Below are 288,358 nucleotides of genomic sequence, written 5' to 3'. Positions count from 1 at the left end.
CTATAAAATATATAATTTAAAAGGGCGTGGAATCCTACACTATTGTTATAAAGATGCACAAGATTTTTTAGATGAGAAACAAAGAATTAAATATTGTTATTCTGGCATTCAGTACACCTTAATGTATAATAGATGTATTTTTTGTTTTAGAAAATATGCTTCTCCGCTTTTTTTAGTGCAGCATATAAAACTTTATCATAGAAACTTTAAATGCCAAATTGAGGATAATGGTGTTTTTGAAATATTAGATAATGCAAACCAAACAAGAAAGGATTTGGTAGGAACTGTTTTTCTTATAAAATCATCAGAAAAGAAACATTTTTTGAAGTTTATACATTCTAGAAATACAGAAAATGACCAAAATCTATTCTTCATGTCCTATAAATGTAAAAGATCACGAGGGCATACAATTAAAAAAATAACACCCGTCTATTATAGACCAGAATTGATGGTTGATTATCACACAAAAAAATATGCTAGTACCTTCGTTAATTATTTATCAGAAAAAAGGTTGAATGAACTTGTTGATGTAAGCAATGAACAAATGTATATCATGAAAAAATGGAATATATTTGTGCTCAATCAGCCAATGAAACTCAATCATCAAAATATAAGTCAAAAATTGATTGTATTTTTAAAAGATATTGAATATAAATTGGAAGCATTTGATTTTTTGACCATACTTTATAAGAGATGTGTTCTATCACAAAAAGAAGTTCAAAAAATTTTAATAGAACTTATGCAAAATTAAACATAGATTTTATTATTTTGCTAGAAATTAAATTACAAAAATACTCTTTCTTAAATTGCATCACTTACAATAATCTACATTTTAGTCTATTATAAAAAATAAAATATAAATTTACCATGAAAGATGCAATCATATTGAATTTTTTTTTAATTCAATCATGATTAAAAAATAATTCGCGTCTTTAATTCCGGAATAAAATAATAATTTTAAGTTATTTCTATCTAATATTAAAATTTTCATAGTGTATGGCAATTAACAGGTTTTTTGTGTTCCAAAATAATTAAATAAATGAATAAATAAATTGTGAGCTAAAATAATGAAAAAATAATTCTTTTATAGTTTTTTAACTTTAAAAGTAAATTTAATATAATGGACAAGTAATATGACGATTATTATAAAAAAACGAAATCTTTAAATAACTGCATCCTCTTATCAGATATTTTTGTCTATTGATCTCGAGTTTTGATTACTTTTTAAATTATTCGATAGTATACACATTAATTCCTATTTTATCATCTACAAACTTGTATTTTCGACGGACAGGTATTTTTCACATATAGTGCCTTGAACGTAATTACTTTACACTGTTAAAGAATGTTTAAAACCTATTCTTATGTCTTCAAACAATTCTATTCAAATTGAAATGTTTTTTGAATTTTGTACAAGTATCCTTATTTATATATCAGCTTTTTATTTTCGCCAATATTCGATTGTTGGAACACTCACTGTATTGAACCGGCCTTTTATAAAAAATATTATGTGATCATAATCTGTTTGCGTAGCGTTAGAATATTTAGAACTTCCGCTTCAATCGCAGTTTTAGATGCACAAAAAATTTTACGAATTTTCAATATTACTTAAATTATTTTACATGGAGTCCATTAGACTTGATGCCTTTTAGCCACAAATTTCAAAATATTTACATATATATCATATAGAAATCAAATCGATAAAACGCTGTTTCTGATGGCACACATATGCGTTAATTTTTGCTCTTATTAATAATTTTAAAAACGAGTTGGATGATTTATTTGGATATGTTTTTTATATGATGTTGGATGTTAAAATAAAATTTTATCAACAATCCACTTTTTATTTTCGAAAAACAAGAATTACAAAATAATTTCGATTGGAATAAATTCACAAGTTTCATAACAATTAAAATTATTTTTCGCGATTGAATAAATGTCCAAAACAATACAATTTTTATTAAAAAGCCCAAAAAAAAGTAAATTGTGATTTCTATGCACTAATTTTTTCAATTTAAAAATATGCTTTAATTTTATAACATCTTTTCTTCTAGCATTTATTTGAAATTATTTTTCGAATATTTTTAAATTTATCGAAATTGCCTTTAAGTCATTACGCAAATGATTTCGAGGAATTATAACCTTTAAACAGCTTTTCGGAAAGAAACAATTTAATTTTTTGAAAGAAACTTTATAATTTGCACATCAATATTCTGCACGTATAAATGGGAAAATCATATTTTTGTATTTACTCAACAAAAAAATTATAATATGTTTTGAATGTAACTTTTGATTTCTATATAAAAAATAATTTATGGAATTGACAGTTTTGGCAATCGTAACCTAAGTTTTATGTAAAAAACTATGTTTTAAATACAGATACCACTTAAAACAATTCTTTGAATTTAAAAAACATGCATGGGTCTATTTTTTGCATTTTATAAATTTGGAAGTCAGATCAAATGTTCCATGATTTATTTAAAACCTATATGACACTGTATAGAGTAAATTTAAGAAATTTAAATTAGTCTTTTATTTTAAATAATATCTTAATACAAATACCCTTGGTTATTATTATATTAATATTATGTCGAAAATCTATTTAAAAAAAAATTGAATAATAATTCTCATAGCATAAGATTTCCATAATGTCAATATTATTGGCTAAGGTATATTTATTTTTGCGATTTAATAAAATAGGAAAGTTAGTTATATTTTTATATTAAATAATCTATAATTTTTGTGGTAATTAGTTGAAAACAAAATTAAACAAATAAATTTTATGTTGAGAGTTATTTTGAACATTTAAAACGTGTTTTTTATCATGAATATTATCTTTGTATTTTATATATGTAAAGAGATATTTATTTCTATTTTTTATTTTTTATTTATGGGCAAAATATATAGTTGTAATTTAGTTTTTGTTCTCAGGCTTACCTTTCTTGATTCTTTGTGTACACAGCGTATTTATACTTTCGGCCATCTTCCCCAAACCTAAAGTCTTCTTCAATACCCCACCCTATTTCATGACCCATTAATTCAAGGGTTTTTCTCAATCCCAAGGTTTGTATATATGCCTCAGCCTGATTCGTGACATCTAATTCCTTCAGGTACCTTTTATGATATCGTGTCACCACACCGTCCCATTTTATTACATATGGGATAATTTTTGTCTTGCTATTTAAGATTCATTTCTCTTATATATTTTTTTTAAAATTATTATATTATATGCAAAATTCATATATTTCCGTAAAAAAATGTTTATGCCTTTAAAAACACATTGATAAATATATAAATTTGCATATTAATATGCAGATGAATATATATGAAAATTTTGTTTCTTAAAAACTCTATTTGGTAAGCTTTTTTGGTTTAATTTATTTTCCAGCCGAAATAAATTTTTGGAGGCCTGTGGGTACTGGGTACTTAAAAAATTACGGAAATTGCAAAACATATGTAAATATCAATAATTATAAATTTTGGTTGCATAAATTTTGATATAAAAATATAAAAAGGTTCTAAATAACAAAGTGTTATCAATTTACGAAACTTTTAAACGATAAGGGACACTAATTCTCATCTAAACTATTATAAAAACTAAAAATTTTCCTAATATGGGTAGTTAAAATCTATAAAGACTGAATCTACCCTTAAGAGAATGTCTTCTAGTAAATAAAGCCACATACATTTTGCTATGCAAGCATAATAATTGATTTTAACCTTGATTTATATCTATTTATAAGCATTTTTGTTTTTTATGCATATTTTTAATCCGTTTACATTCTAATGGCTTTTATTCGTATCGTCGTTTATATCTATATAAAATCACATGAAATTCAAAATATTAGATAGAAAAAGACACCGAGCCATTTTTGCCCTGTTACCATAAAATTATAAATTTATTCTATAAGAAAAAACATGGGTTGATAAAAAATATTTTATACAGAGTTATATTGGTTTATAAAGAAATAAATTTATTTTGTTCAAGAAAAATATGTATCGATGTTATGTACTCACCAATGTGCAAAAAGAGCAAATTTGATCTGATTTTTTTTAATAAATAACCTTTTTTTCATATTAGTTTATGTAATCTATAATGATAAAAAGATAAAAATAAACCTTTAATCGAGATTTTATAACAAATTAATTATTTTGTGCTTTAAGTAAATTATTTCTACAGATTAAAATGTTTTTTTGTTTTTTTTCTCATAGTACATTGAAATTTACATATTCTTTAGTAAATATATAATGATATAAATGCTTAAAGTTCGATACACATCATATTCTTTAAAATTTCTTTTTTTTATCACATTTGTAATTTCTTATAAATTTTTCGATATATAATTATAACGACTTGTGCCCTTTTATAAAATTTTATTGTGAAAAAAACTTATAATCATCGTAATCAAGCATTGATCTTGTATATTGCAATAAAAAATGGAATAGTTTTGTATTTTTGTTTTTACATGCCATAAAAGAATATAATATGTTTATTGTTTTTTGTTTTTACATCCCATAAATAAATATAATATGTTTATTGTTTTTTTTTGTAATTTCTGCCGTAAAACTTAACTCATGCATACAAACATGAATCCTGTGATTATTTTAAGCTATAAATTTTTGTGCAATATAGAGCAAAAGTTCGTTTTAAAAAGAGAAAGCATGTGTTGGGAGACTAGTATCATTTATTTCGAAAAAAATTATCTTATATTTAACATTTTGATTTTATGAGTTTTTAAATTTTTTAATCATTTACGTAGAATCAAAAATATTAATATATGCGAACTTTAATTTATGAATTTAATATAAAACGTGCTGAGATTTATTAATGGGTTTTTAAGTAGCCAATTATGGCGCATTTGTTGAATATAATTAAAATCAGATATTTTTGAACCTGATAAATTTTATCACATAATTTAATACTTTTTTTGATTTAGTCACATTTTTTTTGTAATTAGGCCAATCCGATTTTAGAAATTCCAATTTTTTCAAGATATAAGTTTTAGATTGCTTTATAGAATAGACTTGTTGATACTTGTTGTAGCATATTATTTATAAAATTCCCGAATATATCTTTAGATTTAAAGACTTATTATCGCTAGTTTTTACGAAAATCTTATATTTTATGCGTATTTTTGGCTTCAGCTGCTATTCCTAACTTATTGATACTCGGTATGATTTTTTGAAATTTCAAAACGAGTTTAATATGGTTTTTTATTTGCTCGTTTATATCTTTTCTTATGATGTTCGCTTATGACTATTAGAAATCTTTTCTTATCAGATTTACCATTTGTGTGGTTCTTCACATCTTCTGTTACTAGAATTATAGCCGTGGATTAAGGCTGTTTATCAGATGGTAATCAATGTGTGGGAGTATTGAGATTGTATATACTTCATGCCACTAATATATTGTGTTAAGAACAATACTCTACACTTACCGGTATCCTTGCTGAACAGAGCAGGCTTCATTCGATGTTCGGGCATATTTAGGCGTTTTATACGGCAACCCCTGGTTTATTCGCGGCTTTTCTGCCTTATTATAGTTTTTTTTTCTAGTTTCGACAGACTGCCTCCTTGCGGGTATTCCCTTTATGACTATTTTCATATGAATACGGGGTGCTTTGCGGTTGGAACTCGAGCACTTATTAAAGCGTTTCTAAACCAATTGCGCCAACGAAATCTTGGGTTTAATATATTAATTATATTTATAGATTGATTTTTCGATTGAATTATATTTTTTTCAATCTTAACTTAATTGATTTCCACGTGGAATCGTCATATCTAAAATTTTGACTGTATCATCTTATTCCTTAACCTCTTTTAAAGGCCATTAATTTTAGGTTTTCCTTCATCCTATAATTTGTGTATATGCCACGATTTGGTTTGAAATTCGTGTTATTTTAGGTAACCCTTATGATATTGTGCTACCACTTCATCCCATGTTGCGATATTGGGCATAATGTATGTTATTATTTTATTGGGTTAATTTGATTTTGAACTTTTTATATTTGTTCAAGAAAACTTTAGATTGCTCTATAGACAGGTTTGGCTGATACTTATTTCAACCGCATCATCTTTAAAATCTTCCTCATTGCTTTAAATATCAAGACTTATTAGTTAAAGTGACTTCCTCAATCCTATTGTTTGTGCGTATGATTCTGCTCCAGTTAGCATTGCCAACTCTTTAATATACAACTTATGATATTTTGCAACAATGCGATCCCAATTTATGCCGTAGGTAAATATTCGAGCTCTAAATTTGTAAATAAGGGTGGGTTTATTTTCTAATTAATTTTTAATTCTTAGCTTATCATTTTTCAATATTTTATTGGATTATCACACTTTTTATTTCTACTTAATTAACGTGATCAAACTTTTCTTTTTATTGTAGACGAAAATGTCTAGTCGGGTATGATTAAAAATTATATTTTAGTATAATTATAATTTTATATATTGTGGAAAAATGTTCAATTTGATTTTCTGGGCATTATTTTTTTTGTTTATCGAGGAATAAATTTAAAGAATCACTAATCACGTTTTTAGTGTACAGTATTAATATCACAGTTAAAAAAACATAAGGATACAAAAAAATAACAAAAAAATAACAAAAAAATGAATTAAAAAGTATATTCATACTTTTTCAAAACGTATTGAACTGGGAAATTATTATTTTAAACCGTTTTTTGGGATATTTTAATCCTCTGTTCGTATAAATGCTTTTACTTATGTTTAGATGGCTTGAAGATTAATATTTATTTTATTTATGGGTTATTTTGTTTTGATTTATCATGTATATTTCTCAAGCCTATTGTGTGATACAATTCTTGGAGCAAAATTTATGAATACTTTTCACCAACTCTTCATCTACTATGATCCTCATCGATAACCCTTTTTGAAGATCAATAAATATAGAATTTAATAGGCATATCATGCCACTTCGTATTAAAATATTAAATTTATAGATAGTAAATTATCTATCGTCACATACATATGCTTTTATAAGACTTTATAATCATCACCAATAAGTATGCGTATTTCGTTTGTTCGTTAATTCGTTTATTACTATATTATAGTTTATTACAAATATGATATATTCCGTGTTTTGTAATTGATGATTGATTAACAGCTTTGTATTTTTAAAATAACATATAAGCAAAAAATAAATTCAAATTTTACATTTATCTTGATTTAATATCAAAACAAAGTGCAATTCAAAATGCGAAAAATATTCAAATTTATTTTATATGCGTAAAGAAATCTATCTTTCGATTTCTTTCTGCAATTTTTCATAAAGATTTCTCAAATATACCATATCAACTTTATATTCACTAAATTCTTTTGTCTTGCTTCCATTAAAAACACTTGACCAAAATGAGTTGAGCTCATTTATATTTTTACAATAAAGCTCCCAATTATTTATTCCAGTTTTTTTGCAGTTAATTCTTCCGACATAATGAATAATTTCTATTGGACTCAATGAATCAGTAATTGTAATTCGTAGTATTTTATCCGATCTATCTATTTTTGCTGATAATAAATCGTCATTAATAACGTTTGACTTTCGATACACATTTCCATCAAAATATTCCATGTTTTTTTCTTTTACAAATAAGTCTCCGACTTTAGGATTAAAAATAAGTGTTTGTTCGTAACTTCCTGGATAATCTTTATATTTCGTAAATATCTCCATTATTTTCTGTTTAGTCAGCTTAGTCTGATTACTGTAAATTTGTAAACCGTACATATTAAAAAGGGATTAATAAAAATTAAATACTTTTTTTGAACGTACTTTAATCGATAGACTTTGGTGTGTTAACATTATCTTTCATTAACAAATCAGTTTTGGTAGTAAACTCCGTATAATCACTATGAAATCCGGATTCACCATCATACCAAGAACAATCACTATCACCATATGTTTCTGTATCCTCGTCTTCTGTGTCATCCTCTTCCCTATCTTTTTCGTCTTCGGTCACTTTCTGCTGAAGTCGATCCTGATCCTCCTGTAAAACCTTTTTTCTTCTGTTTTTCGATTCATTCCTTTCGTCTCGAAGTGCTAAACTTTGAGACAAAACTCTAGACGATGGCATTGAAGTGTATAGACGATCCTCTCGTCCTTCTCTTATCCTTAGTGCCGATAACCAAGATATAAATATAATTGTAAAATTTACCTTCATAATATTCACTTCTCTATTAATTATTTATAAAATTAGACATTAATTAGCCATTTTTTGAGACAGTAATTATTTCGAATATTCTATTCTATTAGTTTGTTTTGGATAAATAAACTAATAGTTTCATATTCTAAAGGCACGTGGAATTAAATATAATTCTCTAAAAATAATATATATCGTATATAGTGCATTTTTTATGAATTATACGATCATTTCTATCTGCGATCCGTATAAATGGATTAAAATTTTGTTTCCATATTTTATTCAATGAATAAAATGTATAATGTTTTTTTTATCCATAAAACAAAAACTAAAGTTAAAAGTTGAGGATGCTTGTGATAAATATTACTTAAATCCGCGAATTTTTTATAAAATCTATTTTATATAGACCACGACTATAGCATGATATTGGGTTGTGCGTTTTAAAAATCTGAATTCTGGTAAACAATAAACTAGTAAAGTGAATTTTGGCTTTGTGAAAAATATAGGGTAATGTTCATCAGAATTATAAATGTTTCATGTGAGAAATACTTATTCTATTTACATTTGAAATTTCTTCGTTTTATCACTTCAAAATAATACTTTGCGAATCCTAATAAAAATTCAGCCCACATCAATAAAAAAAATCTTATAAATTTAAAATATTATATCATTGCTCGTATAAGTATAATAACTTCAATCAAAATTTCATGTTGGCTTCTGAGGATTACAAAACAATCAAATAAAGTTTCTAATTCTTGTAAGCTTTTGAATGTGAATATATAATAAAAATGTTGTGAAAAAAAGATAAAGAAACGGCTCAAAATCATATGATAATTGACGATCAAATTTTGTTAGGTTTGAAATTTTAATATTTTTTTGCGAATTTATTGAATTTCTACAGTGTATCCCAGTGCGAAATTTTTTTCTCACATATAATGCATTGAAAATTTAAAATATTCAAAACCACTTATTTCTAAAAAAATTAAATCATTAATTTTTAATTTTAGTGAAGAGACCAAAGATGGTCCTTCATTTTTGGTGTACAGGGCATAAATTTTTATTCATATAATAAAATGCCGTTATAAAAAAACATATCGATGTTTACCAACCCAAAGATTAAGTTCACATTTTTTATTATATCGATATTCCTTAAATTATATAGGCCTTAAGAAGCATAATATTATATAAATATGGCTTTCATATAAGAAAAAACCAGAATCACCAGGGTGAATCATTTTTCATAAAAAAAAAATTTTGTTTTTTTAGAAGGTTCAAACCGGTCTCTTAGGGGTATCGAAATGTAATTAACGGTACCTGTTGCACATATAACAAAAATTTACAACGATTTTGACGACGTATTTCCATAAATATCCACGTAGTTTTTCAATTTTTTAATAAAATTTTATTCGACCAAACATTATAGATAAATGGAATTTATCAAATATTCTAAGTCATTATTTAATTAAAAAAACCAATTCTGAAAACAAGAAAGGTTGTTTAATACGCTAATAACCTTTTATAAATATATAACATTATCATGTAAAAAGATTTTAGTATATCGGCATTTATCATTCAAAGATAAAACAACATAAATTTCTTTATTATTCGAATATTATGGATTCTTTCATAAAACGAATAAAATATGAATATAATTTTCTTATATTTAATTTATACAAAAACATCTTATAAAAATTAGACATTATGCTTTTTATGCAATCAACTTGATTAAAAATAAAAAATGTTTATCTGTAAAAAAAACTTAGTTTACGCAACATTTCATTAATTAATTAATCAAGCATCTTTTGTCATTATTTTGATAAAAATCTGCTACATGTTTGTTACACAATTTTTGATTTTCATATTCTAAGAACTATATAAGTTTATAGGGTAAACCTCTAAATTATTTTTGCCTTTTTTAATCAATTTTTTTCACTCAGAGCTTTAATCAAGACAAATCGTAAGAATATTATTAATATCATTTTCCATGAATTTAAAAGAAAACAGAATGTTACTTAAACATGCATTAAAATAATTTATTTTTTAGCATAATCAGTTTCGATTGAAAGTGATTATAATTTCTCATCATTTATTGAATCATAAAAATGAAACAATACATGGACGTAAATTTACTTACGAAATGATAAGATTACAAAATATTGATTAAAACATTATGCACTGTTCTTGAAGTTTGGGAAATCAAAGTTTCAAGTTTAAAAAATGCTATTTTTACATGTGGAACACAAGAATAAAATATTATATACAAAAATACCACGAGTTCCTTTTGTTAGATCATAAAATTTATTTTTTATTTTTCTATAAAAATAATGTAATGTTATATTTCAAAGCTTTGTAATTTTTTTTCCACCCTAGTTTAATATTTATATTTTTTATAGAAACAAAATATTTTTAGCCGATAAGATGCATAAATTTAAGCATTAAAAATTTAACACTTTATTTTTTATGATATTTATCCATCTTGATTGTTACTAATTCAATGCCGATTATCAAGTTACATAATTGTATGATTGACTATATTCATTTAATTTGCAGTAAAAAATTTTCACAATTATTTAGTATATTATCTATTGTATATTACAAAAGTTATATACACATAAATACAAAAATATATGTTTAAAATGTCGTGTAGATAATAGTAACTTCAGAATTTTTTAATTAGGTGTAGATTTTTTTTCTTTATATTGTGATTGTGAATGAAGATTCGTTTATTTTGCTTTTTATTTATACTTTTTGTAAAAAAATACGAAGTTTGAAACACAGTGAAGTTCCACATATTTATGATATCTATAAAATAACCATATTTTTTTAAAAAATTAAAAATATATTTAAATTAACAAATATTTATCAAAAAATGCCAAACTGAATTTAAAATCATAATTATCAAATTTATAATGTACAAAATACAAAAATGAAGGAATTTTATTATGTATTTTGTCATTTATCGTTTATTTTTCTGACTTTGACTTACATAAATACAATCGAATATCTTTTCAGTGCGCAGTTTTTAAAATATAAAAATCAAAGCATGCATTTAAGTTTCTATATATTGTGAGGGACGATAAAAATGTAATTTATCTTTCAACACTTAATTTTGTTGATAAAGCTTCAAATAACATCAATTTTATTCATTTTTTTGGATAAATGTTAGTTTAAATCACATTTAATTCATTTTTTTTTAATATTATGGAATAATAAAACGTGTATTTTTTCTGTTTCTGTATTTTTATTTATTAAATACAAAGAAAATTTTTAAATAATAAATACTTCTAGAAACGCATATTTTATTATATTTGCAAAAGTTAGTGACGTTTTAAAATATAAATAAACAAGAAATAGATACCATGATTGCAAAAAATGTAAGAATTTCATTTTTGTATGCTCTGATATGAAATAATTTTGAAAAGACTTAGATGTTCTACAAATTATTTGTTTATATGCTGCACATAGATGATCTATCTATTAATGACTAATTATCAATAGAATGTAACTAACACACATAAAAATGATATTTTAACGATATTCATTGCCCTCATCTTTTCATAGTATTTATTATTTAATAAGCTTTGAGTCACGATAGCGCCTTATATCTGAAATAGACTCATTTTAACAAAAAAATGATTTAAATTTCAATTTATACAATTGTTATAAATTTATTTATATTGTTGTTTATTGTAAAAAAATATGAATTATAAACGAAAATATAAATTTAATGTTTAAATCTATTCTTTCTACTTTTAATACAATAAAACTTTATTTTATAAAAAGTTTTACTTTGCATAGAAGAAATTGATTTGTATGATTGATTGAAAAACTAGAATTTTACTGTAAATAAACATTAATAGTTATCTATATTAAGAAGGAATGTACTTTTGAGCTCTATGCTGCAACTTGTGCCCTACAATAATTTAAATACATCATTAATGAAAGCATATATCATTTTAAGATTCTACTAAAGTAAATTTAATAAATTGGAGTTATTTTCATAGAAGTATAAATTTTTGCTCGTATAAACGTACAAAATGAAAAAAGTATAAGAATAAGCCATTAACTTTGGTTTTTTTTCAATCTTGTTCTATGGGTTTGTGCATTTAAAAATTTTGTCTTGCAATTTTAATTGTTTTTTATACGTTATTTTATCCAAATAAGGACTTCACTTTTTATATAGAAACATACAAGTATACTTGGAAAATAAATTTTTTTGCGTTAATCAAATAGAATTAATTAAATAAAAATAATGCCATAACAAAAACAGATAATGAATTCACACAAATTTTCTTATAGCATACATTGGATATCATGATTTGCATAATTTATTATTATTGAGAGCGTAACCTATATTTTTTAGATGTTTTTATTTAAATAATGGTATGATTTTGTGCTTGACTTTACTTAGAAAAATTTATGTGTTTTTTTTTGCAATTTTATAATGTTATTATATATAAACTGCTTTAATTAATTATAATGTAAAACAAGATTTTTTTTTTAATTTATATAGCATATATAAAAAATATAATTTTTAAAGTATATAAACCATTTCTATGCTTTTTTATTCGGCAATTATAGTTTTATTATTTTATAAAAGGTTCAATTTTATCAATACCTTTTCAGTGCATTGCAGATTAGCATGCTAAATTTTTACTAAGTTTAATTCTGAAAATATGATATTTTTGTAGATTTACTTATTTTATCACCTAAGATCTTCGCATTTAAAGTTCATTGATGTTATTTGTGCAAATTAGAAAGCACATTGATATTTTATTTTGCATTTATAGCATATTCGATGTATCGTACCACGTATTTCATATATATATCTATGTTTTTTTTTAGGAAGAAAAGTGTTTTTTTTTCAAATTTATCATTATTCTCTGATTTATATTTTCATAAATATTTTATGATAATTTTTGTAAATTACGCAACAAAGTTTTGGATTTCAGACTTTCAGCTGCAACTCTTCCGACGAATAAGCATTATTAAAAATAAATAATATTTATATGAATTGTCGTATTTTTGAATGACTGTGTTTTTCTATTGGATTTACTCCTTTTTACAAATCCTAGTGAAGTTTTGGATATATTATATAAAAATATGTAATATTTCTTTTTTTTACGATAATATTTAGAAGAAGCATAAAAATATGCGAAATTTTTTTATTTTATTTTTTTCAAAATTTCAATTGCCTGGGTTTTTTATGAGTTCAGAACAAGTCAATTCCTTTTAAATATTTTGAAAGTTAAAATATTTAAAAAATGGTAAAACCGTATAAAAAATATTCTTATCTCAATATTTTTTCCATTCTTTATGTCTTTAAATTAATTAAAAAATTTTAATTCAATGATAACACATAATTTTCATAGATGAGTTTGGCTTAGATTTTAATTTTTTAAAATATCTTTGCTGACCAAGGCACAACTGAATAATGTGTGGATGATAGATTCTGTTATTAGAAAATAATATTAATACCGCACAAATATTGCAGAGGAAAAGAAAAAGCACTAAAAATGCGGCAAAATATATATTCAGTGGTAAAATAAATAAAATATAATATTAAAAAAATTTAAGAAAATTGTGTTTTACGTCAAAAAGGGTATCTGGTGTAATTTTAAATGAATTTATAATTACACTAATTTTTAATGAAAGACGTTTATTGCAAGAATATATAAAATTTTATGCGCTAAACTTTAAGCACATACAGCTAGCCAACACCAGAGCTTCTTTTTATGATAATATTGTAATTCAGTTCAATATTTTCAAACATTCATATTTTAATTAGCCTAATGAATTAAAAGCAAAACAAGTTGGCTGCCAAAAAACGGCCCTTGTAGTCGTAAAAATTGATTAGAAAGAAGACAAGACCATACCAGATTTTTTTGGTAGGTTCATCCAGAACTAGATTTTCTAAAAAATGATCAAGGATTTTAATGATGTTGTAATAATCCTTAATGAATCACTCTAAAATGTTAAGTAACACCCGAATATTGCAAACCGTTCGGTCATCCAGGTAGAACCATCTCAAAGATGTTCTAAAAAGAAGCATCATCATATAAAAAAAGCAAACAGCGTATAAAAATGAAAATTTACCTATTAATTTCTTATCTTTTAAATTAGAGTAAATTTTCTGTAAATTCACGGAAATTAAAAAGACAAAAACGATTTTTTACAGAAAATATAAACAAATTACATGAAAAAAATATAAAAAATTATATGAATACTAAATGCAGAAATAAAAAAAAAATATTTACAAAAATTAGATTTAATTTAAATATAACAAAAGACTTTTATTTGCTCTTATAAAGCATATATACATTTGTAATGAGGCAGAAAAGCAAATTATAGGATTTTATAATAGAAGGGGAGAGCAAACGTGTAGAAAATTAAAAACTTACTAAATAAAGCATTCTGATATGCTATATTATTTTGCGGATATTAGGTGACTTCTTGAAAATATTTATATGAAGAGAATATTTTTTAATATATTAAATTTGAAAGTTATTGATATTGCCAGTAATTAGGCCTCATATGAAATTACAATTAAATATGCTTTATTGGAATATTATTCTTATTAGAACTTTTGAAAAAAAAATGAGAAGATGTTGCAAGCTTCTAAAAGAAAAAATATAAAACTATATAAACTACCACAAAAAAATCATGTTAATTACCCCGAAAACAAAATCGAAAAACAGTCAAATTAAGCATAAGTAGTAATAAATATGGGTGTAGTGTACATTGACAATAATAAACATAGACCTTAGAAATATTTAATTTTACAAATAAAGATCATAAATGCATTGAGAAAGATACGACAAAATACGTAAATTGTGTAAAACCATCAAAATAAAATAAATTTATTATGTAAAATCGATTTGATGGTTCTAAATGTTATTTTTTTAGTGTTTTTCTAGAAACACACAGTTGTTAACAGTAGAATACCCCCTGGTAATTTAACCTTAGAAGACGTTTTCCACATCAAAATTAATTATTTTGTTATAAAGATATACAAATATCTAAAAAACCGAAATTTTACCAGATGAAACAAAAAGATATATTTTTTTATGCTTTAGACTAGATAAAAAAAAATCTGCTTTTTACTTAATATTTAAGTTTGATAAATTTCCCGAAAAATATGAATAAAATTAAACAGAAAGACAGCACATGCGTGCTTTCATTTTCTTCTAGAAGGTATTTCATAGAATTATTATAATAAAACAAACTGATCAAAGCGAATTTTAATTTTAAAGACATGTATTTTATTAGACATTCTTGTTTCACGCTCTTTAAGTAGCTTTTTTTTTCAAATTTTATACAAAAACTTGCAAAAAGTAACCGAATCTATTTATAGAATAGTAAACCGTTTTAATCAACTTATAAATATATGAGGTAGACAAATTTTGAAAATACGGGAATTTTTCTTTGATTGGAATGATAAATATTAAAAACAGTTTCATCATTATTAAATATATTTTATTTGGACAAAAGAATCTTAAAAGTAGAAGAAGAGTAATAATGTGTATTCAACTAATTATTGCATCTTTTTGTAAAATTACGGTCTATCTACATGTTTAATAAATGAAAGGATAAAATAAAGAATAATTCAATGGTAGCGGAAGTAAACTAAACCATGAACCTTACTTATCAAAAAATGTATATTATTTGATAAATTATGTTAATAAAAAAGATTTTTTTATTAATGTCATAAAATGCTTTATTCTGATTCTCATAAAAAAGAATGGTTTATTTGGGAAATAAAGTAAGCTTACAACACCGAGAAAAAGTTTTTAAAACAATTAATAACCTGACTTGCAGATTCAAAAACTATTTTTACTTGTTATACACCAAGTACTAGAGACTAATGATTATATTCTCCATAGAAATTATGATAATAAAGCAACTTAAAAATAAGAAAAAATCTGGTTTAAAATTATAATAAACAATATAAAGAGACACAGTGGAATCCGAAAATAAATATTTATGATCAAATATCCTTTATATTTGTATATTAGAAAAATACGATTGACAATTTTGAAATCACAATGCCAATATAAAAAATTAGAGGAATTCTTCAGTATAAAATAGTTAAAAAAATATTAGAATTTATGATTCATGTATACATCTTTGCTTGGTTGTGGATAAAATCAAAACAAACTATATATTCTGAATGTTTAAGTCGCTGAATATCAACAATCATATATTAAGAACCTATTGCCGTCAACTAAAAGGACGCTATTATTTCGAAAATAGAGTAATAGACTATAATCACATTAAAAATTCATAATAATAAGAAATAAATAAAACATTGAATAAAATAATATAAAATAAAATGTGCTTGACTTGTTTTAAATGGAATAAAAGTCTGGTCTGGTTGATAAAGAGTATAAGAAAAAACCAAGCCAGAAACAAATTTATATAGCAAAGGTTTTATATTAAAAAAAAACCTTTTTTGGATATTATATAAAATTTTTTTAATTATTTTTCTATAGTAAATATGACAAAGGTAGAGTAGGTATATGTTCATAAAATAATGTTGAGAAATAGCTATATTTAAAAATATTGAAAGTAGAATAGGATTTAAAATTTTACAAAAGTTATGCGATAAAAAGAGCATATATATACCCAACATATATAAGGTATCTTTGATTTATTGAAAGCATGTAAGACCAATAAGACATTTAAATACCCTTGTAAATTTAAAATCACAATTGTGATTTGTACCAAAAAAGGCGTGAATTATCAATGTAAAAATCTATAATGATTATAACGATGATATATACTATTTACAAGCATGCTTGGCTATTTTTCATATAAACTATAAAAGAGGCATTAAAATTAAATTTTCAAGTGTTTGTCTTGTTTAAAAGTCGATACATAATGATGAAGATATAGAAACCAAATACGAAGAATAGAACATTGATTGATAATACATTATATAAACACCCAAAAAAATTTATTTTATTGTATGGTAATAAATTATTTATAGACACATTTGTCGTTCAATATATATTAATTATAATTTTTTCTAAAGTGTACTTGAATGAAATAATTATGTCTACAACAATTACAGAATCCCATTGTGAATAACAAATAAAATCAAAAAATATCATAAGCTTGTCCATAATAATTAATATAGATTTTATTTCCGACAATCGGATAATTAAGCGCCTAAATATTCGATTTTTTTTCTAAAATATTTGTAAGGTAAATTATATTGTGCTTATATTTATAAGATCATATAAAAGATTGTAAAAAGATATAATAAACTTATTATTATAAATAAAATTAGCATGTGTGTGTTAAAATTTACATACGGCTTACGTTAAAAAATCAGATAATGCAACGTAAAAAGCTAAAGTTTTTATAATTGTTTTAAAAACACTTAATTTTATTCGTTATTTGGAAAACTTTTAATTTAAAATTCCTTCAGAGGCTCTATGCTTTAATAATCTCATGAAAACTGTAAATAACAATTAATTCCTAAAAAAAAACAAAATTTAATATTTCATAAAGCCTCTTTATTTATTATTCTTTCAAGTCACATTATTTAAAAAATAGCAGTTAAAACATAAAATTAAATTATTTCTCTGACTAAAAGTAGCACAAAAAATTTGGTATTTACATAGAAAACAATTAATTTATAGGCTAAATTTATGGTTATAATTTTATTTTTTGCTCTCGGCACAATTTGTTTGATTTTAATGTGCTCACATTGATTCTTAAACAAACTCTAAATTTAATAATTTTTACACTAGAAGACACAGAATTAAAAGGCCCCATAAATGGAAAAGAATACAAAGAAATTGACAGCACACTCACATATTAAAAGTTTAGGACTAACCAATACGGGGATATCTATCGAAGATAAAAACACATTAATCGGGCAAGAAGAAGCCCGTGAAGCAGCATCATATATAGTAGACATGGTCAAGCAAAAAAAGATATCCGGTCGAGGAATATTATTAACAGGCCCAACCTGTTCGGGAAAAACAGCACTTGCGATTGCGATATCCAAAGAATTAGGGAAGAAAATACCATTTACTTTTTTATCTGGACCAGAAGTATTCTCATCAGAAATCAGTAAATCAGAAGTCTTATATTCCCACGTTCGCATGTCAATAAAAGTAAGAATACGTGAAGTAAAAGATATCTTTGAAGGCGAAGTTACCGATTTCAAAATTTTAGAAGAAGAAAATCGATATAGGTCAGGAAAAAAAGAAATAAAAAGCATTGATTTGGTTTTAAAAACCAATAAAGGTTCAAAACAAATCTCCTTAAGTCCATCCCTTTTCAATATCATTGAAAAAGAAAAAATTACTATTGGAGATATAATTTATGTGGAATCAAATTCAGGAATTATAAAAAGATTGGGTAAAAGCGAAGCCTTTATGAACGATACTGATGTCGAAGCTGAACATTATGTTCCATTGCCTAAAAATGAAGTGTGTAGGAAACGTGAAATTGTACAGGAATTGAGTTTATATGATTTGGATGTTTCTAATTCAAAACCTGTTCAACATAATATTTTATCGGCAATAAAAGAAATTACCCATCAGAAAAAATTAGAAATCAGTGATAAGTTGAGAAATGATGTTAATAAAATAGTTTTTGATAGTTTGAAACAAGGTAATTGTGAAATAATCCCTGGCATTTTATTTATTGATGAAGCTTCTATACTTGATACTGAGTGTTACTCCTTTCTTTCTAAAATAATGGAAAGTCAGTTTAGTCCACTAATCATCCTTAGTACCAATAAAATAAATTTAGATAAGAAAGATAATGTCTTGGATATGCCAAAAGATTTTGTGGAACGTCTTTTAATTATTAATATGAAAGAAAATCATAAAGACGATATTAAGAAAATTGTTCTAGCAAGATTGGATGAAGAGAATATCGAATTGGGGGATGAGGCAATCGAATATTTGTGTGGAAAATTCGGGTTGAGACATATTATTAGCTTATTGCCTTTGATGAAGGCATACGGTAATAAAATTGGGCTAGATGAGGCACGAGAGGTTTCTGATCTTTTTTACTCGAAAGAAGATATTTAATTCAATCTTTATTAAAAATATATATCCAAAAACAATTTTTAAACATTTCTAACTTCCGTAAATTGTGTATATCAAAGCGGAATTTATACAATTTTTAAGTATTTATAGATTAAGTTTTATGCCAAAATTATTTATGTGTTTAAAAATTCAAATTTACATTCCATTTTGATTAACTTTTGCTATGTTCTATTTCTATAAGAAAATTTTTTATTTATTCTAGGGCTAAATTATTCGCTATAATTTTAGTTTTTGTTCTGAAGCACAACTTGCTTGATATCTCGTGCGCAGAGCGTATTGATATCTTCTCGTGTCTGAACTTTTTTGAATACCTCTCATTCGCTCAGGACTTATTAATTCAAGAGTTTTTCTCAATGCCAAGGTTTGTATATGTGCCGCAATCTGGTTGGTTACTTCGAGTTCTTTCAGATACTTTTTATGATATTATGACATCACACTGTCCCAAGCTATAACATATGGAATAATTTTTGTCTATCAGAAAAAAACAATTGATTTTTATTTGTGGGTTAGTTTGATTTTTAGCTTTTTATAGTTGTTCAAGCAGAACTTTAGTTTGCTCTAAATAACGAGTTTGGAATATACTTCTTTACACCTCATTATATTTACAAGCTTCCTCTATTCATGTTCTTATTTCAAGATTTATAAGTTAGAAAAAAATACAAAGATAATATTATCTAAAATAATTTTATATGCAATGTTTTATTTACTCTTTAAATATAAACTTAAGTAACTAGTCTAAAATCTTATTTATTTAGATTTATATATAATTGAATTCTTATCTTAGTTGTATTTCTTTGATTTTGTGTTTTCTTTTCAAGCATAACGTGATTGATTTCTATAAATATGTAATATCATAATCTTGATCATATCTACTTTTCTTACATCTTACTAGATGCTTAACCTTTTCAAGACATATTAGTTCAAGGGTTTCATTCAATCCTATAGTTTTAACATATCACATAATTCAATTTGTGCCTTTTATGATATTGTATTTGCATAATATACTATATTAAGAAATATGTTGTAATTTAGTCCTCTATTAAAATAAATTTAGTGGCGAATAGCTTATTTTTACTCGTTTGTATCTTCTTTTAGTGAGTTTTTTGTTGAATTTTGCTTATCAGATGCACCTCGCAAGTGATTCTTTCTTATCACCTGTAACTAGTTTAATATCCGAGATTAGACCTATTTTGCCAGGCGTTAGTCGATATAGAGGAGAGGTGTCGTTCTATCTAGTCATCGAAGTTGGTTAACTATGCTACCACCGCCGCATTACAGTTACCTATATTCTTGCTAAATGTAGCAGGAATCATTCGATATTCGGGCACAATTTCGGCGTATCTAACTTTAACCAACTAATTTATTCTCGGCTTGTCAGTTTTTGAATGGTTAAACTTTCCTAATTAGATAGGCCGCCCCTTTGAGGGTATTTCGTTGTGATTATATACTAATGAATTGAGTGATGCGTTGCGGTTGTAATTAAAAGTACATAATTTGATTTTTAAAAATTATGAATAAGAATATTTTTTTAAATAATATCATTGCTTATAATGCCAAGATTTTAGAATTATATTCTATTAGTCATTAATATATAGTCATGTGTTTAGAATTTCATCATAGAGTTGTCAGTATAAAAGCAAGCATAAGAATTATACGTTTAAAAAATTTATAATTGAAATTATAATATAAAATTCACTTTTTTTAACTATTTTTAACATGTGTCTTCTTAATCAATTTCTTTTTTGTGAATTTATTTTGCTTTTATTATTTATGCTATAATTATATGAAATAATTAGTAAAATTGGTCTTAAATATTTAATTTTCTTTATAATATATTAAGTTTGCTCATACAATCACCCTAAAACAGATGTAATTAAATTTTAATATCTTTTAAGTTAAATTAAGTATCCATCTTTTAATCATTTATAATGTATGTCAAACATCACATTTGAGAGAAGAAGAACAGTTAATGAGGATAGATCAGGGATAGGTGTCAAAGGAGCATCAAGGTGTTGTGAAATATTCCCTATTGGCTGACCACGTCTAAATAGAGTAAATTAGTAAAAAGAAAATTAACCCATAAATAAATAAATAAATAAAATAAATGTGTGTCAACACGTATAAAATCTTAAGTATCATTATTAAAAAATTAAGCTGTATTAATATAGACATAAAAAATATTTAACAGTTGTAAAACTGCTAATTCTACCAATTGCATCGTATTTTCTTAAAAAAACCGCCAAAGTGAACTATAATATGTTTTTTTAAATATTTAACAAATTTAGCGTTCTATAAATAGTTTAAAAGCAGTTTTTTGCATTGATTATTATTATAAGCCCAAAAACAAAACAATGCCTAGCAAATAAAAAAAAGGCAAGCGCAGGATAAAAAATATTTTTGTTACAAAAATAATCAGAAGGCATTTTTTCGTTGGTTAACTTAACATCTATGGAATTGCGGTAGAATAGACTTTATTTCTTATATTACTTACAATACACCATTATACAAATATTTATAATACTTTTTAATATACAATCATAGTATGCCCCTTGTATTTACAGACATTAGTGTATTTTTTTTGCTTGAAGTGCAAGATCAAAATTATTTTTCAAAAAACAATGCCTATACTCTATATTCGATTGTAATTCAAATGCATAAAACAGCAACTTTAAAATCATAAATTGGAAAGACTTTATATACTAACGATAGTTGAAATTTACTTATATTATTACATTATATTTAATGAATATTATTTACACATTTTATAGAAGTAAAAAGAATTTACCTGCAACGAATATTATATTGCAATTTTTTTTTTGCTTTTTCAATAAAAATAAGTTATTTAATGTAAAAAATGGCTTTTTTGTTTTAATAATATGTAATCCGATGATTGAATAAATATCTTCTTATACAATATTAATATTATTTGGTTCTTTAAATAAAAATAAGTTATTTAATCGAAAAAATAGCAATCTTGTGTTAATAAATTGTAATATGAACTTCGATAAAATATGTTCTCATACAATATTGATATTATTCGCTTCTTTCAATAGAGATCAGTTATATAATCTAACAAGCTGAACTTTTTTGTGTTAATAAATTATAATCCGATGATTGAATAAAATATGTTCTTATACAATATTGATATTATTTGCTCTTTCAATAAAAATAAGTTATTTAATGTAAAAAATGGCTTTTTTGTTTTAATAATATGTAATCCGATGATTGAATAAAATATCTTCTTATACAATATTAATATTATTTGGTTCTTTAAATAAAAATAAGTTATTTAATCGAAAAAATAGCAATCTTGTGTTAATAAATTGTAATATGAACTTCGATAAAATATGTTCTCATACAATATTGATATTATTCGCTTCTTTCAATAGAGATCAGTTATATAATCTAACAAGCTGAACTTTTTTGTGTTAATAAATTATAATCCGATGATTGAATAAAATATGTTCTTATACAATACTGATATTATTTGCTCTTTCAATAAAAATAAGTTATTTAATGTAAAAAATGGCTTTTTTGTTTTAATAATATGTAATCCGATGATTTAAAAAAATATGTTGTTTATAAATCAGAAAAAAATATAAATAAAAATAAATAGCATAACAAAATATAAATATCGGTTGCTATCTGACATTAAAACGTTTTAAATTTGATCTCTATTTTTATAATTAAGGTTTAATTGTGAGTCATTAATCTGTAAAATTCTCTTTTGCCTCTAGAAAGATATCTTTAAAAATTTGTAAATAAATAATAAAAAAACAGCATAAACAAATGGACTTAAAAATTCGGTAAAATAATAATAAATAAATATAATATTCGCTTAATATATGTCTTTTGAGTGAATAGGGGCAGTTGATGTAATTAATTAAGTTAAGATCACAATATATATTGAGATGTTTTACAATATTACTAATGAGCTAATTACATCACTGTAAATAAATTGATAAACAGAAGAAACTTAACTAATAAATAAAAAATAGAGAATAAATATAATTTAATCAATAAATGCAAATAATTTTTTAATAATGTTCAAAATGTATATTAGAAATAACCATGATAATATCATATGTCACAGCATGTGATACGTGCTCAGAATTCCGTATGCTTTACATTAAGGAATTAGGGATGCCAACGGAAGCGGAAGTATGTTCACAAACAATAGTATTGTGAAAAACACCTGATAGCATAAGCCTTGAGTATAAAAGATTTTTTTAGAAATACTGTAAACATTATGCGCTTGAAAAGAGCATACAGAAAGGCTATAACAATGAGCAGTAAAATTTAGCGCAAAAACATGAAAAGTTATGAGAAATATTTTGCGTTAAATTGTTTGAAAATTAACCTTTGTTAGTAGGCTAAGTTTCTTCAATGCAACTTTTATTATTATCAAATGTTTATTTTAGTTCAAATATATTAAGAATATAATAATAAATTGAAATAAAATGTAATTTAAGATTAGATATTTGATTTTTACTTATGGGTTTAGTTTTATCAACCAATCCTTACTTTGTATAAGACTCAGTTCGACTATTAGCAATAACTCAAGCCACATAACTGTATTTCCGATCTTTTAATATTACATACACACGTCAACAGCTCTTCTTCTCTCAAATAATATGAGTTCAAGTGTTTATGAGAAATTTAGAATGGTAAATATAGGTTCATATGGAATTCTTTAATTTTGTTTAATTAAAATTATTGTACACCAAATTAATATGGTTATATTTTTATTTATCAGACTTCTTCATCTACATCATCTTTTTCGAAAAAGAAAACCATATGCGCCAAACACAGTAACGTATAAAAACAAATTGAAGCCATCAACGAAAAAATGACACCAAACACAAATAAAAGATAAGCCAATGTAAATATACAGCATCCTTTAAAGACGTAATCCTTCCTCACCGCATAATTTCTAATACTTATAACCGGCTGATCACCTTTTTTAAAAACATAGAAAAATCCAGCCCAAAGAAATATCAATGGAAGTGTACTTGGATTAAGAACAACAAAAACAAAGGTAAGAAAAAGCAAAACAACAAGATAATTTCCTTTGTATTTTTCGAAATTGACTTCCACTCTCTCACGAATTTCTGTCCTCTCCTTGGGAATCGAAATATTCGCTACGTCTAGAAATTCTTGAGGCGGTGCAGACTTCGATATCGTTTCTTTGAGATATCCGTAAATTGTTTGTGTATCGTCGCTCGTATCTGACATTATCTTGCCTTGCATGTTCTCTTAAAGGGGATTCGCTTTTTCTTTTGGTTTTTGTTTTAAAATTGATTGGTCCGATTTTATGATTGAGAAATGTTTTAGAAAGGAGAATAAAGATATCAAATATTAATTAATATATTTTTTTTCAACGAATAATTTTTGATGAAATGATTTATACTTAATGAAGAAAAAAACATTCATCCCTTTGAAAAAATATTTTATTGAACAAATATTGGTTTAAATTTATATAAACCAAATGTGATTATTTTTTTTATTAATTCATTTAAATTATTATTTGGCGTGATATATGTTTTAAGAACCAAAATTTTCATTACTTTCTATTAATGGAAAATTAAAAAATTATATGTTTTAATGATTCGATTTAAAATTATTCCGTATTTTAGTTTATATTTTAATGACACTAAATGTAAAATATATTCTTTCTGCAGCTCTTTTAAATTATATAGATCTTAATTTCCTTTTTAATGAATAAATAAAATGCATAATTATATTTTTTCTGTAAATGTCTTAAATTATTCAATCTGAATATTTTCAGTAATTTAATAAAACACAGAAGTTTATTTTCTTATATATCTTTGTATTATTCAATCTGAATATTTTTTATATAAACACAACATGTAAAATTATATTTTTTCAGTAACACCTTTAAATTATTCAAAATTGAATATAATTATTTTTATAAACACCAATTACGACTCTAAATTTAGCCCATAAATAAAAAATACTTATAAATACCAGCTGTAAAATTATATTTTTTGATGACATGATATACATTTTATAGAAACCATAGGTGACTTTCTTTTTCAACATATAAAATGATTGATGAATTATGAATTTCTTTTCATGACTGGATTTAAGCTATCGTATAAATCAATATACATTTTATGTCATCAAGTGTAATATATGATTTAGCTCACGAATTGATTTGAACTGTTTAAAACATAACGATTTATATTTTTACAGTTTCTAAACATCAATTCCCTTTCTTGATATATGATTTACAAGTGTTAGAAAACATAGAATTTAGAGGATCAAATATTATTAAAAAAGAAAATATCTGCATGGGTTAAAATATTGAGAAAAAAATAAATTGGGCTGAAAATAATTTTGTTTTATTTTAACAATTAAATGTTTATGTTTACAAATATTATGATACGGAAATTTGATATATCAGATATTTATTCCTTTTTTTTAAAGAGCCAATATCTTTTTATTGGTGGTAAAATATATGTGAGAGAAATAATTGATAGTTAATAGTTCAAACTCAACATTACAATTAAAAATAAGTGTATAATATAGTGATCAATCTTTCGATAAATTAAAAAAATATATTATTGTGTTGAATTAACAAAATAGCTTTAATTAACTAAATATATACTTCCAGCATAGAAAAATTTAGACTATAATATTATAAAGAACAATTAATCAAATATGAACAATCATTTTCAACAATTTAAATTAAAGACTAAAAATATATATTTAATCCTTTTTTGATCTTAAGAAAAACATATGCCGTTGTAATTCTAAAGATAAAATTCAAATTTATTTATAGTTAAATTTGATTTTTGGCAATTTATTTTTTTAAAATCACAACTTTAGCTTCCTCCATATATCATATTTGTCCAATACCTCTTTACCCTTATTAATGTTCCAAAATCCATATTCATACGTAATAATTTTAGCTTTAATTGAGACCTATATATCGTGTCTGTTCTCTACATCATTTGTTATTCATAATTTAATAATATATTTCTTATGGTTTAAAAGCATCAAATTTATATTCCATTTTGGGTTTTGCGCAATAATATATTTTAAGACCGAATTTTTCACTCCGCAAGACACTTCACCTCATAAAATGTGAGAGAAGAAGAGCAGTTGACGAAAATTTTTTAGGGGAAGTTGTTAAAATATGCATCAAGGGGTTGTGCAATATTCCCAATAGGCTGGCCACGTCTAAATAGATAAAAATAAACTTAATCCACAAATAAAAATACTTCATATTATATAAATAAATATTTTGGACCTTCTATATTTATATATTAGTAATGGATGATAGCAAAAGGAAATATTTATAAATCTATAAAGAATGTAGGGAAGCTATGAGCCTGCATATAAACGTTTTGCTAATAATTAAAGATTAGAATTAACTATTAATGCATTTATGTTCAAAATCTTATTAATTTTTGGTCGAAAAACAACTACTTTAGGTGTTGTATTTTTCATCCAGATTTTTCAGGCTTTTATAAATTTTATCTGAATTTATATAAAGAATATAAGCAAGCATGGTGATCTATTTCTACATTACTAAATCATTATAAATTAAAATTTTCAAAAAATGAATTAACACTAAGAAAAAAGCTATTAATAACCTTTATATATAATTTTCAAAATCTATTTATATAAAATTAGCTCAATGTGGAAGATTTGATTCGAAAGAACACGTTTTAATTTAAGTATACATGAAAAAAATAAACATGGAAACAAAATTAAAAAAATCAAAAAAATAGCATTTTTTAAAATTTATATCAACTTTAACCTGTTTTCTTTATCACATTTATTTCACTTACTGTATGAAAATTATGTTAAAATATTTAGAATACGATCAAGCTACAAGGCAAAAAATAGAATTTATTGCATATATTAAATATTTTCTAAGGCGACTTTAATCTTGAGATTTATAGACTATTATGTTGTATAGATTGCTTAGTGAGTCAGCACTATAATTAAGAAGCTTATTTGCGCAGAGGTATAATATTTTGTTGAATTCACACTAAATATTAGCAATAAAAATACAAAGCAAACATTATATTTTATATTGACACAAAAAAATAAAGTAATCAATAATTTTTTTTTACGCTGCAAAAAAATTGAAATAAATAATACTTGTAAAAAAGCATATGAATTTAGCTTTAAACTGCTAGAACATTATACTATTGAATACTTAGAAAATATAAGATAAAAATTAATATAATTAAGCTATAGTATTTTAAAATAACCCATGAATAGCCATGATAAGCTAAATTTAATACATAAAAGAAAATTTAAAGTCTTTATTATACAGCTAAATCTAATATTGTATTAAAAACTCACACAAATAATAGTTGTAATATCAAAAAAAAATATAAATATAAACACAAAAAAATACTTCCTCACTTATAAAATATAGATATAATTTAAAAGAATAAAACCATCATAAATTATATAAAAATCTTTAGTTATTTCATATTATCGTTTGGCGTTCTTGCAAAGATTTCAATTTTTTTTTCAGAATTTTAGCAAATTTAATCGAAAAAAATGATCAAAACCACATCATGCACTAAAAAAGACACAAATGTAATTAATATTGTACAAAGCCGCCGTTCAAGCTCAACATAAGTCAAATATACTAGTAACAATAGAAAAAAGATGCCTTAGTTAAACTAGTAGTCTTTTTTTAATGGATGTTTTTCAAAAGGTAGATTTTTGATTGCCTAGTATAATTGAGTAAACACAATCTGTTTTTTAAAAATATATGGTAAACTATAAATGTAATATAAATTTCAAAAAAAGCTGGGTCACGCAAATGCACATCTAAGTTAATATTTGATATCTTAACCTTAGTAATGTTGCAGATATCAAAGTATAAATACATAAATTTATATATAGACTGGCTATAAATTAGTAAAGTACCCCTTTTGATGTTTTACTAAATACAAAACTTTTCGTTTATATTCATGATTGAGCAAGTAAATTGCCGTTCTAAACATCTAATTGAAAAAATTAAAGTTAGAGCTTAAATGAAATAAAAACACAGCCATTATCGTTTTGTTTAACGATATACGGTAACAGAGAAAATATACATACAACTAATCAAGATCGATATGCCTTGGTATTTGCAGTATAAATATGAGAACTGTGGCTATTGTATCTAATATGACCGAAATACGCATGTAAGAGAGAATAAAAATTTAATATCGCTTGTGATGTAGAAACCCTGGTATGGAACCGCAGCATATGCGCTTTGTTTTATTTTGAACAGATAATTCGCATCATGACAAAAAATGCACTATAGACTGTGTCAGTTAGAACGTAAAATTGTTTCAGTAAGAGCAAAAAAAAGCTTAGATTTTTATAATTTTCTCTTTGAAACCTTCAGAATAATAAATGAAATATTATATTGAGTCTTTTTCTACATGTATGACAAATTTTTTTTTATTAAAAGTTAGAGATTTATTGAGGCTGTATTGCTTATGGAATAAAAATAAGAAGAATATAATTCGATTTTGTATACCAAGGAAAATTAAATGAATAGATAATCCTTTTAATCTCGTTTGTAAAAATATATGTACAAAAATATTTAAGCACTTTGCACAACAATATCAATAACTTGCTTTATCTGTTATTCTTAAAAAGCTGACATAAATAAAATATTTATATGATACAATTTTAACTGTAATAATTTTAAAATATGCAAATATTATTTTTATTTTTTGCATAATATTGATGTAATAGAGCATTTTGATTTGACTTTTAACAAAAAAAATCACATAATTTGTTATTTTAATAAAAAGTGTTACTGCTGATTTATTTTTGATATGTGAATTTTAGATTTTCTTTGCATATCAAAATATAAATATAGATCAAATTATACATATGAACAAAAATTAGCAAGAAAAAGCAAAAATATTATGCAACTATTGATGTTTTTTAAAAATTTTGCATATATCGATAGCATGATTTTATTTGAAATAGAATTTCACCTCGATATCAATCATATTCATATTTGAATGTTTATAAGATAATAATTAAAGCAAAGGATATAGTAATATACCGGTTAGTTGTCTTTTAGGAATAATATATTTTACGATAGACAATTTGCTAACATATAAAATGTAAAAAATGCTATAGAAAATAATATATACACATTTATTCGATTTACACAATCAAAATCATGAGATTGGAAACTTTTTCCATTGTCATAAATATAAAAAAAATTATACTTTCCGCATGATAGTATTTAAAAAACATAAAATTTTTAAAGTGATGATTTTGGACGTATTTCTTTCTTTTACTAGATAGTTTACATTTCTTACGATCCATTTATAAACCTCAGTTCCGAATTGTGAGAAATTATACATACATATTCAAAAATGTAAAGAAAGATAAATATTATAGAATTACAATATAAAATACGGATATTTTTATTTTATATTATTATACATTATAAAAAATTTCTATTATAATTATAAAAAAAAAATTTTGCCAATAAAACTAAATTTGACAGGTTGCTAAGTTCATTTGTTGTATTTTAAGCCTTACAAAAAACTGTTCATTATATAAATTGCTGAAAAATCAAGTTATTTTTATATTAATACATATTTAATCAGTTGAAATTCAATAGAAAACCAATTTGAATAAAAATATCTTTTTTGGGATTTTAAGATTATGTTGTGTTTTTGCACGTAATCACCGATTTAATTTTTAAAATATTTCTTGACAACAATACATGGTTTAACGATTTCTTTCAAATATCAATCACCAAAATAATTTTACCAATTAAATTACATTTTTTAGCCATCAGACTTCAAAAGTTAATTGCCGAATTAAAATTCTTGAATCAAACGTAGATGATATATGTTTTCATGTATAACTATCAATTAGAAATTTTTATAAAAAGGAGCAATCAGCATTTTCTAACTTATTTATGAATAAACAGAAATCAAAAACAAAACTAAATGTCTAACAATACAAATAACATGACGGAAACAGAAAAGAAGGTTGAAAGATCAGAAGAACCAAAAATACAGAAAATTATAAAATTTATCATTTTGGCATTGGTGTTTATCGACACAATATTATTGACAGTAAATGGGTATCGGGTTTACAAGAATAATATGTATTATTTAGGTGATAGTGATGTTCAAACATGTATAATTTTATTTGTATTTTATGTTTTTATTTCGATACCATATGTTCTTTTAAGAACACAAGTTACTAAAAAATCCTTCTTTGTTGTTTTAAGTGATATATTTGCTATAATTGATTATTTGCTAATTTTATGGTATACGATAAGTGAATAAAAAAATTTTCGGCAAACTTTATGTGTGACAATCATGATTCGTAAAAAAAATCTAGCGGCAATTCACCATTCTTTGTGAATTAAAACATTGTATTATATATCAAAAGTATAACATGTTTTTTTTAAATACCGATTACAAAACCATTATGACCGATATAAAATAATCCTGCCTAGAAAACTTATTTATATTTATAGCACAGATGATGCAAAAAATTATTCCCAATAAGTCAACAGATTGAAATATATTAATATATATTATTATCATAAGTTATAGTTAAAAAAAATTACTTGTTATAAACTTGTATTTATTCAACCTTCTATTTTGATGATAATGTATATAACAACACATGTGCGATTTAACCAAATCGCAATCCAAAGTTAGTGACAGACTTTAAATTACATGTAATAGAAAATTCAAAAATAGCCTCTTTTTAATAATATTTATTGTTATAATTAAGAGAATTAAATTTATTTTTTTACAGGTTGATGTGATTTATTAATAACGTTTATGTATTCTAAAATAATTCAATACGTAGTTAAAGGAATGAGTCTCTTAATATTTTCATGTGGTCATATTTTTTTTGGAAAGATTGTAAATAACGATTATTATAATTATGCAATGTAATTTCGTATTTAAAGTCCCATATTTAAACCTGCAGCTTGTTATATTGAAAAAAATTATTTATCAAACGTAAAAATTTAAATGATAAATAAAGTATATTCATTTACTATTTTTAAGTTCTGGTTTTAGTGAATTGATTCAAAGCAGCCAACATTACACAGAAGACAAGCATAAAATGAGTATACTTTTTTTCTTTAGAAACACTTTTTTTCACACTAAAATTAAATTTAAAGACGAAGCTTATACTTTTGAATTTTTAAAATTTATTTATCATGTATTTTGCAGATAGATCTAATAATTTTTCTTATAAAGTTCAACCTAACATTCGTAAAAATGTATATTTTATTTTTCTGAAAATATTATGAAGCCTGAAAATTTGATTATTATACATCTCGAAAAACATCATTGGCTACTTAGATATCTGTTTTAACCAAAAATTAACTTTAAATCGACATGATGCTAGTTTATAGATATTTAAATCTATGGCTAAAAAAAATGATTTTCCAACAATCTGATCAATAGAAAAAATAACAGCATAAAAAATGGGATAAAATATTTTGTTAATAAAAATGAATATCGCATATGAAAAGGTATTGAGAAAACATATGGATTTTATAGTATTGAGTTTAGAAGATGCATCAAGGAAAACTGTAGGGGAAATATGCTTGAAAAGAGACATACTGCAAGTTTATGTCTATAAAAACAGAAATTTTTGCCAGAGTAAACTACAAAGTTTAGAAATTTGCCCTTCTATGACATTAAATGTCGAAACTATAAATAATAAAAAAACAAATATACGAAAATCTCTAAAAATATCAAAATAGCGAAATTATTTATATATGCAATATAATTTTATTTAAAACATTCTAGGATATTAAATAAGGGCTTAAAGACAAATATTTTTATTAATGATTATTAAAACAGTTTTAGATCAAAAATAAATATTTCAGCTCGCTAAGTGTTAAACCAATAATATGCGAAGAAGATTCATGTATTATTATTTTATGTAGAACTGATATCCCATAAACCAGTGAAAAAAATTATAAATAGAAAATAGATAAATTCATCAAAAATATATTTTAAAAAAACAACATCATTCTTTCTAAAAGATTTTATTTTTATATAAACACTAAAAATAACACATATCTATATCTTCAGTCCTACTAAGTGGATATATACAAATCATATCGGTATTTTTTAATATTCTTTCATCCACTTGATCCTTTTGTTTTGATGAAGAAAAAACATTATCAGACCCAGAAGATTAAAATGCATGCGTCTTTTCCCCTTTTTATTGAAAACGTTTGCGGTTTTTTTCTTGATCTATATGTTTGACAAAATAATTAATATCCATATAAAATTCAAAAATGCATATATGTGAAAAATAAGTTTAAATTTATTAGCTAATATCTGTGAAATTAATGTTTTAATTATTGATAAAAACACATCAATCCATCTATATTACAACCATAAAATAAAATCCCGAATCAAAACTTTTATTTTTATTCTTAAAATGAACCGCTGATATCAGCATCATCATAAAATTGATTACAAGCAAAAAAACTAAAATTTTTGTAGTCTAAAAAAACGCAACAATGTGTAATTAATATTATAAAGCAGACAAGATATTAAAACCGCAACAAAATTTTTTATGATTCAGTTCAGCATAAAAAAAAGTGTTACTGCACACAATACAATTCAGATGCTTAAAATACTGATACAAAAAAGACATTTTTTTGACAAGCAATAAAAAGCCCATAGAAAATCATGCAATATTTTCGTGGCATAAAATAGTAAAAAATCAAGCCGATCATGGAACTAGCATGGTTTAATTTTTTCAGTTAAAAAATTGTCTAAATATATTTATATATGACATGCAATATATCACTGCATATTTTCTGTAATTTGAGCCAAATAAAACGCTGCTTATAAAAATAATTACGTGATTTTGCGTAAAAATAAAAAGATGTGAGAGAGGATTTCTTTTGTTGCATAATTATTAATTATACTAAAAAAAGAACAATATTACCAAGGAATATTAAAATTGCAAAATATTCTAGAAGACAATTGGAATCGAAATATAATAATACATACAAAATATGGTAAACCATATATCTAAATTCTATAAATACTATGATGGATCAACTATTTTTATTGATAAATTTGTCATTTTAATATTATTAATTCTTAAAATTACCAATATATAACCTCAAATAACCATATACATTATAATATAGAAACAACAATAATAAGATAATTATAAGACATTCTGCCAGATTTACGACATACAAAAAAGTACAAAGACCAGATATCTAAAGTAGTATATGAACTTCATATTACATTATTCTATCTCGTAGTAGCCTATTTTTTCAATTATGTAATAAAAAGTATAAAATTTTATGATATTAAAAATGAGCTAAACATAAAAATAAAATCCTTTGAATTTAGGAAGTGTTTGAGTCATAGGTCGACTTATGGTTTTACAGTGAATTTTGATATAGTTCATATTAATACTTCGCCAAATGTATATATTTTTATGCATAAGTTAAAACTAAATTTTATTTATAAAATATATATTTTAAAATGCTTAATATTATGTTTTAAAGATTTACATATGGGTGAGTGGTTTTTGATGCTCGCTAATGAGATTTGAATAGAGAAGCTACTTCCATACCCTCATTGAGTTGCGCACTTAGATTTAATATTATTGAGGTGAGAATCGAAAATATGTTATTTTTTCTGAAAAGATAATAATGATATTAAAGATAAATACAAAAAAATGGATTGTTGCATAAATTATGTGCCGTGGCCACAATATGGAAAAAATATATTTAGAATATAAAAAACTTCATGATCTTTTAGATTACTATTTTACCACTGTTACTCAAAATTTATTAGAGAAAAATGAAGTGTTTGTAGAGAAACAGGCAAAATTCATATGTGACGCAAGGGTTTCTATTAGATGCGAATTATGTAAAATTACAGAATATGGAAAATCAACATGAAGCAGGAAGTTTACAAATCAATAGCTATTATATATTTGAAATTAATGCATTGTATTTAAGAATAAACTTAACAAAAAATATAAGTATAACATTTTAAGATCGTATAAATCACCTTAGATCGAGCTAGAGAGATGGCAGGATCCCAAGCATATCCGCGTATAGGGGATAATATACCGAAAGATTGATCTGAATGATTTTATAATTTAGACTTTGAGAAAATAAAAATAATTGAATATTGTAAATATATTGAAATTAAAAAATAAATTCAAAATGAAACAAGAAAATTTGCATGATTAAAATTTTTTAAAGCGGTATAAAGCATTTTTTCCTGATCTAAATTTGAATTAACACACTGTAAAGGCAGAAAAACAGATCGAATTCGTAATGATTGAAAAACAATAATTTAAATCAAAAAATATCCAATAAAAACATAATATATGTGCAGAAGAAAAAAAAAGAAAGATTTCCATCGAATTCATATACGCAATTTAAACCAATTACAGCAACTAATATATAACATATAAATATACTAACACGAGTATTTACACTGTAATATAATCCGACAACTAGATATGATTCCATAATTTTTTATTTAAAACAAAATTCAAGTGTAAACCCCATTTAAACGGTTAAAAAAGCTTGTTTTTGTGGTATAAATTATATTTATTACAAAAAAGGGGGCGGTGTGATTGAGTGGTTTATAAGTCGGCGCTTTTATGAGTAGTCGCGGGTTTCACATACACCCACCCCACTAATTCGTCATAAGACTATACTGTAAATAAAAATACCATAAGGAAACGACGAGTGATAAACTAAAAAAGCAAAATATATAGAGTAGCAAAAAAACTATTTTAAAAAGAGGCTGCTGTGTAAGTCGTTGAACTGTGCCTCCAGTATAGAAAAGATCCCACACCGTTCAGCAATGATATAGGTAAGTGCAAAGTGCGGTGTATTTTGTTTACCTTGGTCATGAAAGTAGACAGAATCACATTCTCTCCACACAATGACATCAGCCTATGAGAAAAGACCATATTCTTGGTAGATTGTGGGTGATAAGAAGTGCTGAAGATGTCCCATAGAGAGATGCAGCAGTTAGGCAATGGTTCCTATAAGTATAAAGGCTATATTCAAATAATTAATAGAAATAAACATGAATAGATAAAAGTGAATTTGATCATAATTTTAAAATTACAAAGAGCAAGTTTGAAGATAAGCAATAATATTCTGTGCAGACTTTCTAATATCGTATATTGCGAAAGGAATTAATCGAATTCGAACAGGCAATGCATAAATACATTTGCCTTATTTTTTTAAACTGTGAAAAATAATTGTGCATCCATTAAAAAATTTTTATATTTAGAAAAATTGATGTGCAAGAGTTGCCAAATACTGTTTATCTTTTGAATTTGATTAATATTTAAATTACATTTTTTGGTTTATAAGCCAATATTTATCATATATTTGTTGGTTTTTTTTAAATATTTATCATCTAAATAATCATTCTTTCTATTCGAGAATTTATCGATATACTGTTTAATGTACTACCTATAATAAAAGACATTTAAACAATCAAATAAACCATTATTATCATAATAATAAAACATATATTATTTTATAGATTGGGTTTTTGAATTATTAGATGTAAAGTTACATTTTAAACCTTTTGCTGTGATTCAACAAAAATTTTATAACCTTTATATAGAAAGTACCATGTTCTCTATAATAAAATTATAGTTTTTCTGCACATTCGAAACATGAGCATATTTTAAACATTCTTCCTATGTTTTTGCAGTATAGCTACAATTTTTTTTATGCATTATCCAGGATAAATCGGTAGTATAAAGTTATTTGAAACACCAAACCGGTTATATGATAGCAAAAAATATGTAACTTGATTTTACAAAGGAAATTTTATAGCACATACTTTGATTGAATATAATATAAGTAGTTTCTAAAGCGAATTCCGCAAGAATTTTATTTGATTGATATTAAATTTTCCACATCAAATAATCCTTTTAAAAATCATAAACTTCATACATCTTTTGTTATTATGTATGTTTTCTGAATATAAGGCAGAGTCTTAGGTTAATGGAAATATAATTTTATTAGTGCTTAGTATCATTTGTTATGGGCATTCTAAAACCATGTGCTTATTGAATTAGAAAATTATATTTTGAACACAAATTCAGATCCAAATATATAATTTTAAAAACCCATCAAATTCGATACTATATTTGCAGGAATATCCAGGATGTTTTTATAACTAAATATAATGCCATAAAAATTCTTTTAATTTGGTACCCATGAATCAGCATGTATTTTTGAAAAATTTAAATCAGAATAAATTAATTGGTATATGTAAAAACATCATTCTTCTTTTGATAATCTTGTTTTTTAAAAGGGGTAAACAAAATTTAACTTAACATAATTTATAAAAATCAGAAATAGTAAATGGACAAAAATATTGAAAACTCAAGTTCCCACAAAAAGAAAATTTCGCTTTCAAATAATTCGAAATTACAGAGAGTCACAAACATCAGCATTATTTTCATTTCGTCTATCACTTTATGCTTCATTCTAATCCATTGTTATTTGGTTTTAAGAAGAAAGACGTGGGATTTAACAAATGAATTTGTGCAAAATTCATTATTACTTTTGGGATTCTACAGCTTTATTGCATTACCATACGTTATCTTAAGACAGCAGGTCACAAAGAAATCAAGTGCTATTATTTTTAGCGATTTTATAGGATTTTTAGATTTCATAGCGATTTTAATGCTCGTCATCACAATGATAAAGGACAGTATTTGAAATAACATACTATTTATGTCTTAGAATAGGCTAGGATTGGCTGATCTAGATTTAAGAAAGCTATTTTCAATAAAAAATACAACCTTGTACCATAAAAATATACCATTTATAGTGAACATTATTAAATATATCCTTACGGAAACAGATAAAAAGAAAAAGTACAAGCAGATTTCAAAAAATAGAACTTGAATTCATACAATAAAAGCGAAAATTTAGTTCTTAGCAATTTTTCAAAGGTTTTAAAACAATATTACTATTACAGAATAAATGCTCTATCTATTTATAAAATATATATACAATTCAAATGGATGGGATTTTAACAAATTATCACAAAGAATACCGCAGATGACTTGCAATAGAGCGCAACACGAAAGCCCAAATTGTCTCATTGTTTTGAAACAAACATTGGAGAGCATCTCCTGGACTATATAAGATATAATGTTGCAAGTGACGAAAGCCGAATGATGAGAGCTGATGAGCACTTGAAAAAAATTACAAAGAAATTGAAAAGGCTACCAATGATGCATTTAACGAATAAAAATAAATTAAAGTGTAGAAACAAAAAACCTTCATATATATATATATATAAATTTAATTTATCAAATATTTTATAAAAATTTAAAACTTATAGACCATCAGAATGATGCAGTTTGATTACTAGCGCACAAGTGACGAAGAAATACATATTTAACAGATTGATTACAGGCAAGAATTAGATTTTCTCTACAACAAATTTCTGCTTTCAAGAAGCAATTCGATGCAATTTAGAGATTTATTTGACACATGTTTACCTAGAAGCTATAAATTAGTAATTTTTTTTACTTCAAACAAATAAAAAAGAAGTTAAAATATTACAAAACAATCCCATGCAAAAAATTAGTTTTAAACATTATGTGATCCCGCTCTGAATACAAAAACTTAAAAAGAATATTGAATAAAACAAAAAAATAATAGCTTAAAAAAGATTAAAAAAATGGGCCAAGGAAGTACAAAACAAGCTTATTACAAATCGATCGAATAAAAATTTTCCTGGACAAAACCGCAAAATTTTTTTGTGACTGCATAAGATGTTTTTATAGGATTTAATAAAAGACCACATACTAAATATGCATAACAGCAGTTACATAATAGACGCCTTAAAACGAATCATTAAATAATTTACGTAAAATAATAAAAAAAAACAATAATCTTATCGATACCCTCAATGAACTTTAATGCTATTTTTTTCATGCTAAAGATCATATTAAGAAAAAATCTTTCCTTTACGGAATTTTTTAAATATTTTGTGATGATTTAAACTAAAAGATTATTTGAAACGACCATAATTTATTTAATAAATTTAAATATATCATACATTCGACATTTGTAAAATTCAATTGTAAACTATGATGCATCAAAATTATGTCTATTTTTTTTAGATTACACAAAAACCTTTTTAGAATAAGAATAGGCTATTTTTATGCAAGATACACACTAAAAAAACCATAATTTAATAAAGAAAACATAATATAAAGAAAATAATTTGATGCAAATTTGAAATAATAAAACTATTATGTAGATTGAGCAAGTTTGTATCAACTAAAACATTTATTAACAGTTTAATTCCCTTTCTTTATTTAGAAATAGAAAAATATAAAAAAAATACAGAGAAAAAAATCCAGATAAATTCGTTTTTCTATTATATTAGCCGTTTAAATAATTGGGTTTACTTAATGATTTATTGCCGTATGCTTTTACGAAAAAAATGACATTTCTTAACGAAAATGTTTCTAAAACTTTCAGAAATTCGAATCAGATAAAATAGGTAATTTCAATATTATGTTCACTAATCACGCTTAAAAAAACCCTGGGTCAAATATTATAATTCTATATGATAAACATCAAATATATTTCTTTTATAATATTTGTATATTTTATAAATTTTAGTTAATATAGCCAAAGTGCATTTTCCTAGCATAAATAAAATCCACATTGGATTAAAAAAGCGTTTTAAAATATGAAAAGATTATATGTATACTATTTATCATATAGTCACTCTAATACCAGTTTTTGTATTTGATACTCTACTTTAATAATTTTAGAATATAAAATCATAATATTAGACCTGCTTTTTCCCTTAAAATCCTCTTGTGCAGTTAGATCTATTGAATCCATAAAAACACTAATTTTTTGATTTAAAATTCTTAAAGCATATTCTCAGTCGTTATTTTATCTAAAATTTATTATTCATGTGTATCATGAAAGCAAGTTTAAATTTCATAAAATTGTATGAATTATTATAATTTAAAATCTACATCTATACTTACGAAAAAAAAGAATTTGCATGTAATATTAAAAGAAATCAATCAAGCCTTGCATTAGTTTAAAAATACAAGGTTGCCGAATTGATATAGAATTTATTTTATATCATTGAATAGTATATTGTTTATTATGATATAAACATTTCTTTATATTATTGGGCATTTTTTTAACGTTTTTTATGGACATATACAAATTACTATATATCTATTTAATGTTACACTGTGCACTTATAATTAAAATTTTCATATATTGAATAAAAAATAGAATGATTGAGAAATTATAAATGTTCGTATAGTTGCAATAATTACCTTAAATTTCTATTGTACAATTTTTTACTTGATATATATTTTATAAGAAATTAAGCGCAGCAATGGACTGTTTGTGAATTTTTTTAATGGAAAAAAAGGGAAGGGGCTATAAGATATTTTTATGTTTTTCAGAGAATTTACAGTAGTTTTAGCAAAAATTTTTTCATGATCCTGTATGATAGTATTATTATTAGCATTCATAACTGGTACACAATTTTTTTTTTGCAACCACGTTTACGAATGAGGGCTATCAAAAAATGTGTTTTCTTTTTTTAATTACAAAATTCACAAAATTTTCCTATATTTATTGCACAAAAAAATACATATGGTTTTTATAACCATAGAATAAACTAAATTTAGAGAAGTTTGCGTTTAAAAAATATTTTAAGATGTTAACTTTGCAAGAAAACTCACAAGAAAAGTAATAAATACTTGAAATTAAATAATTAAAAATATTTTTTTTCTAAATTTTTGTTGGATTTTTTTGAGCAAATATACAAATTTAACTAGTCCAAAAGAAACTTTTAGCAGATATTTTGTTAAAATAATAGGAATGTATGCTAAAATTGTAGTTTAATCTTAGGAAATAAAAATCCATAAAAACATTATGAAACTAATAGAAATAAATTTTTTAAAAAGGGATTCATTTACCTATGTTTATAATAGAAAACGATAGATTCTTTCAGCAGATTTTTTTAGAATGTAAATGTATATATAATTTCCAGGCATTTAAATGTAATTTTATGCAAAATTCCATTTTTTAATGGGTAAAAAAAATATAGAAATCGGAAAAACCTATATAGTAGAGGTTGAAATTTTTAGACTGGGTTTTTCATATATAAACAAAAAAAGTAAAAGAAAACACACAAGCAAAATTAATATAATATATATGGGTACCAGCAATAATTGTTTTGATCTTGAAATCAAAACCCTTTTTAATCAGATAAAACTTATAATAAATTTTAAAAAATATGTAATAATTATAAAATTTTATTTCAACTTTATAGATTTTGCTCAGAAAAGTCTTAGTGTTTTTTATGTATATAAGAATTATATGTTATTTAGAAAGCAAAAAAATATAACAGTCCATAGGAAGATGATAAAAAATTTTAGGTGTCTATATATTTACATCCAAAAATGTTTGTTGTGAAAAATCCGAACGAATTAGAAGCAAACTTGAAAACAAACACACTTTGCAAGAAAACTTGAACTCAATACATTTGAGAGAAAAAGAGCAGGTGATTAATATAGATTCGGGAAAGGTGTCAAAAGATTTATCAGGAAGTTGTGATAATTATAAATGAACGAATACACTTAAATGGATAAAATTGAAAAAAAGGAACATAAAATATTGATATTAAATATCAGACTCCACCCAAAAAAAGCGGCATAAAAATTTTCAAACCAAAAAACCAACACAGAGATGGTTATAAAGGAGATCACAGGTACAAAAAAGAAAGAAGATGTAAATGTGATCCTTGTAATTATATCTTTCCAAGTTCAGGTAACACTGTTGTCTTAAAAAGTAAATTATAAACATTTGAAAATCATTAATGAAAAATTTTAATATTTAAGATGCTAAATTAATAAATATTATTTGTTTTTTACATATAATTATTATTATACACATTTTTAAAAGATTATAAATATTATAATGATAGTAATTTACATATTATAATGCAAAAATTGACCTAAAATTGCATAAATAATGCAGTAGATGAAACAAAATTTTTTTTTACAGAATAAAATAACTTATAAAATATCTTAAGGTGTGAACAAAAAAACAAGAATTCCAAAGAAATGAACATATGTATTTATAAATCTATAATCAATCAGTTTGTTTCATAATAAAAATCGCAATTTAAGAGAGTAGCTTATGAAAGATAGAATTTTCAAGCTACTTTTGTATATAAAATTATACTAAATTCATCTAAAAATTTTTTTTTTAAGACTAAATGATTTCTCATTTTAAGTTGATACATATGTTTAGAATACTTTTTGTATCTTTATTTCTGTTTCGAAGACACTTTAGCACATAAATTCTATATTTTAAGACATAAGCAAACAAACATATTCAAATAACAATAAATTTAGTATAATAAACTAGAAATTTATAGCAGCTGATCGTGAAGCAGAAAATTATTTCAAATCAAAATACATATAAAAAAAGATAACAATAAAATCATCTAAGACGTAAAGGGCAGCAAATTTATAACTATTTTTAATGCATCAAAAACTATCAGAAATAGTCAAACGAAAGAAAAACATTTTTCAGCAAGAATACAAAAAAAATAATAATAAACACAAAAATTTTTAAACCAATTACTTTTTACAATATTTAAAAAATCGAATACAGTAATATACCTATTAGACCGCTGATTCACAATCTTTAAGGTATGCATTTCAGGCTATTAATAATGTAAATGGCAGTGTTATAGGATCATAAAGCCATTAATACCAATAACTTATCGTTTTTTTATAATTATTTGTTTATGAGCGTATAAAATTTTATATTTCTTTGCTTTTTAAATTATTTTAATATTAGATAATTGCTATTAAAGCTTCTTTATTTAATTTTCTTTATATAATATTGTAAGAATACAAACCATTTGATAATTTATTGTTTAAATTTGCAAAATAAGGCGAAAAAATATTAATTTTGTAGCATTATGCATAGAATATGCAAAAAATGACATATATTTATTCATACAGTGACAGAAACGTAAATAAAATCTGTTCATGCAACTTTATAGAGAATAAACAAATGATATCTCGTTACAAGCAAAAAAAATTCAATCAACATGCGTTAAAAATTATTTTATTGATAGATGCAAATTTTGATATTTCAATGTACGTAAAATCTACTCTAATGAAGTTATTCACATTTTAATAATCATTGTGCAGTACCAAAATATTCACAACAATCACAAACAGGTGCAAAATGATAACAGAAACGAGTATATCATATAGTTTTCAGTGCGAAACAGAACCCATAGGTCAAGATCTATATACACCATAATATACAAAAGACACATATGGGTTTTTATAATAAATAAGAAATCAGCAACTTAAATAAACATTTAGCTTTACAATATTACCATTTTAATATTATGTGTTTTTATAATGCTTTATAACGGAAATTTAGATATAGAATGCATTATAAAATGATCAAAAAATCTTTATAGGTATAAAAATATAAGGTGAAAAAGTTGGGTTTTCAAGTATCGAAAAATAGAAAAATAGATTAACGAAATAAGACTGTAAATTTGCAAAAAGATTCCTGTTTTAATTTCAAAATAAAATTTTTAGCATATATAATACTATTTATCTTTGTAAAAATTCTATTCTAAAATCCATAATGATTTACATTATCCAAATCCAAATATTTCCTTATAGATATTATTAAATTTTAGAATATTGTAATATTCGAATCCCAGGATTGCAGTAAAATCATCTTCTTGAAATATTTACAAATAAACCGTATTCTTCACCATAAATATGTAAATTATTTGCTTAGTCATCTTATAAACCAAGGCACTTTCCTAGAGATATAGTTTCGTTCATTAAACAAGGGTTAGCATTTACCATCGAAATAGATAGATTAAACTATTCTCTGCTAAAATATCTGAATGCACTTTGCACATCAGTTTTATTTTTACGTTGATTTTTTTTGTGATTTGTATTTTTATAGAGGCTCAAAATCTATTTGTTATATACACAGGTAAACTTATATTTCGTTATAAACTGCTTAGAAGTTCTAAAATGAATGCGTGGTCAACCCTTAAGATTACAGTTAATTGTAAAAGAATATGATATCTTCTATTTAAATACTCTTCTGTTTGAACAGCAAGGCTATTATGCAGCAATTACCAATATATTGCATGCGTAAGGCGTATAAAATATGTTAAATCTTACAGATAGTATGCTATAATATGTTTTTTTTTCATTTAGAAAGTACTAGAAAAGCGATACATATGGTTTTAAAGGGATATTTTCGCAGACATGTGTTATAAACTGCATTTAAAGTATCTTAAAATATACATAATATTTATAAAACAAAAATAAAAACATTGGTTTTATATGTTTTTTTTCTCGATGTTTTCATATCTTTTATAGATAGAAAAATATTCATGTTAATCAGAAGGAATGATTTTGGTAAATAATGACGAAATTAGAATGAAAAATCGATATCAGGTAACATTTCTTTTTCTTGGGTAGAATTTTGTGGTTTTTTCCCATAATATAAATATAGAAAGAAATTAAGTCAGTATATAAACAATATTGAGATGTAATTTTTTTTTAGTCTGAATTTATCTCCTTTTGGTATTTTGCGGCTATAAGATTATGTCCCATTGTAAATTAAAAACACAATGAATTTATAATTAGCAAACTTTTGTGGGAGATGTGGTCTACATTGGTATAAAAAATTTATTTTCTACTAAAATTTTTATGGATCTAAATATGTGAAATGATATTATTTATTTTACAATCATCTTACGAAATTTTTGCCGGATATCCATTAAAAGTCAGACATAAAATGAATTAAGCAGTATTTTATTGCCCGGTATCACACAAAGGAGGGCTTTTCCAGGTTTTAAATATAAATAAGTTGGAGTAATTAATAGCTGAAAAATCATATAACAAATCACTATTCGATATCATTTTTAGAATGTAACTATATATAAAACTCCGAGCTTGCCTTGAAATTTATGGCTCCAATTGCCCATCAATGCTCATCATTATAAAAAAATGATGTTCTATCATTTAAAAATATTTTAGCATTTCTAAGCAGATTTATAAGAAATTGATATTACGATTCATTAAATTATTTATTCTTCTATTTGTTTATTGAAAATATAAACGATAGAAAGAAGCACTATATATTTTCTTAATATTCACAATTTTTAGCTGTGAGCTAAACTGTTAATTTGCAAATGACCAAATTAATTTTTTGTCATTGTAAAAGACACATGCAACAACATAATTAGCCATAGTGTAAGGCTATTTAATTACATTAGAAAATAATATGCTTATAATTATCTAAAAATCCCCGTATAATTATAAAATCCATAAAATTATATTTTTATATGTGATATTTAACAAGCCGAATTTCATATATAATATTTAATTACAATAACGATTTTTATATAAAGCAACTGATAATTAAACAGTACCCACATTATGTTTATAAAATATGAATATTGAATGATTAGGAAATATAATATTAAAACCATATTTTTGTGATATGATTTTGCATTTCACGTAGCTCATATTATTCAACATTTGGTTCAATTGAGAATCATGAATTTATTTCAAAATATATAGTCTTAAATATTTTTTTGAAAAGAGCATTTTTATATATCTTTTCGGATTTATTAGTAATCTTGCCAAATTCAGCATGCATATTTCTGATGCTATAAGCCTTATTATATATTTCTTCATAATAACAAAAATCTACAAGACAAGATTCTGATATTTTGTAAATTATTTATTTTTAAAAGGCAGTGTTGTTTTTTATCAGTAGATTCAATACATATAGTATAATAATACTGAATTAGAATAGGTCCAAGAAATTATTTTTTTAAATGTTTTTATATGCGTTTTTTTTTGTTATAAAATACAATTTTATAATATTAATCTAAATTAAATAAACATAGAATTCGTTAATCAAGAGGTTTTCTAATCTCTAGATATAAAGAGCCGAAACAATTTAGAACTAAAATCTATAGAAGATGATAAAGTCTATAAAATTCCGTATGGCCCAATAAGAAAGGCGTATACAGTAAAAAAATGCGATTTGGTAATATAGAAATACAAGAGGTATTCTAAATTACAGATTTTTCTTGATTTATACACAATTAACTGCAAGACTATAATTTAAAATTACTACAAATAAAATATTTTTAAGCGAATTTAAAGGAGAATTAAGTGCCAATAAGTTTTCAAATAAATTCCCGGTAGATTGTGATTGATTCACAAAATAAAAGATCTATATGAAGTAAAACTGAATGCACAATTTTTGTTTATAAATTATACAAGTGAAGTATATCATTGGAAATAAAATTTTTACCTTGAATTTAACAAAAATCACTTTCAAAAAATAAAAAAAAGAGCTATAAAAACATTGAAAATTTTCTATTAAACATTAAATATATTAAAAAAAAAAATTTAAATGCATAATTTATTTGACCTTTAAATTTTGGAAATGTAACATCACAATATTCGATAAAGGGAAATTTTATAAAATGATATGATAGCATCAATTCATGATAAGAAATATGATATTCGTAGAATAAAAAATTTGCTGGTTGAAAATTATAAGCACAAAATTACAAAAGGTTAAGGAATTTACTAGAAAATTGAACAAAAAATATTTTTTAGCACTGCTCAATTATGGGACAAAAAGTGGTGCAATGAATCATATTAAAGATATCAAATAATCATGTTTTAAAAAGAGTGAAATTCTTCAAGATATACATAAAAGCAAATTGTGAAGCTCTATTAAATAGACCAGTCCCGTGTAATAAAGAAAATTCTTGTTAAAAAAATAGCATTCAAAAATATAATTCAAAAATAAAAACTGAATTTCCACTGAAAGTTTCAAATTCTACTTTGACCACAAATAAAATAACAAAAATACATATCTCAAATTACATCAGCTCTGATGTAGAGCATAAAAATTAGAATTATGTATATTATATTATTTATATATTTATGGGTTAATTTTCTTTTTATCGATTTTATCTATTTAGAAGTGTATAGCGTGTAGGGAATATTGCACAACTCCTTGATGCATCTTTTGACACCTTCCTCTGATCTATCTTCATCAACTGCTCTTCTTCTCTCAAATGAGATGAGTTCAAGTGTATTGCGGAGTGTGAGGGCTTGCATGTATCCAATTACTTCGTCCGGTATTTTTAACTCCATAACATATTTTTTATGATATTTGATGACCACCCCATCCCAAGTCATCGCATATGGTATTATTCTTGTTTTACATTTTTAAATTAAACCAAGTTCATTCGCCAAGATGTCATACTTCGTATATTTTGCATTCTCAACTTCAGTCAAGTTAACAAGGCTAGTTATACCTATTCAATCAGCGTAATCATATTTTCTTTTTTATAGTATAGAAAAATATCAGGTCTATTTTTTTGATTAAAATATCCGTTTTTATTCGGGTATCAACTTTTATTTCTGCATTTTCGTTTTCGCTGATCTCTTGTACTTTCTGAGTTCTGATATTTTTGGTTTTCTTGAAGTTGTATCGTCTTGATAGGAGAAAATGAAGAAATCTTACGATTTCATTATGTCTTCGCGTGTAATCATGCCCTAACATTTTCTTGCATCTTGTTGCAAAGTGATCAATTGTTTTCATAGCTCCTTAAAATGTGGGCATTTTATCCTCTCACCGAAATAAGATTTATACATAACAAATAATTATATAAGGTCTGGGCACTAATAAATTAGACCTTGTGAATGTAAATTTATATTTCAAGTTATGCCTATTAATACTAAAGGATCGAAAGAAGCATTAAAGGTGTCCTTTTAATTTAATTTTTAAAGAACACCAGAAAAAATCATTGATCTAATCTAATTTTACGCAGAAAACAGATACATATGAAGCAGTACAATAGAAAGTCAATTTTATCAATCGAAAATATATATTATTATATTATTTTGTATTTATGGGCCATATTTATAGTCGTAATTTTAGTTTTTGTTCTCAGGGACAGCTTGCTTGATTCTCTGTACGCAAAGTGTATTTATACTTTCGGCTATCTTCTCCTCTTCAAAGACTTCTTAAATGCCCTCTTTCTTTCGAGACCTATAAATTCATAGGTTTCTCTCATCCCCAAGGTTTTTTTATATGCCTCAACCTGGTTCGTGACATCTAGTTTGTTCTGGTACGTATTATTTCATATAATTAATTAAATTTATATATTTATTAAGCAATTGACAAGTTATGGGGGATAAAGAAAAAACTGGAGAGGAGAACTACAAAGATGAACATTCAAAAACCGATCCTGTAACGATAATCTCAACAGACAACTTGCCTGAAACTCACACGACCACACGCATTCATACCACGGCTCTTCTTACTCTCATAGCCATCTGCAAGAATACACCCGCCGAGAAAGAGCAATGGATTCAAGAGGCTTATACCTCGATCCTAAAACGATTCGGAAGAATGCCGAGATCTGGCTGGCAAGAGTTCCTAAAGAGTTACAATGATATTTTCAACAGTGATATGAGCATGACTGAAATTAAAGCTAAATCATCAAACGTTCTAAAAGATAATGATGGGAAAAGAAGACAAGTCCGAAAGTTCAAAGAAATAGAAACGAAAAGAAGAAAACAAAGCGATCAAGAGGAAGACTATAAAACACTTAACCATTGCATTAACCTCGACAGATGCAAAAAAACATTTCTCAGAGTACTGACGGACTTAGAAAATACGGACATCACGAAACTCCCTAGAACAAGAAAAATACCATATACTAAAGTTAAAAGCGATATAATTGAAGGTCTGAATTTAGCGGTTAATGCGCATATCACTAACCACCGCCCTCAAAACATGTGCGATATAGCAAAGATCTTGCAAGCTGTTCAAAAAAGTTACGAAGAGTTAACATCAAAATCTGTCCAGGAAGGATTAAACTACGTACTAATAAAGGAGGAAAAAATAAAAAGATATGATCAAATCAACACAACCCTCAAATCATACGTAAGTAGCTCAGTTAAACTCCCAGAAAGTGAGACAAAGTTTCTAAGAAAAATCATGAGACAACATAATAAAATACTTGACAAAAAAAATGATGTCCTTGAAGTGATTACTAAAAATAACGATAAAATAAGGATAATAAATAAACAGATAGAGCAATATGGAAAAAGAAAAGAATTTCTAAAAACAAACACCCAGTTCGAAGTCAACAGAAGACAATTTTACAGAGCATTGACAGATACGGTAAAATCGGAAATTAAGGCAGATAAGAAAAATATTGTGAATTTCTGGTCAAATATGTGGACAAAAAGCACGGAAATATTAAACTTCGATACTTACCTGCGCAAAAACGCGCTGGAAAACACACCACAAATGGTTTTTATCTCTGAAACAGAATTTTTGGAGATCATCAACTACCTGCCTAACTGGAAAGCTGCTGGATGCGATGGTATATACAACTTCTTCATCAAAAAAATCACAAAATTACACCCAATATTATATGAAACAGTAAAATCAATATGCCTTGAAAACAAAGAGGTAAAAAGTTGGTTCTACTCTGGGATCACATACCTCATACCCAAACAAGAAGTTTTGAATGGATCGGAATTCAGACCTATAACATGTATGTCAAACTTATATAAATTGACAACCAAAGCTGTCACAATGATACTACAGAAAGACGTCGAATCCCGAAACCTACTATCAGAAAACCAACTTGGTACAGTCAGAAGAGTACAGGGAGCTAAAGAACAAGCCATGATAAACGTTGCAATAAACAGTCAACATAATAATGAATTACACGTAACATGGTTCGATATAAAAAAAGCATTTGACTCAATCGACCACGAGTACCTCCTGTCCTGCTTAAAAAATCTTAACATACAAGAATGGATGATTTCCTTTATATCCGTGTTAACAAAAAACTGGAAGTTATCTCTTAGATTAAACAATGAAGAAATTTTGAAGAAAAAAATTGAAAAGGGGATTATACAAGGGGATAGCTTATCTCCACTACTGTTTGTTCTTTGTATGGATCCGCTAAGCCGCCGATTAAATGAAAAGTTTCCCTCAATAGCCATTAACCTTGATAAGAAGGCATTTACAACCAATCACTTCCTTTTCATTGACGATTTAAAGATTTTGTCGCAAGAAGAAAGTAACTTAAAACTAATGTCCAATGAAGCAACAAAATTCTTCGGATGTATAGGAATGGAAATTAACGTTACCAAATCAGCTACTAACAATATCAATTGCAAAGATATTGCCACAGTAATAGAAGGAAAAGATGGATATAAATACCTCGGGATACTGGAAGATTCCAAATCGAGAACTAAACCCGAAACGATGGATAAAATTAGAAAAGAAATGCTTGATAGAGTAAAAAGCATATGCAAAACAAAACTAAATGGTAAAAACATAATAAAGGCGATTAATGAATATGCAATATCACTGATAAACTACTATGTGGGCTTATTAAAGCTAGAACCAGAAGATTTTAAAAGGCTAGATGATGAAATTAGGCGAATATTAATAGAAAATGGAATACACTTACAACCAGCGAATAAAGAAAGATTATATCTTAAGAGAAATGAACTAGGACGTGGATTGGAAAATATTGAGTTTAAATCCGAAAGAATACTTTACCAACTATATAAAACTCTAAACCAAGAAAAAGGACAATCACCCAGAAAAGCCGCGATATTGAAATTTGAAAATGAAAATGCAACCCACTTATCCGTAATAAATGAATTCCTCAGAACAAAATATGGCCTTGTTGACATAGATCTTTCTACGCTCGAATTTAAACAAAAAGAGAGTTTATTGTGTAAAATAAAACAAAAAACACTACATCAAAAACTCTTCGATGTTCATAAAAATACAACGCTAGAAATATTAGGATCCTCAAAGTGGCTACAATATGGAAATATCAGACCATTAGAAGAAGCTAGATTCTGCTTTATCCAGGATAGGAACATATTCTTTGGAGATAGATCAAGGTGCCCGCACTGTAACGACTCAATAAAAACTGTCGACCACTTAGCAAGCAGATGTAAAAAAATGCTTGGTCATGACTATACAAGAAGACACAATGAGATTGTAAGATGTCTTCACTTTATGCTGGCAAGAAAATACAACTTCAAAAAAACAAAAAAAATACGCAGACACTCTGTACAAGAAATAATGGAAAACGAATTCGCAGAGATCAAAGTAGATACAAGAATTAAAACAGACATCAAGTTATCGAACGACAGACCTGATATTTTTGTATATGACAAAAAGAAGAACTGCATCACACTGATCGAAATTGGCGTGACGAGTATTGACAACATAAACATAGTTGAAAACGAAAAATTGAGAAAATATGACCTGCTAGCATCTGAACTATCATTAATATACAAATGCAAGACAAAAATTATTCCATATGTTATAACATGGGACGGTGTGGTTACACGATATCATAGAAAGTACCTGAAGGAACTAGATGTCACAAACCAGGTTGAGGCATATATTCAAACATTGGGATTGAGAAAAACCCTTGAATTAATAGGTCTCGAAAGAAGGAGGGGTATTGAAGAAGACTGTGGAGAGGAAAAGATAGCCGAAAGTATAAATACACTGTGTGTACAGAGTATCAAGCAAGCTGTGCCTGAGAACAAAAACTAAAATTACGACTATAAATATAGCCCATAAATAAAAATTAATAAGCAATTGACATTTAAAATATTATTACAATCATCGAGAAATATAGTTAGAATTGCAAAAATAAACAATTTAAACATCAAAAATATTTCGATGAATTTTCATTGAATTTTGTAAATTACAAATATGTAACTTGTCTATAATGTCACTTATGGTAAGGAATTTATCGCAATTCAATACATTTATAAATTGGTAAAATTACAGTCATATAGTCTTACCTGTATGCAAATTCTTAACACTTATCTGTCATAAATTTTTAATAAATTAAAATATCTGGGCATTATTACATCATTCAAATATTATAAATTTCTGGTTATTGATGTGGTATAATTACGACATTCCATAAAACTATGATGCTGTAGTCTGCAATTATATATAAAAAAATCACAAGATTGCACCTAATATACATGAGACAGTCATATTTCAAGAAAAACAATAAGGTTTAAATTTTGTTCTACTATAAAATTAAATACCTTATTCGCAAAAATTGTGATAAATGGATATAAATATATATCTATAACATGCATTTAAAACTGATTTGAGTTCTAAATATAAAATGCTACAATTATATTACAAAAAGTCTTCAAACCCTAGAATAAACAATCGGAAACCGAACTTAAAAAGAACAAAAAAAAGCGTGAAAATAGCCAATTATAAACGTTTCAATCAAATCTGTACAAAGAATTATCTGTTTTACCAATTTTACAAAAAGCATTTAGTATAATTGATCGTTAGTCTTTTAAACTGCTTAAAAATCAAAAATACAACAATAAATTATTGCATTGAATCTAAATAAAAAAATCAATATATCTCAGTGAAAAAAGAATACTGAAATTTTATGAAATAAATATTATCGAATTAATCCAGGTGACAGTTATCATCAGCACTGTTTGTATTATGATGGGGCTGATAAGAAGTAAGTCAAACGAAAAAGTCCAAACATCTCGTTAAACTGAACATTAAGGAATCTTAACCGAATAGCACTTTACACTAAGATATAAAATTTTTGCCGAAAGACAACATAACTAAAAAACAATTTTCAATTGCAACTCGATTCTTTATTTGCATCGGAATGACTAAAATGTTATATAAATTAATTATTAATCATATAATTTTCAATTTCGAAAATGAAAAGAATGTAGAGTAATACCTAAGGATATTATTAAAATCGGGAAAGTGGAGAAAAGCCCAAAAGAATGATAAAAATGTAAACAAGTATCATAGCGTTATAATATATTATTCAAAACAGTATGAAAGATATAAATTTATATTTATTATTTCACATAAAATACCATGTGGGCTAGTATAATTCAGAACCGGAAGTTCAAAAAAGCTATAAAATGGAATATGGGGCAATTAAATAAATGAAGAAAATCCACAAACCATAATCATATTATATTAGAATACAAAACAAATTAGGAACCGGACTAGAAGATATATAATTTATAATTAAAAACTATTTATTCCGCTACGAAATTAACAGAACCGAGAAAGCAAGCGAAGATATGTAATAATATATGCTAAATTTTAAAGGAATATGTAATTCACCTAGAACTAGTAAATCGATCTTAGAAAAGTTTGCATAAGATAAGCAGATTTTTCAGAGCTCGAATACAACCAAAAAAGAGTTTATATGCGTAAAATGAAATCCCTTTCATACGTTAAAACAACCATACTTCTATAGAATTAAACGCTTTAGACATATATAATATAAATTGCTGCAAAGTGGGACATCAGACAGACAAAATAGCTAGGTTTTGTTTAATTTGGATAGAAATAGCATTTTTTGTTAAAAGATCGAGGTGCCCACAATATAACGACACTTTTAAATCCTCCTACCAACTTGGCGAGCCAATGAAAAAAAGCTTGTTCATGTAAATAAAAGATGACACAATCTGATAGTGAAGTGGCAAAATTTAATTTGAGTGGGAAATAAATTTCTAAAAATATAAAGGAGATCTGAAGATACTCTAAACGATATAAATGTATAAGGAATATACGAAAGAAAAATTTGATGTAAGCGAGAAAAAAACTATAAATTCCATTTAACAGACCAGAATTTTTGTGTATTATTTAAAAAAAACTGCATCACAATGAATAAATTTTATTTCTACGATAAAAATATACAAACCTGTATACATATTATTTCTGAAGTAAAATATGCAGGCATGTGAGCTGTAACTTATATGCAAATAAAAGCTAACAAAAATAATAAATTTTATTTTCTTCGGGGGAGGTGTTGATAAAGTATCAAAAAAGGTAAAAGAATCTATGAACTAGATCAAGGACTTACAAAGCTTTATGATTGCAAAAGATCTCGAAATATATTTAGACTTAATAAGATTTTATAATGAAACAGAGCCTGAAGTGTAAATTCGCTATGCACACATACAATAGAAAATTTTGTTCGTGAAAACAAAAGCAAAAAATAATTATTTTTTGACTTATAAAATAATTCAATGTTATTTTCACATGCTATTTTCCAGTATTTTGTCCCTTTACGGAATATTATATAATAAAATAAAACGCACAACTCGTTTAATATTTTCAAGCCATTTTTATAAACAAATTATAATATAAGAGGTTTGATTTATTTTTTTGAAAAAATTTAACCTTTTTTATTTACAATATGAAAATAAACATGCAAGTCGGCATTTAGTTTAGGTCTATTTAAAGTTGCACATACAAAAAACACGCTTATGCTGAAATAAAACGCATAAGATAACATTTTTTGATGTGATTCCGAGGCATCAAATATAAAAATTCCAATAGGAAAAAGTCTAAAAAGAATTACCCAAAAAATAGTTTACGTAATTTAAGTATTATATTTTAAGCACAAATGCCATAGAGGGTGTTTTTTATAACGTTATAACCAAGGATATTCCTAAATATTAAGTATCAAAAAAATGTACAATTTATAAAGAGTTGCTAATAATTGCGTTATAAAAATGCATTCAAACGCTTTTTTTCTAGTAAAAGCATCGATCTGTAATTATTTATGACCAAAACAATAAATGGCTCATATCTAAGCTTTCGATATGTAGGATCAAATATAATAGCAATACACATGTATAATACTAAATTATAAATCCAATAAATCTGTGCGGTTATAACTTGATTTTGCAGCTAAAAAATGGAGGGATCTTAGTATATTTCTAAATTTTTCAGATTGAGCTATGTTTAAATAAATATTCGCGAAAATGTAATATACTATATTATTGTTAAATCAAGGTTGATCTATATTTATATACAATAAATAAGCATCCAGATAGTTCTTAGAAGAATTTGATGTATTTTATCTTATAATTTTATCACATTAAAAAAATACAAGCCAATTTATATTGGTTTAGATAACAATGTACATGAATTGGTGATGTAATAAATTGACTAAAAATCCTTTTTTTTTTATTTTAGTTTTGAATCTTCTTTGACATTATAAAAGAAGTTTCATATAGGTAATTAAATTTATTTTTATACAAGCTTTTTGTTTATAAAAAATCTAGAAAAAAATCAAAAAAGCTTATAATGTGGTAAACAGCTAACTATAATTATAATTCATCATTTAAAAACACCAAAAACACCATAAATATGTTTTAGTCGTTTTTGCTATAATGTAGTAGCCAAAAGATGATCATATTGAAATGAATTATCTTGTGATTTTTCTATATGCTATTTAGTGTAAAGTTACTTCTTCTTAAATAAAATTATGATATACACAAATTTTTTATATTGGTATTGCATAGGAATAAAAATAAAACTATTGCGTTTTTGACAGAAAACTACAATAAAAATTCGTAAATTATCTTTTATTCTTTCCATTTTGGAGCGATAAAAATATTGGCGTATAAAATATATTTTTTAACGCTTTACTTATTTTAAAGATCTTTAAAAAGTTATAAAATGTATCGTTACGACACTAAATCCATAAATCAGAGTTTTTTAATTCATAAAATGTTTGAGCATATATTTCAGCTTGTTTAGATACTTAAAAAAACTAACCGACAATTAATAAATACTACTCCAAGTTTTTATATTTCATGGCTATTTATAGATCTTTGTTCCAATCTTTGAATTTGTGAGTGTTTATTTGCTGCCAGAGCATACCAACATAGTTTCATATTTTAAACGCAGGTCATTTATAGAAAATTTTGATAAATAAGTATATATTAATAGATTTTTAGTTTTTATGTTGGGATTGCAATTTATATGACATGCGAAAGGTCAATTTAATGCTTTTTTTGTAATATATTTTTATTTCTGTTTGTATGTTTTGTGTAATTCCGAACGATGTGTTTCTATTTCTATAGTTTTTTAGCAGATGAAAATCACGCGGCTAAATGAGTATCTATTTGATAATTTTATATTTTAATGCGTGTGTTCTTAATCAAACATTTTGACAATCTAGTTGCAGGGTGTTACGTGTCTTTAGTGCAACTATATAATGCTCTTAAAAAGTTCCACCACATAAAATGTTTCGATTCAGAATCAAGTCTATTTTTGCTGTTTATTCTGGCTTAAATTTTCGCTTATAAAGCATTTAGAGGAATATAAAATTTCAATCAGCGAGTTTTCTTTGCAGAAAGATTTTGATTTTTTGGTGATTTAGTCAATATGATTTTATAAATTTTTGCGCTATATATATATTTCTGCAATAATCTTCTGTATATAAGTTTAAAAACGAACATTATTTAATCGTGACAGGTTTATCAAGTTTCCTTTATGTGTTTTATGAACCGCAACACGCCATGTGATGACTTTAATGGTTGTGATGTTTTTTTTAAACACGTAAAAGCTTATTTCCCTATAATAATTTATTTTTTAAGTGAAATATTCCTAAGTTTATCCTTTATGGTATACCCCTTAATAATTCAATTGTTTATAATATTTTTAATATAAAATAATAATATAAACAATGAAAAACCTATATTTCGAACTTCAGGACGAATACAAAAGATACCTTATATAAATTCATTGTCTTTTTGCCAATATTTAAAGACTTTTTTGAATTCTTATCTTTTTCATCAAAAAAAAGCAACAGCTCAACATATAAAATTGTTTTTATGTCAAAAGTATATGTAAAACATGCAATCCAATCTTTATAGGATTTTTTTCGTTCAAAAATACGGTGTCATCTGAAAACAAATTTTTAAAATATTGTGATTTTAATCGTTAATAAGCTTGATCAATTGATCATTTTATATATTGCCTAAAAATTTATTCATACTTGCAATTTAAAGCAAAAATATAATAAAATAATTTCCACGCATAAAATATTGCCAACAAAATAAAATTTTCGATACATAAACCAAATAATTATTTACTTTTATGCATGTTTAAAATAAAAATACACATTTGTATCCTTTAAAACATAACTCAAGTTGCTTCTATTTATATAATATATAATTTTATCTTTTAATTAGTATTATATGTATAATAATAAGGATATATCTTCATTCGTGTCGCTGAAATGCAGCAGTAATATATAAAGAAACAGTTTAAACACAAAAATAAATCGATAAAAATCACATCGTTGATTTACTTTTACAAACGAAATTGTTTAGTCTGTTTTATACATTAGGAGCACTTTAAGAATAATTAGAAAAGGCTTAAAATTTGCGAGCCTCGCTTGTAAAATATGGAATAGAAAAGAATTAAAAATAATATACCCTTATAAGCTACACCAAGCTTTGTTAGATCATTTAATAAACAGAAATCATCATATATAAACATACAAAAAAGATAGTTGTGCATATGTAAGACCACAAAAATCCAGGACAGTGCTAATAACGTAAAAAAATTATTTAATTTTATCTTTTATAAACCGCTAATTAAATAATTAACAACAATATGCAAGGCTTAATTTCAATAAAAATTTACGATTTTATAAAATAAATATATCTCTTTAGTGTAAAAATCACCCTAAAATGATCCTAAGAATACGAAGATAATTAAATTCCATCTTTTTATTTGCTAAACTGAGAAGTGTAAATAATATCGTCATAGATGGGGGTCTAAATTCAGAAGAATAAGCGAACGCTATATGATCTTTGAATTATATCAATATTCATATTTACGAGAAAATATATTAATACACAGAAATATTATTTGCTTGGGCATATATTAGAATACCAAAAACTGTTTATTACGCTTCAAAATAACAATTAATGTGCAGCATTCATTCATTTATCAAAATTAATTAATTATATTAAGATCAACAAGGCTTTGTAAATTATAAGAGTGCATTGTTATATTAGAATAAATCATGTAAAAATAATAGAATTTAAAAAATATTATTTTATCCGGATAACTTAAAATTTACCATACTTCGTAGTTATGATGGGGGGGGGTTACGAAATAATAATATAATTCATATAAAAAAAAGTTGGGAATGTCAACTGAAGAGGAAGCATCCGTATAAATAATAGGATTGAGAATGAGCACTTAAACTAAAAATTCTAAAGAGAAGAAGATATAGACAGGAAGAACTTAAAGATGATTAGAAAATCACCTAGACTCATTCTAAAAAGCAATCTTAAATTTTATTTGAACAACTATAAAAAGCATCAGATCATATGAGCCCACAAAAAAAATCAAAATTTGTCCGCATTATAAAAACGACAAAGAAGGAAGAATAAATATAAAAATTAAATGCATCGTAAGATGTAAAAAAATAACTTGTAACTACTATTATAGATCACAATTATGTAATTCCCGAAATACGACATCAAAGATCATTATTATATGTCTCTCCGTCAATTTTATAAATTTTTTAGGGTAATTTCATATAAACCATTATTTATTAAACCAAGTATACATAGTAACAATACATAGAAATACATATATTAAAACAATTTTTTTTTAACCAATAAAATAAAAAAAATTTGTCCAAATTTACAATAGAAAATGTTATGATTCTACATAAATTAAATAAATAACATCTTTATGGATACAATCAAATATTATGAGTCTAGCAGCTATGACTTTGAAGATAAAATCTGACAAAAAAGAGAAGAATTTTAGAATTTTGTATAAAATTCTTCATTAAGTAACAATTTAAAATAAAAGAGACACAGAAACCATTCTCTTCTTTAAAGTTTTCATTTCTTTTATATTTTTTTCTTTTGTTTTCTGCAAAAATGCAATCTGCATCCACAGCATAATTTCACCATTTGTTAGATTCAAAAAAAGTGTTTATATTTTTTTAGTTTTTTTATATTATTGATTCTATAGTTTTCAATTTTTTGAAATATCTGAAAGGTTTTTTGTTTATTCTTGGGTTACGTTTCTTCTTTCTGATATAAATATATACTAGGGTATAGACAGCATATTAAAAATATCTAATAGCTCCATAATGTATACTCAACACTTTAATATGATTCATCGTCGAAAAATCAGCTTTTTCAGTTAAATGATATGAGCTTAAGTGTCTCGTTTGTTATATATGTGTAAAAAATATGTAAATAAATGTTTAAAGAAAATATGTTTGATTTTCTAAGCGTGTTTATTAAATTCTATAATTTTACCAATTTATGTTTAACAGTGCATAACAAATTTATTATCATAATCGAGCCATTAATTTATTTATTTTTGATATCAATTACTTATATTAAAATCTTTGTTCATCGACATCTGTTAATATCCTTACAAAATAGGCTATTAAATCATCATGTTATTATAAATATGAATATATCTATTAAAAATCCTATTTACAATTTTAAGTATTGAATAATTGATATTTTTAAGCAAGGACGATTTTGCTTTCTTCTAAAGAACCAATAAAAGAAAATAAAAACTATAGCCAAATCAATTCCTCAAAAAATACAGAAGCTTCTATCATAATTTATTACATATAGAAACAGCACATATGAAACATTTCTCATTTCCTTCATCTATAACATACAAACATTGGATAATTTTCTTCTGCATATATTTCTTATTTCGTCATTCGTGATATTATCATATTTTTAATCTCTATTATTTTTTGCTTCTTAACATTTTTTTATATGCCAATCCTCTGAATGCTTGATATCTTTTAAAGTGTCTTATCAATATCTCTTTTTAGACTAAAAAAATAATAAGCTTTTAATCACAAATTATCAATTCTTTATCTTTTCAATAACTTTTATCAAAAAATATTCGAGAATAAACTAGATTACAAATGGAATCTATTGCCAAAAAGATGAAATGCTGTATTTTAAATAAATTTATTTAAATATTTTGCTATTTTTTTATTGAATCGATCGCAAATAAATAATTTATTGCTAGTAAAATATTTAAAATTTGACATAGATATAATAAGTAATTTACAAAGATGAATTTATATAAAAATTTTAATTTAGCATTGCTCCCTCGTGAGAATAAGCCTCTATATATTTATCATGATAATCATAATTTGTGATGATTATCAGAGGAGATCATGTGTTTTTATTGATCATAATTCTATCAGTCTGTCAAATGTCATATTCGTATTAATTACAGTATATGAATCTAGTTAAAGGAATATTTATTTTTATTTTTATTTTTATGTTTTTATTTTAATTTATTTTCTGTTATGATTTGATGTGTTATTGAAGTTTAATTTGTTAAAATACAAGTTTTGCGGGTATTCTATATCTTAACCAATCGATTACATAAAATACACGCAAAATGTCGTTTATTTATTTACAAGATCGAGTTGAAAAAATTTTTAATCGCTTCTTTCGAAAAAAATATTGTATCACATTTTTGCTTAATCAAGAAGTTCATATGCTTAAACCTTCACTTAGAGGGTCTAGCTATCTTAAAGAGATTTATTATTTATATGACCTAATGATAAATCATAGAAATTACAAGATCCAATTTAGATCATAAAATAGTTTAGATATCAATCATCCCTTTTAATACTTAAATACCCATATTTATTAGTAGAACATGAAATATCGAATAATTCTGGTAATTTTAGAATGCGTTTTCAGCGCAAGCGAACTTTATTCTAAAGATAAACGTACATTTTTATTTATTGATAAAAATAGGAAGATTAAACAACATGATATTTATGCATTTTTAGATACGAACTATAAAATTTCAGCTTTTAAACACTTGAATGAATTCATTTATAAAGATATTACAAATATTTGTCATATATTAGATTCAAATGAAAGTTCTATAATCAGTAAGCCTTTTATAGATAAGTTGTTTCTTGCACAATTGAAAAGATGTTTATGCGTTATTCTAGGTGAAGGTGAAGAAAATATGCTTATAAGTAGATTTATAAGAAGAACCGTCTTTATAATGATCAATAGAACAGAGGGCTACATTTACTCTATGTATAAATTTCCATGGGAAAATATTATTTTTCAAAAAAATGACATCATACGTAAATTTGTACGTCAATTAGAAAGTAATGAGTGCAAATATATGCATTATTGGACCTCTAACATTTTACGGTGGATTTCATATCTGGGTGATAGTTCGAATGAATTTAAATCGATTATCAGCAGGGCTTTACAGGAGTTTAATTATAAAAAAAATGTAAATTTAATAAAAAATGATGCATCGGCTGTTGTTATAAATGGATTTTATCCTATAAGAAAAGGTTTTTCATTTTTAAATTATGTAGAATATCTATCAGAAGTACAGGAGTTGATAAACCTGGGTACCACAGAATCGATAAATATAATTTTCGAAATAAACACAAATTTATTATTAGATATTTTATTTTGTAATCTGAGTGAACGTGAAGTTAAAAAACATATCCACAATAATTATAGTGAACTAATAAGTGAGAGAATAGAGGACTGTGAACAAAAATGTAAAAGAAAGATAAGAAAGTACAAAACAAAAATAGACGATTTTAAATCTTTTATTAAGAAAAAAAATATAGATATAAACATCATCTTTATTTGCAATAGAAAGGTATATTTAAAAGAATTATTCAATGATGAAGAGGCGAAATATTTAAATATCAAAGGTATTTTCTTAGGCATGCCATGGCTATATAGAAAATTAAAAGAGATCACAGACATTATTCAGACTTATCTACTTTCAATTTTTGTTGATTATGATTGTTTTAAAAAATATTGTATGAAAATTGACCCTGTCTCATCTAAATTAAATCCTTTTGAAAGCAAAATGTCTCTATATGATAATGAATGCGAAACAGACGCAAGAAAATCCGATGGGGATGAAATATATGATTTAATTATTGTATATGGTGATTCTCAAATATTTACTAACGTGGATTTACAACAATCAACCTATTGTGAAATGCAAAAATTGCAGCTGAAGATGGCGTTAGAAACTTTAATGGTAGAAAAAAGAAAACAAGAATTTATTTTTAAATAACGTCTTTCCAATTATAAACTTAAACCTAGATTATCCTTATAAATAAACTTTAAATCATAAAATTTTAAACAAACATCCATGCTTTAGTATATTTTATAAAAGGTGCGTTTACTAATCAATAAATTTTTTCTTTTACGATATACAGTGATATGAAATTTATTGCATTGGAATTTTATATATTAAATGGAGATAAAACAGATTTATTTAGGAACTATAGCATTTTATTTTTAATTTAGAACACGATATGATGCAATATCTAACAGTAAAGTTGTATTTTCTGTTATATATGTTAATTAGTAGAAGTTTTTGATGTGTAAATTTAAAGAAATTACAACACAAGCTTTACAGATCAGCATATAATTATATCTTCTCTATATGGAAATATCTTTTTCTGCTATGTGTTAAATTTTATTTAAACGTTAGATGAAAAAAATATAGTGTCTAATAATATATAAATGAATTATCAGATCCATATGAATTAATTCGTGCAATGAATTTTATTGTATATACCTAGTTCTTATAGTCATTTACAAGATATATATATAAATCTTCAGATACAGCCTGATATAAATTATTTACTCAAATTATAATTGTTTTATCTTTATACTCAATAAGCCTGTATTACTACATTTATAAGCATTCAGAATTTTTGTAAAACCCTATATAACAAAAAATTTGATGTATTAATTTAGTTTACTGCACTACTATTTATTATAAAATCATTTAATTATCAAAACACCAAAGCTTTAGATAAAAAAAGTCTTATAAGTAATAAGGAATACTGTTTATTTATAATTTATGAGTAAGATGTAAAAAAATCTTTAAATACAAAAAAAACGATGATATTAACATCATATTTTACGTAGATCTATCTTTCAAAATGTATTTTTTAGGCGAATAATGATAAAGTAATAAAATTATTACATTAAATCTTATGCGGAAGCGCTATATTTGTATACCAATAAAGCAATTAGATAATTATTGAATTAAATTTTATCTTTTAAACGAAGAAAAAATAGCTAAATATGTTTTTATCAGTAAAGTATATTGTATAATTGTTATCTATCCTTTAATTTAGCCATAAAACCAATTTCTAAGCTTTGTAATTCTGATGATAAATCCGCTAATTTATAGTAAATTTTAAAGTTGCAATAGAATATATTGTATAATCAAGTTAGGAAGGAACTAGATGACACGAAACAGAACGAGGCATATATTCAAACCTTGGAATTTTGAGAAGCACTTTTATTCATAGGTCTTGGATAAAGGTATTAAAGAAAATTTTAGAGGAAAAGACAACTTTTAGTTTAAATACGCTGGGAGCGCAAAAAATCAAGAAAGTTGAGCGGGAGAAGACAAAAAGTAAAAATATAGCCCGCAAAAAAAAATACTTATAAAAGTATAAATTTTCTTATGCATTTATATTAGGCACGATAAATTCTATCGCATATCTTAGAGGAACTTTTATTGTTGTTTTTTGATATAGTTATGTTGCTGAAAAAACTTGAGAGTAGTATTTTTGCATATTCAAAGAGCCGCCTTGAGATGAAATTTTTTTGGCTTAATTCCAAACATATTTCATTCCGATTATAAAATATAATCACCAAAAAACAACTTTTAAACATAAAATATCTTGAAAACACTAAATTTATGATATATGAAATACAAGTGTGGTTTGTTTTTTTGAAAATTGATGTTATAAGTTATAAATCTAGAACACAAATTAAAAAATTTAAATATTATAAATAAATACATGCAACTTTTTATAGCATAAATAATTCTTTTTGCCTGTAAATCATATTATTTTTTTTCAAGGAGCTTTACATTCTAACTAAGGAAAAACAATAAGATTGAAATTTACTTATGATAAAATTTTAATGTGTAAGAACTATTGAAAAAGAATGTAGGATGACGAGGTGGATAAAATTACAGCCAAATCTGTATCAGTACGAAATTGAAGTTTTTCTTATACATGGCTATCTGGGATCAATTTATATTAATCGAAAATATATATAATTTTGGTGATTCTACGAGTTTCTAGTTCTTGTTTTGAAGTTATTGTTATGGATATTTGACGTATAAAATTCCAAAACGTTCAATGGTAATTTAGATACCATCAATTTTGCAAAATATTCTAATAGAGGACGGCATGTAGTTTTTCTTAGCTAAAAAAATTATATAAATAAAAAAAGACAATCAACACTTTATATACAATCAAGCTTGGATTTAAGTAATAAATGGATTTCTCTAGTATGTTTTATCTTTTTAGAATATTATAAACGTAAGACAGCGTTATTTTAATGCTTTTAAGATAAATATTATATCTATGTTTTTTCGTTTCTGTAGCACATGTAAACTATCTTCTTGCAAATATAGCATATATTTTATCCATTTATAATTTGTTAGCAGTAAAAGACATATTCTACATAAGATTATAAAAAAATTTAAAAACAAGAAATTTCTTTTTTATATAAATTTATCCAAAAAAATAAGAATAATTTTATCTTGAGTAATTAAGACAGATCTTTTGACGTTTGTTGTATATAAAGACCTCGATAATGTTCTTATGGAATATAATTGACTTAAAAACACAAGATATTATGTAATTAAACAAGAATTATATACGCGTCATGAAGAAAAAATATTTAATTCAACAGCATAAATTGTTTTAATCATGTATGAAAACTTGAGAAGTATGATTTTCACATAAATTTTCTATAAACGTTGATAAACGTAAATATCAAATAAAAGTCTATTTTAGTACTTCACATCGATTTAAGTGTTTAATGACAGTATTTAATCTATATAATAATGAGCACTTAAAAAAAACAAATTTTAAGTTATTTAAGTATAACCAATACTGGGCAATTACGATGTATTTCTTGAAAAATCATATGCTTTATATTTCATATGAATACTTGTATGTTTAGAATAATAAAGCTTTATGGTTTTTTTACATTTTTGGTTCTCATCTTTTTTTTAATTCGCTTCGTTGAATGTTTAATGTTACCAAGCACAATGATATGAAATTTGTAGAATTGAATATACAACTGGTTATCTAATATTATACAGTAGTATATTGGCAAACATTTGTATGCATTAAAAATTTCGGATGCATTGTAGATTAGATATAAATTATTTTATTGAAAAACTTCTAGAATATTTATAAAGTATAAAATTACAGTGCTTGTCTTACCACATTTTATGTGAATTTTAATGAAGGTATTTTTCATTTCTTATAGTACTGCTTTGTTTAAAAAAAATGTCTATAAAAAATTTTATTATAAAAAAACGTTTATCTTAGAATGTGATATCTTTCTCGATTTTTGTGATTATTATTTTTTTTGAAATACATTTTTCCAAGAAAATATGACATATAAATAATGTAATGTGATACATATTTTGCTATTTTGATGAAAGAAAAATTTATTCAACTAATATTAACGAAAAATAATTACAATCCAAATGGAAAACTTTAGTCGTACATGAGTTTTTTTGATTGGTGTCATAATACTTATATAGTTTTTTGGTGCATCTTGGGTTTACTAAAAATATGAACACGAAGTCCTAATTAAAAAGTGCGTATCTAATATATATACAATATAAAAAAAAGAAAGGATTCAGATATGTAATCTCACATATAAACGCGCGTGTAACGTGTCTTTTTAGTAAAAAATATTACAAAAAGAGGTACTTGAGTTTTTGATTTTTCCACTTGCGCAATTTTAGAATATAAAAATCAACCTAAATCAGAAATAAATTTTAAGAAAATTCATTCTGTCAAAACCATTAAAATTTATAGATTTTTGTGTGCCCGGACTTTTGTAAATCGTTATCGTGTAATTATAAGAAGATAAAATGCGATTGTAATAGCGATAACACCATATAATACGTAATTATAGTGTCTGAGAATCAGATTGACTAGTCATTATTGATTAGAATGATAAATTTATACCAAAAAATTGGAAATAACATATAAATTTTGCACAATTTACAAATTTTTGATAAAATTAAAACCAAATATATGTTTGAAAAAAAGGTATATTCTGAGAGTATATCCACAATTTAAAAATTTATTGGTTATTCTAAGCGCTCATTTTCTTGAAAAAGTACAGTACAGAACCTGTTTTCTAGATATTTTCATGAGAATCATGTAAAGGTTTTATATACTAAATATAAAATCAAATAACTTTTAAGGTTTTACTTTTACCTTTTTATAACAATTATTTTACATATACAATGCATTTGAGCATAAATATGCAGCAAATAAACCTGTTTCTAGAATCTTTCAGTTTTTTTTGTAAATTTCCGAAATTATGTATTTTTATAAAACATTCATTTCAGTTTTCTTAAATAATCATGCATTAGAAAAATTTCTTATGTTTTTAGGGTTTAATAAATTTTTGTGTAAATCAATTTTTTTTTATAAATATTCTTTATTATTTTAAAACCCCCGGAACTTCGATTTTGCTATAATTTTATAAATCAAAATAAAAAGATCGTTAAAACATATTTGTTGCAATAATTTAGCCCTATCTATATTAGCTAAATTATTTCTTGTGGCTATTTTAGATACAATATCTATACTGTATTTCTCGAATCTTTTGCTTCTTGAGAGTATAGCCGAAACAGAGACTGGTTCTAATGAAAAAACAATCCCTATATCTTTTATATTACTTCCTAACCTATCAAAATATTCGCTTAACATGGGAACTATAGGGTTTTTTTCGATTTTATAAAGATTTTTAGTGGAATCATACAGTTGACATTCGTCTTCATATTTTAAAAAAAAATCAGTGAAGTCATTTTTTATGCCCATTTTTAAAAGATCTTGTGGTCCAATATATTTATTCCCAAGCAATGATCTGATATCCTCCGAATTAAGTTCTTCATATACACATCTAAGTGGATTTAGATTTTTTTTTAGACAACCATTAAAATACTTTTCAGCTATTTCATCGGCATCCATATATAGTATTATTCTTTCACCAATTTTATTTTTACTATGAATTTGCTGATCGATGTGATTTACAACACCATCTACTATTTTTGCTGTACGTGCTGCTTCATTAAATTGAAACAAGACATTCAATGGATCATCAAGCCTAAAATTTGCTCTTAAAAAAGGATCAGAAGCATTATTTTTTAAAATTTCAATAAAATTAGGATCTGTCAGCACATAATTAAACAAAAACGATATCATCGGAGAGTATAAACTTTGCAAAAACACAGTTAAATCTAGTTTGGAATTTAAAGTAATTTTAAAAAGATCAGTAGTTTTGTCTAAATCTGAACAATACACTTCACCCAAAAAAGTATTTTTAATCACAAAACATAGTTTTTTATAATTATTCATATTTTTAAGTTTGATTTCATCGTATAAAGCATCAAAATCTTGTATTTCTCGATCCGTTACAAGTAATGACCTTAATGTACATTTCAAAATTTCATCTACCAATGATTCTATTGCATCAGTTTTATATTTCATATCTTCACCAAGTATTTTTTGATCGAAGGTGTGGACAAACAATGTTTCTCTCTTAAAGTAAATGACTGTATAGAGTGCATACAATAATTCATTTTTTATAAGCCTATGTCTATCAAGGTTTACGGTGAAATCTGGAACGTGCAATGTCATAATATCTTCTCGATGATCATAAGTACTGAATTGATTATTTTCTGTGTAAATAAGGCTTCTGGATTCCGTTTTTTCATGCTTGTCATTTGATATGTCGCTTTTATTAATTATTCTGATTGATATTACACAAGCCAATGGATTTATATAAATAAAGAATAAAATATAAATTGTACTTTTTGTTTTCATATTTTACATCTAATCGTAAACATATTTATACATTTGAACTTCTCAAATTGTTCAATTTGACATAATTATTCTTTCTTAATTATAAATGTCAAATATCAAAAAATATTTCCTTTCTTTTTTTGTCTACATAAGGTCATAGTGAAATAAAAAAAATACACATCTCGAATTTTGACATGCTGTAAAAGAATTTTAAAGTCATATTTCGTCAAATAAAAATACAATTGTTAGAATAATACATTATTAAATTTACAGATTAAAACGTTATCATAAGAAAGCTTCGCCAAAATACTTAAACAGTATATCTGACCTTATAAAAATTCAAATTTTTGTTAATTTAATAAGAGTGGATTTGAAATAATTTTAATTGATGATTTATGATTTTATTACTAAGTTTATATATACGTTTTATCTGGTACTTTTGAATAAGTTATTCGGTTTTAGCTCTTTTACAAAAAAAATAATAGCATGGTCTTTAATTTATATAATATAAAACAAGTAAGGTTGCTTATACAGCGATAAAACTATAAATAAACGAAAAGCAAATTCTTAAGAAATTATACAATCAATAAAATTAAAAAGCAATTTACGTATGTTAGAAGTATTAGAGATAACAAATTTTTACATGCCTTTTTCTTTTAATGTCTTTTTTTATTGCAATATAAAAGTAAAAATATATGATTGATTGAATAAAATATTTATTAATAGGCGATTTTATCCATATAATTTGTGTTTTTTTCACGATCCACCTTGCTGTAATTCCCATGTGCGCAGTTTATTTGCTCTTTCGACTATATCTTCCTATCCGATTAATTCTTTGCTATAAAATTCTTTCAAAGGTCAAATAGCTTCGGTTTTTATTCTCAATCCGTATGTTTGTATATATACTCGATCTAGTTCTTTCCTACGCAATCTGTCTGGCATGATTATAACAAAAATATTCTCCATTATATAGCCTATAAAATGTACATGGTTATACGTATTGATTAATATCTGTGCTATTTTGAAAAAATAAATATAAAATGTATTTATAAAAAAATTCCTAGATATTCGATAGTTTACCTGCACTCCAGTAATTTACAAGAAATTAATCTCTCCTTATACGTGCCGAAGTTCTAGCCCACTATAGAATAAATATATATATTTTTAAATCTATTATTATCTTAGTTTGATTTAAAATTTCCTTTAATAGATTTACTTATATGCGTCTCGAATGAAATATTTCTATGTTATGTGATGCCAAATTTTATTATTATAAATTTACCCAATTTAATGTAAATATTTCTAATCACATTAAATTTAATATATCAAATCACGCACAAAAAATATGATGTTTGTCAAAGAAATACTATAACATACCTGTATTAGTTCGAATGGTCTTATTCATGATTATATTTCTTAAAGCCAATGCAATACAACGTAAGATAAAGAAATTATTGTCTGCGTCATTTTTTTGAATTCGTACTTTTTTAGTATACATTGAAAACAAAGTTTTCGGTTTAGCTTATTCCTTCAACGCTCCTTGTTTAAATTAAAAAATTTTATAATGTTTACAATTTTATTGTCTAGAAAAAATGATTTGAACACAATTTTATTATTTTATTTATCATGTATCATTTGATTCTATTTTCTATTTCCAATTGACTACATCAATTTGATGTGTATCGAAACAAAGATGAAAAAACTTAAAATTAATTTTTTTTTACATCAAATAAATATAAATTTTGAGCATATAAAAACCTGTTTTGCATACGTTTGATGGTTCTTGAAAAAAGAATTGTTGATTTTTGCTATTAAAGTGTTGGAAGTTGCAATAATGTCAATATACTGTTTTTTATTATAAAATTTTGAACTCTTCAAATTTTTTGATCGATTTTTCACATCTTTTTTATATTGTGTTTTGCATGTATTTTCTAAAAAACACGAACTCGATTGTATTACGTCAATATAGTTTTATATCTAGTATATACTTATACTTGCCATAAAAAACTTATAATAATTTTTACATTGACATAAACATATAGCAATAATTATAAATATATTTTTTTAAAAGATTAAATGTAGAATTTTGTAAACTTAACAACAAGCAGTAAATTTTACATTATTTATTATGCAAAGAAAATCATTCTTTAGCATCATTCAATATAATTATTTCTAATTTTTACAGTAATTTACATGCGCGCTGTATGAAAATGTATAGAAACTTGTTATCTTAGCAAAGGTTTGTTCTGTCACCATGATTTATTTATGAAAAAAATTTACCTATCTTTATTTTACAATTTTGTGACTATAATGAGCGATATTCTAAATCCAAACCTAGCCATCATTGAAAAAAAATAAAATATTTACGGAAGAAATTATAAAAGATTTTAAATTGAGAAATATAAAAAATATTATGCGAAAAAAAATAGAATTCTTGTATTCTAAATCTAAAACAAATTTTTGCAGTTTTACAACAAAAATAGACCTCGATGATTGAATTCCATGTTTATTACATCTAAGAAATATACTTTCTAAAATAATAAAAAGCAATATGTATGTGAGAGCCATGTATTAAACGCAAATTATGCATCTTTTATATATTTAACTATCACTTCAAATATTTTATTCGTAAAATTTTTTGTAAAGCAAGCTTAAAAATGTATAAATACAATTTTATAAATAGTGCTTTTATTTTTGTAACAAACATCTTATCATCGGATCATGCTAGACTTATATAAAAAAATTCCACGGTAATTATATAAAATAGTACATAAATTCTTTATGGTTGTACTTCAATTGAAAAGGAAAAAAACAAAAATTATATACTTATAAACGCTATAAAGCTTTTGAATAGATACAAGAAACCGTTAATTACTAAAAAATACATGAAAATCAATAATTTTATCGACGAAAAGATATAAAAATAATAAATAACTAGGTTAATGTTATAAATGACAGCAAATGATTATCCGATTATTAATTATTTTTTTACAAAAATTAGATAAAATATATACAATTCCAAAACAAATGAAACCAATACCAATTGAAATTTATATATGAAGAATGAAAGGGAAAGAAAGACGTGAAAAAACTATATAAAAAAATAAAAGACACAACTTTGCTTTTAGCAATAAACTTTTTATAACAGTGCAGCGCAAATTTAAATATATGATATGTTTTAAATGCAAGATTTAAACGCTTACTGCAAATATAATGCCCAATTGTGTGATAATATTATATTTATATAAGAAATTTATAGATTTATTATCTTTAAAATAGGTAAAAGAGCTAGCAAATATAATTAAACCTCACAAAAAGGTAGAGATAGAAAAGGCTAAAGGAAAAGATATTAACACTTTAAAATATGTATTTAATACTATGATGTAATTTACCATATTTTATCTGGCACAGATAGTTTTTATTTTACGGATCAAATTTTCTAAATTACAGAGAAGTTTGTATGTATATTAATAAAATCAAAAAAAATGATGATACGCAAAAGAAAATTCAGATGTTCTAGCAAGTAGATAATAGACTTTATTAAAGTCTAGCAGTAAACCACTGGAAGAATACCAGAGATTTTTATAGCCCTACAACGCCCATAACATTATAATGCAGCGTTTCCAAAAAGCAGTTTGAAAAAAAAGCGAAATGATTAAAATATAAACTAAAGCTGAAGATGTAATAGACGGAATTTCAGTTCCGTTACAAGCAAGAAAGAAAGTGGCAGGGAAACAAAAAAATTTGAAAAGGGCCCTTTCATAAGATAATCTAATAAAACCCTATACATAAAACTAATGACAACAATTATGACGCATAAAAATCTAAGAACATATATGAAAATAAACCAGATCAACAAGCATTAAAAAACTTTAAAGTTTTAGCTACAAAGCAATCAATCAAAATAAAAATCAGACAGTTTTATCAATATTAAAATTAATGAGGCATTTTGATATTGCCTAAAGAAGATTTCAGTTAAGATGGCAATTAATGACTTTGAAGAATAGATATGCCAGCACAGTATATTGAGGGTCTAAACAATAATAGTGTACGAAAATAGAAGGATTGTAATTTTTAATTGTAGAAAAAAAATTAAGCGATGCATTAAAAAAATATTATTGAATCTATATTGCACAAATAAATTTTGAAAAGAAAATCAAACATTTGAAACAATTCATCTTACATAATATGTCTACGATGCTCGAGATGGGAAAATACAAATCAATATTTGTGTCTTAAAAAAATGCAAAATATTGCATGTGATGTAATTTTTTGTCATTATAATGGTCTATAATTTGTGCAAAATACTGATAAATAAAATCAAAAGGAACAAAAATTTAGCTTCAGTATTAGAAATGTATCACTTGAATGCAGAAAAAACATAAAATAGGCTATTAGGTCAAAGAAGATCGAATGTATGTATTTTTAGCACCCCTAAGAATTTATAATTCATTAGAACGAAATAAATCATATAAAATGTAAAAAAAAGTTTGAACTGCACAAAATAACTTAAAGAATATGTTTTTCGTAAAATAATGTTAAAACACACACACATAGGTTTATATAAATTATCTAAGTATATTTTTTTATAACAAAATGAAAAAAAGGGGGTGATGACGCATTATTATAACTCTATCGTCATATATTTATTATTTAATTGATTAGAAAAATTTTCCCAAAGGAATCTACAGTGTATATATTAGTACATGAATATCTAATAGAAATAATAGTAAGGCAATTTCTATAGCTTGTTATCAAAAATAAATTATAAATTCAGGCAGAAGAAAAAGTAATTATTTTTATTGCATTTAATTGATACATATAATTAAAATATAAAATAAATGGTGTTCGGATAAAAAATGCTAATATATTAGTAAAAGAAGAAAGGCAACTTTTCCATAGATATATATAAGAAGCTTCGCAATCAAAATAAATAATCTATCAGAATCATCCTCCAACTTCTTTAAACATAGCAAATTACTACAAAAAATGCCTTTACGGGAGAAATATATTAAAAGTTTACAATTATATAGTTCAAATACAGCAATATAAGTCTGTAGATTTTATTACAAAAAAGTATTAAAAATTCTTGTTTAAAAACATATCACATAAAGAAAGCATAAAGAGAAAATGTTAATATAGATTAAAGTTATTTATAAGATATATAAAATATTAATTGAAAATATATATTTGATTTTTGGCTAAAAATAGACTTTCCGACATTAAAAAAAGGTAAGCAATGTAATAAAAAATTTAAATTTATAATACATATTAATTTAAAAAGTACAATTTCGAGAAAAAATTTATTAAATCGTCATAAATTTTGAAGAAGAAAGCACCTAGATAATTTTAAATATCTAAAAATTTAAATAGAACAATATATAAAAAACTTATAGTTTACAACAAAGATTCAAAAATTCGTTTAGTCGCATTTTTTGATCGTGCAAGCACAGTGGTAATAATCATAAATAGCTAGAAAGATATATTTTATGCATATAAACGGTAACCTCTTTAACATCTTTATAGATGCATAGGCATTCAATAAGATAAATTTTAGAAGATAAAAAAATAGATCAGAAAAAGTTGAACAAATATATTTAATATCTTTAAAATATGTTTTGAAAATAAACTAATTACTATTAATAAAATAAATATCTAAAAATAACAGAAGAAAATTACAGAATATTTCTAGTTGGGATTCAATTGAAAAATAACTAAAAGTAAGTATTGTAAAAAACAGACAAAAACATATGACAATAAACTAGATTTTTTAATTAAATAATGAAAAACAAATATTATTTAATACAACAAAAGTATATTTTATGCAAAAATAGGATCTTTGATAATATTTAAGAATAGATTTGTACGATCCGTTAGAATTAAGAATATTTCATAAACCCACATAAAACAAATAAAGTGACATAACCAGAAAAAGAGTAAGGGGTCTTTACAATGTGCAATTATAGAAATATAGATAAGTAAAAAATGCTGATAATAGCGGAACTATAAGCATATATAACAGAATATGAAATTAAACAAAAGAAGGTCTTAGAAGAAGAATATTGTAAATATAATGAATCAAAAAAAAATGCATATTCGCTGACAAGTGTGATCTTAGCTTAGATTAAACACCCTTTTTGATTCAAGAAGATTCTTATAGATTTAAATGTAGAAAAAATATAGTTATATGGGCACTAAATATTTTCCTGCACTTTTAAATCTATTTTATATATAGATAAAACCTTTAAAAAATAAATAAAATATATGTTTACGCGTTAAAGTTTTATTAGGCAATATTTGTCGTGAGCAATATATTTTATATATTTCGCTCAACAAATTAAAATTATATTACCAAAAGAATGTTGTATCTTTGCTAATCAAAAATTTCAAAATATATAGAATGAATTTAATTTTTTTTTGCATAACTCTTACACAACAGAATGTATTTCATAACTATGTATCATTTGCCTTTTTTATGCAATATAATATTCAAAAATAAATTTTTATATACAATACAGTCGTATGCTTTTAATCAAATAAAAATTGATATTTTATATACTATAGTTATTTTAAGAATATATATTCACTAATATACATATCATTGCGTGGAATCACTACTATTTTCTAAGATATATATTTTTTATGGACTTTAGTGACTTGGATGTGAAGTATATCTAATTTTACATAAAATCTTGCAGTTGCGTATTTTTGCAAAAAAAAATATTGTTTTTGTTAGGAATAAATAATAAAAGATGCTTTAAACCTTTAAATTGCATGTAAAGGCTAGGCTCAATAGTCCCAAAATGAAGTTGCTGTTAGAATGAATTATAATGTAAGTAATAGCAATATTTTATAGATTTGCTTAAAATTGTCTTTTTTAATAGTATATTTCAAAAATGCTTTGAACAATCATAATGAAATTGCATATATATAAATTTTGTAGAATAACTAAGAGTTTAACATAGCTTTAAATATTTTTAGGGAATTAACGATCCAATAAGCAAATTCAGTACTATTTTGCGTAAATTGCGCATATTTTGATGATGTAACAAACACATAAAGCAAATTTTTTTTTAAATGCTTAAAAATATATACCAAAAAATATTGTTTTTATCAGAGCTACTGTATTTTACATTAAAAAAATACAGATTTCAAATGCAAACATATTAATAACACTCAAATTAGACTTGAATTTATATTTATTGTTGCATTAGAACAAAAAAACATTATGGTTGGTTATTTATTTAGAAAATTTAAAAATATAATATTTTATAATCTAGTTTATGGAATTCATCATATAATAACTATTATTTAAACATATATAAATATGATTTTCTAAAAAAATGTCAAGCTGAATTTATAAAAATATAAACCTTAAAAATAAGAGTTATCGGGTTTAATGTCAATCAAAAATCACAGAAAAGATATACTGCAGACAATGCAAGACAAGAGAATGGTTCGACATTAGAGATGTATTACAAAAATAAACACAATATGAAGGATGAACTATAAGTATTTACGAGAACCATATTGTCAACTATTATAATTTGATAAAAATTTGTAAATAAAAAATAAATTTTATCTGTTATAAACATTTAATAAAATCATAAAAATTTTGTACCTTACATTATATTGCTTAAATCAAGTCACTTATATACTTGTAATGGCTTTTTATTCATATAAAATGCGTAGATATTACTAATAAAATGAATTTATAGCACAACGAAAATAATGCTTTTATAATTACAACATTCGAAAAAAAGATCATATTATGTGCAAATAGCTATTCATACGCATTCCCAAGTTAAAAAAATATAATATAAGCTCATGCTGAACATAAGGTATTCGATATTCAGTCAATGGTGTGCATAAAAATTGTAAAGTATTATACTGTAATACTATAAAATCTGAGGTTTACGGATTACGAAAATAACAAATTCTTGTTTAAATTGTTTAAAATAGATTTATCTAAACGCTCTAGTTTCTTTTCAAGGTATAGGTATGTTAAATATATATGAGCATCTTATTTAAATATAAAATAGATGGCTTCTATTTATTATCATCCCAAAAAATTTCATGATCATATGTAATTTTGTATCGAAAAAAAGGAAAGTCTATTATTTCATTTTCAAAACAAGAAGTGTTGCATTTTTGTGTATAATATGGTTTTTCTTCAATGCGTTCACCTTTGGTTATAAAACCTACAAAAGATAGCTGTGATAATTTAAACTATAGTTGTAATAAAAACACCAGTGATTCTTGCAAGATATCAGAATTTAGAAAGCCCAGAATTTTTAATTATAAGTACACATCAGGTTCAAGGTTTTTTCCTGTTCTTCTATAACTAAGGCCCGAAACACAAAAAATGTGCAGTTCTGGTATTTTTGCTGGTTAATCTATTAGAAAAGAAAACTGGGTTAGTATAAACTATAACCTTCATTGCCATACAAAACGTATTAAGCTTACAGCCGTATGCACTATCAGCCAATAGAAAGGCGTTTAATAAAAGATTGAATCATAATTAGCTAAATAACAAATGTATTAAATCTTAGAATTGATTTTTAAATTTGATATACTATAGAAAAGATGCATTTTTGAATTTTTTATATATTGAATAATATGCACAGGATTGTTATACACAAAAAAACAAATCAGAGTGATTTTATTTTATAAAGGCACATATATTTTAGAGTTGAACAACTATGAGCATATATGAACAACATCATGTCATTATTTTTCAATTTTTTATTCTAAGGTAAATAATTAAGGTTTTTAGATGCAAAATAAAAGTAAAAAGTAGGGTTAAAAAGAATTATGTGTGGAAGAAAAGGTACTTGATATTTGATACATTACATAAATATTAATATAAGATGTGCTACACTCTAGATGGAATTTTCTTAACACAGGAATATTTTTTTATATTAAATAAACACATTGTATAATTTATTCATACGATATTTTATTACTAAATCGAATATCTGATAAGTCTTTATTACTTTAAAAGAAAAGGACTTAATAAGTATAAGCTCTAAAAGGTATATAAAAAGATATTATATTTAATATCATATCCCCATTTTTGGATTTATGCGGTTTTTATTTTCCCTATTTGTTTATATTTACAATCACAACACTGTGGGCTGCAATTTTTTCAATCTTTTTCAAAGCATACAATATGCTAAAATTAGTTTAATTTTTTTCCACAAAAACACTTTGAGCTTATTTACGTACTTAAATTTCACTTTTAAACACTTAAAAGTTGTAAATCAGAAAAAGAAATTTTCTTAAAATCTAAAATAAACATTCAAAATGTGTTAAAAAAATTCAAATTTCTATTGCAATAAAAATTTAAATTTTTATAAAATATAAGATTATATATTCTCTCAATAATACACGCAAAGTGAAAAATCTTATGTTTTTTTTTTTTGGAATTTTGCTTTTTATAATAAGAAAGAATATAATAAAAGATATAAAAACATGTATTCTAAAATCTAAAAAAAAAGCATGAAACTTATTTTATTATGTTCATAAACTAAAAAATACTTAGAACTAATGCCTAACATAGCCTTTTTAGATAATATCCTACGACACTTAATATTTATAAGAATAACCTGCTGTTATAGCGAAGAAAAAACATTACACATGATTTTGATATAAATTCCATATATTTATAGTTTAAAAAGCATTTGATTTTTCCTATTGCAAAAAATATTTTGTTGGTATAATTTATATGAACTGACTTTCACATCATTTTTTTTATATTTCAAGTCCTTGCTGTTAAAAAGAATATAAATTTTAAAATCAAATCATAAATGGCCCATTAAATGTTCTTTTCAAAAATAGTGCTTTATTACAACTTTAAATTTGGTTTTTTGTCATACTGTTTCGATAGAACTATCTTGAAATCGTAAATATCCTGTTTATGCACAGATAATAATTGTTTTCTAATCTTTAAATCATGCATAATGATCTTTTTTGTTATTTTATTTGTTTTATTTTTTTTTAAAGTTTTATTTTTTATATTCATATTGACATGATTTAGGTTATATCTTGTAGCTTTAAAAACCATATTTATCGTTTTTTATGCTTATATGAAGTTTTTATTTTTAATAATTATGAGAGCGCTTCCAAAAATTAATATCAAATAATTCTAGATATAGCTTATACTTTAGATATCTATTTTAATTTTTTCATGTCAGAAAAGAATACTGATATTAGGTGGACTTTATTTGTTTTAGAAAATTTTTAAAATAACAAAATTTTACGATCATTCAAAAGTACCATAGAATAAAATCAATGAAAGTAATGTTTTTATGATGATCAATTGATTGCGATAATTTTTTATTTAGTCAGATTTTAATAAGTCCGTCGTAAAATCAAAATTTTGTTTAATAACATTTTTTTTATGCCTTATATGCTGTTGAATATAAATACAGCTCATAATTAGATTATAAACTATTATACACCATTAGACAGATAGATAATATAAATTCGCATTGTTCTATCTTTTTGAAATTTTATGCATTCAAAAGATTTACGAAGTCACTTGCATGTATAATTTGATTTATCTACTCGTTTTGGAACCTAGAAACACCCATGGTTGCCCTATATAAAAGACTCTATTTTTAATTACTCAAATCTTATTTTGTCATAGAACTCCAGAATGCATAGAAATTTATAAAAAATTCGTGCTAATCTGATTTTGTGGATATAATATATCTGCTGGGCATAGAATATTAGTTTGTAAACTCTTTCATACCTTTTATAGACAACTGTATGTATTTTCAATTATATTTCTAGAAAGTATATCCATTTATCAAGAAGGGATGCTCTACAAATTCTACAACGAATAAAATTAAATAATGTTTTTTAATATTAAAAAATTCGCGATCCTTGTTTTTCTTTATCTAATAGATCTAAAATTCTGAAGTTCTTAATGTATAATTATGTTCCACGGATTAAAATAAAGTATAGGATATAAGTATACACTGGATTTTCTGCCCAGCATTGTTCCTGAATGCTTTAATTTTGTCGGCTTGTCATTTAGTTTCTAATTTTCTATTTTGATTATCTTTTTGTAAATTTTTAGAAATATTGCATTCATGAATAAACAAAATGTAAATTATTATAAAAGATTTTGTATTCTTGAGTATTACATAATCCGACAACTAGTGAAAAATTTAATTTTGTTTACGATGACATTTTATTTGCACCCATTGGAGAAATCTATTGTCCAAAATAAGGCTATATTTGTAAAATGTATGTAATAAAGCATACTATAACTAATTATAAATAGTGTATTAGTATAAGATGTGGTATATGTTTTATGTTTGAAAATAAAAATAAAACATGCATTTTTGCTGTATACATTGTTTTATTAATTCAAAATATGATAGCAATCTTAGTATAATATATATAAGTTTTGAATTAACCACAGAAAAAATCTCTGCATAGCTGTAATGAGTAAACGTGAATATATAATACATAATTAAATTTCGCCTGTTTACTTAGCTTTTATCATTAAAACAATAATCGTAAGTAAAATTTTTCCATTAACACCTTTTTTTTATAATTTTACAAAACTAGACAGGATAATGCGTACAATTCTGAATATAGTCTGTCGATTATTTATTATTTCAAGTGGAATTTTTTTTTATATTCTTGTTAAAATTTTAAATTTATTGACAAAAATATCTTTAGACTATGTATTAATGTATTAAAAAAACATTATAAATTCCTGATATTTGTAAGTAATAAGATTTTATGATATAAAAAAATTATATTCAAATATTTGAATATTATCTATTTTTATTATTTATTCACCATGGTAAATATATCTTGTAAAAAAATGGGTTATCGTATATAATTATATACTTTAATCGTTCTATAAGCAGAAATTATCGGTTTTTTACGCCATATTCTTGATATTTTTTTGTTTTTTTTTTGCTGAAATTTGGGCGTATAGATATATGAAAATAGTTTTGTTACGACTAATAAATATCAGCTCAAACAAAAATACGTATTTTTTGCTGTAAACCATACAATAGAATAGTATATAAAGATAAAAAAGTGCAAGAATGTCGCCAATGTCGTCGAATACTAAATATATATCTTAAACAATCCAATAATCATATAATAGTTCTTATATAGGATGAACCACTTGTAATTTGACTAGTTTTATGTGAAAATCAGCTTAGTATTTTGTATAAAGCATTATCTTTATTGGTCATTTTGTATGCACATAAAATCATAACTTTGGAATTATTGTTTCCATCTACTTATGGACGTGTGCTGCTGTTTACAGAACAGCAAGCTATACTCGAAGATACTATAGTAGTGCAAATTTTTGTTCACTGTAAGATAATTATGCATATTCTTGTTTTCAATGTAAAAAAACATGCAAGTTGACCACAGTTTTATAATAAAAGTGCCCAGTTAGAGCTAGATATCGTTGTATTATAATCATTTGCAATTTTCTTCAATTGATTGCATCTCTTTTGAATTGAATAAAGTTATATAAACTTATCTACATATAGCATTTTTAAAGACTTAAGACATAAAAGTCGTGATTTCATGTGAAAAGGCATGTTATTTATTTAGGATACTGTTATATTGTTTTCGTGTTGGTTTATGGGCATATTTGGCATCACATACATTGTGGACTGCATTTATGATTTAGGTTAAATCGGATTTTTTTTTTTTGCACTATTTATGTTTTCTTTGACCTTGATTTATATCAATGAAAATGAAATGCTTTGATGGACTTGATTATTATTAATTTGTTTATACTTTCTTTTTTACTTATTAACGATAATGTTGGACAAATTTCCGTAAATTTTTAGCTTTACTGACCAAATAAACCGATAATAGTCGACAACTGCCATAACACATACATGCCATGTAATGATTATACTTTTTCTTAATTATCAACTTCTTATTTTATATTTTCCATAAATTACAGAATAATTTTGTTATAAAGGGTTTTACGCCAAGTGGTATTTACAGACTTTATAGAAAAAACACATATAAAACGCCCCATTCGTAAATTTCGAGGTTCGTTGACACAAACTATTGTACATAGCTTTTTAAAAAAAATTTATAGTTTTTATTTTAGATTATTAATATATATTTAGAATATATTATACGTTTCATATTGTGCTGTCTTGCAAGGTTTTAAAACTTAGATCAACATAATAAACCTTAGCATTAAAAGTCTGCTAAAAAAATGTTTTTTCTCTTCATGTGATATTTTATGGATGTCTTGATTTTTTTTTTATTTTAAAATATTTTTATCATGTGATAAACTATTTTTAAGCAGTAAAAATTTTTACTAAAAATACACTTTTTTCATGTATATTATTTTATACTAGATTCTAGAATTAACATTTAGTTTTTTCGAATCTTATTTTTACATAATAAAATTTTATTGTTATATCAACAGAAAATACTATTTTCACGCATATATAATAATATAAAAAAAAAATATTCTAAATTGTCATAAACCTTACAATAGAATTTTTATCAGATATTTATATATATAAAGTCATTATTTTATCTTGTAACTAGCATATTATTGCCAAATAAATTAAAAAATATCTTATTGCCTTTTTTTTTCGGTTTATTGTATTTTTGTAACGAAAATCTGTGTAGAAAAAATAATTATTACATGTTTATATTGCTTTTTTGATACATATAAATTACAAAAAAATATTTTAATGCTGACTAATATCTATTTATCAACTTAAAATATCCATTGTTAATCAAGTATAATTTTTTTGATTAGAATATGCAAATAACAATAATCTTCTATCGTAAAAAATAAGATCCTACTATTTGAAATCAATATGTCTTATACTAACGAGCTAAATTTACAAAATACATTTTTGGTTTAAATAAGAAATATATGACATGCTTTGGAATTTTGTTTTTGCTTATTTAATTTATTGCTTTTATTTTTTTAAAATTTTAAAATATTAGATATATATAACGGACTTTTTTGACGCATGATTTTTTTCTGATGTTTTTTTTTAAATTGTTATTTTACTTTTTAAGACCTTATAGTTAAATACTTTCACTGTTTAGTGAGTTTACAGTATATATTGTGATTAGTAAAAGGTTATATAATGCTATAGTATTATATAAAATACAGAAATAAAGTTCATGTTTGCTAAATATTTACGAAATTCACCCCTTTTCTCCCTCTAAATTTAATTGATAATGATTATGAGCCGTATATATATTTTTTATTATATTAAGTCATCATCTTTAGAAAAAAGTCATAAAATCCGTGTTTTTATCGCTAAAGATAAAAATAATAAAAAAACACATTTCAAAAATAATATTGATCATTAGAAATTTGTGAATTTTTCGCTTAATTGTAATTTTTTTTTATTTTTAGCCGTGTTAGGCGTTTCAGATAAATAAAATAATAAATAGAATACGATTCTATAATAAAAAACATGTAGTATTTTTATGTTATAAACTTAAAAGTCATAGAAAAGTTAAAACAAATTTAAAATTAAAGTAAAAGCCTAATAAAAAAACTAACGAAGCAGAATAACTATTTAATCAATGCATTATACGTAAATTTATTTGTAATTTTCCACTTATTTTGTTTGCATCGCGCATAAAATGGTATGAAACCATGTTATCTTTTAGAATCTATATATAGTAGACATCTAAAGTTTTTTTTGCATTTTAATATATACTATAACAATTAGATTCACTTTTATCTTCTACTGTTCGAGGATGACCACAAATTATTATCAATATCTCCAGAAACACATAAACTCATGATGATCAAATGTTAAGCTTCATTAGCGCAGTAGGCCTTGACATAATCAAAGATAAGTCTGCAAAAAACCATGAAATTTGCGCAGATATACAATATTTTTATTGAAGACCCGGTTGGTTATGAATATCTTGGAGTAATTCAATAAGAAAATCGGATGTAAAGCTAGAAACTTATATATAATTTTAGAAAAAACACTAAATCAAAACAGAAAATTATGTAAGTTTTAAATTTCAGAAAATTCAATTAAAGCTATAAGTAAAATGCAGCATCTTATATAAACTACCATATATGCCCATAAAAATAAGAACCTGAAGAATACACTAGACTTGATATTAATATAAGAGATATCATAAACGAATTTCTATTCCCCCACAGCTTAGTAATAAAGAAAGAATATATATGCAGAGAGATGAACTAGGATGTATGGTATAAAATATTGAATTTCAAATTGGGAAGACGATCCACCAGCTAAAAAATTTGCTCGAAAATAGTAAAAACAGTTCACAGAGGAGGGCTGCAATTTCAAAAGTAGAAAAAGATAACAAGACACATCTCTCACTAATTGAAGAATATTATAAAAATAGATATAATGCAATTATCTACAATTCCAAGACACTGGAAAAAAAGCAGCAAGAAAGTCTATTGTGTAAAATAAAAGCAAAACCATAACATCAAAAACTTTTTGAAGCCAAGAAAAATGATATCGTTTGAACTGTTGAAATTTCAACCTATATACTAGAAGGTAACATATATCCAAGTGAAAGAGGTAAAAGCTGTTTTATTCAAGACAGAAATCTGTTGTTTGGTGAGAGAATAGAAAATGTACATCATAAATGAGCCATAAAAACAGTCATTCACCTCGCAACTTGATCAAGAAAATGTTATGGCATGAATACACTCGAAGGCACAATGCAATTGTAAGATGCCTTCAATTGCTTTTATCAAGACGATACAGCTTTAAAAAAACCAAAAAGATCAAGAACTCGATCCGTACAAGAGATCTGCAAAAACGAAAATGTGTAAATAAATGTTGAAACCAAAATTAAAACTGATGCATTAATTTAAAAAAATAGAGAGATATTTTTTTCGCCTATAAAAAATAAAATATTATTTTGTTGATTGGAATGGGTATAACTATACTTGACAACTTAACTTAAGTTCTTAATGAAAAATATTGGAAGTATGTCATCTTGACAAATAAACTTGGTTTAATGCACAACTGTAAAGCAAGAATATAGACATATGTAATTAATGGGGTGGACTGGTTAAAAATTCTAGTAAAAATATGTTAAGGAGTTAATCATTTTTGGCAAGTATAATCATACATGCGATATCGCATACTTCGCATTACAATTAAACACATCTAATTTAAAAGATAAGAGCAGTTGATGAATATAGATCAGGCCATGTTGTCAAAAGATGTATAAAGGGGGTCGTGCATTTTTATAAAGGACTGGCTACGTCCAAAGCAGATAAAATCGATAAAAAGAAAAATACAAATCAATAAATAACTTCTGATTCTTTTTTTTTCTAAATCAGCTTCTACATAAATACAAATGCATTTCTAACATTATAAAGTATAATCTCATAGCACATTTTTTCACATAAAAAGTTGTAAAATAATTGAACAATAGTGAAAGAAGCAATTGAAAACCAATGAAAATTATCAACTAAACAAATTTTAAATTTAATAGTCTGAGTAATTTTTTCATACCAGAAAAATCATTTTAAATCTCGAAAATATATTAAATGCATATCACAACGGATTTATATATCTTAGTAGAATTTTATATGTAGTTTCAAGTTCAGATTGTAATAAAAAATTAAATTTTTTGAAAACAACACTTGACAAAGGCTGCAAAAATTTCAAGATCATGATCGAAATAGCTATATTTATCTATATAGCTTGTATCTAATAGAAAACCTTTATATGCCAAATTTTTATAAACATAATCTTTTGTTGTACTATTAAAATACCAGATATATTATTGTGCTCATCGAATTCACAGTATTAAAAAGAATTAATAGATCAAAACTACACCAAATATTTATATACTTTAAAAGGTTTTTATATTATGGTTTAAATTTTTTTTAGAAGACTAGCTATATCATATTTATGATGTGTCTGCGCTACATACAGCGACTTTGCTTGCAATGAAAATCTAAAATATCAAACCAAAACTAACTTATAATAAAACCTTTTTCTTTAAAAAACATAATCGACTTATAAAGCAAAAGCCATTAGATACTTGTCAGATAGTGCAATGTGTATTAATGTCAATAAAATTATTATCTTACAACGTTTGACATTTAAGTAACAATCAAGCAAGCAAGCAATTGCCTATACGAGGCACATACAAGCTTTTATATATAGAAAATATTGATCATAATACGAAAAAAAAACCGTATAAATTAGTTGGACACTATTAAACAGAAGAACATGATTGAGAAAATAAGGTGAATTTTTTTGTTAGATTTAAAAGTGATTCATGTTTAAAAAGGTTTAACTGACTTTTTAACACAATAAATTTATTTTATCTTAATTTATACGGTGTCTATATAATTTTCTAAATTCCGGGTGATTTTTGATACTAGGCGACGTAGAGGTGCATAATTAAATTTATATTACTTTGTGTTCTATAGCATAAAAAAAATTCAATGCGGAATTCTGGTTCTAAAGAATGTGATTCATAAGTTATTTTGATTTTTCTTAATTTTCAAACCATAGGATATATAAAGTGAAATTATTCTATGGTTTATGTGCTATAGAAAATATTAAAAACATAAAAAACCAGCATACTTTTTTAAATCATATAATTAACTACACAAGTAAACTTTATCACATCTGATAAACCAAAATTAAAATCACATGCATCATTTTATAAAATAACCATTGTATCTAGAAGCAAATGTTAATTTCATGCATATTTTAAAGTATAGAAAACGAAAAACGTATAAAATAAAATATACCTATATTCATGTATAAATTGTAATGTAAAAAAAACCCAACTCTGTAGACTTATTAACATAAAAAGTGTTAAAAATTTAATCATAATTCAAAAAAAACAATATTTATCGGCATATTGCAACATAAATCGATTGAAAATACAAAGATTGTTTCAGATGTTTAAGACGTCATGATAATACATATACACAAGAAATAATCTTATAAACTGTACTTTTACGACAAAAAAGAGATAAAATTATGTTAATGAACTTACAAAATTATTCTAAAGAATTTTCAAACCACAAGAAGATGTATATGCAAAATTTTGTTTTTTTCTAATTATTAAAATAAAGATGCGATAGACTGTTTTAAGTGCTTAAACAGTGCAAAAATATGATGTACTTTATTGGTGATTATATGGTCACATCTATTTCATATATAGATAATCCAAATATTTAAAGCTATCAAAGTGATTTTATCTAGTTCTTTAAACTATTTTGAACTGTTTGAATATATAAAAATAAACCAATTTTGTAGTTTTTCTTGCAAATATTTCTAATATTTAATTTTTTTGAACGATTGCTTACAAAAATCATAAATATTACAAATAAATTTTTAGACATGTAAAATACCTTCTTTTCACAAAAAATAAAAAAAGTTATGCTTGACAAAAAATTAAATAAATTTCGTCAAAAATCAGTTCCGTAGTTCCACAGCATTATTAGTAAAGATTATCACGAAGCATTATAAATATAAAATATGCTTCATATACGTTTATTTTTGTTTTCTTGCACATAAAATAATTAAAATTTACACGGTTTGTTTATATACAATATCAGGGTTATAACTCTGTATCGGCTTAAAAAACAAGGATCTCAAAATTTATATGCCTATTGTACGTTAAAGGTCAGAAGCATCAAGGTTAGTTAAGGACTCTCAAAATTCTTGTAGAAGATATAGTAGATTTACGATCCATTGATCTTATGGATGCTAGAATCGGATAAAAATAAATTCGATTCAGAAGATAAACTGTTTTTATACTATATATGTAATTTATAAAGTATAAGAAGAAATATTGTGCATCAAATTGCAGCACGCGTATAAATTGTTTTTTTTAGCAATTAACATTTTTTTATGCATAAATTAGATATGTTAAGTATGCATATACAAAATTAAATTGCTTTGATTAATTGAAACGATACTTTCTGCAAAAATCACTTATTTTATCATTTTTTACACGATGCTAGAATCATATTATAATTTTATTAATAAACTTTAGTTGTATTGCTCGCTTTCTAATTAAAGAAATAAATGCTATAAAAAGATTGAATCATCGCAAAAAATAGACCAGGAAAATGTTTTAAGATCACGATAATTTTTCTTGAACATGACCATAGAGCAATTTTCTATATTTGAATCACAGAATGTTTATATAAGAATAGTCAGCGCAATAAAATACAAATACTTTGATGCTTTTTATCATAGCAAATTTATTTTGTGACTTAAAGTATTACATGAAAGTGAGTTTTATGGTATCTCTTAATATATATGAAACATAACAATTTCGTCTAAAAATAATAGCAGATTTGTTTTTTTATATATAAAATATTTTTTTACATTCAAAAGTATGTATAAGAAGTACTGGATGTCCTTAAAGATAATTAAACGACTTATTTTATTAATAAAAATTTTCTTAATTTTGGGGGGCTATCACATAAAATGACGCAAAAAATTTATCGAAAAACTAAAGATAATTCTTACTATATTTTGTATCATGAAAAAAAGGAATTTGGAAGTAAACTATTAATTATCAAGATCGCGATTATAAAATTGTACCATTAAATAGAAGTAAATATAAATAAATCAACAATGTATTTTTTGTGAAAATATATAACACTATACACATGTTTTGATATCATATTACTTAAATATATCTATTCGACTTTAATATTGTAATTTAGAGGGTTAAAAAAATACAATCACAATTTAATCAATGAAAGTTTACCCTACCGATTACCATATGATTTATGCTGTAAAATACATTAGAAAAGATTCAAAAAACACATTATAATAATTTAGTATAATTGAAAGCAAAAAATATGATTTTTTTGTTTCGAAACTTAAATTTGACTTAGTCGTGACAAGATATACTTATTTCTTTATTTATTGTATTTTATTTTATTTATATCATTCTTATATACATGAGAAATCTGATATTTGATCAATATTTTTCTGACGCCGTAAATCAAATAGTTTTAGGTTATATAATTATTTTTTATAGATAAAACGAGCTAGAGTAAATATTTTTATATAGCTAAATGATAAGAAAATATAAAAATACACATTGAACATAATTTTTTATTTTTATGAATAAAAAAATTCGTTTTCTGGGTCATGAAATTTAATCGATATGTAATACTGTTTCGCTAAATAATGCCTATGCTTTGTTTTTTTTTGCATATTGCTGCCTTCGGGTATATTTGAGTACATAAATTCGAGCTTTTTCTTTTTTTAAAGTGTATTTTTTTGCATAAAAGATTAGTATAAACACATAAAAATTAAGTATAAGAAAATAGCTCTAGGCGCCAAAACAAATTTTAAATACATTAACTACATTAACCATCTGCCTTTTCAGGTAATTTTGTAGTAAATTTATACACAAAAAACAAAATAATAATTTTATGATATAAAAATCTATGAAATTCTAATACGAGTAGCTATGTAAAGAATTTACATGTGTGCATACACTCTCAGCTAAGAATGTCTAGCAAGTCTTAGAAACCATACTCACATATGCAGTCTTTTTTTTTGCTTCGGGTTTTTCGTGATTTATAAAAATATATAATAATGTTTCGCAAGTTTAAAAGTTGGCATGTTAGAGTAATTTGACTTATAAATCGTCACACCATATTTCTTTCCTTTAAGGCAATCTTTAGAAATAACAAAAAGTTTACATGCATAAAATATTTTTTTTAAATATATTTTTTTTTCGAATGGTTTTTTCACTTTTATTTCTAAATCAGCAATGTCGAATTTAAATCATTTTTAATTTCTTATAAATTTAATAATAACTTTATAAAGTTATCTTTATTATAAAGTATTGGTGTTAAATTCAAGTTGTATGATAAAAATAATAGTTTTTTCAATAATTTATATATTTTAAAATATATGAATAAATATTTTAAAAGATAAAAGAAAGGGTAACTTATTTTCTTAAGATAAAACGATTTACCTTTATTGTTTTTTTCTGCGATTATAATCTGACATTAAATAAAATATAGGAATAAATTCTAAATTTAAGCTTATAGCATATAAACAAATGGATATTAAGAAGTTTTTTATTAAAAACATATTTTTTTAACTATCAGTAAGAATCTTTATGTTTTTTTTGTTATAATCTATAATACTATAAAGTATCTCATAGACTAATGTCATAGATATTTTGTTACAACTTAAGATGTTTAAATATTGTTAACAGCTTTTCAGTAACTATATCTCGTGCACTAACGATAAATGCATTAAAAAAAAATATATAATGACATTTACACTGGTAGAATACTTATGTTATAAATTTATTCTACGTAGTTCTACACCGTAATTTAACTGTATAGTTCGTATTTTTTATATATATATATACAAACACATTACTTCACCATAAAATTTATTGTAACATTTGTTCACTTTTGTGCTTCATCTCATTCTAGTATAATCAATTTGATTCACTCACTCTATGTTCGTTTGTATCGAATCTACATACTATTGTTTCTTCATTTAAACTATATTTTGCACATAAAGATTTTCTAACTCTATTACAGATTATGATTGTTTAAAAATCTCTTTTACAATATTTTTTTTGCTATATCATCTATTAAAAATGCATTTCTGTTGTGTACAAAATCGGCTTTTACTTATTTTATCACGGCATGTTTACGTAAATATTTAAAAAATTTTCATTCTAAGCTTTTGTGTTATAAGTGTATACAGTTTTCTTACTATTGTTCTCATGATCCTGCTATGGCTATCATCTCTACTAGTTATTGCAACGAAATATGCTTTTTTATATAGATATTTCCGTAGTTTATAATTTAAAATATTATTTGTGTTCTGCATTTGTATTATAATGTAAATTTATGCTAGATTTTTATTTCCATAGCTTAAAATTTTAAAAAACACTATGTTTCCATCTAATTTTTTTCGTTTCTATCAATGTGACATGATATTTGAATTAGAAAAGGTATTTGGCAAACTATGCCAAGATAAAATATCACAATTTTATTGGCTTGCATCTCTTATTTTTAGTCTGTCATGCTAAGCGAAATAAATAACACTCACTAAGTTTAATTAGCGTAAATATATTTCCCGCATTTAAAAATGTACTGATAATACCACATTGCCATTTCTATGTATGTATTCTTGACAAAGTCTTCAGTTCCACTTCTTATCTAGGTGATGCACTTTTTTTTGCTCTTCGTTATAGTTGAAAAATTAAAATTCTCCAAAAAAAAATTTTAACATGCGTGAAACATATTATTGCAATATTTTGGCCTCTTTCATGCAATATAAAATCATATTGAAAGATAGTCACTGTAAAATTTAAACTTGCTTTGATAGCTAAAATTATATGTGGTACTTGTGTTTAGCCAACGAATGTCTACATTGTGTCTTGCTTAATCTATAATATGCATGGATGATAATATCTAGGCAGGAATAATTTTGTTGAAATCAAAAATAGGAAAGTAAATTAACAGCATTAATATATAACTATTCTTGGAATCAAATTCTTTAATACGTGACCAGCTTCCTATTTAACTTAGAAATTGAATTCTAATATATTTTAAGTATTCATATTCAAACAGCTGCTAATTAAATAAGAGTCATTCTTTGGCATATATTGTAAATAATTTGTTGCATTTCATCTTTATATATTCACACATATTCTAAACAAAGTCTTTTGTTTCCTTTTTTAAAACCCGGTAAAATATTTTTCGGGAAGTATCTATTCTTGTAACAAACCTTGAATTTATTTAGATGCAATATAGGTTCAGTTGGATTAGATTCTTTATAAAATTCCACACAAATTTTACCTTATATTTCAGATGCTGATGTGGTTTTTTTTAAAATATCGACGTTAAAATAGTAATATTATTCTTCTATGCAAGACGTAAACTACTGCACCTATTATCGGATTTTACTATAGAATTTATATATTTCCAGGCCTATGCCGTAAAAGAAATGTATTTTTCCGCTTGTAAATCTTGTTCTATTGTGTCTAATAGTACTAGCTTTAGCTAATCCAAAATTTAGAAATTTAGCCATGAAATATATCATGTATGAAAAATTGCGATGTATATTACCGAGATCTGTGTTATCAAACACATTATATAAGAAAATCAAAAAAGCCTATCAATATGCAGTTTTCTCTTTAAGAGGTGAATACTGTGTTTTTTGTTCTGTAATAATACGCTTAAATTTTTCATATGCACGTTATAAGGTTAGAAAACTAGCCTGTTTACTTTGCAAGATAAAATTAACAAAACCAATATTATTTTAAAAGTATTTCTATCAGGATTTTTAGATATAAACATAATATATGCTTGATAATACATTCCTACTATATCGCTGTGATTAAAATGTTTATAAAAGCATTTTAAACCTGTCTTAAAATAGCTAGCTGTGTTTAAGATTATAGCTTTTCGCTCGATACTCGTATACAAATTATTTTGTAATCACTAAAGTTCGTAATTTAAATTACAAAATAATATGTGCCTTTTTTCGCTTCATTTTTTAACATATTATTTGATTTAAGTTTAGTCGTTAAATAAAACCAAGCATTTTGCGCTCTCGACATTATCAAACTAATTTAAATTATTGTGACTTATTAAGTTATCTATATAAATGTATGCCAAAAAGTTGTTATTTCTGTTCTATATTGCAGAATATATATAAGATAGGTAGTCTCATTTTTTTATTCTTAATATACAAATAAAAATTTTTTCTAAGTTTTTATTAGCGGCGAAAAATACCAGCTTTCAAATCTAAGCTTTATTAGTGTTTTCCCGAATTTAAAGATAAATACGATTACATTTATCAGAAGTTTTTATTTCAAATTTACACGGTGCTTGCAAAGAATGCAAATCTATATTTTATATACTATGATTTATTTTCGTAAGTGAAGATCGTATATAAAAAAGCATATTTTTTTTTTATCATTTATCAGATATATTTTGATATATAAATTAGTAACTTTTTATTAATTAAAAAATTTAGATTTATGCGAGTCTTTATATAAAAAATAATGCATAGATTTTAGGTTTTTTGTGCTATTGTCTTTGAACGATATATTTATCAGCGTTATTTATAGCATTTGATGGCATTTTACATTTATCACAAGGATTATTTTAATAATTGTATGATATGTATCAGTATGGTTATTAAGTACGCAGAACCTTGATTTAAAAATGTATCTGTTCATACTTTTTTATGTGGGATGGTAGGTTACATACTTTTTCTATTCTACCATTTATATATTCTATATTCTTTCTATTTTTTATACAATAACGCAACTATATTTTATATTTCGAGTATATATTTTTGTACATATATATTTATTTTGTAGAAGAATTGTGATAAAAAAATTTATATTTTTCTTCATTCACGAAATGGTCTATGATATCTATTCAACTATTTTATTTTCAAGTCTATGTAATAAAATTCTTAATTTTTGAATTTCTAACGATTTTATCACGAGAAAAGGAATAAAGAAATCTTTATTTGACACAGAAACATTACTTAATTAATATATTTCCAATAAATCGTTTTTTACCAACCGTGGCTTTTAATACTCTGTAAACAAAATAGGATGAACTTTTATAGATTCTGTCGCGTTTCCTATACAAAAATGCAATATTTTATTATATTTAGTCGTTATGAGTGATTAATTTTCTCAAAAATTTACGCCAAGTGTTTTCTATCAACCTATTATCCTTATTTGAATATTTTTAGTTCTCAGTAAATGTTATTACTTATTTTCTCCTGCGAAGAATTCTGAGAAATTCACGTTTTAAAGATGTAAAGTCTAAACAAATAATCCGATGTATTATCGCGATTTTTATATGGACTACTTAGGAAATATTTTTTTATCAATTGATGTATTATTATTGGTTAATTTATATTTTCTACTTTTTATTATAATGTAAAAGTACTACCATGTTATTCCCCACAGTTTTAATCATAACATTTTCTTATAATAAATGTAAATATCAATAGAATAATCATGAAAAATTGAAGTTTAAAAATAAACTAATAAGTTACTATATAATTATTTTTACATTTCATTACGCAAACAAAAACCAATCATAATAATATATTACAGATCTACTGTACATCTTTTCATGACATCATATTGTTAATCAACTTCGTGAATTTTATAGCATCAAAACTACAAAATTCATGTATTTTCGTGATATTTTGCAATCTTGGCATCTATGATATATAAATATAAAACCTTTACATACGTTTTTGAATATTTTATTTTAAAGTTCATAGAGCCCTGCAAAGAATATCATGAAATTCTACAAAGCGATAACTTTTCTGATTTATACTCTGCGTACAAGTAATATTCTAGAAAACGATACTTTTTCAATCTTATTCGTAGATAAAATAGAAGAGCTTAACCACGACGATGTGTTTAATTATTTGGATGCCAGATACGCTGATTATGTAAGTGAAAACATGTTTTCACACTTGAAAGAGGATATTGACGCTACATTAATACTGTTGAAAATAAACATAAATTCGAATGTTTGTCCCAAATTTATAGACAACTTGTTTTTAAAACAATTAGAAAGATGCTTATTGGAAATATCAGACAATGAAATCAGCATTGTCTATAAACTTAAATTAATGGAAGCAACATTGACAATAATGAATTCAAGTTATGCAAAGAATTCATTTCCTGTTCTAAAATTCCCTTGGAAAGGATTTTATTATATGAATAGCGAAACTTTCCACAAATTTGAAGAAGGTATATTTTATCAGAAAACTGAATTTATGTGTAACTGGACCATTAGCATTTTGAATTGGATTTCTTATATCGGAATAAAGTGTTTTTCATTACGATTCAAGACAAATCAAGCTTTAAGATATGACAAAAGGATTTTAATGTGCGTTCAATCAACGATGGAAGTAAATTTATAGTTTCAAATCGATTTCACAATATTAGAAATTGCATTTCGTATTTTAATTATATCGACGAAACAAAAGTAATCGAGAATTTTATTGAATTGTCTAAATCAAAAAAAAAATAATACTATTTTTTGAAATCGATTGGAATTCATTGGCTGCTCACTTATTTAGAAAATTGAGTAAAAAGGAAGCTAAAAAACCCATTTATGAAAATTTAAATTTATTGATAAGTGATAGAATAAAAGATTATGAAATTCAAAGTAGAGCGAAATTCAACAAATATTTAAAATTAACACAAAATTTAAAAACATTTATTACGACACAAGAAATAGATTTAAATATTTATTTTATATCAAACGCTCATATATCCTTAGAAAGAATCATTTCCAATCAGAATGGAAAATATCTCAGTCTAAAAGCAAATTTCTTAGATATAACTGGGTTTGTATGTGCATTAAGAAAAGTTGCAAGCATAATACAGTCATATATACAATCTATTTTTTTTAATGATTATAGTATTATAGAATATGAATATTTATGGGAATTTCACAAAAATACACAAATTAATATGTTGAAAGAAACAAAAAGGGATTTGTGGGATAATATTGATAGCTCCGATACTGGTACTAACAATATTTTGCATAAGCATTACATTTCATTAATATATAATAAGGATATTATATTTGATACAAAAAACAAAGAGGAATTGGCATGTTCGAAATTTCTAAAATCAAAAATTATAAGGGCCATCAACACTTATATAAACAACAGACCGCGAAACTAACCTGTGGCGTTTTCTCCAACTTATATGCCTAAAATAAAATAAAAATTCATATTTTGCTAAATTTGTTTTTGATATTCCTTCACGCATCATGAATTGTTTTCTGTTAGTCTTTTGTCGACGTTTAAGTTTACTGCCAGAAACTTTTAGCCTCTAATATCATCACGAAATCTTAATATTTTCAATCAAAAATCTAAATTTAAGTCTAAATAATATTGATATTATAGCACTTTAATCACACAGATCACAGCTTTGTTTCGTTAAAAAAATATTATAAAATAGTAATTATAATGATAATATTCTAAATAATATAAGTAAAGGTAACGTTTACGTACAAACTTAATATTATACCACCACCATTTACAATTTTATTATATTCAAACATAGATGTGATTGTGAATTTAACAATATATATAAAATTAACTGGTCAATTTAATATAAATATCAGAAGAAATCAAACACATTATACTTCCGTCTTCTTAATATAATCACTAATTTTTTTTTGCTATATAAATATATTAATTTTTACTAGCAAAAAATAAGAATCACCTATATTAATCTAACAATAAGTTTTAAGTTAATTTATATGCTATAGCACTTTATTACAAATTAACGATAAAAACAAAGATTGATGATAAAATAAAGCGGCCTAATATCTTTAAAAATATAGAAAGGTAATAAAATATGTGATGTAAATCTTCAAAGCTTTAAAATTATAATTTTAGCACATAAAAAAGCTTTCAATTAACAAGATAACAATTTATATAAAAGAAAAGACACTGAAAACAAACAATCTACCGTTTTAAGTCTTGGATGTTGATTAATGAATATAGATTTATTTGATGAATAATTCGCCTTATTGATATGTTTTAAGGGAAATATTAAAAATATTATTTGAACACCAAACTTAGGTTAAGTATGTATATAAAAACGAGCTCTATGATGGTATATAATTGTCTATAAAGCTAGATTTGTTTTTTTTATCCATAGAAGAACTTTTATTTGATCTATCTTATGTGAAAATTATCGATTTCGCAAAGTATTGGACACAATCATATTCACTATACATTTCTAGTATTTTCATTTTTTTAACTTTGGGTGTGAATTCATGTGATAAATAATATAGAAAGCTCAGTATTAACAAAAATGAAACTCATTTTTAGGATATATAATCAGCGAAAGATTTCGTATGCATTCGAAATGATTTTTATGGCAATAAATATTTATAAATAAATAATTTGATCTATTTAGTATGGAACGTAGCATACAAATGACCCTAAATTTTTAACAGATTTAATGTTGGAAATTTGAGCTAGTAAAATAAAAGCATTCCTTTGCTCACAAGAATATAAGATAGACTTGTAGCCTTCTTAATATTTTGTAATTGATTTTCTTTTATAAAATATATTCTTGAAATAGGTTCCATAAAACTGCGTTATTTATAAGATATAAAAAACTATACTACGAATTAAAATACATAAAATGACTTTTCAAATTTATTAACATTATATGTGAAAATATACATGTTGGAGATTATATAACTAGGTTTTTATATTATATATTTTGAACTAAAAATGAATCCCAAATATTTTTTTTTATAAATTACAAATGAATTAGATGATTTCCAGAGATCTATTCTAAGCTTTTTTTCATATAAATTCTATGCGGAACAATATTTAGATTATTCTTACTCTGCTTTGTTTAAAATATGTTACAATAAGATACAAGATATTTTTTTTCGCAAGATTAACGGCTTATACATTCTGTTCTACATATATATCTCTTTTTACAATTCGCAGCCGCTTTCTAAGAAAATTTTTTTATCTATCACAAATTAAAGAATAATTAGTCTGTCTATTTATATACATAAATGTCAAATTATACTGGTATTTACATATAGTTTCTCCATAACTTTAAAATAAATATTATAATTTTTTATATTATCTTTTATATAGTATGTAAAAATACAAAATTGTGCGTCTTTATAGCCAAGAAAAATTGATCTGTATAATAAAATAACATAATATGTGTTTGCATTATAAATTAATAAGATATAAAATTTTACATGAAGTTATATATATTTAATAGTTTTTTATGTTTTACATACTACGACATCCTTTGTTTTCTTCACATTTAGCTAATAACATGCATAAATGCGTGTTTTAGATATAGAAATAAGATTAAAATGACATTTTTTACTTAAAGAAAATAATCAAAGAACTCGACAGCAAATATTACATTTTTTTAATTTAAGAATCTATTTATAAATCGATAATTTGCGATAAAGCTTCAACGCCTTTATTAAAGCTCATAATTATGTAATGATTCGTAGATTTACATGCTCATTAATTTTTGAAATCGCTTTTCAGAAAATGTTTTTATGCATAATCTGCTAGTAAATCAGGAGCCTGTAATATATTCAAAGCATAATAGAAATATTGGGCCAAGTAACAAAGTGAAATTATGCATTTATCTGATAGAGGCTGCTAAACATGCAATTTCGGTTCATAATATATGCATCTTTAACTTGTAGAATTATATAAATTATCTATAAATTTAACGTTAAAAACATATGAATTACATGATTCTTTTGATAGCACATGTAAAAAAATTGTTATTGATGCATTTATTTTGCAAGTATGCTAATGCTGATTTGTAAGTCTTTTATCGAAAATTATACTTTGTATGCATTTAATTTTATGATTTTAGAAGAGAAGTGTAATCAAATTAAAATACATAAGTTACTACGTCATTAAAATAAAAAAAAATATTTTCAAATGTTATAATGCATAATAAATTATCAATTTTTTTTTTCATGGAATATACAATGCGAATCGATACTATATAACACCAAAAAAGGTATTTTTCGTATGAAACAGAGTTTTTTGAATTTAGAAATGCTGTAAATGTATAATGGAAATTTTGTATAGCTCTTTGTAATCATAAGAATACAGAAGACGAAAATAATTTAACAATACAAATACAATCCGATTCTTGCGATCAAATTGAAATGAAAAGTAAAAATCTTAATCTACTATATATTTGCAATGTACGAAATTTCTTTTTTGAAATATTTTGATTTGTTATTTTTAACTTCTATTTGCATATATACAACTTCAGCATTGAATATTTGGTGTTTATAGGTATAAGAATTAATAATTATGTAAAATGCATAAATTGTATTTAGATAGATCTGAAAAACGTTTTGTGTTTCTTGAATGAACTATGATAAAGATTTTCTCTATGAAATTATATTATTATAGAATAAAGATTGTGTGTATTCATTAGAACACACAACAAAAATTTTTTATATTAGACATGGAATCTTTATGTCTTACTCCATATTTATGAGTGTTGATTTTTTGTATGACCCCTGAGAATTGATATAAAATAGATCGAAGATATCGAGCCAAATACATCGCATAATCTTACTTGTGGGTGTGTAGACACTGTATATTTAGTGGTTTATTTGATGATACGACAATATCAAAATATTATTTGTATTTAGCGATGATGATAAATTCATCTAAAAAACAAGAAATTGTCAAATTTTTGTTCCTGCTTTAATATGTGGTATTGAGTCTTTTTTTTAATCAATGTTTCTAAAAGTGATATAATATATCTGTGCAGCAATTTAATTTCCTAAATATTTAATCAGCTTACGTAAATACAAAAAAAAAAGGTTTGAATACCTTAATTTAAAAATATAAAAATAATAATTTAAGTCTCCATTTTATTCCTTCTCGTGATTTTTATTCTATTGTTGCAATATACGTTATTTTAGAAGTGATTTTATGCGAAGTAAACAGAAATAGTATGTTCAAAAATATATTTAACAAGATTATTATGAAAAAACTCTTTAAACATGATTTATGAGTAAAAACAGATTTTTATAAAATTTTGTGTTAAAAAAAAGCAAATTTATTACAAATAACAGGTTTTATGTGATAATTTTTGATTATCTAAATAATAAAATGACACATAAATTAAAACGAAATTGCCTTTAAAAGTATTCGAGTAATGTATTTTATGTGTTTACATATATCAAGATACTTCGTCAAAAAAAAATTCTTATCTAAAGTATCATTATATTGCTTAATAGAAACTTCTGTATGGTAAAATACTCCTTGAAATGAAAAATACGTTTTTTATAAAATTCCTATATTGTGAAAATTTAACAATATTAGGGTTTTCTTTATGAACGAATCCCATTATATCATATGTATGACTATCTTTCTCACATAAAAATCGCTTTTTATCACTGATATGTCTTCTCATAATTTAAATCATGATATATATACAACCACACAGATATAAAAATTTTGATTACGTACTATATAATCACAACTAGATAATATAACACAATTTACAGTTCATAAAAAGGCTCGTTTAAGCAATAAAATTTTCTTCTAAAACTAATAGCTAATAGATTTAGTAATTTTATATTTCTAAATATTTTTTATACAAAAAAAGCAATTATTCTCTGTGTTATTATTGCAATGATAATACGAATATCGGCTAGAAAGCTCGGCGAGTTAAGTGCTTAATTTTTTATATAGAAGCAAATGTATTTTGAAGCTTAAATATGCATTATTATTAGATTTTTTTTAATTTCTAAAATAATTATACAAAATTTATTAAGTGCAAAATATGACTCAAATATGAATATTTTTTAAATGAAATATAGTTTGTAATTTAGGGTATAAAAATGGAATCTTTTTATATTTTCTAATTTTTTATAATATACGTTTCAGCATATTGTAACGAATTTTAATAACTCATTTTCTTTAATTATATTACATATGTTCTAAAGTACATATTTTTTTGTAAGAAATACGTGTTTAATAAATTTCTTAGATTTATTCATGACTCTTAAATAATAAATGTACTGTTTACCTCGCTCATTCGCTTTATTGGTCTATTTTGATATGTTTTTTATTTATAAATTATCGGCTTATAATCATAGCAAATTCAATTTTTATAATTTCCCGATCACTCTATTAAATATATGTCTAAGGCTTCTATAATACAGGTTTAATGTTGCTTTGGTGTATCAAATTATATTATTCCTGTATGCAGCACTACTGTTTTGATTCGATCTAAATCCAATAAAAAAACGTCTTAGATTAATTACTTTTAGAAAATATACATAAGATTTATAATTAAAATATATAAATCATATCCTTCATTTATAGACTTTTGTTATGTTATAGCTATTAATGTTGTAATTTTTTATTTTATTGTTGCAGAATTAAACCATAGAATCACAACATAACAAAGAGCAAAGTTTTTCTACAACACGGAATGAAAATTCAAGTATGAATACTAGAAATACAATCTTATATCTATTTTAAAAAAAAAGTCATAATTTTACAAAAATCATTTTACTATTTTTAGTGGTAAACCTATATATAAAGATATATATTTTTTTATATTATGTATCATTGTAATTGTATAAATAATTTAAATTATAGCTCATCTCACTTATTTTTATATACATTTGATTGCAAGTAAGTAACATATTATTCTTATACTTGCAAGATAAAATTTTCGACCATTTAAGGTCTGTTTGCTATAATAATTTTCAGCATCTAAAACTTCAATATTCTTAAATTAACAACTATTCCATATATATAAGAATTTAAAACTATATTTTTTTATATACTTTTGATAAATTAATGCTTCTTATATAATTCTGTTATAATAAATTGTTGCCATCTGTAAACACATGATAATTAGCTTCCCAAAATATCACAATAAGTATCTTATAAAAATAAAATACTAAAAAAGTTAGAAAAATACGTATATTTCGATATTAACACATCACGTATTTTATTATCATATTTGTTAATCTTAATATATTGCTGTTTGAAAGAAAAGTTAAAATTATAACAGAATTCTCATATATATAGTTTTCTATATTTTGCTAATAGTTTTTGTGCATAAGTAGCATCTCTGTATAATTTCTAAAAAGATTATAGTGCATGATAGTCGTATACTATGGCTTAAAAACTCGTTCTAGTGCACATACAAGCTAGCAATATCGCATTTAACATAGCTCTAAGTCATAAATGTGATAATTTCAAATTGCAAAAACACAATAGAATATGATACAGCCTTTGATTGTGTTTTTCTTTTGAGTAATTTCTAATTCATTTCGATACTTTGTTATAGCTCTTAAAAAAACAGTGAAATTACGTTCTTGTGATTTAGTATCTCGTGGTTTTAAACGGTTCCAGGTTTTGTAATAAAGTCCTACTTTTTGGCTATTTTCAAATAAAATTAAAATATGTATACTTCTAAATTATCACTATTTGTATAACTTACGCAGAAAACAATATCTAAATAATGGTGATATTTACATCAAATACGACAGAGAAGATATAATATGCATAATTAAAATTACTAATATGTAAAGAGAACAACTGCAGGCAGAATATAGCGATATGCTTGATAGCATCGTTTTTGAATATAAAAGATACTTCTTAAATTTTATTAAACACATATAAGGAAATCAAACAATTACTTGCATCATCTAGAAACTGTTTTGCACATATTTGTACTTATATACGTGTTTTGATTGCAAACTTCGCTTGTAATATACAATATACAACCGTGTATGTGTAATAATAGTATTTATAATGTAAATACGAGTTATAGTCTTAGATGATATCGCAACCATACTAATTAAATAGTACATCTATTGAGGTAATATCATTATCATATGTGTGCGGTACATTACATCATACATGACGTACAGGGATAATAAAAAAAACCATGCGCAGCTATAAAAAATATATTATTCTGTAATTTTTGTGTTTTTTTCTATTGTATATGATTTTTACATAAAAAAATTCTATTTATAGAAATTTGCATTATAATTAACAAAAGAAAGCCGATATAAGTAAAGTATTTTATTTAAAATTTCAGATAATATTGTAATATCGCAAAAAAACCATAGATAATATCAATATATCTGTAAAAATCCAATATTTATACTAAAAATGGCGTGTTTATATCTAATTACACGCGATTCAATAAAACAGTACTTTTTAATAATTAGGTTAGTATGTTTTACCATAATCAAGCTTTAAAAGTCATTTTTGATGCAAAATAGCAGCACTATGTTGACATAGACTAATTCATAGTTGCTAAAAACCCTATAAAACAATGATGTTTATATTATAAAAACAAAATATGGCATGAATATAAGAAAAAAACATGCAGTTTATATATATTTTTGATATAATCTATTCCTGAAAAAAGTTATTTAATTTTATGTATTGCATTTACTTATATCATAATCTAATATCTTGCACTCTAATATATTTAGTATAATTAGAGTCTGAAATAGGAATTGTAATATTACAAAGTTTTATATGATCGTTTTGTTGTGTGCATATGATTTTAGCTTATTTTGTTTCTTGTATACCACATAATGTGATATAGTCGATCGGTTTTTTTTAACGTGAATAAATTGTTATACGAATTGATTTTGTAGTTAAATTATTTTTTGATGTTTAATACATAGATTTTGTATGTTATGCGGCTTATTTAAAAATATCTGCAGTAGATGATATCAATGTATCTATATATAAATGTAAATATTCCGGTTTTTTTTTACTTTTACACATAAAAAGTCTCGATTTATGTGCTTGTCTACTCGTTTTTCTAGAAATATTGTTTGCATCTGATCTGCAAAGATTGATTGCAAACAAAAGTAACATCTATAGTTTACAAATACAGAAAAATTTACGCAAAAATTATACTATATTTTTTATCATTACAAGTGAAAAAATATTCTTAGAAAATTACATAAATAGTGTCTTTTAATTATTGAATCTATGCGAAAAACATAAAATTTATATATTTTCAGTTATTGTTTTATTTTACAAATAAAAAAATAATTATTATAAACTAAAAAAACGCTATTTACAATATTGCTTATATATATCATGACATTCGATTGATGCTAATAGGTCACAAAAGAAAACTATCATCTAAAATTTAATAAAAGAAGATCAATTTTTGTAAATAAAAATAAGAAAAATTAAATATATGAACCTCATAGGCTTAACGTGCTGGTACTAAAGTTCTTTGAAATCTACCCAATTTACGCTGCTTGATTATATAAATAAAAAATGCATAATTAATCTGCTTGGTATATTTTGTATTAATTTGTGTATACCATTAGCTGAAAATGTAAATTTCAAATTTATTATATATTAAAGGGCGCTAATCATGGCTTAAAAGCATATTAAATCGGTAAAGTGCACATTTAAAACAAAATATAGATTATTATTAATTACAAATATGGACAATTTTTTATAATAGACAGATCAGAGAAGTGTGGATGGTGTAAATATTGCATCGAAAATTTTAAATAATTATTTATTTGTCAATTCATGTATTTTATCATGAATGGATATATGAAATATAATTTTTATAAAAATCCTATTACAAACACGCGCACAAAAATTTCTATATCATAAATTCTATGTTACAGCTGAAAGTACAAGGTATAATAAAATCGTAGTATTAATTTTTTTTCACGACAAAATAAGTAAAAAAATAATAATAGTATGCGCAACACGTTCTCTTACACAAAATTGTATAATACTCATATTATAACAAAAATAATGTTTCTAAGTGTCAATTTTTTTCAATTTTACAATATATAATCTTAAGTAGTATAGATAAGTTTAGGATATAAAACTGATTTTTTTCTCTGCGAATTCATTACAAATTTATACATCCTAAATAGGGCGAATACTTATATAAACTGGTAATAGACGGATCTAATATGCGATAAATCATTAATAGATATTATTTTAAGATGTTTTAATTACGGGAAATATTGCTTTAGCAGCGCAATACATACTTTATATTATATGCCTATTACCTTAAAAACAAATGTGTATATGCAACCATCATACAAATACAGCAAAAAAATAAAAAACAAATATAAATAAGTTAACATGCATTCAATATCTATCAATCATATTAGACAACGAAAATACCTTTTTATTTAACTCTAGATCAGTGTTTAACCTACTATTAAAAAGCTTTTAAGACCTTCTAATACTTTGAGTTTCCTAAATTATCTTTTTGTTCTTTTCTATATAAGATATAAAAATCCAAATTTTTTGTGGTGTTATTTCATTTGAATTTTCTGCTAAAATCAATATTAATTTACTTATGTTTTGCAAAATTTAGGCTAATATCTCAAAATAGAATCACTTTATAGTAAGTTTTATACTTTTGTGCTTTAATTTATATTACTCTCATATTTTATCTATATTTTTATAAAAATGTCTAAATTAATAGTGTGCTTGTGAGTGAGGAATCGTTTTTAAATTCCTTTCAGTTTTTTATAACGATGTTATGATCATTAGATTGTTTTTTTTATACTTTTTACATATTTTTTCCACTTTAAAGTCAGTTGAAAGAAAGTTTTCATGTATAAGTATCTTTTAATTTTGTTATAAATGAGGTTTCTGAATTTTTAGGCAGAATCGTAAAATGTGTTTATAAATTTCTTTTACATAATTAATAGATTCATTCTTATTTTATAGAGTATATATGTTTTATTTTCTCAACAATAATTTATCATATGAAAAAATTTTATGTTTGACCTATTAATTTTTTCTTATGTTGACTTGAATTAACATCAAAAGGTATATATCATACATATATCAACGAGTCGGCTTTTATTTTATACATAGATACTTGTCGAGCATTTTTTCAAGCTTATTTGTATATAAAATAAGAACTCTTATAAATTGTAGAAAGCAAAACATATGCAACAAAAAATTTTTGGAAAGGATGCGTGTGTATTTTGTTTCAGTTCATATTTGAATTTTAGCTTTAATTTTGAAACAGAATGCGTAGAAAATTTTAGATAATGGTGTGTTTTTAAGTCTGCTGTTATATTAAGAAAGGTATATGGCTTTACACTCAATTTTATATGTATATTAACCTTTTATATACATGATATATGACAATTTTACAAAAAACTATGCTTATTGTTTTATATATGTATCTCTACCTTGGAATTTGTTTTGCTTTTCTATATTCTATATATACAACAGTAATTATTATGAATCGTATACAGCGTAATTATAATTTTTTTTTTACAGCATCGTTGTAACTGCTAAAGTGTATGATTTTCTTTGCTTGAGTAGAAAATACTAGAAGAACGTACGTTTCAAATGCATTAAACAATAAAATAATGTTCCGAAGGTACATTTTTTTATAGTTATGACGCATTGACTGATATTTTCTGAAGAATTGATATTTTCATGGCATTCAAAGTAAAATGATAATCTGCAAAAAAGAATATGTATGTTTTTTTACCCTTGAAGCAATCCTTTAGTATGTTTGTTTCTTATGTGACTAATTGATTTTATTAACCATACATAAGAATATAACACTAGATAACACATTTTTAATTTTTAAATGTGAACAAGCTGCTTATAATTTTGCCTATATTGTGTTTCTAATGTTTAAAAATTATAACTTTTATTATTTCATACATTTTTCTATGCTTTATTATCCTACGTTGACTATGAATTAATAAAAAAAAAACGATTAAATTTTACTAGAACATGTTTTTTATATAAGTGATATATAACGCATTTATAAAAAATTATAGATTTAGCAAAAATGACTAATTATTGAAAAAAAGATACATAGAAATTATATTAAAATAAGGTTTTTGTAATTTTACAATATGTACATTTCACTTCTATTTACTTATAGTCATATAAATAAACGAAAAATCAATAATTTTTTTTAGTAATTTTTACGTCTTAAGATGCCACAAAAAACAACAAAAAATTATGTAGTATATTAAGTTGACGCCGAATAATACTGTTTTAGGCAAATATAGTGAAATTTTTTTGACGTCGGCTTTAAAACTTTTAAAAATAGACTGCATACTGAGATGTATAAACTCGTTTTTTTTTATCTCGAATAATCATTTCGGCTATATATAAAATAATATATTTTTTAGATGATCATAATATAATATGATTTATATATATGCTATTTATCTAGATGTATTAGGGGGATTGTTTTTTTTTGTCAACATAATTCATGTTATTAATCAAAAAAACACGTATATATACTTATTACTAACCTCTACTAATATATCTGTGTGAAAAATTTTACATTGTTGCCAAAATCTGCATCAAAAAATGTACAACATTCTTATTACATAGATTATTTTTTATTTATGGGCTATCTTTATAGTCGTAATTTATGTTTTTGTTCTCACGCACAGCTTGCTTGATTCTCTGTATGCACAGAGTATTTTCACTTTCGGCTATCTTCTCCTCTCCAATGTCTTCTTCGATACATCTCCTTCTTTCGATATCCATTAATTCAAGGGTTTTTCTCCATCCCAAGGTTTGAATATATGCCTCAACCTGGTTCGTGACATCTAGTTTCTTCTGGTACCTTCTATGATATTGTGACACCACATCGTCTTATGTTATAACATATGGGAGAATTTTTATTTTGCATTTGTATATTAATGACAGCTCAGATACTAGCAGGTCATATTTTCTTAATTTTTCGTTTTCAGTTCTGTTTATATTTTCAATACTTGTCACGCCAATTACGATCAGAGTGATGCAGTTCTTTACAACATTAGTAATTAATATCCTTAATTTATCTCAGCCGACATAACTCTAAGATAAAATAAGAATTTAGGAATGCAAAGTATAGATAAAAGCTAAATTTTGAGCAATAAATGGTTTTTTGTATTGAAAAGGAAGCTCTCCTTTCATAGTATTAGTTTATTCACAATACATAGTATTAGTAAAAATATGAAAATAAAATACTTATCTAACAGTATAAGAAGCATACAAAAATATATAAAAAGCTCAATTTTTTTCTTCTTTCAATAACAGGATGATCTACATTAAATATCATCTGAACATCATAAAAAAATATTTAAATTTCAGAGTTAGATTTTGATGCTAATATATAATACTCTAATAATTTGCACTATAAAAACTATTTACATAAGCATATCAGGGTGAAATTAAGTTATATTATTTAAAATAGGATAAAAATTTACAATATTATAAATATTAATGGGTTTTTTCCTTTTTACATATAATTAAATATTAATAGAAAATGAAAACTTGTAGAAATTCACTATCTGATTTATTTTCAGAATTCCTCATAAAATCAAAAAAAAACCATATATTAGATATTTGAAATCTATAAAATGTATTTATTTTAATTTTTTTCCAATAAAAATATATTTAGAACGATATAATGTTACAGCATAAAATTCAAGCTAGAATTAAACCACACATGCAAACTCATACACTTCGCAAGACAATTAGAACATGAATCTAAGCATAGAATAACTGCAGTTAAGATGAGAAGACCTATATATGTCAAAAGATGGATTAAATGTCTGTGGAATATTTCTAATGAGCTGTCTGCATCTCTGTAGATGTTTACTTTGCTTAAAAAAGTTAAACCTTCAATTAAAATATACATTTAAAGAATGTGTGGTTGTAGCATAAAACAATTTTTCTGATATCACTTATTTTTTTATTGCACAAAAATTATAATTTTAGAGCGTTTGCAAGCATTATTCTAATCAAAAATTGATTATTTAAATTTTTATACTAAAATACAGTTTGCATAGACTATAAAACATGATTTATTGTTTTAGAATCAATTTAATATAAAAATCTATTAAATATATAGTCAACGTGTGTGAGACTGTATCCCATGACATTACTGTAAACTAAAGACCCCACTATACATGACTTCTTTCATAAAACCATAAATTTATAGTTTTATTCTTGAATTCATAATTTACCGTGCATTGATTTTCATATAGTCATTCTTTGAAGATTATATGTTTTTCTTCAAAAAAATAAAGCAAAAGATTAAATATCTACGTAGAAATCAGTATTTAACACAATTTGAATTAGTGTATCTATAGTACAAAGGGCAATCAAACCTATATATTTATATAAATAAATTACAATAAAAAGCAACTTATCTGTGGTTAAAATATTTAAGCTTGCAAAATTTTGTATTATTTATCACATATCTAAGCATAAGGCTATAAAATATATAAAATCTAGGACTTATATAGTTGAAAAGCTTTTTGACATATTTAAGAGAATATCACTTAAGTGTTCTATAACTTTTTATCAATTTGTATGCCTCATATTTTTTTTTATACGCAATATGATGTAACTGTGCCTTTTATTATAAACTATATACTTACACCAATTCTGCTCATGCTATCCAACTGATTTCCGATTTTTTAAAAAATAATTGCTTCTTATGTGAAATCATATTAAATTGATTTTTTTATTTATATGTAAATCAAGTTAGGACTATTAGTTTTTAAGAATGTTTTTTAGTGCTCGAGCAATTAATTTTTTGGCGAGTTAGATGCTCATTTTATAAATCTTCCCTTTTTCTCTAGTTTTTCTAGCTATTTTTACCAATTTTTTATGACTTGTAAACTTTTCGTGTACTACATCCTATAAAAAAAAATTTAGCGGTATTTGATTTTTTTTCTGTCGATTTATTAAGTAATTTGCGCGGTGTTACAAAGATTGTATGATTAATTTCTAGTAATATAATCCATAGATGTGCTAAATAAAGCATAAAGAAAGATTACTGAAGATATCAAATTAAAAGCCACAGATTATTTGATCTATATAAGGACCTAAGCAGCAAGTTATATATTAATATTTTTTGCTCGGTTGTTGAAGCATAGACAATCTCATTTATAAGTGGTTATGATTTTGGTATGAATTATCTTCACTTTCACCTAAGGTAATATAAACATTATAATCATATGACATGAGAAAGTATTAAATTTTCTAATTTCATAGGATTATGATTAATCAATCTCGACATGTTTCAAATGAATATACATGCTGCCATTGTACAAACAGTATTTAAAAATAAAATATAATAATTTTTGTACTTATCGAAGATTCACATCAATCCTGTCTGCAACATTTGCGACATTATGCCGCTGAAATACTCAATAGAATAAAATTCCACAAAAACAGAATTTACTTATAGAATTTTAGATACATAGCAAAAAAAGAACCACATTCGCTTTTAAATTGCTGTATGTATTTTTCACTAATATAACACATTTTTTAAATATTACAGCAGTATACATTAAATCTAAAAAAAAATGTTCTTAAATGTTTTTAAAACTCAGATCACAAATTAAAAAATTAATGGCCTTATTGTTAGCAAAAACGTATTTTTTTAACATACGAATAATTTATTTCTATTGCAGAAAATACACATATAAAAAATTTTCAAAAAGAAGGCGCTGCAAAAAAAATCGAAAGATAAGCTGATTGGTACTATATGAAGAATTTATTTTAATCAGATGAAATTTATGAAACGATAGTTGAGGTAAAGGTGCCGAAAAATTAGGAAAGATTTATATGATAAATTTGTAAATCAATATATGTAATATGCTGGAATATGCATATGCTCTCGAAATTGATAACAAAGTATAGATAAATGTTTGCGATTAAAATTAAAGTATAAAGTAAGTTGAACTTTCAATATTACGCATTATAGAGAAAATTTTTGTTTTTATACATATTATATCATTAAAAGATATTCTCTGAACTAATGTAACATTTTACTGCTAGATATCTATTCAAACTGAAAAATATAACACTATAATTTATCAAATTGTCATTAACTTGCATTTGTAAATTTTTTTACAATTTATGTACAAATATAAGAAATAAGGACACTTAAGCTATAAAAATAAAACGACTAACCGAGTTATATAGAAGCAGAATAAAAATATACATAATAATTTAAAAATTTGCTATAAACCAAGCGAAATCGTAGTCTTTATGTATTTATAACTTAAAACATCTTTAGCCATACATTAATTTTATTTTTAGGACCTGCTTAGAAATAAATTATTAAAACTAGTCTAATTGTTGTTTTGCACATTAAATCAATAAATATACTTGTAATAAGCATATATATCATAAGGTTACTGTTTTAGAACAGAGTATTAGAAACGAAATCTTACATTTATCAGGCTAAATAAGAACTAGAGCATAAGCATATTCAAATGGCATAAAAAAAGACCAATGAAATATGTGCTCTTTTGTGCTAGAATTATATTTATATGTTTATAATTACTTATGAAAAAACAAAATTTTTGAATGTATTTTTCTGTTTATTTGAGATCTTCCCATGCAAACAAACAAAAAGAAATTTAATTCTAAAATAAAATTATAAATTTAAAAATATGAATCTAAATGGTCACAAAATTGCAAATCTAATGTGATAACAAAAAAACATATTATTACTTCGAATATTATTTTCTATAGGTTTATATTTCACGGTTCTAGTATATTAAAACACAAAGAAAAAAATATTTTTGTTTCAACATTTTACAACAAGAAATCGTAACAGTATATAATTTTTTTATTATATCTAATACAACATGTAGGCACATATAAAGAACGTTTCTAAGATGATACAAAGATATTAATTCTATGACGTACAGTAAAAAAAAATCTTATTGACATGCAATATTGTCAGATTATAAATAAAAATCGAACGTATAGAATTAGTAAGTAATATGAGCGTAAAATGTTTCAAGCACGCTTATTTACGACGATCATATATATTATACTTTAATAGATAGCAATATACATGAATAAATTATATGAAATACTATAAAGATATCTAAAAACAATATCTAAAGTATAAAACTGTTACGCTTGTATTTATAACAAATTACTTATGATGTTTCTGCATTTATATCAATATGTAAAATTTATATAGAAATATATAGGCTTTATGTATTATGTAACAGAAAAAAAACTCTATTAATCATAATTATTAGCTGATTTCATATATATAATGAGAATGAATATAATTTTCTATTTGTTTTACGCTACCAGATATATAAAAATATCGATACCACTTGAATAAACTAAAATAACATAAACTATCACTATCTTTTTTATCAAGACTCTCCGAAAAGCTACAAGCACCATTAAAAAAAGTTAAAATACTTTATGAAATGCGAATAAGTCTTTTATTTATTTTTTCACTCATCAAGAATGATTTAAATTACTTAAGCCGAATTTTCATTTTTATATCTTTTTCGTTACTAAATATAGCTTAACTAGAGGAATTGAAATTTCCATAAACTACTCAAATTATTTTTTTGAATCGATTTGTTTTTTCTTGTCTATAAAAACATAATTTTAACTGCACACAGTATAGATTCTACGGCAATCTATTTTATATAACGTATGCAAGGTTTTTTTGTGGTTTGTAAAGCATTAAACCAATTTAATAGGTATTTAGTTATTACAAATACCTTTATTTTATATCTGTTGCATTTTTGTTCAAATAAAAAAATTTCATTTTTGATCTTCTCTATATCACCATTTATATGCACCAAAGATGCACAAAAGACATAATTTTGGACAATTTATATTTAATTTACTGCGATTTTATTTTTTATTTATATCAATTTTTAATATCACTTAACTCTGTAAAATAACGCCATAAACGAAATAAATTTCGCTATCTGCATGTTGACATAGCATATTTATCTGTTATTGTGATTTCAAAGAAGAATTAAAACATTATCATCTACATTTTATATTTCTTTAAGAGCTTTTTTATACAAAATTATCTCATTTTTTATTTTTTGCAATTTCGATGGTCATAAATATAATTTTATGAAAAAACCTGCCATTAATAAATATAAAACAAAATTTTTCAGTATTTTATATACAATTTCGAATTTTCTTTTTCACATAGAATGTACATATAATAAAAACTACAATAAAAAGCCTTATACTCGATGATCTATAATGTTGATTAAGTTCATGGTGATAAAAAGACAATTATTAATATCTTTGTGGTCTTATACATTAAGGTTTAAAGCATAAATGTCCTGAAAAGGGTCAAATCCTATGTTACATTTGTTAAATTCAAATATCCGTTTTTTTTAAACAATACAATTCTTATATAATCATATTTGATATAAAAAAATATAAATTGTGCATTGTTTTTCTAGAACAACATGATTTATACGTAGTGATGAACTTGTATATAAGATTGTAAAAACTCGCTTAAATACAGCACATCAACCAAAATAGGTTATTGAATCATAAAATTTACTACAAGAAAAATCATATTTTTTCGCTATAAAAGTTGCATATTCATTAATTTTAAATTCTAGTTGTAATTAAAATTTACATAATTCTATTTTTTCCAGCGTTATTAATATTTTTTTATACTTTTAGATACCAACAAAATATCTTTTGTCGACTTGCTAGTATCAAAAAAAACATTAAAATAGAAAAGAAATTTTTAGTTATCTATTTTTGTATGATGCTAGGTCATAAAAAATTATTTTTACGAATCCGAAAAAAAGTCTACTAGATAAATATTTTGTTGACAAAAACATCATTATAGTTTTTTGGATGTAAGAAATATGAATAATTATTATAAAATATGCATATAAAATTGCATTCTAAATCCAAATGTCAATTGAAATAATTTTTTTTAAGGGCAAGAATCCAAAATTTACGGAATAAACATTCATGAAATAATCGTTATTTTTTCATATAATCGATCCATATATAAATATATTTTTAATAAGTTTAAGAAAATGATTCTAAAAATTCAATAACTGTATATAAAGCTAACAGTTTTAAAAGCAAATTCTATAATTACATTTCTCAACTATAATTATATTAAAATATGAATTTCATTGCTTTCACAATTATAAATATAATCATATATCACTTATTTAATAATTTCTAAAAACAAATATAGACAGAAATCCGGCAATAAAACATATTTTTCTCATTATCACTATAAATAATAATATAAAATATTTGGATTTATTTATATATTCGTCAATAAATTTTCTAACACATGACGAAAAAATTGGTGACTCGTCATATATTTATTACAATTTCAGTCTAATATCGTAAAATAAAAATTATTATACCTTAAAATGAAAAACAAGGTGAAATCTAAAAGAAACTTTGATTTTTTTTCTTTATGTAGATATACACAGATTGCATCATTGTCGAATTCATACACCAAGCTATATTCCTATAATTAAAATTTATATAAAAAATACTTGTGTGAGTTTCTGAAACATATTCTATGGCTTATTTTATACAAATATTATAAAATTTATTTTTTCTTGTATTTTTTACGAATAATTTTATCATTGTTCAAAACAATATATGATCGAATACTACATAGGATATGCATATCAGCTATGTTAAATGCAATATTTAATTGTGATTATATAATAAAAAACTGATTTTACATGAAGAAAATAAAGTAATAAATATTTTTTTTGTGAGTAGGTACATAGAATTTTTTCGTATATACAAAAAAAACTATTTTATGGGCAAAGAAAAAATACAAACTTATTGTTCGATGTGTAAACATATATTTCATAATCTATATAAATCTGGAAAAGGGTTTTTTTAAATAACTATTGTATAATTATAGGCGATATATATGTTTTTAAAATAAATGAGTGATATTTACATTCGAACTGACTATAAATACTACTTTTTATTTTTTTATACAAATTTGCATGTTATGAAGAAATCTTTATCTACATACTTCGAAGTTCTTAAAATAAGAAGTTTTTATTTATTTATCCTTTAGTTTGAGTACATATAAAAGATTTGAAAGATCATAATATTTTTGTTGCTCGACTCTGAAAATAAGCATCTAAAGAAGAACTTTATAATTGAATAACTATTGATATCATTTACACTAAATATCGACAAAGAAAGTGAATGCACGAACTAAATTTAACACGTTTGATCGTAAGTTAAATTGCTAAATTATCTACTTAGTTAGTGAGAGTGTATAAAAAATAAATTTTTCTATCCCAAATTAGTTGTGCTGTTATTTAAAAATGTAAAATTTTGTCTTTGAGGTGTATTTCACAGAAACATTATAGTTTATCTCGAAAATCTTAGTATTTAGTAAAAAATTATAAGCAGTAATTTGAAAAAAATTAGAAACTTGTCTTGCTTGACATTACTAATATTTTACCTTTGAATTGATTATTGTAGAAGCTATAAAGGCTTTGTATTTTATGCTAGTGATGTAAAAATTTATGTGCTTTTTATTTTTACCTACTAGATATTTGATCTGGGTTTTATCAAACACCATGAATTTGTAAAAAAACCTTTTTTGGGATAAAATGTGCAATAAATTAGTGTGCTTTTAATTTTAAGAATTAAATTTTATTATGGACTGTTTAAATTATATTAGATCTTTTTGTGTGTATATTTAGATAATACAGCGGTTTTTAATTTATCAAAACATATTAAAGTTTACAAATTAGCACTTTAATCTAGAATAAAATTTGTAATTGTTTCAATGTTTTTTTTGCATGGATATTTGTAAAATTTAAAAAAAGTAATGAAATTAGAGCATAAAAACATTTTTTATTCAAAAATTGTTCTAAAAACAATACAAATGTATATTCTATCAATCTTGGCCCAATTTTTTTATTTTTTTTATATGTGAATTAGAGTGAGTAGTATAATCCATTAAATAATGTTTTAATCGATGTACCTTATTAGATAAAAAGCACGGAGTAAATGGTCATTATGTATACTTTTACACTGTGAATTCTTTTTTTTATTTGAATTTAAAAATCACAGTGAAAAAATAGAAATATTGTCAACTAAAGATTCATATATGTAAAGAATAGTTAATAAACGGGAAAATGGATTTTATAATGATTAGTTAAAAAACAAAATATTTCGGATGTCTAAGAGTTTAATTCAGCACGGAAAGTTTTAGTAGCAAATTTTAAGTCCAATTTAGACAAAAGATTTGAATTTATACGTTTTGCTTGTACTTTTTATTCTATTTATAAAACACAATTGAAAATTGTTGCGTTTGATTAAAAAATGGCTGATGAAATTTAGAAAAAATCATTGGTTTAAATCAAATCTAACATATTTTATATATTTACTTATATTTAAAATTTTTTTTGGGACAACTTAGAGTTCTTTATTTTTGAAAAAGGCTTATTCAACATATTTTTCTTATAAAAAAATCATATTCATCTTTTTTACAAATTAAACAAATGTGTGCGAAATCATTTTTAAATAAACAAATGATACAGCAATTGATTATAAATAAAGCCTATATACTCGTTATATAAATCTTTTACTAATGACCACTAAAATTATTATATATCAAAATTAATGTTTATTTATCTTTTCTGTGTTTTTTTTTGTTTTAATAACATGCATAAGCATATTTTAATCTTTTAAAACGATTAGATCATTTTAAAGGCCAAAATAATACATGGCAATGAGTTTTAAACTATTTATTTTTAAAAAAATACATAACAGTTCCGCTGTAAATTTATAGCTCAAGCCGTTGACAATGTTTTAAATCATTTATCACTTTGCTAAATATCATCACTTAAGAGATTGTATCCTAGTTACTTATTTGAATAACTAAATGAAAAATCAAGCCCATGAAAAATGCATTATAATGATAGAATGGCATGTAATAATGAATAGTGGCACATAAACGTTTTTTATATATTAAATCTTGTTTTTTAGAACGTATCTATAAGACAGCAGTAAAAAAATTTGAGCTCATTAATGACAAGGTTTTGCTTTTGAATTAGAATATCAAAATTAAAAAATCAACAAAAAAAATTGTATAGCATATTTGATTAAAGATAAATCCAATTGTACTAATATAGATTTTTATCTTTATAATATACAATTTTTCAATCAAATAGTAGTCGTTTTTATCATACTTTTAAAAATTGTGATTGAAATTACTGAAATATACAGTTTCTTGCCATCGTTTTTTGTATTTTTTTATGTCATTTGAACTACAAAAAAACGATAATATAAATCGAAAAAACAGCTGAATATTTCATATCAGACAATTAAAACTACAATTAAAAATGTATGTCTCTCTTATCTGCTAGAAATTCTATTACTGAATATACATTAGTTAAACTTTATTGTATAAAAGGCACAATTTACATTGAAATTAAATTTCAATATCTAAAAAATGACATATAAAAATATTTTATTGTGCATTGAATACTATCTATTTGAATTATTATATTTCAAATCTTGTGTACTAGGTTTATAACGAGTAAGAGGTGTTACAGCGCAATTAAATAAGCCGATACATATTTATAGAGTCTTTATGAACAAATATATATTTGAATTATCATAAACATAGTATAATATAGTCATTATCGTATAAATATCAGAGAAATACTATTTATTTCGTAGTGTGCAAATCCTTTGGTATATTTAATAAAAAGAAGTGCCTTTATAACCTTAAATTTTTTTAAATGCGTGTATAAATAATACGTATATATTAAACGTATTAAAGGATATCAGCAATTTTTTTTGGAAACAGTTATATATTAGAAATGTGGAAATTTGACTTATTTGTCAAGTTTAAACTTATTACCTAAATGTATATTTTTATAATCTTTTCTATATTAAACAAAGTATATCTTTTCAAACAGCCAAAAATTAGATCTAATTACGAAAAAGAAGCTATGGTCTATACTATTATAAGAACACATATTTTGTATAGATTGGTAAAGTCTCTTCTTTTTGTATATTCCATCAACTGAGAATTAGAAATCAAATCTTTTAAATTGCATAACTTTGTATATTTATTATTGTAAACATAACATTTTATTTTTTTTGTTAAATAATATTAACTAATGATGTTATAGTTATGTGCAAATTGACTCCGTATGTTATCAATTGGCGAATTCCAGTGTTTCGCACTTTTAAGAAAATTTAATGGCGTGAATCTTACAACTTTATACGCATTTTTTCCCTCAATTTGTATCTTTCCAAATTTATTATCCCACTTGGTTATTTAATGCTCATTTGCATTCTATCTGTTGTTATAAATTGCGTTTTTTTCAGTCTTCAAAATTTTTCACCTTTTAAATCTATAAAAGTATAAGATCTGCAAAAATTGCATGCAAATATCGACTATTACAAATTATATTTCTTCTTTTATTAATTTTGTAATGATGGTGATATTAATTTTGTTTTTAGGTAAAATATCAAAAATTCTTAAAACCAATGGTCATTCAAAAATACATGCATGTTTATTAGAATCGAATTTTGACGGATTATACCCCGGATTTAGAGTCAAAATAAAAATTTCTTGGATTTTAATAATAAAATGAACCCGATAAATATAAGAAATATCAGCAGTAATTATACTATATAGGAGCATAAAAACAAATAATGTGCTCTTTTTTGTTTCTTGAATAAATATATCTTTTTATTGATATTTATGTATGAATACTTTTATATCTAACATATATTATTTTTTTCTAATAAGAGAACAAAATAAAATTGAAACAAAAGCAAAAGATTCAAGATATAGTTACTTGTATAGAATATAATGTTTTTTTTACTGGTATAAGAATTATGAATGTGTACTTTTTTTTAACGCTGAGAAATCCATCAGAAATCTCAAAGATTTAAATTTTATATTATAAGAATTCAAAAATATATATTTATCAGCATGATTATACATCGCGATTCAATTTAACAATAAAAGTTCGCTGTATTAAATATCCAGATTCACGAGATCATCATTTTCAATGATTTTTTTGATATAATACCGTCATGTTATGTACTTTATTATTCCTCTTATATTGAATATTTTTTTGGGCTCTTTAAATTTTGTATATACTTAACTCATCAAGAACTTTAAATTTAATTTTTTTTTTGAAATAATATTAATAAAAGATCAAAATAAATAGTGCAAATAAAATTCAATTTTATTATGCATTGATTTTTTGGTTTATTTTATGTTTCAATCATGAATTTTTCTGTGCACTAATTATTTCTAACTAATAAATTTTATGCTAAATGTTTATTTTAAAAAAGAAGTCAAGTTAAATGTCATGATATCTTTTACGGTATAGTAGGAATTAAAAACTCTCGGTTTTGTATCAACAAATTTTCTTACAATTATTTTTAAGATTACAACATAGAATATGAAAAGATGGATTTTTTATAGATGTGTTATTTATAATTTCTAACCCTTCTAAAAATATCATGAAATTTTACAGAGCTTTAATCTTTTTGATCTATCATGTTAGAAAATTCGAATTTCAAGAAAACGACGTTATCTCAATATTATTTATAGATAGAATGGAAGAACTTAAGCACGATGATGTTTATAGATTCTTATACGACAAATCTAAAGATACAACAATGGATTCCATATATCGTGGCATGATTTTGGATATCGAGGCTACATACATTCAGTTAAAATTAAACTTACAATCTGATACTGATACTGAATTTATAAACAAATTATTTCTAGAACAATTAAAAAGATATTTGGTCGACATAGTAAACATTGACATCGAAAGTGAACTATTATATTACTTTACAAATAAAACATTAACTATGATGAAAAAGAAAAGAAAGAATGTTCCTATACTTTTTATAGAATATCCATGGGATCTTATACATTTATATTGTAGCAAAACCATTTATGACTTGAAAACAAAAATAAAGGATCAAAGAGTAGTATTTATGAATTGCTGGATCAAAAGCATGTTGAATTGGATTTGCTGTATCGGAATGAAATTACATCAATTCCGGTGCAATATAATTCAAGAAATGCATAATTTAGATAATAATAATAATGCACTTTCGATTAAAAATGGCTGTAAATTTATAATTGCCAATCGCGTCCCTAAAATCACAAATTGTATTTCTTACATAAATTATATCGAAAAAACTTCTGAAATACAGCAATTTATTGAATTATGCGATTCAAAAAAGATAATAATTTTTTTTGAAATCGATTGTAAATTATTAGCTATACATCTATTTCGAAAGCTGGAAGCCTATATGGCTAAAGAACCTAATGATGATAATTTATATAGATTTGTACAAAAAAGAATAAAAGACTATAAAAAGCAAATCGAAAGGAAATTAGCAATATATTCAGAATCAATTAAGAACTTCAATAAATTTATTGAGGAACAGAAAATAGATCTAAAAATATATTTTATCACGAAGCCCCTAGCATTTACAAGTAAATTCACCTCTAACAAGAATAGAAAAAATACTTTTCTGTGTGCAACTTTCTTAAAAATACCATTGTTTTATGCTTCACTAGAAGAAGCTTCAAAGATGATACAATCATATATATAAACGATTTTTTTTGATAACGCGAGTATTATAGAATTCTTATGGAAATCTGACAGCGACTCAAAAGTTAATAGCTTTACTGAAATTAAAACGCCTTCGTGGAACGATATTGATATATCCGATATAGATTCAAGGAATAATGTCGATGCGCATTGCGTTTCTTTATTATACAAAAGTCCGATGACAACTGATGTAAATGATTTACAAGAATCGGATTGTTCTGAATTCCTAAAATCTGAAATGGCAAGCGCAATAGAAATTTATGCAAAAGAAAACGTGCGAAACTAGTCTAAGGAATTTTTTTTGGCGAATTAAGCCTCAAAAATATTTCTAAAATTCTCAATCATAGTTAAGCTAAATTATAATATTCACTCTTGTCGGATAACATTGTTTTCGGTCGATATAAAACCGAAGCTCAACTTTTACCTCTTAAAAGTTCCACCCAAATTTAATTCCAGCAAAAATTATAAAGAAGAAGTTATGTATCAAATAAAATATAATTTTATAATCAGATAATGTAGCAATACCAGCACTGGAACAACGAAGAATAGCTTAAAATGTGTACGATTTTTCTGTTTCATCAAGAAAAATATTAGAGTGTGTAAATTCCTAACGGGCCCTAATTTCGAAAGTATACCTAATATATTACCATCATCACTCGTTATTTCTATCGAAAAGAATCATTAAAGCCACGCGAAACATTTTGACTCAAAGAAATAAGCAACGATAATATATCCATATAGTATTATCTAGTTTTTATACAATTAACCCAGATCTCTTTTTACAATTTTGAGTCTTTTACATCTATATTAACAACTGTAATATTTTTTTACTGGCTCACACATTTTGAAGCATATGAATCAATCTGTACACCTACAAATTATAGTAATTTCAAAGACCCTTGACACAGTAACAAAATTTAGATTCAAAAAAATCAAACATTAGAGTATACATGCAGATTATCTTAAAGTGCAATAAAGGCGAGATAAATTGTGTGATTGAAAAGCCTGTAATATATATAAAACTTGATTTTAGACCTTTATGATGCATAAATAATTAGACTATTATCACAAAAAAAAAGTCGCAAATAAAAGATAAAAATCCTCAAAGACTATTTAAATAATATTGGTTTTCAAAAGCAATTTTTTGGTCTTTTCTGCCTGTTAGAACCTTTTTGCCAATTATTTTATTCATTTTAAATCGATTCAAACACATAATTCTTCTTATATACCGCATTAAATAATATCTGTAGTTTACAATAACGCACTTTTGTCACTAAAAAAATACTTAATTATAATTTTCTTCATAAAAAAACTATTTTCAGAGATTCTAGCTTTTAACTCGGCTTTTGAGGATGACTATCATTTAAAATGTAGTTCAGCTTTGAATTTTTTATGATTTTATTTTTAAAAAACATTTGGTGATAAAAATAATTGTTTTTAAAATTAGCTTATGTTTTATTCGAAATTACATGAAAAACACTATACTATTATATTTTGTTGTAATTAACTTCGCATACGCATTCGACGAACTTTGAACAAGTAGCATAGGTTATATAAATATACGGATATGTTATCTAACTAGAACAGATTATCACAAGAAGTGGGCATATTGGATATTTCATTGATTTGTAATGAAAAATATCAAATAAAAATTTACCTATTTCTTAAGTCATAAAAGATTTTTATACATCAAATCGAAATTTAAAAGATTTTATAAAATATTGACGTGTATTCATACATTTATTTGACAATAACGATAAATATTTTTATATTAGTCTAATATAGCCACATTTATATGCATACATTCTTATATAGATACATTTCACGTATTTTATAACCAGCATATATGTCAAGAGCTATTATTCCAAGGCATTTTCATCGCGTTTGAAATCATTATATTTGTGTTTTTTTGAATATGCAGCATACTTTTTGATATACCATGAACCGGTGTTTTGAAGATCGATTTTATATGAATTTTCATATTTACTATTTATTGCCTCTATTGTTACTAAATACATATTGCAAAATATACAATTTATTCGAAAATAAATTTACAATAATATTTAAACCTTTTTTGTATAAATAAATTTTATTTATATTTTTAAAACATCTTATTATTAATCAATATGTGTATAATTAAAAAACAAAAAAATAGAAGTGCTGATTTATTTTGTAAATGTCAAAATATATAATGCAATGGTCTATAAACAGATAAAATTCCTATCAACATTGGTTCAATCCTGATGTTTTTTTAAATGAACATCAAAATTTAATTATTTTATTTAAACTTTATAAATAGAAAAAAATCAACGCTTTAGAAAATATCTTATGTCAAACACATTCAATTTTTTTTTCAAATTAGAAATGAATTTTCATACTACAAAGAGCCATTCATAAATTTAAAATTTTAAGTAATGTGCTAATATGGTCGTTGATTGAAACATTCATTGAGTATTTCTGTAGCTTTAACTTTAGGTTATGGTTTTTTGATAGAAAAAAATAAAATTTGGATAAATTATATTGTAAAAATAATACAAAAATTCATTTATTTTTAGTTAAGTCGTAAATCAATACAAATACCTGAAATCTGAATATTGTGTTTTTTTTTAGCTTATAAATGTGATAAACAAATTCTGCGAATAAAAAAAAATTTATAAAAATTTTAATTGCATTTTTAATTTTTAAATAATATGATTCGAAGTTTTATAGTTTTTTTTTAAGTAACAAACTATTTTTCGATCGCACTGTTTTGTATATCTCTAAAATTAAACTAAAGAGCTCAATGAAACATAAAATTTATGATCTTCTATCTTCAATTTTATTAATAAAGTGAATGTTTTTTTTTTATATGTTGGGTGTAAATGGATAATAAAATATTGATTTTTCAAAAGTTTTTCATGATTTATTTTCTATAATGGTATGATGCTCAGTGTTTACATACATATCAAATAGTATTTACGTCTAAATAGCTTAATCCGAAGAAAATATTTTTTGTTTTGGCAATTTTCTAAAGCATTTTGATTATATCAATTAATAATCAAAAACTATCTTTTTTTTGTAAATTTGCATAATACTCAAATGATTTAGCGAATTTAGTTTGTAGACACATTTTATATATTTAAAATTCTTATTCACGATTAAATCATATAAATATAATTAAAATGTTTTTGTGGGCAAAATCGATGCCAAATATATATTTTCCCAACTCTTTTATTAGAAAATGTCTTATAAACAATTTATCTCATGTTGTGTCCCTTTTAACATAGATAAACAAGAAATACCGAAATTTTTTTTAAATGATATTATGATATATGAAAGGCGTTTATTTATATCTAAGTGTACCTTTAAAATTATCTTTTGCATTTTCAGTTAATTTATATAGAGTATATTGCAGCAAAAAACTTTTAAAAACTTCAATACTTAAAAAAAAATCGTAGCGAAATTTATTGTATGTTTTATAATTATAAATTTTTAACCGGATGTGAAATAGTCTTTTTATTCACATATCGAATTAATAAATCAAAATCATAATATGGCTGTTACAAAAATGTTAAAATATTTTTATATGTCATAATAGCAAACTAATAATTGCTTTTACCATTTTTTATGTGCACATTTCCTGTATTTTTACTATTACTTTCCACAAATAAAGTGGCTTTACTATAATTACAAACGTAATCGTATTTTGTTATAAAAATAAAATAAAGCTGATATTTTGCTCTAAAAACGATAATTAATAGTGTTGGTCTTTAAAAGATGCATTGGTATAACAGCTCAGCTTCAAATATTAACCAATAAAGTGTGTTACTTAGCTTAAACTGTTACCAGAGATTAATATAATTTATTATGCACAAATATTATGTTTTCATTTTCATTATAAATTTTTTACAAGCTTCTACTCTCGTGATTAGGCTAATTCGATGCTCAGTATATTTTTAAGAGGATAAAGCTGGCGTTGCATATGTACTATTATCGATAAGCGCAATGTTTTATGCGTAGGCGGATCGTTTAAAATTTGCGTAGATATTTTTAAGACTGATTAATGTGTTTAATAATCTTGTGATCAATCCCATCCTTGAACTAACTTTTTCAATTCATATATAAGGCTAAAGAAATTTTATTTTGAATTTATGATATATACCTATTAAAAAATGATTTCGAAATATTTCTTATGCTGTATCAAATCTAAAAATCCAAAAAAATTGTTTCATTAAAAGCACAAAATAAAAGAAAAATTTAATTTTTTACATGCAAATCATATTTTTTTATAAACCTTTCGAATATCTTCTTGTTGGTCTTAAATATTTCTAATGAGATATGAATACCAAAAAAAATGTATGTATTGTATAATATAAGTAAAATTACAGATAAAAACCATTCAGACATATAAACAAATTAATATAAAGGTCATTGGTTGATAGAATTTTTCGGTCTTTTCTAACATCTGAAAAATCGAAAAATACATTTAAAGAAACAAATATGATGACCGTATAGAAAAATCAAGAAAGATATTATTTTTATCTAAGCGCAATTAAATTAAATTTAAAGCTTAAAAACTTTTTTGGCGTTTTTTATGTTTTCATGGGTCATTTAACACTATTATAAAACACAACACACATATTTCTATAAATATTGCAATACTTTTATGTACCATAGGCTTCAAAAATTATTTTATAAAGTTAAATATACAGAAATGTAATTGAAAAGGATAAGTTTCTATTCGGTAAATTTATAATATTATAGCTATCATGATAATTCATCGCATATAAATGAAAAGATAAATTTTTTGACTGATCACAAAATGGTGTTTTATGTGAATATATCTTTCAGAAAAAAATTGTGCCTTCACAATAATGCAATAAAACTTATATAAATTTACTTATAGATATATTTTTTCAATAATTTTTAGATAATAAATAATCTTTTGATTTGTTATTAAGAATTCAAGATTTTATAGAGGCCTAGGTTCTCGGAACTTTAGAATCGAATAATAAAAAAATAAACATTTAACACGAAAATCAATCGTCCAAGGCACATTGCAGTGTTTATTTTAGCCCCCTTTCAATGTGAAATCTATAATTTTTATAGAATTACTGATACTTTATTTAATTTAGACTCTTGGTGCATAGTTTTTTTTTATTTATTTCTTCGACAATACTTTGACTCTAGCTATTGAAACATAGATATAATATAATCAAGAAAATGAATCATATTAAATCGATTAATATTTTTTATATATGTTGTGAAATTTTTAATATTTCTAGGTATAATTGTTTTTTTATGGATCTTAATACGTATATATATGAAACTTTTCGATATGTAAGCATTATTTATCTTAAGCTGTTAGCACAAAATATGAACATTTTTGGCTTGATATTTTTCTTCTAGTTTTTAAATTCATATATTTTTGGCATTAAATAATAGGGTTGTGGTCTACAATTTATGTCTTAATTTGATTTGCAACTTGAAATTATCATAGATATCTCTTGTTCTTGTGTTTTAAATCACTATTGTATAATTCGGCATATTTTAGTCCAACGTGTTACGCCTTATGTTAATATTAAAAATTATATTGCCTGCAAATTATATTTATATGATTTCTCGGTCTTTAAATCTTTATTATAATCGTTCACTATAATCACATTCTATTAATGCAGCGTTGCCCCATATTTTATTATATATAAAAATGAAGAATAGTCACTTCAATGATTTATTTCTATTGTTATCTAGACTAAAAATACGATATAAATTAATTTTATTTAAAAGTTTGTTTTATAGTTCGAATTATATTTTAATATATTTCTAACTTCTATCTAACTATTGATACATATGAAGAAGGTTATAATTTTATAAACGAAAGTATTAAGGAGGAAAAATAACAATATTAGCATTTTAAATGTATATAATATAATAACTATAGCGAAAATTTCAGAAAAAAAATAATTCTCTCTAATCAAGAGCTTTTAAATTGGAGTTAATAACTATTTATTTTAATCGATTATAATTTTAACAAGCATATAATTCTTGTAAATATTTTTTATTATTATGTAAAGGCACTTATTACTTATACTTTTTTTTATAAATTATGTTGAGTTATATGTTAAGGATTAAGTATTTTCAATTATAGATCCTTTAAAGTAATTTCTTTTTATAAGCCTAAAATATTTTTAAATTATTCTCGATCAGCCAAAAAATTTATTTCTGAAAAAATTAATATTAAAATATGATATAAATTCCGATGAAAAATACAAAAATTTCTTTCGTTTTCGGTGCGTTTTTTAGTCATATTTTGCTACATAAAAAGGGTATTTTGATTTATAGATTGTTATAATGTAAAAATAATGATTGCTTTTATAATTTTTTGATAATTTTAAATTGTATCTATATCACATTCGACTAGCAAAGCTTAAAGCTTTTTATGACGTACATGGGAAGGTGTACTCACAGAATACAATATTTTTTATACTAACGAGTATAAAATCTATGGTGTAGTAAGTGCATACGAAAAATAAATAGATTAAAAAGGCCTGCATTTAGTTGCAAAAAAAAAAGCATATAGCAAGTTTTTAAAAATTATATAATGGTTTTTGAGCAATTTTTTTAGATACGATTGTGCATTTTATTTATTTATGTGTCAATTTGTTTAGATCAATACTATCTATTTATACGAGTTCATCCCATTGGGAATATTCCACAACGCCTTAACGCATCGTTTTACATCTTTGCTTGATCTATCTTCATCAACAACACTTCTTCTCTCAAGGTTTTTGAGTTCAAGTGTCGTGCGTTCTGTGAAAGTTTGCATGTATTCTTCTACTTCTTCTGAAATTTTTAACTCTTTATCATATTTTTTATATAATTTTTTGGTTCCTAATAAAAGGCTGAACACATTATAATCGATAAATGATTTTTTGTTATTCTTGAAAAAAAGTTATTATATAAACTAAATGTAAAAACAGGAATACGTATACTAAAAGAACAGGGAATATGTAATATAGCGTCATAATCAACATATATACTAGCAAGAAAAAAAATCGGAAATAAAAAAAAATCTTCGGCGTATAAATCTAGTCATTTTCAAGTTAAACATAAATACAAATTTGCAAAAAACTAACGTGGAATTAAATCTTTTTAATTAATATAATAAAGAAAATTTTTGACTCATCTCGATATATTATTTCATATTTTTATATAAAAAAATAAGCAATGAAAAATCCACTGGCTCTAAAATGATTTTTGAACGACACTAATACTGTATAGCCTAGTTAGTTTTTTATAATTATATATAAACGATAATTCTAACGTGTATTCATAAGATAAAACGCGTGAATAAACATGAACCTTATTTGAGTATTTTTTTTGCTGGCATATATAAGGCCTGGATTTTAATTTGCTTTAGGTCGATTAAAACGTACTTTATGAAAATTTTTATGCTAAATAGCATTCTTAAAAATAAAAAACTGAAAATATTTATTTATTATACAATTATAAATTTTCTTTTTATACAAAGAAAAGATTCAATCAAACTTTTTAAGATACAATTGTGCTGTAAAAAAATATGCGATGCAACCAAGGTTTATTAGACACGCGTAAAAATCATATTTTGTATATATAAAAGGAATAATTAAAGTATTTTGATAACCTATATTGCTAAAAACTAAATTCAAACTGAATAAATGGTGGTTTTATGTATAAGATATATCACGATGGGTAATAACATGTGAATCGAACAATTTTAATATTATATTATGTCAAAAAACTGTATAATTGTTTTTAATCATATTTCTGCATGTTATTTTATAATTTTTTTAAATTTATGTGATGATTCATGCATCAAATAGTATGATATAATTGTAATTAAATCCATCGTATCAATGTTTCATTCATAACATGCGTATAAGATAAAAATAAATTTCAAAATGTTTCGAGTTCGCAATAAAGTTTATTACGCAGATATATTATTTATGAATGAATTTTTTCCTGCTTGTGTTTCTGTAATTTATACAGCTAGGAGAGATAAATTATATGCTTGATGTTTGTATATTGTATATTGAAAAGAATCAAAAATAATAATGAATAATTGAATATCTTTACAGCTTAAAGGTTTTTTTTAGCACATTACTTGTATGTTATTTTTTCGAAAAATTTACAGTCTATGTTCATGGTCATAAATAACGTATAACCCTGAAAAACAATCAAAATATATGTATGTTATGCAAATTTTCCCTTTTCAACTATAAGACATGATTGATTTAGAAGAATTATCGAGTTTTTAATTAATTTAAACATGAAAAAAATTGGTATCTCCATGCTTTTTCTACTATAATTCATAATCTACTGTGATATAAACTGCTAATCGATTACATCAAAAACATAATCGAAAAGTTATATCCTAGATATTTCATAGCGTTGAATATCATTTTAATACAAAAAATGTATTTTATAATGTCGTATTTTTGTAGTTCTATTCGGAGGTAGAAAAGAATACATTCTTCCTGAATCGTAACCAGACAATTTGCAAACATCGGGAAATTTAGTATCTAAATGATCGCAAAAAAACATCAATTTCACTATTTTTATTGTATAAATTATATTTATAATAATTCGAGTATTCAAACCAATTCGAATTGGCATGCTTATGGCATTTTTGAATTTCACTTATCAAAACTGCAAAAGAATACCATTCATGGTTCGATGGATAAGATGAATTTTTTCATCGAATGTGGCTTTCGACGGATTGCAGTGCTATAATGTATGAAAATGCAAAATATTTTAAAATTGTTGAGTTTCTATTTCGCTTGATAAGACTTGGCACAACTAAAAGAAAGAATTCTTGCATTTCTATTATATTTTTTTTGGTGCATTTGTTCTTACTTTTCATATGATGTTAGTATTTAGATTTCCCAGTAATTTTCCGTCAAGTTTATATAATTCCTTTAGTTCTATTAAATCTCCGACCAAATTGTTATTAGTTTTAATATAATCCTCTAACTTATTTACATAAAAATAAAATTTCGCAGTTAGTATGTTTTCCTTGATGTTTTCCATTGCAATTTTGTAAATCTAGACGAGTACTTGGATATTCAAATCATTGTATTTTCATGATTTACACTAAGAATTCAGAAAAGAACTGGACATATAGTTAATTTAATTTTGATTCGTCTTACATCATTCGTATCATCTTTTTTATAGACCTAAAAATAATTACATAATACCATCTTGAAAGTTTTGGAATTTAGTATTATAGAATTGATCACGTCATTTGTAAAAATGAAACTATTTTCGCCCGCGATAAAATTTTTATCTGTGTTGTTTGATATAATTTATCCAATGTTTTCTCTTTATATATGTTATATAATAGATCAACATCGCTTAAGAAATTTTGTAATTTGACAACTGAAATCTTCATCCATATGAATATATTTGAATTTATATCATTTTTATATTTGATTGGTTTACTAGATGCGAAATAGTTATCATCGGTTACCCCATTTTTTGGTTCACCTCTGCAATTTTGTGACGAATATGGTCCTAATTTCTTTCTAGAACCGTTATTAATTATACTAGATGTTGAAGTCTTGGATGTTCTCATTGTAGGTAATCTGACTTTTTTATGGCTTAAACAACTTACTTTAAACTTTATCGCCGATGAATCAATTAATATTCCTTGTAATTGTGTCAATTCATCTTTTTTGCCTTCTCCCAACTCCGTTTCAAACCCGATTACGCAATTATTTTTAGTTTTTATTGATTCTTTATCATTTTAACTGATTTTGATAAAAAGAGTACTTGCGCAATGCTCATTACTGGCGTAAAATGCGATGTTAATGCAGCACAATTGCATTTTAAACCAATAGAAAGTTTCATATAACAACATGATGATACATTTAACTCTGAAGTTATAGGATCAAATTATCTGTTATGTCTGCAGCAGGTTCATGTAATTGTTTTGGATTTGAAAGTTCAAGAAGTGTTTGTGCAACTTCATATCTGGAGTTCACCGTTCCAAAAATATTGTTAAATTGATAAATCACAAAGATCTTTTTATATATATATTTGGTTCTCTTTTAATCGGATCTATTTAAAATACGACGATGAATTTTATTCTTAAATTTTACAGAAATTCGTTTCTTGCGTGGTGAATAAGTTGGCAAATATTTTTCCGTGATTATTAATAAATCTGTATCTGTATATACCAAGTTCCAGTGAAAAGCGACCACTGGTTTTTTTTTCTTAATATAGCTGGATTAAATTATTTATAAACGCAATATGAAGTAATAAAGCAAGGCGTAAATATTATATTGACATAATACCTACGAAATATAGAAGAATCTTGTAATGTTTTTCATTGAATTACCTAAAATTGAATTATATATTTTAAATATAAGTAGTTAAACTTGAGATAGTGAATTATTAGAAAATAAAGAGATATTTATCTTATTTTTTCATTTTCGATTATAAAATTTTATTTATAAATATCAATATAGTTTGGAATTCAAGAGGTGGTATAGTTGTGTGTTTTACAAATCGGACCCCGGTGAGGGGTCGCGGGTTCCACCCACAACACTAATTTTTAAACGCATTTACTCCAAAGAAAAATACCCAAGGGCGCGGCCAGTGAACAAGAAGGATAAACCATAAAGCATTGACAAGCCATGAGAAATAGGAGATTTCTGTGTAAGTTGTTGAACTGTGCCTCCAGTATGGAAATAGATCCCACATCGTTCAGCAAAGATATATGTAAGTGTAGAGTGTGGTTGTAGCTTGTATGCCTTAGCGATTAACAGTAGACAGAATCACATTCCCTCCACATAATGACTGCCGCCTATGTAGAGAAAACCCAAACCACGGTGATTACGGGTGACAAGAAGTGCTGGGGGTGGCCTACAGAGAGACGCAGCAGTTAAGCAATGGTTCCTACATATATAAAGCGGACTTTCTACAAGTAATAGAAGTAAAACATAAAGAAATAAAGTAAATTTGGTTAGACTTTTTTTAGTTTAGAATTCGAATAGCAGCATTACATACACTTTAACTCGGATAATTTTTACACAAACATAAGAAGAATAAATATGGCCGAAAGGAAACGCATAAAATAAAATGAAAAAATGTGTGAGTGAATATTATTATCCGCAAAGGCATGTGGAATTGTAAACTTATAATTCTAGCATAGGAGTAATATATAAAAATTATGCTCATATTTTTCTCGAATGTGGATTTAAAATTCATTTATTTCTTTATTTCTTTATTTGAATATATTTTGTGTGTGTTTTATACATATTTATAAGATTGAAGCGTAATTTTAACAGATGCTCCAGATGATAAATTCCTTAAACATTGAAATCAATTTAGATATTACGTTTGAACATAGTTCAATTTTTTAGGCTCGAATAATGTAAGTTGTTAGATTTATATATAGATCCACTTTTTATTCTATCGAAACATATATTTTTTATGCATTTCTATTTCGTTTTCTAAATCCATCATATAATCTGAGTAGTTTATATTATAAATGATAAAAATTAATTATATAGTGAATGAAAAAGAACTAAATGATAATAACATTAATAAATGAAATTCATAAGATTATTATAGTACGAATATGAATAATGTTTATTTATGCTAAGGGAAATTCAAAAGAAAAGAAAATACTAAGCGAAGATATTTTAAACAACAACAAGATTTAATTAGACGAAAAAATAATTATATGCAAATCAGCTTATCATACATTAACACTGGGTTGGTAATCTGTAGATAAGGGTGTTTCAAAGAAAAAAGCCCGTAACATTTCACAAAGTAAATAAGAAAGACCTAAAAGATCCAAATAATATTGATAAGTACCAGTGCCAATCACTTTAAAATCATGATTGAGATAACCAAGATTCTACTATGAATTTAGTTGACTATTGTAAATCCTACCATTAAAGAAAAAAACATCAAAAAAATAATTGAATTACAGTAATTAAGAAAAATTGCTTGAAACCATCGGCAATAATAACCAATTTTGAGCTTTATCTCAGTGCAAGAATCAAGTACTAAGCTAAAAAGACTTCGTAACATTATGCGACTGCATAACATAGCCTTAGTAAAAAAATGAATGTACTTGAAGTTATATATGGTATGAAGAAATAATAAATTAAAAAACAGATCGACCAATGCTTAGAAAGTTAAAGTTCATACAGGCAAAAATTCAATTCGAATATGGTAGAACACAGATTTATCGTAAATTAAATGAAAAGAAGGAATTACAAATCAAAGCTGATTTATAACAAATTTCGAGATTTTAGGGAAATTTGGGATGAAAATAAGAAAAGCTGGCAGTTTGAAAAGTATATGTATGATTTTATTTGCGAACGAAATGGTGAGGTCTTTTTACGAATTTAAAATAAGTAGAAAAAATTTTTAACTTTTTTTTACATATAAAGCTGCAGTCTTTATTAGGATTTATAACTTTTTCTTATGCAGTTAATGAAATCTACGCATCAAAATCTACGATAAATCACAGAGATATTCTTGAACGGAAAAATCGAGAATACATGCTTTTATGACAAAACAACATATCTTATTTCAAAATATAATGTTATTTATGGTAGTGGATTTAAGCCTATAATCTGCATGAATAATCTTTATAAATTTAAAATTATAATGATAACGGAAATTCTAAAATTAAAATAGAAAAGTGTAAAGAACTATCGGAAAATCAACTAGGTAACTTGAGTTGGTTAGAAAGAGATATAGAGTAAGCACTAATTAACACTGCACTAAATATGAATATTGTAAAAACTGAATCCTTCATAGATTTATGCAAATAAAGCTAATGACTTAATCTATCATAACTATTTAATGTGCGTATTAGTAAACTTTAATCTTTCTGTGTGAACATACTGGTTTATAGGTGGGAAAACTTATAAATTGTGAATTTCTGTACGGTAAAACAACAAAAAAAAATTAAACAAAAGTATGATGTGAGAATGCTAGATGTAAATTTCGATCACCAATTCTATTTTTTCTGTGCCTGAATTAATTCAGTTGAATACTTGGCAAGAATTCTCTAAGCTAAATATATCATCAGATGGATCTTAATATAGATTAAATCGCTATTTATTTATTATAATCTATATCTTTTGACCAAAGGACCAATAAAACTTAACCAAAGATGACTGAAGCAAAGTTCAATTTATTTAATTTTAAAGAAGTAGAAATGAATGAATAAATCGAAGTCTGTAGCAAATGTTCTGGGTGATGGGAATATGGGAATATACTATAAGATAAAAAAGGAATATTTCTCTCGAATTAGTAGATATTATATCAGTTAATACAGAAAAAACATTTATAAATTTCTTTTATGATTATATCGAGAATTTAAAATCTAGTGAAGCCTACCTCAAGTGTCAAAGATTTTTCAAATCCTTTAACAATCTGCAATTATACTAATAAACTATTATATAAACATTTTCAAATCTAAACTAAAAATTTTGCTAAAATAGACGATCGAATTAAAAGTTTGATCAGAAGAATCCATTTACTTATAGCAGCAAATATTGTGAATTACCTTTAATGGTAATAATTCAGGAAGACTTACATTTCTTGAATTTTCATTGGATAAAATGCTCTATAAGCAAAATAAAACGCTTACCACGGATATAGAAATATCGCTAAGAAGAGCATCTATATAAAAAATTCTAGCTGGTAAATTAACACTTATATCATTAAATACTAAAACTTAAATAACAAGTATATCTTAGATGATCTATCAATAGAATCTATTGAACTGAAGCAAAAAGCAAGTTTAATGCATAAAATATAGAATAAACCAGAATAAAAAACCTTTCTACATCAAAAATAATGATTTATATTGCTTAATCTACAATTTGGGTTAAATTATGAAATTTTGTTACAAGAATACGCAAGCTTCTGTATCACGCAATGTATAAATATGTTGTTTGGAGAAAATTTAAAATGTCTAAACTGTTAAGAACCATTTAGAACAGTATATCACCTAAAAGCCGATGTAAAAAATACTTGTCTATAACTATACACGAAGACGCGACAAATTTGGTTTATGCTATACTTGATGTTCTTAAAAATATACAACTTCAAAAAATCGAAGACAATTAGAAAGAGCCCAGCTCAAAAATAAATTGAAAACGAACTAGCAAAATAGAGGTGGATACAAGAATAAAAGCCAATTATAAATAATCACATGAGCAACGAAACTATTATTGCACAATAAGGAGAAAAACTTGATCACGTAAATGTAAATATGAACTCATAGCATTGAATATCTGACGAATCTTAAAAATGATAAGCTAAGAAAGGGAGACCGAACTACAAATGAACTCTTCCATATTTAAAAATGCAGAACTCGAACATTTACATACGTCTTAAGTTCGTAAATAATGGCTACAAAATACCATAAGTTATATATAAGGAGTTAGGAATACCAGCTGAAGCAGAAACATACGTACAAGTAATAGTTTTAAAAAGATAATTGAACTAATAAGTCTTTTAAAAAGAAATTCATCATGAAATAATGTCAAAATTAAGTGGAAGGAAGTATTCTTTAAATTTTTTCTATAGACCAATCTTAAGTTTAGCTCAAACAACCGTACGAAAGAAAAAAAAATAAAATTAATCAACGTATAAAATTTATATTTATGTTTTTCTTGATTTTGAGAAATTCTAATTATTTTAAATCTAAATTTGTATTTCTTAATAGAATACACTTTCTTAATATGCATTAAATAAAATCACCTATGCGTTTTATTTCTTTTTTTAGGCATATTAATTCAAGGGAGCACCTCAATTCCTTCGTTTATAGATAATTTCAGTCTGAATTCGCATTTCTGACTCTTAAATATATGCTTACGGTCAAACTCTATTTTAAATTTATAACAAGGAATTTCAGACAATTCTTATCCAAACTTATTTTAAAAAGTGATATATTTCTATTCGAATTTAAAAATGGTCTCACAGGTATTTTAATTTGCTTCATTCAAAAATTATAAAAAAAAAAGAGTGATTAAAAATAAATTAAAAGCGACTTAATGCGAAGTATTTGAATTGAATATAGAAAATTCTTATGATGCATCCTAGTTATTGAAATTAATCTAAATATATTGAAATATATGGTCACATGATCAAACCGTTCGATTTTAACCAAAAACACATTATTGTGCTCATTATTCGTAGTATACTATAAAATTAGAGCTCTGATTCTGCACAAAAGTGCAATAGTACATTTTTTCAACTTTTTTTATCGTCAAAATTACAGTAAAAATACTTGCAGAAATATAGATTAACCAAGATCAATGCAATATATAAGATTTTAATGCTTTAAGATGTAACGTGAAATATAAATGAATATAGCTTGCATCTACCAAAAAAAAATTATCATGGTTATAATATCATTTTAGAAAATTTTATTCTACTTTCAGAAAAATTATGATTCTGTGTATTTTAATAATATTCAGATATATAGATAATTAGTGACCAACACATTTTTTCAAAGATTAAATATTTGTAGCTAGAAATAAATCGAAATAAAAGTAAAGATCATTCAAAATCTTTCACTATTTTGCAAACTTAAAAATGTTTTTTATCTGTAATTTATATATTCCACTAAATCTAAAATAAAATTAAATAATTTTAAGCTTATATGATTTGTCTTATAGTTTTTTTCATATATATAATTAAATGTGGTTATTTAGGCACGTAAATTCTATGTTCATAAAATTATAATTATTCGATGTATATCGTTTGTTTTTAAAAATTTGTGCGCCTAATTGCATTTGCTTATAATGTGATTTTTATTACTTTATACTTTTAATCACTCAACCATTGTGATAGGTCATAAAAAATATTTTTTTTAATTCAAAATAAAGGAGATATTGATAAGCCAACTGTTTATTTTAGTTTGTGTATACATTTTGTGCTTATTTTCAATGATTCTATGAATTGATGTAAATAAATTTACAATATATAATATAGAGCGTATATTTATCAAGAAAATAATATATTGGATATAAACACATAATGTACAATTATTATAAGATTATTTATTATATCAGTTAGAATTATAGTTGCAAAAGGTTATAGTTGCGAAAACCTGAAAAGAAAATGTAATACTTAGATATACGACTGCAAGGGTATAGGAGACATATTTAGCTATAATAAAACAATTTTTTTGGTTATTTTTATTACCGTTTAGAAGTATTTCAAGTAAATTCTACCAGTGCTATATATTATCATAACTTTGTATTTGTGATATCTGACGTGTATAAAAATTCAGTTTAGAGTACAAAATATAACAATGATCTAAAGAATATTAAATTTTTTCAGTGCAATATTCTATATACATCGTTATGGCACTAGAACCACATATTCTACGTATATTGTATTTATAGCTGTAAATATTAACAGATATAATCTAAGTTTATAGAATATAATCACTGCACAAATCACCATAATATAGATTCCAACATTGATGCAACTAATACCCTGCAAATATGAGTTTTAAGCTTTTTAAATGTAAATAAGTTAAAAAATAATATTTTTGGTATGTCTTAAATCTGTTCCATCCTATTTAAATCATTTTTCCAATTTTTAATATCGATTTACCCCAAACGTATCATTTAAAACTTCTTGAACATATTTTTATATGAAAAATAAAAATCTTATATTCAAATTCAACTATACGGTCAGAATAAAAATATAAAAATTCTTGATTTTTTGTGGCGTTTGTTTATAAATACAGTTAATATGAGGAATTTCTGCTATTATACAAAACAAGTTGGAATAAAGATTATATTCACACATAAAATAGGCAAACAAAGTTTTAAGCATATTTATTAACCCTATTATAACAATTAATTTGAATTAGTTGCATTAAATTTTAAAATAACTATTGAATGTTAAAAAAATCAAATCAGCAAATACATAGGTGCTGGATGCTGGAAACTTAGTTCCTAAAATTTTTTTTTAAGGTATGAAAATCATAGATTGTATATTTACATACTCTAACATAAGATTTATAATCCCCTTTAATTCTATATGTAATTTTCTTAGATATATATCATAAAATAAATTTATTTATGTAGTACTTGTCAGCTAATAACAGTTTAACGCTTTTAAAAATACGAATAGGGTGTTTTTTATGACAAAATACAAGAAGTGGTGGTTTAAATCTGACAATAACACCCATGAATATAATTTTGCATCTTATGATGTGGTTGGTCTATTTATTTCTAAGGATTTTTATGTGTAATAATCTCGCACGTTATACCAATGAAATATCATTTGATATCTATTTGATACTTATAAAGTAGTAAATTCACTGTAAATCAATTGGGTGCTGATTCTTCTAAAATGAAGTATGTTTTCTAATACTTTTATTTTTCGATCCCTGATTATGATTATCTTAATCAAAAATGAATGAAAGTGCGATATAATAAGCAAATGTTATAAATAAATCATCTTCAGCCATAAAATTCACAAAAACATGTGTTTATATTTTGCTATACTTAAATTTATAATCTAAAACTCAAAAATAGAAACGTTAAGATTTATTCAAGCTGCAAAATATGGGTATGGTTTATATTCGACTTAAGATCTTCAATTAAATTAATATTATACTCAAATACTTTACATGAAAGGGCATTATAAATTACCTAACAAATAATTAATTCCCTCGAGCTACAAGGTATGCGGCAAATCATTTAGGTCGATGATCAGATAATAAAATAACCTTCAGCTTCTAACACGAAATTAGATTTTACTTCAAAAATACTCAATCAATTTTTAATTTTAAGTCTAAATGATTCATGCCATTATTTGTATAAAGAGTCTGTTTCAAGAAAAGCTGACACCTTTGGAGTGGTAAAAGTATGTCTACTATAATTTTTTATCCTTTATGAATTGTTATGATTTTTCCAATAAATCAAAGATAAGAATATGTAAATAAAAAACTTTAAGCTTGTGTCATTTATAAATCTAAATTCAACCGAATTCATGAAAATTTTACTGATATATAGGTTCGTATTAGCTGTATTTTCATTCATTTTTTTTGATGAAATTTCTCTTTACCATTAACTTCTAATTTGGCATATAGTCAAGTAATAAAGTTCCAAATAAAGTGATGTCGTTTGTTTAAAAGATTCTTTCTGTAATACATGCAGCAGGAATTAAAATTGTTGTATTTCCGTTAAGTATTTAAGAAAAAAACACACGCTTATTTCAATTACTGTGGGTAATATAGTCTATAAAATATATGCTAAGCTGCAGGTAGAACTTTAAAATATATAGTAAACCTTTATTAAAAACACATGTCAATATATGTAAAATTCCGCAAGAACGGAGCTTTTTGCACGAAGATTTCTAAATGGAGCGTTTTAGAGGAGGCATATTTAGTTGTTAAGATGTAAAAAATTGTAAAATTCTAATAATTATGGTTTATTTCATAAATCTATGTTTAATGTAGTGACATCTGGAATTTCTATACCAAGTTATTCAAGCAGAAAAATTTATTTTGATTTTTAAGATTATCATAGTTATTTTAAAACACGAATTTTTGTAAATATTATATGGTGACACAAAGTGCTTTTTAAAAATTATTTGAGAATTTTCGTAAAAATCTAGAGAACACAGCGGTTAATGTCCTGGTTATAGATTTTATAAATTTATTTTTTGGTATGGCGAATTCCAATCATCTAAGATTTTTCATACGATATATAGCGAAATTGTTTATATTTCGTATATTCTATTGGTAAATTAGGATTTTTTAAATTAATTTTAATTATTATTTCGGAATTAGAAAATAAAATATTGTACTCATTTCAACGAAAGCGAGAAACGCAAGTTAAAAGAAAAAATATATTATGTTTTTTTATTAAAAAAAATATATTTAATCTATAAATTGTTGTATATTTTATCTTTTATCTAATATTTTAGTAGAATTACAATTAAATCCGTGCTTTGAGATCCCAAAATTATTTTACGATATACGACTCATATAATTACATCTTTTTTAATTGATTTTTAGACCTAATATATAAGAACCTTGGTTTTGTAATTTTTAGGTATGACTTTATTATAGACTTTCAAAAATGCCATTCGCCCAAAAACATCGTTTCAATTTTAAGTTCTCCAACTGCATTGAATTTTTATAAAATTTTTTATAACATAATATCTGATATAAACTTATACCGATTCGCAAAATATTTCAAACATATTAGATAATTTATAGCACTTCATTTATATGTTGTTATCTGAAATTATTTTTATAGATTACACATATATTTATTATTCCATAGATTTATAGACGATCTTTTGAATTCAATACGAGATAAACAAGAAATCTAGTTTTCGAAAAGTCCAAATAATTGAACTTGTGACTTATGAATGGTCTCGAGAAAGACACATATATTTTGTAGCTTTATCTTTTATAAAATACAATACTAGCATGCTTTAAAAAACTGGATCTAATCATACACTTATTGTACTCTTCTCATGCTGGTCGTTTTTATTCTATTTTTTAAAGTTTTATCGTGCGATATATTATATAATGTCGTTTCGTTTGATAAAACTTTATAATTAATTTTCTTAAATAGTATATAAGTAACCCTAGCTGTAATAATTGGTTTGTGTTGATGCTCTAACTTGGTTTGAGATGCAAATACTTGGATATAAAAATATTGATGCACGTATAGTCATTCAAAAAGGAGTCTCTAACATTTAAATATTATAAAAACATCCATTTATCGAGTTTCTTTATAGAAACATCATTAAAATTATTATTTATTCTTGATTAAAAGTTATTTTTCAATGATTTTAAAAGTGTTGTAATTTTAAATTTACATACACAGCTTCAAAAACCTTTCCATCTATTGTGATTTTTACTATTTATAGAATTTTATCAAAATAAATTTAAATAACCGTTTTATTGACTATAAGTCAACCGTTGAACACATAAAGGTTTCTTTAATTTCAAAGTATTCTGGGTTTATTATTAAAGCGTTCTTAAAACATAAATTTTATGTGATATCATATGAAATTCGACCTTTATTTCCTCTTAAAATTATTAGAAGTTTGTAAAATATTGCTAACCTGCAACAATTATTTTTTAAAAAATCTAATATGCCTTATTATTATTTCTAAAACTTTATCCAGTTTTTTTAACGGATAGTTATAAATAATATTGCTTAATTCAATGATAGAACTTTAAATTTTGTATAATAAGCGATTCCGATTAATTAAAACTGATTTCTATTACAACAGCTGCTTCAAAAAGAGCAAGTTTACATTAACATTTTGCGGTTATTCTATCATTTACAGGACGACACTTAAATTTATTTTTGGCTTAAAAAATTTATATAAAATCAAGCATTGTGATGCTTAAACAGTTTTTATTATTTAGCCAAATCCTGTAAATTTTCTGCTCATATAATTGAAGATCTTTCTCAGACTAACATAAAACAATAAAATATGTATTTTTTTTTCTTGTTAGCTTTATTCTCCTCGCACCAAAAATTCTTCTAAATTATAAATGTATTACTTCAGCATACAAATTACTATGTTTGATTTTCTTAACACAAATTAAATGTAATTATATGTATTTTTAGTATTATAATCTAAATTATAAATTATGAATTTATAGGCACTCTTCTCATGTGCTATTCCACAGTTCAATTTTTATGGGTATCTATGATTGGAATATTTATTACGAATAGACGGCATTATTTGTGGATTTATCCACTAATCTGCGCCATTTTCTTTTAAAATTACAATATAAACATCTTTTTAGCTTTTTTACATATGTCATTATTTTGAAGTTGACCATATGTCGTAACTGTCTATTTAAATATTTTAAAATAAACCCTAAATTTTTTCATACAATAATAGAAATGAAATTTTTTACATGCAGTTTAAGCATTTTTATTTGAATGTAACTTTTTTAATGTCGAAATAGGTAATTATCTTAGTGATTATATTTACGTTCATCATGTCATTGCTTTTTGATGCAATCTTAAGTTTTTACTGGCATAAAACATTGTTTTCTTTATTTAAATTAGCCAGATCAAGTTTTCAAGTCTTTTTTTGTTTTCGCCCCTTATCTTAAATATAACATTAATCTCATCATTATGGTATTTAATGTTCCCCTTTTATCCGAAAAGTCTCTATAAAGCTTCTGGTACACCATCCGTATTATTTAAAATTATAGTTCTGGCTCTTTTTTTATAATATTTTATGCCTAACATTAATATGTCTATTATATGTTTATCACAATGATATAATATGGATTTTATTTATGCGTATTCTGCGACAAACATGTTAAAGTTGGTATTAAATTTATATTTTATTATTGAAACTGTATTATCACTATTATAATGTTTTTTTCTCATAAAATATGTAATGCCTATACTTCTTATATAATTCAGATAACCGTCATCGACTTACTTCAGGCGCCATTTTTTTACAAACTAAATATTAATTAGATGCTTTAACCATTACTTAGTCTAAAAAGTTGATGCATCGAGTGCCTATTTGATATTCTAAAATTTTTCATTTATTGATAGTCATAGGATATTTCCCCAGATATATAGTTTATTTTGCAATTTTTTCATGTTAATATTATATCAAAGTTCAACATTCTTCCGTATAAATTTATAGCTTTTGAAACCCTGTCGTATACATTTGACGCCAGTAATTTATTAAGAATTATATTTCAAGTATATCTTCTAGCCAAATATAAAATTTGAAATAGATAAATCCAACTGTCAAATCTGGTCTATAGTGCGGTTTTCGAAGATCATATAAATTATATTTTATTTAGTGAGTTTATCTTAAATTTCATGGTAATAATCTAATCAGTTTTAAAATTTGCCAATAATTTTCATGACATCAAGTAATTCGCTGCCATATTTCTGGCGATCATTGGAATCAATGTATGCAGTTTTGGTATACTATATCTTCACATCAAAATATTTTATATTTATAAATCTATAGATCCTTATAGCACACCAATGCAGCAAATAATATTTATTTTATTGTATCATATTTTCTAGTACGAAAGGTAACAAATAACCTTTGCATTAACACAGAAGTATACAAGGTATATAAACAAAATCATATTTTTATATTAGATAGTTGAGATACTGAAAAAAGTATCTTTCTTATGTGCAGAACTTTTATTTATTTTTCTATATGGCAAACCTTCAACCCTCCTCATATCGGTGTAACATATATGTAATGGATTTAACACTTGGATTAAAAAATTTTTTTTCTGTAATAAATCAAATTTTATGTATTTATTTGTATGTAATTTTTAAACACTTCTCCTCCATTAGGGTCTGTAAATACATTACACATCGTCATTCGAGTACAATATGATGCTTATCTTCTAATTTGGCAGATTATTGTTTATAAATCTAATCCTTGAATTGTTTAAATAATTAAAAATTTTGTTTGATCAAATATTTAGTGCAAATTTCTAGTTTGCTTTATTTTTTCATATGAATCTTATCAGCTTACCATAAAATCCAAATTTTCCATGGCAACTTCTGTACATTTTATATTGAAATATTAGACATACGAGTGTTTGTCATAATTTCTGAAACTGCTCATCAAATTTTTGATATTTTTTCTGTTTATCACACAAATGTTTTACCTGACGATATTTTGATTAATATTTGGCCGCTCATTTTTTTAACAATACGGATAATTTGAGGTTTTTATATTTTGCATAAATTGTAGATAAAGATAAAACACTTTATAATATTATATATTTAAATGGTAGAGCTTTTTTTACTTATTTATTAATATCTTTTAAATAAAAAAACGATTTTGGCCTTTTAATTAAAATTCTCTCTAAGCATAACTTGATTGAATCTCCGCGGCATATTATAAAAATACTCTCGAGTATATTGTCTTGTTTAAATCTTCTTATATACCTTAATCCTTTCAAGACGTATAAGTTCACGTGTTTTAGTCAATTCTATAGTTAGAATATAGCCTCAATTTTATTTGTGATTCGAGTTCTTTCAAATGCTTTTTATAATATTGTGTTGCCACTAGATCCCATTTTACGACATAGAATATAATATTTGTCTTACTCTTCCATATTTATGACGATTCTGAGTCTATTAAATCATATTTTCTTGGTTTCACGCATTCTATAATGTTTAAGTTAACCCATTATCAATATAAAATGTTTTTGCAAAATAATGTAATATTACAAATTTAATTACTTGTGACATTCATATTATGGCAAAAATTTTTGAAAACTTTATTCTAGCTAAATTCTGATTTAAAATGTAATTAACAGTCTAATTTATTGCCTTTTTTTAATTAATATCAGTGTGTTAATATATCTTTGTCTTGATTTATTTATTTTTTATTTATAGGCTAAATTATTTGCTGAAATTTTAGTTGTTTTTCTCAGGCACAGCTTGCTTGATTCTCTGTACGCAAAGCGTATTTATACTTTCGGCTATCTTCTCCTCTCCAAAGTCTTCTTCAATACCGATCCAAATTTCGAGACCTATTAATTCAAGGAGTTTTCACACTCCCAAGGTTTGTATATATGCCTCAACCTGTTCGTGACATCTAGTTCCTTTAGGTACCTTTTATGATATCGTGTCACCACACCGTCCCATGTTATAACATATGGGATAATTTTATTTTACCGATATTCTTTCGTATTAATTTAAATTTTCAAATTTCGAAATTTTATGCTATATTTTTAGAATAAACTATATTTTCGATTGAATTTTGGTAGTGTCTTCCTTGGTACGAAGTTTTATATATAAATCTTCGGCATAGCTTACGAATTTTTTTTCCATAAATGAATATGATAAACTTTTTAGGTTTTAGTGTACAGAAGCATTTAAATTTAACATATGAAAGTCATAAATTGTGAATATTACCATTGATTTTTTCGCGAAAGGTTATAAAATTTATGATAATTTGCGATAATTTCAAATAATAGCATAATAATTGATATGAATCATCTTAACAAAAAAAAGGCATTTATTTATTCGAAATGATGATTCTTATATTATAATCTTCTATGGATGCTAAGAAACTTGCTGCACTTTAGATTTAAAATTAAATAAAATCATACGCTGAATATTAAAATGTTAAAAATTTATATTTGAAATGATAAATGAATTTTAAAATCCCAAGCTTATATAACTAGATTTGTGATATATTAAGGGTAGGTTTTATTATTGCAAAATTAAACATAAGGATATATTTATATTCTAGAATATTAAAAAAAAACGGATAAATGTCAATGTTACGCTTAAAAGAAAAAAAAATATTTTATGGATCCCTTAAATTTATTTTTACAATGTGTAACTTATCAAGATTACAGTTATACTCACTAAATTACATGAAGAAAGTATATGATTGTTAAAGATTGAAAGTTGGGTATATATATTTAAACATGGCAATAGCTATTTAGCATGAATTTTAAGTTATAAATAGCTACGATGAACTATTGGCAATAATTTTTGATTGCAACTTCTTCATGGTACATTAGCCAAAAAAAATAATGATCATTAAAAAAACATGATTTAATCAAAGTTTTGGATAAACTGTTCAATATCTACAGATTTAATATCTAATCAATAAAAAATAAATTTTTATAATTTTTTATTAAATATTTTTTTACTCTCTTTACCATATTTTGGCATCTAATGAATCCCGCATATTGAACTTTCGAAAATATGTCTAAATAACAAGGAAAAGAGAGTCTAAAAAAGATAAAAATATCTAATGCGACCATTTTGGTTACTATAACCGTGTCTCGAATATATGAAATTTTTATACTTAAAGCAGAGCGAGATTTTCGTTATAATAAAATTTTGTTGCTATAAATTAGAAAAAAAACTAACAACGAATTGGCTTTAATTTGTTTACTATGCGCTATAAAATGAAATTATTTGGTTTATGGTCATTCGTTTTTTTATTCTATTAATAAGTGATGATAATGCAAAGATTTGAACGTTTTATTGTGTATATTATAGATTTTAAAAATATGAGATGGAAACGGAGTTCTAATTACATTCAACAGAAGAGTTGATGATGGAAAGGCATAAAATACCAGTACAAGATACATTAAAAAACTATATTTATAGTAACCAAGTAATTTTTTTATCGGTAAGTTGAAATAATTGTCTAACCTTGATTATTATACATATTTATATATGTTAATTATTTTTATAAAAATATATTTGCCTATAATATGCGAACTGTTTTGTAAATTTTATTTATTTATGGGTTAATTTTCTCTTTATCGATTTTATCTATTTAGACGTGTTCAGCGTGTTGGGAATATTGCACAACTCCTTGATACATCTTTTGACACCTTCCTCTGATCTATCTTCATCAACTGCTCTTCTTCTCTCCAATGAAATGAGTTCAGGTGTCTTGCGGAGTGTGAGAACTTGCATGTATGCTTCTACTTCGTCCGGAATTTGTAAATCCTTGTTATGCTATGCTATATAAAACCTATTTTTATCCTAAATATTTTAGAGTAGATTTATTATATTTTTGTGTATTTACATCATGCACTCCAATCAAATTTTGGAAATTGGAAATGATTTAAAATTTACTTTATTATTTGCAAAGATGATATAAAAATATGTTCTTTGTTAAAAAAAGAAATCTGTAATCGTTGTATTTAAGAAATCTTTGGCGCATTTATGACGTGTTAATAATGTATATATTTGATTAATTTGGTTTGATTCTTCTCTATCTTCGTTTATGCATTACTTGACAATAATATAACAAATAAAAATTTCGCACTTATGATCATATTTTTGTGATTAAAATCTTTTAATTTGATCATTGGTATATAAAAGGAATAAAGATAACAAAGAACTTCTATTAAAAAATAATTTTGTAAAATTTGAAGATATGAAATATTTCGGTGTTTACATTTTCTTTATTTATCATATACAAACAAGCAAATTTGAAGAAAACGAAAATTTGTCAATCTTATTCACCGATAAAATAGAAGAACTTAAGCAAGATGATGTTTTCAAGTATTTGTACGACAATTGTAAAGACAAGGCTTTCGAGTTCATGAAACTAAATATTCTTTGGGATATAGACGCTATATGTTTGCAGTTATGTTTAAAGATGGATTCAAAGGTGGATGCAAAATTTGTGAAAAACTTATTTCTGAAACAATTACAACGATGTCTAGGCGTCGTAATAGACAGTTATATTGAAAGTAAACTTACTTTAAATTTTTTAAGGATAACACAAGCTTTAATGTCAAATGCCACAATGAATAAGTCGCCCCTTGTTCAAATCTATCCATGGGATCATTTTAACCTTGAATATAGCGAAACAATAGAAAAGTTTAAAACAAAACTTATGAACCAAAATGTCAAACTTATGAATTTTTGGGTCCTGTGCATTTTACATTGGATTTCTTATATCGGAACAAATTTTATTGAATTCCGATCGAATATAGCTCTGGCTTTACAGAATATACAATATAATGATAACCTACTTATGATAAAAAATGGTGCTAAATTTGTAATTATAAATACATTCCAAAAGGCGAAAGATATTTCATATAATGATTATATTGAAAAAATATTTCAATTGCGCGAGTATATTAGATCGAGTGACGCAAAAAATATAATTGTATTTTTTGAAATGGATAAGAATTTATTGGCAGATGACTTATTTCGAGCTCGGAATGCTCATGAGACGGAGAAGCACATATATAATAATTTAAATAGATTGATAAACAATAGAATAGAAGATTACGAAAAGCAATATTGTTTAAAATTAAGGGAACATTTAGAATCAATAAATACTCATAAGAGAAAAATTAAGGAACACCAAATTGATATTAATATTTATATTATTTCCAAGCCACCCATTTTTCCAAGTAGAATTATCTCAAATGAAAATAAGAAATATCATGATCTCAATGGAACTTTCTTGCATATACCATGGTTTTATGGGGAAGTAGAAAGAGTTTCAAACATAATACAGTCATACATAAAATCATTTTTTTTTGATAACGCGTGTTTGACAGAGTTTTATTGGAGAATTGAAAAAAGCACAAAAGCCAATTTGTTTATCGAAATAGAACCTCATTCAAAGAACGGTAAGGATAACCTCGACACTGAATTTTTTAATTGTGTAGATGAGCATCACATTTCATTATTATTCAATAAGTATATGGCATTCGGCACAAATAACTTAAAAAAATCGGCGTGTTCGGAATTTCTAAAGTCGAAAGTGACAAAGGATATTGATATTTACTTAGAAAATAAGCCGTCAAACCAGCCCAAAGAATTGTTTGATAAATCAAGAGCACAAAAAGATCATAAAAATATCCAATTTTCATTATATAAAAGTTATAATGATATCTTTTTGCAGAATAAGAATATTTCCAATCAGTATGAAATCTTATATGAAATCCCATCGCTCAGAATTTCTGACCAAACTTTTGAGAACAATAAGAATCATAAAGAAACAACGATAGAGCTAAAACCGAATCCATTTTCGAGTACTGATGGCGTGGGGATTATAAATCAATCTAATTTAGCCTTTGGATCATTCAGAAGCACCAACAATTGTAATATAAATATGGATGGTCATAGTAGCTCTCATTTAAATCAAAATTCTAATTCAATCAATAGTAAAACTAATTTATTGAACGAATACGAGTCCTCTAAAATCTCACCAATTTGTTTAGAGCAATTTACTGATTCTTTATCTTTTTCATGCGATAACTCGTTAGAAAAATTTAAAAATAACCCGATAATACGTCCACCACCTGGGTTTGGGTATTCAACTGATTCCGTATCTGTTTTATGCAATCATGCGTCTAAAAAATTGGAAAATAACCAAATAAGACCACCACCTGGATTTTCCTATCAAACCGGATTACCAACGCTTCATTCAAATGAATTTAGACCCCCTGGAGTCAACGATTCCATGTTATAACCATTACCAGAATCTAAGGACCAGTAATTTAAGTTTGAATCTTTTTCATACGGTTATCTACCCATTGCTAATTGTAGTAGTGACAGTTTTCATGCTGACCCTCAAAGTTGGGCATGCCGAAAATCAATTGTTGCATATACAAATAAAAGAGATTCTAACGATAACTTGTCTCTGGAAAAAAAAGATGGCTTCGGGAAAATAATTTGATTACCGAAAAAATAATCATACGGATGATTTGAAAATAGTGGCAAAAAGAGACGAGAAACATTAATTGAGATCACAATCAAACTTAAACAAAACTTTACATAAAATCTTTAGGTTATGATGTTAATATGGAATAAAAATAACGGTTTAAATTAGAAAAATATTCTTAATTAATTCATTTAAATAAAAGATAGGGTTATCATTATTCTTTACTAGCTTATAACATTTTACATCATGTGGAGTTGTAAAAATGCTAAATGAATTCATAGTTTTTAACAGCTTGCATGGATTTGAAATTTTTTAAATTTTATTTTCTCAAGAAAATTACGATTTCAAGTTATTTACTATAAATTCATAGATAATTATACATAAATCTTCTTTACGTAATTTCAAGATATATATATTTTTATATACATATTCATTTCGATTATTTTTCAAAAAACGCGATTATAAAAATTGATAAGTAGGATCAGCAACTGTGCAAAAGTAAAAAAAAATTTAATTTTTAGTTTCTTACAATAGAATTGGTGGCATGTACCATTACAGCTATACCACTGATTTAAATTTTAATATCCAGTATGATACATCTTATCAATTACAATCAGAAAAAAATGCAAAATTTACAGGTTTATATAAATATTATAGGTTGAAAAACCATAAAATCAAAAATGGGACAAAATTCTATTGTTTCATTAAAAAATTCTAAAATGTATTGCCATCCTTTTATCAAATTGAATAAAAACCATAGCTTACTATAGGTTTTAAATTTTTTTTTGCAATTTTAGTAAAATATAAAATGCTTTATTGCATAACAGAAAATTCAAAATTTCCGCAAAGAGATGATTTTATTTAAACTTAAGTGGTGAAAGTCCACAAAAAATGCTTCAATGGAATTTCTTTGCATTTTATATGACGATTAAATAAGTTTGCTAAAATTTTCGGTGTGGTGCCCTAATATTTGTATTCATAAAAATTAAATTATATTAAAGGAAAGTAAACCATAAATGAACCAATAATTCTATGTATCTAGAAATTTGGCGAATTATATTCTATTTTCAAAGTCGATTGTGCTCTAATTATATAAAATTTAATATAAGAGCAAATTTCTTCAAATTAATCGTAATATAATATGATTATTCTGTTGGTAGAATTTATAATTTATAATAAATCTTCAGCTTCTGAAATTTGATTATTTTCAGTTCAAAGCCAATAATAATCTTATTTTAAAGAATCATAAAATTTCATATATTTTTACGTGATTCGTTTAAGTATATTAGATACACGATATATATCTACTGTTTATATAACATATATGAAGCATACGGCATATTTTTTTATATTAAAATGTTTGCATGTAGACATTTTTCGCGAAAGTTATCAAGATATGGTTTTATGCTATTTTATGTTTTAATCATTCCTATTCATCTAATCACTAATACATTATTCAGAAAGCATGCTTTGTAAAACATTTATAAATGAAAAATTGTTTTTAATAAAACATTTGAAAATATCATACATAGTTTACAGATACTTTTTTTCTTTTCGACAATGAATTATTTATTTAATTCTATCAATGTGATTAATAAATTTTTACCTGTGGTTAATTTATCTATCGTATTATTTTACGCTTGATTGTCAAATTTTTGGTCTTTAAATAAAGAAAAAAACCATGATATTTTTCAAAAAAAAGATAATCAATGTTCCGTATTCTTTGTTCGCCATCGATGTTTTTTAATTATTATTTTAGTTAGATAAAGGATTATGAATCATGTATTTTCGTCAACAAGTGTATAATTATGTACATATAAATAAAGTTATTGCTAATTTTTGATACTTAAAACGCATAATTTCATGTATGAATATCTAAAAATTAAATTGAAGCATTTGATTATATCATGTATGCCAAAAATTATCAAAAAAAATATAAAATGAATGAACCAAATAAAAATACACATACAGTAAGATTGTATTCGGTTTTTATGTTAAAAATAACTTCCCTACGGATTTTTGTAATTAGATTGGATATTACTAATGTATATTCACACAATCCAGTAAATTATGAGGGGTCTTCATCATAAAAAATTACAGCCTTTAGTGTATATATTGAAGATACCTGTGTTCATGTTTGGTTTATGATGATATGATGCGTGTTTAAAACTATAACATATTCAAATATTTGGTGCATTTTCATCGAAAGAAAATAAATAGACATTTATTCTATGAATAAAAACCCAGAGATATATATAGTACGAAATTACACATCATTAAAATTTAAATGAAACGTATTTGGTTTTACTTTTACAATGTAGTTTTGTGCACAAAAATATTATTTTTCAACATTTTACATGAGATTCCGTATTAAATTGTATTTTAATCTAAAAAATTTATTTTAAAATATTTTTTCAATTAAAAAAAAATCGAGATATCATTAAACACGATTATAATAAAATGCTAAAGCACTTTTCAAGATTAGAAAAGCTAATTTTATTTAATTGATATATTTTGAAAGCAATAAACTGAACAAACAAGATTATCTTGCGCATGAAATCTTTTTGATTTAGAAGTTTGAACAAGAATATTACTAGTGGTAAAAAATTGGGATTTTCAGGGCAAAAAAATATAATAGATAATTATTAAGGAGTGGTTTATATCACCGTAAGTGAAGACTTGTACAAAAAAATTAGGGTTTAAGAAGATAGTTGAATAAAAAAACTTTGCGATGAGAAAAATTATAGAAGAAGGTTGTAATATTTTTGGATAAAATGAAGTGAATATACTAACTAAATGAATTCATTTAAAATTTAAAAAGATCGAAAAAAAAATATAAAGATATGAAAAAAACCTATAAAATGATCTTTTTTATCTAAATATTATTAATATAAGTCTTGTAAACTTTATAAGTCTGAAATTTAATTTATAGTTTTATTGTGTTATATTATAATGCTTGATAAATAGTTTTCTACTTATTATACTATTTCAGAGATTTATAAATTATTTGTTCTAAGATAACCATTTTATTTTTTTCTTTGATATTTTTTTATTGTCTTATATTTATTATAACATAATTCCTATTGGATATATTTGGTTCTTATTTTTTTGATATGTTTTGTTTTTTTTAATTTTAATTTTTTTTAATTTTTATTACTATGATTTATCCTGCCTTATTTTATTTATTCATTTTGAAATTTAATATCTCTTGTAAATCTCACCAGCCCCTAGGGTTATTTTTATTTGCTTTGAACTTTAGAACATCTGTTTTACTATAATTATGGCTGTCTATATTCTTTTCTATTTGGATAAATCTCCATCATCGTGTATATCTTTGAAATTTATAGTGTGCTGATATTTAAGATCATTTTGCAATATATTTTATCATATGAATTCCGGGAGAACACAAATGATATATGTAATTTCCTACTATATTTTTTTAATATTTTTTTATGCGCTTATAATATTTACTAATTACATACTTAGAAAAAATAATTCGTCGGAATTCATGTTTAAAATATTATGTTCCTTGTAATTCGTAAATAAGTTATTAATAGATTCTATGCGAAAAAAAATGTATATACAATACTATATAAATGACAAAACTTAAATGATCGGGGATTTCGCAATGACATTTTCTTATTTTATAAATTTGGATTTAATGTTTAAATGAAACCTTAAATGCTGACCATAAAAAAATAATTAAATTATTTTGATATATTTTAAATTACAGCGATCGGTATGAATTAGAAGTAGCCTACGCGATTAAATCATATGTATGTTAAAAGACGGGATACAATTCAAAAGAGCCACGAGCATTGGCAGAACACGACGTGATTAATAACAATCTTAAACCCCGGTGGTATTCTTTGTACAGCCAAGAATAACCAAAACACATTTATAATCGTGTTTTTTTGCTAACTTTTTTACATTTTTTTTAACATAAACATAAGAGCTAACATTTTTTGCATAAATTTGAAGAACGAAATTCGAAATATTTTTATTGGTGAATTATAATGTTTTGATGTTTTTTATTTATTTCCAAATGTCTATAAAATTAAAGTTTTTTGTAATTATTATTCATTTATTTCACGTTTTTTCTTTATATATGATTTATTATACATCTCAATCAGATATATGTCATATATTGTGATCGATGATCATTTAATATTTCTTTTATCAATATTTTTGACACCTAGCATTTCCCCATACAATCTGAAAGTATAGTTCATGATTTTAGTTTATTGCAATCCTTGTAAATATTAAAGAATCATGCACAAAAAAATTATATTTTACATAAAGCTAGTGTTGTTTTGTTTTACTTGAAAACAAACATATTAAAAATAAAAAAATCGGGGGTTCATGCATTTTCTAATCTTATTTTCTTTAAAACCATTGATTTTCATCTTTTAAATTAGCATGTTTTTTGCCATAAAATTAAAACACATTGATCAGCAAATTTTCTATGTTGTATTTCATATTAAAACTTGAAAAAAAATTATTTTCTCATATTTCTTTATGATATGGTGTCAAAGAAGTGAAAATTTAACTTCTTTAAATACTTATAATGAATTCCGCTTTATTGATCCAAAGAAAAATATAACAATTTTAATTTGCTATAATTGAAAAAAAAAATCCTAATCGTAATGCGCAGAAATAATTATTTATCGGGGACCTGAAGTTCCAAATATGCTTAACCTCTATTTTTTTATGCAAAAGAATTATTATGTTGCCATTTCATAGTTTACATCGCTTTAATTATATAATAAATCATAATATATATTTTGCACCATGAGGCATTGATAATATATAAGATTGTCATGGAAACAACAAAATTCAAAAAAACAGTTAGATTTCAGTTCGGAAATCAAAGATGCAACTTTTCAATTAAATTTATAAATTAAAGATTATTTCTCTTGGATATTATTATAGAGATCTTAGCGTAGGAAAGATGGCTATTGATGTTATACAGTTCAGAAGGTTTTATTAAAAAAATTGAGATATGAAATATGTAAATACTTTTTAATAATGAATTTTTTTGGTGTTGTTACGTCACATAATTTAGGTTATAATTTTTATTTTTATTTAAGTTTAGAGTGATCGGTTTGCCTCAGTCATGATTTATTTTATAAGAATCTTCTGTGATTTTTCGCTATATGCATAGATTTCTTTATTAGTAAAATTTGGTGACTAAAATTTTTTTCTCTTAATCATCTTTTCTGAAATATATAGATAAATCCATTAAAATAATGTTATATATGCTTCGAAAACATAATTGTACTGACTTAAAATGACATATTTTACTATGCTAGTGGCTTTTTACGATAATAAGCCCGTTTTCTGATGTGATTAATATGCATATATTATTGGTTTTGTTTTAGTCTTTTTCGTAATACAATTAAGATTTATCAATTATAGCCTGCAAATCAACCATATAATAAAAATTTTAATGATTAATCAGCTAAAAATAATTTTAATGCATATCATATTTATATTGAAAGGTTAAAAAGATATGTTATTGTATTTATTTTCTGTTTAGATTCAGGGAAATATTTTATATATTTATTTTGGTATCGAATGTCTGAATCATGTATTAAAAGTTGTTCTGACGTATCTTAAATTGAAAAATGTTATGAACTCCGGATTTTACTTTCTATATAATGAAAAATATTTCCTATTTCAAGGTCTATATAAAAAATCATACTAGAATTTACAAAAATATTTTTAAATTTGGGTTAAATGTGATTCACATTAAATTATAGCTTTAGTCTCTGATATCTTATGATATATGGAATATAAGGTTGAATTTAGATTGAAAATGTGAGCAAAAATTAATTCTTTTCTGGGACCTCGACACTCAAGAATATTTTTATTTGCATATTTTATAAGATTATCTGTGTTTTTAGTGATAAAAGCTTCCAACTATTTTAACCTTGAATATCCTAGTGGATGTTTTTAATTTAAAATCAATATGGTTAATAGCTCGTGCCATAATCTTAAATTATTTCTATCTTATATCTTAAACAATTTTTGAATCATTAAAAATAATTAAAGTACACGATTTAGATACTTTTTATAAAATGCACAAAAAATGATTTTCGGGTGTTCCTTGTTATCTGAAATCAGTCAAGTCTAAATATATGCTCAATTCTTTATTTTTTTCACCTTTATTTTATTCATCCGTTATTTTTTAAATTTTTAATTTTTAATTAATTTTTTTTATATTATTTTTTGGAGTGAAGTGAACAGATTTTTGTTCTATTGGCTAAAGCAAGCTTCAATGACATAGTAAGTTTGAATTTCCTTCTTTTGTAATGTTTTTAATCATATTCTACGACTTGCTCTTAAAATATATTCAATTTTTCATAATTTTTGGTTAAACTTTTTTTGGTATATGAAAAAATTATATTTCAATGGTCACATAGTTGTCTTTTATGATATCTCAAAATATTTTTTTTTGAAATATATACCCAATTAGATATAATAGAACCATTAACTCTATATTTGGATCTCATTTATATTCTATTAAAATATTAGCGTTAATGATAAACATATTTTTGTACTTTTTATTAACATATTTTATTTAATAATTTCTTTAGATAACAGTATCTGTTTTGCCACTTCCTCTGTGTATATGTTAAAAGCTTTTATTTACAAAGTTAGGGTTTTAAAAATTATTGAAATAAAAATCGTACTAATATGATCGTATTCATCTAAATTTTATGTTATGTGGGTATAACTGTAGTCTATCACGATCAAAGAATATTTTTTTAGAGCTTCAGGACTATTTTACCTTTGAATTATAAATTTTATAAATTTTGTTGCTTTTTCTTCTTCTTGCTAAAAAATTTAGCTTTTTATAATTGGCAAAAACTATATATAGTGTAATTTTTATTTTTTTGATGTGCGAATATTAGTATATAAATTGCAAGTATGTTTGACTTTATTTTTTTGTTGATCTGTGAATTCATATACTTAATATGAACGGGAATGATAATCAGCCCAAAATGAACGCAGTTAATAAAGAACAATATAATTTAAATGATAAATTGGAAATTTTTTTAAAACGATGCAAGTCTTTACAAAATAAAATAATGGTTTTATTAAAGAAATATCTACATAGCAAAAGTGTAATGTATATTCCATACAATTTATTTTAGTTCTCTTTAAAATATTTTTAAGACTTATAACTCTAAAAAATGTGCATATTTTGTTGTTTAGATACACCAAAAGTCATTCAGAGATTTATTTTTATGTTGATATGTTCATATTGGGTTTTTATGAAAGAATTATTGGGAATGGATGGATTTCTTTATACTATCAAATGATATGTTTTTAAATTTGGTTCTGGCTTTTTACAAGCTATATAAAAATAAGCCATAATTGATTTATTTTTCCCAAGAAACTCAGCAACACATTCTTTTTACAGTAAATATTCACAATAAAATCAAATGATCCTAATTTTTTTATCCTTAAAAGTAAAAATTGCTGTTAAAATGTAAGCATATCCAAATAAAATATTTTTAATACATATTTTTACAGTAATTTTTCTATCTTTAAAAGTAAAAAATGCTGTTAAAATGTAAGCATATCCAAATGTAATGTTTTTAATACATATTTTTACAATAATTTTTTTATCTTTAAAAGTAAAAAATGCTGTTAAAATGTAAGCATATCCAAATGTAATGTTTTTAATACATATTTTTACAATAATTTTTTTATCCTACAAAGTAAAAAAGGCTGTTAAAATGTAAGCATATCCAAATGTAATGTTTTTAATACATATTTTTACAATAATTTTTTTATCCTTAAAAGTAAAAAATGCTGTTAAAATGTAAGCATATCCAAATGTAATATTTTTAATGCATATTTTTACAGTAATTTTTTTTATCTTTAAAAGTAAAAAATGCTGTTAAAATGTAAGCATATCCAAATGTGTTATTTAAAATCCATATTTTTGCAATAATTTATGTTTTTTTGTAGTTCAAACCTTACAAACAATATTTTCTCTTGTCAAAAAGACAGAATTTGTATTTTTTTGATCTAATGAAGCTTTATTTGATTATACATGTGTATAAAGATTATTCTAAAATACGCGGAAAATTTCAAGTACTTCTATTTATATACCATTTTTTCCGATTTAACAGACATGTTTTTAAAGAAATAAATGGTATGCATGTATTATTTAAAAATAAATGTTATAAATAATTAATAAAAATCCAGCAAATTTTTTTTCAATAATTATGATCGAATACGAATATTTTTTAAAACAAAATGCCAACACATTATGCTTTTATGTCGTGAGAGGAAATGGGTTTAATGTTATAACACGGTCGGTATCTCCAAAATAAAAATTTAATCGCTTGATTTCAAAATTCTCTAAAAAAAATTCGAGCGTAAAATTATATGATTTTCTGCTAATTCAAACTAATAAAATGCTTCTAATTCAAAATCAACATTGGATTATGAAATAAAATATACAATAAATATTTTTACTTTTTAATTTTTTTTTGGATAATATTAGACTTTATTACCTTCAAAAAACACATTTTCTTCTACTTTAATTGTATCTTTATGCCATAAATAATAGATTGTCTGAATGTGAAATTACTCTTTTTATCAAAATATAATTATAGAATATCCTATACACAAGAAAAAAAACATTTGAATGTAGAAAAAATTTTAAAAGTATCTGGCATATAAAATTTATATTTAGATATCTGGTCAGTAAAATATACAACAGTGCAGTTTCTATTTTTTAAACACATGAAAACAATATCAATTTAATTTTGTAGCGATTTTTATTTTATTATAAGGATAATTTATATGTGATTAAGATATTAGACACTTATTTTTTGATATCTTGCATTGAAATTAGACTTTAAACCACATTGGTTTTGTGGTAACTGTTAATTTCGCTTTCTTGATTTTTAAATAAAAAAATGGGCTTCTGCTATAATCGCCTATATAAAATTGGTCTTTTCTGTCGCATATCAAATTTTTAGAGATGATATTTATTATAAGTTTTCTAAAAAAATTATGCTGTGCTCATGTTTAAGAAACCGAAAATCCACTAACCTTTCATAAAAAAACCTTTTAATTATGTTTAATGAAATTCAAGTTTGATAAATAAATCGACTAAAGCATAATTTTATAATAAGTTTATAGGTTTCTTTTCGTGTAAAAAAAAGAAAAAAAAATGTTAATCTTCCTCTAACTATTACAATAATATGTCACATATAAAATTCATTGTCATACAGCATGGAAAGTAGTGCACTATGTTGTTTACTGCGAATTTAAATACATTTAAGCATTAGAAACTTTTATTTAATCGATAAAACATAAAAAGAAAATGTTTTTAAAAACGTGAATTTATGTGTTGTATCGCTGTATTAAAATCACAACTTTGAAGATAGATGTTTAAAATATATTTAAAACTTTAAATTTTCTGTTTTTATGTTATTCTCGAACAGTCACGTATCAACGCTTTCAAATTGCATAGAACTATATCTTTATGAAAAAAATCATAATTTAAAGGGATATTCACAATTTTTTTATGTAAGAATGATACATGTGTTTTGAGCACAGAGCTTTATATTTACAAATCAATATTGGTCAGTGAATTTCCGATAAATTTATAAATATACGCTTTCAACTTAAACTAAAAATCTACAAATTAAAAATAATCTTGATTAGTAGAGCCTGGTATAGACAACAAAAACTTAAAAAAAAATTTTTGGTGTTTATGATAGTTTAACTTTATAAGAACACGACCGAAATGAATCAAAAAAATAAGATTATGGGCAATATAATATTTTCTGATTTGGTTTACTGCATGGACAATAATTTTGGTGAATAGTCTGAATTAAATATTTTTTTGGACCGTGAAAATAACATAGTTTGGGTAGATACTTGCTCATATGCTGATAAATTATATAAATAAATTCAAATCAAATAATTTATTTATGTTTAAGCAGTATAATATTACGAAAAGGCTTCATAATATGAGGCAATCCTAATTTAAAATCTAAAAAAAAATTAATACTCTAAGAAATAATATGATTATAGGCTGATCTTTACTATTTGCAACATCTTATTGAATAAAATATTTTTTAAAGGCTCTAGAAATAATATGATTATAGGCTGATCTTTACTATTTGCAACATCTTATTGAATAAAATATTTTTTAAAGGCTCTAGAAATGATATGATTATAGGCTGATCTTTACTATTTGCAAAAAAATATTGAATAAAATATTTTTTAAAGGCTCTAGAAATGATATGTTTCCATTATGTAGTTTACTTTTTAGAAAGCAATCATATTATTGAATATAATATTTTTTAAAGGCTCTAGAAATGATATGTTTCCATTATGTAGTTTACTTTTTAGAAAGCAATCATATTATTGAATATAATATTTTTTAAAGGCTCTAGAAATGATATGTTTCCATTATGTAGTTTACTTTATAGAAAGCAATCATATTAAATATACACAATATTTCGAATGGTTTATTTATGTGAGATTAACAGATCTATATATATTTAAACGATTAAATGCCGAAATTTTTAGAAAAAGATTTGTTTGAAGTGCACAAGTTTTATTTGGTTGTATCATTCTGGGTTATAAACCCTCTTCTCGCAAAACCTAAGATGAATATGTATTTTTGTGTGTATTTAATTGGATTATGATGTATGGTCTAGAACAGGGGTACAAATAATAAAAATAAATTATACTACATTTTTTGAGAATGATGCAAGATATGATTGAGTTCAAGAAATATATTTTGGTGAATTTTACAATCATTTGGTTTTAGTAAACTCGAACGTTTTGAAGTCTAAATTAAATTTATATGTTCTTGTTTTGATGAAAAGAATAATTTACACAGTTTGTTTAAATACTGAGATACAAATAATACAATTTCTCGTGCAGTAATATATCACCAATAATGAATATATTTTTTACTTTATTTTATTTAGATCAATAAATTCATTTCTTGTTTTCTGATGGTATAAAATATATTTTCTTTATTAATGTAATAAATATTTTATTTTCCGATAATATTCAAAAAAAAATTCTTTATTAAATGATCAAATATTTTATTTTCTGGCACTATTCAAGTAATATTTTCTTTATTAAAATATTAAATATCTTATTTTTGCTATATAATTTCTAACCATGCTTTTTAGTTAAATGGTAAATAATTTATTCAAGAAGATAATTTAGAAATTAATTATGCACGTTCAAATAAATAAGGATATAATACATAGAAACAATTGAATGATTTCATCTAATTTTTCTGTGATGACACCAGATTGTTGTTAAATAACCTTTTTAACGAAATTTTGCTATCACTATAAGGAATCTGTATTGTTTCATAAATTATATATAGATGAAAGCTAGACTGTGATAATATTAATTCTGTTTTTTGAATAAAAAATAACCTTTCTATTTCCTTTATAATATTTGAAATGTATCAAATTTTTATTCTTAAAACAATTCAGAATTTGCTTTTCACATTTTGCTATTTTCACCTTTAAAAAAAGGGTTCAACGAATATATTCTTATATTATTTGTTTAACTACACTTATATCTTACAGAATTAAATATTAATAGGTTCGTGTCTGACTACCAAAATTATAACCCATAAATTAATAATTATAGGTTGGTTTTTAATCATAGGATATAAAAAAAATAGAACAAAACGGTAATTTATGCAAAGCTAAGGCGTTAATAGAAGGATGTTTTATTTATCTTAGTTATGTCTATAAAACCTATTAAACTATGTTTATAAAAGCTAAGAAATAAATTTAATTATTATTAGTTATGCTATTAAAAACCATTTTGCTGTATTCACCATTCTAAAAAAAAATTTATAGATCTGATTTTATGCATATAAATTTATATTACTAATTTAGTTACATGTTTATCTAACAGTATTTAATGATAATGGGTTCATGTCTTGGCCGATAAATGTATACCCCATAATTAAAAAAGTTATAGGTGTATTTTTAATCATATTCTATTTTAAAAAATAGAACCAAACGGTGATTTATACAATCTAAGATGGATGTTTTATTATTCTTATTTATGCAATATAAAACCTATTTTGCTGCATTTACTATTCCTTAAAAATTATGTATGTATATAAATTTTGATTATTACAATAATTACATGTTTATCTAACAGTATTTAATGTTAATGGGTTCGTGTCTTTTGAACAAATGTAAAACCCATAATTACAAAATTATAGGTCGACTTTTTAATCATAGGATATTTTAACAAATAAAACCAAACGGCATTTATACAAATCTAAGGATGTTAATGGGGAGGATGTTTTATTTATGCAATATAAAACCTATTTTGCTGCCTTCACTATTCCTTAAAAAGATATATACATATAAATTTTAATTATTACTTTAATTACATGTTTATCTAACAGTATTTAAAATGAAAGGGTTCGTGTCTTCTACTATAAATGTACAACCAATTATTAAATAAATAATTGGTATCTTTTTTTAATCATAGGATTAATTAAAAAAAAATAGAACCAAACGGCATTATACAAAGCTAAGGATGTTTTATTTATCTTCGTTATGTCTATAAAACTTATAAAGCATGTTTATAAAAGCTAAGAAATAAGTTTTATTATTTTTAGTTATGCTATATAAAACCATTTTGCTGTATTCACCATTCTTTAAAAAAATTTTATGCATCTAATTTTATGTATATGAATTTTAATTACTAATTTAGTTACATGTTTATCTAACAGTATTCACAATTAATGGGTTCGTGTCCTTCACTATAAATGCATAACCAATTATTAAATAAATAATCGGTATCTTTTTTTAATCATAGTCTATTTTAAAAAATAGAACCAAACGACATTTATACAAATCTAAGGATGTTAATAGGGAGGATGTTTTATTTATCTTAGTTATGTCTATAAAACCTATTAAGCTATTTTTATAAAAGCTAAGAAATAAGTTTTATTATTCTTATTTATGCTATTTAAAACCTACGTTTATACAAAGATAAGAAGGCTGTTTTATTATTATTAGTTTAGCCATATAAAACCTAATTTTATACAAAACTAAGAAGGCTGTTTTAATATTCTAAGCCAATCTTATAAAACCTACGTTTATACAAAGCTAAGAAGGATGTTTTATTATTCTTATTTATGCAGTATAAAACCTATTTTGCTGCATTTACTATTCCTTAAAAATTATATATGTATATAAATTTTGATTATTACAATAATTACATGTTTATCTAACAGTATCGTATGTTAATGGGTTCGTGTCTACTTTATCAAATGCACAACCAATTAATAAATAGGTAATTGGTATCTTTTTAATCATATTCTATTTTCTAAAATAGAACCAAACGGTGATTTATAAAATCTAAGAAGGAAGTTTCATTATTCTTATTTATGCTATTTAAAACCTATTAAACTAATTTTATACAAAGCTAAGAATGAAGTTTCATTATTCTTAGTTATGCCATATAAAACCTATGTTTATACAAAGCTAAGAAGGCTGTTTTGTTATTCTAAGTTCTGCCTTATAAAACCTATGTTTATACAAAGCTAAGAAGGCTGTTTTATTATTCTTATTTATGCTATTTAAAACCTATGTTTATACAAAACTAAGGAGGATGTTTTATTATTCTTAGTTATGCTATCTAAAATCTACGTTTGTACAAATCTAAGAAGAATGTTTTATCATTCCAAGTTCTGCCTTATAAAACCTATGTTTATACAAAACTAAGGAGGATGTTTTATTATTCTTAGTTATGCTATTTAAAACCTATGTTTATACAAAACTAAGAAGGATGTTTTATTATTATTAGTTATGATATATAATTCTTTTATATATTTATGGGTTAATTTTCTTTTTATCAATTTTACCTATTTAGACGTAGTCAGCCCATTGGGAACATTACACAGCTCCTTGATACATCTTCCCCTAATCAATCTTCGTCAACTGCTCTTCTTCTCTTATATGAGATGAGTTCAAGTGTCTTGCGGAGTGTGAGAGCTTGCATGTATGCTTCTACTTTGTCCGGGATTTTAAACTCCTTGTTATGCTATGCTATATAAAACCTATTTTTATACAAATCTAAGAAGGATGTTTTATTATTCCAAGTTCTGCCTTATAAAACCTACGTTTGTACAAAACACAGGTAGATGTTTTATTATTCTTAGTTATGCCCTATAAAACCTACGTTTATAAATATCTAAGAAGGATGTTTTATTATTCTTATTTATGCCATATAAAACCACGTTTATACAAAACTAAGAAGGAAGTTTCATTATTCCAAGTTCTGCCCTATAAAACCTATGTTTATACAAGGCTAAGTTATATAAAACCAAAAAGAAGGGTTAAATATGAAAGAAGGGATTATTTTTATTTAGTTATCGCGGATAGCAAAATGGATTTCGCACAAAAACTCTGCATATGCTTTAATTCCGTTTAGAGAGTCTTCAGTCATCATTGCCACAATTTCCTGGTCATTTTTGCCTTGTCTTACAAACACGATTTCGCAGATACAATTGTATTCGTTTTCAATATTTCCCACAATTTCAGCGATTATTTTTTCTTCTTCGAGATCGCTGTTGTAGTTTATTTTTCCTTTTTCTTCGCATTCTAGGGTTAAAGTTTCTCTTCCTAAGTATATAAAAATTTTAGTTCCGTTATCAATTATATAAATTTCTTGGGGGTCTATGCTCATGTTAGTGTTTCTTACTAGGATTAGTTTGTTTTCGGTGTAGTATTCTGATACTGATGTTATTCTTGGATAGAATAGTCTTAGTGTTCTTTCTATTGGAAATTGTTTTATTATGTTATTGAAATGGTTTTTTGTTATTTGGAATGTGCAGTTATAACTAATGCTCTTATTACTGATGTTTTTACTTGAATTGTTGGTGCCATCGATGTTTTTACTGTTATTGGGAATGGTGTTATTAGTTATATTGATATTGTTGATGTTGTTGATAATATCATTAAATTCATTCTTTTTATTCATATTCTTGTCATTACTAAGGCTGATATTGGTACTATCGCATCCATTCGTGCTACTGTTTACATACGTATTGCTACTATTGAGGTCTTTTCTGGTATCACAGTTATTCGATAAAATACTGCAGCATCCTCTATCTCCGATCTCTTTTCCGACATACATGTTGTGTTTCATTACGGATGATAGAAATAAGGGTGCTAGTTTCACACTTTCTGGCAACACGAGCTGGTTTTTTCCTGCGCTTGTCATATTTCTTCTGTAGTAAGAAAGACATTTTATTATTGGATCTCTTATGGAAGAAAATGGAGAGGCTGTGTTTTGTTGTATTTTGTTGGTGTGTTGTTTTATTAGAGTGGCTGTGATGGTATCCCATGCTAAGTTGTTGTATATAAGTGATGATTTGTGGGACGCTGGCAGGGTTAGGTTAAATACACGTACTTTTCTGGTAAATCCAGTGTTGGTATTATTTTTTGAATTGTTATTTGATAAATCTGGGATCTCGATATCACTAAAAGTATTACTTACGCCCTTTACACTCGATCTTTCTACGCTACTATTCTCCTTGATATTGTCACATTCACGATGATTATTCTTCTCCTTTATATTGTCACATTCACTATTATTATTTTTCTTTTTATCATCACATTCACTATTATTATTATAGTTTTTATTATCACATTCACTATTACTTTCTGCTTTACTAAAATTCTTAATGTTTTTACTTTCATTGTTGCTATTACTTTCTGCATTATTGGAATTCTTAATGTTTTCACTTTCATTGTTACTATTCCTCTTAGCATTACTATCTTTTAATCTATCTATTTCACAATTATCGTTTTCTGCATTGTTGATTTGTCTACTATCGTTATCGACATTTCCCGTCACGCTATATGCATTATTGGTGTATTCGAGGTATTCAATTTCAACCTGGAAAACAACATTTTCGCCTTCTTTCATGCTATCCTCGACATCAAAAACATAAGTTAAACACGATTCGCTCGTTAAATGAGAAAACCCGACTTCAACCATATTTTCTACAACAGTATTAGCCACGATCTCTCTCTTAATAACCGAATCACTATTTCTCATTCTAACCCTCACATCATAAAAAGACGGTTTTAACAAAACGTTGATATCGCTTATACTTAAAGGTGATCCCGAAGTTCTAAAAGCTATATCATCAAGAAAACCATTTCCAAGTCCATTATTGCTAATACCATACTTTCCCAATGCAAAACAATTATATGTAGTTATATTAAAAAAAGATGATCGCGAGTCATTTAATCTATTTACATACTTTGTTGTATCGAATTTATCTATTATTTGATCGATAAACATACATATCTTCGATGTAACACACAGAGATGATAAAGATGTTAGGGTATCCATTGCTTTTTGTATACACCCTCTTTTTAAATTCAATTCAAAATTTTCTGATTTTAAATAAGAAATTATTGTTAGTGCTTCTTGCTTCGATAAAAAGGATGTCGGCTCAAGAAAAGGAATATCATCAACACAAATATCAATACTAATCTTATTGGCTTGATTGACCTTATACAACTTAATATTTTCAGATGAAAATAAGATAATAGAAGTTCTATTAAACATTTCTTCATACTGTTCATCGTTAAGAAGTGACATAACTGTATCAAGATATATGTTTAAACAAGGGTTAATGTGAATTGCTAGAATAAGAACAGGAATGTTGTAGACCTGATGCGTGAAAAAAGATGATGATACCATGTCTTCGGGTTTGTAAAATGGGTTGGTGATTGTATGACTGGAATCACTGGTGAGTGTGTGTGTGAAAGAAGGTACGATTACTTGTGATGATTTGTAGATACTCACTTCATTACATAGTGCACATTTTATTGTTGTTGGCGTGATTTTACAGCTTGGGCTTGCATAGCTTCGACACATGGAACACCTCCAAATAGATTCCATTTCATTATCATCAATAGATTTATTATTTGTATTGCTACTAGTATTAACAATGGTATCAGTCTTACTGTTATTATTACCTGTGCTATATCTATTGGCATAAGTATTGCTACCAATATTGTTATTACCAATATGATTATTACCTGTACTGTATCTGTTGACATAAGTATTGCTAGAAGTGTTATTATTACTAATATTATTATTGCTAATGTTATTGTTACTAATATTGTTAATACTAATATTGTTATGACCAATATTACTGCTAGTATCACGAGTAATGCTAGAAATTTCTTGCCTAACATCAAAAGGCCTCACAACAACAGACAAAGGAACACCAATACTCCGATAAATAGAAGGACTCCCTGGCACAAAATACATAGAAGGTTTAACAAGAAAAGGTGAAGTGTTATAAACTTCTGAAACAACAACACCATCAATAACCAAAGAACTCGGCGGTAGCGAAATATCAGCCTTAATCTCCGTAGTATAGATAAGCATCGGCAAAGACTTTAACTCACCATTAACTGTTTCGGGAAGACTCGGGGATGCATAGGCTGCCGGAGGTCCTTGAGAAGCGTACGCCTTTTGAAACTGGGTCGACCCTATTTCACGTGTATGACTCATTGAAGGGCACGAAAATAATAATTCAAATGGGTCTTTGATATTGTAAATTAAATGTTGAACCGGGGTAGACCTTTTGAAGAATCCAAAAAGTTGGAAAATAAATTTAACTAATAAAAATAATGTAGGATTTTACTTTCATAGTAATAAATTATAATTTAAAACATGCATGAAAACAAATTACATTATAATAAAAAGTAGGTTTTTACTTTCTTAATCATACTTTTTAGTTTAATTTGGATAATCCCAGCTATTTCAAAAAATATAATGAAAACAAATTACATTATAATAAAAAGTAGTTTAGGGAATTTAAATGAACTTTTTAGATGCTGAATCTCATTAACGCCGTATTTGTAAAATTTTATCTTAATTAAGGCATATCAAGAATATAATAAAACCTTTGAAGTAAAAAAATATATAGAAGTTCAATCATATAAATATTAAAATATTGAACATATAAAGACTTATTCTCCATTGCAATAAGGTTCATCATTTGATAGAATGATAATATATAAAACGAGTAATTGCAACTGATGATCAATCGGAAAATAAAATATATAAAGGCTTATTATTAATAACAAGGAACAATGTCAAATAATGTTCCTATAATATAACTTTCTCCAATTACTCATTATAAAACAAGTCAAATCTCAAAAAAATGTAAAGTTTAAAATATAATAAATGATTAGCTTTTTATTTTTAATTTAATTTCAGTACTGTAATTTATGAAAATCTCTTCAAACATAACGTGATTAATTTACAGTCTGCACATAATATATATGCTCTTGACTATATACCCTTCTCTTTTCAAGACCTCTTAATATAAGTATTCTTTCAATCCTATAGTTTTAAACTATTCAAGCATTTAATTTATAAAATAAATTACAATGAATATTTCCCCCCCCCCTAAAATATAATTAACACCATTGAAATAAATAATATGACATAAATTTTTTTTACGCATGCTTAATATACATTTAACATTAGGTAATTTTTATTTAAGGGCTATATTTATAGTCGTAATTTTAGTTTTTGTTCTCAGGCACAGCTTGCTTGATTCTCTGTTCACACAGCGTATTTATACTTTCGGCTATCTTCTCCTCTCCAAAGTCTTCTTCAATACCCCAACTTCTTTCGAGACCTATTAATTCAAGGGTTTTTCTCAATCCCAATGTTTTAATATATGCCTCAACCTGGTTGGTGACATCTAGTTCCTTCAGGTACCTTCTATGATATCGTGTCACCACGCCGTCCCATGTTATAACATATGGAATAATTTTTGTCTTGCATTTGTATATTAATGAAAGTTCAGATGCTAGCAGGTCATATTTTCTCAATTTTTCGTTTTCAACTATGTTTATGTTGTCAATACTTGTCACGCCAATTTCTATCAGAGTGATGCAGTTTACATTTAACATAAATTACAATTTTAACTAATTTCCACATATATAGGTTTGTGAAAGACCACTGAACTAATAAGTCCTTGAAAAAAGGGTATCAATTAAGATAATGCAGAAAAAGGTGATATAAAAGGTATGATGAAGTTTGCTCCAAGAATCGTATCGCACAATCTGTTTGTGAAAATATTTAAATCAAATCAAAATAAACCCATAAAAAATAGTTTAACTTTTGTATTTATTACTTTTATTTTTCACTGAAATCTGTTCAAATTTTTATTCTGCGAAAGTATTCAATACCTTTTTCTAATTTTAACGCTCTTATAATACCAGATCGGATTTATTTAAACTAAATTACGATTTTTGTTTGATCATTTTACAATTTCTTTTTGTGTTTAACATTGGATTATACATTTTATGATATGACACAACAAATTGTTGTCACAAAAATCATATCTGAATATTTTTTAGATTTATTTTGTGTTTATTTACATCTAATGTTAACGGCAATTTTTTATGCTGAAAACTTGAATCAAAACATTGTTTTTCGTTTTCATTTATAATAATTGGATTGAGTATACCGTGTTAACATAGATACACCACTTATAAAAGGCTTAATCAACACTAATTTTAGTATTTTGATTTCAATAATTATGTTCTTGATTGCCATAGTCAAATCTTTTACATTATAAAAACCTAAATTAAGCCACAAGATGTATTTTTTGTTCATTAGGTTGATGATAGGTGGCTCACGTAAATAAAACGGCTTATTTATGATAAAAAATATTATGATGCGAAATTTAAAAAGGTATGGTAATATTCTAATAAAAATAAATAGATAAACAGGTTTTGTAATTTATTTACACTAAAATCACCGCCAATAAGAAGGAATTAAAAATGTAGTGGAAGAGAAAAGACAACGAATTAAATTTTTTTAGAAAATTCATGTGTTGCAAGCCTTTTTAGTATATATTCATGTATTGATTAATGTGGAAAATATATAATGCTTACCGGTTTTAATTTTGGATTTCTTTATATTAATCAGATATTATAAAAGATAAGTAAGAACCTAATCATTCATTTGCAAAGTATCTAATTACTTTACATAAATTAAGGTCTAAACTCTCTATAAATTTTCAAAAGAAACAACTTAAATTGGTTAAATCTAAAAAAGAAATAATATACAAAGTATCAACTAAAAATTGTAATTATTTTGAATGGTTATTAATAATTCTTACAAATGCATTCATTATAATATCAGTAGATTATAATATCAGTAGATTATAATATCGGTGGACTATAATAACAGTAGATTTAAATATCGGTAGATTTTAATATCAGTAGATAATAATATCAGAAGATTATAATATCAGTAGATAATAATATTTGTAGATAATAATATTTGTAGATAATAATAAGTTAAAGCCTCAAAAAACCATGTGGCTTGGGCATTTGTGATTTTATACATAAATTTTATAACCTACATGTATGTTTAGGCAAATATACGTGGTAATTATGTTTTTCTCGCCATAATTTTTGTAAATACAAGCATTTTCACCCAGAATTAATCTCATAAACACAAAATTTTATAGACTATAACCATAAAAATAAAAAAATTTAAATTTTTTTAACTGTAATTAGATAGATTTTTTATGTTGAGAAGATTTTTTTTATCAAAATCTTTCCATCTATTGGTATTGCAAAAAAAAAAATACATATTCAATTATAATGGCGTCACAAAATGACAAACATTAAATAAATTGATGATTCAGAATTACTAATTTTAGAAGTAATACTATAATATACGGATATGGCGATTTCTAAATTTTAAAGATCAAATTGGTACTAGCATATATTGTTTATTTTATACGAATCACTTAAATACGACGTTCAAAAAAAATCATAATTCGTTCAATATGCGGTTTTCTAAAGCTATTTTTACTGCTCTTCAAGGTACCTTAGTCAATGTACTTTCTACTTCTGTAATTATAGGACCCGAAGAAGAGCCTCTTACTCGAATTGTTGTTACGGGGCCAGGAGTAATTCCTATTAATACCACTCGTATTTCTACGCGTAATGAAGTAGCATATGGAAACAATAATCCTCCAGTCCTTCAATTCGAACCTACTATAAACCTCCCCACTATACCGGGTAGAACTACTACGAGCAGAACAACTTTCATTCCACGAATTCATAGTGCCGGGGGACGAAATCCTGAAGATTCATTATACTTTCGTGAATATCCGTCTTGGTTAGACGATGAAGATGATTATCTGTAAAGAGAACAAAATCTCTATAAAATTTAATCAATAAAATCATGTTTTTAAATTCAACGAAAAATAAAAAAACATTAGATTCTTTTTTTGAAGAAGATCACAATTAAAACTTGACATTAAATTAATGCTAGTACATATAGTTTTTTTTGTTATAATCTCTGAATATAAGGACCTGAATATCGTAAAATCATTCCCTTATTTTAGTTTTTTGCCGATTTCCAAAAAGAAAATTTTATAATTGAAAGTAAATACGGCAACTTATTTATAAGAAAGGATTACCAATAATAATGTGAATTATAAGACTTCTTACAAATTTGTTTGTGACAGGGCCGCCTATTGGGAAGAATGAAAATATAAATTAGTTGATTTTCGAATATTCATAGACAAAAATAGGTTAATATTATTGCTGCTTTGAGCTTAAGATTTAAAAATTTGTATGGTATATGAAAAATCGAAATTCATAGGGTAATCTGCAATAACCTTTTATGTTCTCTTTTTTTTTTAATAAATTGGATTTTGTGCTGTCTATAAATAGATAATACCATAATCCTATAGATATTATACATCTAAATACTTAATTATGATATCGAGAACTTAATCTTGCTGCTTCAAAAATAGCCAGAAAAATTCATGTTAAAAATATGAAAAATGCAAATAATATTCTAATAAAACCTTTATACAAGGAAGGAGAAGAATTTAGAACAGAAGTGTCATGGTGGATAACTTAACAGAAGTAAATAGGTTTATTTTTATGGTTTTTGAATGTTTATTATTGATAAAAATAAACTTATCATTAAGGAAAAAATGGTAATTTAAAATAACGCATTTATGTTCGTTCCATAAATTTTACCATGATTTATATTTTTTATGAATTCTGTTTTTTGATCTTTATAGGTACAATTGGCTGTTAGAAGAAAATAAAATACGTCAAAATATAAATTTTAATGGTGTTTTTTTATTATATAATTACTCGATTTGGAATTAATAACCTTGATTCATTCAAGATTAGTATTCTATTAGATCATCGTTTGTTATAATTGTTTGTTTTTGAAGAAGTAAATAGCTTGTTTATTTATACCCCTAATATGTAGTCCATTTATAAATTAATGGTAAACAATGTTTTTAAAAACAAACCATGTATCTAAATACTGGAAAATAATATTATACAAATTAAATATATTTAGGAAACTTATTTCGCTCTTTAAATACACGAGTAAACTTCAAGTAAAAACAAAAAGAATTTATATATGAAGCGTTTTTGTCTCTAATTAGCTTCATTTTTTTTTATGAAAAGTTAAATATTTTTGACTACACTGTGATTCGTATTTCAGGTTTTCAATTAAAACATTTTTTACTCGCGTATTAGCTTTTTAAAAGGAGTTAAATGATCTTATCATTACAGGATATATATAAACGTTAATTAATTAATTTATATAAGTATAAAAGATAAAGTAGAGTATACTTTTTATCATTTATGTTTTTAAACACTTATAATTTTTTTGAACCTTGAAAACACAAGAATTCTATTTACAACACATTTTTAGGCGTTATTTTATGGCTAAACTTCTATTATCTATAAACTAATGGTTACTTAATATCTGATAAATACATTAAATTACTAAACATTCCTTCATTTAACATAAAAAACACTTGAATCATGATTTTCTATTAGATTAAGCCTATGCATATAATATGTCTATCTATTTTCGTAAGGATAATACATTAATTTTCTTTTTCGATTTTTTATTTATTTTTCAACAAAATTAATTATAAACCCAGATATTATTTCATATGGTAATCTACATTTTATTTTAGTATACTTTTTCTTAAAATATAAATATGAACGGATGGTGTGTGTGCCTAGATTTTTTTATATTTGCCGTGATATTACCATCAATATATTTCAAACACATTGATTTTAGTGCAAAAAAGGTCGCGAATTTTTGTGTTAATAATCTTATTGACAAACTTAAGACTAATACAGCCCATTTGAGATAAAAACAGATATTTAAAGCCTATACTTATAGGAATGTTGATTATTCTATCCATCGAATTCACTCGAGATAGAAATCAAGATGCATCTTATATGTGCTTTCATATTAGAAATTCGGTCAAAATTACTAATTTCTAAGATCTGGATATATGGAAACACTGATTACGAAATTGTTTCATTCGTTAGTTTTTTCTGAAAAAAAAAGCATTTTGTTCAACTATTCAAACATTATATCGATAGTTAAAGAAGTGAAATACATGTCTATCAATTAAAAATCTATAATTATATGATATAAGATGGGCATTTAATAAAAATACTTTGTATTCAAGAAATATTTTTAAATCAGGGATTTTCTTAATTTTTTTTTGAAAAAAAGTTTAAAATAGCCTAGTATATAATTTCTAAAAATGTTTATATCCTTTATAATTATCGTTTTTCGGATAGTAAAATAACAAAAATCATCTTAATATAGTTTTTCGGCATGGAATCTTATCAATTTATAGTTTCAGAAACAAGAATACTATAATACATCGAAACGTGAACACTTTGTCAAAATAAAACAGGTTTTATATTAAGAAAGTAGAAACTGCGTTATAAGAGAATTCTTATCAATAAAAAATAAGATTTAGGATGGAACTTGATCTTAATAAGTTTTTAGGTTGGAAGAATGAAAGATATTTTAGAGAATAGGATTAGACAAAGTATCATATTTTATGCTCGATATGATCATATGATACCTTTCGCGGCCACAAAAATTTTTTATTTCATGAAATTTAACTATAGATAAATTATTATACTGCATGACACTCTAAAAGAAAAATGTGACTAAATGAGTATATTCATTTATAATGCGATTGTTTGAATACAAAATGTCATAAGTTCTATATTAAAGATGTTGGCATACTAGCTGTGTTATGTACATAAAAACAATAGGATTAACTACGCTTCTCATAATAAGTCTAGAAGAATAAAGACATGTTGAGAAGATTTTAAACGATGGGTACAAATAATTAAAAGCCAAATCTGTTTTATAGACCACAATAAATTTCTATCAACGTTTTTAGATGACTGTCAAACATATATAACGATATTAAAGTGTTATATTATGAAAAAAAAGTAATATTTGGCCTTCTATGCTAATAAATTGTAAATTTTACCGGAAAATTTTATTTAAATACCATGAGTATGTATTCAAATTTAAAAATATATATTAATATTCTTTTCAAGTGAAAAATAACTTTGTTTTTGTCTATAATTAATTTGAAATTTATATTTTTTTATGGTTATTAATAATTGTGTAGATTTTTAGAATGATTTTATGTAATTATAATCATATTACATGATTTATTTATGATAAAAGCTAATCAAAGGCTTTAAAAAATACTGCTTAAGAATTAAAATCATATTTCAAAATCGTCGTGCCTACTTTAAGAAGTTTTTAATGGTATTTTAAAAATTTAATAAATGGTTGCGCTGAATAAAAAAATAGAAAAATAAAATTTTGAATGTGTGAGTCTGCGTCCCGATTTTGGATCGCTTAATTTATTCGATTTCAATTTGTTCGTTATATTAACCAATAAAATAAAAAATACATAATAGACGTCTTTTTGTAAAAATATCTTGGTCTAGGTAATTTTTTGATTATAATCAAGCCATAGCTGATTTTTTGTTTTATTTTAAAACCCCCGAGGATATTTTTTAATGCAATAAATTTTATTTGTACAATCTTAAAGCCATTTACGATTCAATTTTGCATTTTCTCTGGTTGAATATTATTTTATATTTGATATTCATCAAGTGTTCTATATTTACAGACGCGACAATGATAATCTAATCAATTATATTAAGCATTTGATTTAAACAATTACAATTAAAAAATGATCCGGCTGTTACAGTTTGACCATGTCAATCTGAAAAAACCCATCGCATCATATGGTTTTGATTACCTGCCTTATATTCGGGATCAATCAACTTTCATCGCTTTTACTTTAAATTTCATGCTTGTAGCAATAATTTTTCTTATACTGTGGATCTATCTATATTTTTTTGTTTAAACTAATCATCTAGGCGGGATTTATTGCTGTTTGGTAGCATACTACTTTTCTTTATGGTTCTAATTCGAGCCTTTAAATCATTTATTTTCTATATTAGCAATATTTGCCCCCTCATCTATAGTTCCCAAAAAAAAACAGAGGAATATATTTCGATCAAGAAATTTATTTAAATTAAATATTTATTCTTAATAAGACTTGACTTAAAATGAAAGAACAAATTAATGGATTTATCAATTACCCGAGATCGCCAGTTTTTATATTTATAAAATATCTAGGTCATTAACCTTAAACGATTAAAAATTTACTATCCCTATATTATTATTTTTTCAATCGTTGTATTATGCTTTTCTTACACTAGAAATCTGTTCAAGATATTTATATTTTCACCTTCGAAAATAATTTATCTCAAATAATAATTATAAGTATAAACATTAAATTATTTTCTTCTCGTTAAGATTGGTTCCTCTGACCAAATCTACAAATATTTTTTTATATACGTACCTTAATTGTCTTAAAGGTTTTATTGCATGTGCAATTAAAACTTGCTTAATATTTACATGTTCATTATGGGGCTTTTTTTAATACCCTTGGTTATTTTGTAGATGAGGTTTTTGTGTTTGTTTTTTTACGCTTTAAAAGACAAGAAAAAATTTATTTATGATAAAATAGCATCAAAAATGTACTTTAAGTTTCTATACAATAAATCTTGTGAATTCTATAAAAATCCATAATTTAAGTCACGTTTAAATTATATCGAAAGAACATTGCGCAAAAAATCTTAAGTTTACCACTGTGTATTATACAAATATAATAAAAATGTGTTTATGTGGTGTATGTTATGAGTTTTATGATCTATTCGTTGATTTTCAGTATTTTAATATGCAGTATAATGCAAAGTTATAATTTTTAAAGCAGTCATTCTTCTGCCTAATTGTTAATAAAGCATATAATAAAGTGCTGTTTTATTCGACAAATTCTTTTTAACAAGATTACATTCCCTCGCTCCAAAGCATCTTCGTACTATAATATGCATTAAAAACCTGGAAATATACGTATCATGAATTTGTGTTCTTCATCTTATTATTAAACGCTGTTAAGGTTATAATTTGGTTTATTTTTGACCGAAATTGAATGTTATTAAAAAAAGGCTTTCTCTATGCAAAAATAAATTAAAATTGGTATAAAATGTGATAATATACATTTTAACGGCAAAAATGTTGGCAAATAAAACATAAATTTACATTTTGCATACAAAAGAGCAAGTATAATTTCCCAAGTTTTTGAACAAATTCGAAGTCTTTTTTTACGGCAAATTTGTCTCCAAAAAGGCATTTAAAACTAAGAAAAATTTAAACTAAATTTTTAAAGCGAAACTTGCGAAATATGATGAAAAAAAGTGGTTTTCAAATTTATTTTTTCTGATGTCATAATATGAAAAGAAATAGCAAATTTCAGATGAACTGGATTCGTAATTTTATGAGAAACTATTTTAAAACGCATGCTTTCAATATATATAGTATTTTTTAGCTTCAAACTTAAATATAAAAATCCCATATCTAATGGAACATAATCGACACCCATAAGGACTAAGATATTACATATTTTTATCCAGATTATAATTTCATGTGCAAAAAAAATATACTTAAAAGGTTATAATATATAAAAAGATGAAATCTTCATTTAAAAAAATTAAAACTTCAAAAATAGTCTTTTAAATTGCATATAGCTGTTTAAAACTATCATAAGAAAGCTTATTCTTTTCAAATCCCTATAAATAAAAAATTATAAATCTTATTTATCAGAAATTGTCTAGAATAAAAAAAAGTTCTCTATTAAGTTATCAAAATAAGCATTTCATGTCGCCTATACGGATTTTGAGTTTAATATATTTCTATATACTTGTTAACATTACTACTGTATTTTATTTTTAAATATCTTTTGGCTGGTAAATACAAACAACCCTACGACAATTATACTATAAAAATCATATTTGATTTGAGGTTTTTTTGAATTTCATAATATAAACTTGCCGCTTTGCAGATACTGGTGAACTACGTCTTTTATTTTTCTAATCTTAATTTGATCTTTTTAAACGAAACTTTTAAATTAAAATTATATTATTTTTTAAATTTTATATAAATCTGAATTTGAAATATCCTCCATTTATAAATTTTTTTGCATCGATTCTGAAGGAAGTCGAAGTCACGAACCAGATCGAGACATATATACAAACCTTGAGATGAGAAAGGCCCTTGAATTAATAAGCCTCAAAAGTAGGTGAAGTATTGAAGAACACAAAAGGAATGAAAATAGCTAAAGGTATAAATATGTAGTGCGCACGGGGAAGCGAGTAAGTTTTGCTCAAGAACAAGAACAAAAACTATAACAATTACTTTAGTCTTGTAAATAAATAATATGCGGATTATAATAAATTCATGGATTTTTAAAAGAACAGCTCACATCAAAAGAATTTTGGTGAATATGTAGCTCTAAACAAAACCTTCTAATTTCAGCTAAATAAGAAGTATATATAATCTGGTAATAATCTTAAAATGAATCAAAAATAGGTTTTAATAAAATTTACGTTGTAAGACATATTATAATCTATCATCCTAAAGAATAATAAACCTCTATTTTGACAAGTTTCTTTATGTAATTTTAAAATGATTTTAGATGTTTTTTTAATAACCCTGGGGAATGGTTTTTTGGGGCTTTTTCTCAAGGTTGTAATCAAATTATTTCTTTTCAAAGATTATTGTTGACTTTTGCTGTAATTCAATACAATGCGTGCCTAGAAACAATATGCAATCTTACGTTTATGTGGTGCTTTGGATTCATGGAGTTTTTAGATACGGGCTTAATAGAGTCTTAATTTCTTTCGTGCAATATTCTTTTAATTAGATATGAAAACATATTTTTTTTCACTATCGAATTCTGCATAAAACAGTTACATTGCGCTGAAATTCTAATTATACTAAGTTAAACGCAAAAAATTGACCAAAAGTTTTTGTATATCCCCAAATGAACATGAATTGATGTACTTTGGAAGATAACAAGGCTGTTCTCAAACCATTTATAAACCAGGAAAGAAAATATTTTTGATATGTGGCCATATAATTTTTTTACGAAACAATAATTAAGGATTTGTTAAATTTTTGTAAAATAAATTATCTTTTGTGCACAAAAATGCAATTTTATCACGTGATGTTAAAAGAAACCTCAATTAGATGAAATGTCTGTATTTTCTGGTATATTAAAAGAACTTACTAAATTTTTACAAAATTTAAACTCGAACGTTTGTTGTAATATGCATGGACAATCTCACTACAATTCAAACCTTTATATAAAAACAAAAAAAATTCTACTTTTTATCTAGATTCCATATAAAGACGTAATTGATGGATTTAGAAATAAATTCAATATTCGGTTTGATTCCTTAAAAATATGCATTGTATAAATATTTTAAATCGTATATGGCATATAATTATTATCTCACATATATTGAAAAATGAATTGGGAAACTGATCTATGATCTAATTTTTGTTTTTTTTGAATATTTTTATGTTTCTAAATGTTATTATAAAAGCTTTAATTTTAAGAGCATAAAAATCACTGTATTTATTTTTAATTTAAAATCAAATAATTTGATGGGACATATTGTGTCTCAAAAATCACAAATTTTACAGCCAAATATTTAGGAAAAAGAACTAGAAGAAATTAATGTGGGTTTATCGCAATCATTATAATTTGGTCTTTGTGAATATGAAATTATTGAAATAACCGAATCTTAAGTATCATTTGGCCTATATAACATCATATAATATAAATTATTAATTTAAGTCATAAATCAAAATATATTAACACATGTGGCCCCTTATGGTATTGGTTAATGTCGTGTTCAATATAATGTAATTTCATATTATTTTATTTCTGTTTTATTATAGAAACACAATAATAGAACTTAAGTCAAAAACTATATATTTAGATAGAAATGATTTTATAAATGATTGGCGAATCTATTTTTAGTGTAATAATTGAGTTAGTAATAAATAGTTTAATGCGAAACCAACCTAATGAAGTACATTTAACAGATAGTGGGGCTCAAGATGCAAATATTGCGTTCAGAGAAAGACATATTATAACTCGATCAATCAACGAACATGATAGCCGACGTATAATCGATTTTTCTGAACAAGCACCCAGAGAGAATAATAGGATAGAAATCGGTCCGCGACGATTAACAAACGAATCAACGCAGAACCAAAATCCATCATTAAATAATAATGTCGCCGATTTTTTAGAAAGATGTGCTGTGGAATTTTTAGCCCCGGATATTGATCTTTATGGATTATATGAAGATGTACGTGAAGTACACAGGATGATAAGGCGTCTAAATTAAATTTTGTTCGTTTATTGTTATTTTTCTCTCTAAATTTCATTATAATGGAAAAAAGTACGATTTTTGTTTAAATTTTTAAATGAATAAAATTATAAATTACACGTTAGAATGTGCCCAACTATTTGGTGATATTTCGTATAGTTCTAAATTAAAAATTTTATAACCAATAGACTATACCGAGTATAGATAATTTATTTTTCTGTTTAAACGATTTCAAACAAAAAAATATATTTAAGCACGAAAAAATATATTGAATAACGGCTTATATATATGCACATAGAATCTAGTATAATTTTTATTTGTCTATAAACCAATTAGTGATCGATATATTAAAATTCTATTGGGTATTAATTTGAGAATTCAGCCCAATATTTTCGAACTGATTTTCTTGGCAATATATATGGATTTTAGAGGGAAATCAACGGATTTCAGCATTTTAGTTTCCTTCTTTAATGAATTTTGTTATTAATATTCGGGTTTTTTTCCTAATAAAAGTTCTTTTCGATTTGTTTTTTAAGTTTCAATAGTAATTAATTATAATTAGAAACTGATATAAGGTTTGCAATGGACTTTTAAACTTTATAATTATTGAAAAACGTCCAAATCGATAATTTATGCTCTTTTTTCTAAATTTACTGATATGCAATGTAAATCGGTGCCTTTATACATTATTGGTTGGTTTTTAAGATCTATATAATGAAAACACATCATTTATTATTTTTCTTTCATTGTACCAATAGTGCACTGTAAAACTCATTTAGAGTTTATTTCCTGATATTTTATTGTTATAATTACAAAATTCTTTATGACTTTGTATTTTATTTATAAATTTAAGCAAATCCAACATTTTGATAAGGATCAATAAATACAGGTGTATACTGAAATCTTTTATAGATCTTTACTTTTTTATTTTCAAGTATATATGAATGATCATAATTTTAAACTCTTTGTCCTTCAAACTTTCATTTTTTAAATTTCGATAGCTCCGAATTTTAAACCAATTAAAGAAGATATCCATTGAATATCAGCTATGAATATTAGAAACATGAAAGTTAAAATGATAAGTTTCAACACCTTTATAAATCTAAATTAATAAAATATCAATCATATGATCAAATTAGTTTATAATTTAGAGAAATACAATTTTTACTAACAATTTAAACTATAGATCATTTTTGCTAATACTATTGTGCAAATATATGCTTAGCTTTGAAAGGCGTAAAAAATTCTTAACTAATGATGATAGATTTTACGTAGCTTATGTGCATATTTTATACCTAAAATTCATAATTTGCGTTTTATGCAACATTGATCTTTAAAAATATATTTATTACTTTTTATTTTGAATTCAACCATCCAAAGCGATGCTACCATAATTTCATATAAAATGTTTATGAAAGCAATTTATTGTTTATACACACTTAAAATTTTTATTTTTAAAACTATACAATATATTTTATGAAATTCTGATTAGTTTTTACCATAAAAAATTTGGATACGAAAAAAAATTATGCAAGCGTTTTTTATATTTTTAAAAAAAAATCTCGTAAATATAATTTGATATAAAGTTATAAAATACCCATTTATTTTTTTTTAAAAACCACATATCTCTTTTTTATGTGCCTATCTTTTCCAAATTTTGTTGAAAGTTTGTGCTATTTAACATCGATGATTTAATTTTTTGTTTGTCAGAAAAATATACTTGGATTTGATTTTTTAAGGATAGTAATTTCTTTACACAAGTATTTTTTTTCGTTTAAAACATGTTCGATGGATAGTTTCTATAATACTTCCAATTATTTTCTGTTATTCGTGAAAATATATGCAATTGTAACCGATGGTTTATTTCTACTAAAAAAAATATTCTTTCTAAAGAATTTCATATATTTTATATATCTGATAATTAAATATGCATACAAACAAAAAAAAATAAAAAAATTGTGATAATAAAAGTATGCATAATCATGTTTTATATTATTTCATCATAAAAGCAATATGCAAGAAACTGTTGTTATAAAAAAAATTCATGTGAATTAAAAATTTATACAATTATTATTGAGATTCATAGGAAGTTTAATATAGATACATTTTATTCTATTTTTTTATTAAGTATTTTTCAAAATCTGATTTTATGTATGTTTTCGCGTGCCAAATTTTATTCATATTTTCTGAAAGTGCAGGACACTCGATTTCATATCATTTGAGAGAAGAGGAGCAGTTGATGAAGATGGATCGGGAATAGTGCAAAAGGTGATTCAAAGAGTTGTGTAATGTTCTTAATAGATGGAATTGATAAAAATAAACTTAACCTATAAATGAATCTATATATTTTTTCTGAATTCCATCGCTTATAATATACTATGTTGACTTTATTAATGAGAAGGGAATATATAAATTTGAACTTATTCCATATATTATATCGCTTATAATTAACTGTGTACACTTTATTGATATTCAATTTTATTTTATTTTATTTAAATTCGATTCTCGAATAAGGGTGCGGTCGCTCGGCTTTTTAAAACTTTTAGAAAGTAGCCGAATCCTACCGCAATACACCCCGGAGTCATATCAATTTTCGCATAAATGAAAAAATATTACATGATGAGTTCTTTCAAAACTAGAAAGTAAAACCATAAAAATACTTATGAAACGTATATCAATTGGGTTGTTGCTGTTTAAGACGCCGAAAACGTTCCCGAACATTTAATGAAGCCTGCTCCGTTCTAAAAGGATATGGTTAAGTGTAGATTAATCGTGGTATCATAATTTTCCGGCGATGAAAAGTAGATAGAATCTCACCCCTCCTTCTTATCGACTATTGCCTGGTAAAACATGTCCAAGTCACGGTGGTCAAACTGAAAATATGAAGGACTATACGCAGAGGTGCATCAGATAAGCAAAATTTTGTAATAGTCATTAGTGAACTTCCTAAAAAGAATATGTATACGATTAAATCAATAAAAAACGTAAGCAAATTCATCTCATATTTTTTAAAGTTCTCGAAATCGCATCGCTTATAATTAATTAATAGAAACTGAACAAATTGATATAAACTAGATAATATCGTTTTTAATATAAAATATAGATAAAATGAAAAATTTATAATGTGGTTAATCGCTATAAATAAGAAGTCTTTCTACATAATTTGAATAAAATTAAACCAATTATTTTCATGAATAACGATATGTATCGTGGAATTTTGTTTTCTTTCTACTTCTGCTACAATAATTCACTTTTAAAAAAATAGTTGACAATACTTAATCACATATATTCGAGACCAATATATTCCGAAAATTTATTTTATGAACATTAAAACATTTTCAAAGACGTTAGCGATGAAAAAAAACAAAGGCAATGAAAACAATTTTTATGTTACGTTTCAATTTATGTTATTTTCTGTGTGTTTTAATGTGTGAGACTGTTCACAATCCTTTGTTACCCAATTTAAATGCGTAAATGGATAGTAAAAGAATTTTATCAATCTTATTGATGAAAATCTGAACGTGAAGGTAATTATAATCTGGGATAATTATTGATAGAACTACCAAAAAAATTAAGTGTATAATTAAGTTAAGTTTAGAAAATTTAGAGGAAAAAAATAATAAAGGGTCTTTTTTTTCTAATATTAAAAATCACAAAAATAATTAGATTTAATTTTGTTGTTCAATAGAGGATGATCATAAAGATTATAATAGTATTAAAGAGGTATTAGCCAAATATATTCTATATTCAATAAAAGGTTTTACTTAATTACATATAAACAGAGAAAAATCCAATAAATCATCAAATAAAAATTACTTTAATATCGAATGAATTTAACAAATATATGTGCGGCTACAAGAATATGATCATTTTAACGTGCTATTTATCACAAAAAATGGCATAATTTTGATCAAAGTTGCATAAACCAAAATTTAGTGATAATATTGCAACTTTATAAAATTGACTCGGAGGCGGAAGTTGTTTCCTCACTATTTAAAGCTTTTTCGAATTTTTCAAGTATGCCACTAAATGGAAAACTAGATTTTTCGACAGGCTTTTTGCTTTCAAACAATTCTTTAAATGCTTTGATACCCTCTTCACTCGCCTTTTTACCAAAAGAAATACTAAATAATGATAAATATCCATAACTTTTTTTATCGATCTCAAACTTCGATAAACATACATGATCACGCGATACTCTTTTCACATTAATTATATTTCCACTAAACTGAATTAGTATAATTGGAGCATCAATAAAGCTTGATAAATTCTTGACTATCTTTATCTTAATCAAGTGCTGAATAAGAATTTCACGTCTTATATACAAGACAATTTTTTCGTCTTGATTAAGATATCCTATTATTGCATTTTCATAAACTATAAAAAGAAACATGTACAGTAAATTGTCATAAACCATATTTGCTATTGAAGATAATGTGTCATCATCAGTTTGGGGTTTGTCCACTATACAGTCATAAAAATGTTTAAGAATATCCTTTAAGTTTGTATCCACAGTCGATGGTTTATTATCATAAAAAAATACATGGGATGGCGCACTTCTTGATGCGTGAAGATAAAATGCATTTATCTCCGTTGAAAATTTAATGTTGGGTGATTCATTCTGGTTTAAGCATTTCAAAATTGTAGCTTTGAATATTTGGGCATCTTGTGCACTATTTGATTCTAATTTTTCAACTATTTCTATCAGAGATGCTTTGTTTTCTATAGTCTCCAAAGCGCTATATGAATCAAATAATTCTACTTTTTCGTCTTTAATTATAATATACCTCTTGTAAACTGCTGGATCCCTATTTGGAGCAAAATAATCTATCTTTCTGGTTATTTTTTGTAAATCATCTGAAAGATAATTCATTAAAATTCCACTCAATGGAAGACAAAGCAATGCTACCATTATAAAATGTGTTACTTGATGCGAATCCATTTTTAGGGGCAAAAAAGGAGTCTACTTAAATTTTGTCTAATGATATTGATCAAAAGGAAAATGAAGAATTCTTAAAAATTATATAATTTCCTTATATCAAAAAAAAATCTTCTTATAAATTGTCCAATAACATTGATCAAAAGGAAATCGAAGAAACTCTTAAAATTTTATAGTTTCATTATATTAAAAAAGAATCTTCTTATAAATTGTCTAATAAAATAGATATTCGGAAAGTTTATAAACTCTTAAAAATTATAAAATAATTTTATTTAAAAAATAATTATTCTTATAAATTGTCTAATAAAATAGATATTCGGAAAGTTAATAAACTCTTAAAAATTATATAATAATTTTATTTAAAAAATAATTATTTTCAAACTTTTTCTAAAATATATCTATTAAGGCTCAATAAAAGAGTAATTTATTTTGTAGGTCAATATTATTTTGAAAAGATGGTAGATATGAATTCATGATTTTTTAAGCTTAATTTAATTTAATTCACAATATTAATTGCATAAAAAAGTAAAATACACGTCAGCATTGTTTAATTTAAAAATCAAACGTTATAGAATTTCAATTTTAAATCAATATGATTTTTCTGTTTATATTCCAATCAATTTATTATTTCTCGTCAAATCCAAAAAGGATCTCATATATTATGTAAAATAAAATTTGCTCGAAGTTCTTTTATATAAATTATCATAGCATTTGTTTTAGGTATAATCCAAATACAATTCTACAACCACAAAAACCTTCTAAGTGCACAAAAATCTTATATTTAATTGCTGAGTGGGCTAATTCCATATTTATTAAATTTATATTGACAATCCGTATATTTTGTAAGTTATTTGTTCGAAAAAAGCATTAAAATCTTTTAGCTGTTTCGCTAAATTTCAATGATTTTGTAGTGCGTAATATAAAATTAAATTAAAAAAAGGCGTTTTATCACATTTCTAAGATCTTTGTGGTTATAAATTATGATATTTTTCACCATCAATAAGACCCTTTTATTTTTTAAACATTATAATATTGTTTATAAATTCTATTACAGAAAAAAATAACAAAAGAACCTCAATGTAAAATTAGATCAAAAAAATTGGATGTTCGAAATTGATTTGTATTAAGCAAAATTGTCTTTATTTTTTCTTAAAGTAAGCCTTAATGCAAAATCGGATCTAAATAACTAAGTATTCGAAAATTAATGGTATAAAGCAACTGTGCCTTCATTTTTCTCTTAATGAAAGATAATTAAGAAAAAAACCAACTATTTTAAAAAAAATTTAGATTAAAAATAACATGGTAAAAGATTTTAAGACAAATTTAACCCGTAATTATGTTTTTATACACAGATTTCATCTGATAAGTTGTTTTACGATTTAACAGGTTTCAATCCTGATATAAAACGTGCGGTACTTTACGAAAAATATTCTTAATATTTCGAAAAATTGTGGCATTAACTCGCGAACTTAAACTATTTCTAATTATATTTAGAAATGTTACGGACAGATAACGTAAATCAATGATTTTCTCGATATTTATTTTTTAGAATATTCATAGTATTTTAATGTGTGTTTAATGCGCCCGAAATCACGTAATTGTTAAGTTTTCTACTTTTTTTTATATTCTAACTGATTAAATTTTGATAACTAACGAACTTTAAATAATTTAAAAATTTTTGTTTGTATCTTTAAATAACTTTTTGTATTTTTATATTCATGTTAAGATTTAAGTCTACTGTAGAAATTGTAAGCGGAATAATGAATTTTCTTGCTAATAAAGCTAAAAAATTTCAATCTTATATTTCTTATTAATTTATGTAAATTATACATTTATTGAGATGGTAGGACGATGCGATTTTCAAAATCAGATTTTCTATCTCTTAAAATCCCATCTGAATTCACTTCTTAATGAGAATAAGAAAATCCTTCATTTTTTTATACATTTAATTCTTTTGTTTTAAATGTACGATTATATAAAATATCCGCGAACAGAATTTAGAAATATTTAATCTGACCAGTTATTTAATTTAATGTAACTATAGTTGAAAATTTTATTATTTATATCGAATATAAATTAACAACCAATAACTTTCAATAATAAAACTAAAAATAAATTAATTGGTTAAAAACTCTACATGGATTTATTGGAAAATTGACAGAGTTTTATAATTATTGGTAGAAATAAAATGCAAAGACGAGTTTATGCATATTTTTTTAGTTAATTTTCAAATGCGCAACTATACCATTTCCCTAAGCTAAAAAAAAATTGCATGTAATGTTATTTTATACAACAGAAAGTGTTTTTGAAATTATGTTTTCCTAAATTTCGGAAATCTCGAAGAATAATTAATTCTTATATCAGACTATAAAGGAGTCATCCATCAATTTATACGATATTAACAAGTATTGTTTCTAGCCATGAAAAAAATTATGATTAAGCATAATTATATATAATTTTTCATATTTATTGATTATAAACTTCGATTTTTTCATTATGTTTGAGGCAAAGTCTTATAGCCTTTTCCTTCATATATAATTATTATAAAAAAATGGCAGAAGTCTGTCACAAATAAAGGCATCAAAATAAATTTAATAAATTTGAATAAAATATATTCACCTGAAAAATATTTATTATAATATTTTTTTGATAAAAAAAATTGTGTTTCATAAACGCTACTTTATCGATGCTAAATAATCTAAATTTATATTATACGATTGAAGAAATCCCTGTATTAAAGTAAAATGGAATATAATGCACTTTAATATAAAGTTGATAACACATATTATGCCTTTTATTTTCATTTAATTGTGGTTTATTATATAATATAATGACACTATATTATTTTTATAAATTGTACTTTCCAAAAAATTTATCTACAAAGTGATGGGAATTTCGCACTTTATATAAAATAAAAAAATTTCTTATCGAATGCTAGCTAAAAAGATATCACTATCTAAAAAATCCAGTAGAATAAATTTTTATGCTAATTATTAAAAATCGCTCTTAAAGGCTTTAGGCGTATATTGTATTTTAAACGAATTTTTTATATATTGGGACGGAAAACTATTATAAAAATGGGCTTAAATACATAAATTTATTTTTTGATTATATTTATAGATTTAATAGCTTTTCTTACTACATTATAACAAAGGAAATTTTACAAACGGATTTTCTTCTATTTTGATGTCTCGCAGGTCATATATTAGTTTGTACGCCATTCTGAAGGGCGAAAAATATTTAAGTCAATACATTGATAAACATTCTCTTCATATTGCATCCATTATGTCAAAAATATTGTCTCACATATGTTCTATATCATTAATACTGGCATTTTTAGGGAAAAAAACAATAAAATATTGTGCTTAAGAGGGTAAATTAACAATTGTAATCTAAATTTAGATCCAGCATTTTTTTTTATAAAAATCGAAAAATATATATTTCAAATAAATTCAAGACATTTGAACTCATCTCGTTCGAGAGAAGAAGGGCTGTCTATGAAGATAGATCAGGGTAAGGTTTCAAAAGATGTATCAAGGGGTTGTGCGATGTTTCCGATGGACTAATTACGTCTCACTAGATGGTATTATAAAAAGAAAATTAACACATCAATAAATAATATTCTGATTTCAAACATATCACAACACATTTTTACCGACTTAAAACCATGTGTATCTTTATGATGAAATTATACATTAATATTTCTAGATAACTACGAGGGATTATACAATTGATTAAATTACTCTTAAAAAATCAACATATTGTAAGTTATTGACATAAAAAAACATCACACTGTAAAATTATTTATGTTTAAAAGCGTAAACATTCAAACATGAATCGTATATTCTCTAATTAATTCTAAGGTTTCTTATCTTCTAATTCTATAATTTATACTTATTTTTTTTACATAGATATATGTAACTTGTATATTTATTTCTGTTCTCAAAATACTTATATCTTATATTTTTATTCTTTAGTATAATAAAATTTATTTTATATGTTAAATCTTAAATTCAACTCCAAATTATAAATCAGAATACATTGAATCAAGACCACTATATGTTAATCTAGCAATCATGATTTGCGTGATATACTAATATACGCTTGTTTTACTATTACTAAGGACTCTAACTTGTAGATACCTTCCTTAGATTTTTTTTCTTTAATTCGAAGTACTGGGGTAAAATATTGATATGTTGATGCAGGTGACTTTTAAGGCTCGAAATATATAATGCTATGACTGCGAAGGAATTTTATAATTCCCAAAATTTAAATTTTTAGAAATTATTGATTTTAAGTTTTATAATAGTCCCATATGTCATAACATGCGATGGTTTTATCACAAAATACCATAAATTGTATATTAAGGAATCGAGATGCCAAAGGAACCAGAAGCATATGTAAAAACAATAGTAGTGAGATAAAAAAAACAATTTAGAGTCTAGAGCGTGAAGATGTATTGAAGAAGAATTTAAAGATGATGTGCTTGAAAAGAGCATACATAAAATCTGATAATAGATCTCACTGAATTTTTGCGCGAGTAAACATGTAAAGTTCAAAGAAAAATTAGCCCTTATACAAATATATGATTTTCGTCTAAAAAATTTCAAGTTACAGGAGAATTATAATTGATTACCTGTGTTTTCTATATTAAATCAAGAAGTCAAATATATTTTATACTAGTGTCGCGAAGGGTTAACAATCAGAGTAAATAGAAAATTATATAGACGAAGAGTACCAAAATATAAATAAATTTTCAAAGGGCCTTGCAAAAAAAAAGTAGAAGTTGTTGTATTTATTACATAATGTATTTGTAAAATAATTAATTTATAGTTTTCTGAAGGCTCTAAAATAGAAATTGAATAATTGGTAAAATAAAAGAACCCATCTATGCACAAATATGTATTATTTTTGTGGATATAACTCCCCTTTTTTTATAATGTTTTGGTTTTTTCAATAAAACCTTTTAAATACATTTACACAAGATTCTACAGACTGTTAAAATATGCTATTAAAGTTGTTTTTTTTGCTAAATCTTATTATAATTTTTTAATAGCTCGTACCTTGTTTAATTATATATGTTCTTATCATGATTTTTTTGGTATCTTTATGATGAATGTAAAAAATAAATTTGTTTACTAAAGTATATTTTCCCCATATCTTTTTTTGTGGACTTTTTTTTCTATAGAATATATTTATTAACATTATATCTCCGTATTATGTCATATAACATAAATATTATATTTTTGCTTCTCTTAGCTTCTTATACCAATAAATAATTAGAGAGAACGCATTTTTTAAATTCAGTTAAGTTTATTATTTATCTTTTTCGACAATAACACATTATTTTACATCTAAACACATATATAACAAGCCTAGAATCTTAGATAAAATCTTTTTTTATAATTCCCCTTTTATCATCACCCATATTATCGAGATCAATAAGCTATAACCATAACGCTTTTTTAGATTATAAAATTTAATCGTTTTCCGAAATTTCAAATACATAATTCGATTTTCTGTTCATTTTAATCGAGATTAGTGTTGAAACTATAGGGGTAAAAAAGATCATTTGTTTATTTTACCCTATCCTCCTCAATAACGATCACTTACCCTTTTATCTCTAATAATTTTAATAGTCACATAACCAGATTGAATGTCTGGAATTTATGGAATTAAAGGAATAATATATATTTGATTTTCCCAATAACAAATAGAGCATTTAAAAATATTTTGAGAACAAACAATTTGTATTTGAAATTGAATAAAAGTAAAGATAATTAAAATGACAAGTTTTTAAAGTTTACTATAAAAATGTAAATTTTGCAATCATGAAATATAAAATAGCTATCTATACGGTATATTTGTGCATAAAAACATTATTCTGATCCAACATTATACAATATTTGGGCCCCAAAATTAAAAATAAATATATTTTGAATTAATAAATTCAATATAAAAAAATACACTGATATACTAAAAAACAATAATTGCAGTAAATATAATCAAAGTGAAAATTTCAAATATAAATTAGAATGAACTGAGAAATTTGCAAAAAATGTAGTATAACTAAGAACTAAAATTTTATATAAAAGAAAAAAACGACAATAGAAAATTTTATATATAAATGAGATGGAAATTTTTAAGTAATATAATGATTAATTTTTAAAATATAAAACGTGGAAATTTTACAAAAAATAGTACCATATAAATTAGGATTTTCTGAAATTCTGATTCTATGACAAACCAGATCTAAAATAATAAAAAAACAAACTAGATAAAAATGATAGCTGAAATATATTTTATTTGGAAATCTTATTAGTTTAAACCTGAAATCTCTGTTTTTAAAATATTATGTTAATTTCTTATATACAAGATTGAGTAAAACATAAATTCGAATTTATTTTATTTATAAATTCTTATAAAAAAAACTAGTTTACATGGTTTGTCACCTTGATAATATACATGATATTGTATAAATTATAGATGAACGATTCAACAGGACATGTCAATTTAATATTGTTGATCATTTTTTATAGACATGACCATAAGATTTTTTTTGTGCAATAATATTTTTAGAATAATTCATTTGAACCATTATATTCCTTCGTATTTGATTTATGTACTTTCTTCATCATGCTGGGGTATTTATAAATGATTCTTGTATATAAGTTCTTATCGATCTTTATTTTGAAATATAAGTAGTGGCTTTTCATCGTCAAATACAAAACTATTCTCTATATTTCTTCTTTTATTTGTATAGTTATTATTGAAAAAAGGGATTTCTTAACTTTTGCATTTACTTATATTAAACAAGCCTTCAAAATATTATATCATTTCATCAAGATTTTTTTTGGAACTGCACTATGATTTTTTTTGAGGTTCGGCACATTTATTTGTTGTATCTGAAATGTAAGTGATTTATATGTGATCTTTATTTCGGATTTTTTAAGAAAATTATATTGTTTTTTGTTAACGCGATCTAAAATATATAATAAAATCAGAATAAATCGAGCGTTTAAAATACTTCAGAGTATTATTAATGTGTAACAAATATTTATTAAATTAAATAACCATGTTGAAACTTGGGAATACTCCATAAAGCTGGTTTTCTTCCCCCGCGAAAATGTCATATCTTAGATGATAAAAAATAACAAAAACTGATTACTAAAATCTGAATATTTAAAAGACAATTAAAAATAATTTAATATGGGATTATTCGTATTTAAATATCTTATATTATAGTAGTAATATTGAGATCTAAAGGCAACATGTTTGAAAAATCTCGCTATCAATATATCTAACATACAAAATATTCTTTACGATCTATATGCAACAGCGATGCATTAAATACATCATTTAACAGGGGAAAAGTATGTTTTCCCCCTGGATAGTTATGAATGATTTTGAAAAGATGTTTTTCTTGAAATAAATGCTGTTTGATACAAAGAAGACGCTGATTTCAGTTAAAAAAACTTTACATGCTATTTTTTTATATATATTCATTGATTGTAAGGGTATATAACAATTATTGAAATATGTGATTGTCGAGGGCCCGAAACGGGAGGATTCAATTTTTTTAACAATATATTATTTCTTTACAAAGTTCGGGATAAGTATTACATTTTTTTGAATTATTACCGATCAGTGCTTGTTTATTTTAATATCCAAAATCACATGATTTTTTAAGCATAATGCGTCTTTTTATGCGTATGCTCTAAGTTTAAAATTACATGTACTTACTTTTTTAAAAGTATAAAAATAAAAACAATTATCTGGTAATTTTTGCTTTTAGATGCTTTTTTTACAAATGTTAATACTAGTCTTTATGAAAAGAAATACCACAGAGTATATAGATTTATACTTTATATTCAGAACTTCGATGAATCAGCTTAACACAAAATAAATCCGAAATCACAAGCAATAAGTAGCCCAAACAAGGACATTAATATAAAATTTGGCGTATACTAAGGATAAAGAATCGATGTATTATATAAGCATTAAGAGATCTAGTGTGATTTTTGAAGAAATTTACGATTTTTTTCGCTGATACTACAATATAAAATATTTTGAAATATAAAAGAACTGATCTGATGATTTATTTGATATATATTTTAGATCGGTTTATGTAATATGAATCTATTGAAATTAAAAAAAAACACATCTGACTTTATCATAAATCATAAAAGTTTAATAACAGCTTAAATGTATTATCTAATCTATATTGTGAGAATCCGATGAGTAAATTTCTGTTTTAATGACAATAAATCAATACTTTAACAAAAGGTGACGAATATTTTTAACAATGTTTATGCGCTAATAATGTATTTGGTGTATTTTAGTGTAAGATAAGATAATTTAATCCTAATAAATTTGTATTTTTACCTTTATTAGGCTTCTTTTATCTATAAAAATGAGCATTCAACATATGAAATCCACCGTGATGCATATTAATATCCAAATACATATACCATAAGTATTTATTTAATTATTAATCAGAAATGTAATACTTAATTGATTATATTGTTATAAAATTATATTTACATGATCTAAAAGAATGAATTGGCATAAAATGTGGCATTTTACATTTTAAACAGGTCCAATGTGAATAAGCAAAATTAATCACGAAAAAATTAACTATCGCGAATAAAACAACAAGTCTGGTCTAAAATTTTATATAACATTTATATATTCTAAGATAGTTTGATATATTCATAAATTTATAGTTATGTGATTCTTTTATATGTGTAAAAAACTGCTAAATATAATAAAGATTAAGTCCTATGCCTTTCAGCCATTATAGTATTACGGAAGGTTTCAATCTGTAATATTTTAAGATATAACATGTTTTTAAAAAAAAACAATAAAAGCAAGAAATAAAGATAATAATTGCCAAGAAAATATTTATAACGAAATAATAATTAAACCTAAATTTATAAAATATCCTACACTTTTAAAAGTGATAAAAAAAACTAGAAAATGTATAGTTTGGTTCTGATATATCCTGTAGATTTTTCAAAATCTATAAATAATCATCTAAATAAGCATCATTCTGAATTTTTTAAAGGTGTTTGAGCATGCCAAAATTACTTAAAAATAATCAAAGAGGTTTTCTAGAATTAACCTCATGTAACTTTACTACATCTACAGATGAAACGAAATACAAATATGACTTTTTAAGTAGAAATTCATTGCTAAGATAATAGAGCATGATCGAAACATCTTTATGCAAGAAAATTTTTATTTTTATTTTTTTGAAAACCAAAAACAATGCTAGCGCAAAACCGTATAATATTGTAGTAATGCATATTGTAATAAAAAAAAATTATTTAATGTTTGAGGAAATATCATATATAAATAAAGGAAGTTATCCACTTACTTTAAATTCAAAAAACCATTTGCATTTATAACTCTAAAGTGTTTTAGATAGTTTATTCATGTTTTTTGTATTTTTATTCATTTATATGAAGTATGAAAATAATAAATAACTCCTTTTTCGGTGATTTACACTATCCCGATTTAAAATATAATTTTGAAATAATCCGCCATACAGTATTTATTATCATAACTGGACTTGATATGTCTATTTTTCTTATATAATATAACTTCAAGAAAATAACAGTTAGCTAGAAAAATCTTTTGTAATCGTTTTTAAATTCTGTAACTATAATTTTAGCTCTAGTTTTTATATTTAAATATAATAAAAGCGAGTTTATTATTTTCAGAAAATATATTCTTACTCTTAAAGGCACTAATGTAATATCTAAAGGAATAAAGCTTGCTGAATAGTATTAATATATAGGAATTTTGTATTATGATGCAGAAATGGTAAGTATTATCTATAAAAAGGCTACAACGTTTGGATTTATAATCCTCTATCTTAATAATTCATATAAATATTATTTAAAGATATTTACTACTTTTTTTAATGATTAAATATTTTCGGATAATTACAGCTCCTAGATACATCCCATTAATACAATCAGATGTTTTTTTAATAAAGAATTATGTTCGTGTTTTGCTGGATCTAAAATCATAAATTAAGCACTTGCGGATTTACTAAAATTTACAAAAATTGTGTAAAATTAAATATTCGGAAGTTTCTCAGAACTATCGGATGTTGAATTTCTGACTAAAAAATGTATTATCAAATTAATAAGATACTGCCTAGGTATAAAGAATACTACAATGAAAAGCAGCAACTTATATATTGAAATTGTGTAAAACAGACATTTAACTACTCATTTAGTATAAAATCGCCAGTTATCACTAGAAAATCCAAGTTTCTAATCGATAGAGTACAAACAAAAATAAAGTTTATTGTATAAATAAAAAGAACACATAATTACACCAAAAACTTAAGAAAATAGCAAGAAAATTGTTTACTATCATAGATAAATGCGCAGTTATCATGAATTGGGAAAATAAGCCATAAAGAAAACAAGAATTTTATTCGTGTCGAATAGAACATTATTTTTCAGAAAAAAGCAAATTTAAACCCTATGAAGAAACAATTAAAGCGGACAATTACGTAAAAGGTATATTTTAGAGACATTTTTGATAATCTTAGGTAGAAAAATAACGAAATGTAAAATTTGTACACTTAATCTTCAATAAAATATAATTTTAAAAGATCTAAAAAATCAAAATATATCTGGTTCACGAAATAAGAGAGCAAAAACTATCAGATATAAGAGTTAACACTATAATAAAAATATTTTTATATTTTATTAAAAAAAGTGAAAAAGCAACGATAAAGTTAGTAATATTGTAAATTAAAGTCATTAGGTATATTTTACGAGTAATTAAAACTTTAATTTATAAATGCTGAACATGTGTAGTTCATACTATAAAACATGGGATAGTGTAGTCTCTAAATACCATGTGACATATGATAAAAGTGATAAATGACAACTTAATCGGAAGCCTTCACAATAAAATATATAGGTAAAATCTTGAATATATAATTATATGAAAATAAGAAATATAGAGGAAGATTATAAAGATGGCGAGGCTAAAGGAAATATTAATAAAACGGAACGTTAGGAAAATTCAAGCTTTGCTTGAACAATTTTAATAGCTAGAAATTTATTTGGTAAATAAATATATTTTTTTTATTTTATTATTTCTGATGCTTCAATTCATATTATATCATTTAAATCTTGTTATAATATAATTGTTATTCTTTTAAGTTATAATCAAGAATTTATATTTTTTTACAAGATATAGCATAAAATTGTAACACTCGTTTCAGGCACCCCGATGTATTTACGATTTTATCCGCCTGGCGTTTCGAACTTAGGAACACAAATATTCATTGATCAAAATTAAATACATTTAGAACCAGTGTGATAATATTTAAAATTGAAATATGAATTTTTTTGGCTCATATTTCATTCCAAAATTATTATAATAGTGGATATTTTATCATAGAGATGAATATGAGTGTTAGGCGCAATTTTTCAGAAGAAACTAATTATAGATATTAATTAGAAAATAAATTACAAGAATATAATTGAATAATTTATTGTTTTAAATAGTATTCTATATCTTTAAGATAATATCCATGAAAATCATAGAGAGGTGATTATTAGCTCCGAAAAAGAAAAAATATAGATAATGGCAGCTAAACCACACGATCTATATCATGGTAATACGAATATAATTGAGATAAAATATAGATCATTCTTTTTTACATTTTGATCGGGACACAACAAGGCAAAAGGTAAATTTGTGTGTAAGTGCACACAACCCTGACCCCATAAATTTTCGATAAAATGATTCATTTCATAGCTGATATGCAGATGAGAAGGTTCAAATAAACTTTATGCAACTATTAGATATTATTTGCTGCAGATGTTTATTCTAAGTTTTTTTTTACTATAAAATTACGATTAGAACTCACAGAATTTTGCAAACGTCTGCATGTAATTTTTTTATATTTTACGGAACACCTAAAATTTGCAATTGAATAATTATAGAAAATTATGGTAAACAAGATATATGTGTTTATATGCGATTTTATTAAGGTATTAAAACATGAAAGGCCAATGCATTCCAAATCATAAGGTCAAGTCAAAAGACTAAAATAAAACGTTGCAGACACCTTTAAAAAAATATTTTTGTTAGCTATAAGTTCGACATTACACATTGAATATTAATTCTTGATAAAATCGTTTATGTATATGATATTTTGATTATCCCATATGTTATAACGTGGGAAGGTGTGGTGATACGATATCATAAAAGGTACCTGAAGGAACTAGATGTCACGAACCAGGTTATGGCATATGTACAAACCTTATGATTGTTAAAAACCCTTGAATGGATAGGTCTATAAAGAAGAAGGGGTATTGAAGAAGACTTTGGAGAGAAGAAGATAGCCGAAAGTGTAAATACGCTGGAGGTACTGAGAATCAAGCAAGCTGTGTCTGTGAACAAAAACATAAATTAAAACTTGAAATTTAGCCATAAATAAAAAAATACAGATATTTTGATCCCTCATCTACGCATAAATTCATTTGATTTATGTCCTGTTGAAGATATCAGAAAAGAAAATATCTGTGCAAAAATTTGACAATCTACAAAGAAAATTCGATTTCAAATACAAAAAAAGAAAATTTATAATATATTCTAAAAACAAAACATATATACAAGTTCCATATTCATGATTTTAACATAAATTAAGTGTTTTTAAAGAATATAAACACATTATTTAGTATATATTTCTTTCAGACTTGAAAATTAGAGACGAGGTAATTTTATAATTGTTTTGATACAAATGTCCATAGAAAACACAAATTACAATATTTTACTATAAACCAGGTATGAAATGGGTTTAATGGGTAAAAATAGTTTAAGTGTGGGTATTAATCGTGTCATCACCAAAGCAACGCTTTTAAATCGTGATAAATGTATAAAGGTTGTATTTTTGCTGTTATAATGACAATACTATATAAAATATGCAAATATCACAAGTTTATGGCAGACTTTGTCACTGATATAATTAAATTGTATATAAAAATGAATAAACAAAATTATAGTTTGAAAAAATTGCAGATCAAAAATCTTTATTTTTATATACGATCCAATATAAATTTATATAATTCAATGAAAGCATTTATTTGATTTTATATTTACTTAATCATAGTTTTTTCTTATATATTTTTGACATTGCTATTGATAGTTTATTATAAACAAAAAAAATTCTTTCGCCTAGAAATGCAGATATCTATTAAAATACTACATCAAAGAACCTGCCTATAATTCGTTCATTAAAACGTAAAATTTTTTTTGGGGGGGTTGCTATTGTTTTTTACGTCATTTCTATTAATTTATTTTTATCTGTTCCAGTTATTTAAGATGATAAGGATATTTTGATTAAAAAAAAATGAAATAGTAATATTTATAATATAAGAAACAAGTTCGATCGAAATTAATTGGCTTTGTCCATATTTAATTTTTGCAGAATTTGAAGCTGATTATATTTTACATAAAGTATTTTTTACTAAATGTTATCAAATTTTTTAAATCATGTTTTTTATCGGTTGTAGAGTACTTTATATCTGTTTTGATTAGATTAATATAAATCAATATTTTTAATTTAATAATTCACATAGGATATTTATTTTTAGTAAACGATTTTACTTGTTTCTTTAAGAAATTTACAATTAATAATTTATTGAAAGAATGTATAATTCATTTAATAGAAAAGATTTTGAAATTATAAATTAAACGCCTTATTTTTTCGTGAAATGGTTGAATAAAATTACAATATCAACATGGATTCACTATAATATCTTCACATTAAATATTTAAATATAATTAAACAACAGAAAACTTGATCTTTGATATTTAATTTGATTTATTTTCAAAAATAATTTATAATTCTACACTTCGTTAAATTCATATAAAAATAATTTATTATATGTTTTAACACAAAATGATCGCTGTAATATCATTTAAATTGTAAAAAAATGTTAAGAGCATGATATCATAAGCATAAACTAAAAAATTTATACCATGGAAACCAAAAAAAACTCAAATAAAAATACATTGCCTTGTTTTAAAATTACGAACGTTATAGATACAGAAACCAACACTTATCATCATAAGCTGCTAGTAATTAGAGTACATATTTGTGCAAAATGTAATATGATTGAAAAAAAACTGCCTATTTGATACTAAATATGAAAGGTATATCGAAGAATTTTCGTTTAAAATCAATTAAAGTAAAGCAATTTGAAAATTTTTACGGAAAAAAATATAATGTTAAAGAAATAATCACATTCTTAGGCTTATGATTTGTATTTTATAAAATCTATTTGTTCTTTATTGTTTATAATGTTTAAATAGTGTGCTCATATTTTTTATTCACAACAATTGTATCAACAAAATTGAAATATTAAGTATATTATTACCAAAACGATTATTTTTATCATTCCCTTAAATATAAGATTTTTCTTTTCATAATACACTTTAATTATATCAAGTATTCAAATTAAGATAATATATCATGTTTTTAATAATCACTTATTCTTCTTATTTTATCATACGATATAAGCATTTTATTTTATTATTTTATTTAATAAGCCTCCAACAACTAAAAATTTTGCAGGACAAGAATGAAAGGAAAAAATTGATATGGAATCTTGATATAAATAAAGTAAAGAGAATAGGAAAAGATAATCAAGACCTTGAAATCACGCCTGTAAAACTTCTATAAAAGTTGAAAGATCCAGTAAAATGTTTCTCTTAATATAGAAAACCTTGAGAAACAGAACTTAATGATTTCTCAAGAACTAGATAGATAAGATTCCACAGTCTAGACTTGAAAATTCTTGAAGATATAAATATAGTGCTTCAAAGCTATATTATAAACATTCTTCCTAAGAACATAGGTGAAGTACCAAAACATATACAAACAGCCCAATCAACATACGAATAAATGACAAGAAAACCGACTAACACAAGCAACAAAAATTACATAAAAATAAAAAATAATAAAATAGATAGATCTACTAATATAAATAACTTTTTGAAAGTGTATACGACAAATAAAAAGCACAATATTGAAGAGAAACTCGGATTACTTAGAAATGTAATGAGGCTACATCATAAAATCCCGTATAAAAACACAGATGTAAAAGAAGTTATGGATATCAACGATGAATAGATTTATATGGAAAGCGCATGGATCGAGGTGTAAAACATGGTGAATTCACGAAAAAGAATAATCAATCAGAACTATCAAGAAGGAAATTTTATAGATCAATATCAGAAACTCAAAAACATGAAATACCAGCATCTGAAGAACACCTTGCGGAGTTTTGGTCGAAAAAATTGATTAATTGTATAAACGAGAATGACTTCGATGATTAATTGTTTTATTATTATCAGTGAATGCAAAGGGTATATGCTTTGTATCACAAAAAGAATTTTATGATGGTGTAAATTTTATTCCCAACTAAAGACTACTGAGTGTGATGGAATCTATAACTTTTTATTAAAAAACTAATTGGTCTCCACCAGATTTTGAATATTATTTGCTTAAGGAACACCGATGAAGACATATGATTCTACATTGGGATTACGTATCTTATACCCAAAAAGGATATTATAAGTGGTGCGAAATTTTGGCATATTACTTGTATTTCAAATGCGTATAAACTCACAACTAAACTCGTCACTACCGTCCTACACAATAAGATAGAATAGTGATATATCTACATTTAATATCAAATGGGAACATTATGAAGGGCAAAAGGTGCCAAAGAGCAATCTCTCATAAATGTAGCTGTTAATAATCACCATCACAATAAGCTATTTCAACTCGGTTCAATGTAAAAAAAGGTCTTTGACACAGTAGATCACTAATATTTATTAATTTGTTTCAAAAAACACAACCTACAGGATTAGATGATTAATTTTATGCTTAAACTCATTGGAAACTGAAACCTCTCGCTAAGATTAAACGGAAAAAAAATTGATTATGAAATTCTCTATGATGATATTTTATCCCGATATTTTTTTTTATGTATGGATCTACTAGGCCTACTACTAAACAACAAATACACATCTGTTAATTTTTCGATAAATAAAAGCTCGATAGAACAAATCACTTTCTCTTTATTGATAAACTAAAAAAAATTTCAATCACCAGAAAAACTTATAAAAAAATTTAAAAGAAGCTACAAAATTCTTTATAAATATAGACATGAAAATCAACAAAGAAAGTCAGCAACTAATCACGTAAATTGTAAAGATATAGCTACAGTTATTTGATGGAAAATACGGATATAAATACCTTGGAATTCTTGAAGACTTATAATCAAGAATAAAATCTGAAACCATGGATTGGATAAAAAACGAAATCATCATTAGAGTGAAGAATTTATGTAGAAAAGAATGGAATGCCCAAAAATTACGAAATCGATAAAAGAATGCGCTATTTCCCTTATTAACTATTGCATAGGAGTAATAAAGCTAATCCGGAAGATTACAGTAAACTTGATAATGATATAAAAAGATTTTTAAAGGCAACAAAATACATCTTCAACCAGAAAATAAAGAAAGCCTTTACTTAAAAAGAAATGAATTGGATAGAGTGTTTGCTAATATAGAACATAAATTAGAAAAGATGTCATTTTAATTAAACTGATATCTCAATTTGAAAGCCAACTAAATAACAGAAAAGCAGCTATCCTTATCCTATAACTTGAAAAAGAAAAGAAGACCATATAAAATCAACATAAAATTATTTAATATTAAATATTAAATATTAAATACTATACCATGATTCATTTGGAAAAAATTACTACTGAAAACTGTGATTTTTTTGTAAGTTGAAATAAAAACAATATCATCAAAAACTCTTTAGCAGTAGCGAAAATTCAATGCTTGCGATCAATGAATCTTAAAAAAATCTTCTAGTTTCGGAAAGATTCAACTGACTGAAGAGGCTAAATTTCGCTATATACAAGATAGAAATTATTATTCGGGATGGATCAAAGTGTCCATACTGCAATGAATCTTATAAGACAGTTGATCACTTGGCAAGTAGATGTAAGAAATGTTGGGTCGTGATTACACAAGAAAACACAATTAAATAATGTAATGCATTCCTTTTTTGATATCAAGAATTATAGGTAAAAAAAAACAAAGAAAACCCGCAGACATTCAGTGCAAGAAATTATGGAAAATGAATTTTCTGAAATAAAATTTGATACGAGACGGAAAACAGATGCATATGTAAAATTATTGCCCTGATATATTTTTTATGTCAAGAAAATAATTCTATAACACTGATAGAATCTGGTGTCACTAGCATCTATAACATGACCTTAGTAAAAAAACTTGAGACTAAGGAATTTTTGATCTTCTTGCAAATGAACTATTTTTGATCATTAAATGTAAAGAGAAAATAATTCCATGTGAAATAACGGGGGATGGGATGGTTACAAAATTTTACAAGAAATATTTGAAAGAACTTGATATATTCAAAGAATCGAGGCAATTATGAAAACCACAGAATTGATTAAGACCCTTTAAATTATAATTATTGTGCGTTGAAAGGGTATCGATGAGATATAGCAGATGAAGTGATAGCTAAAAGAATTGATAAAGTTTGCTCCAAAGATTGTATCACACAATCTGCACGAGAAATATAAATATTTATACTTTATAAGGCTTTTTGAAGATAAAATGTTGAAATAATCTTTTCTTATCTTACCGTATTTATCATAAAACAATTATTTTTGGGAATTTTTACGACTTCAATTCACAAACTTCATGTTATAAACTAAATTAGACTGATTACGCCAAGAAAATTCATTGTTTGATCAATAATAACACTTTCTGCTAAGGAATACATCTACATAAAAAATTTATTCCAAAAAAAGCAAAGATGTTAATATTGAAAATCATAATCACGACATACTTTGTTTAATAAAGTGTAAAATAAAACAATCTTAACCTTTAAAATGTGTTTCTTCAAACCAGAAATAAAGCTAAACATTATAAGTTGAAATTATTGGATATTTTATGATTTAAAATTATCTGGCACTCTGAATTCATAAGGTTCTATTTCACCTGGAATAAAATATATCCTACGAGAAAAATGTATTATACATCCATAGAAACATATAATTTAATGTAGATAATCAATTATAAAGATAATCTACAGGCAATATAGTTATGATTATACAATATGAATATTAGTGTAATTTGAATTTGAATCTGGGGTAAAAAAATGTGTTTTTTAAAAACTCAAAAAATACACAGGCTCTCACAAAATATATTTTTAAGCATATATTGGAGAAAGCTATAGGTAAATAAGATGTAAAATACATTTTTTTGTCAAATACAACGACTAGCATGTAAAGTCATGGTTAGAAGGAGATAAAAAAATTCTCTTAGAAACCATCATTGCTATAATAACCCATTCCTGCATAGAATAAAACGAGAAACTAAATATAGAGGAGTTATTAACAATAAAATAATTTTATTATCACGTTTGGATTTGGTTTAATGTACATAATAACATGATATATAGTAATTACACTTTAATATAGATTATAAGTATTTAGTTTTCGTAATAATTTTTTTTAATATTTAAAATCAAAAAACTTCAGAACCAAACAGTTTAATATGTTGAAAAATGGATTATAAGGGGTTGGGGAGAGTATGGCTGCAAACATGCATGCATTTTCTTGCAAAAAGACACATCTTTGTGCTTAAAGGCACATCCCGAGGTATATTTATGATAAAACACAAATATTTTAAATTTATGTGCCAATTTTTTATTGTAATTTTAGATTTTTTCCTCAAGCATTTTGTGATGTATTTTCAGTGTGTGATTATCATTCATGATAACATCTATAGCATCTTTTCTTACACCTTATTATCTATCTTAAATCTTTTCAAGTTCTGTTATTTCAAATATTTCTTCAATCTGATCTTTGTATATAGGTCTAGAGTAGATTTGAAACTTCTTTTTTTCAAGATAAAACATTAAGCAATTAAGTACTTGCCATATTACACATAAATAATATTTTTTAAGGAATATTATTGATTCTTTTTAGATTCAATATATGTTGAATTAATTTTAATAGAATAAAATCGATGCCACAATATTAGAATTTATTTTCATATCAATATAGACACATAAGCTATGATCGCTTTATTTTTAATAAAATATTATTTATATTTTGAACTGATATCTAGAAAAATAATTTACAAGGAATAAATTTTTTTCAACGTTTTAAATTTATTAAAGTATAATCATTCACTTTGAAAACAAATAATAGGCTGTAAAATATAATTCGAATATGAAAATTACAATATAAGTTTTCTTTTTTACTCTGCATACTTAAAATATATTAATCCTTGAACAACCACTAAAATCAACAGAAACATATATAATAGGTTTTATTTATATAAATATGATTTTTAAGTCTTCAAAAAACATCCACTGTTAAATTATGGACATATACTTATATTCAGGTATATTATTGTGCTTTATTATGTATTGACCACATTTATTGGACCGAAACTATTTTGATGTGATTGGTGTAATTAGATTGGGAACTAAAAAGCTGAAAATATTCACTGTTATTATTATTTTTTGTTGCATACGTAATCTTTTATTATCAGTTTATATTGGGAATGAATGGAATTAAAATATAAATTCGACAATTTCTCACATAAAGAAGTACATATCTTCGATTTTTTGTAAATAAATTAAAATTTATTTAGATATATTTATTTATCTTGATTTATAGCTTTCAGAGAAAAGATGTTCATAATCCTCTTTCGATAAATAAATGAATAAATCTCTGCATTTGTGCAATAAACCGCTCATACCATTTAAAACAAAATTTGCCCTATGATATTTATTCAAAAATAAATTCTTCACCCGATATGTAGTATTTAACTTTTCTGACTTTTTCAGTAAATTAATTATATGAAATAGTTTTTCCTTGTTTTTTTTATATAAATTTGATTTGATACAATAATCAAAATAGGTTATTAATATTGAAAAGCATTCTATATAAAATCTGTGCTTTCGGTTTATATTAAGATCATTGGATCTATTGGATTCAACTTCATCTAAATTTCTAAAAACGTCGGATATAAAACTATAAAATTCATCATCTTGATACGAAATAAAATCATTTAATTTTTCGCAATCATTCTCACTGCACATTATTCTGTTTTTTTTTGCTAAAAATATTTGGTTTTGAAATATGAAAATTAGTCGTATTTCCAATGATTCTGGAAACACGAATCGACTATGCATAGATGAATCTATCAGTTTTAAATTAGTAGATGTTAGAAAGGCGTTATTTACCTTGGAATACTCATTTTTATAAATTTCAAGATATTTGTTATATATGATCTTATTCCATATAGGCCTTGTACCCTTATGAAATAGAAATCTAATTAGATATATAAGCCTAAGGGTATAATTATGGCTCTCTATTATATAACTATAGAAAATATTTTCATTTTCTTCCTTCACTAGAATTTTTAGTAACAATACGAAATACTCAAAAGTAATTCTTTCTGGAAAAGTCTGATGATTTTGCGGGTTTTCTTTTGAATGAAGAAAAGCGTCGATTTCAAGTTTACTTAATGCTAGAAATTCTGGAAATAATCTACAAAGTTTGGAATTCTTTTTTAAATGATCTAAAAGGGTTGAAATTGTCATAAAATCATCTTTTTGGAATACACACTTTGGATATAATTTCTTATCATTTTCGTGATTAAAGACTGTTTTCAAGATTTTAACTATTATATTTATCAGATTTTTTAAATCCAATTTATGCAAATCTATGATAGAACGGCTTTCTTCAATATAAGTTTCTGTTACAGCGAGTGAAAATCGTGTAATTATAGAACTTAATGCTTTTACAACATTTTTATCATATACATGATAAAAGTTAAGGCTGTTTATTCTTTCTGGATCTATTAATGTAATATGGGGGTTCTGGCTATAATTAAAACTTGATATTCCGCAAAGAATCCATTCTCTTATTCGATTTTCTGCCATTTCATCCTTTTCTTTTGAAAAAGTAGATTTCATATTGAAACCAAGGTATTTTTCTCTAACTTTGATGTCTTTATCATTTGATTCGGGGGCTAAAGAGTTTGTAGGGTCATTAGAGTATTTTTTATCGTTAACTCTAGCTGTCGGCTCATAAATTGATCTGTTTGTAGTGAAATCTGGGTCATTATTAGAGCATAGTTTACTTTTTTTTAATAAATATGGACTGTTATACATATGTTCAAGAATTGATCTGTTTAAATTGCAAGTCTCTTTATCTAATGATGATCCACAATTGCTAATTCCTAAAGGGGTGTTTACCAAGACCATATACATTAGTGGCCCAGGAGTATAAAGTTTTGCTTCTACATCTTGATTATCTTTCCGTCTTTCTGTGTCAGTATTTTCGAAGTGATTTGTAGAAGCGTACATATAATCACTTATGTAAAACCTTCTTTTTGTGCTTTGTCTTTTTGGTTCAAAAGAAGATTTTGATTCTTCTACGGATGAACTCACTTTATAGAAAACCAAAAAGATTATTTTTTCAAAGAACATGATTATTTGACGGATCGATTATTATAAAAATATCAATGAATTCGTTTAATTTTCAAAAACCATATTATTGAAGTTATTTTGTAATTAAATAAATAATCTTAAGACTATATCTGTTATATGCCAACTGAATCCATATTTTAATTCAATACTTTAAGAAGCATCAAATATTTATTTTAATTTCTACTTATGTTGGTGATGCTCAAGATATATATTTTCTGTATAGAAACAAAAAATAATCGATATAAATATATGACGAAGTTAAGGAATATTAAGTCACTTTTTGTTAATTTTTCTTATAAGTACGTTGTTTTAGAAAATAAACGCTTTGCAATAAAAAATTGCTATATATAAGATGATTCTTAAATTCTTATCGTACACGATCTCCATATTACTTTATCTTTTTAAATCTTTTTGATCAAATTTTCGAAAATAAATGAGCAATATTGGAAAGGAAAGCAATTATCATAGCAAAATAAATGTATCAAAACATAAATTTTGTAAAAAAATTAAAACATTTAAGTCCTCGTAAATGCATGCTCCATTAGATTAACTTTTTCGAATATTCTTTGTATTACGTATTTCGACTGCTAATCAACTTTAAAAAAATGATATGCACGAGGAAAATTATAAATTCATCAGTTCATTATATTTTTTTTTAAATAAAATCTTCTTACTTGAATGAGTTTGTATTATACTAATTTGTCAAATTTTCATAAAAGATTAAATTTGTATTTCTTTGTGGTATCTGTGTACCAATTATCCAAAAAGATTTTTAAAATATAAAATTACACAATATTTTTAGATTCACATATAATTATAATCGATTATGTGCTTTATTGGTCGATTAGCTGGACCCATACTTCTTGTATTTTATGGATAAAGTTTACAAATCCACATGTAAAATAAAATTAAACTATATGCGCAAAACAATTTTGGTTTTTAAGTGCCCACAGGCCACAGAATCACGAAACGTACCCTGCTATAAAGATAAAAAAAATTTATAAATATAAAATTCTAAAGATATATATTTTTTTAGGTTTCACTCTATTAGGACAATAAAAGTACAGTGTATATCAAAAAAACATGAATTCAAAGCAATCATATGAAGATTCTGATGATAGGCACAAAAATTATTGAAAATGTATAGAATATGGGATTTTCAAACAAATCTAAATATGTGAATTAATGATAAATATGACTACTTTATTCAAAACGAGAAAATATACGAAAAATAATACATATCCATATGCAATAAATTTGCGGATTTTATGTGGATTTCAGGTCTTCGGAATTAGAAAAATGGGCATGATCATATTTATACTAAGTACTCGACTTTATAACCGCGAATCATGAAATGAATTCAATTAAAATGAGAAACTATAAATATTGTGATCCAAAATATGTTTTTTAAATAAAAATTAAATAATATGTCATGTGATTATTTCATGTAAACGCATACAGAAAATACATTAAAGTCGTTGCTTCTAAAATGAAGTTCTTGACGTATCTATATTTTATCCAAATACGCACCATCATAAACCTATTCTTTGTTTATTTAATCAAAAGAATACACCTTTGTTTCATTTCTGTGCTTAGAATATAGTATAATTCTCTTTATAATGAATATTATAAAATGTTTCTATATTTTAATTTCAAATTTAAATACAAAACTTCACAAGATGTCGGTTTATCCGCTCTAACATAAAAAACCGAAATATTTACGTCTTTAATATTATTCATAGATATTCACTGACTTTTTCTGATCTATGTTTATTATTCTCCTATGATCTTTTATTAAAATTTGCTTGTGAAGTATTCAAAATTCGCTTATATTTATTTATAGCCATATGTATGTAATTTTGTGGCATAAATTATCCTCTATTTACAATCATATTATAAAAAATAGGTTTTATTGTAATTAGTGATCGATATTAATATTGCTTCGAACTCAACATGAGTGATATTTTCTAAGAAATTTTTGATTGCTTTGTTTCTTTTTCATTATTATGTGACCTATGTAAAATTTAAAATGTGTCTAAATCAACATTTAGAGCTAAATTATAATTTTTATTAATATAAAGCCTCAATATTTCACTAAAAAATTAATTATCACATAATTATGGTTTTTTTCTATATACAGAATAGAAGCAGTTTTATTTTGTGATAAAATATTTACATTATATGTTTGTATAATTAAATTACAAACGCTTTCCATTTTATTATTCTATATTGAAGATTGGCGTTTATTTAGTTTTATGTAACTATAATCATAAAATATTATCGTTTTCTAGTATCACTATTTTGTTCAAGCATAAAATGACAGCGTAATTTTAAAATCTACCTGTATATTCTTTTTATATCACCAAGTAAATTTTTTATAACAATAATAACCACGAAGTACTATTTATTTTCTCGATTAATCAAACAAATCGTCTTTTTATCGGTTTTATAGTGATTTTTGTTGCCATGTGAATATGACTTGTGCTATATATAACTATATTATTCTCAAATATACTATTTAAATTTCTATATTTTTGAAGTAGACCGCGAATAATATATATATTTACAAGTATTTTTTTTAACATGCTCTAACTTCACAAATTAGTTTTATAGCTTTAAAATTCATATAAATATAATAAGTCCTAGGGCATCGAACTTTTAGTTTATATTTATTTTGAATAATTAAATATCAAAATATATAATTTAAAATAGCAGTGATGCAAATATTTAACGAAAGAAAGAAAAATCGCCAAAAAAGTAAAATTATTGGCTTAAGATGTAAATTTATTCAAAAAATATAGACCTATCGTTTATTTATCATTGAGTATCTATTATCGTAGTTTAGCCCCAAATACTCGATAAAAAGAATAAATCCATAAATACTGACCCTATTTGATTGAAATAAAAAAGTATTTAAAGTAGTGTAATTTTATATTTGTTAACTGTTATGATTCTTAGATATAATTTGTAGATACTGCCAGGAAATCAATAAGTCTCATGGATTCTAGAAAAATCTACAACATTTGCTCCTAAAATTCAATTTAATTTTTTCTAATTTGTAAAATCCTTAAAACTATAAATTTCATAATAAATTTGAGGAAGTAAAACTAGAGTGTAGTAGTATCGTTAGATTTCATTTAAGTCCACATAAATATTTTTTGGCTTGAAACAGTTTACAGACAGTACTATTTAGCAAAAAATATATTCTTTTAAATAAATTTTGAGTCCTTCTTAATATTAACCATTATAGAGGTTTGCATTGTTTACATGAAAGTTTTTATTCCTACCTAAATTATCTATTATTGATAAAGGACTTATTTTAGCAGTGCATTTCATAGATAGGTTTTTCTCGACTCAAATATTTTTTAAAGTGTATAGCATATAATCGATCGCATTTTTTCTATTTACGGTTTTTTTAATTAAAAAATCCAAAAATCAGTGTAAATTGTTTCCGTTAAGGTAAAACGAATTTATTTTCTGGGTTTATAATAATTAATAAATTATTAATGGAAGATTTTATCATGTGTCATTTAGAGGAATTTAAGATAAATTCTATAGCTCCCTAAGAATCAAATATTTTTTTAGATGGATTATATACTTATGTTCATGCAATATGCTAGCTTATACCTGGATAAATTTTCATGGCCTATACTCATAATTTATCACATAGCTAGATAATGAATAATTTTCAGCTTATACGGTGAATTCTATTTATTTATAATTTCTGCTTTCATGCCAGCTATTTAATCATATTATTTTTATTGTTGTTTTACGACAAGCTCTAATGAGTAATAATAGTTTATGCGCAATTAACTCCCCCAAAACATGCTATTTTTAAAGGAAAATTCTACCTTGAGGCATTATTTCTATTTATTATCTTTATATGTTGAAAAAATGATATCTATTATATGAATATATTATATTTGGTAATGTTTTTTAGTGTTAAAAAATAAAATGTTTACCCATATAAAATATAAATTTTGTCATGTTCTATTTCACTTGCACTTATTATATGATAAGAAAACATAATAACATTACCAAACAAAATAAAGGTAAGTATAATGGATTTTCTCATGATATTTAAAAATATAAGGAAATACCTTGTCTATATTTGGAAGCTTATGAACATTAGTACTTTGTTAGCGTGAAAAATAAGCGGATATTCGATGCTTTTATAAGGCATTGAATTTTGGTTTTGGCTATTTTTTATGGAGCAACAACATAGAGATTATAGTAGATCTAGATTTACCAAGTTCATTTAAAAAAAAAATACTTTGTTGCATGTGACAGAAGTTTATGCTTTCATTTTTAACACATAGAAATTGTGGGTTTTTTGGTGCGTTTTATGTCACAAAAAATAAACTATGTTGTTTTTTTATAAATTTATAAGATACTATACTTTTTCTTAGCATATGGTATGAATGATGATGATAAATTACCATAATTATACATTTGTAAAATATTAATATTCATGTCAAAGGTAAGAAACAGGTTTTATTAGCCTTTTAGAAGAAAATATGAATCAAAGTCGAGATTTACAATATTAAAATAAAGTAAAGTGATGCCAAAAGAACATTTTTAAAAAATTTGAACTGTTAGAAGATTTTTAAACATATTTTTCAGCACATAGTTGCGAAATAAATATAAGATTTTCTCTAAATAGATATTCAGTAGACGAATTTAAATGATTATATTACAGAGTCATTCCCTTAAAATATAAATTTACCTAAGTTTCTTGATGCTCTGTAGACCGTGTTTGTGCTCAACTTGTCATATTATTTAGATAATTAAATATACATGATAAAAACTTGATAGGTGTGCTATATCAGGTCTTAAAAATAAATTAGAAGCTAAAGAAGAATTTATGCGAGTAAAGTAGCCAAGCTATCAAATACCCTATAAACTCATATCAAATAAAAACTAAGTAGGCCGTAAGTAATTCCAAAATCAAAAAACATTTTAAATCGGCTTTCATTTTCAAAAAAATGAGCTATAATTTTAAAAAAAATATGATAATCACAAGTTTACCGATTTTATATTTTCATCAATAAATTCAAAATATAATGGAACTAGATCTTACCTGCCTCAATATTAAAATCGCTTTTTAATGTTTTTGAAATACAATTATATCCACAGTATAAATGCTCTGTCTTATTTTTCGTAAGTAGTATCAATTATGATGGTTATATAATTATTTATTAATTATAAAAATAGATTAAATTACAAATGCAAGACAAAAATTATTCCATATGTTATAACATGGGACGGCGTGGGGACACGATTCATAGAAAGGAAGGTACCTGAAGGAACTAGATGTCACCAACCAGGTTGAGGCATATATTCAAACATTGGGATTGTGAAAAACCCTTGAATTAATAGGTCTCGAAAGAAGGGGGGTATCGAAGAAGACTTTGGAGAGGAGAATATAGCTGAAAGTATAAATACACTGTGTGTACAGAGAATCAAGCAAGCTGTGCCTGAGAACAAAAACTAAAATTACGACTATAAATATAGCCCTTAAATAAAAATAGATTGTCACATTTACAAATACCATGATAAAAGCAAACTTTTATATTTTAAAATGTTAACTACTTAAAAAACACATCAATTTTTTTAATTTTGATGCAAATAAAGCTTTATAATTGCAAGAAAAAATTTGTAATAAGATAGATAATTTTTGTGCTGAATAAGATAAAAATATTTGATCTAAAAAAATAATAATCTGTGAATTTACAATTTATTCGGGTATTCGATAAGTAAATAAAGCAAATTTCACATCATAAATTTTTAGAAGCTCTAAATCCGAAAATACATGGTGAGTAATTTTAGATGTTAAAACACACCAAAATTCTATATCTTTATTCCATATCTAAATCGATTCTATTTGCTACTTTCTCATATTTTTTAAGCATTTTAGAGACCAATTTCCAATTTTTGAAGGAATCATCAAGATTTTTTAATCTTTCTTGCAACTCCTGTGATAAGGTATAATCAACAAGAAAAATTTCTGTAATTTTTTGGTTTTTAGATTCAATAAATACACCAGATACAACTGGGGTGGTTCGATAAAAAGATGTAACGACTTCTTTATATAGAATTCCCATTTTATTACATACTTCGGAAGCAAATGGGCTATGTATATAACAAGAATCTTTAGGTATATGGTTTTCATGAAAGTAATAAATATATTTATAATGTTTGGGCTGTGATTTTATAAGGTTATCTAAGCTTTCGTTGTATATATTTTCACATTGCCATGGAGCGTAAAAATGTGAGACTTCTTTTTCTAACTGCGCACCATCTTCAAAAACATTTCCTTCTTTTGTACTTTTGATTTTCTTGGCGGGTTTGATTATTCTGTAAGGAGTCTTTTCATCGGTTTTCGTCTTTTTTCCTATTCGATACAATTGTCTTTTGTTATATAGTGTTTTGATATTTTTTTTATGGTACACAGGCTCGCCTTTAAAATATCCAACAACCGGTCTTTTTGGATGTATTATTTGATTTTTTTTAATAAGCGATTCTAATATATAGAGTGGATGATATTTAAACTTTGTTTGACTATTGGGCAATTGTTTTAATTTCTTATCATCATAAACTGTGAATGCATTTTCGGTGCTTGTGGCATCCATATACCCTTTAAAAACATTTACCTCGTCTTCTAAACATAAATCGCTTTTAATTTTCAAAATTTGATTCAAAATTGATTTTTTAAGATGATGCCCAATTGAAAGCTTTTCTTTTGTTATTACACGATTAAAAAATGTATAGTTCTTTAAATTAGTAGTATATGAAATTGAATGGTCGACGATATCAAGGCGATAATCAACAGAAACTACAAACCCTTTTGATAAGCAATGATCCACCATTTTAGAATGGACGTTCGGTTCTTTTAAAATTAATCCACCATCAATAGCTTCAATAAATTTAATGGTTGATTTAAATTCATTCAAAACTATAATAATCCGACATGGAACATTTATAGAAATAAGAATTTTGAAAAAAATTATCTTTAATTTATCAGCATCTTCTCTTAAATCTTTGAATTTCTGAAGATGCTTTTTAATTAGCATGATCTTATTTCTTACTAGCGGCTCGGAATAAATATTTTGCATCGATATATGCTCTGGCTTTAATTCAAATGCACCGATTTTTTTTAATATTTTTAAAAATACATGGATTGTGTTGATTCGGGATTTTTTTATGGTTTTTATCTGGGATTTTGATAATTCATATTCTTCATCTATGTCTTCTACATCTTCCCAATCGTTACATATCATTTAAGTATTATCTTGGATGGGTGTAAAACTTCCAATAAAATAAATAGACTGTCAAAAATGAAATTATTTTCTCGATCTGAAAAATAATTAATAAATAACCTTCAATACCAGGAAAGACCAAAAATATCCTCTAAAGTATAAAAGAAGACGAGTTGTGCCTAAAAATAAAATTTAATTTTTGTCCGGCTTTTATAAATTCCATACATTATATTCAATTTTTTTTAATACCTTTTAAACGCTTTTAAGTAAATAAACTATGGGCGTACCTGGTTTTTTAATAATGGTAAAATTTACGTTTTAGTATATTATAAAACTAATTTCCCGTTAAATTCTTTGGATATATACCATTATGATAAAACGTAAAAATTCTTCTTTATTTAATTTCTATTGACTGGGCAGAAAGGTTTATAAAATCCGTTAATTAGGAAATATAAAAAAACAATAAAATAATTTTATAAGAAAAAAAGATGATTCAAACAAAAAAATATTGGTAAACTGAGTTGTTTGTATTATAGGGAAAATAAAACAAAAATAATGTAGAATTAAAATAAATTTTTGTTTTGAATCTGTTTACATATTCTAATCCTTGAAAGATTAAACGATAAAATAAATACTAAAACATGCAGCATGGATAAAAAAAATAAGACTACATAGGATATAGCTTAAACTGGGCCTATACTATCTGTGAACAATTTTTTCAAATAGGATTATTATCTGTATGGTAATTAAAATTTACAATTAGTTTATTCAAAGGATTAATATTTTTAAGAGGGAAAATACATATTTTTGAGGCATCTATTGAATTAAAAATATTAACCCTTTGAATAAACTAATTGTAAATTTTAATCACCCTATAGATAATAACCCACTTGGAAAGGTAATAAAATTATTTTTATATCTTCTACTTCGCGATAAAAGTGATTAAATCAGCATAAAGTTGTGCTAAAAAAATATATAGTGCAATAATTTCCCAATTTTAATAAAAGAAATACATTTCTAGGTGTATATTAAAATACATGGAATTTATATAATTTATTTGCGAAGAAAACCTACAATCTGCTATTATTATTTTTTTAAAATCTAATCTATTACAAAAAAATATAATAACAGCATAAGTAAAAACTTTTATGGTTGAATTTTTCAAAGGCTTTTTACGCGCGATTCTCATAAGCTAATATTAAAAAGGTTGGAATTATTATGTCTATATATAGAGAACGCATAAGTTTTATAATCTTTTGCCGTTTTCTTTTATTTTTTTATTGTAAAATTTATTGGGTTTTTTATTTAGTTATTAAATATTAATTTAAACACTTTTTTATTATTTTAACTTTAACAGTAATTTATATTTTTTTAATTCTTATTTTGATTTAATAATATTCCATTCCTAAAAAATGATTCTTTTGGTACTTTATTTCAAATTTTTAGATTGTTTAAATTTAAAGAACAATAAAAGCATGATGTATAAGCATATTGTTGAATTTTTACTCTATTAATGCTGTTTTTCTATACGTTTATTTTTCTTAATTAAGACCCGATGTTATGTAAATTGTGCTTTATAGTAATTTACACATATATTTATATTTATTGCTTATTATTGGGTGATCTATTTTGTAAATTTTAACTAAGTTTTTATCCACTACATCAATATAAAAATAATGTTTAATTCATCCGTAATTTTTGGGCTGTTTCTATGATAAAAACTTCACATTTTCCCATTATTTTCTATGGTTTTTTTTACTATTTTTAATTTATTTTATTGTGTAATATATAGTCTTATTTAATTTAGACAATTCCGAGGATTTAAGGATATTGTGAGCAAATTGAGCAACGTATAAAGGAAGATAAGTTTAAAATTCTGACTGAATGCATTAATAGAGTTAAATTGTAAAAATAATTCCTAAGAACACTAAGGGGCTTTGGGAAAATACAAATCCGAACAGCTCAAAAAAAAGATACCCTATATTAAGATAGAAAAATAAATGATATATGATTTAAATTAGGCCGCTGCATTTATATTGCTGACCTCCGCTACAAAAAAAAATATATATACAATATAGAAATAATACTATAAGCCTTCAAAGAGGTACGAATATCTAACAAAGAAGACACAACTATAAATACACAGTATTTATCCATTAGAATGAATAAAATCATAAATAATTGAATAGGAACACTAGTCATCTAAATAAATAACATAAAAAAATATATGTTTTTATTGATCTCTTAGGATGTCATTAGGCTATACAAAAAAATCATCTACGAGAAAAATGATGTATTCTAGGAAATAAAGTGAAAAAAATGAAATATAAAAATATTCCAAGAATTATTATACTATTTTTGCTGAAAAAAAGTCTTTAAATATCTATACCAAGTTAGATTTCCACAGAAGACGATTTTATATATCTCTGAAGGATATGATAAGATTAATTCAAAAAACAAAACCCCTTATTATACAATTTTAGCCTAGAAAGAAGTCAAAATACGACTATTTACGCAGATTCAACATTATCACATATAAGCATATAATAAATACATAGCTATATAATACTGTAAGTAAAAGCCTGAGTGCTTAGATAACTAATAAAATAGAAAGCTGTTTATTCTGTATGAAGCATATTATATTGTAAAATATTAACAGAATTGCATCCAGTAGTATAAGGAATGTCCGAATAAATATTTCTATATAATAAATAATGCTAGAGCTAGTGCTACTCAAATTTTACAAGCCTATTCCAAAAAATAACAAGTGAATAGATCATTATAAAGGCAAATAACATACATATATGGTCCATTATTGTATATATCTATAGCTGTCAATATAATTATATGAAGTTTGTGCTAGTGAGATTCTATTCGAAAACTAACTTATACGATCAGATAAGCATAAAGCACCGACGAAAAGGTGATGATAAAATTCCCAGTCAATTGTGGATGCGAAAATAAATTTATGCTAAATATTTCGATTAAAAGAAAAGTACTCGAATCAAGGATTAACAATATTTTTAAGCTGTTAAAAAGAAATTGGCATAGAAGAATGGAAGATCAACTCTATCTTTAAACACACAGGGAATCGGAATACATCTTTAAGATATGCAATCAAGGAAATAAAGCGAAAAAAGAAAAATATACAGAGAAACTGTTCATACTTTTATTTTTGTATAATTTATAGAAATCTAAGGCAAATACTTAATAGCAAGTCATCCCTCCTATAGTCCCAGTAAAAGAAAATACATTGAAACATATCCCTTAGTGTAATCGAAGACCTATACATATTAGCAAAATGAAATCTAAAATCGTTACTAATGACATAAGAAGCTTCAAAGTTATTCTATAACATAGAATTGGTGGAAAAAATAGATAATCTGCAAAAATCCACTTAAACTAAAAATAATAGGTTACTTTTGTTGCGGAAAATTATAAGAACGTATGTTTCGCTAGATAAAAGACTAGGCTTGGTAATAAATTCAGAAGAAATCAAAAAAATAAGTATATAAATTATACACAGAGTAATAGCATCAATCAAAACCTGGACCAAGACCTGGGAAATAATAGATAGATCAATAAATTTACACCATAACAACCAAACATGTAGGCGTAGGCTTACAAATCGGAAGCCGGATAATTTACAAAAATATAAATGAAACAGCAACTATTATTAAGCGATGTAAATATTTACCAAGAATCTATGATTTTAATTATTTAAGTTTTGAATCCTTTTCGCACAAGGGCATTAACTACCAAACTGGTAATATATAAGGCTATACGCAAGAATACAGAAAACATCGTTGGGTATACCCACAGTGCAAGAAAGCTTTCGTATTTAAACATACCATTGATTGTCACGCTAAAATAACTTTAATCGATTATAAACGGAAGTGTAAGTAATTAAAGCCATTATTTGTGTGTTAGAATTCTTCCAAGTAGCGTTGACCCGCTAACGGGTCGAATTTTAACCGTTGATAGTTCTTTAAAAATGCTTACATAAGGAATATATTGCAAAAAATAGAATTAATCAACATTCATCTGCAAAAAAAATATTCTTAAATGAATCAAATTAGAGTGTAGAACATAAAACATAAAGTTAAAATTCGAAAGTATATTCTTCCGTGTAAAAAAAATTTGAAAATGGAAGATGGGCAATCGAAAAGAAAGCGACAATTAAAAATGATATAAATGCACAATGCGATATTCTAGCTTTGATAAACATTTATATAAAAGAGAATATAACTTAAAAATATCGACATAATAGGGTATTATTGTGGTAAAATATGATTTACTGTAAAAAATAAAATCAAAAATTCAACACTACATATCGGTTACTATTTAAATAGTTTTTCGTCATAAACGTAAGGAAAAAAAGATATTATGCTACTAAAGGACCAAAACATATTTTTTTGGAGAAATATAATTCCCACATCTTTAAATTCATTTAAAGAGTTTACCCCTTAACAATTAGATTCAAAAATCGCATGTTAAATTGTATACAATTATGATTAAAGAGATACTATGACTTTTTGGTTTCATAACAACCGGATATCTTATTTTAAGAAGACGAATAAATACACAGGTGCACAAAAATTGCAATTGTGTAAAATATTATGCATAGATTGGAACGGGTATGTGAATAAAGACGGACATCAGACTATCAAGCGATGACTCAAAACATTCATATATGTCATATGGAAGAATTGCATTGCCTTTATCGAAATTATAGTAGCTAGCATGTATAATGTAAACGTAGTTGAAATCAAGAAAAATGATTTACTGGTATCAGAAATGTTGCTAAAATACAGGTAATAGACATAGCTAATTCTATAAACTAGAAAAAGTAGATGGTGTTGAAGCACAATTTCACAAAATATATCTTTAAGAATTTATAGTATCAAACCAAAATAATGATATAATCCACAAATAGAATTAGGAAAACCACTGAACTGATAGGCCTAGAAATAGGGGAAGTGAAATGGGTAAAGTTATAGATATAATTTGCGCTTGGAAAACTAATCAGACTATGTTTAAAGAAAAATATTGATGACATAATATCCAAATCAACCCATAATTAAAATTTATGTATAAGAACAGCAGTTATAGGCTTTCAGTTTACGAAACTAATATAAAAAATGTTTGCCCATAATTTAATAATAAAGCCTTTAATAGAGTTAAATATGGTTTATTATAAGAACATTGCGATATTCGTTTCTACTGAAATATCCACATCACTAGAAAGAAACGCGAAGATGAAACCAAGACAGCGCAAATATGTGCATTCTGAAACTTAAATATAGGTTATGAAAATATGAATCACAGAATAATAATGAAATAATCTTCTTAAAAAAAAGGTTTTTGTACAAACATGAATAAATGCATTTATTAGGAAAAGTAATTGTTTAATATGAATACATCTGGTTGTGTTCATATTGGTAATATGGTATATTTATATTTTAAAAATACCATCTTAATTCTAAATCGGGTTGTTTTTTAGTAAAATAGACGTTTATTTATATTTAGTTTACGCATGTATAATCGAAGTTTATATATTTAAAACTATGGTGGCTTGGATGGTATATATCATTTGATCACAAATATATGTCCTTGTATGATTCACTCTGTAAAGAAATGTATTAACTAAAAATTGAATGAGTTATGCGGAAAATAACGAAGGTGATAATAAATTTAATATAAATTTCAAAAAGATTTAACTATCAAAACGATGAACAATTAAATATTTATAATTCCTTTCTTTAATCAAAGGATAACAAAAATTTCTTTAAATTATAAATGTAATAATGACCGGTCAATATTTTAGTATCTTAGCGAATTCGATATTTTATTCATATCTTGTCCACTATATATTTATTTTTTATTTGTCACCTGGATATTTTTTTAATATTCAGAGTTACGAAAATAAGAAAAAATCCTTTTATATCCAAATTTCATAATTTTTATTATATTTTATTGTACGGAATCCGTTATATTTAAACATTGAATCACTGCCAAAATATATTAATTTTGGGTATAAGACATAAACATACTTTTAATCACAAGAAAGTAATACATTATTTATAAGAAATAAGGAATTTCCTTTTTTTAACAACTTATGTGAGAAAAAAATTGAGCTTTTATTATTACCATAATAAACTAAATTCAGAAGAGCAATATTTTTTTGAAATTTTTTTATCATTTATCGAATAAATTAACATTTAAAATATAAAGTTTTAAAATTAAAAGAAAGGCCTCAATGATACTTATAAAACATGGTTACATCAAATAGCCTTGAAAAAATCAAAAACTATCTACATGTTTAATAATTGATTAATTTATTTGAAATTTAAGCAAAAAATAGCCTGCCAATAAAAATGGATTTATCAACTACTATAGGTTAGGTTTTTCTATTTACTATAGACATGAATAAATGCATTGTATTGATTTTGCGGTTAATATGTAAGATTTTCCAAGTCTACATATTAAAAAAATACATAAAACAATATTTTACATAATCATTTATGTTAAAACGCAATATTCTATCGAATTGGAATAAGTTAAATATTTATCTATTTTGTTTTAAAATGTAATGGGCTTATTTTATTGGCTTATTTAGTAATTCAATTTTATTGTAAATGTGGTGAAAATATTTCGAAATATAATATTATCATACCTTTAAATGAACTTGTCAATGATGAAAATGTATCATATGCTAGATTGTTTCAATTAACAAGCTTAGTAAAGAATTTATCTATGAATTTATCTTGATCATTAAATGTATGAGTTGGTATGACGTTTATCAATTATCATGAAGCATAACACAAGTTTCATATATTAGTCACAAATTCCCAATTCAAAAGTTTATAAAACTAGTAAATCATAACATAATAATGAACAATGAAGCACGCCGTTCCTAAATTCTTTATGAGTTCCATTTTGGAAGGCTAATTTTTATTGGGCTATCATTGCATAAAAGTTTTAAATTAGAATCATTTAAACCCCTGAAATGCAATTTACAATATCTAAAATGAGAAAAAATTTTCAAGAATTTTTTAATGAGCATATAGTCGAAATAAAGCGACAATTCTCTGCGTATTCGAATCATGTTTATACAATAAAAACGGAAGAAGGAAAGTATATTTACAAACAATACTTGAATAATCGTATAACGGATAAGAAAATTGAAATACACATCCAAGAACAGATCGGGCACCCAAAAATATTGCATAAAGAAGAAAATTTTAGGATAGAAAAATATCTCGAACACCAGCCAGTCTTTTGGAATGCTGATTGCGAAAAAATAGCAAAAGAATTATCAAGATTTCATTCCTTAAAAGTTGACTGTAACATCACACATCTTGACATGATGAAAAATATTTTGAGTTTCAATCAAGATATTAAGGAAAATCCAATTATATCAAGAATCTTAGTGCATATGAATGATCTATGTCACAATGAAGATGAGTTTTGTCTGTGTCACAATGATTTACAGCTTGGAAACATGATGAAGATAGATGATGATGTGCGATTTATTGATTTCGAATATGCTTGCAAGGGAAATCGATATATTGATATTGCCAACTTGTTTTGTGAAGCAATGTGTGAGTATCAAGCGGATAGTTTGTTGGTGGAGACAAGAGGATTTTCTGTTGATGGGAAAAGAAAGTTTATACGAATGTACAATGATAAAGAAGATCCCGATGAAATCTTGAAGAAGGTTGAACAGTGCGAAGCTTTCTGCCATTTTTATTGGTTTCTTTGGTCGAGGACTCTTCACTTGAACAAAACTGGCCCATCGTCAAACTTTGATTATAAAGGATATTCAGAGTGTAGGCTAAGTTTTCTGGTCAAGAAAGGTATTATCTCGGAGGGGGAATATTTTTCACTAGTTGGAAATAAACACCACGTCCGTGCTTGATTGATAATACTAATAAGTTTAATTGAAATAAAAAAATTTAATAATTCTAAAATGAGCGAATTCAATAGTATTCACATATTTACTAAACTATTTTAGCATAAAAAACAATAATTTAAAATCAAATTTTAGTTTAAAATATCTAAACTGCGAGGTTTATTGTTTTTTCAATATTTGGCCGTTTTCTTTTGTCCTTTAATTTTCTCAAATTAATTTTGGATTTAAATAAATTAAGTCTCTATAAATTGATGTATTTAGTTTTCAATATTCATGGTTTTAAATTTTTATGTATTATAACATGATTTAATGTATTAGTTGAATGCATCGGCACGAATTTTTAGTTGCATGATGCTTTTTTGTAAAATATTGTTTTTTTTTCAATTTAAAGCTACAGTTGATAGTGTTTGTTTCGTAAAAAAAACAAATCTTTAATGATACTTGTTATAAAAAAATTAATATAAATGAAATATTTGCATATATGCGAAAAGGTTGGATATACTAGCATAAGTTATTAAAATAAAAAGCCATCATGCAGCAATGATTTTGATAAAAAATCTTAAAGTTTATAGGACTTTTGATATATCGTACGATATCTTAATTATGCTAAAATATCAATCAATTTTTAACTATTTAAGTTAAAAACTAAAACATCTACTTAATTTAATCCTAAAAAATAGGATATTTATTGTTTATATATAACGAGTGTGTAATAATTTCCAATAGTATTTATATTCACAATGTGTAGAATCCCATCATGCAATATTTTTAGGTGTGCTATATCTAATATGATATGTTTGGCTTCCAGGTGTAAATATATTGTTATTTTGATCCCTTGCCAATATTCGAACAGATTTGCACCTCTGATATAAATACAAATCATATTAAAAAAATACTTTAATGCTTTACCTGTTAATAACCATGTATCGCAATTATTTCTTTTTTAGATTTATGAATGGGGTGTAAAAATATTTTTGCAAATAAACAACAAAAAAAGTGGTTATTAAAAATCAAACTAAATGTTTGATATTTGATTTTTAATTAAAAGGTATTTGGGAAAAATCCTTTTGTGTGCCAAATTTGGCACTTTTTTCGAATATTATATGTTTCCGTTGTTATTGATTTATAATGTGTTTTCAATACATCTAAAAACATAAAAGGTTGAAGAAATATTTGTATAAATAATTATTCCACAAGTTATAAAAAGCACCTAAATTATCAGATCTTAACAAGGGGATAATAACGAAGAAGATTTAATGGGAATTAGCTAAAGGTTTACTTAAAATGCGATCACGGGAAAGCAATCGATTTATGCTGGCAGAAAAAACATAACATCGAATACCCAAATTAAACCATATATAAAATAGTATATTCCAATTAAACTTCTAATTATAAATTTCACAGGAACACGGTTTTTTTTGTTTTTAAGAATTATAATTAATTTATTAAATAAACACTTCGAATTAAAGATCTTAAGTACTTACAAACATTATTTGAAGGGAAATCAATAAAAATTAAATCATTTATAATTATAGCTATCTATCAATGATTTGAAATTTCAAAGGAATTATAAATCGTTTATAAAATGGTAAAAGGTACTTTTCGATTCCTTACGAAATTCTTCAACAAAGTTCTGAATTAGGCAATACAACATATTGGCAAAAGTTAGTAAAATAAAGCATAAATCAATTTTAATATTCAAAATATCATATGCTTTAAACTATTTTATTTATTTATGGGTCAAGTTTCTTTTTTTTCATTAATTTCATCACTGAAGTGACACAGCCCATTAGTAATATTACACAACACCTTAATGCATCTTTTGAAATCTTACCATGATATATCTTCATCAACTGGTCTTCTATTGTCGAATAATATATGTTCAACTGTCTTACGAAGTGTTAAGGCTTGCATGTGTGCTTCCACTTTATCTGGTATTTTTTAACTACTTAACATATGTTTATGGAATTTTGTAACAAACCTATCCCAATTCATTAAAATGGCATTATTTTTGTTTTAAATTTGTATATTAAACCAAGTTAATTCGCCAAGATTCCATACTTCCTATATTTCACATTCTTAACTTCAGTTCATATCCTTTATATATATTTAAATATGATTAAGAATCGAGATAAAAATTGTAAAATATCTATAATAGAATCAAAAAATAGGAGACTATAGATAATTATTCCATAATTTTAAAACAATTGTGTAGCTTTTATAATAAAATTATTGAATTAAAACAGCCCTATAAGGCATGGGATATTAAATATTTTAAAAATTTTACTAATAAAGTTTTAAAATAGCAATTTTATGTAAGCAATTAGATTATAAATTTCATTAAAAGAAGGGGTAAGTTCAATATTAAAAATTATAAAAAAAAGGTTCCAGAAAACTAGCCATGGGAAATAAAATAAAAAATTATGATTATTTAGTAGGTTAAGTTTGGCTTTTTTACAAAAATACTGGAAGTTGCATTGTGTTGACATTAACAATCAAATTATTTGTTTTTTTGTGAATCTGTCCTGCAAACTTTTTCAATCAAAAAAATTAATAAAATTTATTGTTGGTTTAAATTATAAATTTCAAGTCTTAAACATAAAAAGAAATAAAATACCACCTGAAATTAGGATCGGTGCTTTATATTCTTTCCAAGCGGAGAGATAAAGCTGATTCAGAGTTGGAAGTTGATGAAGCTCCAAATCATTTTGATTAAAATATGATTTATAAAACCCTTAAATATGTAAAACAAATTTTGGAACAGAAATAATAAAAATCAAAGATGAACAATTTATCGAAATTCTAATTGACCAAAGATTATTAAATGAACATCCTATATTTGAATTTGCAAATTAAATCTTAAATATAGTAAATATAAAAAGGTATCTGAAGGTTATACATGACGTTTTTTTGTTTTTAATTGCTCTGAGATTTTTAAAAAAAAATATTAGGCATGGCATGTAATTAATTTTGCGTCTTCTGTGCAGATGATCGGGAATTAATCCCAAAATTCTGTTATGTCTAGTTTAGAAATCAATAGAGGAACTTACAAAAAAAATAATCATACGATTGTTAGCCCATGTATACAAATTTTAAAATGATGATAAAAAAAAAGAGAGGAACCGGAAAATTGTTTGAGTTGATGAAAATGCTTTCAAACATTTGTTAAAGCACACAAAGGTTGGATTCTTGAAATGTAACAGATTTTATATGCTCGTTTAATATGATGTCGATAACGAGAGCCTTTACATGAGCTATTCAGAATAAGAAAGAAATGACCAGTCATCTAATAATATCGGACAACGTATAACCCAAAAAACACCATTTTTAAAGTTGAGCACAAAACAATTCGCAAACTTAAGGAAAAGGATTGGGTTGTAATAAAGTATGCCATAAAGGAATATTTGTATATTTTGAGACTTAAATAAATACATATACTGTTGAATAAAACAATAAGATAACATTTAGAAATAAGAATGTGAAAAAAAATTGACATCGAAAAAACCGCATTTTTAAAATATTTTTTTTGAAAGTTTAATCATAAGTAATTAGTATTTACCAAAACATGTGGGTTTTTAAGGCTATTGCGCTCCGGTATTTCTATATTTCGCTCAGATTATAATTTTTTATTCCAATTTTCATCTTGATTATATTTTAGATTAAACAGAGGTGGTGTATAATGCCTTTGTATTTATATCCTATTGATTTATTTTCTTGAATTTTCTTTCATGTGTTAATTTGATTTTTAACTTTTTATAGTTTTCAAGTAAAACTTATGATAACTCAATAGAACATATTTATCTGATACTTCTTTTCATCAGATCATTTTTACAATCTGCTTGATGCATCTTATTCTCTTAAGACCATGATATTAAATAACAATATTATTTTTGATGAATGGATATCATAAATAGGGCACAATTTTTTTGAATCATTATTCTTGGTGTAGTGATAAAGTTTTACTTTATAGGTTCGGCCAGTTTCGAATGTAATTCAACCTTGAATCTTAATTTATATATATTTATATTGATATTACTAAATTACATATAAAAAGAGACTCATAAACATAAAAAAATAAAGAATTGAAATAATGTCTTTATATTTTTTATTTGATATATTTGGGTGTTAAGTTTTCTATTTTAGGATGAAATATACAAATTAGAATTATCGCATAAATAAACTGTAATATGCGAAACGGTGAAAACTTTGAATTTTTAAAATGTATACTCACTTGATATGCATGCTCTATGTCTTAAAATCTAGATTTTGAAGATTAAGAAGTCAGTGCCCTTAGAATCTGTAATTTTAAAAAATTATGATCTTTTTAGTATTTTGTGGATTTTTTTTAGGTTATAAGTGCAAGAAATTATTATTTATTTTTAATAATAAGCTTATTTGTGATCAGTGTAAATCGAGTAGGGAATACAGAACCACATAATACTTTTTAAGAATAAAACTACATAGCCGATTTTTTTTATTTGTAAGTCTTTTTATATTTTTTCCAGGTACATTTTATGTATTTATGACTTTTATTTGATAATTTCAAGTAAAATTATAACAAATAATTAAAAAAGAAAGCCTAAAAAACCGAAGAAAATAAAATATTGTGATGAGACTAAATTTTTTTAGAATAATCTCAATATAAACAACAGTAATAAAACTATAATGACCCTTCAAATTTCTGAAATTCGAAATATTATTGCATAAAATAACCCCAAATATACATAACTTTATTTAAACTAAATTACAGAAATAGTGCCCAGTCAATTCTGTAAATCAAGAAATTTCGCAGGCTTAAAATAAATTATTATAAAGTTGTTTTATTACATATTTATATGATGTTTTTGAAGCCAACTGTAATGTTTTAATAAAATACAAATGAATAGATACAGGATAGAATAATTATTCTTGTTAATTATATATTTTTCGACTTTATAATGTTTTATAATAATTTTCAAAAATGCGTTCGTTATATCTAATCGATTTGACAAAAAGTATTATTTGAAATTATTTCTGAAAAACGGATATAAATAGCCACCATTCTTATATATTTTTTTAATGTATTATTTATCGAATGATATAATGATAAATAGGTTTCTATGTAAATAAAATAGAGAATATTTTAATATATACACAAAAAATAGATTGCATATTTGGCATCTTTATAAAATATAATTTAATTTCAAATAAATACAATTATTCAATCCTGTTTTTTACGAAATATACCAAATAAACACATCAGTAAGAAAACTAACTGAATTTTAAATCATAAATACCTCGATTTTTATATATAAATTCATGCAATTTTTGAAATAAAATAAATTGTGTTAAAATCATTCTACAAAAAGTTTAAATCTGGAGTATTGCATTAGACATATGAAATTTCATTGAATATTGGGTTAGAGTATAGCAATATTAGAAAAATTATTGATAGTTTGAAAGATAAACTCGATAAATTTAAAAATTTTTGATATCGTCGAGAAATCAAGGGTTTAATGACAAAATAAGACTTTTTCTAGAAATTCCATGATTCTGTTATTAAAATTGATAATTTTCATTTGTTTAGCTAGATATTAACTTTCTATAAAATTGACTCAATCAATAATACTAATATTATCGATTCCGTAAAGAAATTAAGGTAAAAGAATGAAATATAATCCGCTCATTGAATTAACAAGATAGCCGTTTTTATATTGAACATTTTGTGTTTAATAAGGTTCTACACAATATTTTAAAAATAAAATAGATACAAATCAAAGATGTGGAGAGCGTTTATTTAATAATAAACCTTCAATTTTTTTTATTTAATTATGTTTATGCATTTTTTTTCAATAAATTTTTTAACACGAAAACTTTTGATGTATGGGTTAATTATGGTGTAATTTACTACTATCTAGTCTTTAATTTTGGGAAACCATCAACCATTCAAAAAGATGAAATTTTAAGACGCTGGCAAAATTTAAAACTGTGATGTATATTTCAGTAAAATTATAGGTAACTCAACTTTTTCGATTCTGTTCTTTGTTTTAATAAAGTAAAAATCAGATTAATTTACATATGAAAACATCGGTGTATGAACTTCATATTTTTTATTTGGTGCATGTATATATAGTAGCTGTATTTTTTCATCAGTTTTTCTTGAATACTTTAATTTTATATACAATTTTATGATACAAAATTAATTTCGGGTTTAACAACCTCCATATTAGCGTGAAATATTAAAAAATTTAAGCCTTTAATTAGTGATAACCACTATCTTTGATATATGCTTTGAAATCTTCGGCATTTTCATTGAATATAAAAATGATTCTTTTGTCTTCAAAATACTCGAGCACCCATCTTTTTTCTTTGGAATAAGCCAAGCACTTTTGAAACATTGAAAGATTTAAAAATCCTTTAAACATAGATGCTTCCTTGGCTTCTATTCTGTTATTTTTACTTTCCCATATTAAAATTTGCTCGCTTACATTATCGGGAAGAAATTTTGATTTATTTTTTAAATAGTGATTGATTTGCTCTGCGGTAATTGAGTGATTAAAGGCATTATTTATTGAATCTTCGTTTAAAATTCCCAAAAAAAGGCCCGGTAAACGGTAGCATATACTACAAAAAAGTGATAAAATGTTTAGCTCGTATTTTGAATCCGTGTAAGCATATATTTTAAATGTAGTTTCTACAATCAAAAATTCGTCTTTTATAGATTTTTGTTCCTCGAAAAGATTCACGAATAATTCGGTAATAATAAAAATGATTTCTACTTCATTTTGTGCAGTTATTTTAGCAAGCCCAATTTTCTCGAGGAAATAGAAAAGTTTAAATAATTCTTCATCGCAACTTACAGTTCTGTATTTGATAAACGGCCTTAAGAGGCTTAGTTCAAATACAGTTAAAACTGATTTTAGCACATCTACTCCTTGATTTATGTTGATATAGGAAATCATTGCTAGTAAAAGAATCCATAGTTGCTCTTTTCTAGTTTTTAAAAGGAAATCGAATCCTTTATTTGTTATATCAAGTTTATTGTTGATAATATCAGTAAAAACAAGTATCTTCTTGATTTCTTGATGCCTAGTATTTTCTAACTTCTCTACAATTAATCCCAGAATCTCACCATAAAAAATTTCACCATTTTCTTCATTCAATTCTGCTTTAGTTTTATTTTTTTCAATTTCAAAATTACTTGATTCATTATTTGTATACTGAACAAAATCACGTTCACATTTTAAATCACAAAGACCTTTTAGCAATGAGCTCTTAAATAATTCATTAATATAAATCCATGAATTATTTTTAACTAAAAGACCAAGTTTTTTCAAGATCTTCAAGGTTTGCACAGCTCCTTTATTATTGTCAATAAAAAAATTCGTGGTCTTTAGAATATCAAGATTCACATTTTTGCTTATGAGATGAAAGATAAATCCTATTGTGCTTCGATCAAGGATCTTTATAAATCCAGCACAAAATATGTGATCATTGTAAAGAAGCTGCTTTTTTTCGTGTGGAAGTTTTGATATAAAATCTATAATGTTGCTTTGAATCTCCAATTCATTTTCCATATTTACCGACTGGGTAATCAAAAATTGCAGCATAATTAAATTAACAGTAGTATTATAATTTGGTTTATTTCTTCGATACAAATCAATTTTAAATTATTGAGTTATTACACAATCTATTAAAATAATCTAACAATATTAAAGCATATGCAATGAATATATATACGATAAATTGATGATTGTTGGCGTTTAATAAAGAGCAAGATACCTAATGTATGTTTTATAAAGAATGAGTGGAAATTATAGAAAATATATCGCTTTCGAAAAATATTATTTTTTAAAACAAATTAACCATTAATAAATCTAAAAACAATGTTTAGACTCTAACCCAGATATTATCTAGGTAAATAATAGGTTAATTTCTTACCTCAAAATTTTCTTGGAAGCGTGTATTTATAAATTTCATGAGAAATAGATAATTAACTCGTGCCTTTTAAATAATATACCTAGGCAACCATTTTACCCAATAATTAATAAATTGGCCATGAAAAGGATAGATAGATCCTTTGATATACCAAACTAATTTTAATGTACATATAAATGTAAATAATTTTTCTAGTTGAAGCCCAACAGAACAAGATAATTTGAAGCAAACAATAGTATTAAGAAAGACTCTTGAATTTATAACGCTTGAAAGTATAAAATAAATATATAAAGGTCGTAGAGATGATGAGGCTAAAAGATGTATTGGCCAAATCTGTTCTATAGAGTAATCTAAAGGCTTACTCGAACAAATATAAAAAGCTAAAAATCAAATTGTTCTGTAATTTTCTAAAAATTTTAAAATATAAAACATATAAGCTATATTTACTAGAAAACACAAATAAACAAGTGTTATAAAACCATTTAGCCCTTACATAAATTATTTGAAAAACATTTTCCTCAAAAATAACGGGCGCAAAGGATAACAGATTTTCGAGAAATTTATTCTAATTAAATATACAATACTGAAGATCAAGTTAAAATAAACCATCGAATTTAAATAATAGGTAAGCGTTTGGGCTAAAATCAAATTTTTATAAACTTATAATTTTTTATAATAATTATTTATTTATAAAGGTTTAAAATTCAAAAAGAAATAAATTTCTTGTAAATAAAGTAGTTTAATTCAGATCTAAATATTTTTATAGAAAATTTAAAATATAAAAAAAGGATAAAACATTCCCCCTGTAATATTATTTTTACTTCAATTATAATATTTTTTAGAAAAGTCATAATGCAAAAAAAAATATTTATATTATTAGAAGTAATAAGAGTTCTAATTTAGATATTTTTACAGGAAAATTTTAGTTAAAAAAAGAATAAACTACCCTCCCTGTAATATTATTTTTAGTTTCAATTTCAATATTTTTTAAAAATATTATCGCATGAATAAGCCTTTTGCAATATTAGTGTACATATCTCACTTTAATCTCTTTTAAAATTTTAAACTCAAAAAAACACAGCGATAGGTATTTTTAAACAATATGAGTGACCAGATTCAAATTTGAGTATATGAAGACCATAGTTGGCACAGTAAAAAAACAAAAGAGAGAATATATTTTATTTACCAAAAAATAATATCCTTTCTTAAATATCACAGGGTGAAATTAAAGTATTTATCTAAAAGGTTTTTGTTTTTTTAGGTCTTAATCTTATTTAACATAAAATAACAAGATATTAAATTTTTCTATTAACGTTGAAATAAATTATTTTTAGTAAGCTATGAAAAATTTATGAGGAATTCGAAAATAAAAGCAAGCCAATTTTTCGCATACTTGATTACACATTAAAATTATAAACCTTTGTATTTTATTATTAAAGTCAATATAATAAATGAACTCAAAAATAAATATTTAATCCTTTTCTATTAAACGTTTTTTTGTGATATAATTCGTGGTTTTTAATTTCAGGGATGTGTTTTTGAATTAAAAGAAAATTTTTTTTTTTGATTTTCCACACGCTAAATAATAGAGTATTCAAATCGTATGAAAAAAATCGACACCTCATATGATTAGAATTATAGACAAATATAGCTTAAATATTTTTGACGATAATCACCAAACATGATGGTTTTAGTCAAGTAATTACGTCAAAATGTCTTACGGAAATAATTAATAGGAAAAAAATTGTGTGTGTGCAGCTTAAATCCAAAAAAATGAAACCGGGTAATATTATAGATACATCATGAAATGAATGAATTCATAATTTAAATTTTCTTTTGTTTATGTAAAAATAAAAAATATTGTTCGCTACATGATCTTTTATCTACATTCCCAGTAAATAAATCATATAACCAATGCCATATCAATAAATTTTGTCCTTAAATAAGACAATATATTTCATTGTTTTTTGTGAATTATATACACAAATTTTACCTTTGATGTCAAATTTATATGGGCTAAATAAATGTTAAAACATATCTAAATACTAATAAATCATGCTTATCTTTCGAATACATTTTTTTCAGTATGCGAGTCTTTTTTTATTTACGCGGAACAAATTTATAATTGGGAAACATGATTTTGCGATAATTATAAAGTATAGAGCTTACTTTTCACACGCTAAAATTAAGAGGGTGGGTTGGTGAGTGTTTGAAGTAAATAAAACTAGTCGTTTTTAAAAAAATAAACGTACTTGATAGATAAATTTATTGTGTTCATAAACATATTTGAGCTCAGTTGGTATTATATTTACAAACAAAACAACTCTACTTTATTTTTTTATATCACCCAACAGGCTCTAGGCACCCTAGAAGTCGGTGGAAAGCAGAAAAAACCACCAGATTATAGAATTTACTATTCGCGCAATTGCGTATTACACATGCATCATGCCTTGCGGCTTCGATTACTGTGAGTTCCCCTTTCAACTACTAGGCGAGAATGAGCCCGCCATTCTGCAATAAAAGTGTTTTGGCGGAGTATTTTTACTGTAAAATATTTTACTATATCGAGTTACTTCTTTGAAATCTTTTGGTGAAAATCTACCGAACGAACCCTCAAGGAGTATAAAGTAATATTTAAAATCTTTCATCACACTATACTCTTATCATAATAGACGGATAGTTGGTTTAAACAATTTCTGTTGTTTATAAAAGCATCTTTTTTCTTTTATGGGCAATAAAATGTTTTTAATGTATGCTAAACTCAACAGTGATCATTAAAGTTAGAATATATATTTTTATTTTCGTTATATACATCCAAAAATATATTTATAATATCTCGAGCTTGACAAATAAAATCCATTACTATTATTTTTTGTGGCGCGCAATTTATGTTTTAAATATGTAATTTGAGGTTTTGTAATATATTTATGGATTTTAATTTTATCTTTTCGCAATTTTAGCAAATAAATAAATTATTTCTGGTTGAATTAATCACCATCGTTTCAAAAAAATAATATTTGATAAGAATTTTATTTTATTATAGCATGTATTTAAACATGTGAAAATACAGATTAAAGTATTCTTAAAGATTAAAATGGCAAACAGATATTTCGTATAAAATTATATGCACGATATGAAGATAATTTGCACTTTATATTTTGATTGAATTAAAAGCACAAGGTCGAGGTTTACCTGTAAGTGCTTAAAGGTGTTTTTTTTTGTCTTTTTAATTCTCAAATTGAAATTTCGCAAATTCTTAATATTAATATAATATTTTTCTGTTTTATTTTTGTATGAATAATAAATTATCAGTCTTTAATAATTTATAGTATTATTTTATATTAAAATCACCAATTTGAGCACATGGGTAAATCGTTCTCGATATCTGAGTTATTTAAGGTAAAAATAATGAAATTTTCATTTATTTAAACCTTCAATATACTCATAAATTCAAATTGTAAAAATAAGGAAGGTGAAAAAAAATCCGTTATTTTTATAATTTAATGTAAATGGGTCTATAAAATATTGATAAAGTTTTTCCATAATACGAAAAAGAGCTGTAATTTTTATAATTTAATGAAAGGGGATTTTAAAATATTGATAAGGTTTTTCCATAATACGAAAAAGAGCTATAATTTTTATAATTTAATGTAAAAGGGCCTTCAAAATAGTGAATAAGTTTTTCCATAATACCAAAAGAAGCTATATTTAGGTAATTGCTCATAAGACCCAGTAAAATATGGAGAACCTAATGCTTACTATATTTTCGTATTATTATATTCAATTAAAAAATATATTTAATATTTATCAGAATGAATTTTATTAATTTAAAAATATATGTAAAATAATATTTTGGTTCAATAAAAATATTAACAGTTTCATTTAGGTTTTTAATAAAATATAAATAGTTACCATTCAATAAATTCGTTTATAAAAAACATTTTTGTGTTCTAGAAGTTAACAGTCTTTCTAATAACATTATTCGTGCGAATACTAATGTTCGAAACGGGTAGTGTTTTTTACTGAACCATTATAGCAAAATAAAATAATTAAATTAATATTGAAAATATTTTTAATTCATTCTAAGAAACAGAAGTATTATTTTTTGAAAAGTTACGTGATTTTAAGCTCGTAAAAGGCTTTCTTTGACAATAAAATATATTGGATTAATGTTATTTTTAAAATAAATTAAATGGCTGTAAATATGATTTGATACAATGGTACATGTCAAATAATATCCACTATCATATGTAGAAATTAGTGTTTAAGTCATATATTGATGCAAACTTCTTTAAGTTAATTTTACAACATTATTATTTATAAAGGTACTTTAATGACATAAAACAGCTTTCTGTTTATTCAAAGCCTATTTAATTATTTACTGCTGATCGATACATGGTGGAAATAGTTATTAAATGTTATTCTTACATAAAAAATATTTTTGATTTAATTATTACGATTTATTCTTATATTGTACTAATTATTCTGTTAGTTTAAATATAATAAGATTGCTTACTTAAAAAATAGTGGAAATAGTTGTTAGATATATTCTCTATGTATTTTTTTTCGAGCTTATTATTTATAAAGGTATTATAATCTCTTTTAATAAATTTCTGTATATTCAAAGCTCATTAAATTATTCACTGCAAATCGATGCATCGCTAAAATTATTGATAGATGTATTTATCTATATAATTTTTTTTGAATTGGTTTTTAGAAAGTTATTCTTACTTTTAATTAAATGATATTTTGTCTATTCAAAGTTAATCTAAACACTTTGCATCGATGCATGTGAAAATATATTTTAGTCTTGTATAAGAAATTGGTTTAATTTAGTTTTTAAGAGTTCTTCATAATAAACACTAAATAAATAATCTATTTTCGTACAGATAATTTCAAATATTATTATTATCGTGATGTCATGTAATGAAATAAAATAAAAGAGAGGATAAATATCTTTGCTTAATTTTGGTAATCGATCAATTAGAGGGCAGAAGGATTAAATTCAACTTAATATAGGATCGATTTTTATATATTCCTACGGTAATAGCATAGATTAATTGCAGGGGAAAGGATGATTTTGATGATATAATGCAAAGGCTTTTTACCTTCTTTTTTTATTGAAAATTAATAAAGCTGTCAAAAATTTATTCTGATAGCATTTATAATCAATCTATTTTTGATTTTAAAATTAATTACGCATAAATTAAAGTTTTCTTTTATAATGGGATTTACTAATAATTATAATCCTAGAATCATTTGGAAATTTACTTGTTTTTGATTGAATTTAACCCAAATGGATCTGTTTCTAAAAAAATTTAAGGAATTTGAAATTTTCCCAGTAGAAGATATTGAAGTTATTGGAACACCGATTTGTTTTTATGAACGCTTTATCAAATTACTCAAAGAATCTAATGAAGCATATTGTACATCTTTATATTTTGGAACTGGTGAAAAATGTGAAAATATATGTAAAATCATTCAAGACCGGAAGTTAAATGGAAAACGCACAATCTTTATATTAGATAAGAATAGGTCGCATAGAACAGTAAAATTCTTTGAGATGGTTGATAAATACAATCTCAGAGACTGTTTTGTTTTCCATGATACATGTGGCATGTTAACGTCAATATTACCGGGAAAATTCAAAGAAATAATGTCAGTTTTACATTCTAAAATTTATACGTTTGACGATAAAATTATTTTAACTGGTGCCAATATAGAAGACACATATTTTGAAAATAGAATAGATCGTTACATCGTAATAAATAATGCAAAATTCGTAGAACATTTAAAGGAATTCATATTTCAGACCTATTTAAAATACGAAACTGTAAATGAATATTTATCTTCAAAAACAATGTCTTCAATAAGCCAAGGCACAAATATCTTTAAATTTTCAGAAAATGAGGAAATCGAAGTATTTTCTAAAATATTTTCAGAAAAATTCGATGAAATTTATATAAGCACTGGATACCCAAATTTTTCTGATATGCACATTTCAATTCTTAAAAATACTAAGGCAAAAATGATGGTGGCAATCCCCGATCCAAATTACTTTAAATACTCTAACATCAAGTTTATTGACAAAATAATATGCGAAGAATATGTTTTAGGCATCAAAAACGCAATACAAAAGCTTATAAATATGGATTTTTATGAATACAAACGGGAAAACTCATCGTTTCATTTCAAGGGTATTTGGTGCTTTCGTAACGGGCATGAAAATATTGAACCTCTATGTATTTCTTTAATCGGATCATCAAATTACAACATGCGTAGCATCATTAGAGACATAGAAACCAATTTCGTAATATTAACCAATCATAAAAAACATATATCAATGTTAAAAAAAGAGGTCGAAGACATTTTTAAGCTATGCACATACAAAACTATTGACGAAATAGATCACATGAGCACAAGTATAGCATCTAGAATGGGTAGATTCGTTGGGAAAAGGTTTTTTTAAATGGATTTTTCAAGATACATCCATTATAGAAAAAGGTTTATACTATGATAAGAATTTTTTTATTAAAGGTAATTTTCTGTCAAGATAAAATTCAATGTATAATTTATATCGGCTATTGTTCTTAGTTATAATTTATAATGGCTATTATTCTTAGTTATAATTTATATCAGCTATTATTCTTAGTTATAATTTATAATGGCTATTATTCTTACATATAATTTATAATGGCTATTATTCTTACATATAATTTTAATCATCTATTGCTTTTACATATAACTTATACTGTACATAATTCTTTCACATAATTTACGAGGCAGCTATTCAGAAATATAGTTCATATTAGGCATGATTGCGATGCAAATTTATGCTGAAATTACTCTGAAATTTAATTTATACTATCTATGATTTTGATATATATATATATTTATAAATACTTTATACTGATATGTAAAGTTTCTTGATATTGTTTCTAAATAAAGGCTATTTAAACTACCTACATTAAATCCGTGATTTTTAACTATTTGCCCGTATTATTATTTTTAAGATTTTAGGAATGTATAGACATATTTAATATAAAAATCATCAAATTTACTATTCATTAGAAAAAAAACAACCAAAATTTCAGTTTATTTAAAATCAAAGTAGAAAATTAATTCGTTTTATGATTCAAAAATACACCGGAAAATCGTAATAATCGATTAAAGCATTATTCTAAAAATATAAGTTGCATCTACTAAAAGGTTTTTTGCAATGAAAGCTGTAAAATATTACCAATTGAGAGTCAATAAAATAGTATTTGAAAAAACACAGCATAAATTCTGCATGTTTTGGACAGATGTAAAAAATTTACCCATATGATAAACAAAAAATACTATTATATTCCATTTTTTTATATTGCCGTTACTATAAAAAAGGCGAAAGTAGACAATAATGAAATATATAGGGTATATTAATGATGAAGACGATGTTATAGAAAAGGGGGACAGTATGAAAATATCTTCAAAATCATTAAAGAAACTTAATGAAACAGAAGTGTGATCTGATATTGTAAAAATTAACAAGTAGTCGTAGTGAGAAAGAGGCATGATTTTAAAATGTTTCCAAAATAAACAAGGTCCCTTAAAACGAAAGGGGTTGATCCGAAAATATTGAATGAATTAAGTATCATCACAATGACATTAATATTTGATCTGCCATAAAATTAAGACAATTTTTCTTATTTACTTCTTATCATATAAAACCTTATATACATATTTAAAATCCAGAAAAATTGTGAACGCCGTAAATATGGTTTCCGAAATAATTTCAATGTATATCTTGCTTGAAATATTGTAGATATATGACAAACCACATATGTCATGTTAAATACAGCAAATAATAATAAAAGACATTTAGGCATATATTAATATTTTTCAGATGAATTTACAGATTATAAGTGGTCTATTTATAAGCATAGATACATAGAAGTAAAAAAATAATCATTTTAACCACTATTTTATAACTTCTTGTAGCCGAAAAGCGAGCTGTGGTTACACCACTTCCAACAATTAAACAAAAACACTCTAATATAATATACATTTTATTGATAAATTAAAACCCACCGAAAAAATTATTTTTATGTTAAAGAGTTATTATGAAATAATATGACATATAAACCAAACGACAAGAAAAATTGGACTTTAAAACGCATTTAACGCATGTAGAAAGCGCGAGACATATTTTTATCGGGTTAAAAAGGGTGTAATTGCTTTATTTCATTAAATTACAGAGACAGTTTGAAATCTATACAGTTATTAAGAAACCGTACTAATATATATATTATCATAAATTTTTTAAAAAATAAAAATACTTAATCAAGTATTTGTTAGTAAAATAATGTACCATTATTTAGATGAAAAAATTGCACATGAAAATTAAATACAAATCATCACACTTAAGGATGCAAAATTTAATTATATTCCGTATCGATTTTCAATACAAATTAAATACATAAAAAAGAGTAATTCAACGCTATAATATTCTTTACATAGTGAATATATATCCGTGCCAAATAAAATATTTATAATTTGGGTGTTAAAAGTAATTTTATTTAACAAATGCTAAAACCAGCTGTCAAATATTGTTTTGGGAAATAAATACAAATTTAAATTACATGTTTCTCTTGGCGATATAACAAAATGCTAAAATTAGGATTAAAGCAGAATTTTGGCTTTTTTTCACCCCAGAATAACCAAAATAAGTCTTGTGAAAGAAAAAGCATAACAAAAAGTAGCTCTTACTTTTTTATGAACTAAGCGAATTTTAAATATATGGACAATTTAACTAGTATGTAACCTTTTTTAGCTATAAAAATTGTAGATTCATGTTCTAAAAGATATTATAAATTTAGATAAAAGACAATGTGTAAATATCTTTATTGTATTTAATGACATCTAAATTTTATTTTTAGCTTTAAATTTTATGAAAAAAACCCAAACTTTACCTATACATTAAATCTATAAAAAAGAATATTCTAACATCTTTTCAATATTTCTTTGCTTGAATTTATAAATTTACAGACAAAAACTTATGCAGTCGTTTATTAGGATGTTTAATCAATAATATCATTAAATTTTTCAATTTAATCCTGGTAATCTGATAGTTAGCAAATAATACACCAGTAAAAAATGAAAAAAGACCACAAAGAAATTAAAAATGAAAGTGGTTATTCAAAAATTCATTTACGTAAAAAAGGATCATCAATATTAAAATTTTACATAATTAGCATTTAAAGATTTTTATGAGCCCATATTTCGTCTCAAACTACTTAAAAAATACCTTTATATATTTTTCTAGTATGCTAAACCTGATATTATCGATATTTTCGTAACAAACCCAGTGGTTTTTTGTTTATAAAAAAACAATATATAATCCATTTTATATTAATTCTTCTGAGATGCTTCAAAAAGTGTATTAAATTAAAAAAAAAATCAAAATAAAAAATAAGTTACAATTAAAAATTATATTTAGATGCTTGAGTTGAAGAATTGTCGATTATATGTCGTGATATTTATATCACATGAGGCAAAACATTTGATTTTTAGAAAGCAGCGAGTGAAGGAATAAAAAGCATCATAATCAAAAACTAAACTATAGGAAATAATATAAAATCTTTGATTTAAGATTTAATTTTTGAATTTTAGAGCTTACATGAACATAATAAATGGTTGTTGGGCATATAACTAAGAAATAACTCCAATATTCGATTATGTGAGGTTATTATTGATGATAATAAAGATATTTATTTAAACATAATTTTCTAATTTAGACTTAGAGATCAAAGAATTTACAAAAAAATAATGCAACAACTTTCTAAAAATTTTTTAGTAAAATGTGTACAATAAATTTTATATATTCATTTGGAAAAAATAATTACGATAAATTTTTTAAATATTTTTAGACAAAATAAAAACGATGACTTTATTAAATTTTCTTTGATTAAAATAAGTACAATAAATTTTATAGATTCATTTGGAAAAAATAATTACGAAAATTTTTTTAAATATTTTTAGACAAAATAAAAACGATGACTTTATTAAATTTTCTTTGAAAAAATTAACAGACTACATAACTTAACCAATTTTTTAGGAACAATAATGCATAGTTATCGTTATAACGATAATAAAAATTAATAGAATAATAAAACTCATACAATATCATAGGGAAAAAATAGAGCCACTGCATACGCTTGAAATTCAAAATATAAGTCCATTTTGTTTTTAACGTATATCTAGAGTTTAACATGAATTAATATAGCCGCAGGTACTTTAAAAAAAAAAATTTTATATTATTGTTTTTAAACAGTTTAGATATGTATTATTTTGTTTTTAGCTAATTAGATCAATGAAAAAAAAATTAATATGAGACTTACCAATAAATGTTAAAGATCACAAAAAATTATAATAAAAAAGAGAAATCTTTTTAAAGCTATAAAACACCAAAAAAAGGTTTTAATAATCTAGTATTTTTTTGTGTGTCTTTTATGGTTTTATCGTCGGTTGATCACTTTAAGAGGTATTTAAAATTCGGAACCTTTAGCATCTAGAAACATAAAAATATATTATTTATTTTTGAACTATTCCAGTTATAAAAACTTTCCATATTTTTCGAGTCATAATTTAGAAGGCTATATAAAAATGATCTAAGCTAAAATCTATTTCTGTACTGTGTAATGAAAAAAAATGCAACATTAAAGCACAACCATGTTTATTTTTAATCATTTCCAAAATTAATTTTTTTTTGAATAATATGTATAAATTGCATTTTAGGCTTCCCTCAATATATTTATCAATATGGATTTATGTTCTGGAATCACAAAAATTTTTTTTACTCAAGTAAATAAAAAAAGCGTATATTTCTTCATTTTAGTTAAATTCATATTAAAATCATAAGAAATTTACATAAAGTAATCAAAAACATCTTTTAAGGTTCCTAAAGGCCAAATTCCAATATACTCTCTGTCAAACACAATATTAGGCTGTTTTCATAAATAGAAGGAGGGTTCATTATTTGCTAAAATCCTCTAAATATCGGATGAAAAAACCACGATTTATTCAATTATAAATTTTTTTTATCTATTTTTGGAAAAACTAGATTTAGCACGCCAATTACGCTCAAGATAAGTAGAGTGCATGGTTTTAGCCGTCAAAAATCACGGATTTTAACCATAATAGCATTAATCATTGCATATTTTGTACTAAGCTTTGAATTATAGTGTGATATTGTTATTATTGAATTTATTGTGAATAAATCTAAAAATTTCTGCAATTATACGACATACTTCTACCGATTTGAAAAAAACTGGTGTGAAATATTGCATTTTAATTGTTTAAACTATTCAAAAAAATCAAGACTATTGGCTCAAAATTTTTTTGCCAGTTAAAGAATCAGTAATACGCTTAAAATATATATTTTTTTCGTGAAATATTTTAGTAATATATGATTTTAAGATACAAATTAAGGATCGAAAAAATATAATTATTGCCTATAATTTTTATAAAAAAAAGTTTGATGAGTTATAGATTTTATATAATCTATTCATGGGTTCCCTCATGTACCGAAGAGTGATCTAATATTCTAATTATATGAACTTAATAATGAAAAGATATTAATTGTTTTTTGATTTATTTATAACCAAATATATCTCTAAAAGGACTGGATTAAAGAAACAAAGTCTAGTATATTTAAATTTAATCTAACAATTCAACATTTGTAAGTAAAAATACATTTCGAAATGAAAGAGATGGTATTTTTCTAAAATATACTGACGATTCATTAAAATATGAAAAAATTAATTTTCAAACAAATTTATTATCTAATTAATGCGCCTTCAAGTTTATTAGCTATATGCTAAGATTTAAATGTTCCATGAACATATATCAAATGTTCTTCGCGAATAATAATCCAAAACAATTTATAGTTGTTTCCAAAAATACGATTATAAGCAAATATGGAATTATCATGATGATAATTTATGTCAAAAATTATTTGAATATCTAAAAAGGAAAGAAAATATATTAAATGCCTTATGCCTTAAAAAATAACACTTAATGTTTTAAAATAGAATTTATTTTAATTATAGCACAAATAAATTGGCTTCACAAACTAAGAAAAAGTTGAAACGATTCCGATACACTTTCAAAATATTTAATTTTAAATATGACGAACCAACATAGAAAGTATCAATTTTTGGATCCCCTCAAGACGTTATTAATTAATATATATTCATCAATAAACAGAATAAATTATATCAATAAATGAATTTTAGCGTCAAAAAACACGGATTGTACTTCAATAGATATAAAGATGCCATAAATCCCATGGAAAAGGATAGAAAATGTGGTTTAATACAAATAAACAACCGGATGGTAGATTTCAAAGCACTTAGAGCTAGGTTTACGACTCCTGAACCAGATCTAAATACAAAACCGAAAAATAAAGATTCAAATAGATTTATCGTCAAAAAAAGGTGCACACCGTTAGATTCTCAAGAAATTTCGAAAGTGAGCCCAGTCATTATAAAAAAACCCGATTTCAAAAATTTAATGAATTTTTGGGAATGTAGGCGGACCGAGGAGAAGTTTGAAACTAAAAAAAAATGCGTCGGATCTTTAAGAATAGGTAATGACTTTAAAAAAAAATTAGACATAATAATTTTGGATTTCAAGAATCGGGTGAATCTCGATAAATTATAAAAGTGACTAAATCATATGTTATGCTCGTTTATAATGATAATAGAGGCCTCTTTTATCGGTGTTAAAGAATCATCGTGTTATAACTAAAAATCGTTGAATATTTTATTAAAAAAATCTAGCACAATGCACGTTTACATTTAATCAATTATATTAAATATTTAGAGCCTTTCAAATTATGTTATGTTTCAGATAACAATGTTTATCAAGAACTAACATAAAATTTAATTTATTTTAAAAAGGGCGATAAAATCCCTACCGATTTATGATCTATAAATAGACAAATGAAGTTTTATTGGTATTAAACTGCCAAAAATAAATATTTAAAGAATAAAAAAAATATTTTAACTATTGAATTAAAAAACTCATCTGTATCCAAATTATATGAATATATCATTACTTGTGTTTTTCATTTGAATTCTCCTAAGTACAATCGAAAAATATGAAATGAAATCACCACATAAAAATATGATGATTTTGAGTTGGTTCTCGTCGATGTAACCAAAATAATGTCATTGAAGCTAATTTAATGAATATGATAAACAATCAAGAAATCAGAATTCGAATTAAACAAAGAAGGTATCTCGTTTCTTCAACCAGTAATATTAAACAAAGTATAGTATTTAAAACGTGCTCACTAGTAAATTTAATGATTCAAAGGAATTTTTAAGGCGGTAATAAATGTAAATAAACATTATAATTACGCTTAACAAAATTTATTTTAGCAATTTTGATTCGTATTTTCGTGAACAATAACGGTTAAACTGAACTCTTTCCCATGTTTAAAGCTTAAAGACTCACCCTAGAGATATTCAATGCCACTAATTCATAGTAACTGATTAAATTAACGAATAAAATATGTTTATATCCCAATAATCTATGCAATTATGTTTAATAAATCCATAGAAAATATGATATAGAACTTTATTTTTGATTTTCAGTGAAGTAACGCCGAAGATTCTTAGCTTGAATTTATCCGAAAAAAACATAAATCATTTTTTGCCCTTTTTATTTTAATTTCAATCAAATTCACAGTTAATTATTATGTTCTGTAGATTCAAAATAAAAAATGAACAATTCTGAAAACAGTGCTTTGTTTTAAAACCTAAAAAATAAAAAGATTAATCTCAAATAGATATCATTTTTATGATTGAAATATAATTTAACTTATATATCTTATATTTTCTCTCCATAATAAATTTTTAAAGTTTGTAAGATAAATATTAAATAATCTTGAGTTATGAACTATATATTTTAAAGGATAAAGGTATTTTAAGAATTACTAGTTATTCTATAAATTTCAGACATTTCTAAATAATTTGTATCAGTCTAAATTTCGCGTTTCAAATACGTTTTGTACATTTAAACATAAAAATTAGATCAAAGATCATAATAAAAATACTAAATCATCTATTTAATTTAAATCAACGGCAATTAAAGGCCCTATAATTTTATACTCTAATTTATAAAAAACAACAAAAAATTTTCGGGATTGCATTTACAGTAAATCTAGGTGTAAGAAATCCGATTTTTTAATCGATATATAATAATTCTTTTCGTGGTATTATAACGTTTTTTTTCGAACAATCAGATATAAATGTGTGTTTTTAATAATATGGTTGGAATTATTGGCATATTTAAGATTTCTGGGTAAAAATTGTTTTATATAACAACAGATCTAAAATATTAGTGCTGAGAAAAGACACAAATTCAGTATAAAAATGACAAATAAATTACGAATGTGGCCTGGATTAGAAGGGTAAAGACATTCTTTAGAATGAATATAATAAATAATATAAAATATTGCGCATAAACACTTTTATCACCTACTTAAATTTCGAATAGATTTACGAAGAACAAGAAAATACGTGGTATTAATTTTGTATACTGGATACATTCCTCCATAAAGCGAATTTATGTGACCATCTAAATACCATATTAAGTCGTCTCACGTGAATTGCTTTTGATATCGCAAATACGGTATTTTTAAGCTTAGAGCTAATATTTAGATCTAGAGATTTTATTAAGTTTTCATCTGAATCAAATTAGACTTAAATAAATTAATTTAAAGTTCTTTTTTAAAATTTCAAACCAAATCTAAAATATAATTAGTCTACTGCTAATTAAAAAAGTGTGATCTAAAAAACACAGAACACTGTCTATATTGGTAAAATATAATTTTTCTGATTATGATAAACATATCAAGACAGTTACATCGATTATTGAGAGAGCAATTAATTTAAATAAATAAAAATTACATAAAAAAATATTAAAACAAATATGTCATCAATTTTAGTTCTTGAAAACGATTTTAAGTAATATTATATAAAATTTATCATATTTACTCTATTTATAGGGCTCACATTTTCTTTTCTATCATATTTATGATAAAAATACAAATGACCTAATGTATCTACTAAAAAAACATAGAAAATATTAAAAAAAAATCAAATTTTTACTATAATCAGGTATTTATATAAGAAATATCAAAAATATATACACATTAAGATTATTATATCATATAAAAAAACATATAAACGTTGAGAAATATTTTCTTAACATACAAAATAAAATCTTGTGGATATTAATATGCAATTTAAATTTTAGATCCAGATACGTATTGCGTTTAAGTTATCTTGTTAGCTATTACTAGAATCAAAAAAAGTATGTTTTTTTGTGCAATTTGAAATATATTATTGCCTTTAAAACGCTTTGAAAATCAATAAGCTTTTTATTACTTTACAGAATGCCAGCCTGGTCTAAAATATAAAAATCCGTTGCTATTCCGTTTATATATGAATTTTTTCTTTTCATATATAATTTTCACAAATGTATTATTTTTTTGTTATTTACTTTAGAACGGATATTATCTAACCTCATCCCCGCATCAAAAGCAAGCGCGGCTAATATCACCATTTAAATTAAAAATAATTTGGATATATATTTCAAACATTTTTGGTGCTGAACATTGCCCGCTAGAAAAAAATTATTCGCATAGAAGACCATGATATAAGACTAGTAGCTTTTATATTTTATTTTCAATGTCTACTTAAATTTGTCGTCAAAAATCTCTAAATATTTTAGCTAAAATCTGACTTCACAAAACAGAATCACATAATCTTATTCATAATTTTATAAAAATAAACAATTATGCATGTTAATTTTTTTTAAAGTAAAATTGATGTATTTGTCATGTCAAATAATCTATAGTAATTTATCCCTATAAAATAAGAAAATTTAAGTTAAATTTATATTTTTAGAGACATAAAATTAGATCATTTTTGATAAAATTTTATGCTAATTTAAACACGACTATTGAAGTTGAAGGGTATTTCTGAAACCCTGTAATGGTTTAATAAAGCTTTTTTGTATGCTATTATTGAAAGCGAAAATATGAAAGGAGAGAAAAACCCATGCAATGGTTGAATAAAAGCCTTTTTGTAGATGGTTGTTGAAAAAGAAGGGTATGAAAGGAGTGGAGAACCCATGCAATGGTTGAATAAAAGCTTTTTTTGTAGATGTTTATATAAAGAGAAGGGTATTATAGGAGTGCAGCACCCGTGCAATGATTCAATAAAAGCTTTATTTGGGCGGTTTTTAAACGCGAAAGACATGACAGGGGTGCAGTACTCACGTAATGGATTAATAAAAGCTTTTTTTTCCTTTTACGCCAATCACATAGGTGTCAAGAGCATTAAAAGCGACTAAAATCTTCAAATATGTCATTTTTTGTTCGCTAGTTTGAATTTTAATCTTTATTCTCGACACTTATATTAAAAATTTAAGTTAACTAGTTTAATATATTTTAAATTAATTTATTGGATAAAAAGCTCAAAAATATAAATCATAAGATATCTTCTGGGTTGATTTTCAATATGTTCGTATTTAAATACTTTAAAATGCATATTTTTATACGCACTTGGAAAAACTTTCATTAGTACCTACTACTATAAATACGATAATTTCATATTTTTAAATATCAAAAAATCAACTTACTTGCTGATTTATTACTAAATATTCATTGAAATATAAATGAACTATCTTTAAAAATCGTAAATTTATGGCTTATTTGACAGTTGAATGAGCCAATTATGCTTTAGTGACCATATACTAAGCGTACTATAAATCCACAGTGATATGTAGCGTAATTATTTTTGAGAAATATCCCAAAAGCTAAAGCACAAATAAAATTTTATTAAGTAATATATAAGTAAATATAAAAACATTTTAACTATTCTTTTTGATTCAAGAATATAAATTGTATAAAAAAATAAGGAACTGTAACTTATTTACGAATTTATATTCAACTGGGGAGTTTATTGTTTTAAAAAATTAATCATGGATATAAAAGCACCTATCGAACCCAATATTGTTGGAAGAAATACTTTGCAGGCTAAAGTTTAATTTTATAATTCTCGAATATATTTTCGTGTATTGAAAATAAATTAAAATATATGTTCTCGTGTTCTATTAGGGTTGATAAAAGTTTATACGCGTATAATTGGTTGAGAATAAACCGGAGTTTATATGAAAAGTGATTTCCTATGATTTAAAGTTATAGGCTTAATGTATAATCATAAAAAAGAAATTCAACTGAGAATATTTGCGTTCATGTAATTTTCAATTCAAAATCCATGCATTAATTAAAACAAAAAAAGCTTGGTCTGTACCATATTTTGTTTCAACACTAGCTTTTGACTGGTCTAATATAATCTAAAATACCTGAAATCACATTATCATCAATTGAAATTTGAATGGCCCAATCCAATTGTGATTTTTTTCATCTTCTGGATTTATCACAATAAACTAAATGTGGTATTTTCCCCTAAGATTTTGTTGTATAAAAAAATAATTTTTCCATAAAGAAAGCATGTAATCGCGAATCTGAATTATGTTCATTTTATCCACCATCAACTCATCTTAGTAGGAATAAATATCAGTAAAGATTTTTTATGATATTATAAATCTCTACAGAATGTTCTTTATATAATATTATAAAAAAGCATATCTTTTAGATTGACTTCCACACATATAAACATCTGTATTCGTATTCTTGTTTAAAAATATCTTTATTCGAATTTATTATCGTTATTTACTATTGCACGCTCAAAATACCAACAATGATTTTAAAAAATGTGCGAAGTTTTATGTGTGTATGACGAAAACTATTTTGCCGAACACAACTAAATCCTTATTATTTCGCTACAAACGCATCATTTTTATGATATGTATCTAGAAATCACCAATATTTCGAAGTATAAAAGATGTATCTAACGATCTTATTATTTAAGATTGATTTTTGTTTGTATATGATTTTATATTTTTAAAATTTCAATGATTATAAATCTTAAAAAAAATTTAATGCCGATTTAAAATATTCTAAATCGTACATATATTCTTTTTTAACTTTTAAGCCCATAAAATTTCTTTTAATACATAACTAAGCGAAGGTGGAACAGCACACAGAAAAAAATTTGGATTTCCCAAATAAATCGGGAAAGATTAGGTGCTTAAAAAATTATAAGAAAAAAATTAAATCATATTGTTCCATAAATACATTCTAATTTCACAAAAAGAGTTTAATTGGTCAAGGGAATATTAATAAAGCAATTTAAATACGGATACCAAATCCTGATGCATATGAAGATACTGTTTATTGGTCAAAATAATTTTAAAAATGGGCTCTTAAATTTATTTTAAGATCTATTGTTTCCACTTAATAATCATAACTATAGGTAAAAAATAAAAGCAATATTTATATATTAATCTTGAATAATAAAAAAAACACATTTTATTCAACATTATTATTTTTTAAATATGAATCAGATGATAAATATGCAATATAATCAAGAGGTGGATCAATTAATAACCATTATTACATTCATTTATGACAAACGGATATGACTTCAGTGCTATTTTTTTTCGAAAAACGGATGTAAAATATTTGAATGACAAAATATTTATAAATATGATTCTTTTTTTACTAAATTCCATCCATAATTCCGTTTAGAAAAAAATTTGAGCAAAAATGACCATATTCACCTTTGAATAAATATTCCCTAGAATATTTTAGTGATGGCTTTTTATTATATTTAATCTTATATGTCAGAATATCCACACTAAAGTATAATTATTCGAGTTTTAAGTAATATTTTCATCATAATTATGAAGTTAAAGTATTAATTTTATACTATACGACAATGAAACATAATAAAAATTATTTTGATAACATAATGCCTTATAATGCCATGTTTCTTTGTGTTTTATGAATAAAATCGTTAATATTGGGAAGTTAATAAAGTTCGGATTCTTAAATCACCAACAAAAGTAAAATGCCTTAAAATGTCATGTTTCAGTATTATTTTGCTGGAAAAAATAATAAAAATATTATTAAACTCGCAAAAATAAGCACAAAAACGTAACAACTTAAAATGATGCATAATAACATAAAGCCTTAAAATGATGTATATAACATAACGCCTTAAAATGATGTATATAACAGAACGTTTAAAATGATGCATAATAACATAACGCCTTAAAATGATGTATATAACAGAATGTTTAAAATGATTTTATCAAGTATTTTCGATTAAAGCATAAATTCTTTGATAAAAAAAGACGACTTGATCTTCCATTTATAATAATGATGGTCAAATGTAGATTATATCGTCTTCATATAAGTATAATTTGAAAAAAATTTTCATCCTTATTCTCCTTTGATCATAAAAAAAATAAACTAAATGATTAATAAACAAAATTTACTTAAGAAAAATAAAGACACAAAATTTAATATTTACTATATATATTGAACTTCTTTAAGTTTTTAGCAAGATAGTCTTCCCTTTTTAAAAAATTTGTTCCTTCAAATATACTTTTGCCTCCAATAAGCGAGCCCAAATTAACACCATTGTTTTTGATAGCTTCGTGTGAAAAACTTGCATCTCTTATGTGTTTTTGAATCTTCAAGAAATTTAAGTATCTTATTTGATTGCTGCTACATTTATCTGTTGAACAAACCTTCATCATTAACTTCTTTTCGAACTCGTCTTTTAAAACTTCATTTTCACAATCAAAGTAGATATTTCCAGCCAATACTATTTTACCTGTCATTGAATTTAACACCGAAAAAACATCATTAACAACTTCTTCCAAAACTTCAGATTCGAAATTCTTTGAAAATGTGTAATTAAATTTTCTTTTTTGAATGATTTCTACGAAAGAATAATATTTTCTGGATTCTTCACATTTAAAAAGATTTACATAAAATATATTTTGAGAATCCACCAAAAAAGAAATTGCTGTGCATGGATATATATTAATAGATGATTCGATCGTGGTCTCATTATATATTTTATCTAGAATATTTTTAGGATTGTAGTAGAAAGGTGTTACAAGAACGATATTCTTTACTTGAGGAAAATATTGGGTAATATTATCAGTAATATATAGTTTAGATTCTGCATTTGTTGTGATCCTGTACATATCATCTTTTATAACCTGTAACACAAATAAATTCTCCATCTATTAAGGGGAATCGAAAATTGACAATTTATATGATCGTAACTCCATGTCCTCCATTATGATTATATTACCGTGAATAATTTTTCCGTAACTATCAAAAATTACTTCAAATATGCTTATAATTTATTTATTAGATTTATTTTTAAATGATTATAGAAATATCATATAACTTCATTTTAAAAATATTGGAGTTTTGACTTGATAAATTAAATATTAAACAAAATTTAATTCATAAAATTTAATAAATCTAGAAAATTAATTTAATATTATGCATAATTCTTTAATTATTTAAAAAATAGAAAGGGAATCGGGTTCATAAATGTGCAATATATAAATTAATATTCCTTTAAAATAAATTTAGAAAATCATTTAATTATAAAACTTCTTTTAAAAATTTATTACTTCATTTAAACTTACTTTTTAATGTTATTACTTCATTTAAACCTACTTTTTTAATATTATTACTTCATTTAAACTTACTTTTTTAATATTATTAATTCATTTAAACCTACTTTTTTAATATTATTAATTCATTTTAAACCTTCTTTAAATTTATTACTTCATTTCAAGGCCTTTTTTAAATTTATTACCTATATAAAAGCTTTTTTAATTCTAATGCTTCATTTAAAGCTTGTTATATAAATATCTTCCTTATTTAATTTTAAACTTCTTTTACAGAAATTTATAATATTTATACAGATTAAAGTAGATCAAATATAAAACTAGCGGAAAAGATTTCATGCTTTTTCATAATGATACAATCAAAATTATAGGGATAAATTCAGATAATTATTTCATATTTAGGGTAAAAAGAAAAGGTTAGGGCATTCTTTTCAAAAAAACAATAAATGTATAAGAAACGTTATGCATATGTAAATTTTACAAAAAATATAATACAATTGATATAAGAGAACGCTGAAAAAATACCATAGAACTTCTTTCCTATAAAGCAAACGTGGTTTTGAGCGATATCTTATATAAAAAAAAGATTATAACAATTAAAATTCAAAAAGGCTTACAATTATACAAATTGCTGTGCTGAACTAATCGGAAAATAAACAAAACCTTAAAAGAGCCGAATAAATGTCTACGAACATAAGATCTGTATGTTATATCTAAAGAAATATAGTATAAAAACAAAGAAATACTAATAAAATCACACTAAAACAGTTTTTTTTGCAAAAAAATTACTATTTTAGAACAAAAGTTATTGGATACAAAATGAAATGATTTTCGTGTTTCTTTAATGTTATCAATCGCTATTAATATACAGAAAACTGTGTTATCTCTATACTAATATTATTTTATCCCAAGCATTATTGTATAAAATCTTACAAAGAAAAATCAATGCGTTTAAAAAAATCAAGTAAAAATATAATAAAATCATCAAGTTTTTTTAAATTAAAAGATAATTTCAAATATTTATCTTTTTCGAAATTGCCTTTAAATAAGTACCAGTGCTGAGTATAGTGTTACGATCAGACCCTGGTATTTTGTGTAAAAAATAGATCGTTTAAAAATCATAAAAATATTTTACATAACACGATGATCACATAAATTTTCAACATAAATAAGAAGTTAGGCTCATTTTTTGATATAAATATGCGTTTATACTTTTCAATGAATGAAAAAAATCTTTATTTTGTTATAGAATCATTGTTTGTATTTTTTTATGAAAATATAACTTAAGAGTTCATATGGATATCATAATAAAACAATAATATATAAATAAGTTAATAATAACCGATACGCATACTATTTTTTTCGCATCACTTTTATTCAGGAACTATCTAAATCGATAATCTTCTCCTAAACTTTATGAAATTCGTTGATTCAAATTGAAAAAACCTTTTCTTTAAACGCCTGCTCTTAAAACATATAATAAATCATAAAACTAACCGTAAAAGGTAGTATAACTAAATGATAAACAAATGAGCAAATTTCTGTGTGCTTTTGTGTGCAAATTATGATTTATTTCACAAATTATCGCATTTTAAAGATTTAATTTTGTTCTATAACGATCTTTTAGGCACAAAAAACCCACCTTTTTAGGGGAATAAAGCCTAGATCTTTCATATTTTAGAATGAAATCCTTTTATCAGCAACTATATTTCCAAATCATCCTTTGACAATATAAATCTCACTACAAGGTCAATATGCTATTTATAATAATTGAAATAACGAATATAAATTGATCTTTTTTTTCATAAATATCCGAAAAATCAATCATCATATTAGAAGATTTTAGATATATTTACTAAAATACAAAAGAAAAATATTATTAGCTGAATAGAAAGAAAGCAGGCCCAGAAATTTAATAGCCCTACAATTCAAAGGATATGATTCATCATTTATATTTTGGGATTCTGCATCCATAGAAAATTTTTTAAATTGGTTTTAATATAATCTTTGAGGAATGAAATATTTTAATCTATTATATTAAATCTAATATTGGCTATTTGTGTCTATGTTATCGAAGTCGCAAGTCACGATGGTGATGTAGCACCTGAGAATAGACTAAGAAGGGCTTTGAAGATAATTATTTTGTCACTTTACCCCACACTATGCAGTCTAGAGTATAAAGGCGATATTAATACATTAAAAAAAGTATTATTTACGTTTTTTTGCGAAAAAAATATCGTTGGGAATAAAAAATATCAATAGCAAAGTACAAACAAAAAAATGCTAGAGAATCCTAGTTTTCTAGTTAAAAACATATAGCAGGATCATCATATACAATATAAAAAGATTCGGGAAAGCACAACCTGCAACAAATTATAAAATTATAAAAAGACCATCCACTGAAAAAAATTACAATGTGGAATATATTAAAGATATTTCGATTTTTTTTTTTAACTTAATGAAAAGAATTTTGCATCTTAAATTTAAAAATTTTTATTGAAATGAATATTTAGAAAAAGTTTGAATGACCGGCTGTGGTGATATCTATAGAAATTAAAAAACCTCATTGAGATAGAAAAAATTTAAAAGCTGGAAGGCGTATAGTACATTAAACTATACTTATATGCCGCAATATTATATTTTTTTGAGAAATGATATAATAAATTCCGACTCATTTTGAATTCAAATGTATTACTTTAGAAAGATTTAAGAATGAACAGGGTGACAGTATCAGTCTAATATAGTTACAGATATATTAATTGAAAATTTTAGATATGTACTTAAATATATTTGAATATTAATAAAGTTGGGTTTGCTTAAATAAATAGCAATTAGCATACGTGAGACATGAAACGCACAAAATTTCACTCAGGTTTAAATAAATATAAAAAGAACTAAGTCCACGGCACAAAAAATTAATTTGAAAGATTGCACAATCTAAAATATATTCTAGAGTTTACACAAAGAAAAAAGAATTTCCACATAAATTTCAGAAGCTTCTTCTCTTTGTAAGACCTATCAGACCATATTCAATGCATGGTTAGTAATATTGGCTTCAAAAAATTATCGAATTCCCAAAATTACAAAATATTTTATGTATGCTGCTTATGATTTAAGTTTCTATACTGACAAATTCAAAATTTATAGCATACTAGAAAGAGATAATCGGAAATAAATAATAGAAAGTATTGTCTAAATCACGAAAAAAAATACATTATAAATTTAATACTTTGGAGTTAAGTTTGAAATATTATTCTTACAATTGTTTTTCTATATATATGTCTTTAGTCTAGAGACCCGCAAATAATGTATCAAATGCGTTTATTGACAACGAATTTTTCAATGTTATTTTGAAATAAGTATACAAACAATTTTTAACTAAATTCGCAAAACTAGGATTTTTGTTTTTTTATATGATAAAAACCTCTTTAAAAATAAAATTAATTTAGAAGGACACTTAAAATCATCCATTGTCTTCTTACCCTTATTTATAAATATATTTAACTATACTTAATTTTTGAATATTGTAAAAAATTTAAATAATTTACGCCCTTCTTCATTTATTCAGTCTCTTCGCTTCTTTTAGATATCGCGGCAATGTTTCCGAGGTGGAATTCAAAGTTGTATTTTATTGGCTCAGATATCAGCCCGAAAACTTAATTATGCATTCTTTACGACTATATATATATAAATAATTGCCATTATTTTATCACATGCAAATGAGAAAGCTCCAAAGAAGCCCTAAATTTAATTTTTCAAGAAAGAAATACAAAAATATATAACACATTTGTTTTTTTTTGCAGTTATAATTTTTTTGGAACAGTCTCTTCGATAAAATTATTATACTCCTTTTTCGTGGTGTCCTCAAAAATTCAAAAAACATTATGCAAAGCTTAAAAAAGACACGTATAAACATTCGCCGATTGATCTTTTCACTTGATAATTTCATAAAATATTATTTAAGGCCTGTTTTTTTCATGACTTATAACTTAAGGGTTAAATATACGGAAGCATAAAAACTGCACAAGATATATTCAGTTTATTAAAAAAGACACCATATGAGAATAAATATAGTCTATAAAGTTATTAAAGGGTTCATTTAATTTATAAAGTTAAATACTTTAGAACTATGATTACAATATTATGTAAAACAATTGTTTTTGATATCTATTTAAAATCTTTCTAGGCGATACATAATTCTTATCTATATAAAAACATTCCTTTTATGTACCACTCTGATTATAAATATATGAAAATCCTCAATATAATCTCTTTTAAGATGCTTTTAAATTACCAAGAGAATGATCTTTGTAAATTTAAAAATTGATTTTCCTGTTCGCAAAAATATAGTTTTCACGCAGCAATACTATCATAATATCTTTTCCTTGATGTTTTACAAGATATTTGAAGCCTAAATTTTATTCTACTTTCTTAAACCCCTGTGTTCCGATTTATTATATATAGCGCTTCTATTAGATAATATAATTGCTGTTTTAAAGAATCATGAATTAACAGGTATTTTGTAATATTCGAAGAAATTAGAAAATAACACCATGACATTCTCCATTATATTATAGACTATATATAAAGCAGAAAAAAGTATAAATATATGTAAATATATGATTTTAGATTAAAAAAATCAGAAAATTCTATATTTTCAGGAAAATAACACAATTTAAATTTGAGGGAATTTGTAAAAAAATGCGTAGAATTTTAAAAAGTAAAGAAAATAAATATTAAAAGAACGGAAGATACTCATGTCAGAAAAAAACGACGAATATATAATGTCCGATAAATAATCAAACATAAAATTTATCTTTAAAAAGTCAATCATAAATATATTCTCAAATAGATATAATTAATAATACTAATAGCAACGAAGACATAATAAATACCAATAATGATTCTAATGTTCAATAAGATATCCATCAATCAATCTTAGATCACGCTTAAATCTTTTTGTGTGCTTCTACAGAGTGAAATATTTGGTGAATTTAAAAGCACATACAGTTCTGGCTGATAATGAAGATTAAATGCTGTAATGCTATCAATTTTTAGGAATTTAACTCATATAATAAAACATAAAAATATATATAATATTAAAAAAAATATATATAGAATTCCGTGATTCGTGGCAATTAAAGTTGATGACCACAGTTTAAGAGCTTTATACATTCTTAGGGCAAATAAAGACCTTAAACAGAGAAATATAAACGAAAGGGGACAATAATTTAAATAATATACTTTTGATGAAGCGGCGGACCATATTTTTATATATATACCTATAGAATAGAATAAAAACAGACCTCGTGTAACTTCTTTCATTTTTGAGAAATTTGGGATTTTGTCTGATTTTAATTATTCATATAAAATTATTTAAATCCATGATGAAAAGTATAAATTTATCAAATGAATTATAAATTTTTGAAAATACAGCAAATATAAGGGAAATTAATTTTGTGGAATTTAAATTATCCAGATACGATAATATAGTTTATTTCAGTCAATATGTTGTTTTTTTATGAATACTGACTGCAATATTTCAACTCTCAAATTTTTTTATGAAAATATTCATCTTATGAAATTCATAACACAAGACAATGGCATTCCATTATATAAGGGTAATATTATTGTATTATATTAATTTTTTTTTCGGTGGTTAGTTTATTGGTCCAATTATAATGGGATATTATACAATGATACTTTATCATAATTGTAAAGTAAAAATGAACAATTACAGGGGATATTTCGATGCATTTAAACGATTGATTCATTATAAAAAAATTTATATTCAGAGTTTTTAAGCATCAGAATTTTCTTTTTTCTCAGAAAAATTTATACATATATATTTTGTGCAACTAAAGATAGTATTAATCAGACGAGAACCATGGTTTCCAATTTATATGTATATCTTAGGGCAGTACACTATATTTTGAATAAATGTCATATTCATTTAAAAATAAATTATTATTTTTGCCTCAAATCAGAATATTTCAATGTATAATATATTAAATGTCGAATATTCAAGTTTAATTGCAATAGGTCATAATTTAATTAACATCACAAACAGTAACTATTTTCTTTAAGCTAGCCAAAAACACCAAATAATAGACATTGATTGAGAGTATATACCCTAATTGTTTCAATATAACCGATGTATACCCAATATCCCATATATATCTTAAAAATATTATAGATATATACCTAAATATAGCACAACTGTGTTTTATATGATGTTATGTATGAAAAAATAGGTTTAATATAGCTCTTAAATTTCACCTTTATTGTTTAAAATAAAAACCTACATCATAGTAGGATGCACTTAATATGTGGGGGTTATAAGTGTCCTGTAAATCGTATTTCTATAATTTTTAGGGAAATTTTCGTGAGTTTAAAACAAATATTACTTTTTTTTACTGATTCACTCAAAACTGGTTGGTGATTTCGATAATTAAGAACATAAAATATCAATTTTTAAGATGGATCTGGTACTATAAATCTTATAGTATATAGACAGATCAGAAATATTTGTATTTACATTGTACATTTTTTTATACAAATTACATACCTATTGTGGCCTGTAATTATCTTTTTAAATTATGATACAATATAAAAGAGGAATTAAGGATTAATTCTGATTGTGTAATTTATCGACATATTAATTGCAGTCATCGTGCCATTTTTTACATTTACTATATTCACAATGGCAGAAATATATAAACCTTCGGCCCTAGCTTTAACATCTATGTATTGTTAGTATTGCTATAAGCGCATAATTTTATCATAATAGATCAGTGCCTAAAAAATTACCCGCTTTGGTGCATATTCATAACACCCGAAATTTACTTAAAAAATATTGTATAAAATTGAAGGTATATTTCATAATCAGTGATCAAAAAGTTCACAGATTAACTAATAAAATATTTATATTCATTAAAAAAATGAATATTCAAACAATTATGTAGTGATCACACACATTTAAAATTAATAGGAAAACCCATTCCACCTTAAAATCATAAATTTGATTTATGTCGACTTGAGTGTAGTTTATGCTGTAAGTGATTTGAAAATCTACAAAAAATCAAGAAAATATCGAAAGATGAAATTATTTATGATTCAAAATTTTATATGGATCAAAGAATTATACTCAAACAAAAATTGATTTATTTCATAAAAAATATTGTTAAAAAAATTACAAGATTGGCATAATCAATTTTAAAAAATTGTTAGAATGCTTTAAATATATCTTTAATCTAATGAGAATATACTGACTTAAGTTTTCACCAACAAAGATAAAATTTGTTAAAATAATAAATATTTTTAATTTGAAAAATAAACACGCACGAAAATATATTCATTAAACAGCTCCACTATTGTATCATAAGAAACATTCCAAGAATCTGAAAATCTGTAATTGCCTAAATAAATATTTTAAAGATGCAAATATGATAGATAAACAGCTTATAATTAAATCCAATTAGTTCATGGTATTTAGGGAAAAAACAAGTTTTAAGAAATTATTCCCCAATATATACGAATAGGGCAACGAATACGAAAATTCAATAAATCCACTGATAAATAATACTTTCTATATACATAAAAATTTAATAGTTTCATGTTTTGATTATTTTACGACTTTGTCGAAAAAATTTCCCGGAACATAGTTTTATATGATAAAAAGTATTTATTTATATATTCATTAAGTTTAATATTTTTTTGTGTAGAGATTTTTTAATCAATTTTAAATGTATTATGTTTAAATTTGGTTGATTTTTGAGTTTTTGTTTGACTTTTTACCGTTCTTTTTTTATATGATTAAATTATTAGGCAAAATGATAAAATAAATTATTCGTATCTAATAATCGAGGCACATTTGTATAAAATATAAACGGCCCCAGAAGTAGTTTTTTTATCTGATTGATGTAGAAGGGAAGAAATGTCGAAGCATAATTAACATGGTATTAAAACATACAGCAACTCTTGATGAAGGATAGCCAGCTAGCTTTCATATCAAATAATAATATGCAGACATTAACCAAACCATTATTACGAAGAAAAAAAGTTCTAAAAAATATTTTATCGGATGATTTAAAGTTGATTTTAGATTTAGAAGCTTTTTATGGCTTTTTTTATTATCAATTTGGTAATAGAGACAAAAAGGATCTATAATCTGTAAAAAGGTAATACGGCTTATCAAAGCCGTAAAGAATTTCAGACTGGTAATTTTATCGAAATTGCTCACCAATAAAAAATTCGGATGAACAATAAAATAAATATTTAAAATTTTTATGTCATTTTTTTATTTTTCTATTTGTTTATAATGATCTCAATATAACCATAAATTTTCTGCGATGTATCGAGTAACCCTTCGTAAATAAACCGTCATTATTATCTTTCGTAATATATAAAAGCATTGTCACACATATATACCAAAAAGCATTGGATGTGCTTTTTATTTTTTTAAACTCGTTATTTCTTCCTTTTTAGCATATATACATGAAAAACTTTGATAATTTAATAGATATACTTTGGAATTTTCATTAGATACTTTTTAAAAATTTAGGAAAAGTTTATATTATAAATGAAAAGTTTAAGTTGGTTAAAATTTGTGTCAATAAGGATATATTTGAGGAGTTTTGTTTAGTAGTTCATATATTTTAAGGCTATCAATATTATTTTAAAAATCGGAAAGTAACTAATGATATTATGATGATCGTCATTTATGCTATCAAAATAAGCAATTCAAATTTATATTATCGCGCAAAAGTCTACTACTTATTTTGGATCAATAATTCGATTTAAAAATTTGTAGTAGCGCGAATCTTATCCACAAATTTTTATTTTAAAACAAGAATAAAATACAAAAAATAATTTATAGCCTTGTGATTATTGGAATGTAAAATATCACGTTGATTATATCCATGTCTCACTATAGACTTGGTATAATTGAGAAACTTTTCTGTCTAAATGTTATTTATAATGTTTATGAGTTCGAGCATTGGTTCTTATGTATTATTTAATGCAATTAATTGTTATAAGTTATTAATTTTTTTAAGATTGAAATCAAAATATAGACATTGGTACCTTTCTAATAGTAGAATACTATAGAAAAACTTGAAATCAGCTTTAATATTCACCAAAATTCACACCTTTCTTTAAGAAAACAAACTCGCATACGGAATCGATGACTTAAATATTTACACATGGGTTTGAATATGGAGTCAATATGCATCAGCGCAATCATATAGCGGATTTTTGTGATAGAGAGCTTCTTTAATTATACGGTAGTCTGATGCGTTTGCTTTGTACCTAATAATCGATCGAACATATTATTTTATCAGCCATTCCAAAAATTAATTTTCACGAAATTCGAGGTAATATCATTAAAATAATTAATCTAAGCCGAATTACAGAAAATTCACACATCAATACATCTTTGACTTTAAATAAGCATATTTTGAATGCCCGAAAACTATATTACAGGCTATATTTCAGATAAAAAACACGTATAAAAATTGTTAGAAAATATTTGAAGTCTTTTGTGTGATTAAAGATCCTTTATGCGGGTGTATTTATGTAAAAATTTTTTTTTTGATTCTTATTTGTTAACCATATTGTCTTATAAATATTTTACTATAATAAGTTATAATCTTACATGTGCTTTTTCTTAAAAAAAACTATAGGTCTTATCGCTATCTTAATTTTTCATTAAAGGTATTTTAAGTGTATTTCGTGTATTATAACTGTTCATTGGTATATTATTGAAGTTATTTACCATTGCCTATAAGCCAAATCCCGAATAGATTGAACTACTCTTGACAATGACCGGTATCGTTTTTTTATGTTCGTAGGCTGAAATTCGGAGCCACACTATACATTTACTAAGATATGGAATCTATTATGTGAACTGTTAAAGCAGCTAGTTTTCGCATATAATTCTTTTAAGGTTATATTTGTGAACTCTAACCGCCCGTTTGAATTATTTTAAAGTTAATAACTACTTCTATTTTGGTAATCTATTTCCCCTTGTTTCGTTTTTCACCTTAAAATTCCTTTAACTTATTTTACGTCGTATTTATGGCGTGTTTTTCCCTTATAGATTATTTATAACATTCGCTTGTTTCGTGCGAATGATCTTTGAAATAAAAAAATATATAATGAAACAAGATTGGGAAAGATCACTTTGTATATATCGCAATATTTTCGAGTCCCTGCATCTAAGATCTTCCCAAAAAAACTATTTTTAAAATTGTATTTTATTTAGATAATTTCATATTGCTTTTATTAAATATCATTATAAAATATTGTCATATTATTTTAAGCCTTATATTGTAGCACCTTGATTCTCTGTAAATAATTAGTTTAAAATATAATTTCATTGTTTAATTTTCTAACGATTTCTATTATTTTTTTACAATTTCTCTTTTTCGTATATACTCCCATTCTTAAACAGGGAATGAATCAGTCTTAACAAAGCCTCCGACTCAATCAAGATATTGAAAGCATATTTATTTTAATGACAGAAATACTGCACATACCTTTAAAACAGCTTCTATATTTATCATATAATCAGGCTATATAAATTTTTAAATATAATATTTCCAGGGATTTCTTTCCATCATTTTAAAGGAATCAATGATAGCATTTATTAAAATGATATATTCATGAATTTAATTTCGGGAAAAATAAATACGGCATTCAATAATTTTTTCTTTTTTATAACCTTCTTTATTATTTCTTTGCATATGTAAAAAATTAATATTTATAGATCCTGGTTTTTACGATTTTTCTAATTATATTATTATTATAATATCCACAATTTATTTTCTCTTTGGGAATTTGAAAGTCTTACATCAAATTTTATGCAGAAAGTTATTATCTTTCACATTAAAGTTTATAAATTTTTGTTTTTAATGTAAAATATTTTCTTTTTATATGAATATCTTCGTTGTTTTAAAATGCATCTCGTCTCACTTATTCCCTATTCTAATTATTAAAAGACCGTATAAGATTTCTATATTTGTGTAATATAGTAATTATGAATTTAATGTGTTGATTTTTAATAAGATTTATATCAAATTATATTTTGTTTCTTTGTTAAATACGGCTTATTCTGTTCATTATTATTTTATTAAAAGAATTTCAATATAAAAGCTTGAGGTAAGAATGATATATGCGTCTAAAATTAATAACAAAAAAAACCAAATACTTTAAAAAACACTATTTTTGATTGAAAATTTACAGACTTATATATAAATATTTAACTATTAATAACCGATGTATATATTTTGGTTTCCTAATTTCTATTATGTCAGAATCAGCTCGTTCTGACGTATAGTTACTGGCGTCAATCTAATTCCCATTTCATTAAATATGATAACGATAGCCTTTATTCACTAGATTCTTTTGTTATATAATTCGGAATTTTCAATAGTTTAAAACAGTTTTCATGTATTATGCCCTCGGTTTTAGTAACTTATCCGCTGCGTTCAGAATGATATCAGCATTGACGCGCATCATGTAAGATTTTTGTCCCTAGTTTATAATCTTCCCTTTTGAGTCAAACCTTCAATTAAAACGATCTTACCATCAGCTCTTTTGTGATTTTAATGAGCTAATATTATGCCTATCACCTATATATGAAAATCATTTGAATTATAAATTTACACTTGCAGTTATTATAAATTTAGCTTATACATTATTGCTTTTAACAGAACATCCATCTTCTAATACAATATTAGCCTTATGCAACCCGTCACAGATTGTCTAAATTGAATATTTGCATATGTATAATATAATTTAAATAATTCTAAACTAGTATATATTATATTTTTGGTTTTAATTGTAAACAATATTAAAAAAAGGCGGAATAGAAAATAATCCACTGAGAGTGAGAAATTCCTTTTTAGATCCCTATTGAAGAATCACAATGTATTGAAAGATAGAAATTTTGTTATTTTATTAAAATTTCGTATTTTTAAAGCTTAAGACCAAGCTTGAAACGTTACTCTCGTAAATGAGAAACAGACAAAGCCCTGTATTCATATTATAAGCAGAATTTAGCTTTTTAATACAAATTAAAAATAGATATTCCCATAATTTTGTAATTAAGCATTTTTTTTGTTTATAAAAACTTTGGGTAATTCATTATTTCCAAATTGATATTGGAACAGCCAATAGAATTACAATTTACTGATATTTTTTCTGGCTGATGAATCTATTTTTATTCCTGCGCAAATTTTTTGATATAATTAAAAATTATTATGAGGATTTTCACGATATTCGAATTATTTAGACCAATATATTCCTAGAAAATATTTATTTCCTCTTAGATGTAAGCGGCATAAATTTAATTCAGACACTTCATGTGGTGTGGAGAACCCACGGCTTTCTTTAATGATTAATAAAGTCGAAACTCGACATCATAAGAATAGTTTAGGGATTTATTACAGCTTCAAAGCCTAATACTCTAATAAAATAGATCAATCACGAAATTGTACAAAGGGGTAAACATTAATTTTTTTGTGCTGGATTTCAACTTGATAATAGTTTATTTTAATTATAATATAATTGTGTCAGTGAAAAGACAGCAGCAATATTTATTATAAAAGTTGCTTCTGTATTTACACAGAATTCTCTTTTACTGGAAATAATCCTACTTTCTGCATCAACCACATAAAAAAACTAACTACAGAGCCATCTCCCATGAACACTACCGTGCTTAGTAAACATATATAATCCATGGTATGCAACAATAAAATAAAAAAATTGTAAAAGGGCCTTATTTCGCTGTATTTAAAACCAAAGTAAATAATTCTGGGGTAACGGTATGTGCATCAGTAAAACTTATAATGTCGGAGCGGGCATATTAGCTTCTATATATTATTAGAAACCGGTGATACATCACATGTTATCACGAATAGTCAAGATGCAAGTCTAATTTATTTCATATGCTGCAAATTTGGGTATTTATTTAAAGATTTTCTCTTTATTATCGTATTCGAGACCTATGGATAGGTAACATTGTCTAAAAAAGCATTTTGTGATCGAAATTAACAATATGTTCATGCATAAGTTATGGCAGGCATAGTAATTGATGGGGATGAATATATGGCTATTCTCAAACAGTTATATAAATAAATTACATACCATTTGTCGAATATATTTTTTCTTAGAAACATTTTCATTTTTAATAGATCTTTAACTGATTTCACGTGCAAATGAGAATCTATAAAAGCCAGCAATCGTTGTATTTTCGATTATATTAGCTGAAATCGGCAAAAATCTAAAAAAGACACATATAATCATAATATATTATCTGTTATAAAATATTTGTAACAAAATTTATCTACAAAAGATTTTAGAAAACAGTTTCTAAAATAAATTAGATATATATAAGTTATGATTGATCATAGAAGAAGGGGTATCGATAAGATGATAGCCGAGGAAGAGATAGTAAAAGGTATTGATGAAGTTTACACAAAATATTTTATCACCCAATCTGTTTGAGAAAATATAAAAAGTTTAATAAAAAATTAACCAATAAATAATATTTTTTTTATATTATATTATAAGAGAAAATTTAAGTTTTTTAAAAAAAAAATACGACTCAATGCCTCTAAAGTACATATGTTTGTATTTCAAAATTTAACTTGCGTTCAAAAAATGATTATCGGCTATATTATGCCCTCCCAAATTTTAGTACCACGAAATATTGTCGATTAAGTAAAAGCGCTAGTCTTTGATTTTGCGCTCAAAAGATTCATTTTTTTTTGTTTTACTAATATCTTCTCATTCTCTTTATATTGATCACATGCCATCATCAATTTATTTATGACACTTCTCTTTTCATATTTCTACCCCACAATTTTTTAAAAAGCTTGAAACAAAATTCGTAGGCCTCAAAGATTGCATTTAACAGCAGAGTTCAGTTAAATTATATGAAATGCACGGAACTATTTCCGTATGTTATTGATAACTCTTAAAAAAAATTCCGAAATGTTTGCAATATACTCTTTAATAAACACACTTTTAACATAATTTTTATACAGTGTCAATTGATCTAGATATAAATTTTAATAAAATATAAATTGATGAAAAAAACTTAGCGCAGGCAAAAACATATATCAGACCCATGTTCCCCAAAAGTTTTTGTGGCTCTATATGCATTTCCGAGATAATATCACAGAGTATATTTTTAACACGTATATTATTCCAGCCTATTTTTATCAATATTATTCCAACAAATATCAACAAACTCGGTGATTTATTTATATTAAAATTAATTTATATTTTTATAAAGTTGTAGGCCATCAATAGCAACCAATTGTTAGGCTTGTTTATTATTACAATGAAAATCCAAAATATTTTTTATTTACAGCGATTTAAAATGATTTTTTGAGAAAAAAACTAAAGTTATGAGCCTTGTTGCAATATTTTTCAAGTTATTTTATGATTATTTCATATATTATATCGATTTTTCATAACATTATTACTATCGAGAATATAATATCAATGAAGAAATACAAGATGGAACCCACGATTTCTACTATCTTTGGCTTTTCACCTGTTTATGCCAGTATTTCGAAGGATCCATGAACAAGACTACTAAACTAAGATAGCAACGCCAGATATGTATATTGTAAAGTATATTGGTTGTAATATCTAAAAATATACGTAAATGATAAATAGTTAAAGAATAAATGTTCGTCCGATAATGCGTTCTTCATGAAACACGTAAGTCATATATCTATTGACATTTGAAAAGTAAGGGTTCACAAAACTTTTCATAAAAAAATCCAAGACAGCAGTATAAATAAAATAAGATATAGAGAAATTATTGATGCATCGAATTAAAATATGTATCTACACAAACAGCGTTCTTCAGCCGAAAGAAAAGGATCACATGTGTTGCTAAATAGAATTCAAAGACATGTTAAAGCTAAAGAGACAATCTAGAGTTTATATGCACATATATCTCGTCGGGATAAGAAATATATCAGACGATTTAACTTTTTAGATAAATAATTTATTATTGAAGGCTAATGAAATACAAGTGCATTAGTAATGTAATCAAGGGTTGAAATAAATAAAAAACATTTAAACTTAGACCAACAAAACTGAAAATTTTAGTTTACACAGACTGAAATTGGCAGCTGGAAAAACAGGGTTTTGTGTCTGAAGCTTATTTAATGTGGCAGCTTCGCAATGACAATCTTTTGAAATAAATAATTTTTTTTTGCAAAATAATTCCCGTGATATCCTTTAAAAACATTTTCAGTCACTTCCTGAACATTGATATGCTACAGAATGGTTTGTTCATTCTAAATATACATAAAATTGCATAAACAGCACAAAAAATAAACATAAAGGACATATTTTTAATAAATTATTTATTACTAATTTACCGAATGTTTTAGAACCGTGTATTTTACTTTGGATTATATAAATAAGATCGAAGGGCATTTGTTTGCGTTTTTTTAGTTATGTTTTGTATTTTTGGCACACCCAGAATGATCTATAAAGTTGCTTGAAGCAAGAGTTTTTGATATAACACAATTTAATAAGATACACAACAAAGTTTTAGTATTTAATGCAGAATAAAAAACCTATAAATTTGAATTTTCAACTTTATGCAATTAGATACATAGTGGGCTCTTGCTAATCGTATATTTAGGGTCCAATTCATAATTCGAAATAAGAAACAGGGCGATTCTTGGTTAACCATATAGTTTCCCTGATGATTTTTAGAGTGATATTTAGCCTTGTGAACAAAGAGTGGCATGTAAACCTTGAAACTATACATATCTATATAATATTTTCAACCATCTTACGGCATGAATGCTACAAAATTTAATAAAAACGACCTTTTATTTTTTTAATATTAGTTTAGGGATCGAAAACTTTCCATACAAAGCATATTTCTGTATAAACAAAATGTCCAGAAAGATTTGATGGAAATTTTATTCTTTTGAAACAACTAGCGTCATTTAGAACACCGTGTTACTACAATGTTCGTTTGTGCAGCTCATTCAGAATCTTATTGTCTATCCTTGGTTCACATAGCTTTTTCTGGTTACACTATGTAATAGAAAATATATAATTTTTCTTTTAAGAAGACATTATCCAATTTCAAATATAAAATCTTAGTTTCATGCATTCACTAATCTTATGAATGCAATCTAACAGCTTTATTATAATGCAGTAAGGCGTGGCTTGTTTTAATGTTAGAATAATTTTCTATCAAATTTAATCCTTTTTCATCATATTCTTTTATTTAAACACTATACTTTTCTCTCTAAATTACGAACGATCGTTTTGAATATAAGAGAGCTTTTATTTATTTTTTATTATTGGATTTTATAATATAGGGTATGTTTTCATACTATAAACAACCGTCAAAATTTATATGATGATTATATTTCGCTACATATGCTCATAATTTTTTTTGCTTGAATTTTAAAATTTTTCATATAAATAATTATAAAAGAAATAATTTTTGATTCTTCCATTGCATTTTTTTATCAATATTCATCACCTGAATATTTGTTTTCTCATAATTATTTCTTTCTAGTTTGTAATAAAAATAATTACATTTTCCATGTTCTTTTATGTATATATCGACTTCTTACACTTTAATCACTAACAGACTTTTAGATCTCTTATCAAACTATTCTCCATAAGACACTTTCATTTAATTCCAAAAATCATATAAGAAACATAAACTATCATTGGAGTAAGAACTATGTTATTGCTCATAGATCACATATGCATTCAAAATTATTGTGCTTTAATATGAATTCGACAGGAATTCTAAAATACTACATTTATTTTTTCAACCAGATTATTTCTCTAAAATATATATGTATAAATAATTATTATTTTAATTATAGTAATTTTATAAATTAGTCTTGCGTGTTATTTAGAAACAATTAGTCTTGGTAGTATATTTATAGTAATTTTGACCAATTATTTCAGAGAAATATACTAACCATAAAAATTACAGCTCTCCAATTTATGATTTTCTATAAAGGATTTACCTTTTCATTCATATGGTAATAGCCAGTGATAAGCACTTAGCATTGGTATGCTTTTTTTTTGTTATCGATGCAGCTAAAATAATTAGGAGCTTATGCGCCTAAGCTTTTCTCATTATCAATACTAATAGAAGAACAAATTTTGTTCATATTAAAATTCATTACGCAAAATGAAGCAAGAAACCAGAGTACAGCAAATATTATATAACTTTGAAAGTAACGTTATAATGGAATGCAAACATATTGGCAGCAAGTCTAAATTATAAAAGAAGAAAAAAATGTATTATATTATGTCATGATCACATTGTAGGTGAACTGAAAATCATTTGAAAAATACCATATTTGCCAATATAACTATACGTTTAAGTGAACAATTTTTTACAATTGAGTTATTTATTAAAAATATGAAATCAAAATAAAAAAAATATATTGTTGGAAATCGTTGTGATACTGTCTATAGCATTAGTATTAATATTGTTGCAAGTTAAATATTATTTTTCTTTATAAACATATAGTAAAGATATCAAAGTTGCTATTGCCGAGTTTAAATGCGTAAAAAAACATAAAGTGAAAAAGGTTTCGGTTTTACAAATGGTAGAATGAACTTTAGAAAGAAAGTATTGCTAATGAACGATTACGATAGAAAAACAACCACTTTGAAATAAAAAAAACAAAAACATACAGAAGCCTATATTATACACAGACCGGTGTAAAAAATACAAAGTTTTTTATTTTATAACATGTTAATTTAATGTTCTGAGTATAAGTATCTGTTACAGGATCAACGAAATTGAGCTTGTGATAAACAATTTTGTGCAGAAGGTAAATGCTTATTTACTATTGTTTCATGCAGCCTTGCCATCTAAGTATTTAATTGTTTCCGATATGAATATCTTTCTTATAATCGATGTAAATTATAATACTTCTATCTACACATACTTAATACAGATGCATCAGCGATGCCAAAACACAATAATACTGATCGGTGTTATTACGCGGTTACGTTTAACTTTGTGCACAAATCGACTTTCATCAAAATAACAAATCTTTATAAATCTACATAATCTAAATTGATCAACAGGAAAAATATAATACCGTCAAACTTAGTTTGTTGACTATTTTTAGTGGAGTATCTCTTATAAATCGATAGCCTAAAATCATGCATTGGCATTGTTTTCTTCTGACAGAGAACAATAATTGTATTGAAATATTACAAAAAAACCAGCGTACTGAACAATATGAATTGATTCTCATGTCTTGGGTATTTATGTGCGGCTAAATTTTTTATTATTATACATCCAACTGAAACCATCCACAGAATTCGTCCACACTTCAACTATAATTGCAGAAAAAGCATCACAAGAAACAATTGTTGTAAAAAGAAGATTTCTATTCTAATAATATGAGCAAATTTTTAAAAATTCATATATAAAATGGATATATCCTACGAAAGTCGTGCTTTTTCTTTTCATTTTATGGGCTAAAAAATTTATAGATAAGCATTGCCAGATCGCAGATATCATATTAGAATTTTATAATTTTACATTTATCTAGTTTCTTGTTTATAATAAGAATTTATAATTATGTTAACCTTAAATTGTGTGCTAACCCTGTAGGAGAAACCATCTTCCCCTTGTATGTAGACGGGTTCGAAGATGAAATATTAAAATTTAAGTTATCGCTGTAGTAGTTATTGAAATCAAATATTTTGTATATAAGGAATTAGCTACGCTTTTTGTTTATACGCAGTATTAAAGATTTTTTATCAGCTATGCTAGGAAATAGCAAAGGCTTTTTACGAGTGCTAATAGTTGCTTTTTGCTGATACAATAGAGTAACTAAGTCATTAAATGATTTTTACCAGATATGTAATCACTTGTCTTTGACTCTAATTTATTTTCCGTAGAACGGCCCCTATAGCATGGCTAGAGGCATCTTTTGTAATTAATATAAGGACTGATTAATGTATTTAATTGTTTTATTTTATATTTTTAAACTCAAAAAATACTTTCATTTGTCACTGCACTAATATAAAATTTATATGTTTTTTTTTGTTTCCTCTTCTATAATAGCCAAACAGTGGTTGGGCTATGGTAACAAACATTTTAATGGCAATGATTAAATTTACAAAGACAAATACAAAAGTTGAGCTGTTTTATGGTAACTGAACGGCTATTATTGTTAATTTAGGATTCTTATAGTTCTTGTCGAAATTTTTCATCGTTATAATTTATCTAGGATTTAAAATTTGTTTTTACAGTTATGCTGATGAAATTGTTTTAAGAAGATTCGCCAAAACCATAGTAGAAGATTATTTCATAAGTCTTTATATGTTTCCTTCTGTGTTAGAGAACCGATAATGTCATAAAGGTGCATCATTGTGAAATCATCGATCGATTTTCCGATTAGGATGATAACCCATCTACGAAGAATGCATAAGAACAGCAGACAAATGGCGTGTACTAAACTTTTGCTGTTCGTTTCGCGAATATTGCATTAGATATATCGTTGTCTTGATTGTGATCTGCCAGATTGAGGTGCTGTATAGATTAAAATAAAATGACTGTTTTTGCAGAACATCCGTAATATTTTCGATACGAAGTAGCAGATAGTTTTCCTCGATTTTGTGATTGTTTTACTCACTATGGGCATAAAAAGTCTATAGGCTTTTTATGTCTTCTTATTCGGTTTAATTAGGGTGTAATAAGGGCTATGAGGAGATATTTTTATTCAAATATTAAAGGCATATTATTTTAATTTTATTTTTTTACAAACTAAACCTACTAGGTTTTTGGTTAAAAATAAATGATATGCCGTGTTTGTCTTTTGTCTTAAGAAGTTACACAATGCATACCCTGACGTTTCTGTTAACAAGAGTTGATTGTTTTATGCTAGAATGTAGATTTTAAAGTTTTATATGTTTATTGTCTTAGCTATATAATTTATTTCATGCTGTTTTGTGAATATAGGAATGGTATATATATTTTAAAAAACTAGGATCTTATTGACTGGTTTGTTCTTGGTAATAAATTCACTCTAAATAAATTTTTTGCATTTTCATTGCTGCTTGTAGCCTTTAGATTTAGAACCCGTTTCTCGATGCGGAATCATATATTGAATCTTCATAAGCATCCCTTTACTTTCGCTCTTATCGATTTAAACATATTTTAGTTGAGTTACCTTACTGTATTCGATAAAAGCTGTCATTGACATATTTTTTATGATGTTTTTATTTATAACAATTGATTTTTGATGAATGAAAGACCGAAATATCCTCAGATGCTTATTTAAGTGGTCATCTGGCTTTTAAAATGCAAAAAAATTATATACCTTATTAATTTTGTTGAGAAATTTGACTTCTTGTATTCCAGCTTAATTTAGCAGCCAAAAGTTGTCAAGGTCTACTATTTGACAGCTTTCTTTTGTAAAGAGTATCCAGTTACTTTTTTCACATCTTAAATTTGCTTCTCCTAATCAATATTTTATGATGTTAATTCTAAAATTACTTTCCATGACCGGGTCAATTAGCAGGTGATTACTAGCTTAAACAATAATTCTAATTTATCAGTTTTTTCTGAATATGAAATGCTTCTTATAGTATGTTTTAAAATCCTGCATTGATTACGATGTCTTTCGGTTAAAAATTTTTAAAAGAACCTATGTTCGAATTTTGCATATTCAAATCGTTTTTATATGCACAATAAGAGGATGGCGGCGAATTATAATATTCTGCCTTTTGTTCTTAGCCCCCAGGTTTGCACCGCGCCTCTGAGTATATGAAATATGATTTTGGTTACTTGAATTTTGTCTAGCCAGTTGTTTCCATGTGCACCCAATGTATTTAGAGGTCTAAATCATATTTTTATATTTTTGAAACACACGTGGTGGGTCTGCCGATATCGCCATGTCGCAACTGTGTTGTTTAATCAACACGAAAAGTTTATTGCCTGACATATGACAAAAGTAAATATTTAGTATAATAAATATGGTATTTTTTTAAATATTAGCATAATAATTGCTTTTTTTTTTAAATATTATAAAAATATAGTACATGTATTTGCATATATAAACAATATAAATTCTTAAAATATTTTGCCTAAAACTCATGGGTAATATTAAACAATAATTCGAATTATTTTAAAAATATCACTATGTTTGCACTGAAAAAAAAATACAGCTAATATTAAAACTAGAATAAAAATCATGTTTCAAAATCATGCAATAATATGTTAGAAACTGAATAGTATTATTATATAACCAAATCTACAGATACAATTATAATGACCATCACTTCATCTGTATGAAAAAAAATAATAGGAAACATATATCAGGTACTCTCATAAAATAAAAGATAAATTTAACAAAATAATGAAAACTTACAATACAAGCAATATGAAATTATATTATAATCAGCCATAATAAAAAAATAAATACTAACGATATGATTAAAATGATCTATTAAAAAATGCAATAATAGGCACAATATTAAGAATGAGAAGAAACACAAATCCAAAAGGTCATAAATATGAATCCTTAGAAGAAATTAACAACAAATTTTCAAATAATCGAAAAAAAAGTCTAAAAAGTATACTTATCTACTTCTATGTATAGGAAAGTCGAATATCATATGAATATATGAAGCAAAAATCGAGACACGATGGTAAAACACATTCATACGGTTGCAATAGATGGTTTCTGTAAACTCTAAGAAACATGGGTGTACACTTTTGGCTAGAAAGGGCATCACAATACTACGGTCAATAACTTTTCTATAACAGTAGAGAATACCAGGCGCCGTAATAAGAAAGATATGGTATGTTTATAGTGTTAATAGACAAAAACTACAATATAGAACTTAGAAATTAGACAACACTAGAAGTCGAAAGGTTTTTATCTGGATAAAAAAATGGAAAAAAGTAACATTTGTTTGATTGAAATATAACAAATAGATTTATTTTATAAAGAGCAGAAAATTTTGTTACTTTATGGCACGAAAAATGGCACTATATAAACCAAATCATAGAAAACGGCAATAAAACCAATAAATTTGCAGTACAAACTACAGTAAAGGATAAAGTTTAGAATTTTTTGTGAAAATATAGATATTTGCATAAATTTTGTTCATTTGACAAATGACAGATATATCGAACTCAAACAACTTATAATCGCAACAATCCACGATAGAAAACTCTTGGATTAAAAAAAAATCTATCAAATAACTATTATAAGAAAAATTGCTGCTAGTATGTAAAGTAGAAGCATGTAACACAAATTTAGATATATAAACATGGCACGAATTTCTAGCTCTTTTATTGGAACTAGAGTCGCTAGAAAAAATCATGGTGTGTGAGAAATTAGTAAAAAAAAGCATATTTTCGCAATATTAAAAGATGTATGAAGCATTAAAAAAAGTCGTATAAGATAAAAAATGAGAAAAAAGAACATTAAATGTTAGATACAGAAATAAAATAGCATGTGTCAATGCCGACCCAATCACTAAGATTAGAAAATTATCAAACAAAATCAGTAGAAATCAGAATATAATTACTTCGAGAAGCTGTGAAAAGGAAGAATGTAGATGGACTACTAAATACGAAATTTTACTATAATTTAAAGGTTTAAAAAATATTATAGATAGAAATGTTACCAGAAAGAGCCTTTTTATATTTGAAATAGAAAGTATACAGGGTCTGATATTATGAAGAGACGTATATATGATAGATATTAAATGGGATATATCAACAAGCGATCCTGCAAATTCAAGTATGTTAAGCTTAATTTGCTATGCTAAGATTAATAATCATCGAAATAGAACATATATGCTATTACTTCCGATATACGAAAAAGATGCAGCTTGATTTCCATATTTATTGAGGAATAACACTGAACCCGTATTTCTTAAAATAATAACCTAGAAGATTGTTGACAGAGTATAGATATTTTTTTCAAGTTTAAAGTCTATTAATCATCATTAAAACATGTTTTATTACATATAAATAATCAGCAAGCCAGATGACTTATATAAACGAGCATAAAAAGAAACTAAAACCCTACATTTGCTGCCCATATATTAAGAAAACAGTCAATGTGGTTCTTACCCAACATATCTTTAATTGACTAATAACAGCCGGAATATATCGATATTTTGCAACATTCATGCGAGAAATATACCAAACATATAATTAAGATTTATATCGAAAACAACGCCAGTACTAGTCATATACAGAATAGAGATTTATATATAAAGATTTTCTAAAACCTCGACAATATTGCAAATGTACTACAACGGTAATTAGAATACAATATATAATTTCTGTTTTGATATACAAGGCGGTTATGCGAAACTTACATACACCGAAAGAAGTGATATATTTTTTACACAAAAGACGATTACATAAAAAACTATAACTGATGATTCTTTGAGCTAAAAACCCCTTGAAAATATATTAAAATTAATTTAGAACAATAAAATTAATTTTAGAACTTTCATTAACCAATGATGGAACCAATATACGAGGATAATGCCAAAGCCACAGTAGACAGAAGAATTCATTTCAAGATAATAGAAAAACTCGACTTGACAGAAATGGCAAGATTTTACGTAGAAGATGAAAAAATGGCACTGAAAATATGGGATACAGATTAAACAAATATCAGCATGAACATGTAAAAGCATTGCATCTAAAAAATGGGATTGACCATGACTAACATTAGTACAGATTATATTCCGATGATTTTAGAGAGAACTCAACTATTTAACGAAAATTTGAGATTTCACTTAAGTTTATTTTAAAGAAATAAACTTCAGTATAATATGAGTCTATGAAAAAATGAATATTTTTCTATCGCCTCTTAAAAGTGCGGTGACAATAACAAGCGATTTACTAATGGAAAAAAAATAAAGAGAATAATTGAACAACTGATTGACTCGGCGAATAATTCAAGTATATAAAATTAACCTATACTAAAGATACAAAAATATGACACAAGTTAGAGACATCAAGCAAATATGACTAGTAATTAAATGTTAAGAATGTAAAAATCGAGAGACTGCGTGAGCTAAAATGAAAAACTATGCCTATATTGGCGCAATAACAACTTATACAATATTATCAGCTGCAACGACTAAAAAACTGCAATATATTATTCAAATTTTATCAATAACAGTCAATCCATAACTAGTACCATAACAAAGACGTTCAAGATTACGCATCTATCAGTAATACCACAGGCGTTACCGCCAAAGCGCTTTAATTATTGTGAATTTAAACACCAGCTAGTGAAACATATTATACTTAAAGTCTCTTTCTGTGTTTTAGCATTAAAATAATATAAATACCTTTTCTAAAGAGTCGATAGTTTACAACACAAAACTTCATTTGAAGATAAATAATATAATAAATTATCTTTTCTAACATTGCGCACCAAAAAACTATTATATGAAATAGTGGGTCCTTATCTGTAAGCTGCTAGGTTCACCTTCGGAAAATATAGCAGCAAGACTCAATAATTGTTAAGTCCATATATATTAGAAGAAATATTCACCAGCTCGGTGGATTTCTCGCCCTTAAATGTCTTTAAGAACCATATAGCACAGAAAATGATAGTATTATAATTAAAATATTGCCATAATTTTTATTTCATCATCATAAACGGACACACAATCTTAATTATATATATACAATAATTTCATCTTGATTATAAATTAGCGCCTGAAACCATGTAAAGATAGGCTTTGTATTGCATATTTTATTTCTTATTCGCATTTATTCGTTATATTTTATGTAATTGTAACAACAACTTTCCGTATCCGTCGTTTTCTTAAAAACTATGATAGAAAATTGTAATTTTAGAAAGCTTGAACCCCATTGACCCACTATACAATTTTATATTAGACTACAGTATGAATATATATATACTGTTCCACAAGATGAAAATTGTATACAGAATTTCTAAAACCATTAAAGGCTTTTAATCTATCATCTATTTCCAAAATGAATATTTTTAAAATGATAAGATGAAACTATCATTTTTGAAATATTAAATATCAGAGGACAAGGTTTTTAAGTGGGCTTTGATTGTTTTTAATCTGCTAAAATAAATATCTTAAAAATTATTGATCTAATGTGATAATATGAATTTTTTGAATCTACTATGAAGAAAAACTACATATAATATATTACTTTACACAATTGTCGCGCAGTGAAAAATTATTTAAAAGTATTGTCGAATACGTATCAAGATTATCATAACAGTGCGAACACTTTACTTTAAAAAAATACACTCACAATTCGAAAAATGATGTCGGATATATAGCTTTTTGACAAAGAATCATGCTTTAGTTTTCTCTTAAAAAACTATGAGATACAGACCATAATTAATAATTTACGATCAAACTAAGCCTACTCCGCTCTTAAATTATATTATTAAGACCGGTTCTTGATAACATTATAATTCACTTCAATTCACGCATTTAAAACATATTTTACGTATATCCTCGACAACCTCTGTTCACCTCCTAAATTTTTTGTGTTAAGTGTCTTGTGATCTGAGAGGGTATGCATCTTTTTCCAATTCTTCAGCTTATTTTTTCACAAAATTTTCTAAAGAACGTTTTCCAAATCCTCATATGAGTATTTTTTTGTTTACATTTAATTTTAGCAATCAAGGTGCCATAATTCTATATTTTCAATTCACCCCTTTATTAAGTTATAAAGAATACAAAAACTTACTTTAAGCAAAACAACAATTTTTTTTCATATAGAAAATATCGGGTTTATTTTTTTGATGAATTTGCGTTTTATTTCTAGCTAATCTTTTTACTGTGTGAGTTCAGATTTTTAGTGAACTAATAATTTAGATGTTTTGTAAATAAAATGAAGACAATTTACTTTTAATTCTAGTTTTACATGTATATATGACAAAAAAATTGTCCAATTCTTATAATTTATAGTGGCAAATATTTACACTGCTTCGTTATATGTAAACACTTTTTATATATATCTAGGAACGTATTTTGTCTTTATGAGTCTGTATTATTCTCGATACTTGATTATACACTGTCAATCTTTATTGCTCACCCTCGAATAATAATAAAAAATAATGCCTTGTTTCAAAAGGTTTTTGGTTTGCTGATTTTTAATTTATTTACACATTAGATTTTATGTTAATTGCGTTAAGAATGCGAAATCTACAGTGGTATGTTTGACTTGTAATTGCAAAAATCTATGAATAAGAAAGATGTGATCCGATCAATTTTTGCTATTTTCTAAAGAAAAAGACATTCACTTGTTACAATTCGATATTAAATCGTCAATATTTATTTAGTTAATCGATACATAATATCTTAGTCTATTACTAACCTTTAAGGGGATCGCAATTTCGTTTAACGCGTTTCTTATTTCTTTTACATCTATAATATTTTTTAAACCAAATTATTATATATATAATTAGTTATTTATGGGCTAAATTAATAGTTATAATTTTAGTTTTTATTATGAGCACAATTTCTCGATCCCTTGCGCTCACAGCGTATTATTATCTTCGGCATCTTCCCTCTCAAAGTCCTCTTCAATGCCCCTCCTCCTTTTGAGACCTATAGATTCAGGGTTTTTCTCTATCTAACAGTTTGTATATATGCCTCGATCCGATTTGTGACATCAGTTTCTTCTGGTACCTTTTATATTATCGTGTCACCATACCATCCTATATTATAACATATGGAATAATTTTTGTCTTGAACTGTTTTATAATGACAGCTCTGATGCTAGCAGTATATACTTTTATAATTTTGTATTTTGTATTTTTAATTGTATTTATATTATCAATACTTGTCACGGCCATTTCGATTAGAGTGATGTAGTTCTTCTTTTTATAATATACAAAAATATAAGGTCTGACATTTTATGTCTGTTTTTATTCTTGTATCTACTTTGATCTCCACAAATTTGTTTTCCATTATTTCATCTACAGAGTGTCAGCGGAATTTTTCGGTTTCTTTGAAATTGTATTTATTCGCCAACATAAAGTGAAGATAGTTTACTATCCCTTTGTGTCTTGTTGTATAGTCATGACCATGCATCTCTACATATCTGCTTACCAAGAGGTTGACTGTTTTAAAAGAGTCGCTATGGTATAAACATCTTGATCTTTCACCAAATAAAATTCTTCATACTTGAATAAAACAGAACCAAGCTTCTTCACATGGTCTGATATTTCCATATTGTGGCTTCTTTGAGGATTCTCATGCTTCAAGCGCTGAATTATTATGCACATTTATGAGTTTTTGATGTGATGTTGCATGTGTATTTTACACAATAAACACTTTTTTTGTTTTAATTCAAGCGCTGAAAGATTTATGTCAAAGAGTCTGTATTTTTTTTTTGATATATTCATCTATTACGGATAGGTGGATCGCATTTTAATTTTAAATTTAATATTGCATCTTCTCTGGGTGATTGTCTTTTTTCTTGGCTCTATTCTTTATATAGTTGGCAGATTATTCTTTCGGATTCGAACTCAATATTTTCTAATCCACGTTCTAGTTCATTTTATTTGAGATATAAACTTTTTTTATTAGATGGTTGCAAGTGCATTCTATAGCTATTAGTATCCGCCTAATTTCATCGTCTAGCTTCTAAAGTCTTCTAGTTCTAGCTTTAATAAATTTACAAAAAAGTTTAATAGTGATATTACATATCCATTTATTGTTTTTGTTTTATTTTTACCATTGAGTTTTGTTTTTCATATGTTAATAACTCTTTATAGCATTTTCTCTAATGTTATTCATATTTTCAGGTTTACTTCTCGATTTAGAATTCTCCAGTATTTCGTGATGTTTATATCCATCTTTCCTTCTATGACAGGGGCAATATCTTTGCAGTTTATATTTTCAGTATCTCATATGACAACAATTGTTTTTCATTCCGATGCATCTGAAGAATAGCGTTGCTTCATTGTACATTAGTTTTGCGTTACTTTCTTCTTTCGCGAAAATTCCTAAATAGTCAATGAAAAGAAAATAATTAATTGTTGTTGCCTTCTTATCAAGGTTAATGAATATTGACGAGAACTAAATTTAATCGGCGGCTTAGTGGGTTCATACAAGGAGCAAACATTGGTGGAGATAGACTATCCACTTGTATAATCCACTTTTACATTTTTTCATATAGTATTTATTCATTGTTAAATCTGATGATAAATTTCTGTTTCTTTTTTAGTTTAGATATAAAGACAATCATCCATTTCTAAATGTTAAGATTTTTAGAGCTGCTTAAAAAAATACTCGTGATAGATTGCATCAAGTGCTTTATTTATCTCATACAATGTTTTGTATGATTCATTATTTTGTTCAATGTTGATTACGAAGTTTATCATTGCCTACTCTTTAGCTCCCTGTACTTTTCTGACCGTCCCAAGTTGGTTTTCAGATAATAGGTTTCGGGATTTGACGTCTTTCTGTAATATCATTGTGACAGATTTGGTTGTCAAATCGTATAAGTTTGATATGCATGTTTTAAGCCGGAATTCCGATTAATTTAACACTCCTTGTTCGGGCATGAGGTATGTGATCCTAAAGTAAGTTCTACTTTCTACCTCTTTGTTTTCAAGACATAATGATTTGACTATTTCATATAATATTCGGTGGAATTTTGTAATTTTCTTTTGAAGAAGTTGCATATACCATCTGATTCTGGAGATTTTCAGTCAGACAGGTAGTTGATGATCTTGAGAATTGAGTTTCTGATATGAAAAACATTTATGGCGTGTTTTCTAGCGCGTTTTATACTGGATAAGCATCTAAATTTATATTTTTTGTGCTTTTAGTTACACTCATTTGACACAAAATTTACAAAATTACCTTTTTCAACTTTTATTTCTGGTTTTACTGTTTCAGTTAATGCTCTAGAATATTGCTTTCTGTTGACTTCGAACTGGAAATTCGCTTTTGTGATTCTTTTCTCATTTTATTTCTCTATCTGTTTCTTTATTATTCTTATATTATCGTTGTTTTTCCTAAACACTCTGATGAAATCATTTTTCACCTCAAGTATCTTGTTTTATTGTCTCATGACTTTTTGTAGAAGCCACCTTTCACTTTCTTTTGCTTTCCCAGGTTCTTTACGTGTGATTATTTTTTCTACCTATTTATTTTTTCCTCTTTTATTAATACGTAGTTTAATTCTTTCCTTACAGATTTCGATGTTACACTTTGTAGCACTTTTGGACCGCCTTTCAGATCCTTGCTATATCGCACTTATTTTTTGGGTCATGGTTTGTGATATGTGCATTAACCACATCGTGAAGACCCACAATTTCGCTTAAAATTTAGTATAAGTATTCTTCTTATTCTCGGGTGGATGATGAGGTCTATAATTTTTTAGCCCGTCAGTATTCTAAGAATTTTTATGCATATATCGAGGATATGACAATAACTTGGTATTTTAAAGTCATCCTTTCAGAGTGCTTTTCTTTCTATTTCTTTGAACTTCCAGACTTGTCTTCAGCTCCCATAATTATCTTTAAGTACCTTTGATGATTTGGTTTTAGCTTCGATCACGCTCATATCACAGTTAAAGATTTCATTGTGACTTTTCCCAGCCAGGTCTTGGCACTCTTCCGAAATTATTTTGGCTCGAGCGTGTAAGCCTCTTGGATCCAATGTTTTTTTTAGTGGATGATTCTTGCTGATGACTATGTGAGTCGAAGAGCCGTAGTATCAATGCGCGTGGCTCATGGGGTTCTGGCAAATTGTTTGTCGAGATTATCGTTACAGGATCAGTTTTTGACTGTTTGTCTTCATAGTGCTGCTCTCCTGTTATTTCTTTTTTCCTCATTATAAGTTTTTTATATATTATATTAAATATAGTATCTTTCGATTAATAGATGTGTTAGTTTCGGCTTTTTAATAAATTTAATTCAAGACATCATCTTTCAGTGTAAAAAGCCTCTGTTCTGAAATAGAATATTTATATATAAGCAAAAAATATATCAGATTTTTTTCACACAAGAGATTTCATATTATAAGATTTGTAGTATTTCAATATTTTATTTCTGTATCATACTTATAATAACTTCATTATTTAGTATCTCAAAAGCATATAAAATATGTGCTCAAGGCTAAATTCAATCCTTATATTAGCTATCGTAATTTAAGAATGAATGAAAGGCTTATATAACAGTTTAATAAAAATATAAAAGGACGACACATCTTATAAATAAAGAAATCATAATAAAAATAGAATAATCTATAATATTTAATTAATCTTGATATTTATATTTTTGTTTTTTAGTTCTTATAATGTATTTACAAAAATAAGAGTCTTATTGATTTATAGGCTATTAAAACGGTCTCATTTTATCTAATCTTTTAATTTCCATATATGGCAGTGCATAAATCTTTGCAAAGAGTACGTTCTTAGATTTGTCAAAAGAATAAATATGTCAAAGAAAAGCATTATAAGTAATAATGCATTTCAAGTCTGTGGTGAGTGAAACTTAATGCAAAGTTTTCATGAAAAGTGTGACGATGTATCTATTGAATTTTTTATGTAACATGTTTACCTGTGTGTATGTAGTCGAATGCACCTTAAAGAGTGTTTTCTTTTGGGTTTTCTATACGACTGCCATATTCGTCTACATATATAATCTTCACATTGTAAAATCGTCGGATCACGGAGGAGACTTGTGGGTCTATTGATTTGCCTTTGAAGGAAGGGGACACCAGCCTAAGAAGATATTGCCGGCGATGTGAGCATATGAAAGTCGAAAGGGCGCATCATTGCGATACATGTGACAGTTCCAGTAAAAAGATGAGCCATCATTGCATGTGGGTAGGCACATGCGCAAACGAATAAAATACGGGTCATTATACCCGTTTTATTTTTTAAGAGGGAATTAAAATGGAAATGTTAACACTCGTTTTTTTAATATTTTTGTAATGCTTTGGTGGAAAAAAGAACTATTTAATAGTTACTTATAAGCTTCCTGATAGGGGCCATAGACATATTTTCATGTATTGTTTCCATCGTAATATACGAATATTTATGAAATAGTTGGAAAACAATATTGAGGAATATGATCTATCGGGAGCATGAAGAAAGGAAGAATAATTAGATGTTTACCTTTTTAAACATTTAAGTCTATATGACAGGGATGTTTTTCATATTCAAAAATAACACTTGGCAGTCCCTGAGCATTGTTTTTACTAGGAAGGGGTGATGATGATATCATTTACGGTCCTAATTTCGATTGTAAGGTCTATACACTTAGCTATCATTGGTATGATTTAGAAAAAAACGGAAAGTGATAGAGTCAATAGAAAGTAACAAAAAATATAAGTGATTGTAAATAAAGCTGTTTTATAAAATACAATTTTTTATAAATTTCAATTAAACCAATAATTTAAAAATCAATTCATTCAATAGTAAACCATTATATAGCATAAAATTATAATTAAAAACATTTTAATTTTACAATTTGAAAATTATGCGTAACCAGGTATTTGAAATACAACTGAGTAGTATTAATGAACTTTTGAAAAAATGATAAAAAAAATTTATCATAGATAATATTAAAATGCGCAAATTTTAACCACAAAACTAAGAATTAATATAAAATAAAATAGATTAATATTTGATAAGAAAAAGGCTTAAATTTTATTTACTCTTTCTTTAAGCGATTGAATAGGAAAAATATGTAAAATTTAATAAAAAAGTAACATGAAAAATTACAGTTGATTCAAAACATTAAAAAAATATTTCTTTTTATTTAACGGCGTACTTTTTATATGAAGTCGTCTAAGCAATACAGTCTACCGATATTTAAATATTAGACATTGTCTAATATAAAGTTATTGTGACCTTTCTCTCATGCTAGAAACATAAGTTTTAAAACAAGTCTTATACTTAAATAATATTGCTTTTGTTTGGTAAGATACGTGTTACATAAGGGCAAGAAAAAGCATCACCATCCTAAAATATCAATTAGATATTATAGCTATGTTGCTCTGTGTTCGCGTTTGATGTAATTCTTATTTATGATACATATTGAAATTTTGGCTGTAGCTAAAGAAAATTCCTACAAAAAATATTTATAACGTTATCTGCTTATTTGACCCCCGATATCAAATCATAGATAATTTAATCTTTTTTTACGACAGTCATTACACTATGTTAATACATTTTATACTTTTAGTTATCTTCGTAGCATGTTAATTACCTCATTCCTCAGAAAAAAAAAATTTATCAGGATAATAAGTACATAATCTTTTCAATTCTAAATTTTTTTTCTTCGTATTGCTTTTACTATTTGGAGTAATAGCACACATTTATTTCATAAATGAATATTCTATGGTCAATGTGAATTATTTATTATATATTTACAAATTTTTTTATCAAAATTATCACTGATTTTGCCCATTATTTATACGCGTTAAATAACATCTATCCAGTATCATATTAGATATCAGTTATAGATATTCCGGCGTTATTTTTTTCTTCTGATATTTTTAAAGACAAAATACATAATTCTTCTGGCAACTTTTCTGTAAATTTAACTATAAAAGATCGCTTTATAAAATTTTATCAAAAAACCCCATCGAAATATGTTGATATTTATACACAACTTTAATTATAGCTAATTTCTTTCGCCATCAGATACTTTATTCGCCTAAATTTTCTATAATAGGAAGAGCTAGGTCTGAATTTTAATTACAATGTAAAACTTATATTATTTGCATTGGATATATATAGTATCAAAATTTTTTTTAATAAATTTATTGACCGAGTTTGAATACGAACGGGTTAAATCAAATCATATATCTTGTCCCATTCTTAAAACATTTTTCAAAGCGAATAATTAGTAAATAACGAGATGAAACTACACTTGAAGCTCCTATTTTATATAAACAACTATTTATATTATAATTACTAAGAGAATCTTACTATAGGTTCTTTAATATGTGAAATGCGATTTTAAAACATTATAAAATGTTAACAATTTTTTATTTAAAGAATTTTAATATTCATGTATATAATATCAATCAAATACAATTTTCTTTTACATTTAACTTTGTATATAAGGAAAAAACACCAAAGATGATAATATCAAAAACGTTATATTTTAAAATAATCTCGAATATAAAGAAATAATAGCAAAAAATATATGAGAAAATTATTCTATGTGTGTAGACATGGATCAGAGATCTAAATATGATCAAAAGTATAAAAGAAAGACACCTTTAAAGTCGCAAAAATAATAGAGATCACAATGTTGTTGTGTTTTTATTTTTTGAATGTTAGGAAATAGAAATTGTCAATGTAATCCTTAAAATTATGATAAAACACCCATCTTTGCGCACAAAAGACTACTGTTTACATTGTAAAGCGCTATAAGAATGATTTTAGATGTGAATTATTTGTGTGCATCTGGCTATGATTAACAACAGTCGATAGCTGCGATGAGTTTATGTACTATTAACTGCAGAACATAATAAAAAATTCATTATATGTGATTGAATTCTTTTTTAATTTTCATTCGAACGACACGTAGCATTAAAAATAATTTATTATTGGATTTGGTAATGATTTTAGGATGAATAAGTGGAACCAAAGTAGTATTTATTTTAAATCCAAATTAATATGAAGTATTTTTTTACTAACTTATTTGTTTTCTTTGTATTAGCGCACATGTATTTGTTGATTGATAGTAAATATATGAAATTAATATAGTTTAGGAACAGCCAAGAAGTGTCACATAAGTATATATACCTTTTTATGATGCGGTATTTTATATGATCGATCATTTATCAGTAAATTATATTGTATATTGAAATTATAATAATTCTAAATAATTTTGCTTGATTCTGGTCATCCAACCATTTATTTTTAAAAACATATTTACAAATAGGAAACTAAGAATAAAAACATATAATTGCGTTATAAGATCATATACGATGTTTCTCGCTTAAGCCTCAAAAAGCGTGTAGATAATTAAGATCATCTATATGAATTTTAAGATATAACAGTGGTATGTTGTATTCTGTAAATCAACAGAATTCTTTATGCTTGCATAATATGGCATCTACGTATATTGTACAGCACGGAATTACGTATGTAAATAAAAAATGATGTTCAATTAATTTATTGTTTTATTTAAGCGACAGGCGGTTAGTAAGATATACAATTATGGAAAAAAATGAAATTTTTTTTTTGAGTGAAAACGGTTTTAGGCTTATTGATAGTTTGATGAATCACATTTCTTATGCAAAATACCAGTCAAAAAGATTTAAAATATATACTTGCGTTTATTTTAGAAGTAAGATAGCAACTTATTACCCAAATTCAAAGAATTAAAGACAAACAATAGCACCAACAATATGACTTTATGAATAAGCTGCATTCACGTAGAGATAATTTTTTAAGCAGCATGCTTTTAATTATAACAGGGTTTTAAAATGATTCATTAGTTATGTTTTTATGGAATCGTTAAAAAAAGCTTATAGAAATAAGTATGATGAAGCTTGCTTCTTTTTTACGCATATGTTTCACATCAAAATTTTATAATAACCGTAGAAGTAAATATTTATATCTAAATGACCTTGTAATATGTAAAAGATTAATATATATATTTTTTGCATTATAGCGAATGATAAATTAAATCTTTTATTCAACTATAAAACTTAATAATAGCATAAAACCTTTAAATCCTTAAGAAAGAAAGTGCATAAGATGCAAAAGATTAAGAAATCTGTACCAGAATTCAAAAATAAAAAAAAATCGGTTGTTTTTTTTCGAAAGCGCGTTTTTTTATTGATCTGAAGCCAAATAGATAATATAAAAGGGGTAAATAGACACAAATAGATGAGATATAGAATTCGCGTATCTACAATTCTAGAAGGAGTTTTTATATGCTATGCTTAAAGTCATCTATATAGCTTTCTTGTGTATAAAAAAGCAGTTTAGGCCATAAACTATTAGGTTGATCTTATAATTTGTTTAGAAATATTCTTAAAAACAATGTTACTCTATAAAATATAGTTATTTGAATATTTTCTTAGGAAAAAATGTGTCCGAAATAGAGTAAGAGTAGATTAAATGTGTTGGTTTAGAATTTATTTTTTAATTTCATGTTGATATTCGTGTGGTTTTTATTCCATTCGAAAGCAAATAGGCACGAAATTTTTTCATACTCTTTTAAATAGATAGTCTAATTCTACGATAATATAAATTAAAATCCTATTGATTGATTCCGGCTCATATAAAGAATAATAATGACAATAAAATACTCTTGCGACAGACTGGTCAAATAAATACACAGGATTGGTGTTGCAGACAAAGACTAAGTCCATCTAAATCATATATGAGAATGTCTCTAAATAGAGCAAATTTGTTCGAATCGAAAAAAATATAGGAAAAGGGGTAGCCTTTCTAATCCAGTCTTAAACACAACGCAAGACTTATCATCAACATTTTAGCAAAAATAAAATTTTTCTCAATATACTATATTGTACCCAATCATTTGTTGTATCCAAAATTTTAGACCATCCCATTATCGATTTTTTGAGAATAAAAGGATGTCTTATAACATTTATCCTATTTTTTAACTTTTTAAATTGCTCATTTATGCCACATAGAATTTGAAATTTCACAAATAAGAATTCAGCTAAAAATATTAACTAGCGACTTTCACATATTATCATAATTGAATAGGTCATTGCTATCTTTAAAAATGATTACCGATCTCAATTTATAATGATAACGTTTTTATAAATAGATGTTGCTAATAACTATATGAAATAAGCATGACTTTATATACATTTAAAAAGATATTCATATTGTATTTCAGAGCAATACTTTTTATTTAGTATTGCATATTTAAATTATTTTTTCTAGAAATCACCATTTATTCTAGCTTAGCAGAAAAAAAGTTGCTACGATTCAAATATCTTCAATCTTCTATTACATCAGTGAGTATATTAAAACTATATATGCACATACTTTTTTGTCTATAATAGTAAAAGTCAATGTTATTTTCTAACGACGACATAAAAGGTCATGAATATAAAGTACAATCAAAAAGATTTCTGAGAGAAATTGAAATCTAACATGCAAAAAAATAATATATAAATGAAGCTTTTATGCAACTTAAATTCTACAAATATTTATATAGACACTGAAAATGTTTTTTATTGGTAAAAGCATTGTTTTTAGCGGAAAACCAAAGATATGTGGTGTAAATCCTTTTGCTTTAAATTACACAAATAAAGATTGGCGCTTAGTTTACGCTAAAAAAACAATCCGAGTTCATCATAAAATGCCCTATCGATGAGAGATAAATGTACATTGTATATAGAAAATATTGATGCACTATCCACTCAATTAATTAGAGCCGGAAAAGTTGTTTCATATGAAATCTATATGGAAACCAGTCTTCAATCGCAGTTTAATGTTTTTTTTATTATCTTAAGTTTAAATTTGATCACGTATATTACTTCAAATGTATATTTTTTATTATGTAATAGCGAATAGCTTGTTAATATTAAAACATCAGGCTTTTGTGCTAAAAAAAATTATCTTTAAAATAAGTTTATTTTTTTATCATATTACGAAAGAAAAAAGAAATGTTTATACCGTATTATATTAAGTTTCTAAAAATATTTGACCAGTGTTGCGTTCTATTGGAATTTACTCAAGTTCTAGCGTCTATATGCTTTATTATTAGATCTTTTTTATAGCCATTGTGAAGTAACAATATATTTCTAAATAAGATACATGATTTAAATAAACAAAACCGGATAAATCTAATTCTTTAAAATGGAAGGGAAAGACATGTGACTATACTGTCGCATACTATAAACCATAAAAAATAGTAATATGTGGTTTAAAAAAAAATTTTGTAGTTTTTAGCAACATTAAATATTTTTTTACATTTTAAAGAATATAAAACGTGTCATAATATCTCTTTATATCAGATTTGATAAGAAAACAACATAACAATTTTTGCCGCTCATAAATTATTTAAAAATATTGAGGGTAATCATATTCAAAATAAATTAAGATGCTTTGTATTCCTCTTACGACAAGATCAAGAAAAACAAGTATCAGTGTAATAATAAGTTCAAGCAACACCTTAATACATAATTTTAAATATAAATGAAAATTGATCTGAATTATTTATGAGCGAGAGATCCAAATGATACCAATCACTTTAAATTACCATGCAATATTTTAAATCTGGAAAGGGGGTTCCAAGATTTCTGAAAATTTTGAAAACCACAATCAAAAATTTATGCAACTACATATACCGATCCCGTCAGTAATTCAAACCAATCGAATCTAATTTTTATAGGGTAAATTTAAAATTCGATGTAAATATATGCAATCGCTAAAAAAACATATGAATGATGCACAAGATATTGATATCAAAGTTGTTATAATCAAATTATATTTTCGTGGTTTTTAATTACTTATAGTATATACTCAGTAGTTATTTTATCATAATAAAGTGCATGTTAATATCGCCTCCATTTGAATTGATATCAAAAAGAAAATTTCGCGAAACTGATGCCATGCTGAGCAAAAAATAAATCAATCGTGCAGAATTGTGGTATTTCATATTTTGTTTATTGAATCTCAATATATAAATTAGAACAAACAAAAAGCATTAACTTCTTTTTTCTAAAATAAAAACCTTTTTTTATGTTAAAATTTTAATAGGATAAACAAACTTATTGCATCTTAAAAGTTGTATTTCGAGATGGAAAAGGATTTCTGTGCCCAAACATTTATAAAACAAACTTAAAATACCCAAGTATGTGCATCTGAGATTCTAAAACCGTATAAACAAACAACGTAGCAAAAGCTAGATATTCTTTCTAGTAAAAATATATAGGTATCATCAATTTAGAACCATCTAGTATGGCTACTATTTCTGTTATAATTCTGTCTCCATAATATTCCAAAAAAAAGCCCATAGTCTTTGTGACAAGTAGTAAAGGGAAATCGACATTATAAACTATATTATTTTGATATTGTTTGGGCTTTTTATTGATGATTTGTTTCAACTTAAAACAATTAAACCGCGCATAACATTCAGAAATATGAAAGTGTTTCTAAGTGCAAGACTTTTAAAATAATATTTCGAAGAATACAGAATTTATGTGTACTATAATTCGAGTATATTATAAATCTGTGGTCTACAATCAGACCCATATTTTAATATATTTCTTGACAAAAAAATCCGATAAATGCAACTAATGTGTGGTTTGTAAACTAGAAAAAACACACAAGCTAATGTTTTCTTCGAAGTACAATGTATAATATAAAATTTTATTGTTTTTCATATTTAAAATTGAACCACAATTTTCATTACATTTTAAATATAGGACCAGTTGGCATAAAGCCAAACATCTTAGCGACTAAAATATAAACTCTTTGAACAACTATAATAGACTAAGACAAGCCCAACCTAAATATGATTAATGACTAATAATTTATATAAAGGGCATTTAGAGTATCTCATTGGATATAAAGAATCTTAAACCATGTTCAGATGACAGAAACAAGAAAAATATAGTTAATTCCAATTTATATTATGTGATTTCGTACGAAAAATATATACCTTTTATTTAAGATTAAAATATAGTTTTATTAAAGATTAATGTACTTTTTTTGTTTTAAATTGTTCGCTTCTAATGAAAATAATAGTAATATAGGAGAAAAGTATATGCTTAAAAGTTTCTCGTTGTGTTGAATGATAACTTCTAATAAAATGTTTATATTTAATAAAAAAAATGCGCTATATTCTGTGATATAGAGGGCGTTAAATGATTATTTACGTATCATCAAATTCACATATAAACTTGTTGCATAAAGAAGATTCATAATGTAATTTTTACAATAAATTTGATGTGTTATAAATTGTGTGGGTTTGGTTGAGATCCTAAATGACGAAAATTGAGAAGTGGTTTTAAGTTTATTTTTACACACGTAAATCTGGCTGTATATAATAGGTGAGCTGTTTATTATATTTAGTAGCCCACACATAAAATACACCTATATATAAAAAAATATCGGCATTTGATAACATAACGCTATAAAAAATACTAAATCATTCAGCAAATGATATATATAGGAGAAGAATTCTTGGTTGTAAAAAATAATTTTTCGACACTAAAAAATTGTGGTTTTATTAAAGAAGGCTATAGTCCAAATAAATGAAAAAATTTTATAATATGATGGAAAAAACCTTTTTGTGCTATGAATTGTGATTTTATAATTTTAACATCCTTACATATTTTTTAAATTTTATCAACATTTAAGATGTCATACTCCACTCAAAGATTGACTCTCTCAATGTTAAGTTTTTTAAAATTTATTTTTTCCGAACTGTTTTTCAAACCATTATAAATACGCAAGTAATATTTAAAGTTCGGATTTGCTGTATTACACGAATAAAAACACACCTTCTATAGTTTTCTTAATTAAGTACATGTGTGGATGGTCTATGTTATGATTACAAAGTCTTAGGTATATACGTGTGAAATAACACATCTAAGTGTAGAAAATTGCATGATCAAAACGATTTTTAAATAACTACCACTGAGAATGTAGAAGATAAAACTGCGAAAAGTTAATAATATGAAAAATCACAATAATAAACAGTTTTTTGTGTATGTTTAAATACGATATCAATTTGAGAATGTGTGAAAGCTTATCGGCTAAGGTTAAATAAGGGTTGAAATTCTTCTGTAAAGTATACCATATGTTTTTCTATCCAAGAATAATATCAGAAAGCATTTTCATAAAAAAAGCGTATTACAGATAGAAAAACGTCTTTATAAATTAATAAATGCACAACTGACATGCAATACACACTTTATTTATCTTTTATTCAAGATTATTTCATGCAAATATGCTACGACATTCCTCAAATGTCCCCATCAAGATGTTTTTAATATATAGTTTCCAAAAAAATATTGTCAACTCTTTCTTAAAATACAAAAAGAAAATAAATGTGAAATTTATGTCTTAATTATCAATTATAAAAAACATATTTTTCCTTTCTTATTACATCTGACATTTAAGAGTAATAATATTATCATTTTACTCAAAAATCGTTATTACTGTATTCTCTTCTCAAACGTCATAAGTTCTAGAAAAGGTTGATATATTTGAAAATTTACATTTGATGCATAATATTATAATACCATATCGCACCTTCTTTTTTTCATCCCACAATAACTAATATTCGTAATTATAGTTTGAAAAATTTTAATTTTTTGGCAGAATTAGGTATTTTAACTGATAATTTTACTTATAGTTTAAATTTTTAGACGTAAGCATCTCGAAAATCATTTTATTTTAGACATATAAAATATCATTGAAAGCTCCTATTAAGTATCTGTGTCATCAGTGTTCAAGTGAAATACAAATCACAGATATTCAGTTTACTCAAAATAGATCAATAGAAAATATACTTAAAAGTGCCAAACATATATAAAAGCAATAAAATACTAAACAATACTTTTGATCATATCAAGATAATTTAAATAGTAAATATGTAGATAAAAACACAAAAAGAGCAATGCGTACAAAAAATATTTCTTAGTAGTCTAACAGCAAATTAAAATATTTTAAACAACATGATTGCATAAAAACTTTCTGAAAAACTAAAATGTAATTTATTATATATTTTATTATCGTAAATATCTGATTGCAGAAAATGCGGCGAGAATCATGAAATATTATTAGATATAATATTATTAAAAGTAAATATTGCTAATGAGAAGATTTTATAAAAAAAAGCCCACACATAAAATTCACAAAATTCAATGAAACAACAAACATTTATCAAATATCAAGCAGGTGTAACAAAAAGAAAAGAAAATAAGCTGGATTTATAAACCTTGAATTGATGCATGAAATGTGTATAGTAGTTTATGATGATTACAGAAAAACAAAACGTTTTGATTATTTAGGTATATTATGTGTCATCTAGCATTTTTTTATCGTTTTTAGGTATCTAGATATCGATATTTTTTAGTATTGGCAGAGACGGCACGCAATCTGCAAAATATCATAAATGTGATATCTTTAATATTGTATGTTGAAATTACGGTATGTGCTTAATACGAAATCCTAAAATGTTTATTTCAATATAATTCCATTATATTTTTTCTTTTTGAAGTATGAAGATAAAAAGAGCCCCATAAACGTTATATGCGATTTTTTATACAATATAAAAATATTTTTTACAAAAATTTATAATCTAATAAATTTTTTTTTCTATAATTCATCAAGAAATTTCACATTGTTTACGAACCAATTACGAACATCAACGAGATATATTACATAATGCTAAAAATACACTATAAACCAAAAAAATAACCAATTAAACTAAAAGTGAATACGACAAATTTTACGTTATATGCTGGTAAAGAATTTTGTTTTCTTCTTTTAAAATTATTGATTGATCATGTTCAATGTATTTACACTATGTTGCTGTACATTTAGAAAACCTCGCGAAATTTATTAAAATAAGAAGATAGTTGATTTGGATAGTTCCGAAATATTTTTATTAGAAAAAGAAAAGTTACACTGTACAATAATCTATTATTTTATAAAAATTTAAAAAATTAGGTCTTTTACTCAATGGCTTAAAAAGCTTATAAATATATAAATTGTTCAAATAACATACTAAATTGCTTTGATTGTATGTTGCTAAGTCTGGAATACTCAACATTACATTAAACGCAGATGAATTTTGTCGTATGTAAAAAAACAAAAATATAAATCAAAAAATGGTTGGTCTTTTTATTTATCTTAGTTTATTGCAAAGTAAAAAAATGATAGTATTGATAACTTTTTTCAAGTATTTATCAACCATTATACAATAGTTATCTATTTAAATAAGATCGCTAAGCTCGTCTGACAAAACGCAAATATAATCCAACAAAAAAATGTAAAAAAATATATAAATTCAAATGAGTATTATCTTTATTTTGCAATCTAAGTTGATTGAAAAAAAATTCACAAAAGTCAATGAATGTACGTAATTTAATTATATAAAATCATAGTAACTTTGTTAGATATAAAAAAAGCATTTTATAGCATAGAAATTAAA

This window comes from Rhyacophila brunnea, unplaced genomic scaffold, assembly GCF_057557595.1.
Source record: "Rhyacophila brunnea isolate RB1 unplaced genomic scaffold, BYU_Rbru_1.0 scaffold_32, whole genome shotgun sequence".
NCBI lineage: Eukaryota > Metazoa > Arthropoda > Insecta > Trichoptera > Rhyacophilidae > Rhyacophila > Rhyacophila brunnea.
This window is presented reverse-complemented; position numbering follows the sequence as displayed.